At 39.9% G+C, this 258,533-nt stretch overlaps 1 protein-coding gene across 2 annotated transcripts; it reads left to right on the top strand.

The window, feature by feature from the left end:
• The first annotated feature begins 15,181 nt into the window (after window positions 1-15,181).
• CDH11 (cadherin 11) lies at window positions 15,182-192,518 on the top strand. Of its 2 annotated transcripts, XM_023210091.2 has the most exons (13): window positions 15,182-15,365; window positions 82,893-83,017; window positions 130,873-131,272; window positions 136,945-137,239; window positions 142,771-142,890; window positions 143,858-144,025; window positions 147,379-147,566; window positions 153,449-153,702; window positions 162,613-162,749; window positions 163,597-163,730; window positions 163,965-164,082; window positions 185,095-185,346; window positions 188,180-189,502. In XM_023210091.2, the coding sequence occupies exons 3-13, from the start codon at window positions 131,045-131,047 to the stop codon at window positions 188,674-188,676; spliced, it is 2,391 nt and encodes a 796-aa protein (XP_023065859.1). In that variant the 5' UTR covers window positions 15,182-15,365; window positions 82,893-83,017; window positions 130,873-131,044; the 3' UTR covers window positions 188,677-189,502. The 2 variants fall into 2 exon arrangements, with proteins under 2 accessions (XP_023065859.1, XP_023065860.1); XM_023210092.2 differs by lacking the exon at window positions 130,873-131,272 and having other exon boundaries at window positions 188,180-192,518.
• The last annotated feature ends 66,015 nt before the right edge of the window (window positions 192,519-258,533 follow it).

The following is a 258,533-nucleotide window of genomic DNA, read 5'->3' as shown; positions in this document are numbered from 1 at the left end:
TTTTTTTGAGATGGAGTCTCACTCTGTCGCCCAGGCTAGAGGCGGTGGTGCAATCTCTGCAAGCTCCGCCTCCCAGGTTCACGCCATTCTCCTGCCTCAGCCTCCCGAGTAGCCGGGACTACAGGTGCCCGCCGCCACACCCGGCTAATTTTCTGTATTTTTGGTAGAGACAGGGTTTCAACTTGTTAGCCAGGATGGTCTCAATCTTCTGACCTCGTGATCTGCCCGCCTTGGCCTCCCAAAGTGCTGGGATTACAGGTGTGAGCCATCACGCCTGGCCCCAATTTTTCATCTTCTGGCCCAGCAAAGTACTCAGTCAAACAAAACATTCTCCTGGAGCTCTGGTTTCCTTGAAAAAGAAATCTGGAAGCCATCTTTTTCCACTGAAGTTTTTTTCTTGATGGTCACCATCCATTCTGCATAGTATTTATTTCTTCTAAACACTCTCAGGGTTCCTCTTAGGAGGAATTCTGTTCAGTGATTGCCCTCATTGCCTTACAAGTAGGTGGAGCAGAAAGCTTCTGTTTTGTCCAGATTGTCTCCACTTAACTTTGAGACAACTCAAACGTTAGGAAAATATAATCAATGCTTGAATCAATCATCATTTCTAGGACTCAGACAAGAGTGAATTCTTGGTCTTGCAAAGATGATTAGATATTGGAATTCACTATGCTTTTCAAAGTTACATTAGTCTGTAATAGCCCTGGAGAACCTTCAGTTGGCATTTCCCTAGAGACTGCAACCCATGTGCGTTTCTGTCCACCTGCAAAGGAAAGAAAAGCAGGCACAGAAAAACAAAAAATCCAGTAGTACAAGACAGCACATGATTCAGGATCTAACTTTTTAGTGCAGAGGACAGCTTCTATAGGAGTGTGAGAGGAAACCTCAGGAACCAGAGAATTGAGTAAAAGTTTCATAATGGTGGTAGGTCTTGAAGAAAGAAAGATGGAGAACGTATGTTATGTAAAGAAAACATATAAAAAATCTAGGCACATCTTATATAAAAAACTATGCTTTCCATACATTTTTATTTACTACCGAGGTTGGCATGTTTATGTAAATCATCTCATCCAACTTGGATTTTTAAATCCCTTGGGGGAAAGAGGCTATCTATCAAAATTGCTCAGAATCATTTGCTTTCAGGTATGTTTAATTTCATTATACTTGATATCCTGATGATATCCCAAAATCACCTCACCATTTTTGATTTTCCAATTCCTTTTCATGTTCTTCAACTTACCATACCTAAGTCCCTCTTGATTTCTCTTTTTGAGAAGATGTGTGTGAACCATACATATAAATTGATCTGCTCTCATGCAATTGTGAAGTAGTAGCTCTTCCTATGAAGGATGAAACGACCTCAGGAAGAACGGATTCATCAGAGACAGAATTAAACTAGTGAATCTGTCATCAAGAATTGCAACCTGTATAATCAGTAATGTATAGCTTGATATATAAAAAATTGGAGTATTTAAGTAGCCAAGTCTCATATTTTCCCAAAATAAATCTGGCTTAAGCCTAGGGTTATCTATTATATGTTCCCCTCCCCTCCCCTCCCCTCTCCTCTCCTCTCTTCCTACCTTCTCTTCCTATGGCTCTGTAAAACAGAAAGAGAACTGATGTTGTGGTCAGACACACATGGATCTGAGTGTTACTATCTGGCTAACCATGAATAGACGGCTTCACCTCCTAGAGCCTCAGTTCCCACTGCAAAAAGAGATCGATGACATCAACCACTCAAAATTGCTGTGCAGGTTAAATGAGATGGTATATGCAAAATGCAAACTATCTAGCAGAGGGAATATGTACCTCATATACAGTAGCTGCCCTGCAAACATTATCTATCATATGACCATTAATAGTAATTGTAGTAGAATTGGCAGTGATAATCATAGTAGTTTTAACATTAGTAGAAATAAACTTTTTTCCAAGGCATATGTCATTTTAACTAGATTTGTTACAATTTCCACTAAAATGTATACATAAAAGAGATTATGGTGGTCCTGTAATACTCTCTCTTACCCAAAGCAGAAGTATCCTGTGAAATATGACACTACCTGTTAAATGGATATGTAGCCTGAGTTTCCATGCTGGAAGGGAACCAAAGCTCCCTATTCCCAGGAGCACAAGATCTAGCGGCATAGACCTTTCTTGCCAGAAATCCTTCCTTGGACTGAGCAACATTCTCCCTCCCTGAAGCTCCCATCCATTAGTCTCAGTTTTGCACCTCCAGGGTCAAGCAAAATGGATCTAATCACTCTTGTTCATGACAGCTGTTTAGATATTTGAACAAACGGTATTCTCTTCTGTAAACTGTCCATCTTCAAATCATCTCATCGTGTGGCTCACATTCCAGGACCTTCAATGTCTTGAATGTCAGTATGACACCAGGACTAAAAACTCTTGCATAGACCATGATGGCACAGAGAGCATAGAGCCACCTATGATCTGCCTTGTGTTTATCAATGTAGCTAAATAAGTGTCCAATTTATTAGTGTTGAAAGTTATTAAGTATATGAATCAATAAAGTATCTGGATCTATGATGTATATTTGTGTTTATACATATAAGTTGTATATGTATATGTGTTTATGTAGATATTTCTTTATCTCTCTTTCTTCTGCAAGAAAAGATCCTTGTCAATAGTTTCTTTTTTTTTCCACCTCAGCCTCCTGAGTACCTGGAATTACAAGCACACTCTGTTGTGTCCGGCTAATTTTTTAAGTGATGGTCTGGCTAAATTTCTCTATTCTACCAGAATCTTCTGTAAATATACAAACTTTTAGCTTAAAAAATAGTCTCACTTTATTTTATACATCTGCTACATCCAAAACAGTTTTATCTGATGATCGATTATTTTGTAGCACATCTTCCAATGTTTGCTTCTGTGACTCATCTGACTTAAAGAAATTAGACTGTCTGGGTTCATTTTCCCCCTTTCATTGATGTAAGCAAAGCTAGAGGAGCCAAGCCATTCAGACGGTAAATACACATGGTAAATTTTGCTTCTTTTGCTAAACACTTCTTAGTCAATCAAGAATTGCTTGTACTAAAGACTGAATGCTGGCTGTGTATCCCATGGTAGAGAACTAGTAATGCAATTTGGGCCACTTAATGGCTTCTTCTTTTACTCTACTTTTCCTTTATATTCTAAAATAAAATGGCTTTTGAGGAGCTGGCATGACATAAGGGATTTTTTTTTCTTCTGTGCCTCTGTCTTCCTTACCTCTTCCAGCATTCCTCCTTTCAACATGCCCTTTGGCAGTAAAGGTTAGCAGAAATTCATTCAATACTTGCTCTATGCTGTTTGCTTGAGACACATCAACGAAGTGTCTATAATGATTGGCCTCTAGATGTCTCTTGCAGAGATGGGGTGAGACGACAGCATAGGGAAGAATACACTGAGGCAAGATAAAATTACAAACATGATTCTCTGTGGGAAGGGACAAGTGCAGGAGATATTTTTCTGAAATGTATGATCCCTTAGCTCAGCTTTGAGAGATTAAAGATAACAAAGGGTAGCAGGGAGAACACAGGGAGGAGGAGTAAATAATTCACTGAGTATATTTACTATCTTCTGGGCACTGTGAATCATCATCTTCCTAACCCACGGGAATTATCTGAAGCAGGTACTGACACCGTGACCATTCTACAGATGTGGAAACTGGAAGCTTATAGAGGGAAATCAGTTGCTCACAGCAAGTAAAGGATATAAGCAGGACTTAAACTTGTGAAGCTCAATTTCTAAGCCCATGGTCTCTGCCATGGAATTCTGCTCCCTTCTCAGTTAGGACCAGAAAGGAAAAGTTGGAAAAGAGCGATGGTACAGACATTTTAGGTAGAAAAGAGAACGGGTGACAATCCTGTGATGCAAGAACAGCAATCAATCACTGACAAATGGCCCTGAGTGGCAACACGAGAGGACAGAGCTGACCTCTGCACTGAGCTCTGGGTAACCTGAGTGACCCTGTGTGTCTGCTGGTCATTATCACTGCCCTATGTCCTGCTTCACCTGTGTCTCAGGAGGAGACTCTCAACGGATACAGAATCAATATAAATGTAACCTTTGGACATAGTTTTGAAAAACTGTCCCAGCAGTGGTCATAATCAGTAATCACGGGCTTTTGGAGGGAAATTGGCACATAGAAGTGTTTTGGGCCATCTCCTCACTTTGGACAAGAATAAATGGTTCATAGAAAAATAAAGAGAAGCCCAAAGTCCAAGTCCAGAACCCAAGTTTCCTGACTCAAACATGAGTGCTTTCTCCTTCTAAGTCACTAAATATCAGGTGACACTGCCTCTCTGACCCTGGGAAGTATCTGTGAGTGCAAAAACAAAAGTATCTGTGAGTGCAGGATCATTCCTGCTGAAAACAACAACAGTAACAGGACGACAGCGATAACAACAACAAACTCTCATTCAATAACTGCCCATTGCATTTGGGATACAATTTGGGGTTCTTTTTGTGTTCTATGAATTTGGATTGTCTGTGTCTGAATACTTTCCCAAAACTTATTAAACACTAGGTCTACAGATTCCTTTTTAGGTTCTCAAGCTCTCCAAAGCCAATTTTGCCTCAAAGCCCTTACACAGCCCTATTCCTTGTATGTGAAATATTCTATCACTTCACTTATTCTAATGCCTCTGCATACTTCTCTTTACCGTCTCCACTGTATAAATGAGAATCTCAGTTTTTTTCCCTTTTAAACTCTGAGCGGCAAAATGACATGTATTTATTAACAAACTGTTTGACTTTAAATATGATGTTCAATTCTCTGAGCTTTCCCATTTTCACCTATAAAATAGGCATAATAGTGCTCTGTAGAATAGTTGTACGGATATCAGTGAAAGCCCTTAATAGGCATTCAATGAATAACTATTAAAAATATTATTCTTTAACTCTATCCATAACCCAGGACAATATTCTGTACAATGGGGAAGCAATCACGGACTAAGGTCCAGAACAAAAATGACTGTCTGTGAGAACACAATGGCTTTTCTGGAATACCATTTCCAAGAAGAAAGCTCTTGAGCCGCCTGTGTATAAAAATACATTGGGTTTGACTTACCTCGTGTTGTAGAGAAACTGTCACAGTTCTTAGCTATGAAGGAGGTGAGTGAATAAGGAGAGGGAAACATATACAACAACTAGATAAAGCACTGAAATACCAACAGCCTGTGCTGGGCAAATTGACTATCATAAGCTGGGGACATTGAAGAAGGAAAAATTTAAAAATGGCTTCTCCATTGAGTAGGAATGATTTCTGCCTTCCTCTTCCCAGTACTGACAGTTAATGGACATGAAAATTGGAACACAGAGCTAGAGCTTTCTTAAATCCTGTTGTCCAAATTGTGGACGATTTGCAAAGCAAGCCAGTATGAATCTTGAATATATTTCCAGTGGTTCTCCTGGAGGGCCAACACATGAAAATGCACCTATTCACAAGTTTATAAAAGAATGTAAATGTCCACACATGAGAACATTGAAATAGCCTTTCGTGAGGTGTTTTAATAAGCCACTCTATTAGTCCATACAGCAAACAAGCTGGAATCAGAGATCAGAAGCAGAATTGTCATTAGGCAAAGCTGAACACTTCATTTTTAGGAAATTCATGTAGGCTAGAATAGTTGTCCACATACCATCATTTTGTAAATTGGATTGAATTTTTTAAAGCACTAAAGGAACAAGTTATTTTAACTAGCTTCCAAGTGAAATCTTTGGTAAACAGAAGAATTATTTTTGTAATGTGAATAATTGGCATCACTAAGTTCACTTTGTAAACAGGAATACTTGCATCATGTTTAGATTCAAGCAGAGGATCCATCTGCTTTTGGTTTCAGGAGTCATTCATTCACTTAGCATTATTACTGCATTTATTCTTCATGTATTCAATCTATAAATATTTACTGAGTGCCCACCAAATGCCTGGTACTGTGTTAGATGCTTGAGATCTAGGAAGGTATGAGAGAGATCATATGCTTTGCTCTCCTGAGGCTTGTATCCTACTGGGGTGAGGCAACCAAAAAATAAGTAAATAAAAATATACAATAAAATTTCAAATATATGTGTTATGAACAAGAATAACACAGTTTACAGGGATAGCCTGAAGATGATCGGAAGGGGATTGGAGTGTCTAGTGGGTGTTTCTGTTCATGAGACACCCAGGGACATCCTCATCAGACAGACAAAGCAAGAAGCAAGCCACAGGAATGAACAGGGAAAGGGTGTTCCAGACAATAGGAACAGCAAGTGCAAAGGTCTTCAACCTGGTAACTTGTCTGAACAGCAAGAAAGCTTGAGTGATCAAGGGACAAAAGTTACTTAAAGTTTCTGGTTTGTTATAAAGGATATTACTAGGGATGCAGATGAAGAGATGTATAAGGTGAGGTATGGGAAACAGGGCCCAGAGCTTCTATGCCCCTTGCAGGTGCACCACTGTCCAGGAGCCTCCACAAGTTCGGCTATCCAGAAGCTCCCCAAATTCTGTCCTCTTGGACCTTTTATTGAGACTTCATTGGATATGCATGATTGACAACCATATAGAGATGTGATTAGACAGAAAGGATATGATCTAAACCCAGTAAGGCCTGTCCAGATTCTTCTTGGCTTTTCTATGCAGTACTCCTGTCTCCAGGCTATGGGTCAGGACTCCCACTGGTATGAGGGTCTTATGACCCATAGACAGATTAGAGTCCAGCCTTGGGCAGATGAAAGGAGACAGGGGAAGATCAGAGGGAGAGACTGTGTTTTCTGAGGCCTACTTCTTTGACATAAAATGCCTCAATATTATAACAAGGGCTATGGGAGTTACTAGCCAGAAACTATGGCTAAAAACCTATATATACTATATATAGGTCTTATATAGTGTATATATAGGAGTATATTAGTATATATAGAAGTATATAAGTATATATAGCTTTTTAGCTACAGTTCCTGGCATGTGTGTGTGTGTGTGTGTGTATATATATACACACACACATATAGATAGTGACAGTGACTATAGGCTTTAACCTAGGGGACTTGAATATCCAAGATGGCCCAGAATGAAGATATGATGAAAACCTGTTTTTGCCTGTATGAGACTGCATTAGATTGGAAGATCTCATAGATAAGGGGCAGCTCTCATGTTGTACTTTCTAGACTTCGGAAAGGAGGTGTGCATAAGGCAGGTGCTCTCAGCACCATTAGGGGCAGGGAAATCATAGCGCTCAGAATCCAGAGATTTCTGGCTGACACAGAAAAAGGGGGTTTCCAAATTCATCCACGTGCTTATGTCTTGCCTGTACCCTCCTTCTTCCTCTCTTACCTTCTCTGCTTCTATTTCCTTTCCTTCCCTCTCTGCTTTCCTTTCACCCTTTCACCTTCCACTCTTCAATACAATTCTGTGCACTTATCATGTGCCTGGCGCTGTGCCTAGAGATCTGATGAATGTGCTTCTCCTCAGGTATAGAGGAAAACTTCTTTCTTTTTCCTTCATGCAGCTCCAATTATATCCAGACTGGAATCTTTTGCATGAGCTTCTCCACTGTAAGTCAGGCTAGTGGGAATATATGGGAGTCAAACACCCATAGGTTGGAATCCCAGCTCTTCTACTCACCAGTTGTATTAGACTGGACAGTGAATATAATTTTCTCACCCTAATTCCTTCATGTGTAAAATAAGAACAATAATACATACTTTGAAGAAATGTTTTGAGGATTGTTAGTTTTATATATAAATGTTTCTGGAATATAAAACAGACTGAATAAAAGCTAGTGATTATTATATTATTATTTCTGCTTGCTTTCTTCCTTTCCAACTTGAACCTCTATGTAGAGGAAGGGCATAGTTACAATGATTTGGTATAAGACTGAAATCGCCTTTTGATTCTCTGTCTCCTGTAAGGTTCTAAAGTATTGTATTCATGATTATTTAGGAAAAACAAAAACAAAAAGAAACCTCGAACACCTCAAACTACTTGTATTTCTCTGCTCTCACACCACCAGAATAATCATCAACACAGAAAAATGATTTTGTGAGCAAATGGAAGGGGAGATTCTCCCCACTGCCAAGCAAGTGATCACTTTTGCAGTGGACACCAGCTGGGTGGGTGTCCTCCTCCTATCCACATCTGACACTCTCTCTCTCTCTCTTTTTTTTTTTTTGAGACAGAATCTCACTCTGTCACCCAGGCTGAAGTGCAGTGGCATGATTTCGGCTCACTGCAGACTCTGCCTCCTGGGTTCATGTGATTTTCCTGTCTCAGCTTCCTGAGTAACTGGGACTACAGGTGCGCACCACCACTCCTGGCTAATAATTATATTTTTAGTAGAGATGGGGTTTTCACCATACTGGCCAGGCTGGTCTCAAATTCCTTACCTCAGGTGACCCACCTGCCTCAGCCTCCCAAAGTGCTAGAATTACAGGTGTGAGCCACTGCGCCTGGAGATCACATCAGATCCCACAGGTTAGAGCTCACTCAGTGCCCAAGACTGCTCCTGCCCGCCTTCAGACATTAGCTGCAAGTCCTGGCCTCCAGAACTTCTGACCGACTGGCTTTAAGTTGGGATTCCCACAACCCCTTCTGTGGGTTTGATTAATTTGTTGGAGCGACGCACAGAATTCAGTGCAAAACTTACTTAAAGTTTCTGGTTTGTTATAAAGGATATTACTAAGGATACAGATGAAGAGATGTATAAGGTGAGGTATGGGAAACAGGGCCCAGAGCTTCTCTGCCCCTTCCAGGTGCGCCAAGGTCCAGGAGCCTCCACAAGTTCAGCTATCCAGAAGCTCCCCAAATTCTGTCCTCTTGGACCTTTCATTGAGACTTCATTGGATACGCATGATTGACAACCATATAGAGATGTGATTAGACGGAAAAGATATGATCTAAACCCAGTAAGGCCTGTCCAGATTCTTCTTGGCCTTTCTATGCAGTACTCCTGTCTGCAGGCTCTGGGTCAGGACTCCCTCTGGTATGAGGGTCTTATGACCCATAGACAGATAGAGTCCAGCCTTGGGCAGATGAAAGGAGACAGGGGAAGGTCAGAGGGAGAGACTGTGTTTTCTGAGGCCTGATCCTTAGACATAAAATGCCCCCATATTATAAGAAGGGCTGTGCCAGTTATGAGCCAGAAACTGTGGCTAAAATCCTAGGTATGCTATATAGATTTTTATATATTATATAGGTCACCATATACAAAATAACATAAAATTATTTTGTATATTATATAGTATCTCTTCTCTCTCTCTATGTGTGTATGTGTGTGTGTGTGTGTGTGTGTGTGTGTGTATATATATATATATAGTATTCCAGAAAAGCCGTTGTGTTCTGGTTGACAGTCATTTTACTTCTGGGTATTAAACCATGATTGCTTCCACACTGTACAGAATATTGTTTTGTGTTATGGATATATATATGTAGAGAGAGAAAGAGAGAGAGAGAGAATATATAGGTCACTATATATAGAAAGAGTGTGTGTGTGTGTCTGTAGTCACAATGACTATAGAATATAACCTAGGGAACCTGAAGATCCAAATGGTCCAGAGTAAATGATGATGGAAACCTGTTTCTGCCTGTGTGAGACTGCATTAGTGGCCCAGCACTTCACCCTTTCCTGTAACCCCACTCTTTGTCAGGCAACTAAAGTTTCTCCCCCTATAAAAGCAGATCATATTTCTGCACTCCTTAACTTTCCGTCTGACCATGCTGCTTTGGCCGACAGATTAAGGTAGAAAAGATAGCTTCCAGTCCTGAGCCTAGGCCTCAAGGGGTCATGCATATTTCTGCTTCACCTCTTGTGCAGTTTTGATCACCATGAGAATATGTCCAGGAGAGTCCCAGGCGGAGGATGAGAAATGCAGAAAACCAAGCTGACTTGCCCCAGCTCAACCTAGTTTAGACCAGGCAACCTTAGCTTAATCACAGATCTATGATAGTAAATGCATGCTCTTCTAAGTGAGGAGTGCTGGGATCATTCACAACATAGTATTATTCAATATATTGGCTTTAGTTCACCCAAATAAATCATTCAAAAATGCATATTGTATGTCTATGTTTGATGTCATGTTAGGCACCATGCTAGATGTTAGGGATGCATAAATAAATAAACTAGAAAAGTATCACCCCTGCCCTTGGGGAACTTAAACTTTAAGTGAGGGAGGAAGACAAATGTTATTGATAGAGTTGAAAAGGGTATGTTTGAGAGACAGGGGCTGCCTGGAGTCAGGCCTTAGCCTGAGATGATTGGCTGATTGCTCCTAGAGTTGGAAAGGGGAATTGCGTCTCTGAGATGTTACTGAATTTTTCAAATCAATACACAGTAATTGGACATATTTGTAGGGTACAATGTGATGTCTCAATACATGAAATGATAAGTAGGACTTAAAATGTCCAGGATTTAAACTCTGGAAAAACCTTCTTCAGAGCTCATTTCAGGTAAGCTCTTATTTGCAGTTAGGGAAACTGAGGCTCAGAGAAAAGAAATGACTTTCCCAAGGTGAATCAATGAATTTGTGGCAGATCTAGGACATGAACCCAGAGCCTCAGCTTCCAAGGCTGGCACATCTCATTCTACGTGACCTCAAACAAGCCTTATTTAGACAATTTACAGTGTCAGAAATTTTGAACTGCCGTAATATTCTTGGCCAGTTGTATAACGAGTTCCATTTAAGATAAAATTAATCTCTATAATTATTATAATTCACAATTGTAGCATGTTTCTTTTCTTGCTCAGGTCATTTAAAATGTGATAATAATCAGTCCTCATAATTAATAATAGTAATTAATAACTTTCACTTATTGAGCCTATGCTCCAAGCTTAGTGCTTTTTGCTCTAGGTATGTGGGCATGTTGAATCCCCACCACAATCTAGGCACAGATAGTAATGTCCATTGTATAGATTTGGAAAGCACATCTCAAGGAGATAAAGTCCTTAGCCAAAGTTATGGCGCCAATGGGTGGCAGAGCCAGGAATCAGACACAGATCAAAGGCCGGTGGTCCTCCCACCTTGCTCTACAGATCCAACTGTGGGAATATCCTCCTGAAGTGTCTGATTCAGAAATGGCATTCCCAGTCCATCTTTCTCAACTTCCTCCCTCTGCTTGGGGAAGGCGTGGTTGGAGCCCACTGCAATGTGATGAAACTAACGCCCCACTTGGATCTTGCATCACTCTTTACACCATTTACCAAAGGATGCCTCTAGAGCAGGAAGCTTTGAGAAGACCTGGGGAGCCTGGAACTTCTAAGTCTAAACAAGGAACTGACTCAGCAGGGTCTGGCTATCTTCAGAGTCTGAGGAGAGGCGCATCAAAGGAATGACAGCCTGGTACCTTTGATGAGGGAACCCACAGGAAATTAACAGCTTCGTGCAGTCAAGGACAAAGACAAGAAAAGGCCCATTTGGGCCTCATATCTGTCTGGATTGGAACCCACAGGAAGCAAAAGGGGCTGTTTAATCCTGACTCCAGAGCAACCCTTGAAGGCTGGCTTCCTCCCTTGAAGAAGAACAAGGTGAAGGAAAGGTGAGGCAAGTTAAGATAAACACCCAAACTTTTGGCTGGCTGGCTGAACTGAATCTTTCAATTTAAGCTGTCAGTGGGTTCTTTTTTTTTTTTTCCCCCTATTCTTTTCCTTTTTAAAATCTAAACTGTAATCACACAATACTCCACCCAAGTGCTTGATAAGGATTTCTAAGACAGATCCTAACATAGTCATAAAAAAAAAAAATCCCCTCTGAAATGTGCACTTTGTACTGTGTCTATGAGTAGGTGTGTTTAAAATGTCATGAACTGGAATGCCTAACTCTGGCTCCCAGGAATTAATCACTTAGAAGAGTGAAAGGGGGGAATTAACTTTCTTTAAAACTTATAAGGTTCTCCAAAGCAGCAGCTAAAATAGAACTTGCTGAATAGAAATATGGTTATCTTTCCATAAGAACTAGAAATATTTTTTAACATATTTTTCTCTGAAACTGCTTTGCCAAGTTTCCCCTTGCGGATTAGCTGCAGGTCACAGATATTCTGGGAATAAAGATATGAAAGGATTTTTTTTCTTTCTTGGTTACAATTCAGTGATTTTAGTAAATTTATGGATTTGTGCAATCATCACAACTATCTAGTTTTAGAGCATTTTGATTGCCCAACAGAATTCCCTCAAGTCCTATTTGCAGTCAATTCCTGTTCAAATCCTTAGCCCCGGGCAACCACTGCCTTCTGTTTCTATAAATTTGCCTTTTCATTTCATATAAATGGCCGTTTCATATAAATGAAAATCATACAATATGTTGTTTTTCATTTGGCTTTTAGCATATGTTTCTGAAGTTCATTCATGATGTAACAAAATCAGTATTTCTTCTCCTTTTATTGCTGAACAATATTCCATGGTATGGATACACCCTGTTTTGTTTATCTGCTTACCAGTTGATGGGTATTTGTATTGTTTCCAGATTTGGGCTATTATAAATAATGCTGCTGTGAACATTCTGGTGTGTGTTTTTGTGTGGACATGTTTCCTGTTCTCTTGAGTAGAATCCTAGGCATAGACTTGCTGGGTTGTGCAAAGGATTATTGACTGCTCCTATACACCAGGTTCCATCTGATTCAGGTGTGTAGTGTCAGTGGAAACTTATGAAGCAATCTTTAACTTACTTTTAAAAAATCGGCAGGTGCACCCATTACTAAAGGGATGGTCCATAAAAACAACTGCTGTGATTCGATAAATTCTGAACAGAGGGGAGAGGTCCAAGTCCAGCTAATGTCAGCTGACATGTGGCCAGGTTCATCTTTGGACACGCTTCCAAAAGGGAGTTTATGAGACTTGCTTCATGGATCAAAAGATGTCCTAATCATCACAGATCCTGGGCATCTTTGTATAATATATGTATAATCAGATTGACCGTGGCTTCACACTCCCTCTAGGACCACGTGGAAGGGTTGAGAAAATCCAGGCAATAGTTTGTAGGCAAACAAGAGCAAAACTCGAGTATCTCTGAGGGAAAGCCGGACCCCTTTTCCCTCCTCTCCTGTGTAAGTAACTTCATTTATAAGCTGAAATGGCGCCACCAGAGCATCCCATTACCATCATCATGCCTCATTAGAGTGGGGACTTTCGGCGGTGACTTGGGAAGTACCCAAAGTTTTAGGGGTTACAGCAGAGGCCAACAAGGCAGACCGAGGAAGCCGGGTAGAGCTCTGAAAAGGTTCAGGGCCAGGGATCCACAGCGGGAGGATGTAGTGGCGGGCACCAGGATCCGCTCACTGGCGCTCTACAGGAAAGCACTCAGCGTCAATGGCCTCGCGCGTCCCTTGCACGGAGAGTGTGGTGCAAAGTTGGGGAGTTACTGGGGACCCAGGGGGCTATCACCTTGGACACCTATGATAGGGGGAAGGCTGAGGAGTAAGAGAACGGGGCAGCTGGAAACTTACAGCTCTTACCCCGCAGAGGAGGAATGAGCAGTTTAAAGGCCACGTCCACACAGAGGGTGTCAGAGGCATCCTCTCCGCGCAGGACGCGAACTGGGGGCAGGCACGCAGCGCCACCCGGATCCTGGAGTCGCCAAGAAGAACGCGGGCGGGCGGCCCGAGAAGGGTAGGTCCCGGGGCAGCCTCGCCGGCACCAGCCCCCGCGGGCGTCTCCCCAAGCCGCGTGGAAACCCGGGGAGGCTGCGGGCGCTCGGGGACCCACGGGCTGGTGACCAGGAGCTGGAGGGCGGGGTTCGGCCGTCCCCGCCTTCGCCCCACATTGGGGTTCCTTCCCCATGCGCTCAGGATCCCAAGCTTTCTCTTCCGTTTTCGGCCTCTTTTTCCGTTAACTCCTGGGCCGTCTCCTCCCTTCTAGCCCTTTCCAACTGCTTGGCTGTGGCGCCCAGCTTTCCCTCTGCAGCCTCCTTCCCTGTCTTTTTCGCGGGTCCATCTCTTCTTCTTCTCCTTTCCCAACCACATCCCCGTCCCCCCAGGCTGTTCCTTTTTAGCCTTCACCCACTGGCGCCTCCACCTTCCTCCGCCTCCTCTCTCGCCTCCTCCTCCCACCCTGCAAACTTGTTCAGGCCAGGGGTCCCCACACGGACATGGTTGTTCCCTGCTGGGTGTGCGGGTCCCCACGCCTTCCCGGTACCACGAGCGCCCCGCCCAGTCCCTGGCGTGATTCCTAAGCCCTGACCCTGCTAGCCCTTTCTCCCGGCGACTCGGGGAGGGAGGGCAGGAAGCAGGCCCGGGGCTCCCTCCTGGTAGCTACTCCTCAGTGAGGGGAACACGGGAGGAAGGAGCGAGGACTCCGGCGCTGCGCCCCATTAGGCCCTCCCTCCCGCAGAAGCGCTCACTCCATCGGGCCCTGGCGGGTCTGCAGAGAGGGGGTGGCAACAAGTGACACTACCGGCGGGGGCCACTGATACCTGGCTGGGGTAGGGGCCAAGGCATGCTTCCAAAGGGTGGAGCGAGGCCGACCTCCGCGAAGCGCTCCCCGCGCACCCTTCTCTGAGGCGTTGCGTGGGGGGCACTGAAGGAGAGGATAAATGAGAGAGAACGCAGACTGGGCTCTTCCCAAGTCCTAAGTCTCCTTCCCTGCCCGACTTCACCACCAGAGCCACCAGAAGAGTTTGCAAGGGATGGGAGATTGAGGGGCCTGGGGGCTGGGGGCTGGGCTGGAGCCGCCAACGTTGAGGGATTTTTGGAAGGTGGGGTGGTGGAGTGAGAAAGAATAGAACGCGCTCCCGAATTCCCGATTGCTTCCCTCACTTGGACGATACCTTCCCCCAACCACCCCAGCCCGCCAGGCAAGAGCCCAGCCTGGCCAGCTGGAGCGGATTTGGGGGAAGGAGGAAAATGGGGGCTTCCAACCCCTCTCCAGCTTCCCTCCGCCGCCCTCCCTGATTGGCTGTGCGTCCCTGGAGCCCAACTTCAGTCGCTCCAGACTCCATCTGAGCCCTGAGGGAGTCGGAGCTCCGCGCCTCAGGGCGGGAGGGGCGGCCACGAATCCAGGGGTTGGCATCTCTGGGCCCCTGGGGGGAGGGGCGCGGACGGGGTCGGCCCCCGCAGCCTCTGCGAGGCCCATCTCGCTGCGTCTCGCAGCCTCAGCTTCTCTCAGCCCCCGCCCTTTCCTTCCCTCCCAGCGGCAGCCTCCCTCCTCCCGCCCCCCCCCCACCCCCGCCCGCCCGCCACCTCCCCCCGGTTTCTCATTCCTGCCACTAGCGCGCTCGGCGGCTCATTCCGCGGCCGCCGCCAGCCGAGGGGAGCGTCGCGGGCCGAGGAGCAGATGCCGCGGGGGCCGCTCGCAGCCGCCGCTGACTTGTGAATGGGACCGGGACTGGGGCCGGGGCTAACACCGCAGCGCTTGCCCTGCGCCAGGGACGGGCGGCCCGGAGGTTGCGTCCACCCGCTAGGGCCCCAGGTGAGGCGCGCCGCCAGTCCCTTCCTCTCGCCTGGTTGGGGCTTCTTGGAGTGGGGGGCAGGATTTTCTCAGGAAGAGAATGTCTTGGCGGGGCGGGGTGGTGGGGGAGACGGTGGTATCCGAGTCGAGAAGATTTCACTAATGCAAAGCAAAAGGGAGGGAGAGATTTGTTTAAACATCAGAAGGGGAGAAGGGAGCCAGCTGTGGGCGCGGGCTGTGCAGGGGACGGAGGCCCCAGATGTGCGCTCCACGACTCTCCCGGGCTCCGGCCTCCCCTGGGGTCTGCGCCGAGGCCGCGGCAGAGGGGGTTTGTACCTGGCTGGGGCAAGAAGCTGCAGAGCAGAGCTCCGGACACGCCGACTGCCCCGGGTCATGTCTCTGGGGAAAGTCGCCCACGGCGCGGTGCCCGTCAGCCCTGCGCGGCTTCCCCAAAGCGGCGACACGACCCCGCTCTGCAGGGTTCTTACTCCATCCTCCCGGATCCCTGCCTCAAGCTCCCCGGGGCTCAGTCCCTCCAGTCGAGACTGCCGGGGAAGCCCGGGAAAACGGAAGGACCCTAGCTCCGGAAGGCGATTGCCCGCACTTTAATAGCGTGGGTTTGGGGCCGCCGACTGCGGTTCTGGGGTAGCCAGCTGCGGTGCGCTACAGCCCTCCAGCCTGAGTCTCTGCGGGAGCTCCGGAGCCCGTTTGTAAGCTCCCACCAGCTCAGGGGTAGGTCCATGAGCGGCCCAGACTCGGGTTCGCCTCTGGCTTGGGATTGGCGAAAGCTGCCAGGGTCAACGTTAACTTTGAGAACCAAACCTTCCCGAAACCTGCGCCGCCTCTCGGAGCGCGCCAAGCCTCTCCAGCTCCCGGCACGCACGGCCTCCCTCCCTGCGCTCTGCCCCCGGAACGCTAGCCGGGAGGTGGGAAGCAGTGAGAAGCTGGCCGGATGGGGAGGGCGGCAAGGAGAGCTCCCTTCTCCGCACCCGCCACCCCCGCCCCCCACCAACACGGAGGAACTGTAGGAGGGCCCGCCTCACGCTGTGAAGCGGAGTCCCCAGAGAAAGTGGGGTCGGGGGAGGCTTGCGGGTCCGGCTTCCTTGTTCGTTTTTTACCGAGGGCCTACTTTCGCCGGGGGCTCCCTGCGCCTGCCTCTCCCGGGTGAAAGGTTTTCTAGGTGCTAGAAGAAGCCCTGTTGCTTTTGCTGATAATGCAGTAGGAATTTCATGGGCCATCACACTGCTATTAAGAAATTGCATCTTTTAATTATTTAATACCATCCCTGCATGACGACCGGTCATCCCTAAGGGATGGGAGTGGGGGATTGTTCTTGAAACCTTGCTGTATGAGGGTATAGATTTCACTAAGGTCTTCCCTTCGTCTCCCCCGAAAGAAATCTTGCTACGATCGCTCTGAAATCTTTTATTATTTTCTTCTTCTAATCATGGCTTTCGGTTTAATAGGAGGCAGTAAGTTTTCGTTTTAATCACAGGGAAGCTACCATAATTAATCTGGCGAGAGGACGGATCAATTTCCTTATCACTTGGGCTTGCAGCAGACATCGATGGTTTTGCGGGGTGTCTGGATTTCCTGGATATGGGGATGCAGATGTGTTCTTAGGAGCGAGGATCCTTTAGCATCGCATCAGCACATTTGCCAGGCTGGGGTCTGAGCGCTAGAGCCTAATATGTTGGCAGAGGAGAAGAGAAGGGACTGACCTTCTTTTCGTTAATCCTGGAATTGTTTTTCCTACAAATACGTAGGTGCAGACACCAGAACAGAAATATTAACTGCCCAACCCTAGCTGCAGGGAGCCTAGTCTTCTTCCAATAGGACAAAGGAAAAAAAGTTACAAAACAAAGGGACAGAGTTGTGGCCAATACGAGAGGCACTCTGAGGCTCCAGCCACTAAAGTTCCTTAAATGCAATCTCTGATTTCAAGTTTTAGAGTTGGCCAGTGGGCTCTGGAATTCGAACCTCTATGTAACACTGAAATCCAGCCTAGTACAAAAGGAATGTGAGTGCTTTTCAGTAGAGACCAGGGAAAGGCATCTTTGCTTGAGTAAGAATTGTCTTTACATCTTACTTTTGAGACACTGTAAATTAAGACATTAAAATGTCTTGCAGGCATGCACTATTATTAATAAAAATTATTACTATCATTTTAGTTGTTACTTCAGAGTCTGCATAAACTGGGCATTTTATGACATTGTTTGAAAGAGCACACCACCCTCCTCACCCCTGGGCAAGGGGGAGTGAAGGCATGCCTTGGACAGATTGAGACTGGATCATCTGGCAAGGCCCAGACATGTAGATTTATTCAAATGGCTGCTTATTGCTTCCTAGGAAAATAAGCTTTTAAAATAGTTCTCACTGAAGCAGTGGACCATCTTGATAGCACTTCAGAACTTTCATTATGTTCAGCATTCTTATCAGAACACCAGACAGCAAAATTACTAGAAACCTAAATTCTATTTTCAATTAAGATGCAATCTTTTGTTAATTTGAAAATAAAAAAAAATAGTTACGGTGCAATTTTTTTTATATCTTAGAACTCATGTTTCCTCTGTAGAGTGGTGGCTGTGGATGTGCATGTTTGTGTATTTGTGGGAGGAGGGGGCAGGGGACAGACTTGGAGAGCCACGCCGTGATTTGGGGGAATAAGGATCAATTTCATGCTCTTTTAATGCAATTGTCTTCATAATTCATGGTTTTTCTTCCCCTTTGAATAGAATTACATGGCTGCTTTGTAAAGATTCTGGTTTGGGGACCCTCATATGGGAAACGCCATGACATTGACCTCGTGGTCTGATTTACAATGCCAGTACTGCACTCCCAGGAGCATAGTGTGTCCTGGAACCTTGCCTGTGAATTCCGGTGACTTATGAAGTGGTAACTTATGAAGTTGGTAAACGTTGATCTGTTATATTCAGATCTGTTTTTCAGAACCATCTAAACAAGATCTTCGAATCTGATTTTAGTCTTCCTTCGTTCTCAATACATTTATGTAGGTAGATGTTCGAGAAACATAACAATTTCATTGGAATTTACTTTCAATATTGATGTTTTCACTTTGATCACAGGCATACTTAATCATTCAATAATAATAAAACAGTGGAATATAGAAAGTTTGAAAGTAGGTCTCAAACTTTTTTCTTGAATTGTCAAATTTGAAGAATGACTATGAACTTCCAAGTTTTTTTTCCTAGAAAATTTGAGCACTGTGTAAATTCACTAGTCAATGATTTAAGGAACTGAAATGTGTTTGGGATGATTTTCTCCCTTATGGAATTGGCTGCTGTTTCTTAAAACGTTACCTAGTTTGTCAAGAATTCCTATTCTGCACTTACCAAGAATTGTGAGTTTTCAGCCTTTTTAATTTAAAGTTATTAACTCTGAAATATATAAAAATAGTTGGTCTATATGAATTTGTGATTTAATTGATTAGGGGAAAACCATCAACAGGTCTGCTAAAGAAAAAGAAAAATAAAGCTGGAGAAAATTGGACACATCCTGGTGCACCAGGAGGAGTTAAGAATGAGCTGTTCCATCAGGATTCCTGTGATAGCCATCCGCAGCCTCCCCTTTGAGCAGGAAGGACTAAAGAAAACACTCGAGGAGCATAATTAGACATGTTTCTGCTATAATTTTACCCTGACATTGAGAGCCTTGTACATCTCTGGAAATGGACTCTTTCGCGGAAGATTGCACTTCTGGCCACTAGAGGGCAATGGCACCCTTCTCCAACTTTCTGCATGGAGCCCATCTGCTTTTGAGGGCATCATGAAAAGCGGTTTTGTTACTCACCAGTCTTGTCTGGCCCTCTCAGGAGAGACCGAATTCAATCTAGCTGTGGTTCAAGCTACTGCTTGAGCAGTTTGTCAGGATTAGCATCTTTCTAGTGGGTGGATCCTGTTACCTTCAGCCTCTCCTCCCACTTTCGAGTTTACTAGAAAGTTGGGAAATCGTGTAACTTGACATTGAGCAGCAGCCAGGGTGGGGGCTGGGCTGCAGGATAAACAAGGTCAGTTCTCACTGAGACAGTGATCTGGGAGGATTTTCTGGATTTTTTTTCTGGCAAAAAGAGCATCATTTCTGACTCCAAGTGGAAGGGGATGGATAAAGAAGAAAAATATCAGTGAGACTACTGTGATACCATTGCCCATTCTTACATCCGGTTTTGACGATGTCTGCAAGACACTTCTCATTTGCAAAAAGGAATAGCAGTTTGATCTTCGGTAAACACTTAGGGACATGGAGTTTTAATATAGCAGTAACTGTTTTCCTATTTCCTTTAAACCATTCTTGATATTGCTGTGAAAACCTAAATGTAGCAGAGAGTAAAATTTAATTCAAGATTGTTTCTCGTGCACTGGAGTATAATCATTTGATTTTTTTTCTCCTGATATGGAAATTATGACTTATGATTAAATTGTGTATTTCAGGCTACACAAATTTATATTTGCTCCTGTTTGATGTGTCATGAAAGTTCAGGAGGAGAATGCAAAAAGAAACTAATGCTATATTATGATTAAGAGGAAAACTCTATTTTAAAAAAAGTACTGTTTTAAGTGGATACTTATTTGTGTTTTTTGTCTTAAGTGAGTACAGTTGCCTCCCTGGTGATTCAGCAGTGGAGTTCTTTACAGCTCTGAGCTGTGTTGGAATGCATAGATGGTTGATGAAGAAGGAATCAATGCAAATGGATTATGGGAGAGAGTATTAAGTAACTCAGTGGAAAGTAAGACAAAGTGTTTTGTAAACCGATGTTCACTTATCACTGGACAGTTTATTTAACCTAAAAAAGGACAATTTTGAATTCTAAGCTCTTGTGAATAATGCACATTGTTAGAACTGGAGGCAAAATTTCATTGTTATTTGGTTTAATTAGTCATGTGACAGTTGCAGAGTTCAGGGATTCTTATTGAGACAAAGCATTTCTCTCACAGTCTGTGTGGTCGAGGTTTCTGCTCAATCAGAAAATCTGGTACATCAGGAAATTAGGTGAGAGGAATGTGAGAGAGAAGAGAGGGAAAGGAGGAAGAAACTCAAAAGTATGAGAGAGACTAATGATGCTATTTCTCATGGAGGCCAATTTCTCATCTCTCTCTCTCTCTCTCTCTCTCCTCATTTAAGCCACTTGGAGAGCTGAATCTAGGAGACTGATATAAACAGCTTTAAGGACTGCAGTAAACAGTAGCCAAGGTCTTATTCTATGTTTTCTGGCACCAAGTGTCCCTCAAACAATATTTGTGAATGAGCAGGGGTTTATTCTCAAAATTTCCTGGTTACTGCAGGTGAAAAAAAAAGCCTTTGATTCCTAAACTCCACACCGTTTATTTGCCAGAAATCCTCCTGACATGGTCTTCTGCACTGAAATGATTTTCACAAATTAAAGTTAGCTCTTCACATTCAGCTCTCTTGAAGAAAATGGCCTGGAGTCCGGCTTTGTCCTCACTGTGATGACCGCCTCACATGGCAACCAGCATGGTAGGGGAGGCTCCTCTCTGATCTTAGTTTAAGACACGTAGAGATCTCATTTCAGCCTCCATTAGGCTCCATCAGTGAGAGCAAACAGTGAGAATTTAGGGTAGAGTCTCTGCTATCAATGCATCTTTATTATTCTCAAAAAGAGCAAGGGTGGAGGAAGCGAGGATAAGCATAGTAGCTCAAATTGCTGCATACCTACCCTGCCTTGGATCTCTGGAATGTTTTACCCATAAACTCATTCTGGAAAGTTCAGTTTTCATCATGCTAGAGGCTTGGACCAGTTATTCAATCTTGGAAGCAACAGTGCGCAGCAGCAGGGCCAGGATGAGGGTGAAGAGAGCGAGGCCAAGTAAGTGCATGGCTGGATTCTGTCTTGATTGAAAATTTTGACTTTTGCTCATCATAGATTTTTTTCCCACTAATCTTCATTATTTATTTATGTTTTTAGAGACAGAGTCTCACTCTGGAGTGCAGTCTTATGATTGCAGCTCATGGCTGGTCTCAAACTCCTGGCTTCAAGCAATCTTCCTGCCTTGGCCTCCCAAAGTGCTGGGATTACAGGTGTAAGCCACTGTACCTGGCTAACTAATCTTGAATTTTAAAATACTGCATTAAAGTATTACTTATTTTGATTACTGAGGTTTTTTGGTGTAGTCTTATGTTTTGTGAGTGGAGTTTTGCCTCCATTACTTACAAAGTATGTGACCAAGAATAAGCTAGATAAGCTCCCCAAGACTTAGGTGTCTTCATGGTAACGATAGACTTAATAATAATATCTACATCCTAGGATTCTTGTAAAGATAAAATGAGAGTTTAGTACAAGGCCTACCTCACGATAAGCCTTCAGTATGTTCTGGGGTTGCTTGCCCTGTCTGAAATAGACTTGGGATTCAGTTTTACAGACTAATGAGAACAGGTAGCAGTTCTTTCTTATCATTATAAGGCCAGAAATCTTGCATGGAACAGTTGTTTTAGATTGAGGCCTCTCCCAATTAGCAATGAATTGTTTCTTAGTGCCTGCCTTTTTTGAGTGATTTCGTAAATTTAAGTGATCCATCCCTCTTCCACTTAAAAGATTCAAGAGGCAGTTGGGATTTGAGATTTGAGAGCTAATTACTGCTTTTGAACACTGCCTGCCTCCTTCCTACCTTTGCATTTTTTTCCCTCTGTTCATTTTGCATATGGGTTGCTGTGGTAAGTTACCCTGCAGTAATACCTTACTGGGAAAGTTTGCTAAGCCTGCCATATTGAGATATTCATCACAGGTTTGCTTCCCTTTAAAAGGGGCTCATTACTATTCCAGACGAGCTCAAAAGATAATTAGTCTCTTGATAAATCGTCTCCATTTCAAGAGTATTCCTGTTTGTTTTTCAGGTAAATGTATTTTGGGATTGTAAGGGTTTTGAGCAGTGACAGTTTTAACTCATAAATAGACGGTGGCTGAAAAAGTCCTGGTCCTGCCTTGTGGGTTTCTGTCTTTTGCAGGCCCAGGCAAAAGCACAGTGATTTCGCATCACGCTAAAAATAACGGAGTCCTCGCCCTCTCTTAGCCCTGAATGGTTTTCCAACTGTTTCTCACCCAAGATCACAGCCAGGCTGGGCTTTCCAAGGCTCCGGGACCTTCCAGGTTGTCCTGCCGTTTCCCATCTGCGGCTCGCCGGTGTCATCTGTTCTTGCCCCAGGCTGGCATTCCCTCCTGCCTGCACCTTGCAATGAAAGGGAATATCTGTCTGTATTTGCCCGGGAAAAGGAAGGAGAGAGAGACAACGTTTTGAGATCCTACTGTGTGCTGGGCGCTCTACCAGGTACCTCATTTATTCTGTACAACCACCCCGAGAGGAAGGTACTCTCATCTCCATTTACAAATAGGAAAATGACTCTCAGAGGGAATTTAAGACACTTGTCTAAGCTCATGAGTCTGGGGAGAAGGAAAGCTGGCTTCCCAAACCTGCTGTGACTAAATGCTCAGGAGTTTTCCACTATGTCTGGTGCAGGTCTCAAGCCTGGGCCTGCTTCACTCTCTGGAGAAGGACACAGAAGAGCTTATCTGACTGCTCAACCCTCAGCTCCTACAAAATCTCAAATTTTACCCATAATGCGAACTTCTGAGATCCTCTGATCCAACTCCCTTATCAGCAGGTTTTTTGTTTTCCCAATAATCCTACAGCTTCTTAAATGTCCTGATGACTGCCTGCTAACTACCTCTCAGGGAACCCAGGAGTGAACAGGTGATTTCATTAACTCTAGTCGTTAAAAGCACTCCACTTTAATGAAGAAGGAGCTGAAATAACTTTTTTGGTAACTTTCTCCCAATAGTTATATTTTGACCCCCCTTCACTTTTTCCTTTTCCTGAAGGCTCTGCAATTATTTGGTACCTGGTATTGGATAATAGTTAAAACCCTGCATTTGTTGAACACTTTGTTAGTTTCAGGCACTGTACTAAGAACATTCTATATAATATGAGATTTACCCACAATGTCCTCATGAGCTACTTAAGACTGTTGCCAGCATCTTATGGGGGGCAGGCAGAGGGGTGCAGTTAAAATCACGTATTCTAGCGTTCCACAGCTGGTAATCGACAAAGCTGGGATTGCAACCCAAGCGTCAGATGCTGAAGCTTAGCCACCATATAAGGCTGCTCCTACCATTCAGAGTGTCAGCTAATCTGATGAGATACAGTTTCCAGACCTGTCACCATCCTCATCGCTCCCATCTGCTTCCACTCCATGTTGTCATTGCCCGCTTTACCACGTGGCATCTTAAATCAGGTTCCCTATGGCAGACAGTCTAACCACTTTGAACCACTGAATCCACTACTTTCTCTAAGGAGGGCTGAGGACTCCATTTTACCAAGTAGAATTCTCAGGAATCAGATGTATGAAGTCACTAACTGAATCATCAGCTATTCCAGTCAACCTTCATTTAGAGATGAGGGTTCAGGAACCCGGAGAAGAACCAGGACTTGCCCAGGATCCCACAGTAATTTAGAGTCTAATGGAACAGAACTGTGCTCTTGAGGCTCTTAACCCAATCTCTTTTTCTTCTTCTTCTTCTTCTTCTTTTTGTTTTTGAGGCAGAATCTTGCTCTGTTGCTCAGGCTGGAGTGCAATGGCAAGGTTACGGCTCACTGTGACCTCTGCCTCCCAGGTTCAAGCCATTCCTCTGCCTCAGATTCCGGAGTGGCTAACACTAGGCATGTGCCACCACCCCTGGCTGATTTTTGTGTTTTTAGTACAGATGTGGTTTCACTATGTTGGTCAAGCTTGTCTCGAAATACTGACCTTGTGATCCGCCCGCCTCGGCCTCCCAAAGTGCTGGGATCACAGGCATGAGCCAGCCTGCCTGGCCAAAAGTCATTGTTTAATTGATTATTTAAATAGTTGTACCTGTGGTCTGATTTCTTTGTAAACATGTCATTAGTTCATTTGTTTATGTAAAGCTGCACCCTCTGATATCTGTGGGCAGTTAGGTTAAAAGTTTTACATGAATCTCTTATTTGGAAGTTCGTGGTCAGTCCAGTGTCATTTCATATGCTGTTTGATAATCTGTTGCAAAATGCAACACTTGGCCCTGGCCTTAAGCTCTGTCCTACTTTATAGTCACCTCCTATTACTAACTCCATTCCAAGGTTCTGTAAAGAACAGAGTAAGAATGATGTCCTTACCTTGCCACTGCCAAGCCTATAGACGACACTTTGGCAGGGTTTGGTTTGAAATTCATTTCAAACTCATTTCTTTGTCATTAAAGTAACGAAAGGCCCTGGGTTGGGCACACAGAAGTGGTCAAATCACAAGGGCTTCCCTTCAGAGAGCTGATAATATTAACAGCACAGAGAATACTAGGGTTGTTGATTAAAACTCAAAGCTTCATACTGTAAGGACCACAAAGGAAGCATTAAATTGGGCCACAGGAAGGAGAAGTCACATCCAGTTTGGTGATCAAGGGTGGTTTGTGGAAGAAATAACAGAATTCTACTCCTCCATGATAGGGAGAGACTACAGAGGTCACCTAGAGCAACAAACTCTGCCATCAGGTCCTTGAATCATTGCTACCATGTCCCGGTGGTAGTTGTAGCATTGCTAGTGATACGGAGCTCATTACCCACTTACGCAAACCACTGAGACATTGGGAACCTTCACTCTTGGAAATGCTTCCTTCAGTTGAGCCAAACTGTTTTTTGATGTAGCCTATGATGCTATGCAGGATAGATGTAATTCTTGATATAATTCTTCCTCCACATTGCAATTAATCTTTTTTTTTTTGAGATGGAGTCTCCCTGTGTCGCCCAGGCTGGAGTGCAGTGGTACGATCTTGGCTTATTGCAACCTCCACCTCCTGGGTTCAAGCGATTCTCCTGCCTCGGCCTCCTGAGTAGCTGGGATTACAGGAGTGTGCCACCACACCTGGCTAATTTTTGTATTTTTAGTAGAGAGCGTGTTTCACTGTGTTGGTCAGGCTGGTCTCGAACCCCTGACCTCATGATCCACCCGCCTTGGCCTCCCAAAGTGCTGGGATTACAGGCATGAGCCACAGCGCCCTGCTGCAATTATTCATTTTTTAAGTTGTCTACCAGGATGCCCTCTCCCCAGTCTTAAAATCTCCAGATTGAACTCCCCATTTTTTTTGTTGTTGTTGTTGTCTCTAGCTTTCCTCAGAGGAAAGGACTGAAGCCAGAAATCTAGGCAGCTAGACTCTAGATTATCAACTCCCTTCTACACACTTCTTTTATTGCAGCCTGAGGCTACATTACATTAGCTTTTATTGCCAGCCACATCACCCAGAGGACTTATGCTCCACAGTTTATTTGTTTATTTGTTTTTCCTTACGTGCTGCTGTTAAGCTGCATTTCCCCACCTGTCCCTGTGCACATAAGACATGATAAGTCACCTACAGTGGTGTTAGCACAGGCTCTGGAGTCAGGCTTCCCTGCTTCCAGGCGTGACCATGCCAGTAACCAGCTGTACAAGTCTCTATCTGCTTCTCAATTTCCCCATCGCACTGGGGTTAATGTCAGTATCTGCCTTCTAAAGCAGCTCTGTTATTAAATGATATTAATCTATAAAACTGTCTAAAACAGCTCATGGAATGGAGTTGCTGTTATTCTTATTGCTGTTACTTTTCCTATTGCTGAGTTTGGTCCATTGATCAGGTCTACTGAAATATTTTAAAATTTAAATCTTTAGTCTGTTATTCAGCATATCTGTCATCCCTTCTAGTCTCATGCTACGGGTTGGTTTCCTCAGTTCCAACCTTGCCTTGTAAAAACAGAACAAAGCGATGGCAATGAAAATACCCAGATGCAAGCAGGGACAGTGTCTTGTTAAACCATATGAGATATATATATATACATACATACACACACACACACACACACACACACACACCCCTTCCGTTTGAGTGATTCAAAACCATGGAAGACAACATTCCATGCATCACTCATTCTATTTAGCACATGCTTGTCATTTTGTTTGCTTGTTCAATTGTTTGACTGCATGGCCTCAAAACCACCTTCCTATGTTTAGGAAATAACCCCAATAAAAGTCTTTATAGGAGGAAGAGAGTTCCTTCTACTCCCGAGGCCTAAAGCGTCATAGAGTTGATTCCCTAACTTTCCTGGAGGCTAGAATGCCGACTCAGCACCAAATCCCCTGTGTTTTAAATTTGGATTCAGTATCTTACACACACACACACACACACATACACACACACACACACATCATTGGCCATGGAGAACTCATTCTGGTCACTGTAGCAGTGGCTGTACAGTATCTGATTTCCAGGGGCCACAGAGGTGGTAAAATAACCCATATCCACTCATGTCCAGCAGGGACAACCGTGGTGCCTTCACTCTTCTCGTTCTATGGCAGAGTCTGGCCTGTGGTTCTAACTGCCCAGCCTTACTAGGTACCTGGGAGTTTTCTGAGCCTCTTTCTCCAGTTTTCCTGTAGACTATGCTGCCCAAAGTCTATTTTTGTTGCTTTCAACTAAGAAACCCAAAAGTTTTCATTTCCCCACATATCCTTGCGGGACTGTTATGAGGAACAATATCTGTTGCATTATTGAATGAGGTATCTGGCTTTTGAGTTCTTCTCAAAGGCTGAATAGAATGTTGAGAGTCAGATAAGGTGTAAGGTTGGAGCAGAAGGAGCTTTTAGTAAACATTGAATACGCTAGGTGCAATGACTCATGCCTATAATCTCAACATTTTGGGAGGTTGAGACAGGCAGATTGCTTGAGCCCGGGAGTTCGAGACCAGCTTGGGCAATACGATGAAACCTCATCTCTACAAAAAATACCAAAATTAGCTGGTAACGGCGGCACGTGCCTGTTGTCCCCAGCTACTCGGGAGGTATTGCTTGAACCTGAGAGGTTGAGGCTGCAGAGAGCTGGGATTGTGCCACTGCACTCCAGCTTGGGTGTAAGATCTAGACCCTGTCTCAAACAAACAAACAAACAAACAAACATTAAATAGTCCAATTTGCATTGAGCAAATATTGGGTAGGTGTCAGGACCTGAGCAGAAGCCCAGTAATATAGCTCAGTGGATGAGGTGGCATTCCAAGGGCAGCTATGGCAGACAGCATAATAGCTTGGCATGTGGATGGCAAATAGTCTCTTGCAAGGGACACATCCAGTTCTGTGGGAAAGTTTTCCATGGATTCTAGCCAGGGAGCCAATACAAAAATCTCAGAAGCTGGAATACATAGGAATTCTAGGCATTGATGGGTGCATGAAAGGGGATCCCCCCATAAGAATGGACAAGTGGCCTCAAGTCACATCTTAGCTTCTGGAGGGGACAGTCTGCATGCCTTCTTAACTGTATAGCCTCTGTGTTGGCCCAAGCGTTGGGTAAACAGTGGAAGTTGTCCGTGCATACAGTTGGGTGAGTTTGGGCAGCAAGGACACACGGGTAAAAGCTTTCTCTGGAGTTAGTCTCATACCATCCCACAACAACTTCTCTAACACACCTTTGAGAGGAATCTGCTTCACTCTTTCAGGGAGTGAAGTCTGCAGGGGAAGCCCAAGGTCTCAGAGCCTCTGAGACATGGTAGCCTGTCTAATGGGTCAGAGAGTACAACATTTTAAGGGCTTTGATTTTGTAGCTGAGAGAGCTCCTTGCCCAAATTTAACCCAGTTATCACTGAACTGAACAGAACTCTTGGAGCCATTCATTTCAATTTCTTTTTCTTTTCTTTCTTTTTTTTTTTTTTTTTGAAACAGAGTCTCACTCTGTCACCCAGGGTGGAATACAGTGGAGCTATCTCGGCTCACTGCAACATCCGCCACCCGTGTTCAAGCGATTGTCTTGCTCTAGCCTCCCAAGAAGCTGGGTCTACAGGCATGCACCACCACACCCAGTTAACTTTTGTATTTTTATTGCAGACAGGGTTTTACCATGTTGGCCAGGCTGGTCTTGAGCTCTTGACCTCAAGTGTTCCGTCTGCCTCAGCCTCCTGAAGTGCTGGGATTATAGGCGTGAGCCACTGCGCCCAGCTCATTTCAATTTCTATGTGGTAATCCATGCCTGCTCACTATGAACAAAAATCCAGATCACTACCCAAAGATGACTAACCAAACATAGGCGAGGCTACATAGGCGGCTTAGTAAAATATCAGTAGTAGTCAACTTTCCATTGTCTACTTATGAAAGCCACATGTTTAAAGGTCTTTTTTGAAATATATTTAATTGATAGCAGCAGCAAAACCATGTTTAAATCCAAAGCCAAATTGGAAATCAGGGTGAAGTGCTTCATTTATGCAAACAATTCTAAATCTCAATAGTTTGCCAAAATATTTCAGTAGTAAAGGGAGAACTATCTTCAACAACTTCACTCAACTTTCATCTTCATAAATAGACACTGCTATAGTGTAAGATAAATTTTCATGTTTATTATTATTTGGGGGAGCTTAGAAAGCACTTTTTACATGGAGTGTCAATATTATTATCTTAGAGTAAAAATTGCAATGTAGCAGTTAGAGCTGGGGACGCTTGGCTTCCAAGTAATGCATTGGTGATTCTTGTGTTTTTTTCATTGCCATTCCTGCTGCAAGCATTGCAGGGAGTCTTCAACTTCAGCACATCTCAGCAGTGCATTTGGGAGCATTAGTCAAGAGACTAACGCAGCCTGAGAAATCACATCTTTGAAGCGAGGAACAGATCAGATCCTGAGGCGTCATTGTAGCTGCGCCCTCTCTATCACCCCCACTCTTCCTGTGCCCTGTATTGCAAGTCAGAAAAGCAACAGTTTTCACTTACAGGGAGACGTGCCTAGTGTCCTTTTCTTATTGGGTGCATAACTTCTGTCTCATTTCTCGTGATTGGAGAAAGATCACCTGTCAGTAAGTTTGTGGCCAATTGCTGACAAATTTTCCCTAATAGGCTGCCCTATGATTCCTTCCCTCTAGGCAGATCAGCCTTTGCAATGCTGGCATTGCTGATAAATAGTTGTGTGGCCTTGAGAAAGCCAATTAACCTCAGTTTCCTCATCTGTAAAGTGGCCTTTTGGGTCCTTTCCAGCTTGAAAATGGCCTGGCTCTCAAATCTTCCTGCACAAATCACTTGGCATGGCACTTTGTAACCATCGCTTCTCAGCATTCTGGAGAAGGAATCAGAGACAAGCATACCTGGATGTGAATGCACAGGTTTGCTTTGCCTGAGCAGAGTTTATAAGCAGAGGGTGATAGTGAGACATCATTTTGAAACCCTTTATGGGATACTTTCAATACCAAATTTAGAGCTTTGGACTTTATTCCCTAGGTCCCAAGGAAATTTTGCAGGATTTGAAGCATGCTTTATTAAATGATTTCTGGACCACATTGAAAGGAACTGATAGAAAGAGACAGAAGTTTAAACAGGGAAGTTCACAGGGAGAGTAGTCCTGTGAGTACCCTCTGGCACTCACTTCACTGGGAGAGAGGATGAAGCCAGCACGAGGGTGGAAGCATTGTTATAGTAGCTGATGTGGACTGAGCATTTACTCTATGCACACACCGTGTTCAGCACGTCCCATGAATTATCTCAGTCCATCTTCAGGACAATCTCAATGAGGTAGAAGCTATAATTATCCATTTATAAAATATGCAAATCAATACCCAGGATAATTCGGCAACTTTTCCCAGTATTATGCAGCTAATAAGTGGATAAGCAGGGCTTTGAGCCAAGAGATCCCATGTTCTTTGTTTCTCTGTTAGAGGGAGACAGACTTAAGATGCTTTCAAGGGCAGGTCCATGAGACTTACCGCTGATCACTGTGAAGTGTTTACGGACGGCCTGGGACTGGGTCTTTCATAGGTTATCTCATTTCATCTTTCCAATTCCATAAATGGGAGCCTGAGATCACATGGTAGACAGCTGCAAATGATTTAAATTCAGGACCCGAAAGATCCAGAAACCTTTTCCCATGACTTTTCTCAGGCATACAAGATTGATGGATTCTTGGCACTCTCCCCACCCAGAATTATTTAAGGATGACACCAAGTGTTATGTTTTCTGTGATGTGCTCATAAAACTTAAATATTTAAGAAGATGTGTTAGGCAGAAAGAAGTTGTGTTTCCAAGATCCATGTTCTCTCCTGAGAGTTTGGCTCCTGTCCAGCCCTGGCATACATGAAAGGAAGATGCTACCAAGAGTGTCATGTCAGAACATTTATCTTGCACCCAGGATTTACAGTTTGTTGGGAAATGTTGTTGAAAGAAGATGTATACATTCAGTTTTTGTCCATCAATAGGTACCATCCATTCTCTGTTAGGCAGCATTAAGATCTTGTATGTTGCATGTCAAAAACGGAGTTCCATTGCAGCTTCTCTAATGCATATTAATAAGAAACAAGATTTGTAAGAGATAAAGAATAATCTACACTGAATTCTAGGATGACATTAAGAGACATGAAATTTAGCACTCTAAGGCAGGTCTTCAGAATAAATGTGATAGCAAAGCCAACATGGCAAAGTGTGTTCAAAGAGACATAGTCTGCAAAGGTTTCTGTGTTTTGTATTGATCAACTCTTATATTCGCGTAACATTTCATCTGTAGATCCCCGGGTCCAACCCTTAACCCATCCCACTCACTGTTAACAAGAAGGGACTCACTCCCCTTGTGTGGACTCAAGTTTCCTCTTGGGTAGAATAAGAGGATGAGAATGGAAAATTGCCTCCCTATAGGAGGGATTGGGAAAAACAGTTGAGCTCTGTTTTAAAAAGTCCAGGAAGAAGTTTTGGTCACACTGACTTGACCCAGAGAATACATGTATTATTCTCCTAACACAGCTCCTGCGTTCAAAATTTTATTTGGACAATGAAAATCAAGTTGATAGTAGGCTCGTGGAAACTCAGAACGTAGTTCTCAGTTCTGGCAAAGAGGCCCCCAAACCTGTCGTCCAAGGAACAGTTGTGAAAACAAAGCAAATAAGAAAAGCATTGTGGGTAAGAATGTGAATTGATGAAATTCATGGTAATAGCATCACTCTTCGAGAATTGCCCGTCTTTGCTTAATGTTGAAAAATATTGATACTATCTATAATATTGTTTCCCCTGTTTTTACATTTGCATGGGAAACAATTCAATTAACATTTCTTTCTAAAGATGGTCTGCTTCTGAGAGAGTGACGTTGATCGTATCAGCTTGGTCCACTGAGCGTGCTTTCACCTTGCAGGGCTGATTTGGATGCAAAGCAGAGAGATCTTGAAAATATCACCTTCACCTGCATTATTGCACCTCCTTTCAAAGCTCAGTTGGGTTTACTGTAAGGCAACATTGAAAATGCTATTCATGCACATGCTCTCAAATGTGAGAAATTGTGCTAATCCAGCTTTCATTTTCATATCAAATTGAACAAGAAATGAGTTTGTCAGAAGCAATCATGTCTGTTGCAGAGGTGTCAGGTTGGATAGTCAGAGGGATGTGACTGTTGCCCTGGGAGGTGTCTTGTGTTGTGGGAATGTGTTGGAGGTCATCCAGTAGGCTAGATCCAAGTGTGCCCGCTGGGAAACTCACAGGGATGATAGCTAGCAGCTGGCTTGTCCCAGCTGGGAATATTTCCCGGTCTCCCTCTGTATTTGGTTCAGCCTCTTCCTTATTCTCAGTGCTTTCTGGGTCCCTCACAAAAACATGAACACTAAAATCTCTTCAAAAAACAAACAAGCAACAACAACCAAGCGAAAACCCAGCCTTTATATAAATAGTTCAATCTTTGTGAAATGTATGCTTTACGTTAAAAAAAAATATTGTAACTTGATGCTGATGCTGCAAACATGGGTGGTGAGATTCAAAGTCATTTCGGGAAGAACTGGGAGGACCTCAGATATTTATTTTACCAGCCATGTAGGAGCTGATTTTAAAGCTTTTAAGTTGTCTTAAAACTTAAAAGAATTCTTTTGGCTTTGTATTTCATAGATTAACTTTTGAATATATTTCCCCCAAATATTGAATTCTTATGAAATCAAGAGTACTACCAAGACAACAGAATTTGCAAAGTCAGCTTACATACCTCCTTGTCTTTTTGGGTCTTTCTTTGGAATGAACAAATGGGGCACAGAGTGATTTAAATCTTACATCCTCTCAATAATTCCCTATGCCTTCACAACAGCAATATAAATGGGGACCATTCTCTGATGATCTTGGTATATGCTTTGCATTCATTGTCTCCTTCCATTCCCAGGATAGCCATAAAAGACTAATCTGAATACAGAGAAGTGATTAAAAGTGCAGTGCTGCAGGGGTTTATACCAAAACAGATTTCACTGCCCCCAGTCTTTTGTTGTGCCCATGTGTATATTACATGCTTCTGTTTTTTTTTTGTTTGTTTTTTTTTTTTTCCGCTTTAATTTCCTTCTCTCTACCTTGGGATAACAGTGGCACCTACAAAAAGCCAAGTATATAATGGGACTTAATAACTGCTAGTTATCACCTTGTGAGTTAGAAGTATATTAGTATTTCTGCTGTATAGAGAGAAAGAGATTAAATGAGTTTATGCATCTTACTCTGGGTTATATGGCTAGTGAGTGACAATGTGGAATTTGTCTCTAAGTTCAGTGTTTCCAAACCCATTTGTTCCTTTCCATTCCCTTTACTAAAATTGACTAATCTATTGCTGCTCTTTCAAACCTAACTTTCACCTGGGTATAAGGAAGAGAATCTTTCCTCTGCTTATGAAGGTGTCATGCTTCACTTTTAAAGGAAATTGGCATAGATAATACTTTCCTTCCCAGTGGGAATCATATTTGCATACCTCTGAAAGTAATAACTAAATTTTCGCCACCAAATCCTTTGTTTTTGAGCTTTTATATGTTTATAATTGTAATTTCATGATAACTCTTTAACCCAGTGCTGTCCAATAAAAATACAATACAAACCACAAACGTCATTCACATATTTAGTTTAAAATGTTCTAGCAGTCAAATTAAAAAAGTAAAAGGGAAATAGGTAATATTTATTTTAATAATTTATTTTATTTAAGCCAATATATCAAAACTATAACACAATACAACGTAGTGTAACATAATATAAATCATTGATTTGTAATCAATGTAACATTATTAATGTGACGTTTCCTATCTTTTTTTGTACTGTCTTTGAAATGTGGGGTGTGTTTTATACTAATGCATCTCGGTTGAGACTAGGCACATTTTAAGTGCTCAGTAGCTGCATGTAGCTAGCGGATACCTTACAGATAGTGCAGGTCTCAACTTTTGAAGAATACATTTATACAGAATTTTAAAAAACTACTGTTGGTGAGGGAGACACTGTTGGGCATATTTTCATGTTATCTAATTCATCTTCAAAATAATCCTATACTACCATCCCTATTTTTCAGATAAAAACGTTAGAATCAGATTACATAACATTCTTATCATCATATAAGCTAGTAGAATGCAGAGCTTGAATTCAGATTTAACATATTTTATTTCCTCATGTAGGCCTCTTTCCATAATACTGTAATACCTTAATAATGATGGTGATTATTACAATGATGATGAAAAAATAATACCATTAATATAACAATTCTGTTACCACCTGGCATCAGTGAATTTATAATGCTTTCTCTTACATTGTCTCATGCTTATTCTCATTTCATACACAATTGTTTAAAACATGTATTTATATCCTAAATAAGCATCTAGCAGGTTGCAAGATCCAAAGCTAACCGAGAATATGTGATAACTCAACAAACCAAGCTGCTTCCAACACCCAGGTTATCCAGGAAATCAGATTCCTGTGAAGTTTAGAGTTTCAACGGAACGCAAAAAATATGGGCACCCTGGAGGTGTGCCATGGTGCTTGGATCACGTGGTAGGCACCTGCATGAATGTGCATGTGTAGGCACTGGGTGGAGGGTGACAAGAGGAGGGCACAGAGAGATGGGCTGGCTCCAGGTTGCAGTTGTTGCGGGTGAATTGACAGACAGCAGTAGAGAATCAAAATACCTTGACAGATAATGCTCAGTTTCAGTGTTTTTGCTGCATCTCAGCCCCCACACTTTTAAACCACAGTTGCTGGAGCCATCTTCTTGCAGTTTTTGCTCCATTGCTCCTGTCCTGAGTCTCCACCCCAAAGTCGGATTCAACAGAATGGTCCATACTAAGGGGATGGCCAAGAATAGGGTATTTCTTACCTGTAACCAGGGATAATCATGACTTTCAGAGACGTGGGTGAGCTATCATTGACACAAGCATCAGTGTCTCTAACACATGGCCCCTTCATGGGGCGTCTTGACTTATAGCATGGTGGTTGGCTTTGGAAAGGAGAAATCTCAAGAGCATATGTTTTAAAAATACAAAAGTCACAGCGTGCAAGGGTGCCTATGGTTCTGTTTGCATCATGCTTGTCTATATCCCTTTGGCTACAGGCCAGGGTCATATGGGCAAGCCCAGAGTCATTGTGTTACAGTCATGAGTAAAGGAAGGGGTGATTTATTGGGATTCTTCAAAGTAAGAATTTCCTCCACAGGTTTCCCAAGAGGGAGGTAAGTGATTTTTTTAGAAGAGTGGGTATATGGAGATGTTGCGAGAGACATGATCCCATTAGAAATATTTCCTCATACTGTCTTCAACTGTTGACTCACTGAGATAAATTGGGAGTAAGATTTTGAGTCTATAGCTACACAGAAATCTAAACAGTGCAGAAATGGATTTTCAACATGAATTTTTTAAAACTTAGACTTTTAGAGTTGTTTTAATTCAAACAGTAGCTTTGGTTCTTAGAATCAGAAGTTTCCTTAAAGGTCTTATTAGCTGTTGTCTGCAGTCATCTTTTGGAGGTGTGAACTTGCAATCATTGTGCAAAACAAAGAGTCTGGCACTTTTAATTCTATTATGCAACCTGAGAATAATTTTACTTTTAAGAATACATGTCTATATTGTATGAATGCAATATATCATCATAACTGTGAGTAAAGATGTCCCTGAAACAAAAAACAACAACAAAAATCCCATCAGACTAAGGATATATCATCTGTCCATGCACCCATTTATCACAATATCCATCCACTCATTCATTTAGCAAAAGTCATACACACTAAAATCAGCTAGGCTGTGGATATAAGGGTGGACAAGGTAGACACAGTATCTATTCTTATGGATCCTACATTTAGTTTGAGGGAGTGGACCACAGAAAGCAAACAAGTGAAAAAAATAATTTTTAGTAGTGATAAATGTGATCAATAGTACACGGTAATGTGATGTATTGGGAAGTGGCCTTGACACTTGAGGAAGATAGTCATTGTCTCGGCTGAGGAGCACTGCTCATGAGAAAATGGTAGTGATGGTCTTGATATTTACCATAATGGGGGCCTACAAAGTGGTGAGTAGGGAGGGAATAGAAGAAGGGAGGAAGAAGGAAAATAGAAAAAATAAAAATGAGGAAGAAGGAATGAATCAATGAAGGTAGGAAAGGAGGGCAAGACACTAGTATCACAATTCATATTTTCCCAAACTGATGACCTGGAATCCCCACAATTGTCCTGGGAATTGGGTCTCCCAATGTTGAAGGAGAGCTCCAAAAGAGAAAGGGAGTTTGATTAGCATCACAGTTGAGGTCAGGGCTCTGCCCAGAGAAGAACCTGTGCCTTTGACTGTGGTGCCCTGCTTGTGCCTGCCTGTCTTTCCTCATGATTTGTTGGTGTCTTCTTGGCAAGGAAGGTTTGTCTCAGCAGTGATGGATTAAGAGAGTGGTATGCATCTTTTGGGGTTCCGAGAGGCCAAGAAATGTGGAGAACAAGTTTGTGTAAGTGGTTGGAAAGGAAATATTAGAACATAGTTCCTTTGAGTAATGGATAAAAGCTTTGAGGTGCTATGCCTGGAAGAATATAGCCTACACATATTTGAAGAATTACTTTAAGGAAGAAAGTTATCAGATTTTTCACCTTTGACAATATTAGAAAAGCAACTAAATGTGTATCTTAGGATGAAAATGTTAAATTTTAATCAGAACTGCTCCCTTGATAAGAAGTGTTAGCTATAGAGGGCATGGAACTGTTTTTTCAGAGATCATTACACACAGTGGTTATCTACTCATTGTGATTATCACCAATGAATGCCATTCTGCTGGGGGATGCCCCTGGCTGCCCCCTTACTCCAGTTTCCTCAAATTCATTATCTTTTGGGATTTCTTTTTTTCTCTTTAAATTATTTATTTATTAATTTATTATTATTATACTTTAAGTTCTAGGGTACATGTGCACAACGTGCAGATTTGTTACATATGTATACGTGTGCCATGTTGGTGTGCTGCACCCACTAACTCATCATTTACATATCTCCTAATGCTGTCCCTCTCCGCTCCCCCAACCCCATGACAGGCCCCGGTGTGTGATGTTCCCCCTCCTGTGTCCAAGTGATCTCATTGTTCAATTCCCAACTGTGAGTGAGAACATGCGGTGTTTGGTTTTCTGTCCTTGCAGTAGTTTGCTGAGAATGATGGTTTCCAGCTTCATCCATGTCCCTACAAAGGACATGAACTCGTCCTTTTTTGTGGCTGCATAGTATTCCATGGTGTATATGCGCCACATTTTCTTAATCCAGTCTCTCATTGCTGGGCATTTAGGTTGGTTCCAAGTCTTTGCTATTATGAATAGTGCTGTAATAAACATACGTGTGCATGTGTCTTTATAGCAGCATAATTTATAATCCTTTGGGTATATACCCAGTAATGGGATGGCTGGGTCAAATGGTATTTGTAGTTCTAGATTTTTTGCTTTTCTGAAAGAGGAATTTTTTTTTTTTCAATTTTCTTGGTTGGTCACTCATTGCAGCCTTTCCACTCAAATACTCAAAGGTGTTCCTGCTTTCTTCCTTAGTATTTTCTTCCAGTCTTCTTCTCCTATTACATTTGTTGCCTCAGATGATTCATGAATTTCATGGCAGTATCCAACATCCTGTCACTAGCTAATCCTCAAGCTGCATCCCAAACTTCACTTAGCAAACTCTTAAATATGATAATTTCCCTATATTCTATATTTCTGTGATGTCAACAGTATCCACCCACTTTTCCAACCAGCGGTAAATGATCACACATTAACCTTGGAGGACCCATCTTTAAGACCTCACACCCAGTCCATTGCCAGTTACTACTGATTTCATTTTTGATATTTCTCTCATAATGTCTATTTTTCTCATTCTTTTGCCATTGTCAAAGTTTTCTACCCTTATCGTTTCTCTTCTCAGATGTGTCCTTATTCTCCTAACTGCCCTTTTTACCTTCTGTCTTTGTGCAGAGCACTCTGACCTTCAGCTCTCACTTTTACTCTACCTTTTCCACACAACTGTGAGCTCCATGACGAGTTCATTGCCATGAGGGCAATAAACTTGGCAGCTCATATTACCCCTGCATGGGGGCAAGTCATTGCCGTGAGGACAAATTATGACTTGCCCTCATGGAGTAGTCTAGCTTCTGTCAAGACTGGATGAAGAACTTAAACAATCTTGTGAATTTTATATTTCTGCATCTCCATTTACATGGGCACATCTCCACCTACTCTTCTCTGGGTCTAATCAAGTGTTGAACTCATATTTTATTGATGCTGAGATATTTTTCCTAGGTGACAGAAACAAAGACACAATGACCACTGGAAGTCTCAGAACATAACTTTTGTGCCTTAAGATCACTAAAAGCAGGAGAGAATGATCTTTCTGCCACTCTATCAGGAAACTGCAAAGAACTGAGACTACCTTCCCTGAGTTACAGCCCATCTATAAGGCCATTTGCTATGTCCTGTGAATATTCTGAAGGACACAGCTTGGGTCCTGTGTGCATCCTTGTGATTGACAGTACACTTGAGACAGGGAAAAACATTTGCCACATAGGTCCTCAAAATTGTTGGATGACATGAATGGATGAGTAGATGAATGAATTAATATTTGGCTTCCCTAGACCTTCCCTGTTTTTTAAATATTCCATGTTTTCACTTGTGTTGTCTACTCTCCTTGGGAGATCATGGCACCCTGTAATATAAAATTTGTTATGGTACAGCTGTCTATGTGCTGTTCCCAGTAGCAATGGATTTCATAAGACTTAGATTGCATTCCATTTCACAAGTCATCATACCCAGTTTTATTGGATGGGCGAAAGAAAGGGTTAGTAACTGACTGAAATTGTGAATGAATTCATGACTAAGAAAATAAATGGTTATAAAGCACATCTGTGATTTCAGGTTCTCTGCTCAATATGTCAAATATAATAGAGATCTGAAAGTGACCTCAGGGGTCATTTTATTCTTACCTTTTTTAAACAGATTTAGATGGTGATATTTAGAAAAATTTAAAAGATTACAGCCCTCCCCCCTCACGCCCCACACACAACAAATCACATGGCATAGTAGTGGCATAGACAGGAACAGGACTTCAGCACTTTTAATTCCTAGTGAGGTTCACCCTTCATTACCTAAGACAATATCTTATCTTAATTAATAGGCATGTGATAAGCACCTATGATATTCCAGACCCAATAGGAGATGCTACAGGGGATACTAAAAATGAAGACAGAGGCAGGGCATGGTATCTCATGTCTGTAATCCAGCCAACTTGTGAGGCTAAGGTGGGAAGATTGCTTGAGCCCAGGAGTTTGAGATCAGCCTGGGCAACATAGTGAGACACTGTCTCTAAAACACACGCGCGCGCGCGAAGACACAGTTGCATTCTTCAATTCTCCAGCATCTCATAGACAAATGAGGGTAATTTGATAAATTCCCAACAGCACATGTATTACATACCCAGAGAAGGAGGGTCAGTCTGGCCAGCTGCTCCCATGCTTCCTTGCTGCTAGAGCAGTATTTGAATATATCATGTAACTAGACTACTAGGTTTATCTTACAGTAGTATCTGATGCTGTTAACTCTAGCATGTTGTTCTGTCATCCCTTAGTATCCAAGGAACTTAAGGATTAACAGGGAGAGGAATATGGTAGCAATATGAGGTTCAATATTTACTACTGAACCTCTCATTACCCCTGTTCTTTCCCTGAAGATACCCCACTGGTCAGTTGGTTCTTCCAGCTGCTGCCCTACCCAGTTTCATGGCCTTCTCTTCCATAGTTGATCTATTTTGGTAATTCATTTTCTCCATTGTGTTGAGCAAGCTAAGTCTTCTGGTAGGAAGGAAGAATCAATAAGGGTTGCCATCCTTGTGTTACTCCAATAATCCAAGCAATCCTAGACTGGGTTTGAGTGGCTCACCTGCTCTTTTTTGATGGTTTCTGGTTAGACTGTCATTCTAGCAGACCTTAGTTATTGGGCAGAGTCACAGAGAAAACCAATTTACAGAGTCAATTGCTGAATTTCCTCTTATTTTAAAAAATTTTATCTTAATTTTCTAATCAGACGTCCCTAGTAGTGGACTGGAAGTAGAGAATGTGAAAGGATTCTCATGTGTTGTGGGGGAGATGCTACTTTTCTGTTCTTTGTTATGAGACTGATTCCATGGGTGTGTTTCCTAATTCATAGAGCTGTGCTCTTCTTTGTGTATACTATACTTAACATTTTTAGAAAAATAAAAAGTGACTACTACTGAAAATCATAATAATTTCACCCCTAGAACAGTGGTGATTTTGCCCCCAGAGGACATTTGGCAAGATCTAGAGACATTTGTTTTGCCACAGCTTGGGAGGGAATGCTGCTGGCATCAAGTGGATAGGGGCCAGGGATGCCGCTGAACATCCTGCAGTGCACAGGACAGCCCTCTGCAGAAAACAGTCATCTGACCCAAAGTGCCAGCAGTGCTCAGGCTGACAAGCCCTACCCTAGAGAATGAGGGTCAATCTGAAAGATTCGTTATTGAACAGTCATGACAATTACCATTTATAGAGACTTATGAAGTAGATTGGCTATATATTCATTTTACATTTCAGGAAATTAAGGCTAACAGAAGCTAATGTGTCCAGCATGACCCAGTTGGGAATCCAGGCCCCCATGCAATCCAAACCTTGTTCTTTACAACACATATATTATTTTGCCTATTATCACTTATCTAGCAATTTTGAAAAGTTACAAATATGTTTTTCCCAATAGCTGAAATGAGTTTGTGTGTGTGTGTCTGTGTGTGTGTAAAACAACCAGATAAAAGGTAATAACGAGAAGAGGCTTTAAAAGATATTATCCACATAGTCTTCTGCAATGATGCCTTTATCAGAACATAATAATAGACTACTGTGAACTGCTTTTGCCAAGAACTTGTCAAAAAAAATCAAACTGAAAGCATAGTATTCTACTTATTGAACGAATTGAAATTTGACCTTTGGATACAGGTAAGAAGACAACTGTCATTCAAGGGAGTTAAAACATGTTTCTGGCTGTTTTCAGGAGACCAAATATCCTCTTTCAGTTCCTTGAGTCAGAAATTTTCTGAAGTTTCCATTTGTAAATATTAGTATATACATAGGGTGTTAGTCAAAGTTCAACCAGGAGAACAGAACCAACAGGATACACACACACACTCCAAATATATACATATATATTTGTATATACCAAATTATATATATTTGGTATATATACATGTAATACATATACCAAATCTATATATTTGGTGTATATACATGTGTGTGTATATATATGTTATATATATAATAGGTATAACATATATGTGGGTATATATTTGGTGTGTGTTTGTGTATATATGTACATATATGTACAAATATGTATATATATACATACATAAACCTGTATATGTACAAATATGTATACATACACACATATATAAACATATATATACACACTGAAAGATTTATAGTAAGAGATTGACTTAAGCAATTATAGCATGTAGTAGTCTCTTTGGACTGTTATAACAAAGTACCTTAGCCTGGATAGTTTATAAAGAACAGAAATTTATTGCTCACGGTTCTGGAGGCTGGAAAGTCCAAGACCAAGGCACCAGCAGATTCTGTGCCTAATGAGGGAGAGACAAGAATACTTGTAATACCTCACTGGGAGTATTACAAAGAAGTTGCAGCTACATGGACGTATGCTTAAGATAAAATGTTAAGAGGTACAAGGTAGGCCATTGATTTATGTATTCAGCCTGACTTCAACTTACTACACACCTACTTACGCACTTATGCATCTATCAGAGCATGTAGAGAAAGTATGCCAAAATGCCAGCAGCAATTGCATAGGGATGGAATTTAAGTTTAAAATTTAAATTGTATTCATTTTCAATTTGTAATTTCTGTATATTCCTCATCGATGGCACCATCTCAATGCCTTGTCACATAGTGGAAGAGGCAGGGGAGCTCTTTTGGTTCACTTTTATAAGGGCACTGATCCCTTGGCCTAATCACCTTTAAAAAGCCCCACCTTTTAATATCATCACATTACAGATTGTGTTTCAACATATGAACTTGAGGGAGATATTTTAAGACCTTAGCACAGAGGTTGGCTGGGAAAATTCCAAATCCATAGGACAGGTAGGCAGGAAGGGCATGACCTCTCAGATGAGAGCTGACATTGCTGTCCACAGATGGGATTGTAGCTTCATTAGGGAAGTCTCAGTTCTGCTCTTAATGCCTTTCAACTGGTTGAATCAGGCCCATCCAGATAATCTAGGAGGATTTTCCACACTTAAAGTAAACTGACTACAGACTTGAATTACATCCCCTGAATACCTTCACAATAACTCCTAGATTGCTTAGATTATTGTTTAATTGTATAACTGTCGACAATAACCTAGCCAAATTAACACATAAAACTGATCATTACATGTAGTAAACTGTATATTTTTCCTAATCCAGAAGTTACTTTAGATGGTACAGTAGGTTTATCAAAAGCCACAAGTGTTAAATAATGTAAAGCACACTGTTTCTCTCAACAGTGTGAGGATGTGATTGGTTGGCCATACCCACCTATCCAGCAGTTCTCCCAGATTAGAGATATCTTTATATGCAACTAATACTTGTACTTCTGTCTTGAAACTCACTGTGATGTCATACAGGGAAGCAATGTTGCAGACTGGAAATAATGAGGAGGGAGGCAGACCTGGACCCAAACCCTGGGTCTGCTATTTAGGAGCTATGTGAATATGCCTATGACCTACCTGCGTTAAAGGGAGTAACACACAACTTCACAGGTTCTGGTAAGATATACCTGAAACACGCTTGTGCAGTGTATGACAATATAAACACATACCTGTATAGAGATATGTATGTCTTAATTTCTTTGTGCTGCTATAATAAAACACCACATACTGGGTAATTTATAACCAAGAGAATTTTTTTTTCTCACAGTTCTGCAAACTGGGAAGTCTTGGGATCAAGTTGTCACATGTCTGGTGTCTAGCAAGGGCCTGTTCCTCATAGATTATGCCTTTTGAGTGTCCTCAGATGACAGAAAAGATGGAAGGGGTGAAAACAGGTATATTTCCTCCTTTAAGTCCCTTGATAAGGGCATTGATCCTATTCTTTTATAGTCCTCTGTTTGTAGTCAGTATCATCGTGTCTCCTTCTGGGAGGAGATTATGAAACTGTGTTAAAGAAACACAGAGAGGAGTACAAAGGAGAGGCTGAGACTAAGACAGGATTTTATAAATTCCATGGAAGAGTCACTGGCTGAGATTGTGGTTATTGAACTGGACTGCTATGCTTGGGTCTCCATTTGAATTAAGCAACCCTAGAGATGTGTGTATATATACACCACCTCCATATTTATATGTAAATACATATATACTCTCTGTATGTGTGTCTGTGTGTGTGTGTGTGTGTGTGTGTGTGTGTGTGTGTGTGTAGTTTTCTGTTTATTTTTGGGGTATTGTTTAAGGTATTGATTTCTTTATTAGACTCTTTGGGAGAAATTCTACTGACATCAAGTATCAAGAAATGTTTTGTTTCACCTGGACAAGAATGCATTTTTATTTTGTGGTGGTTTTATAACGGTTGGTGTTTCTCCAGTTGCTTTGGCTTGCTAGGAAAGAACACCATGTGTCATAAATTATGGTGTGCTTTAGAGTGAAGTACTTTGCTCCATCTTACAACCTTATTTTTACTTTCCCTTCATCCTATTTTCTTTAAAACTTCCCTTTGTTTTAATCTTAGTGCATTGCTAGTATTTATGAAGGCCATTCAACTTCTCTTAAGAAGAGGAGAGGCCTTAAATAAATGGGTCAGCAAATAGGCCTTAGTATTTGAGCTCTTCACAAGGCCAATCGTTGGGAGTCCAATCACCTTTCTCCTGGAGGCTTGCTCAGAGCTTTAGTTAAATCCTATCAAATAGTAATTTCTTATTAAGGCAGAGTTGGTCCTAATATTCATCCAAGGAACATATATTCAAATGATACACTTCTCGCTAATTAATTTTGCTTACATATTTTGACACTCAGTGAGGCCTTTTTAGTGTTTTTAATATATGCATTATAGTATGTATAAGAACATACTGAAATTACCGATTTAATCATATCCTTCTCCAGATTATTAGCATTTTGAGGGTAGGGACTATAATGATTTTATCTCTGTATACCTAGTATCTACCACTGTGAATATCACATAGTAGATTATTTTGTTGGATGAATGGATGCTTGCTAAAATGACTGCTGTGTACGCGTGTGTATATTTGTACACGTACACACACTGCTATGGTTTGAAGGATCATGCATCCTTCAAAATTCACGTTGAAACATAATCCCTAATTAAATAGTATTAAGAGGTGTGGGTTTTGGGAAGTGTACCGGAGCTGCTGATTGCTCTAGAACCACTCCACTATTCCAAGTTCATTAGGCTCAGAGCCACTGAGAGCCGTGAGTTCTGGGCATTTCTGTCACCCATCTCCTTTTGCAGCCCCAGACAAAGAATTTTCCTTTTCAGCCTCAGTGTTTGCATGCCTAGGAGTGGGTCACTGTGCTCCTCGGAGTTTTTGGGTCTCAGACATAGTGATCAGGTACAGCATCCAGGGTGGAAATTTGGACCTGAACTCTAAAAGAAAAAAAAGGAACCCAACACTGGGAGGCCAAGGCCGGCAGATCACTTGAGGTCAGGAGTTCAAGACCAGCCTGGCCAACATGGTGAAACCCCATCTCGACTAAAAATAGATAAAATTAGCTGAGCACGGTGGCACATGCCTGTAAACCCTGCTACTCAGGAGGCTGAGGCAGGAGAACTGCTTGAACTTGGGAGGCGGAGGTTGCAGTGAGTCAAAATCATGCCACTGCACTCCAGCCTGGACAACAGAGCCAGATTCCATCAAAAAAAAAAAAAAAAAAAGAGAAACTTGTATTTTTGTAAGTACTATAAGCTGAATGAATTTGTTGAAAAGTACATCACATCACTACATAAGTGACTTGACTTCAGGGTTCTTTTTATTTATTATTTATTTTTCCTTTAAGGAAAGGTCAAGACACTATTTTTTTCTGGAAAAAGTCCCTCAAAATGAGGAGGAACCTCAGTGTCCCATGAACAGATCCTTCATCTGTTCATGGGTGAGACAAGGAACCTGTGATTTGAGCTGAGTTGCAGGAGACACAGGAGACATCCGGGGACTAGGGGAATGGACAGCTGACACTTGGTCTGGGCTTGGCCACTTGGCTGTGGCGCCATGTTCCTCAGCTCCTTTGTGTCTCAGGCATCCCCACCAATAAGCAGAAGATAGTAATAGCCATCCCATATTTATTAAGCTTGGTGTGCAAGTGATACTAAGACATGGGTTAGATAGTGCCTCTAACAGCCAAGAATAGAGGTTTCCATCAGTTTGGCCCAAAGTACTTCTGTCTCCCTGGGCTGAATGGGATTGAGGTCGTCTTTCTGTCTTCTGCTCTGTGCTGTGAGGTTGCTGTCACTGGAAAGCTGCAGAAGGAACATTGGCCTGGGAGGCCAGAATTTTAAATTTTCATCTAGATTCTGTCATTTTTAGTTAAAACTTCGGCAACTAATTTTTCCACTTGGGACATCTGTTTACGTATTTTTTAAATAATGGAGCTAAGTTTGGTGACCTCTAAGAGACTTTTCAGCTTTGAGGGGCTGCAGTGTAGCAATCACTGTGCTGTGGGATGGAGATAAGTAAGTGATGGGGACGGACCCTGCCATCTACGACCATGACATTCTATGGGAAGAGGCACAGTATCTATGACAGGACAATCTCAGATTGTGGTATTTGTCCAAAAGGAAATGAACAGAGTCGTGTAATAAAATGAGAGGTGAAATGAGTCCAGGTAGATCCAGAGAGGCTTCTCTGGGGAGGTGACATTATTTATGATCCCTGGGACAAGGAGGGAGCTTGATAAATAATTTTCAAGATACATTAGCCAATTGAGTGAATGTTTATTGAGCACCTACTCTGTCCCTGACTTTATATAGGGAACTGAGGCTAGGGTATTTAAGAAATCTTTCTTAAGAAAGACTTTATCTATAGAAGGAAGAGACATACAGAAATAAATATCTTTCTTCTGTTGTTAACAACGGTAGTCAGAAGAGATATGTGGGATTTGGGGACATTGATGTGCTAAGGTATGATCAAAAGCATTCATAGAAAATGAGTATTCAAATGGAAAAGAAACCACCAACATCATTTTTAAGTAATTATATTACTTCTGCTGAGATTTTACAATAATCATCTCACTTTTCTGGAATTAATACTAAATAAATAGGTGGAAATATTTAAAACTTAGATGCACAAAAATATCATGGCAAAAGTAGAAACTTGAATATCTAACAAGAGGGGATTTCTTAAATAAATTATGGTGTATTTTTATGGTGGACTATAATTGAGTCACTGGAAGTATTACAAAGAAATTGTAGCTACATGGACATATGCTTAGGTAGGCCATCGCATTATGTATTCAGTCTGACTTCAACTTACTACACACATACTTACGCACTTATGCATATATCAGAGCATGTAGAGAAATTATGGCAAAATACCAGCAGCAATTGCATAGGGCCGGAATTTAAGTTTAATTTTTAAATTTTATTCATTTTCAATTTTTAATTACTGTGTATTAGCACTCGAGTAGGAAACACACTTAAAATATCTCCAAACCTGGAGTGTTTGGAAAAGAATGGAATAGTGATTCTGTCTAGTTTCCGTCTCTTTCTGATGAACTAGTCATCACATCTTTGGAACAAAAGCAGAACTTTGGATTTAAAACTAAACTTTACATTTTGTTTTTAATTTGAAGCCTTTAGGATATTGTAATTTATTTCTACTGTCCACATTTTTCACTACAAATTTAAATGAAGTAAGAATAGAAAGCATACTTGAGTTGAGAAAACCTTATCTCATCGCATGTTTCTGTTGGACCCCAGGAATGGCTGGGGGGAGGGAAGAACTGTTGGAAGTAAAAAGGATCGCAGTATAACCATTTCATAACTGAGGGTTCTAAGGCTTAGAGATGGGGAGTTGTTTGCCCATGGTCACATGGCTGCTTTATAGGGACATTAGGCATCATCAAGATGTGGATGGGGAGAATAAGGCTCAAAAAAAGGGTTGGCCCAAGATTTGTTATTTTCTTGCTGTTGGTGGTGGTGACAGTGGTATCTGTGGTAATGGCAATTAGAGGCAGAATGAAGTATCCAGCACATAATCAATTGAGAGATACAATATGTTAGTTGTAAGACGACATTCTTCTGTATACATTCTTTTCAAAGCAGGAACACAATGTTGGAAAGGAAATTATAAACCCAATACTAGATCAGGTGACATTTTCCATTTTTCTCATTTTATTGCAAATTGCAATCACACCATGTCATCAAAAAGTTATTTAGTGACAACTTATGGGGAGCCAAAAAGTTTCCTGTAATTTGCATATATTTTCCACATTCGGAATGTTAGTGATTAAATTTTTTGTATGTTCACTTAAATAATATATTATTATTGAAAATAAATATAATAATAAATGCAAAATGTTGGCTCTAATGGCATATGCTAAACATTTTCACAGTGCAACACAGCATATGCTTAGTTCTTCATTAAGAGATTTTAAAATAACTCGTATTTAGCAAGAATACATTATCTTTTATTCAGAATTAATTATATGCTGTTTTGTGTATGGTAATTTAAAGTGCTACCCACTTCTAATATGTAACACGCAAAAGAAACTATGGTTACAATTCATTAGAATTGGCTTCTTTCCTTTGCAATTTAGGAGCATAATGAATACATAGAACTGGAATGCTATTTGTTATTTGAATCAGAAGTTACATAAAGTGCTGATAACTAACAGTTACACATCCCTTTTTTTTTAAGCACAGCAAGACTTAGGAGAATGGGATAAGTCATGAGAGTAAGTCACACATAATTAGTTATTTTACCATTCTTTGATAGTTTTAAGAGCAAGTTTTCACAAGGGCGATTTGAATTAGAGGGTAGAAAAATATTTTAAAAATCATTTTCTGTTATTGAAATATAGAATGTTATTGACTTTTTTGGTATGGCTGGTTAAGTGCCTAGAACTTGATCATCTTCTGTTTCTTTTTCCTTTTTGCTATGAGAAAAATAATACTCAGAGAAGTTTAAAACCTTGCCTAGGGTAATCCAGTTCGTGACTAGGAACCCAGAGTTGGAGATTTCTTGGTTTAGGTGAGGCTGCTGTTTGAGTTGCATGAAAGTTACTCATATTGTCACTTTCTACCTTAGTTAGTATAACAGGTTCAATAAGGGCAATATATTTGAACAGCATATTACCCCACATAAACAAGAAGATGACAAGAAGATGACCTCAACTAAACAAGAAGGAAGAAAATGACAAAAACACTCAAAGTGCATCAAAAGTGAAAAGCAAAATTCTCAAATGCAGTTTCCATTTCTTTGAACACATATGTTGATGTCTTGACTTTTTCCCTAAAAGTGAAGGCATCTTGAATAATAATACTATTCATTCTGACCTGGATGGAATGAGATGAGTGCTGTAATACTCTGCTGACGAAAGTATAAATCAATAGTAGAGGGCATTTGGCAAAGTTTGTCTTGAACCTAAACATGTATCAGGCCCTTTGCCTTACTTGGTTAATTTCTGATACCTAGCCTTAGGAAACACTGAAACACACAAGATAGAAGCTCATAAAAATATATTCATCCAGGTGATTTCTACAGTACAAAAATTTTACCTTAATACAGCTATTAAAAATTGCTCATCACATTTTTATTTATAGGAGGCAAAAGTGAAAACATGCTAAATGATTACCCTTTAGAGGAACTCTTTGAATACTAACAGTTCATTCATACAACTTAAAAGTTTAAGATATTTTTAATAATGAATATATTTTTAATAATGTAGAGAATTGCTTGTGGTATAGTATTTATCACAGATGCATGATGAAAATTGTATGTAAATCGCAATCTATATTTTAAAAACAATAAGCATGGTTAAAATTATTACAAGGTAGTGAACATTTTAGCATGACAACTAAAATGAGTTATCATTGGGTGACAGGATTATCCACTCATTATTCAGTTGTCTTATTTCCTTTGGACTGCTATTAAAAAAATACCTTAGAGTAGGTAATTTATAAACAACAGAAAATGTATTACTCACAGTTCTGGAGGCTAGGAACTTCACGATCAAGGCACCAGCTGATTCGGTGTCTGGTGAGGGCCCGTTCCTAATAGATGGCACCTTCTGTGTCGTGACTGAAGGGGCAAGGGAGCTCCCTCAAGCCTCGTTTGTAAGGACACTGATGCCATTCACGAGCTTGGAGCCCTCATGACTCAACCACTTCCCTAAGACTCCATCTCTTAATACCATCATATTGGGTACTAGGTTTCAACATAATAAATTGTGAGGAGATATCAGCATTCAGATCATATCACCAGTCATTTGTATATTTATTTCACCACTTTATTTAATTTATTTTGCACCTCTACATTTCCATGATATTCTTCCATGATGATTAATTACTGTTAAAAACAAGGAAAAAGACATCCATAAAGGTCAAAGTGAGGAGTCCTGCTATCCAGGCATGTTGTATTACATGTGCCTGTGTCACAGGATGACCACATGTGGCCCACTTTTTTAAAGATTCAGCTACAGTTTGATGATAGCCCTTACCTGGTCAGGAGGACCCAAGTTAATAGCATTGATAAAATTCATTAACATTTCATTTTCTCAATCATAGCAATTGTCGATCAGCCCCGAGAATATCATCCTGAGCAGCTTGTGTTGCAAACAATTCACCTAATACAATTGATTTACATAAATCTCCTTCTCCACATTTATCCAATGGTAGGGTTTTTAATTTCCATTATTTTTCTCAGCTCTGATAAAAACATTAAGAGCAAGGAATTTGCTCCCTGCAGCAGCATGTGATGTATGATTTGCGTTAGAGTCCACCTAGTACTTACTGCTTGATACCTTCTCATGGTCAGACTCTCAGTTCCAGTCCAGGAAGTAAACATGTTTCCTACAAATTAACTCAATTACATAGTCCCCTGAATTGCAGCAAACATTTCTTATACAGAACCACTTGCATATTCTCTGTGGTAGCTGACACTTCATAATTCCTAAGGGAAGGCATGAAGAATTAGACTAAATTCCCTGGATTCAGAAAGAAAGGGAAAAGGATTAAGATGTTGAAATTGCTCAGGCTCTGCTGCTGTCATTGTTGGAGGAAGCAATACCTGTGTCAGGTGCAAAATGTAATAGTTCTGATTACCTACTACCTGTCATCTGGGACATTTCCAATTCACACCTAACTCCGAAGTCGGCTGCATATTGAAAGATTCCAGGGCGTGCTGGCTTAGGGCTTTCTTTCATCTCAAATGATATCATGTTTTTCTTCTCATTTAATATTCACTCTGAAGGTCCTAAAGTCGAATATTTGACTTAGATGTTTCTATGAAAGCAATTTTAAAATACACTTTCTTTTACTGTCTGTTCTGGAATATCTAAGAGTCTATAATTTTGTATAATGTCCAATCTCTATACCATACCCTGATCTTCAGAGTGAGGGTTGTGGGACCTATTGCCTTTCTTGCTGTGGGACTTGTGTTTGTTTTATGAGGGTTTTATGAAAGGTAGTCTGTAGACCATCTGCTTCAATGTTACCTGGGAAACTCATTTCAAAGGAAGCTTCTAGGGCTGTAACCCTGGCCTTCTGTAACTGTGGGTGAACTCTGAGACGCTGCATTTGTAACCAGCTTCCAGGTGACTGTGAAGCTTCCTAAAGCTTGAGAAGTGCCAGATTAACTATTTTCTGTTTTCAGAGAGCTTTCAGCCATGCTATCTCATTCTGTACATCATAACAGCTTTCTTTACAGGAAGGTGCCTTCATGCTCACAAAGGGTGAATAAACATTCTAACATCACAGAGACAACAGAGGCGGATCTAAATGTAACTTTCACAGTGTGCTTCCTGGGCCAGCAGTTTCAATATCATCTGAGGATATGTTAAGAATCCTTTTTCTTGAACTCACCATCATACTTTCTGAATCAGGAACACTTGAGGTAACTTTAAAGAGCCATGCAAGTGATGATGATCTATAAAGTTTGAGAGCCATTGGTATACCTAGTGTATGGTTTTACAGCATCCTGGTACTAGCTGCATACCACTATATATTTAAATTATCTACGTTACCAATTTCTGTAAAGGGTTAGACAGTTGTTAGCTTCAGATCCCAATTTCTTTTAGAGAATATCAAGGACTGAAAGCTCCAGAAGATATTTTAGAATCAATGCCATTGACAAATGATGCCTTTGAAACAGGGAATGGTTCTTCCAGGAAGGTAATGGTCTGGACTCTTTAAAGCAACATCAAAATTGCACCACAAGACCCATTGGGTTTTAAATTAGATAACAGACTTCTAAGTTAAAGCTAGTTGAGTTGAATCTTGGTTTTGACATTTACTAGCTGTGAAGCTTTTCAAAAAGCTAAAGAATATCTGGGAGAATTACTTTTCATACCTGAAAAAGAGTATAATGATAGTACCTTCCTTTCACATGGCGATTTTGAACATTACATGAGGCAGTGAATGAAAGTGCTTTGCTGAGGATCTGGTAATAAGAAAATGCCCAAAGAACATTATAAGGCATGTAACCACACATATGCATTGCGGTTTCCTCACTCTTGGTTCCCTCATTTTAAATTTTGAGTAACTATAGTATCTAAAAGTAGTGAATTTCAGTAAAAAGCAGAACCGAGTGGATATCTGTAGCAATAGAATCTACGATCTATCCTATGAAAGATGAAAGAATTCAGACTAATCAATCTACCTGTATCTCCAGCCTCTAGGACTAATTTTGGCACATGTTAAGTACTTGAATAAATGTGTGAGTAATTAATCAATAGCTGTGTTTTACAAAAGGGGTGCTTTTCAGAGTTCAGTTATATAAGTTATTTGGCTAATACTCCCAACGATTCCACGAGGTGGGTATAATTACTGATTTCATTTTACAGAGGAGGAACCCCAAGCTTGTGGAGATGGAATGAGTTGACTAAGGTGGAATGGGGCAGCAACACAGGGTATCTGACACAGGGATCCTTTACTTAATTACTCTTCTATCATCCTTTAACTACTATGCAGCTTTGGCTGGTAATCTCTAGCAATAAGCAGCAGGGGCAAGAAAGGTTAGAAATAATTTTTTAAGGCCGGGGTGGTGGCTCATGCCTGTAATGCCAGCATTTTGGGGGGCCGAGGTGGACAGATAACCTGAGGTCAGGAGTTTGAGACCAGCCTGCCCAACGTGGCGAAATCCTGTCTTTACTGAAAATACAAAAAATTAGCCAGGCATGGTGGTGGGTGCCTGTAATCCCAGCTACTCAGGAGGCTGAGGCAGGAGAAATGCTTGAACCTGGGAGGTGGAGGTTGCGCTGCACTCCAAACTGGACAAGAGCAAAGCTCTGTCTCAAAGTAATAATAATAATAATAATAATAATAATAATTTTTAAGCACCTGTGTATAGGACAGAAAAAGAAATTATGCATTAGGTTGAATCTGCAATATATTTTTGTGAATTTAGTACCTAGAGGCTAATTAACCAAAGTGGGAAGAGAAGGCTTTATATTTTATGGTTAATATTTTGAACTATTTTCTTCTAAGATATTATACAAAAACACATGTAAAGCACTTGTGTAGCTGAATGCATTGTTGCAAGGTAAATACTCTTAAACCACCTCTGTGAGGATCTAAAATCTTGTCAGATACTCAAGATGCCTCCCCAAGGGCATCACTCTGCACAAAGATGACCACTATTGTCACTTATATGATTCCCTCCTTGTTGTTAATGTGTGTGTGCATTCCCAAACACTACAGCTTAATTTTGCCATTTTAAATTTTTTTAATCTTTAGATAGGCGGCGGCGGCAGCTGCTTCCTCCTCCTCCTCCTCCTCCTCCTCCTCCTCCTCCTCTTCTTCTTCTTCTTCTTCTTCTTCTTCTTCTTCTTCCTCTTCCTCTTCCTCTTCCTCTTCCTCTTCCTCTTCCTCTTCTTCTTCTTCTTCTTTTCTTTTTGACAGAATCTTGCTCTGTCACCCAGGCTGAAGTGGAATGGTTTAATTTTGGCTGACTGCAACCTCCACCTCCTGGGCTCAAGCAGTCCTCCCATATCAGCCTCCCAAGTAGCTAGGACTACAGGCATGTACCCCCATGTGCAACTGATATTTGCCTGGGCAGGTCTCCAACTCCTGGGCTCAAGCGATCCTCCCACCTCGGCCTCCCAAAGTGCTGGGATTAGAGACGTGAGCCATCACACTTGGCCTTAGATAGACCGTTAAAGTTCATTTTCATCTGTAAATTATCCTATCATCCTATGTCATTGAAGAAATGAAATAATTTATTTCATAATACAAGGTTTCTCAACTTCAGCACTTATTGGCACTTTGAGCAGGACAATTCTTGACTGTGGGAGACTGTCGTGTACATTGTGGGATGTTTAGGAGCATCCCTGGTATCTACTCATCAGATGCCAGCAGCACCTCCTCTTCAATCGTGACAAGGGAAATCCTCTCCAGAACTTACCAAATGTCTCCTGGAAAATAAAATTGCTCTGATTGAAAAGCTCTGCTGTGTTTTCCCTCTGTCCTGTTAATTTTCTGAAAATTGGATCTTGGATGAGTCTTAGTCTGATTCAGATTCAATTTTTAAGTTTATTTTATTTTTTGCTAAGACTACTCCCTAGGTGGTATGGGGACTTCCCTCTGGAGGCACATAATGTTGGTCATTTCTCTTGTGATGTCAGCCACCCCGATGTCTCACGCTTAGATCCTTTATGAGGGAGTTGCAGAATGCTGACATTCCAATTCTGTCATCCCTTGGTCATTGACTTGTCAGAATATTTGTGTCAAGATGTGTCTTGCCTCAGCAACGATTTGTTTGCCAGGATGGCTTGAATGGGAAAGGTCCGATGCAAGTTGGCCCATTTTTTTTTTCCAGGCTATCTTTTACCTAGTAGCCAGTCTTCCCCATATTTGCTATTTGGACGCACTCTTCTTGGCTTTGAAGAAGCAACTTATGAAAAGAGACAGGACCAGTGTTGCCCTCCTGGCCCATCTCTGCCTGGAGTCAATCACTCCTGTGCTGTCCTGGCTCAATGCCACTTACCATGTCAGGCATAATCATGTGCTCTCATGTCCTTCTTTCCCACTAGTCAGCAGGTAAAGCAAGGCTGCCTCACTCTTCTTTGTATCCCCACTGCATAGATTGGAACCAGGCAGCCTGACACCTGGGGAGGAGTGCAGGCTTTGCAGGGAGACAAACCTGGATCCAAATTCCAAATCTGAAAAGGAGCTGGTGGCTAATTCAAGTGAGGCACTCAAACTTTCTGCATTTCAGTGTCTTCGTTGTGAAAATGGAAAAAAAAAGTCATTTCTCTCACAGTTACTTTTAAGGGTCAAGTCATTTGGAAACAGTGTTCATGGGATTCCTACTCAATATACACTTAAGGTATTCTTTCCTATTTTAAGAGTAGCTTCTATTTACCCATGTGCTAAGCCCTACTATGTAAAACCCTTGCGTGGCTTCTCGTGTGATCCCCCTGCTGCGCCCACAGCCTATTACAGGTAAAGCATCAATGTCATAGGTAAATGATGCCTTTGAAACAGGTAATGGTCCTACCGGGAAGGTAATGGTTTGGGCTGTTAAAAGCAACATCAAAATAGGTAAAGAAAATGAGGCTTACTGAAGTTAAATATCTTTTCCTAAATTTCCAAGCTGATGTTGGTTGACTCCGCACTTGAACTCAGACCTTCCTGATGGCAAAATTCACTGTATATCGTGCCTTTAATTGGGTGTTACACCTTGAATAAATGAATGAATGACTAAACTAATAGATATAAGAAGACGATACTAGGAGTTTATTAGCAAGTAATTCTTTCCTCCCAGACAGTCCTTTTTTACTGGGAAGTCAGTTGAATCTGGAGCTTACGTTTTATACATGGGTTGAGGCTACAGTGACCAGTCAGAGAAAGCCCTGACTTCAGTGTGGACTTCTGAGGGAAGAGGAATACCAGGTTTCCAGTCTGACTTCCGCTACTGGTTGGCGGTGTGGTTCGTATAAGCCTCATGTATGCTCAGACACTGCTTCACACTTGTTTCTAACCAGCTGTTCACCCTCCTATAATGAGTGGCTCACAGGGCCACCCAGTCCTATGGTCAGCACAGTGCCCTGGCAAGGGCTGGATCCCAGCCTTTTCCTCTGTCCTCTAGTATTACCTGTTAAAGTGTGAGCTTTCTATTTGACACCTGGGCAGACCGAGCTCAGCCGAGCCCTGACCTGACTAGGTGTCAGGGCACTACTGGCAGGAATTTAAACTCCCTCAACCCAGGGAGCCAGACTTTCCTGGAAAAGAATGTAGGTGGGCAAGCAGCTTTGTGGTTTACTCCAGGGGTTAGGAATCTCCTGTCCATGGCCTCTGGGAAGGAATTCATTCAGGTGGGAAGATGAGAGCCTGTTAGGCAGCCGCTGGAAAGGGAAGCCGCAGCACTGGGGTAGCAGTGGCCCTGTGCAGGGTCTGGAGGACTCAGTCCTCAGCACCTTCTTTCCCCTCTGCTTCCCCTCCCCCAAGGACATGTAATGTGACTTCGCATAACATTTCCTTGAATTCATTCTGTGTTCACACTACAAATCATGTCTATGTTTGCAACAAAAATTAATTTCAGGACACCTTAAGATACAATATAGCTGATTGATACGTTTTATTTTAGAATGTATTCAGAATGAAAGTTTCTGAGTGATGTGATCCCTTTATGGTTTGGAAGATAAAATGAAAACAAAGCTCAGGTTCTCTTGGGGGGTGTTCAAGCCTTTGATCCTGACAGATAACATTATACTTTGGTAGACAACCAAAGTAGACCCCCGTTTTGATAGGGCTGTATTGCATGGTAGATGCTCTTTACCTTCACTGTGCAGGCCATTGTTTGATTGCCATTGCACTGAACGGCTCATCTGTGGAATATGTTTATCTATCAGTATTTCATACCAATATTCAGAACATGTAATTTGATGAATCAATTTAGGTATTTAAGAGATATATTGAGGTACAGAATTTAGACAGACATATGCATGTAGTATTATCCATTATTAAATGTATTTAACATATATAAATTATTAAAATGTGAATTTTGATATATGAAAGCAAATGATTTGAGAGGTAGCTTTTACTAGTATGATACAGTAAAATACAATACAATTTGGCAAGGATTTATTGAATGATGATTATATTCCAGGCACGACTGTTGCATAAATATGCCAGAGATACAGGGATGAATAAAGAAAGAAACCTTTCTTACTGAAGATCATGATGCATCAAGAATCTAAGCATGTGAAGAAACAACCACAAAGGGAAATAATAGTAGCAGGGAAAAGAATGGACAAATTAAACTACCAGCTCAAAAATATCATGAGCAAAATGATGACTAAGAACAAATCTGCAAAAACTCAAACCAAATGAAGAGGTATTTTAATATTTGAATACAGAGCTCTTGCAAATGAATTAGAAATACCATTGCTCCCATGGAAAGTAGGGGAAGCAGCTAACAATACATTTAACCAAAATGATATGCGTGACTATACCCACATACACATACATGTATACGTGTTCACATAAAAAATTCAACTGTGTTACTAATCAAAGAAAGATATTCAAGCAATGCATTTATCCCTTTAAAAATTTTGTTATTGTTATTGTGATAGGATGGGGGATTATAATGAGCATTTTAAAAATAATACTGGTGTGTTTGTTAATTAAAACATCTCTTCCGGAAGATAATCTGAAATATGTACATAGAGGTTTAAAAGTTTTACCTCTTTTGACCCAGTGATTTCACTTCTAAGCACCCATTCTAAAGGAATAAGCAAGAATGAAGACAGAGATTAATGCACAATTAGTGTTTTTGCATTTGTACTTATAATAGGAAAATGTGACAACTACTGAGTACCCTAGTAGTAGGGGTTGAATGGTTACATAGTTTACTGTACATCGGACAAGCAATTATGCAGGTATTAGCGGCAGAGCTCCCAGAGACTTCTTAGTAGAAATTCATGAAAATGCTCAGGGTTTATATTAAGTTAGGTACAACAGAAGAAGAAAAATCTCAATTGCATTTAAAAATAGAAAAAAAAATAGTGTAAGGAAATGTTTATTTTCTCATGTATGCATTTTATTTTCTAAAATTTTGACACTAAGTCTGTATTATCTGATAATTAGAAAAAATATCAAGAGGTAAAACTTAAAAATTATATGGATACTCATAATGCAATTTGAGCTGAGACGTGTGCAAAGAAAAGAGATGTTTCCAGGAGATTGATCAGTTAATTTCACTTGATGAAACAGGCAGAGAAAGCTAGAGAAAAGAGATGAATTTGTAAAGACCAAGGCATAATTTGCCCAGTTAGACAAGAAAGCGAGGGGGTTTCAAGAGCATAGGTTATGCAAATGACAGAAGCATAAACATACCTGGCATGTTCAAGGAGTGAAATTGATCTGGTGTGACTGGGGCACATGCTCTGCAGGCAGACCAGAGGGGTCAGCTGAATCAAGAAAGGTGAAGAGGAAGAAGGCTGTGAGAAGCTTTTCATTCTCAGGCCATACTAAAGAGTTTAAGCATTAAAACCTAATCCTAGAGAATTGGAGACACAGCAGAATGCTGATTGGAACACACACACACACACACACACAAACATGCATATACACATGCACATGCATGCACAATAGTGTAAGGTAAATTTTATTATAAGAATCAAAGTGAAAGCATACATTTGAATGTGTGTACAAATACTTTTTAGAAAACATTTTGAGAAAAAACATTTTTTTCATAATAAAATACAAAGCAAACCATGATAGAAAAAAAATCCTTTTAAAAATAATATTTCCCCTCAACTCCTTTTTGTCCTTCAATGCTTTCTGCCCTGAAATAGATCTGTCATAGAGGTTTTCTTGGTCAGCCACCCTGTAGCAAGTGTTCCATCCCATCTGTCTAGTAGTAGTCACTACTTAGATTGCAAACTTTGTGCAGAGAGGAGCTCCATTGTATATGCCATTGCGTCCCTCACACCTGGTTCATAGGACATGCTCATTAATAGTTCCTTCTGAATGGGTTTTCCAGTGCCTTGCATATGAAAGGCTTTGTCAAAATTCATGAGGTGGACCTTGCTAATGACTCAGGCCACTTTTAGCTTAGGAATCAACACCGCATATTAGGCTGGGGTAATTTCACTTTTCACATCCAAGTTGGTGTTTATTTTTAAATTATTGTTAAGCTTGGAGACAAAAACAGCTGGACTATACATTGCTTACAGCCAGACAGTCAGCATCCCCAGGTTCTGCCAAATTCCCCAAATGGCGTTAGTTGCACATGGTTCCCTCAGTTTTCTCCCCTGTGAAATGAAGCATCTGGAGTCCGCCTGGGTTCCTGATTCCAGGAGCCTCCCACAGGAATCTCTGTTGCTTACCTGCCTTGTGATTTCTAGTGCCTCATTCAGCAGAAAACAGCACCTGATAAATGCGTGATGATTTATTGATCAAAAAAATGTCTATTAGACTAGAACTTTTTATATTTTGAGATGGGTTACACTGTCCTATGAAGTTTCTGGAAAGTCCTGGAAAAAAAAAATCAGCTTCTTGCAGTGTGATGGAGATTGTATTCAACGATATTTTTAATTTGGGAGACCATGGTTTTCTTTGGGGGCTCTCTATACTGCTATTGGGTGAATGATATAATATTAAGTAATGTCTTCGCTGATGCTAATTCTAAAGCTTTCCTGTCACTACGGGGATATCACATATGTCTGATGTCACCAGAAGCACGAACGTATCACATGTCTCAAGCAAAAAGCAGAACGTTTGAGCTCGGTAAACACAGGCACACTCATTCACTAGCAGGGATTTGTAAACTGTTTTTCTACACATGGAAATAGCAGCATGAGGGCAAAAAACTGTAAAGTCTTATAGCCAGACACCATCACAGATTGAGCTCTTGAAATTCCACTATCAGTGTCAGGGAGGTTTCTCTGACTTTTCCATGTTGTCAAAATATATGAAAGAAATATCCTGCAGAATTAACAGAGGATGCGATTATTTGCTTTCAGTGGTAATGCACCTTGGCATAGTGGGGGGGAGGTAAGGATTGCTAGAGCAAGTGAGTATAGCTCACAAATCAGAGGATCAGCCTAATTGCCACCCTCTACTTCAGAAACGCTTAACCGTCTCATATTTCCACATCTGTGAATGAAGTCAATGCCGGTGTTAAGACACAGAGAGCCTACAAATGCGTTTCTGGCTACCATTAATTGAAGGGAAAATATTTGAAAAGAGTCTTCTTTATCTTTGATATGAAAAAGTAAGAGGCAGCAAAGTCTTAGAGATGAACAGAATAGCAAAATATAGGACGTTAAATCTGTTTTATATGTTCCACCAAATATCTGCAAAATTTGATAGTTCTGAGTCCTATAGCGGCGTAATGATGTAATATTTAATTTAACAGGATTTCCCTTGTGAAGCATATTGTGCTGATTGTAAAACCTGCATGGTTCCTTATAAGGTACCTATAGTTCACCTTTCCACTGTCTTGACTACAGGGAACATGGTAAGACACTGTGTAGGTGAGATATGATACAGCATTTGTTAACTTCTCTTTTCTCTTTTCTCAGTTGCCATTGCATTTTTGCATTTGAGTACACATTTATAGTCAGACTAGGCAATACACTCAGTTCCATGGTTATTAGTTATTCTCTTTACATCACAATTTCACTCTTCTGCACATGTGTCTCACAATAAGATATTTTTTTTCCCGCAGCTGTGAAAGGAAGCTACACACCATTGAGGAACTTCTACATCATGCCAGGCTATGCACACTAGTATCTCATTTTATCCACATGTAATCATCAGTAAAGGTGCTTATGCTTATTTTTTTTTTCTCCAATAAGAAAACTGACATCTAGAGAGATCAAGTGAGTTTCAGGTGTTCATATGTTAGCATGGCAGAGCCAGAAGTTAGACATGCAGGTATCTTTACTATTTTGTGACCTTTGCAAAAGCACTGAAAGCCAATAGGATTTTTCTTTTTCTCTCTTGGAAATAATAAGATGCAGTGGAAAGTGTATGGGACGCCCAGTCAGGCCAGTCTGGGTATCCTTTCTACTCCTGTTATGCCCTCAGTGGCTTTTAGGAAGTTACCAAACTCTCGTGAGCCTCAGTTGCCCCTGAGAAAAATGGGGTTGACCAAAGCTCCCTGCTTCAGTGTCTCAGATTAGAAAAACCATGTGCTAAGAATATGTGGCACATATACACGGTGGAATACTAGGCAGCCATTAAAAAGGATGAGTTGATATCCTTTGCAGGGACATGGATGAAGCTGGAAACCATCATTCTCAGCAAATTAACACCAGAGCAGAAAACCAAGCACTACATGTTCTCACTCATAAGTGGGAGCTGAACGATAAGGACACATGGACACAGGGAGGGGAACATCGCACACTGGGGCTTGTGGGGGGCTGGGGGGCTAGGGGAGGGATAGGATTAGGAGAAATACCTGGCGTAGATGACAGGTTTGTGAGTGCAGCAAACCACTGTGGCATGTGTATACCTATGTAAGAAACCTGCACGTTCTGCACGTGTATCCCAGAACTTAAAGTATTAAAAAAAAAAAATACCATGTGCTTCTAGGATGGGCTGGATCAAAGGGAGCCCACACTTATTTCTACCTTTGTCTCCACCCAGTCTCCTTTTCTTCAGGCCATGAGACATCTATGAGGTTATTGATGGATGCTGCTGGTGGGGGAGCAGCTCAGTGAGCCTGAGGGAGGGAGGATTTTTTTTTTTTTTCTTATTTGGTTTGTCGGCATCACCCTGTAAAAGAAAAGAACAACCAAAGAAGCAAAGGCAGTTATGCCTTTCAAGCTTAGATGCAGGAATTGGAGGAGGAGTTTGTGGGAGATAAATCAAAGAAAATTGACTAGAATAGATACAAATGAAATTTAAGTTTAACAAGTGCCAGAGTGGTGAGGCAGGATGTGAGCTCCTCTTGCTGAGGTGCACAATTACTGCACCTCAAGGGTGCTGGCTTGTTGGCAAACTCTCAAGGCACAGGTGCACTCATTTCATTCTACTGGGACTGCAGCTCACAGCCCCTCCCAGAGGCAGAGCTCTAGGTAGTCAGTGAATGCTGCCTCCTTCTTACTACACATGCTCACATCCTTTATCAAAAAGAATAGGTACTGTGTATCAGGCATTTGATTCCATTCAACATCGTAATCTTGACGGTAGCCCTAAGAAGGAAACATAATCATTTGTATGTTATAGATGAGAAAACTTGGTCAGAGAGGTTCAACAACTTCCCTGGGGTCACATGGCTATTTGGGAGAGAGTTGGTGTATCCAATACCATGTTGTCTACGCTCGCCGTGCGAGAGCACCTTGTCTAGCGGTGGCATCCTGGGAGCATTAGGATTTGCCTGCTTCATCAGAGGAGATAAATCTTCAGGGCTGTTTCATTTGTTAGTGATAGAGTCTCCTGAAATACGCTCTGGCTGTCCTGTGAATGCCAGTGATTCAAAGATCCTTGCCAAAGGATCATCATAAATCCTGCTTAGACAGAGAAATCCCTAATGGAAGAAGGGTTCTTTGCAGTGTCCCACAGCCTTGAGCATTAGTGTGGAGAAGATGACAATTTGCAACAATGCTTGAGTGAGTGTCAAGAGGCCTATTTACATGGTCAGGGACACAGATGGTCCCGTAAGTAGGATTTGATGAAGAGAGCCCCCTCATCACACATGGAGACAGGGAAACGGGCTTTAGGACAGTGTTGTCTGAAAGGCCACTGCCACATGCAGAGTCCTCTAATCCTCTGCCTGAGTGGCTCTGTTTCTTTCAGAGACAAGAAAGCTTGTCGGACATTCTGTCCCCCAACATGGTGACAATTAAAGGCACGACTGAGAACCATTCCTTTCAGGCCTACTTTCCCCCCATTTTTCCCTATCCCAGTCTGGCTGGCAGACCAGGATGGGGCTGCACACCCCCAAATGGTGGAATGATGAGCAGACTACCAGCCATGCAAGCCTTTCCTTCCATGAATTCAGCCTGCTTATGTTTGCCAGGGTGTACTCTGTGCAGGACACAGTGCCATGTTCTAGAGAGTGTAAGATTTGAGAGAGGAGGAGGAACTTGTGTGTGTGTGTGCACGTGTGTGTGTGCATGTGTGTGCCTGTGTGTTTGGTAATTTCCAAGTATATACACTTTAATAGAGAATATTAACCATTTCTTCCACCTAAGGATGTAAGATGATTTAATATTTCTTTTACAATGTTTTCATTGTTTTGCATAATAATTAGGAAGAAGTTAAAGAGGACAGTACTATTTTGAATATGGGTCTTTATCACTACTCAAACTCGAAATTTCTTTTTCAGTTGTTCTTATTTATTATTTTTCCCTCTCATCTCCTCTTCTCTCTCTCTGTCTGTCTGTCTCTGTGCACACATGCATATTCTTGGGGGAAGATATGGGCTTGGAAATAGGGAAAATTACACACAAGAGTACATCCATAGGAACTTGTCATAAATGTTCCAGTTCTTGGGTGCTTTCCTTGGGACTTTGGAAAAAGTCATGCCATTGTTCACATATTGTGTGTGTGTGTGTGTATATGTGAATTATCTTACAGCAACAATCCTATAAGGCAGGCACTACTAGGATCCCATTCTATGTAGAGAAACTAAGGTTCAGGGAAGTTAAGCCACTTGCCAGCGGCGTTGCACAGCTACCAAATGTTGGAGCCTGGGTGTGAACCCTGAGTTTTTAAATCCAAAACTCTGAACTCTTGCTCTTCCCTGCAGTTTTACTGAAGGGCGGTGACAGACAGTTAATTCAGGTATATCGAGCTGGCACTGTTTTATTACTCTTAGCAGCAATGTGTCCCCTTTGGAGCCTGGGTGCTTTGCACAGCTCTGTCCTCTGTGGCATTCCTAGCCCTGCTTCCGTCGCCATTCAAAAGAATAAGGGAATGAAAGTTAAATGAACTCCCCAAAGGGCAGTCACCAGGAGTCAATAGGTATTTGCTTTATTCTCTTTGTTTGATTTACAACAAAACAAAACAACAAATGTTCCCCGCCTCTGGGTCCAAGGACTTATCCACAGCTTTAACAACAGCCATGAATAATGAAAGAGTTTCCAAGTTGTCTGAAAACAACCATGACATCAAAAAGACAACCAAATGAAACTACAGTGTTTACTTCCCCTCCGCATTCTCCAAGCATCTCCTTTCTCCAAGGCTTTGCTTCTCCTAGTGCTGTCTGTGGACCTGTAGTGACCTCGCCATCACCTGGGCACTTGTTAGGCAGGACCTGGACCTCATCCCGTTTCCCAGACCTGCTGGAGTAGAGTCTGCATTTTAATAAGGTCCCCAAGTGACTTGTACATTACAGTGACAGAAGCATACTCTGAAGAAAGAGGAGGACTTACCTCCCACCCAGGGCCAGGTCTAGTTTGGGATGAGTGAGCCCAGGGTCCAAAATTTAAGAGGGTGCCAAAAAAAGGAGTAATCATCAAAAGCAGTATATTAAGAATGAAGGCCAAGTGTGGTGGCTCACGCCTGTAACATCCCAGCACTTTGAGAGGCCAAGGCAGGTGGATCACTTGAGGCCAGGAGTTTGAAACCAGCCTGGCCAACATAGCGAAATCCCATCTCTACTAAAGTTATAAAAAGTTAGCTGCATGTGTTGGCTCATACCTGTAATCCCAGCTACTCAGGAGGCTGAGGCATGAAAATCACATGAAGAGGCAGAGGTTGTAGTGAACCGAGATCATGCCATTTTACTCCAGCTTGGGTGGAAGAGGGGGACTCTGTCTCAGATTAATTAATTAATTAGTTGATTAAATAAAAATGGAACTAGATAATTGCAGTCTTCTCCCTTCTGGATTTTTAGGGGAGAGGGCAGGGAAAGCTGATGGGGTCTAGGTTTCTTGTTTTCTCTAAATATTCTGAATTTTCAGCAAGTGAAATTACATTGAGTTGTTTCCATTTTGGTCCACATACTTAGATATTATTGGATTTTCAATAACTGTGGTTAGACACAAAAAAATGTAGCATTGTAACCTAAGCATTTATTCTGCAAGGTCAGTTCAAATGGCCAACATAGATCACACTAATGATGATGATAATGATCAAGGTACGTAGCCCTTATAAAGAGCTTGCTATGTGCTAAGTGCATTGTGTGAATTAACTTAATTTTTATAGGAAACCCCACATGGGAGGCATGCTCTAATCTCCATTTTAGCAGTGAGGTGATGGATGTTTGCAGAGGTTGGGTAGCTGATTTAAAGTTATCCAGCTAGAGACTAGAACAGGTAGGATCAGGCAACTTGCCCAGAGCCCACTCTCGTTACTGCTTTACAATATACAATAGCGTAAAATAAATGTAAATTGTATTTAAAGTTCTAAAGCAATTTTATGCATCCTTTTCTTCAATATACAAGTATTTCACTGCCAAGTGTGTTTCTGAAAAGTCTACCCCTTTAGGTTTTTAAGTTAAAAATGCTCCCTAAAACAATAAGAGTAATAGATAGATGCTGGCACTTACTTTTAAAAAATGTCCATAAAATTAAAAAGAAATTGGACAAGAAGATGCTGTTAGTTCAAGGGAAGACAAATAGTTGGAAGTCCTCCCTTTTGGATTGGGACCCTCCCGTGGGCTGGGGGTACCATGAGGCTGGTGGGCACAATGTGATCCTGCCTCTGCCTGACTTGGCTTCTTCTCTGCCTGTTTTGTAGCAACCACTGCACTTGCCTTTCTTGCCTGTGTCTGTGTGGGTCTCATTAGCAGTGGGTGTGTGTCTCACCACAGTGGCTCATTCACGGGGCTGCTGGCAGTGCCAGGGATCAGGAGCCGCCTCTCCGTCTGTCCAGAACAAAGCTGGGCTGAGCCCTCTCACGGTCCTGTGGCCCTTGGTCTCCCCACATGAAGTGTCCCGAGATTGAAGAGAGAAGGTGCCTCCTGGCGATGTCATTGCCAAGGCTGGAATCTGCCTCTCAAGGAAGTCCCTCGGCGGCCAGCTGCTGCACCGTGACCTTCGTGATGGTGGAGTGAGTAGGCACTGGAATCAATACGCCTGGCCGCTCCATCTGCCAGCCTGAATGCAGGTGCCAGTTACTACTGCCCAGCACGGACGAGGGACGGGAACGGTGGCGCATAGATCCCGGCAAAGGGGATTGGCTTTTGTGGACACAAGCTTGAGGTTGGCAGTGCCGTTTTATTTATGTCCTGTCCCTGCTGTAACAGGGGCCGCCTCTGTACGCCTTCGCTCTTTCTGTACTTTCGGCTCGGGTCGCGATCTTCCTTTGATTCGGGGTTTGTTTTTATTCCAGCCTGTTTGCTGCTGCCAGAGCCATGGCTCAATGGCTTGTCCTGGCCTGGTGATCCGCATGTCAGGAGTTTCCAAAAGTTTGTTCCGGTCTATCTTTGAGAGAAATAGCATGGACTGGATCCCATCGCCAGATTGTGGTGTCTGGGGACACGTGCTTGGGGCACTATTTCCATCTTCTGTCTTTGTCTGGTCTCCTCCTCATTAAATCTTCCTGGGTCTGTGGAGCTGACTACCAATTGGTGCCTGACCTAGTTACAGAGAGCTAGTACGTAGCCCCTTACTCATCATCATAAATGGATCATAACGGTTTGTTCATTGTGATGCAAAGTGGGCTCTGCTATTTTAGAGTCATTTCTCCCTTTTTGGAGTTTGTGCATGGGGGTGTATGTGCATGTATTTATGCATGCATGTGTGTATGCACACGTTTGTGTGTGTGTGTGTGTGTGTGTGTGTTGGGCAGCCGCCTAAATGAAGCTGGCATTTTCCGTTGCTATGTGGGGGCTCTGCTTTTGGAAAACACTTCTGTGGCGTTGTATGGAATCCTTAACAGGCTTGCTTGTTTCCCTGCCTTGACCTCCTTTCATTTTCCACTGGGAGCACTTTCTCTTGAGCACAGGTTCTCACATTTTCTGCTCATGGTGTCAGCTCTGTGGCCACTCTTCTGCCAAAGGGCACCAGGGAGTTCCTCAAAGGACCTTTTGAACTGTTTGTTCAATGAATGAAGAGTTCAGTCGGACAGTGAGGAGGAGAGCACACACCTCTGATTGGTCCCTGCCTCAGATTTGCTGGGCATGACTCATGCATTTGGCTTTTGCCTCTGCTGATCTCACAAGCCGTGTGGGAGGCTGGGTTTTTTTTCAGCATCTCCCAGAGTCTGTGACCTTTTCATCACCATTTTGCCTTGCATTTTGAAAAATACTCTCCCTGAACAAACTGTGTTTATAAAGTAACAACCAACTCCTTTTCCTATTTTTAATTATTCATTTATACGTATTTTCCAATCAGAGTTTCTAATCAGTATGCGTTAATCAGAGTTAACATTTATTTGTTTACTGAGCATCTTCTGTGTGTCTGGCTAACACCAGGTGCTGGCACTAGGAAAGTGAACAAGATTCAGTCTTAGCAGGGGTTTCCAATGCATAATAATATTTCTGTTAATTCACATTAATTTGGGTAAAATTTATTGCTCACCCATGGCATGTCTGGGGTGGTGCCAAGTGCCTTATGGCCTTATGTATACCCCTCTTTTAATCTTCAAGGCCATGCTGTGAGTTTGCCATTAGAGATACCACTTTACAGATGTGGAGACTTGTACAGTCAAGTTGAGTCACTCACTCAAAGTCATACATTCATTACAGGGTAGAGGCAGGATTTGAACCCTGGATTGTCAGACTCCAAAACTCCCTCCATGGAGATTATAGTCACCAGCTCCTTGCATTCCTTCCTTCACTCTCCTACTGGACAGGTGTTTGCTTTTGTGGGCATGAGGAGTGTCCTATGTTATCTCCGTGTTCCGTGGCTTTTGGTTTAGTGTGAGGTGTCTGAATATCCTGGATGCAAATGAATTTGTTGCCCCACAAAATAATGGAGCTTCTAGGTTGCTAAAATATGAGACTTACTTACCTCTTGATTGTTTAGATGGGGAAAGTGAGGCTCTGAGTGCAAAGGGATTTGTCACAATCGTACAGTGGCAGGGTCTGGCCTTAAACTGAGCAACTCTATTCTACAGGCTGGTGGGGTTATTGGCTAATTTATTCTGAGTGAGATGGCAAATCTCAAGAGTTCTCCTGGGAAATTCTATCCAGGTTTGAGGTCAGAGCAGCCAAAACTAGATACAATGCAAGCTCATGAGGGGCAAGGTTCTAATCTTGTTCATCACTGTGTCCATCCATCCCTGGTCCCCAGCACAGTCCTGTGGTGCAGTTGGTGGTCAACTGATGTGTGTTGGAGGAATAAACTGGATGAAATGAAAGGGGCTTCCAGGGAGAACTTTCCAAGGTTCATGCTATGGGATTGGTAGTTGCTTACCTTTCTTCCTGGGGTCTCTTAACCCAAGAGAGTATTTTAGACTCAAATTGATGGTATCAATAGTAATTAGACACTTCGATGATTCAGTCATTTGGTATTGTAAAACTATTTTTCTGTTTCTATTTTGGAATAAATTGGCTTGTTGTTTGGGCATCTCTGGGCAGAGCAGTTTTTCCTGGCTGTACAAAAAAATGGGTGCTCAGGTATCGGTATTGGTACCCAAGCTCACTTTAGATGTGGCCAGCTCAGGTATCTATGCTGCAAAAGAGGTACTCCATGTGGCATGAAGTGACTACAAGATTTAAAAGTGTTTCCAGAACAGATAATGCTTTAACCATTATATTAGAAATAAAGAAGAAGAGAGGAAAGAATTCACCCGGAATTCATTCACTCTGACTCATGAATTGTCCTCATTTTCTTCTTCCTCCTACTATTCAAATTAGTTAGAAATATTTTACATTATTGTAATTGGAGTCCAGATTTGACGTCATAATGAACCATGTGGAAATAGTGCCAAGTATTTTCCCATGTTTCTTTATAAGTCACAGCATTGTGACTTTGGGGAAAGTCTGCTATTCCATGCGCAGCATGTATTTTGTTTTACTTATTCTCCTGTTACAACAAGGCAATTGTAACTTTATGGGAATGTAAAAAAGTGTTTCTTGTTGGCATCTGGGTGAAGCTTAATGAGATTATTTAAAGAATTGCAATACCGACAAGGTCCTTTACTTCAAGTGAGTTATTCTGTTTAGAGTCAGCCTAATGCTCTATTTTCCTAATAAAATAAGAATACATAAAACATGCATAGGGAAACATCAAATTAGTCAAGATTAGAATTCTTTTTGCTCTTTTTCTATTTTTTATTATTTTAATAATTAAGATGACATCGAAAGCAAGCATCTTTCTTAATGGCTTGGAGCATTTTTCTTATCTCTGAAAATGAGTGGCATTTAACTGAAAGACGAAACACGAACATCAATAAGAAATTAAAGCGAATGGCTTAGAAATGCTAACCTGGTCTTTAATGTTTCTTCAGGTAAAACCACTAGAAAAGCAGAAACCTGTTCAAGTAAATCCATCCGCTCACTTTTAGGTCAAACCTGTTAGGATTAGTTCTTTAATGAGGTTACAGGGTTTTGGGCGATGAGTCTGCAGAAATGATCTGGTAATGAGCTGACTTCGAAGAGAAGGTTGAGAGAGCTTTCATTAACTCTGTTTGCATCATAATTTGGCGAGGTCACTGGAGAGAGTCTTCTTTAGGCCACTAAAAATAGACAGTCTCATAGATCCAATCATGTCGTCATCTCTCTCTCTCTCTCTTTTTTTTTTCCTGTAGTCATGTCTTATTTTGGGAGCTCCCTTCATTCTTCTCACCCACCTGCCTCCTCTGGAACCCTGCGATTGCTTTGTATGAGACACTGCCTCCTTGTGTGCTGAGGAAGAGAGGAAAGACAGGGCATTTCAGGCCCCTCATTCACCTGATTACTTTATCTTGCAGTTTCCCTTCCTCCCTCCTTCCCTCTTTCCCTTCCTCTTTCCCTTCTTCTCTCATTTCCTTCCTTTCTTCCTTTCCTTTTTTCTCCCTTCCTTTGTCCCTCCCTCTCTCCCTGCTCCTTCCCTCCCTTCCTCCCTCCCTCCCTTTCTTTCTTCTCGCTCTCCTTCTCTCCCTGCCCCCACTTCCTCCCTCCATCACTCCTTTCCCTCTTCTCTCCCTCCCTCCCTCCCTTCCTTGCTTCCTCCCTCCCTCCCTTCCTCCCTCCCTCCTTTCATTTCTCCATCCCTCCTTCCCTCCCTTCCTCCCTTCCTCCCTCCCTTCCTTGCTTCCTTCCTCTCTCCCTCCCTTCCTCCCTCCCTTCCTCCCTCCTTCTGTCCAGTACTTTGTCCTTCTGTTCCTTAGTATCTCCCTTCATCCCTCCCTCCTCCCTTCCTTCTCTCCTTCCTTCCTCTCTGCTTCCCTCCCTTCCCTCCCTTCCTTTTTTCCTCCCTACCTTCTTCCCTTCTTCTCTTCTTTTCCCTTCTTCCCTCCCTCCTTCTCTGTCTCTGTCTCACCTTTACATAGGTCCCAATTCTGTGCATCACTGTACATAGAAATACTTGATGTACAATTATTTAAAAAGTAAAAACCATGAATGAATGAATGAGTTCCATTTCAAAGTAAAAAAAATGAATGAATGAATGAGCAACGAAGAAGACAAAAACGATGAATGAATGAGCGCCATTTCAAAGTAAAAACAACGAATGAATGAATGAGCAACAAAGAAGAAAAAATTCTTGAGAGAATGGCAGGGCTAGAAAGACTTCTGCTTCCCTTGAAAGCATACTTCACTACTATTTTAATAGCTCCTTCTTTCACACTTTTGTACCCCCATTGCCAAATATGTGCTCTACTTACATCGTGTATGTGTTGTATCTATGCCTTGTCATCTGTCTGTGGTTGTATGCATCTGCCCGTGTCTAAACATATACATCTGCTCAGAATGAGGTTCTGTAAAAATTCAAAGGATTCATTTAACTCCTGGATTCTTCGTTTCTCTTTTTTCTCCTGTTCATTCCTTGAAGTTCATGCAGGTTTTTGGTAAAGAAAATCTTACCCTAACCTCTAAAACATATAGCATGGATAAAGTAGAGCTTCTGTGGATTAAATAGAAGAAAGGAGAAAGTTGTAGGAGTCGCCAGAAACCTCCCTCCAAGTCCCCTCACCACACCACAGCCCCTGCAACAGCCTTTGGGATACCCCAGGAATACCACTCTTTGCCAAGAACAGTTAGTAGAATCACTAGATTAGATCACTGCTGAGTTTTCATTTGGCTCTTACATCCTGTGATTTGTGATGTCTCTCAGACTTTAAGTCCGGCTCTCTGTGTTTATGGTTTGCAAAAAATGCAGATGATTCCCCAGTAGGTACCATAGGAACTATAAACACAATGCAGATGACAGAGTTTCTGCTTTTCATAACCTCATAGGGACTGGAGGAGCAGGCAAACAGTTGGGAAAATGATTTCTTAAAACAGCAAAATGTCCAGACACATAAGAACGGAATGACTGATAAAGGTTGTTATGGGTCATAGTTGTTGCCTCTCATTTCATCAGTTACTGAGCATCAGCTATGTGCTGGCCGTATGTGTACTGGTGTAGAGAGATCCTAAGAGGATATGATCCTCCCTCTGTTTTATTAACGTTTTAAAAATTTCTTTGTGTAAGTTATCACTATCTAATTATTTGCTGCTTATTTTTCTGTTTACTTTTTAACTCTACCAGAGGTTTGACACTCTGTAAAAAGAGCAATCTTAGCTGTTTGGTATCCAGGGATTTGACTCATGCCTGACACATAATAGATGTTCAAGAAACATCTGCTCACAGAAATACACTGTGTCGTCATCTCCACCAATCACAGTGGTTGGTGGAGATGATGCCACAGTGTAAGCTCTGTGTGTGTGTGTGTGTAGTTGGGAAGGTGGACTGTCAGGAGGTGATATTTGGCCAAGACCTTAAAAGACATTGATAAGTTTGTGAAAAGGGAAGAGGAAGAGATATTCGGTCCAGAGGCAAAAGTAGGAATGAAGGAGGTAGAGTGAAACAATATGGTAAGTTGAGGCAAAGCAATGGGTTCCTAGAAGGAGTTTCCCCAGGTGAAGCTGAAGACCAGTGGGGCTCACTAATGAAGGGCTTTCCCTGAGGGCAGAGTAGAGGTGCTTAAGAGAGGACGCTCTGGAGTCAGGCTGCATGGATGTGAATCCCTACAAGCAAGGCAGGTGGCATCAATAATTCACCCTCTCCATCTTAGATTTCTCCACTTTCAAGTAGGGGTTATCTATGTGACACTCCACTTTAGCACAGTATCTGGAACATAGCAGGCTTGGCTGTTGTTAAAGGAGAGGAGACCAATCCAAGGAGACCTTGAGGGCTTTGCAACCGGGAGTGGCATGAGCAGGCCCCTGGTTTAGGGTGTGCTTGTAGCAGCCATGTGAAAGATGGACTGGCTCTCAGGTCCTCCTGGCAGAGAGATGCTGTTGAATGTCTTCCTCTGTCTCCTTCCTTCACCTGTGTGGGCCAGTGATGCTGTTCTAAGTGGCCCAATAATTATCTTTCCACTATGTTTAAGAATGCTGCTTTGTGTCTTGCACGGGATTGTCTCTGTGAGAACCAATGGGATAAATAATATTCTGGCATCAGTACCCAGAATGGCTGCAATCCAGCTGAGCACCAGTTTTTCTTCATGGGTGCTGTGGTCCTGTGCCAGGTCGTGTGTCCCCGTCCCTTTTGTGAGGCAGCCCTTGCAACTAATATGACTTCGTAGCCCAAGCTTTGCATATGACCTTCATTCAAATTATTTCATGCTGTTCTTTCTCCTTTTCACATTTTTAGTGTTCAAAATAGTCTCCTATGTGTTTGTACTGTATGCACCTTTGTAGGCGGCCTGAAATTCCTTTTGGAATCAAACAGGGTATTGGTAAAATGCATAGCATGAGTCACAGGGCATGAGGTGGAGAGTGGGCCGGCTGAGTCTTCAACCTCGTTTTTTCATGAAGACCTACTTTCCTGTAGGGCTTTAGACGCTGCTCCCTCCTCCACCACCATGTCAGAACTGGCGTTTGTCTCTCCCTGTAATTCCTTCTCTGACCTTGGAAGAGAACTGTGATCGTTTTTTGCAGTCCGCTCATGTAGCTGACCTGACGTGTGATATTAATGAACATGTGGTGCAGAGACCCTGGGATGCCGGAGGCAGGGTCTGGAGCGGATTAGATGCTGTAGGCGCCGCTCTTCACCCACGTCCCCCTTGGGCCTCCGTCTCCCTGTCCATAAAATAGTTGTGGTGCCATGGATCCGTGTTCCCCACCTCTCCATCATTCAGGTTTTGTCTTCCCTAATATCTGGATACGATTCACGTTGCTATTTACTTAATATTTTCTTTTGACTCCTTCTACTTTCTGCTATTTAAAAAAATAATTTTGAAGAAAATTAAATTGCTCTAATTTCTGGCAAGTCAATATCTCTTGTCATAAATATGAGGCAGCCAAAAAACATATAATTAAAAGGAAACAACATAATTGAATCGTCTCTGAGCCTGAGACTGCCTTGTCTTTGTTAAAAAAAGGTTTGTTTAGGAATCACTGCAAACAGAGACTTTCTCTTTGCTGACATCAGGACTGAAAAGAATTGAAAAGGTATGTCTCTATTTCCCCCATTTGTTGTCAGTGAAGGCCAGTAATCTGGCAATTGGTGGGGTCTCTGTTGTGTCAGGTATTGCATTCATTTTTTTACATTGAGTCTTTGTAACAGAACCCTGATGGTATTGACTTATATTTAGTGAACAGTAAATTTATGTCAGAAACAATAGCGTGATTTGCACACATTATCACCTCTGTGCTTGCCACAGGAATGTGAGGTGTTATGATGCTCATTTTACAGGTAAGGAAACAGAGTCCTAAGTCACAGAACTGATGAGTCATAGAGGCCCAAACAGGAAGCAGCTTGCAGCTGCATCTTATGCCAAAGTCTTTCTAATTCCACAACTTGGCCCCTTGGCTTGCTGGGGGACATGTCCCCTTGGTTTGGCTCCTAGATAAGGTCCTCTGGGCCTTCTCTGGGGAACATCTTGGCTCTGAAAACTGGCTGTACATACACATCACTCTGAGAGCCAAAGGTGAGGCCTCCCTGGCCCCCAAGGTCTTCTGCACATGCAGTGTCCTCTTGAAGATGGCTACATCATGGTATTGGATTTGGCCCATGAAATCCCCAACTCGTGTTGAACACTAGAGAAGTATCAGCTCTTAGCTCTGTGTTTCCCAAAGCGTGGTTGGAACACCGATGGAGGGAGGTGGGATGCTTTTAGCCAGGGGAACTGATTATTCCAATTACAAAGTTCTGTCATTTCAAAGTAGGAAACAATCTTACTGCTCATCAAATCTACCCTGATATCCGATGCCAAAATTCATTTACTTACTGGATAAGGAAAGTGACTGAAATGTTTACAAATATGATGATCAAGTTGTGAATAATATGTACACATGTACGTGTGTGTGTGTGTGTACTAACACACATATAGATACTATTATATATCTTTATATCTCTATATATAGAACATTTGCAGATATCAAAGCCCAGGAGGCATTTTAAAAACCTGTTAAGAAAGACAGCCTCCTCACTTCTTGGCCTTTTGGCTAAGATGAAGTGTAGGTATCCAGCCTCATTTTCTTGATGGAAGCCATAAGATTAATAAATGAATATTGTAGAAGAAGACCTCCCCAAACTTCTGATCCACTGATGTGCAGACAAACAGGATCATTTTTCTGTCATTTCCACACTCATGATCCAAGCACAGTCTGGTAAGATGACCCAGCTCCACATAGCTGTTGACAGTGTTTTATTTATTTATTTTTCTCTTTATTTTCAGTTCTTAACAATGGAGTTAGTAAAAGTAACCATCCAAAGAGTATTAAAACATGAAAAGATAAAAACAGCAAATGCATCCTTGAGGATGTGTGTTTTTGTGTGTGTGTGCAGTCACATTTACATCTAAAGCACACACATATATGACTTACAAATAAATCGAGGTAGAGCAGCCTATATAAAGCTTCCTACAAAAATATTAGATTCTCGATATTGACAAATGATTTCTCCCGTTCTTCAAGAATGTCAAAATTTGTGCATAGCAGTGAAGAATGTTCTTCCACCAATAAAGTGCAGCAAACGCAAAACTGAAACATTTTAACGACCTGATTCCCCTGCCGACCCGGAGTGAATCCAGTGTATTTAATGAGGTGTGATGAGGATGTAGAGCACCCGCTAGACTCTCTCCCTGGCTCACGTCAGCCCCTCTGTGGCCAAATTCAAATTTCTGCCTGAAGAAAATCAGTCTCCACTCACTGCAGCCCTTCAGAAGCACTTGCAAATAGGTGAGACCACTATGTCCAGGGCTCAGATTTTTATTTACTAAGTCATTGGTTTGAAAGCCCTTTTGAAGCATTTAGTTTGTGCCTTTGTCCGATTACAAAGTGGACAAGGAAACATATATGTTTCTTATCCCTGTGGAGTTTATAGACAAGCAGAGTTTGCACAGCTTGTATCTTCAGAATAAGTGCCTTGGAAGAAGCAAATAACTAAATGGCATTTTTTTCTTAACCTAATTTTATATTGCAAAAGGATAGTCCCACTTAATTTTGAGAAACCTTATTTTGTTTCTTTCTGAGTATAATGGCCCCAGAGGGAGCTCTCTCCTATTATATCATAAATCAGTTGTATTGCTATGGACTATGCAGTTTACTTTTCTTACTATGAAAAGATAGCGGGACGCTGTGACTATTTCTGGCACACAACAAACACTGCAGTGTGTGTGTGTGTGTGTTTGCAGCACTTCTCTGACTTTATGAATACGTAGATTTGTGTACTTGCAAATAAGCGGATTTCTTGGTTGTCTGGAAGTTGCCTAGATTTGATAAAATACAAGAGACTGTCTCAGGCCTTGGGTCTGGTTAAAGGTCTTTGTTGTTCTTCATTACACGCATGGGTTCTCCTTCGTAGTTGGTTTCTGCTTTTTCTGGATAGTTAGGTAGCCTGGTAAAGTGATGCAGTCCTTAGTCATGTTTCTTTTAAATCACTGGACTACTTTCCTAATTTAGTGCCCTATTTTATAGCCAAAGAATGGAGTAGAATACAGCTGTTCGGTGAATTGCTATAGATTCAAACTGCCTGTGCCCAAGTCTTGGCTTCACTGGTGAATGGCTTTGTGATTGAGGGCAACTTTACTCAGTCTTTTTGTGCTCCAGTTTCCTAGTTGTGAAATGAAGAAAAACCACAGTACCTGATTGTCATAAGATGAAATTGTATATTGCAGGAAGGTAGTTAGCCCAGGACCTGGTCCATTGGAAATTCTCAATAAATTTTAGTCATCGTCATTGCCTGTTTGGATTAAGTTGTGTCTGGAGAAGATTCAGCTCCTGGGGGATAGAGAAATGCTGAGAATTAGCATCATTCATACATGATGGCATTAATGCCTTACATCCCCAAAGATGATTAAATGCTTCATTTGGCATGTGAAGTGTTTAGAAAATATTGACCACACTTTTTCAAACTTAATACTTGCACAAACACAGGCGTTTAATGCCAGTCAGAAAATACCTGTTGGTTTCCCAGTCTTTTATTGTTAATAGTCAGTTATTTGCAAAATGATAATCTACTCTACTGATTAGAAATATTAAAATATTATAGAAAACAAACCAAACAGTGCCACGTTACATTTATCAAAGCTGAATAATTTGTGCCAAGTGAGTACATTATTATGGTCCTTGTTAAAAAATTACAAATTATACCTGTCATTTGACATCAAGTAGATTAAAGGCAATAGGTATTTTTAACCTTCTAAATTAAAAAAATATATAATTTTGTGGTCATTCTTTGTCTAACTACTACCATTCATTTATTTCTCCAATAGTCTAGCCTTGTGCAGGGTTAGCAGTGTACTGACCCGGGCCAAACAAAAATGAGCATAATATGTGATTTCTGTCCTCAAATACCTCACAGCTTCCTTGATGCAAAGTTGGGAGGACCAAATAGCCATAAATATCAAAGATCTCTAATTGTGGAAGAAATAAAAAAGCATTATGTTACACTAAGGGAATCCTGAAGCCCTCTGAGTTTATACTAGGTACTGAGGAGAATTTCCACCAAAGTCACACTAACCGTAAATGAAAGAAGGGGTCAGATGCAGGGAAGCACAGAGGTGCAAAGCCTGCCAGGCTCAGGAACAGCAATACTTACTGAAGCAGGAGGTAAGGTGGGCAGGTGAGGCTGGGGACAGATAGGAGACAGATGCATAAGCTGTGTTAATAAATCTGGAGTGTGGGCATCTCCTGACCTGATAGGGAGCCATTCAGAATTTTAATATTGTCAGGTTTTTTTTTTTTTTTTTTTTTTTTAATGTAAAAATCGCTATTCTTCTAGTTGGTGGCTTCTATCGAGAAGGGGATTTCTGTTTGATTGTGTGCATTACATTCAAATGTTTAGATATTTATCCATACATGACAAGGAGACAAACAACTAAAATAAAATCAGCTGCAGAAGAAGAGGTTAAAGTTATTCTGGAGCATATGTGATTGGGTGCACGATGGTTGCTTTGTTCACCCTAGTAGTTCTTCAGAAAACTTTACATACTGACCGTACAGACATCCTTAAAACTTTCCTGCAGCGTGCTTATACCTATTTTTGTCTGCTTCTCACCTCCACCCTAAAAAAAAAAGTTTAAAAAGTAAAACTGCTAGCATTTTAGGCAAAAATAAAATATACTCTCCTGGAGAAAGATTTTTCATTTTCTTTCTAGTCTAGCTGTTCTCAAGTTGTTAATAATATAGTCTCTCTCTCTCTCTCTCTATATATATATATATGCAAATTTTATAGTGGTTGTGCTTAGATATTTCCCCGTATTCTAACTTTTATTCCTCTTTATTCAGTAGCAAAATCACCATTGCTGAGTGGTAAGGGAAGAGTCTTTGGAGCAAGGGAAATCTAGATTGGAATTCCCACTCTGCTACTAATTAGCTTGGTTATCTTCGGCAAGTTGTTCAACTTCTCTGGGTTCTAATTTCCTCCTCTTTCAGGAGGCAGAAATAAAAATCTAGCGGTGTGAGGAAGAGTAATTTGTACAAAACACATGTAGAAGCACCAACGCAATAATACCGATGATGTGTAGTAGACAGCACAGAAAACCGGAGCTTCTAGTACCGCAGTTGTCAATTATGTTAAAGGGAAAAAGTGAAGCTACATAATTTGGGCAAGAAATATGGATAAAATGTAGTGAGTAGTAGGAGGTTTGCTCATATGCTAGATGACTGTTTGTTTATTCATTTCCCAAAGATATGACAAAAGCTGTGAATATTTATTTAGTTCTGCTCCCAATAGCCCTTCTAATAGGGAATTATTTGGGTACAACGAAAGACATTTGTAAATGCGGCTGATAAGACCGGCATTGGACAAGGAGTGTTTTGTTGGACACAAGAATTCTATTGTTCCTGGCTTCAGTTGTCAAGTGCCCGGGGAACCCAGAATTTATGGTGGCAGCACAATGGCCCTTTCAGGGCTCAGGGAAAGAGCTGTGAGATCCTGCTCCCCGGCTTTTCAAGGCCTCTAGTCTTTTTATCAGGCCTGGACAATGCCGGATTCAGCGGCTGCCTGAGCCTCCTGACCGTCCATTGGCCGTCAGGTATTGTGCAGTAATTACCATGGTGACAATGGACTCTCTCTACGCCCGTCCATCGGCGCTTTGGAAAATGGTGAAGGTTGTCACTTTGCATTAGGTGCCTCTAAAAGCATGGCTTACTTAGAAAAACTACTAAATAGGAATGAAGATAATCGTAGTAAGAGTTTGATTTAAAAGGCCACTGTGTCAAATCCATTTGGAGCTCAGAAACTCTTTATGGATATTTTCTTCTAATTACAGATAGACGCTGGGCATCATCCTCTGTGCAGGCAGTAAGGAGCCAGCCTTGAAGATTTTGCAGGAAGGGATGAGCAGAGGGCAGCTGGTATCCCTTAACCACACAGTGCGAGCAGAGGTCTAAGCTGAGTCCAGGAACTTTGAGGGGTCTCTAAATTTCTTTGAGACTCAGATTCCTCATCTGAAAAAAAATATGCAAAATGCTTATAGATAAATATTAATTACATGTGATAAGATTGCATGTTAATATGTTAATATTTATGCACATGTCAATATTAGTTCTGTACAAATGCTTACGCATCTATTATAGGGGTTTTTTAATAGCAAATATACAATAAAAGGTAAACTGTTTAATCATAGAAGCACAATATATCTTTTCATAATCACAACTATTGATTTTTGAGTGTATAAGTGAAGTGTTGCATGTATTATGATTATTCTCCACAGTCATTCTCCAAAATAATTGTTATTATCCCCATTTTATAGTGAGGAAACTGAGGCTCAGAAAGTTCTTGCTTGCCCAAACTCAAACTAGCTTGGAGGAGGAAAAACTTGATTTTAAGTCTTGTTCTCTCACATGCAATAGCTTCCTGCTTCTCTCATTATTTTTACAAAAAAAATTATGATCTACAATCCTATCTTATGAAATATGATTTACCATATGGTTTTGGAACTTTGCAATAACAGGAAAGGAAAACACCCAATGGAGATTATTAATTGAGTTTAATCATCCCTTCAACAATGTCAGAAACATATGATGCCCAAAAAAGGAAGAAGCCCCCATCTGCAGACTCACAGGGATGGCTGCGTGTGTGTGGCCCCTTCTCCTGCCTGCACAGAGCAACATCAACAAAGCAAACTGGTATTTCTAGACCACCAGAAAAGTGGATGGCCGTTGTTCAACTTCTTCGCCAAAGAAAAGTTTTAAAAACCTGATATTTCACTTGTTTATACAAAAGTAATATATAAACATTTAATTATAGTTTGCTTTAATCAGCTATTTCCAAAATATCTGAAATTTCCCATTGTGGTGTTTTTTTGTTTGTTTGTTTTGTGTTGTTTTGTTTTTGAGACAGGGTCTCACTTTGTCACCCAGGCTGGAGTACAGTGGCATGATCTTGGTTCACTGCAGCCTCGACCCCCCCAGGCTCAAACGATATATATATGTGTGTGTGTGTGTGTGTGTGTGTGTGTGTGTGTGTATGTATGTATGTGTGTATATATGTGTATATATATGTATATGTGTGTATATATGTGTATATATGTGTATATATATGTATATGTATGTATATATATGTATATATATGTTTCGCCATATTGCCCAGGCTAGTCTTGAACTCCTGAGCTCGTGTGATCCTCCTGCCTCAGCCTCCCAAACTGCTGGGATTACAGGCATGAGCCACTGCAGCTGGCCTTTCCACTGTGTTTTTACCAAAAAGTAGAAATTATCAGTAGTCACACACCACGGGAATAGGCATGCTTTGCCCTGGGGAGTGGGCCTCCTGGTGGGTTCTTAAACCTGGGGAAAAAGGAGTGGATTTATTGATCTAGCCCAGTTATGCTACTTCCTTGCTCTATGCACTTGGGCATATGCCATTCAGCCTCAGTTTCTCCATCTGTAAAATGGAGAAACTCTATCTCCTTGGGCTGTGCTGCTCCCTTCATTGGCAACTCTTTCCATTTTAATGGAGATCCTAAGAGAGGGAAAGTGGCAAAAGGAAGGATATGGCTCTGCATGTACTGAGCCTTCCACACAATCAGAGCTCAGCAAAAGGGAGCGGCCACAGTCACAGCTATATCCGCCCCGACTTGATTTTGGTATGCTTACCGAGTATGTCCTTCATTCCGCTTTATGCACTCGGGCTTCACGGTGTTCTTTTTCCTGATTTCTAGTCTCTCTGCAGTAGTATATGGCAGGTACTGTCGGAACCCCTAAGAGGCTTAGTGCTGTGGGCAGCCAAGCACAGTGATGGACGGGCTGATAGATGACAATGGCGCTGTATTCGAAGACAGCCCATGATGGTGTGCAGAGCTGGGAAGATGGCAGAGAGAAGTCCTGAGAGTAGGTAGGAAGTGGGTGCAGCAAGGCTGGAGTGTAGTTTCCTGGCTCAGAGGGGAACACATGATCCCATGTCTGGGGGAATCATGAGCTGTGGGGAAGATGAAGGAAAATGAACATTCCAGCCATGAAGGCCAGTGCAGAGAATGCAGAAACAGACAACCCGCTATAGCCCGCAAAGCCATCTTAGCTCCATCAACTACGCTAAAAGCATAAAGAACAACTTGGATTTTGTATGTTCATTTTTTTTCTAAGAAGCATGATATAATTGTATACCAAAATTTTTCACAGAATCCACAGTCCCTCTTTCTCTAATGTTTGCAGTAATTAGAATTCATAGACAATTCACCATCTATTTTTGCTTTTCTTCCAAAGCTTTTTTGATTGACTGCACAGGCTTTTAGAGAAAGGATTTCTATAGGAAACATTTTGCAGGGAGGTAAAGAATGCAAGACAAAGTGGGGAGTTCAATACGTGTTTTACAGATTTGAGAAGTCAACCTTTCTAAACATGCTGGCCACAGTAATAGCTGCATTATTAACAGAAGACTAGAGAAGAAAAACAGAAGGTACATGGGCTGTGAAGTCAGCACTGCTGGATTCCATCCATACCCGGGGTATTATTGGCTGTACACTTTCAGCAAGAGTCTTACCTTTTTCTGTTATAGGGTGAGATGGCGTTCATAATACCCAGGATGGTTATATGTGGTTAAGGGTAATTCACTGGTGAGATACATGGCAAATATCTTTTCCACCCCTGTTTATAACATTCCAGTTATCTATTGCTGAGTAACATGACATCCTAATATTTAGTGGCATATAGCAACAACTTACTACTATCTCTTACAGTTCTGTGGGTTGATTGAATTCATTTAGGTATTCTTACTTGTTATTTCCTGCCATGTAGTCAGATGGCTGGAGTTATATGAAGATTTGAATGGATTAGGTGTCCAAGATGACATCTTTAGCCCCCTGTCTGGCACCTCACTTGGAAGGCTGAAAGAGCTGGAAATGGATTGACACCTCTCTCTCCATCCACACAACTTCTCCACCTGGTTGTCTGGAGCTTTCTCCCAGCACAATAATATCAAGCATTTGAACTTTTGACATGGCAGTCAACTGCTCCTAGAGCAAGCATTCAAAAAGCACAAGATAAGCTGCAGGGTTTCTGTATTAGTACACTTATGCTGCTATAACAAAATATCACAGATGGGGTGAGTTAAACCATAGATCTTAATTTCTCTAAGTCCTGGAAACCAGTAGGTTCGGTTCCTGGTGAGGATCTTCTTCATGGCTTGCAGACAACAGTCCTCTCACCGTGTCTTCACATGGGAGAAACAAAGAGAGAGCTCTGCTTTCTTTTCCTTTTCTTAGAAGAACAATCCCTCATGATGTCATCTAAACCTAATTACCTCCCATAGGCCCCACCTCTGAATACTATCACATTGTGGGTTAGTGCTTTAATATGTGAATTTTGGCGAACAAAAACATTGAGCCCATAACATTCTACTGCTGATCCTGCAAAATTCATGTCCTTCTTGCATGCAAAATACATTCATTCTATACCAGCAACCTCCAACATCTTAACTTGATTCAGCATAAATTCTGAGGTCTAAAGTCCAAATTCTCATCTAAATAAGTATGAATGAGACTCAGGATACTATTCATCCTGAGACACAATCAGTATGGATGAGATTCAAAGTGCTATTCATCCTGGGGCAACATTTGTCTGCAGCTGTGAACCTATGAAATAAGATAAATTACGTGCTTCCAAAATACAGCGGTGGGACAGGTGTAGGATAGGCATTCCCTTTCTAAAAGGGAGAAATTGGAAAAAAGAAAGTAGTGATGGGTTCCAAGCAAGTTTACATAAAAAGGCAAATACCAGTGAATCTTAAGGCTCAATAGTAATTTTCTTTGGTTCAGTGCTTTGCCTTTTGGACCGACCAGGGTGGAAGTCCCTCTCTCATGGTTCACATAGTGTCAGTTCTGCTGTTTCATTGTTATGCAGAGCCAGCTCATAGTCCCATAGAAGGAGACTGCACAAGGGCGTGCCTATCAGAGGGTCTGGGTTATTGTGGGGCAATTTTGGAGACTGGCTGCAGCATGTAACATGGTTGACAAGAAGGGTCCTTCCTCATTTGTTATGCATTGTGTGAACTGCTGCATGTAGCATTTCTTCCATGACCCCCTGTGCCTCCGGGAATAACTCCAGTGTTACTCTGTCCTGACATTTGGATAAATAGCACACAAGAGGACAGCTTTATTGTTCATCTTGCTACAGTCACCAAAACCAGGCTCTGTGAAAAATTTTTAGTAGATCTAAGATCCATTCACAACCCTTCACTGAAAATGGCTTTTGTTTGCTTGTCTGTTGTTTTGGAGAAGGCTTTGTGTAGGATTATTAGATGGAAGCGGTATCAGACAAGGAAAGAAATTTGGAAAGAAATGAAGTCAAGTCAAAGAAATAAGCTGTTTAAGCCCCTAATTCAGGCTGAGTTGATCCTAGAAGGTAGAAGCCTAGAGATGAAGGACATTCAAGAACTCCTTTATGCTGTTGTGTTAGGGAAGCTATGCCAGCTGGCACCTTTCTTGGTTCAGTGCCTCAGTTTTTAAAGATGACAGCTGTTTAGACACTCCATATTCTTTTCTTTATTCACTCAACAAATATGCATTGAACAGATGCTCTGGGCTAGGAAATGTGTTAGACATTTTGGGAGATATGAAGATGAATCAGACCAGAATCCAAGCAGAACACAGCCCCCACACAGAAAGTCTAAAATGTGGTGTTGTGGGTGGGGGAAATGCAATCTTGAAAAGAGTTGCAACCCTGTCAGCCCAATGCTCTGGTCTGCTGGAGTGGGGATAGCATCTTCTATTACCACCACCGCTATTGCTACTCTTTGTCTTTGAGCCTGTTGTTCACGAGGATCTGTCAACACCAGAACAGTGCTTCTCACTTTAGGAAGGAAGACACTGCTTTGGCTTTGGAACATAGGTTCTATCAGAAATGGGCTCCAAGTCTTCATACCTTCCCCCACCAGCTTGTTCTTCGTGCAAGAGCAAATGTATATGAATTACATGGCATGTTATAAAAAGTTGTGTGTAGAATTGCTTTATCATTGTCATCATAGTACCAAATGCATGTATGGTTAATCACACTATCCAATGGTATTTATAAATCCATGATAAGTTTTTCCCACTTTTCACATAATTTTAGTAATTGGTTTATCTCTCTCTTTGCACACCTGGATTGTCATCTTCTAAGAGAAAAGTCTGTCATATGCAACTGTGTATAATATTGTATCACTTTGCCAGTTCATGCCACCACTAGGTTACTAATGATCCTTTCACTTTTTGCAGAAATCACTGTGTTTTCGGTTCAGCGGCCCTGTGACATTCCTTCCTGTTGTCCTTTGTTGAGTGACCAATCAGATGGGTGGAGTGTGTTACAGAAATTGGCAGCAAGTATCCAATGGGTGAAGAAGGTAAGCTGAACTAACACTACTGAACAATTCATATGTTACTATGTATGTCAAGATGGAAATTATGTCTGTCTCTCAAATGTGGCTTGATTTGGAACTTCACTAAAGCCGAAAGTAGAATCTGAGAGGGAGAGAAAGGCCTACTTTTTTCAGTTGTGAGGAATGTGATTATTCAGTGTTGATGTTATTGGATTCTCTTTATTGAACACCTATTATGTGCTAGTAGTAGTAAGATCTGGAGGAGAAAGAAGGAACTAAAGGGATTATAATTATTTAGCAAAGACTCGGCTAAACAGGCCAACTGAGATGATTGCCATGTTGCTTTTTTCTCCTTTTCTTTTGAAAATAAGTCTTAAAATGGGAACAAAGTAGCTTATATCCCACAAGGAAATGAGATTGCTAGGAGGCTGAACCTTTTAGACTTCAAATGACAGGGCCCTCGATCATGAGCCAGGAGGCCTGGTTTCTACTCCCAGATCCAGCTCTGTCATTCACTGTCTGGGCTATGAGATAAATGAGCCATTTACTGGGCTGCCAGGGTGGCTGGACCTAGGATTTCTAACAGTTCTTACATTTTAGGATTCTGTGAATCCATTTACCTTCTCCATCTGCTCAGTGATAACTGGAGCAATATTCATAGGAGACATCTAAATATCCAGATAGAAATTTAAGAATTAATCCTACCAGCGTGACTTTCCACTCTTGGGGAATCTAGACCTCCTTATCCAAGTGCCTGTGACTCATCTCCATGTGGATGTCCAGTGGTTCCTTAAACACGTATGTTAAATCCAGGTTTTTCCTGGGCCCCACATTCCTGTAATAGTATCAAAATTCGCCCAGAATAGAAACACGGGCAGAATACTTTAAGCCTCTCAACCCCTCACCCCCAATAGCAGTTAATTCCTCTTGATTCCTATTCATTCTATTCTTTGTCTATCTCTGAAGTAGTTTTGTTTCTCTCTATCCCTATTGCCACTGTTCAAATGCAAGTCAAACTCTTTTTCTCCAATGTTATTGAAATTGTCACCTAATAAGTCTTTTTGCCTCCAGGGTTATTTCTCCCTCATCAGCTACAGTGTGATCCATGATCTATATATATCCTGAACAATGTTCTTAAATCCACACATTATGTTACTTTCCCACTTATTCCCTTTCGATGATAGAAATAAGCTTTTCTTAACAAGTTTCTAGGATCCTTTAATGAGAAGGGCCACTGTTTTGCTGTCCAGATTCATCTCTCAGCTGCTATTCCCTCTGCACCTTGCTTGTATTATATACATCCACTCTGGGACCTCCTCACGGGGCACAGCCATTATTTCCCCAAAACCTCATAATCTCTCTCACCTCATAAGCACTCTTAACACATTTTATATCTTAGCTTGGACTTCACTATCACTAAGGAGCTATTTCTAATAGGCTAAGATTACCTAGACGATACTTTAGCAGCCAGGGATTACGCCATTTACAGTGATTTCTACATTGGACTGTAATTGTCTATTTAGTTGTCTGTCTTACCAGCTAGACCTGGAGATTTTTGAGGACAGGACTTATTTGGGACCACTGTGCTCCCAGTTGCAAGTACTGTATCTGGGGCAAAGTATGCACTTAGTAAGTATTTATTAAGCAAATGAATAGGGGCCCTCGGTATATTTTTAATTAAATGTGAGGAAGGTGGACTACGGTGACTACTCAGAGAAAAGTCATAATAACACATAATAACAGCAGCTAACAGGTTTTGCATTCTTACTATATGTCAGGTTCCTAAGGATGTTGAAGGTATGACTCTGCTTAATCCTTCCAAAAGCCTTATGTGGTAGGTATTATTAATGTCAAACGTTTTATAAATGAGAAAACTCAATCCTGAAGAATGTATTAGTCTGTTTTCACACTGCCATAAAGAACTTCCCTGAGACGGGTGATTTATAAATGAAAGTGGTTTAATTGACTCACAGTTCTGCATGGCTGGGGAGGCCTTAGGAAACTTAGAATCATGGCGGAAGGAGAGGTAAGCATCTTCTTCACAAGGTGGCAGAAGAGAGAAGAGAAGCACGTGTGAAGGGAGGAGAGCTCCTTATAAAACTGTCAGATCTTGTGAGAACTCACTCAGTATCACAAGAACAGCACGGGGGAAACTGCCTCATGATCCAATCACCTCCTTCCCTCCACACTTGGGAATTACAGGTTCCTCCTGTGACACATGGAAATTACAAACTGAGATGAGATTTGGGTGGGGGCACAGAGCCAAAGCATATCAGGGAAGATAAATAACTTGCCTATGACCATAATGCTGTAACTTTTATCCTTGGAATTTGTATTTATGGGAAGTCTAACTTTAGCTAGAGTTTGTGTCTTTTACCACTCTCCTTGTCTGCCTTTCTCCTGAATGAATCTCCCATATTATGGGCCAAAACCATTATCTCCACATAAGGCCAGGGGCTTTTCTTGCAGCCCACACAAGCTGTTGTTAAATAGATGGTAGTCCTCTGTGACAGGGAACTATACATTTCTGATAATTTCTCAGGTATTTTATACTCTTGTGTTAATGTGGGCCTGTTTTGGGAAAAAATTTCAATGTGAGGAGTCCCCACCTCTTTCTCTCATGGTCTGGTCAATATCTGTTAAGGGAATAAACCAATGAATGAGAACGCTTATCCTAGAGGCAAAATGGCACTCCCCTGCAAACGCACCAGAATGATTTGGAAATTGTATAACTGACTCCTCTGGCATTTGCTTATTTTGCACTCATTTGCTCCAAAGCCTGGCTCAGCAGAGGACGTGCCTCCCTCCTGTGGGTATGTCTGTGAATGACGATCATCTCATTTCTGCTGAGACAAATGGGCCTCATTTCATCGGCTCTTTGAATTCCTCAAGAAGATGTGCAAGTGACATTTTCTATTTTTCTAGATAATAGGGGCAATTAGAATGAGGTATCCATGAATCAGAGTCAGAAGGTAAATAGAAAGTACTTGAATTTAATTTCATGTCTAGGAAATCTGTTAGTTTTTTTTTTTTAACCTGGAAATTAAGAATGATCTATTTTGAAGAGTTCTGCAAAGCTTTTATTCCAAAGAGAGGAAGGCGAATTACTCCAATGCTGGTGGCATGAAACCTTTATAAAACAAAACAAAACATAAAACAGCAGGAATGCAACTGGAACAATCCTTTGATTTTTCAGGATAAGCTTCTTCTTGATGGAAAAGAATTCTGTGCCTGGTGGAGGAAAGGACTTGTTCTTGATCGCACTGTAAGGATTTTGAAGAACAAAACTAACCAATGACTTTAGCTGAGACTCAGATTCTTGATTCCCAATCAGGTCAAGATGCCAGGTTTTCTTAAACAGGCACCTATGACATGCCACAAACGCAGGCAGAGATGAAAGGGCACTTCCTCTTTCCTCAAGGAGTTTACAGTCGGGTAACTGCATATGGCAGTCAAAATCCAAGTGGGAAGGAAAGACGGAGAGAGACTTCAAACAAATGTGGCATGGGTTCACAGGATCGACACTCTAGTTAACTTACAGTGAAATCCACTGGAGCTTGAGCTTCCATTTCTAGCACACGTGTCTTAAGAACCTTCTCGGAGCAGAGGAGGAATTATCCGGGCAGCTACAGGATAAGGCTTCTAAGCCCTGTGACCTTGCTGGGTTTTCAGTAGAGCACAGGGGCCTAGAAATTAACATCTTGGAGAAGTGGAAGAGATTTGCCCTTTGCTCAAGAGAAGTGTACACACATTGGCATCCTGCTGAGTAATAACCAGCAGGAATTGCTGGTCTCAGGTCACCCAATTATCTTTCATTTGCATAAGAATGAATCCCAGAAAGCTGCTTGGGGCAACTCACCTGTGCTGCAGAACGCACAGGGCTCTGCTTTGTCCCTGACAGCTTGAAGTGTTAGCAATCTGCTTCCTAACCCCCTGTGCTGCTGGTTCTGTCTGTGAATGCATATTTCCTATTTTGGGATGTAGGCCACTGTGGAGAAGGAGGCCAAGTATCTGTCTCTATCTGGTGTCATCAGAATCATAAACAGACACTTAGTTTACTTGTTGCCTACACATTGCAGCTCTTCAATGTGTACAGTGTGGCTGTCATCACCACAATCAACTAATGATTACATGAAGCCCTTTTATGGTAGGCCACCTGAACATCCAGTCCCTGCACAAAATCATTACTAAAGGAAAAACCTCAACCAAAGTTGTGGTTCTTTGATCTTGCTTTATTTAGCTAGTGATGGGCAAAGGGGTCAATGACTTTGAATTTTCTGAGCATGCCCTTGTACCAGACACTGTGCTATGTGCTTTACATTTATTATCTTGTTTGACGTCACCAAGACTTTGGCTGCTATGTGCAGGGGTCATTGTTCTTTCATAGATGAGGATACTGAGGTTTAGAGAGGTTAAAGAATTTGTTGAGGACCCCTGATGAGCAAGGGGTAGAGACAGGGTCTCCACTCTAAGCACAGCAGTGTAGTGCCTCCTATTGATCAATGTCTCTTCCAATTCTTTTGTACCTTGACTTACAGTCTTAACCAAGCTGGGATGGGAGGGAGTTAGAGGGCAATTACTATTACAGTTATTTGGGTATGGCAATGTCCTAAATCTCTACTTGAGTTTTTTTTTTTTCAGTGATAGATTCGGGGATACATGTACATGTTTGTTGTATGGGTATTTTGCATAATGGTGAGGTTTGGGCTTCTAGTACACCCATCACCAAATTAATGAACATTATATCCAATAAGTAATTTTTGAACCCTCCTCCTCTCTTTTTGGAGTCCCCAGTGTCTATTATTGCCATCTTTATATCTGTTTAGTTCCCACTCATAACTAAGGATATGTAGTATTTGATTTTGTGTTTATGAGTTTTTTCACTTAGGATAATAGCCTCCAGCTTCATCTGTGTTGCTGCAAAAGATATGGTTTCATTCTTTTTTTATGACTGTGTAGTATTCTTTGTGGCTGTGTAGTATTTCATAATATACTATACAGCCATAAAAAAGAACATAGTGTATGTGTATATATGTGTGTGTATGTATATTCTACATATATGTGTGTGTATACAGAGAATGTATGTGTGCATAGATATACATATATACACACATAATACATACATATGTCTATATATACAGATATACACATATATACACACACATATATGTGTATATATACACATGCATAGGTACTCTCTATACATACATATATATGTGGAATATAGATACACACACATGTATACACACATGCATTCTTTATGTGTATATATGTATATATACACACATATGTGCGTATATGTATATATTATACACACATATGTGCGTATATGTATATATGTATATATACACGCATATATGTATATATACACATACACATATGTATATACACACAGACTTAAACACACATATATACCACATTTTATGCACACGTATATGTATATATACACACACACATACATATCACATTTTACACACACATATATGTATATATACACACACACATATATACATATATATATACACACATACATACACCACATTTTCTTCATCCTGTCATTTTCTGATGGGCACTGAGGTTGATTCCATGACTTTGCTATTGTGAATATGTTGTAATAGATGCATGAGTGCAGGTCCTTTTTTGATATAATGATTTCTTTTCCCTTAAGTAGATACCCAGTAGTGGGATTGCTGGGCTGAAAGGTAGCTCTATTTTCAATTCTTTGCGAAATCTCCACACTGTTTTCATGGAGGTTGTATTAATCTGCATTCATACTAACAGTGTATACGCATTTCCCCTTTCTTCACATTCTAGTCTCCGCTTGAGTTTTAAAGGAGACTTAGCTGGTTCTAGCTAATGCAGCAGGATGCGACTGAATATATCCAGTGAGTGAGGGGCAAAATGGCAAGAGGAGAAAAGACTCTGGATGTGTTCACTCATCAGTCATCTTGAGAACCATCCCTATGTTAGGCCTTGGACTAGGTGCTGGTGATACAATAATAAATCATGTGTAGCAATACAACAATGAAACTGTACTGTTGCTTCCAAAGAACCCCTCTTCTTGTGATGGAGCCAGGCTGGCAAACAAATAATCATGGTACAGAGTTCCTTTTAGACAGCTCCCTGGATCTGTGAGAACACAGAGGGGCTGACTTCACTGGACGAAATCAGGCGGAGCTTCAGTGATGAGGTGACCTCTGGGTTTAGACTTGATCATGAGTAGGAATTTATCTGGAGAAGACCAGGAAGGATTTTCCAGGCAAAGGGAACAGTACAGCAGTTGTTATGTCAGTATTTGCCATTACTAGGTAGGATGTCTCATGACATATTTGTTTTTATTTTTATGTATCCTTAGATGGATACATTTAAACAGTTAAGATGGTTAAAATAGATAAAGATGGTCAAAATTTATAAGATAAGGCCGGGCCTGGTGGCTCATGCCTGTAATCCCATCACTTAGGGAGGCCAAGACAGGCGGATCACAAGGTCAAGAGATCAAGACAATCCTGGCCAACATGGTGAAATCCCATCTCTACTAAAAATATAAAAATTGCTGAGCATGGTGGTGCACACCTGTAGTCCCAGCTACTTGGGAGGCTGGGGCAGAAGAATCTCTTGAACCCAGGAGGCGAAAGTTCCAGTGAACTGAGATATAGCACCACTGCACTCCAGCCTCGTGACAGAGCAAGACTCCATCTCTAAATAAATAAATAAATAAACAAATAAATAAAAGGTGAAAAAGAGTCTACAGAGAATTAAGTCTTCTTCAATTCCTATACTCTAGGCCTTCAATTTCATTCCCTGGAAGCCACTATTGTCAGTTTTCTGTGTGACTTCCAGACAGTTTCTGGGCAGTTACAAACACACACATCCATATAGCTACTTCCTCCCACATTTGTATACATAGATCACACCCAGCTGTAAACACTGTTTAATACCTTGATTTATTTATTTTATTTTATTTATTTTTTTGAGACAGAGTCTCACTTTGTCACCCAGGTTGGAGTGCAGTGGTGTAATCTTGGCTCACTGTAACTTCTATCTCTGAGGTTCAAGTGATTTTCATGCCTCAGCCTCCAGAGTAACTGGGACTATAGGCTTGTGCCACCACAGCTGGTTAATTTTCTGTATTGTTAGTAGAGATGGGGTTTTGCTACATCGACCAGGCTGGTCTTGAGCTGCTGGCCTCAAGTGATCTGCCAGCCTCGCCTCCCAAAGTGCTGGAATTACAAGCCTGAGTCATTGTGCCCAGCCACCTTGATTTTAAAAGGAAAAATTTATTAAGTTTTTCCCTTTGTTTTGCTTGCACTCATTTGATATAAAACCTTTTTAATTTTAAGTTTTAAAACTATCCAAACCTACAGAAAAGTTGCCCAAATAACACAGTAAATTCGTATGAACACTTCATCTGGAGACACTGAATTTTAAAAAATCATTTTGCCATGTTCTATGCAATGATTTTATGGATTTAATCCCTAATCAAGGTATAGCTTGGATGTCAGTTACCTGGAGACCGGAATGCAGTTCCTCTCCCCAGCACTGATTTAGTGAGATAACGTAAGATGTTCTCGAAATCGATATTATGTTCCTCTCATTGTCAGTTTCGCTGAGATGCCCACAAGCAGCAAATCCACCCCCAGGATGGGGATCCATCCCTAGAATGGAGATGCCCCTCTTTGGGCCACTTGATCTTTGGGAAATGATTTTCTCTGCCTCCTCAAGTGCTCAGCAAGTGCTTCTTGGGTAGGCGAGCGTGCTCTCTGCACTTGCTTTCCGGGCCCTGTGGTCCAGGATGGTAACAGGCAATCCAGTTGAAATCTAATCACTTCCCTTCCGACAACCAGCCATATAGACAGCATTATCTCTTCTGTTCAGCTTGTCAGAGTCAACACGGCATCTCAAAGGCTGGTGTAGGATTCTCTCCTTTGAAAGATGAAAGCGCCTGAGCATTGCTCAGGTTACCTGTGCATTTCCTCCCTGCTTTACATGGCAAGGGATAGTCTGTACTCAAAGTGAGAGGGACTTTGAACAGCATGACAAGCAGGAAGTAACTTAATAAGGCAGTGTCTTATGATTTTGTAGTCATGTGCCCTAGGCTTAAGAGGATTGTTTTCTGGTATTCATTCATTCATTCATTCACTAACTCATCAAATAATTCCTGAAAGCCTCCTTGGTACTCTTTTATGCTCTAGGCCAAGATATGTGCATGTTCCTTGTAGACTGGGTCCCTAGGATCTACTGGGTGACAGACAAATAGACAGTCTCAGTCAAAGAAAGCAATTGAACGTGAGGGTGGTGGTGTGGAATCTCCAAGGAATTACTTCTTGGCCATTTGTTAATTAATTCATACATTAAACACACATTTACTGAGCCTGCCTATACTCTCTGGCCCTACGTGATTCTTGAGCCACAGAATTACCATTTCCTTTCCTGGCTACTAACCCAAATTATCCTGTGTGCAGTGGGGGACTCAGAGCTCAAGGCAATTAAAGAAATCAGGGAAGTAAAGGGAACGAGCCATACTAAAATCTGCCACCAATTACATGTGTCTGCTGAGGATCTAGAAGACTGTAGCCAGACACCTGGCAGATGCTACCATTTGGAAGCTTTAGAAAATTTGTGGCGAGGCTAGTGAGTTTATCTTTTCTAGGGGTTCTTTTACAATTTAAGCACCATTCCAAAAGCTGTTAGGCTGCCATAGCAACAGTTCATATATATATACATACACACACACACACACACACATACACACACTTTTGAAGGAAACACATTTTTAAAAACTTGGTCACATTCTTGCAAGGGTTCGTGAGAAGATACCTCTGTAAATGAATGTCTAGCAAGTTTCCTGAAGTATCACATTTCTGTCTATAACATACTATTTTGGACCTCTTAACACTCCCAACCACTTTTCAGAATTTCCACTTGAAAGATGGACCTAGGAGGATGGTGATTCATTGCCCTGAACCATTTACATCATTCTTTGGGCAAGGAAAGGAGAAGCCTCTGTGTAGTTTCATCTAGCCACTGGTTTCTGCCGGAGCACACGTCCCTGCCATGCCAGCCCCGACACAGTGTGGAATGGAACCGGTGCCCACACAAGGCCCCACTAGGGTGGCTGGAGCTCAGACTCATGGGAGCATGTCCGGCTCTATTCTCTCTTCCGCAGTCCTTCTCCACTGAGCCGCAGCATTATTTCTCTAAATCCAAATTGTATCAAGTTGCTTCAGTATAAAACCCAAGCTTCAGAAGCTTGCAGTCCCTCTCAGAATAAATTGCTAAGTCCTTTGCCTGGATTTGAAGACTCACTTGATCCAGGCCCCACTCCCAGAAGCCTCCCTTCCCCTCCCTCCCATTTAACTCTGTCCATATTGTGCTGCTGGTAGCCCTGAACGCCTTGAACGCATTGTGATGTTTGACACCTTGACTCCCTTGCACACGTTTTTCTTGTCTGCCCCCATTTGCCCGAGTGTGCAGAGAAGCATCTTCTCCTCCAGCAGGGGCTCCTAGCCCCTGTGATATAGTTTGTCACTTTTTACTTCTGTGTAGAGCATGCCTTGATTCCTCAGTGTCTGTCACTTCCATGGGTCCTGGGTACATGTATCTTCATGAGCTCCCTTTTCCATTAAAAAAATTAAAAATTACAGTTTATGACCATTTTGGTTTAAAGAGGAATATAGCGTTCTACCCTAAAAGGTCATTGTTTTCTTCTGATTTTAAAAGAAATTAAAACATTGCTGTGCATCCTCTCAAAGTGTTGTGGGCACTGTGCCTACTGTTCTTAATGGAGCAGCCACACTGATGTTCCTGGGTTACCACATTGCCAATTAGTTGTCTTCAAGTTTGTTAAATCCTTGAGAATAGAGTTTGACTGTGTAATACCATGCCATCTATTGCAGTGTGTGGAGTGCATACTCATGCGTGGTGAACGGGCTTTCACAGGAATGAGAGCATGGTCTCCATTCACCTGCCTTCCACTGCTGAGAGCTTTGGCAGACACTCCCTCTTAGGCTAATGCTCCTCATCCATTTTCAAAAGGGACAAGCTCTTCCCCTCCCTTTTTCTGCACAGCCCTTTAAACTGCACAGAGGTTCCTTGTGCATTATCCACTTTGATTTCTTGAGATGGACATTAGCTACCCCATTCCACAGAAGAATAAAATGAGGCCCAAAGAGGTCAAGCAGAGCCTAGAAAACAGAGTTGTCCCCTGCCCAGAGTCACACGTAATATGTGGCAGAGCCAGGATCCTACTCCTCCCCTCCCTCCAAGACCAATGCCAATGTTCTATCAAACCACAGGACAAGAAACCTAAATTAAGGCAGAGATCACTTCATTCCCTTTACTATTTTGGAAGCATCAAGAACTGTAAGAAACAGGAAATCCCAACATGGGTAGAATTGCTTCTGCACTGAACACTGCAATGCACCACCCAGTTCCCCAGTTCACTGAAGGTTTGGTGGTCTCAGCTACTGGGAATGCTCTTGGCAGATGACCTCACTTGCAGCTTTCAACTCAGCCAAAGTCATGCTCTTTCCCAGGGCAACTCACATTGGAGGGCTGATCAGTAAAAGGCTGGCCATCTCAGCTTTCTTGGGGTTATTTTGAAGGACGATCCTTAGCCCAGATGACCTTAGCCCACCCAGATGCAGGGTGGTCTGAGGCTGTTGCTGGGCTGCAGCACACATCCTCTCTTTATGTCTGCTTCTGCTTCCCCTCCCTTTTCTTCTCTAAGTGTTATTCCAAAGGGTACCCTCTAGTAAACATCCCCACGCTAAACTCCATCTCAGAGTCAGTATCCCAGATGATCCAACCTATGACAAACTTTATTTTGCAACAAGCCTTCCTGTGTCTGTGCATGAATACACAAGATTCAGTTGTTCCTCCATTGTTTTCACTGAATGCTTATTCATGGGATGCTAAATACTGTGCTAGGTACCAAGATACTGTGGTGAACAAGACAGAAAAGGACCTGTGGTTACAGGGAACTTATATTACTTCTATCTGATGGCAGATATTAATCCTATTTCTGAACTAAAATTATGCATCTTTCAGAGCATTCTGGTCACCTCAGCATTTACATGGAGTAGCAAGAGAAGCCTCCCATCACCTGAGCCCTGCTGATTGCTTTGCAGAGTAAACATTGCTTCCAGGAAATCAGTAGCAGTGTCTGAAAGGCTTTCCCACCCTATTAGAGGAGGACCCAGAGTGAAGTTGAGGCTACAAGGAACTTGGGATAGACAGGAGAACAGGGGCTGGAATGTCTGTCCACAATAGATTTGGAGAGAGAGGATTCAGGTACAGATGAGAAAGCCAGTGGGAATCATTGTCAGGATCAGAAGTTGAATGAAAAATATCAGACAGAGGGGAGACAGGTCAAGATTTGATTTGTAGCAGGTTGGAAAAAGGTCCAAGGGAGGAGTGAAGTGGGAGTTTTCTTGCAATTCTCTACAGTTCTTATTTTAAACTATTTCTTGACATCCTGTTTTAACTGGAATAAAATCCAGACCCAAATTTTGCTACCAGTGCTTTCCTTGAGACAGTCGCTCCCTACCTCTCTCTTTGCCCATCCGCTCAGCTGCATTGGACAATTGCTGCCCCTTGAGCAGACCCAGCCCTTTCTAACCCCAGGTCTTGGAAGTCTCCTCACACCCCTGGCACTTTCTCATCTTTTAGGATTCAGCTTAAATGCCCCCTTTTGAGAGGCCTTTCCTGACTTCACAACCTCTGAAGCTATATCCTCCACCCACCCTGCAGTCATTGGACACTTCCTCATTCAGTCTAATTCTTCACAGCAGCAATCACAATTAGCAAATATCATGTCGATTTCATTTCATGGCTGATTTTTATATTTTCTGTTTTCCCCATGAGATTCTAAGCCCCGTGAAGTTTAGAGAGTTGCTTAGCCATATCCACCCCTATGTCCTGGATGCCAAGGGCAGTGCCATGCATACTAGTAGCACTCTGTAAACATTTCTTGAATTAATGACCAAACCAATATGACTACGCCAATAACCAATTATTAAGCATTTCCCTAATGAGTTGACAGGAATACAATGGTTGGTATGTTTGGGACAGAAGCCTGGAGCCTGGGCTCCTCCACACTGCTGGGATGAGCAGAATCTTCAGATATCTCTCTCTCTGAGTTCCTCCTGGACCATCACTCAGATTCGAGGGGCGTCATTGCCTGGAGCACTCCACTCTGGGGAAGCCAACAGCTGCATAATGGTTTCCCTGTCCATGCCTTAACATGGGCCTTTTGGGACTGCGCCGGCTTGCCTGACTCATCTCCCAGCAGGAAAGGCCGTGCATCTGTAATACTCTGGAAAATTGCAGCTGACATGTAGCTCGGTACCCAAAGTGGTTTCACTCAAACAAACGCAGAGAATAAAAGCCATGTGCTTAAAATGCTTGAGTAGATATCAATCAGAAGAACGTTCCAATAATCCATGTTTATGAAACCTGTTAGTATGAATTTTTGAAATAGCACTTACTCCACTTTATTCTTGACAAATGGTGTTTGTAGCCATTGAGATATTTTATTTCAATTATGTGTGGATGTTGTAGGGAAAAGGTTTCTGACAGTATCAAGGCATAAGACATTTTTTATTGTGCTTTTATCACCATTCCCGTTGCTAAACTCGACTGGACAGTTCATTAAGATGAAAAATTAACAGCACATACTATGGAGAGAATGATCATGTTCCATGATTATTCTTCACAGCTTGTGGAGGCATCAGAATTCAGAGTAGCAGACAGATGACAAACATGCTGGTCTTTGGAAGAGGTGGTGATTGGCCAATCAGTTGGTACCCATGTGTATTCCTACTTGTATGTTCAGCCGTGAGCTGAGATACTGGAGGAGAAAGAAAATGTGGAAAACATGGTTGTTGCTTTCCAAGAACATACCATCTATTTGGGAAGGCCAGGAAGAAGTCAGGTGTCAATCCAGGAACTGCAACAGGTTAGACAATTGCCCAGCACTTTGGTTCTGACTGTAAGTTAGAGAGAAAACTCACTGTGGACTTTAGAGAAGAGTTCTTAGACCTTGAAGAATAGCAGGATATTGATTAATAAAATATGTTCTAAAAATAGTAGCTGCTGATGGCTATGAGGTTGCTTTTTGGGAGTGATTAAAATGTTCTGAAATTAGATGTTGGTGATACATGCACAACTTTACAACATACCAACAAACACTGTGCACTTTAAAAGGCTTATTACACTTTCTACGCATGCAACAAAACATCATATGTGGCCAATAAATATGTAACATATTATACGTCAATAAAAAGCATGGTCTTTATGATACATGAATTATATATTAGTAAGTCATTATTTTCAAGTACTCTACAAACTCAACACTGCTAAATTACAGTGAATTTTATTACAGGTGAGAAAATTATAATTCATTAGAATAGACACATCGATGAGGCCGAGTGACATTAATTGAGGACTTGCTTTGTATGGCAAGGAAGAAGGTGCTTGCCGATTCTATGGATGAAAAAACCAAGAGTCAAATCAGTTCATGCTTTGCCTAAGAAGCCACAGAGGTGGGAAATAATCGGGCTGGACTTCATCTCTTTCACATCCAGATGCTTCCCACCCCATTCTTCTGGTGCCCAAAAAAGACAGATCCTAAGATGTTGTAAGAACCTGAGTGGCAACATGATAAAGTGATGTGTCTCTGCGAGTATTTTAAAGTTTGTGGAATGTCCTCACTTCTTTTCTCTCACCTGTTCTTAGACCATCCCTGTGAGATAGGATCAGAGGCAGGTGTGCGGTGGGAAACAAGGGAATGGAGTGAAAGGAGACCAAGTCTGTTTTTGCAGGCTGCATAAAGAATGCTGTATTTGTTTCCCAAGTGTCCAAGGTGTTTTCTCTGTGCCTTCATCTCTATTTTGGGCTCTTTCTCTACCTAGACTTTGATATGCATCCTATTTCCCCAAGGCAAGAGGAATTTCCGAGTGAAACGATAGAGATATGGGATCCACGGATATTTAGAAGCAAGGCTTAGAATTAGATGTCCTGTATATTACATATAGAAGTAAGTGCTGTTTCTTTTCTCCTTTGTGGAAGGAGTAGATACACATTTCTATTGTAAGTCACATGTTTAGATTAAAGGCACTTAACGCATTATCTCCCCTGCAGAGATAATGAGAGAGCTTTTGATGTCATTCTCAGCTTACTGGTGTAAATAATGGGTCAAATTCTCGTCCTGTTGGACAGGATGGAAATCCGACTCAGGATTTGTAAATACTGCTGCATGTGATTTATTTTCACAAGACATTTTCTTCCCTAGCAGACAGTGGGATAGCAGCGTCCCGGGAAACAGCCCGTGGAGGAGTCACGATGCATTAACCTAAGCAGTGAGATCAAAACAAAAGCTCTGTTTGTGATCCCCCTGCCAGAGCCCCAATCTCCGCAGTCCCCACTGTGTGACTGCATTCGAGAAGCCTAGATAAAATTAGATCCTCCCAGAGTAAAAAGGAACTGGGGGACTTAGGAAATGGAAGTCTTTCTCAAGCAGCGGATGTCTTCTTTCCCCATTTCTTTGGAGTTTTGTTAGCGTTAAAGAAATTAAAAGAACAATTCTTTTTTTATTAAAAAAAAAAAAAAGAATGAACACTTCTTGAAATACGTCCCTGCCAGTTTTGGAGTGCGTTTGCTTTCTCCCCTCATCAGAGGGCTTGGATTCAGCCTGACACAGGGGTGGGGGGTCTGGCTTCTCATCTTTTATCTACCTCCTGCTGGACAAGTGATTGTTCTGTGTTTCTATTTGCTTGTTTGTCACAAGTGGTTGGTGACTTCCAGATCCCTCCCCAGCCCCAGGCTCCTCTTGGGTTTCTTCTCTCAGGTCTTGGCACTCTTGTCTCCTCAGGGAAGTGGAACAGCCTGAGTCCCTGTTGCTGGGATGTGGATGATCCCAAGGGCTGAGTAAACAGTTCAGAAGCAGGTGTCTCTGATGGAGGCTACTCTAGCAGGGTTGTTAGGGGAGAGAGGAGGGTGGTTATTACAATCATCCAATAAGCAATGCCTACACCAGAAGGATTTTGTGTTAATGGAGGAATGTTTTACTTCTAATGCACTGAAACCAATGACTGTCACATAGGAAGGCTCCCTAAACAGGAGTCAGGGTGATGGGGATGGCAAGGTGCAAATCTACACAGTTCCAAATATCCAGGTGTTTCTGCACTTAGGACTGTGTAGACAGAGGTTCACAGTGACTGATGGAGTCCAGGTCACAAGGTCACAGCTAGAATTGTACAGCATGTGCTGGAGGGCCATCTGCCTAACGCTCTGCCTCTGCAATGAGAGAGAAGGGGTGGTGGGAATTTTGTCTCCATTTTTCAGTGCAAAAACAAAGGCTGAAAGATCGAATTATTTTCTTGCTGCCACACAGCTGGTAAGTGGTATCAGAAGATGGAAGTTGAACTAAAACTTCAAATCCAAAGTGAGCTTCTTAGATCTCTCAGGGGGCTCTTCCTCTGCCTGAGCTATCGGGTTTCCTCTCTCATGTGATGTTGCCCAGAGCAGGCTGCAGTGATGTGGTGTGGTCTGCCCCCTTGAATGTCTCCACTCTGTCTTACTCAATGACAGAAACCTTAGGCTAGAGTATATATTTACTTTCAGTGCTTCCTTTTTCATCCAAAGTTTTTGCACAAAACATCTCCATCTGCCCTGCCATCTTCTTTCTGCCTTTTGTCTTCTCATCTCAAAACTTCTTCTTTTCTGAGTTATTTCAGGCAGAGAGTCAAGTGGTGGATGTTTGCAAACAGACTGGGACCTAAGTATCCGAATGATTTCTTGCCTTCAAAGTGTATCTCCCACTGGGAGCTGGACTCTAATTACCTATGATACCACCTTGGCTAATAATATCTCTAGAACTCTTTTGTTGGGGCGGGGGGCAGTCTGCATTTTGAATCATTTTAGAAATGGCAATAGGTCTGTCTTAGGAGAACATATGAAGCTTCCAAAATGACATCCTGCAGGCAGGATGGCTGCAGAATGGGAGAAGAACATGGCCCTTTACATGGGTTGTGGTGAGCAGTGACTTATGATCCTAATAGGGTAGTGGGGTCTGCATTTCTTTTGTGACTTCAAAGCTGTCTCCATCAGGACATTTCAATGCCTGGGTTCTGGCGTTTGCACAAAGTCAACCTCTTTAATTGCAACCATGGTCTCTATGGAAGAGAAACACGGCAGGCACCTTCCTATTAATATAAGCAGGTACAGTACCAGATCCATTACCTCTAGAGTCTTGAGCAGAATAAAGCCAAGCCTTTGAATCAAGCCATAGGGAGAATCAAGAGGCTCTGGGGTAAAGCAGGAAATAAAAATGAAGATAGTTAAAGAGGCTACACTAATCATGCCGTCCACCTTAAAGTCAAATTGTTAAAATGAAACCTCTAAGATCATCACAGTAGTCATATGACCTTGAGTGAGCTATTTAGCCTCTTAGAGCTTCAATTTCTTCACCTATAAGATGGGAATAATATAAGTGAAAACCCACAGGGCTGTGTGCAAATTAATAAAAGAAAGCATGTAGAGTGCTTAGCATAGGGTTCAGCATGAAATAAGCCTCTGCTAATTATAAGCCACTATCCTCATCGGCTGCTATTAGTGAGCTGGGACTACCTGGACAAGAAGCCCTGAGCAGACAGAAAGCCAAATTGGGGCTGACTTTGGACCTGTTCACTCTCACGTGGAAACTGTATTTTTCCTGAGGGAACAGATTTTCTTTCTTGAGGCAGCCTCAGTCCAACTCTCAGATAGCAGCCTTCATCTTCACTCGGATCTCTGAAAACTAAAGACTAGGTATGACTTATGCTTTCATTCTTCGTCAATAAAATGAGGATAATAATAACCCTTACTTTTGTTGGCTGATGTGTAAAATGAGCTAATGTTCATGAAAGCCCTTTGTAAATTATAAAGTGCTATAAAGTATGAATTATTATTGTGATTGCTCTACTCCAGGTATTCCATAAACAATGTGGGAAATTGAGAACACACACTCCTGGCATTCAAAAAGCATTTATGCCTTTTTAAGTATATAGCTATAAACTGTCAGCAGATGGGTTTGATAACGCAGTCTTCAATCAGATTCAAATGTTAGCAAGCGCCCATTAAGAGTGACTTTCTAGCAGGGGCACTGCTGTGGGTGCCAGCAGGCAGCCGGGCACAATGGTTGGCTGTGACAGGCTGTACTTCCGCTGGGCTTGAATACCAGCTGCTCATGTGCTTTGCAACTTACTTTGAGCTGAATTACCAAAGGTCTCCTGAACCTCACTTCCCTCATCTGTAAGATAAAGGTAATAATACCTACCCGACTGAGTTGCTGTGAAGAGTAGATAAGATAATTATCACCAAGCCCTGGGCCCACTCCCTAATGCAAGGGATTAGGAAGCCATCATTGTAGCACCCTGGATGCTCTGATTGACAGTGGTTCCTTCTTTTGCCTTGAGCCTCTCACTGAAACAAGTCGGGGTTCCTTCTCTCGCTGGGTTCCCAGCAGCCTTGCAAGGTCACTGCCAGTGCAGCTCCCCAGCCCTGCCTCCCAGCACCTCATGAGCCCTGCTGATCTTCAGCCCTCTCGGTCAGTTCCAACATAACTAGGTCTTTGCAGATTTCAAAGCCTCCTCCTGATAAAACTCGAGGATCGAGGAGGACGTGAGGAAATGAGGAGATGGGATGGAGCAGAAGGCCATTTGTGAAAGCCAGTGTGAACAGCCTGAATTCCTGGCCATGTCCCTCAGATGCTGAGGGGCCTATCTGGACCCCAAGGACCCTGTATTACCAGCCAATCTCATGTGGGCAGTCCAGATACAGCCACATGTACCCTGTTATAGTGACTAACCAGAGGAATGTAAAAGTGACTCCAATGCCATTAAGCTTTAGGGTGTGGGGCTCTCTAATGCTGATAGTATTTTTTGAGCATTTACTACCTGCTGTACATAGTGTTCGGCACTTCAACAAGAAATATCTGATTTAACCCTTCCAACAGCCTAAGGAGAAATGTACTCTACTATTACCCACAGTTCTGAAATGAGACCACATGATTAGGAAGTACAGAGGTCGACTGTGAACCTAGTGCTCATGACTGCAGCATTACTTACCTGGGTACAAATGGCCTGTGGCCAGGATAACAGAGGTCGCTGGCATCCTGGCCATGGGTTGTTCTTCCATCTAGCTTAGTCCACTGTATCCGTGTTAGTTTTCAGGTGTTTCCATTGAAACAAAGTTCCACAAATTGATGGCTTAAGCAGCAGGCATTTATGGTCTCACAGTTCTGGAGGCTACAAGTTCAAAATCAAAGTGCTGGCAGAGTTAGTTCTTTCTGAGTGCTCTGAGGGACAATCTGTTGCACGCCTTCCTCCTCACTTCCGGTAACTCAGGCTTCCTTGGCCTCCTCCTTGTGTCTACATTTCCTGTTTTTGTAAAGATATCAGCCACATAGACTTAGGACCCATCCTAATGACTGCATCTTAACTTGGTCATCTGCACAGACCCTGATTCCAAATAATGTCAGATTTGCTGAAACTAGGGGTTAGGGCTTCAACATCTTTTTAGGAGACACAATTCAACCCATAATACTGTTCCATAATACCACCCATAAACACATTTCTAGGATTTACCCATTTCCTGGAATGTATCCAAGTGTAAGTGTCTTTCTCACGTAAGTATTCATTGAATACTGCTTAAGTGCTTCATACCATGGCACCACCTGGAGATAAGAAAATGAACAAAGCACCTATGATCCCCATCTTCATGGATTAATGACATACTCTTGGAAGATTTCAAGTCCATAGACCCTCGCAGTGCTGGCGCTAAGCTTTTTTATTTATTTTGTTTTATTTTAGAGATGGAGTCTTACTCTGTTGCCCAGGCTGGAGTGCTGTGGCACGATCTGGGCTCACTGCAACCTCCACCTCCTGGTTTCAAGCGGTTCTCCTGCCTCAGCCTCCCAAGTCGCTGGGACTACAGGCGCACACCACCAGGCCCAGCTAATTTTTGTATTTTTAGTAGAGATGGGGTTTTACCATATTGGCCAGGATGGTCTCTATCTCCTGACCTCGTATCCACTCATCTCGGCCTCCGAAAGTGCTGGGATTACAGGCATGAGCCACCGCACCCGACCACTGGTGCTAAACTTTTATCATTAATTTTAAATGGCTCATCTAAGGGGGAAAATGAATGTAGCTTCATCGTTCTGAATAAATCTAAAGAGAGGATAACCAGGAGATGAGTATTAATATTTGATTAACTTTATTTGCATGTGCACAGCTCCATTTGCAAACTGGTTTGTGATTTCTCAAAATCTGTGTGTGTGTGTGTGTGTGTGTGTGTGTGTGTTTTCCTAGTTTACTGGTGGGGTGTCATCGCAGGCCTTCTAGACCAAGCCCTGCAAGCAGGATGATGTTAACCAGGGTGTATCACTTATTAGATGGAAGAACGATTAGCCTGTGCTCTGTTTAATTAAGCTTCACTTAATGGGCAAACGTTTCCTTTAACAGGCTTGCTGTCACCTCGTCAGTTATTTAAGGCAGTTCATTTCACAGCAGGGGCCAAAAAGAGAGAAAGGAAAAATTTATCATTTGCTCAAACTTGATTGATCTGAGGAAAAGTGTGGCTGTCTAGAAGGTGCCTAATTGCTGCTGTGATCCTGTGCTTATTCTCTATTTTGTCCCAGGCTTCTTATTGAAATGCTAATCAGGATTAGGTCTCACCTCTTGATGAATGATTTTGTAAAATCTTGATATTTCTCATCTCAGCTAGGAATGTCTGTATGCAAGTATAATGCCACTGCAACTGAATGGGAAGATAACTAATGCCCTTAATTTCTCAAAGAGGGCTGTGATTTGGTACATACAGTACAAATCAGGGGAAATCAGAATGAAATTAGTTTCCTTTTTTTGCAAAGGCACTACCTCTGTTATATCATGAGTCGTTTTTCTTTGGCTGTTTTTGCTGCAGATTTAGGGAACGCTTGGCACGTGTATTTGGGTTTCTTTCTTATGGCTGAGGTCAAATTTAGGTTATATCATTTTGTTTGATGCTAGAACTTGGGCTTAAGTTCTCTGATTCTCTCTCTCTCTCCTCTTTTTTTTCGCTCTCATTCTGTCACCTAGGCTGGAGTATAGTGGCGCAATGTCGGCTCACTGCAACCTTTGCTTCCTGGGCTCAAGTGATCCTCTCACTTCAGTCTCCTGAGTAGCTGAACTACAGGCATGCACCTGCATGCCTAGATTTCTTTTCTTTCTTTCTTTCTTTCTTTCTTTTTTTTTTTTTTTTTTTTTTTGTAGACATAGAGTTTCTCCATGTTGCCTAGGCTGGTCTCAAACTCCTGGGTTCAAGCAATCTAACTGTCTTGGCCTCCCAGAGTGCTGGGATTACAGGCATGAACCACTGTGCCACTCCGATTCTTTTGTTTGCCAGTTTAGGAATTATCCCTGCCTCACAAGACTTTAAAGATTCAGTATCATTCATGCTTCTAACTCAAGGTCTAACGTTGCAGGTTTGCAATATAATATTTTCCTTTGCCTTTATTCCATCGCCTCCCCCATCGATTCACTCTCGGTGATGGTACAGAGTTATTTTTCCTTCTCCCACAGCAATCACACATCCTTGTCAATCTGAGTCTTAGACTCTCTGCTTCTTCCATGTCCTAAGGGTTTGACACATCCAGATGGAAACTGAATAAGTAAAGCAGACATTCATTTATTTTGACCAAGGGACAGACACCAAAATTATGGACATTTGGCTATTTTTTCATGGTTAATTGACTCGCAACTGACTTTCCATCTTTGCATGCTTCAGCACAGGCATGAATCTCAGCATTTTCTTCATTTGCAGTGGCCAAATAATGAAACATATTATAATTATGGTTATCATTTCTTTGTTATTCATGTGTGTATGTGATCCACCACCTGCTTATATTTTCCGCATCACCCCTTTTCTCTTTCCTGAGTAAGCTGTGTGTTTTCACAGTTCCAAAATCCTGTGGTTACCTGAACATAGGATCTTATTTCGTGTCTTAAATATTTGGTGCTGCTGTTCCCTATGCCTGGATTGCTGTTCCTCACCTTGAATATTTGACTTATGTGTATACTACAAGACTAAATTCCTACCTACTGGCTTATCCACTAAGTCTTCCCCAACCAACTGCCTCATACCCTGGTTTATGTGACTCTGCTGAATTAGCCCCTTAAGTCCCCCATCAAAAAACTTTTCACATTTTACTTATGTTCATCTGTTTTCTGGGCTACTTCCCACCAAGCCAACAACACCATTAGGCTATCAGTGACCTGAGGACCATAACAACATTTGTTTGCTATTGCCTCTGCTTGATACACCACCGAACTCCTGCCCGTGTTCTAGGTATGTTTGGTGAATGCATTTCTATTATTTTTTGGTACATGAGAACAATTATCTATGAGTGCTGCATTCTGAAAAGACCTTGAAAGTTACCCACTAATCCAGTGTGGTACATGCTCCTAATATAAATTATCCTGACTCCAGGACGTGGGTATTAGTTGTTTTCTGAGAACTGTATCAACTCAGAGGATGAAAGAGAACATTATTCCTAATTCCTCAATCAATTAGCACCATAGTTAATCCTTTCATCCTTAGGCCTTTTACATTGTAGGTCACCTGTCAATATTGAAGGGCCTGTTCTACCTTCTCCTGGGGAAACGAAAGATCCCTCCTTGGGTTTTACTGATCTCAGTTACATTGATGTTAAAACTTCTCAAACTAGCCAGGTATAGTGGCTCATGCCTCTAATTCCAGCACTTTGGGAGGCTGAAGAGGGCAGATTATCTGAGCTCAGGAGTTTGAGAACAGCCTGTGCAACATGGAGAAACTACTAAAAATACAAAAATTAGTCAGGCTCAGTGGCACCCTCCTGTAGTCCCAGATACTCAGGAGGCTGAGGCAGGAGAATCACTTGAGCCTTTGGGTGCAGAGGTTGCAGTGAGCTAAGATGGCCCCACTCCACTCCAGCCTTGAAGACAGAGGGAGATCCTGTCTGAAATAAATAAATAAATTAATTAATTAATTAATTCTCAAACTGCCCACAGTTTCCCAAGTGTGATCTCTTCTGCCCAACAATGTTGCTTTTGTGAGGACTATGCATGGGCACTCTGAGTTCACAGGAAGATAGTTAAAAAGAAAATGATTATAGAATTGGAACTAAAAATAACATGGTACTTGAAGATTGACTTGCAAAGTCCAGTTCATTGTTTTGACAGATACATTTCAAGTAGAGTTGCCAGACAAAATATAGGAATTTGAGTTAAATTAGAATTTTAGATGAGCAGCAAATAATTGTTTTAATATAAGTATGTCTCCCAAACGGTATGGGATATACTTATACTCAAAGCTATTGCTGTTTGTTTGAATCTAAATTTAATTGGGGGGTCCTGTAATTCCATTTTCTAAATCTAGCTCCCCTAGTTCCCACACAAGTTAATTTCTTGCACATTATGATATAAGATGCTTGATACCATAGATATGGTAGAGTTTGTAACATTATCGAAGCTGCCTGAGTCCTAAACTTGTATCCATTCCTAAGGTCTTATGATCAGGATAAAAGATTTTCTACTTCAACACAAAGTGCCTTTTGAAAATTTGTAGTGATTATTTCCAGAAATCTGTCCCATCCTAGCATTGCCAGAGTTGGTTTATCATGAGACATAACTCAAGAGAAATAAGCCATATTGAGATCATTTTTATCAAGGGTACTCGTGACATAGGCAATTTGACATGTCACGAGCCTGACTCCAGTGTCAGGTGAGTTCCCAGTGAGGCCAGGTTCTCTCTGAAAAATGCTGTAAGTTTGTGTTGTGTAGGACATTGGAAAGGTAATAAAAGAAACTCTACTTCAAATAACCAAAGCTGCACAATAGAATAAGGACAAGCACTTTACTCTAATGCTATTCATTCAGGCAGTATAAACAACGTCCAGTGTTCTCCCATAAAAACTTCCGTTTTCTGTGCTCATTAAGGAACTGATTCAACATTCTTTAGCAAGTTATAAATGAAAGAACTGCCACTATTCTTCTGTAAACTGAATTTCTCCTCCTCATCCTGCTTTTCTTGTTCCAGAGTTGCTTCACTGGGGGGAAAACATCATATCTTTGTATCAAGATCTTTATTATTCTTGGCAGAAAAAAAAATTTCATTTTATCTCTCTCATCTGTCTGCTCAAAGTTCTGTCTCAGAGCCAAGGTTTTAATTTGTAATTATTTGAAAGAGACTTTTCTTCTTTAAATACGTTCAACAAGACGTCTACGTAGTAGTTTCTTTTTTTTAGTGGCCCTGCGAACATTTCTTCTGGCTTTTGGTTTGGATACTGCTGGTGTTTCAGTTTGAGTTTTCTCTAAGTGACATCTCCATCCTCTCCTCATGTCAAAAAGCCAATATTCTGCTTACTTTATGGTAATAGTACTTTTTAATTAGGATCCTGTGTAATGCTTAAATCTTTTCTTCTCAGAAGGAAGATTTTTTTAAAAAGCGTTTTTCTTCTTTAAAAACGTTTATTTTATTGTGATTAGAATATGTAACATGAGATCTACCTTCTTGGTATAGTTTAAGTGTACAGTGCAGCATTGTTTACTATAGGTGCAATGTTGTACAGCAGATCTCTAGAACATATCCATCTTGTTTAACTGAAAGTATGCCTGCTGGTTCATAAATAATGAACTCCCTATTTCCCCCTGCCCCTAGGCCTTGGCAACCACCCTTCCACCCTTTTGCTTTTATGAATTTGAGTACTTTAAATACCTCATGTAAATGGAATCATGCAGTACTCGTCTGTCTGTGACTGGTTCATTTCACTCGGCATAATGCCCTCCAGGTTCATCCATGTAGTGGGATATTCTGCAGGAAGATGTTAATGGTCACCCAAGCATGGAGGGTTGGGCATCTGTGGAAGGGGGTTGCGCAAGCTCATGAAATATTGAAAAGAAAGGTATTATGTATCAGTAGCAGGTTCAGTTTATTCCGTGTAGTGTAAAGTAGGATTTAGCAGCATCTTATAAGCACTCAACCATAGGACAGGCTGGGATATCTCAGCTGCGGAGTAAGGGAAGAGAGGGAAGATGAGGCATAGGTGTGTGTGCATGTATCTCTTGTGTGTGTGTGTTGGAGGGGAGCGGGCATGTATAGCTAGAACAACTCTAAGCTAGATCTGTTAATGTCCCAGGGTCCTTGATCTGTGTCAGTCCAAAGAATATCCATCTGGGGATGATACATAAGTGCCACCAGGGATACATAGAAACAGGCGGTAGGCAGCAACATTTACTCTCTCTTCTGCCCAGACAGGACCCAAGCAGGAGGTTAAAATGCCAAAGGCAGGGGCAGACACCAGGAAGAAAAACCTGCTGTGCCTTAGGTGGAACTTCAAAGCCCCAAGCAATCAAACTGGGCATTTCAGCAGAGCAGCGGTCGGTCATGGTGCGGCCCAGACAGTGGGTTTCCCAAGAAACAAGGCATAAATGTGTGATATGGAAAGCATTGCCACAGAGGAGGGATGAGGCTGTTCTTTCCATTTCTTCCCTTTAAAAATCTACACATATTCTTCATGATGTAGGTGTTTTCTTCCTTCTTTGTGAAGTGCCCTTGCAATCCTGAATATATCCTGACCTATTTTAATTTACGATTGTACTATTCATTTTAGTGAGCTGACTTGCTGTGGAGCTGTTATTTTCTCTATGTGTATATTTGTTAAAACAGGTGTCCTTCAAATGCAAGTCCCTTCCCCGTGGGTGCTGTGTGAGCTAGATTAGATTGCTAAGGTTTAAAACCTAAAGGCATACAAAAATCTCTAGGCATGGAAAAGATGGAGAATGAAAATTTAGACCTTGGGGTTGCTGAGAGTCCAAGCCAAAGTCATGGTTGTATTGAGAAGCAAGAACAGCCTCTGAACCAGAAGATTAAGCTATGTTTCTGTGGTTTCATGGGCAGCCACCCTGGAGATACAAGGGTAAGCCTTTCCGTCATGGACATCTTACCAGAAAGGCACTAAGTCCTTGTTGCCCAAGTTTATGGTTTACAGTAACTCTGCTATATTGTTACCTCTTCATCTGCTCGTTAGTTGATCAGGGCAGCTGTGGTTCAAAGGGACTTTCCTTTACAAAGTAATGCTGGAGAGCACTTACTTTCTGCCCAACCAATGGTGCATGAGTTGCACATTTAACCTGCTAGTAAATCTCCTTGGAGAAGATGCAATTGGTCAATGATATATAAGATCCCTGAGAGCAAAGGCCAACCCCATCTCCAGCTGCATATGCTTCTCTTAGGGAGATGTTATTTGGGCCTGTGGAGACATCCAGCTGGGCTTTGTCACAATGGTGCTCTAAAAATGGAGCCAAGTTTTGCATTATTTGGTTTGTTTATGTATGTGCTTTCATAAAAAACAAGGTTAGTGTCACTTCTTTAACATTTGCTGTCCAGAACAGAATTGTCCCTCCTTTACGGTGTGAGTGCTGAAGTGGCCAGTGGTGTGAGCAGTAGCCAAGTAATGACTGCTCTTTCTATCAGGGAATGACTCTGGGCCTGGACTTAATGCTCTTGGGTGAAATACTGATAGAAACATGGCACTTGCCTCTACAACCACACAACTCCTCTTTCCATGGGCACCATAGCAATCCCTTTGACAATGATTAGCTTATGAGATCTTACAGAGCTATCTCCTGTTGAGCTGGCTTCATTTGTTAGAAGATATTTATCATCTGGCTGCCTTCCTACAGTCCCCTGCAGGGCTTGCATTTTATTACTCATTAGCACCTTCTTTGGAGACTTAGGTAGGGAAGGATGTAGAACAGAATTTTGTTCTAATGTGGAAAATGTTATGGGAGAGAGGTTTGAAAATCATGATTCATTCATTCAGAGACTACTTGGCAGAGCTGGGCAGGTTGGAGAACATCTGGGGAAAGATGGGAGATGTTCCTCTAAAGAGGTATGAAAGGAAACCTTGGTGTCTGAGGTGGAAATTGGAAGACCCTTAGGGAGATGCCTACTCTCTAAAAATTCCAGGAAACTTGGAGTTCCTTGAGGGCAAAAAAACATGTTTTACTAAATTCTTATCACTTAACTATTGAAGAAATCCTTGTCTCCAAAAACATTTCTTGAGTGATGACTATGTGGAAAAAGAGCTAGCTGAATTCTGAGCATCTCCAGAAAGCAAAATTTGAAAGAATTATAGAAAAGTCGATCTTGGTTCAATGTCAAATGTAGAAGGGCAGTAGCTTCCAAATGGGCCATATATAGCTTCAAATTCCATTTTGGGCGTTAGCTAGGCATGTGAACTGAATACAAACTGAAGTGCTCCAAACCCTTATTTTTGTATCTGGGCAGTGGAGCAATACCCACCTCATCAAGATGCTGCAGAAAAATTGTTTCTGAAAGTGTATGCAAAGCATGTAGCACAGTGTCTGTCACATAGTAGACACTCAATTAAAAAAGCTAATTAGTAGACGATAACTCAGTAAAAGGCATGCCCACCCATGTGCTGGTTTGTGACAAGCAGAGGTTTAATGGAAAGAATGATTTGACATGTTGAACTCCTGGAACTTATCTGACCAGAAGAACCCATGCCATCCACCCTGGAGCTTTGTTCACCCCATGACTGCTCCATTTTCACCCCATATCATGGATAATTGAGAGGCCCAGGAGTTTCTGCAGATGGACTTCTGGCCTGTATCCCCATTCATTTCCTTGCAGGGATCAGCTATCCCTCCTCTCCCTGCTACCTGCACCATCCCCTAGCCAAGGAGCTACAGCTGAGGTCAGTATACTCACGAATCAACACTGCAGAATCCCATTTGGGTTCTGGGATAAACAAGGATGCCTATGTACCTGAAATGAACCTGCTGCAGGATCTGGCAGATTTTATATCCATATTAGAGAAAAAGAGTGAAATCACATCTCCTTTCTGTAATAATAACGTAATTTAAATGTATCTGCAACCCACACTTCTAAAGGTTAAAAGCCAAAACTTTAAAAATCACACAGCCAGGTGCGGTGGCTCATGCCTGTAATCCCAGCACTTTGGGAGGCTAAGGTGGGCGGATCACAAGGTCAGGAGTTCAAGACCAGTCTGGCAAATATGGTGAAACCCTGACTCTATTAAAAATACAAAAATTACCTGGGCGTGGTGATGGGCACCTTTAGTTCCAGCTACTCAGGAGGCTGTGGCAGGAGAATTGCTTGAACCCAGGAGGTGGAGCAGAGGTTGCAGTGAAGCCAAGATCGCGCCACTGCACTCCAGCCTGGGCAACAGAGCAAGACTCGGTCTCATTTGAAAACAAAAAACAAAAAAAACCCTACCCAAATACACGTAAGTTGTCACTGCTGTCAGCATTTCATCGTTCTTCTCCCCACCTGTGTAACCCAAATTATGCTTTTACAAAGGGCTTCCTGATTTATTATATCATTCGACCTTCAAATTAACTTAGGAACAAGGGAGGTCAGGCATCATTTGTTGCTTTTTTCATAAAAGAAAACAGAGACTCAGAAAGGGGAAGTAAGTGAGTTGTTAGTTGTCAGCGGCCTCACAGCCTCCCGAGCAGGGCCCTCCTCCCTGTACCACCAGATTATGAGCACTGAAGCAAGAATTCACTAACCTGCTGCTGGACTGAGACAGGGAGTCTGTTGGTTATCAAGATATCAGACATGGTTTCCTTTTTTCTTTTTTTATAATGCAGCAGAGCTGCTTTGCAAAGAAAAATTCTGTGGAATTCAACTACCTTCCGTTTGCTATGGAGTGTGGGGCCAGTTGGTTCAGCTCTTCCCGGCATTGTGCTCCCTGATCCCCTGGTTTTCTAGCGTATTCCAAAGATCATGTCTGGAGAGCCACTCATGTTACCCAGCCTTTCATTTCACAGACAGGAAAACTAGATTACTGGACATTACACAGTGAGTTCGTGGCAGGTCTTTGAATGCCCAGCGCTAGATTCTTTGCACACCTGCATTCATTGAACAGATGTTTTATGCTTCAGATGAGGGTTTTTAGTACCTGAGACCAACAATGACTAATAGAACTTTTTGCAATGATTGAAATGGCCCTTGAGAATTTGAAACGAGATTAGTAGTTGGAAGAACTGCCTTTTAAATTTAATTTAAATTTTAAAAGCCACATGTGCCTAGTTGCTACCCTACTGGATAGTGTAGCTCTAAACCAGTGGTTATTTACTTTGGAGGTACAGTGGAATCACACAGATAACTTCAAAAATACTAATTCCTGGGTTTAAATTGTTTTAGAGTAAGGCCTGGGCAATGGAATTTTTAAGGTTTCCTGGTTAATTCTAATGTGCAGCTGAGTATGAGAGACAATTAGTCTAACTTTTGAAACTCCCTGAGGGCAGAAACCATGTCAGCTTTATATTCTGTTGACTCTTGTGACAAGGAATTCAGTGGGGAGTTAGCTGTTGTCCAGAATCTCAGGGAACTTAATATATCCTGAGGACGTGGAAGATATAACCAGGGGTAAAGAACTGAGAAAGTGCCCTTATCAAATTTCATGAAAGGACAGTGTCATCCAAAGGAAAAGCAATGTTCACTTCTACCTGAGAGAGGAAAGAGCAGGGTGGTCTTCTTGCTGTAATGATTCTGTCAGAGGCATTCCAACCAGGGTGACTCTGCCTTGAGTGGGACTGGGTAACCTGAGTCTGAAACCTGCTAGACTGCATCCCCAGGAGTTTAGGCATCATTAGTCCCAGGATGAGACAGGAGGTCAGGTAGGACTCGTTTCACAAGATATACTTCACAAAGACCCTGCTGATGAAGAAAGATGGAATAAAGAAGCTGGCCAAAACCCACCAAAACCAAGATGGCAATGAAAGCGAACTCTGGTCGTCTTCACTGTTCTTTATTTGCTAATGGTAATGCATTCCAATGCTAAAAGACATTCCCACCAGTGCCATGACTGTTTACAAATGGCATAGCAATGTCCCATAGTTACCATATATGCTCTAAAAATGGGTGGAACCCTCAGTTTTAGGAACTCCCCACCCCTTTAGTAGAAAACCTTTGTCTAGCATAAAATGAAGAAATAATATACGCATACTCAGTCAAGTAGCGCATGCCACTGTTCTGCCTATAGAGTAGCCACTCTTTTATCCGTTTACTTTCTTAATAAACTTGCTTTCACTTCACTCTGTGGACTTGCTCTTAAACTTCTTCCTACAAGAAGGCAAGAACCCATGTGGCTTCCTAGGCTGAACATCAATTTTGGGATTCATCCTGTGACATCTTTCCTGGCCACCAATGAAGGGGCAATGTAGACCTCCCATCTGGACACCAAATTGAGACTCATGGGCACCATTTAGACCTGAAGGTTGGGTGGATGAGTCTCCCTTTGTCCAGATTCAACTCGCTACTTTTATTTCCCTTTGATTTGGGCCCATCTGTCCTTTCCTGTGTTCTTTATTTTGGACAGATGAGTAAGTGGCTTCAATGCCTTTGACTTGGTAGCCTGATGCAGTTTCCCGTTTTCTGGGTATCCTGGACAGGCAGAAGCACACCTGGCTGGCCACGTCCTTTATAACCCACGTTGTTGCCCCTTCTCTCAGGCTGTTTTTACTTTAGTTTCCAATGACTGACCATTTTCCTTTTTTCTCTCAATGCCCAAATGCATGCTTATCCTTATTTCTTTGTCACATTTGTAATCTTTGCTTTGGCTCTTTGGGTGATTGTTTAAGGAAGGACATTTGGCTGTATGAGGTCCTCTGTTGCATTGACCCTGGGACACCAGAATCACATTATTCTGTGGCTCCAATTGCGTTAGGTCTTATGCCTTTGGGGTTCACTGTTGGCTGCCCTCTGATGCTCTGGTATTTTCAGCATTTGTTGTGGGGACCCTCATTGGCCAATACTTGGGTACTCTGTTTTTTCCAGCATTCGGTATTATTGGCTGATTCCTAGCACCATCCGGGATGCTCAGAGGAGTTTGGAATTGGCATTCCCTCTAGGATTATGGGTTAGAGGCCCACCCAAGGTGAAACTTGGCCTTACCTTTTCTTGTTATGTCCTAAAGCTATCATTTTCTGCAACACCATTTTCTTTACTTATTGTCACTTTAACACTTCGCTACAGAAGGTGGGAATTTGCAGGGGAAGATAACTGGGGTTTTGCTAGACTTAGAAAAACTTCTGTTTAGTGGAGATCCTTGTTAGACATGAGTACAATGGTGAGTACTGAAGGACTCACTGCTATGGTATCTTTAAGCAATTGGGGCAAATTCAAATTAGCAGAGTTTAGCCAAATGGACAAGTCCCAGTTTTGTCAGAGAGATAATTTGGATCCACTTATCTTTTATAAAAAAGTGAATTGTGTTACTATTTCATGGCTAGAGTTCCAAGTAAAAGCTATTGGACTAAGTTTTGGTTCCCTATCTTAAAACAAGTTTTTTTTTTTTTTTTTTTTTAATTGGTTTTATTTCAGTAAGATTGCAAGAAATATTGGCTATCAATTCTAAAATATGTTTCCTTTTAAGGCTTCTCAGATTTATATCTACCCCTTTTCCTGGGAAAAGGTATATCCTTTGCAAGCTCAAAAATGTCTGCTCTAAACTCCTTCCAGGAAAAGCAATATGGTGCTTGCCAAATACTGTAGCTTAGTGAGTAAAAGTTTTCTCTTTCCTGGTGGAGGCCTGCATTCAATTTCTGGCTTAGAGAATGAGTTTTTTCCAGTTGTGGGACTTTTGCCATTTATTTAAACTTTTCACCTCCATGGACATCTTCTGATTTCCTGACTTGAATTTTTTTTCTTTTTTTTTTTTTTTCTGAGCTACTTAAGGGGTGATTCTAGATCTTGTAAAAACCACTTGCCGTCTATTTGGAGACATCTCATGGGTCCATCATGGTTAAGCCATAACCTTAGTTAAGGCTTATTGGTTTTACTTGGGAAAATACCTTTGCAGAAAAAAAAAAAAAAAAAAGTAGCTTAAAAGCCAGAGGTGTTGGCTGTTTGTTCCGCCTAGAGTCTGGTATTAAGAGATCTAAAAGGATTTTTTCTTTTAAGAGCTCTATTGTTGAGAGTTAGCTTCATTAAACATGGATAACTAAGATATATAGATATAGATATAGATATGGATATGGCTTTTATGTTTGTTTTTCTCTTTTTGAATCTTGTTTCTCTGAAATAAGAAAAACTTTTTTCTTCTCAGATGACTGAGTTGTTTTTTTCCCTTTTGTCTTCTTAACACTCTTGAGACCCATATGAGAGGATGTAAGGTAATTTCTAACACTCTGGAAGTCCTTGGAAAAAACAGAGGAGGTGCCACAGACCCCATTTTGGGAAAAACCTCTGTTTTCCTTATGGAACTCCAAGAATTGAAAACGGATAGATCCTCCCAAAATCTAAGCCTCTGTTCTGTTTTCCATTCAGTTACCTGGTGTTTTTTACTTTTGCAGGTATCAGAAATTACTTTGGATTATGAAAGAGCTTTGGTGTGTAATCACTATGTAGGGAATACACTTTTAGTGATGGCTAATGGCAGTTATGGGGGAAGCACTCTGCTCTTTGCACTTTTGGATCAGAGAAGCATGCTCTTGGTCATCTAGAAGGTATAAAAATGTCCCCACCTCCCAGTGAGGGGTAAGACTCCTATGGGGGATGGACTGATTCCATTTTTGGGGATCCAGGATTTGGTTAAAAAAAAAAAAAATGGAATTATTGATTTTTGGTGTTTTGCCTTCCCACTGTGCCTGCTTATTAGGCCCTAGAAATTGCATGCTTTCCTGTCCATGTTCCTGAAAGGGCTCCACCTTGAAGCCAGTAATCCAATTAAGAAAAACCTAAAACCTGGCAAATGAAAAATTTTACAGCTACTAGATCTTCTTCTGTCTATTTATATTTGTTGTGTGTGTTATTTATAGAAAATAGGGCTAATTGACTTAAAGAAAAATAAGCAGTTAAATCAAATACTTTATTGGAAAAAATGGAAATTTTAATACCTTTCAGTTCACTTGACTTTAGTAATTTCAAGGAAATAAAGACAATTTTAAAGATTATTGGGGCTGGGCATGGTGACTTACACCTGTAATCCCAGCAGTTTAGGATGCCAAGGTAAGCAGATCACTTGAGGTTGGGAGTTCAAGACCAGCCTGGCCAACATGGTGAAACCCCATATGTATTAAAAATACAAAAAATTAGCTGGGTGTGGTTGTGTGCTCTTGTAATCCCAGCTATTTGGGAGGCTGAGGCAGGAGAATTGCTTGAACCCAGGAGGCAGAGGTTGCAGTGAGCTGAGATCACGCCACTGCACTTCAGCCTGGGCAACAAAGTGAGACTCCGTCTTAAAAAAAAAGTTTCTGGTAAAATAAAAATGTCTTCAAAATTTATACATTTATACATTTGGTCTAAATTAGGCAAGTCAGATACTATGCTTACTAAACTACATAAACTGCTTTGTTGTCTTTTGATAATTGCTCAACTTACCTGCTTTGGAGCAATTAGATTCTATGTGAGGCCTACTGATGGACATAATGTTGTTAGCCATGTCCCCGGCTTTGCTGGAGTCATACTTATTTGCACTTCTATCTGGTGTTCTAGGCTCTTCACCTGGTACATAATGAACATAACATACTGGGTTTTTCACCAAAATAAAAGTTGCTAATAGTTTACGTTGTAACATATATAATTGAAACTACTGAAGGAATAGTTTTACATGCAAGGTGTATAAAGAAAGTATAATGTGTTTTTGATAAAAGATTATAATAAGGCATGGAAAACTTTTTTTTTTGTCTAGTTTAGAAAGTTAAAGAATTGTTTTAAGTGAGATAGGCTAAAGCTGAAGGCTTGAGCAAGTTGTGGAAGGTTCATGAAAAATAAACCTTATGAAGGTTAAAAACCAACCTAGTAAATAATTCTGTGTGTGAGCATTTTGAATACAATTAAAAGGGTATTATTCAGTATTTCAGTAAATTAAATATTGAAATAAAAGCACACTGATGCAAAATCTTGGTCCATGTGTCAGAATAATGGGGCTTTTTAGAACACTAATATGCTCCTTAATAGAAAATAATAAAGCATTGTAAAAGGTCTGTGGAAATCGTACCTAGGGTCAAACAAATTAAACACGAATAAATGCGTTTATAATATTATATTTAAAATTAGCTTTAGTGTTAATGATTCACTAATGCAAAAGTGAAATTTGGCTTTCTCCCTTGAACAAGATTTTCATGTAATATTAAAAGATAATGAAAGACTTACGTTTGTCTTTTGAATAAACAATGGGAAAAGAAAGGAGAGAAAGACAAATTGTTTGGAAACTTAAGTCTCCACTTTATCAATGAGTAAGTTATTGCATTTTTGAAATTTTGAGTTACTGTTTTAGATAAATAAATGACTTATGGAGACCTGGAATTCTGTCTTAAATTATTACATGTTTCACACCTTTGATATTTGACAAACTTTCCAAAATCAAATTGTAAATTGTTTTCTTATCCTATTAATCTTTTTAAGTCTCCTAAAGTCCAAAATGATGTATTTTCATTACTTGGTATATCAAAATCATACAGGAAACATTGTCAAATATAAAAAATGGTGTTTGGCTTTCTTTGGGTTTTATTTGTATAAACGTGTTATCGGTATGTGTTTCCAAATTACGTGAAACTCCCATAATTTTGACATGAATTAGTGTACATGAACAGTAATACCCATAACTGTTATGTTAAATTGTTGTGTACCTCAGAGGTAACTGGATTTCCTTGTCCATTGCAGCTTGGACTGCTCCTGCTGTAAGACTTTTTGTCCTCCACAGACAATAGTGTATTGCTTTCATCCTCTTCAAAAGATAGTTTATATTCCGATATAGGATTTTGATGAGTACTTTTAAATGCAGGTCTCTGATAAGTTGGGAAAGTGTACCATTAAAATAGAGAGGAAACATACTTCCAAGGCACTCTTGGAAAACTGTGTTCATAAATATTGAGCAAAACAGGAATTAACTGCATAGACTGAACTAATAAAAGACTGAAGTAATCGTTTTATGACTTTTTGCTGAAAACATTGCTGATCTTTTCTATTTTTTATTTCAGAGTCAATAAAATGTTTTTCTTTTGAGTTATTTATAGCTTCTAGTAATTGAGAAAAGTATACTACTATGAGCAAAATTTGGAGTGCATATCTTTTTCTCTCCCCTATTTCTCCAGAATTTGGAAACTATGTGAGTATTCTTACCTTATGGCAATATAGTTATTTCCATAAGTGCAGTGAGAGTCTGTTTTTTTTTTTTTTTTTTTTGTAACTAGACAAAATTGAAGAAACTCTTTATTTTTCCAAGGCTTTTACTTGAATGATGTGGTTTCATATTCAAACAGACTGCTTTAAGGAATCAAAGTTGACTTATAGAACTGATTAAAGCCACTTGGGAAACTTGGTCTCATACCTTGTCTATGGAGTCCCTGCACAGGGTTCCTAACCTGTGGAAAGTAAAGATTGTCACTTTCTGACAGGCCCAGAATCCCCAAGTTATCTTGGGTTCTTGAGTGGAGAGGGATTCACCAAACTCATTCAAGCACTTGCAGGCACAGATAAATTCATGACTGAGCTTAAGACTTTAAAAAGTCTAATCTAAGATTCCTTACTGAACAAAGTTCCATCAAAGCCAATTTAAAAAATGGACCTATATGGCAAATAATTATTCTTGCTGCACTTTATAGAGAAAATCAGGCCGAGTATAGTAAGGCTAACCAATCAGTTCTACCATGATTTGTTTTTAATAAAAATGGGGACCAGAGAGAAAAATTATTTCAAAAACTATAGTACATCTGTAATTAGGTTCTGGTCTGGCCTATTGTTCTGGAGTTTTTTCTGCAATTTAGACTGAGTCTACTTATTTCTGTGAACCAACTAGTGATCTCTGGCTGCTGATCAGAAGAAACAAGAGGAATGGGTAACGCACAGATCTAGTTCTGGGCACATACTGAAATCAACTGACTACTCCGTATTAACTTAGTTCTAACAACTGTCCAGTTCATGGAAAGCCTCCTTATTTAGTTTACTTGGGATAATTTTATTTTGCTTTACTGTTGTGGAAAATATTTCTGTCGTCCTCTTTGTGTAGGAATACAGGATACGCTTATTCAACATTTTCTTATATTGAACACTTATTAATCTTTCAGATTTCCATTTTCTCACAAGATTCAGTTATGAGTGGCCTTCACCATACTGACACTGACTGAGCTACTCTCTACCTTGAATAAAAGAGACACTAATGGTTAGGCAGGAATATCATTGGTTCTATTCAGCCTGAAGAAGTTAAGAAAGATGGATCTTCATCACTCTACAACCCCTAGGATGAAGCATTCCCTTGCAAAAAGGAGGGAGGAAATATGTCAGAGGCATTCAAACCAGAGTGACTCCATCTTGAATAGGGGCTAGGTAAAATGAGAATAAGATATGGTAGACTGCATTGCCAGGAGGTTAGGCATTCTTCACTGCAGGATGAGATAGGAGGTCAGCAGGACTGATTTCACAAGATACAGATCACAAAACCCTCCTGATAAAGGGAGATGCAGTAAAGAAGCTGGCCAAAGTCCACCAAAACCAAGATGGCAGTGAACGAGACCTCTGATCATCCTCATCGCTCATTATTTGCTAATTATAATGCATTCCTCTGCTTAAAGACACTCCCAGCAGTGCCATGACATTTTACAAATGCCATGAGAACATCTGGAGGCTACCCTATATGGTCTATAAAGGGGAATGGCCCTCAGTTCTGGGAACTCCTTAGCCCTTTCCTGGAAAACTCATGAATAATACCCCCTTTGTTTAGCATATAATCAAGAAATAACCATTTCTATACTTAGTCAAGCAGCCCATGCTGCTACTCTGTCTATGGAGTAGCCACTATTTGATTCATTTACTTCTTAATAAGCTTACTTCCACTTTACTCTCTGATATTGCTCTTGAATTCCTTCCTGTGTGAAGCCAAGAACCCCTGCGGCCTCCCAGGTTGAACCCCATTTTTGGGTTTTGCCCTGTGAAAATTCTGGTAATGATTTATAAATAAAACATTCGTTTTCCAGAAATGCATTGGGAGCACTAGCTGTTTCTGTCAGGCAAGTCAAAATTCACGTCTGTAATTCACAATAGGATTACCCTAGAATTATGGAAAATCTAATTAAGTGAACCATATTATCTGAGACCCACAAAAGACACTTAATGTTGCCTTTGAAAGTCCTGCCTAAGAGGTGTTCCGCATGTGCTTCAGAAAATACTCTGCGTTTGTACTAAGCACTTGACTAGTTTGCTGTATCCCATTACTTTTCTTTTATCCTTAACTTAAAAAAAAAAAATCCCATTGCTTTTGATAAATGACACTAATACACCTGAAAAGAAAGAAATAGGCTTCAAAGATTGGATTATTTGAAGCAACAATGAGATCATTATGAGGCTACTGTTGATGTCTGCTTTCTTAAAATGAAGGGGGTTGGGAACACTCTGTGGTATATATAGAGATACAAAAAAGCCATTTAAAAATGTGGCAGAGTTTAGTCTAATCTCAGTGTGATGGAGCAGTTTGGTGAGGTACATTAGAAAGAAGTCCTTCAGAACAGCCCACCCACATGCTGGTGAAAGTCAAGTTTCTGATCAGCGGAAGCAGCTTGACTTTCTGCATTCCTCCTTCCTGTTCAGTGGCATCCATCCAGATACTCTGATTGAGCTGGATGGATACCTGGGGACCCTGGTGGATTATGGGCACAGGATGGGTTTCTCAGAATTCTAAAGGCTCTTGGCAGTGGTGATTTAAGGCACTCTCTTCCCTGGCTTTAGCAACTATTTCGAAAGACCACATCAAGCCCTTTTCTGTTATTAAGGCCACCTTGGGACAATTCCTCCTCTCACTGTTTATACCTTGCAAAACAGACTATGGAGAGTGGTTCTCTGCAGGACATTAGATTCCAGGGAGAATATGCAGATTGTTATTCTTAGTTCAGTTCTCCACTGCAAATCTTTAAAGAGCTCTCTCAGGTCATTACTTATGAATGCTTTATTTTTCCCCTTTCTAGAATCTGGCTGGTTGTTTCCATAGAAATAGTTTAAAAGGAGGGGACTGTTGTTAAATCAGGTTTTGGGAAGAGAGGACAAGGTAGATGCTATAAAAATTATCTTTTTCCTCTTGATGCTTCCACTGCCCTCTCTGCTTTTTCTCTATAAAGTGAAGAGTTGAGATTCTGGGTTTTTTTTTTTTTTTCACTCTTTATTTTATTTTGAATAAGTTCGTTATCATGATTGTATCTCAGTTTTCCCATTGGTCTATTGAAATAAAGGACTAATAGCTCAAAGTCTCTAGAGTGTCATTCAACTCTGAGATTCTAGAATTTAATAATGCAGTAAAATCTCCACACTTGAAAAGAAATGGTAGAATTGATAATACCTACTCTTGCAAGAACATTAGTACCTAATTCTACTCTGAACTTTTCCCCTGCACATTTTTCCGCTGGTTTCTGAAAGCTTTAAATGTTTTAGGCCAGGCGTGGTTGCTCACTGTTGTAATCCCAGCACTGTGGGAGGCTGAGGCAGGTGGATCACCTGAGGTTGAGAGTTCGAGACCAGCCTGCCCAACATGGAGAAACCCTCCCCCCCTACTTAAAAAAAAAAAAAAAAAATGAGCCAGGCGTGGTGGCGCATGCCTGTAATCCCAGCTACCCACGGGTGGAGGTTGTGGTGAGCTGAAATTTGCCGTTGCACTCCAGCCTGGCCAAAAAGAGCAAAACTCCATCAAAAAAGAAAGAAGGAAAGAGAGAGAGAGAGAGACAGAGAGAAGGAAGGAAGGAAGGAAGGAAGGAAGGAAGGAAGGAAGGAAGGAAGGAAGGAGGGAGGGAGGGAGGAAGGAAGGAGGAAAGAAGGAAAGAAAGGAGAGAGGTCGGGTGTGGTGGCTCACGACTGTAATCCCAGCACTTCGGGAGGCCGAGGCAGGTGGATCACGAGATCAAGAGATCGAGACCATCCTGGCTAACACGGTGAAACCCCGTCTCTACTAAAAATACAAAAAATTAGCTGGGCGTGGTGGCGGGCGCCTGTAGTCCCAGCTACTGTGGAGGCTGAGGCAGGGGAATACCGTGAACCCGGGAGGCGGAGCTTGCAGTGAACCGAGATGGCGCCGCTGCACTCCAGCCTGGGCGACAGAGCGAGACCCCGCCTCACAAAAGAAGGAAGGAAGGAAGGGAGGGAGGAAGGGAAGGAAAGAAGGAAGGAAGGAAAGAAAAGAAAGAAAGAAAGGAAAGGTTTTAAACTAAATGTTGTTTATTCCTCAAACAGCCCTTCTCCTGTTGAGGCCAGGAACAGCACCACTGTCTTCTCACTCTCCTCTCACTTCTGCCTCATTCTCTAACCTCAATCTTTTCGGTTCCTAAAACCATCTACATCTGCACGGTTTCAAGAGTAGCCCCTTTTTCTCAACCCAAGCCTTATTTTTTCTGGTTCAGAACCATATTACCTCTCACCTGAACTATTGCAATGCCTCCAGAAAGTCTTCCTTGACTACATGCCCTCCTCTCTCAAGAAACTTGAAGAATCCCCTGTGCCTGTGCTGTCTAGATGGTAGCCAGTAGCCCCATGTGGCCAGTAAGCTCTTGCAATGTGGCTAGTCCCAACAGAGAGTTCCTTTAAATATAAAATGTACATTAGGTTTTGAAGGCTTAAGACAAAAAAATATAAAACATCTTGAGAATGTGTATATTGATTCCATGTTAAAATGATACAATTTGGGGCATACTGGGTTAAATAAAATACATTGTAAAAATTAAGTTCACTGATTTTTTGAACTTTTTAAAAATATGGCTTCTAGAAAATTTAAAATTACACATGTGACTGACATTATGTTTCCATTAAACAACACTGGTCTACTTTTTCTCATCTCGTCACATATACCTATTATTGCATTTAGCAATCTCTATTGTAATATTGGTTTCTTTTTTCTCCTTAATAGACGGTGGACTCCTAGAGCCCCTTCATGAGGCTTATTCTTTACTGGATTAGTGCATGGTATCCAGGGGTTACAATATGTATTTATGCATTCTGGTTGAATAAACAAAACTCTTAACTCATCTTCTTAATCACCTGCTGTGGACCAGGCCATGTTCTGTGTTACAGCAGTAAGCAGCAAAGAAAAGGTCCCCGCCTTCATAGACTTTACATTTTGTGAATGATTACCATATGACAGGTACTGTACAAAGTACACGCAGTGTCTCTTTTTCTCTTGGCTGTCCCCCTGTGAGACTGGTCCTAGAGTTCCCCCCCTCCTCTTTTTTTTTTGAGATGGAGTCTTGCTCTGTCACCCAGGCTGAAGTGCAGGAGTGCCATCTTGACCAACCGCAACCTCTGCCTCCCAGGTTCAAGCAATTCTTCTGCCTCAGCCTCCCAAGTAGCTGGGATTACAGGTGCACACCACCATGCCAGACTAATTTTTGTATTTTTTTCAGTAGAGATTGGGTTTCGCCATGTTGGCCAGTCTGGTCTCAAACTCCTGACCTTGTGATCTGCCTTCAAAGTGCTGGGATTATAGGCATGAGCCACTGCGCCCTGCCGGGCTTTTCCCATTTTTAACAGGGCACTGTGGGGACTTGTAGAGGCTGATTTCCACCTCTAGTGTAGTTAGTTTAAGTCTTGAGCTCTAACCTTCCAACTCCTTCTGACTCCTGAGCCCATCCTCTTAACTGTTTAGTAAGAGCTGCCACTCCTCACCTCCATTTCTCCTGCACACCGGTGACAGCTTGGCTCCCCTCACCCCATTACTAGAAATTCTGAATGGATTCCCATTGTTCATCCAGTAAAGTCTTGATTCCTAATACTGGAATTTAAGGACCTGTCACAATAGCAGGGGTTCTGCATTGTCTAGCCCCAGAAGGCATGATTGCTGTGATGCTCTAGGTCACTGGGGCCTCAAGTTGTATACAAAGCAGCCCTGCCAGCTGGGACCTAGACCTTCAAAATGAGATGAAAACTTCCATCTAGGCAAAGTCTCTTACTCTCAGCCCAGACTCACAAGCCCCTGCAGATATGCATGGGAGACCTTTTACAGGCTATTTCCAACCTCCTGTTTTGTAGAAGGAGATAGTTAACCCACAGGGAAAAGTATTTTTTCTAAGTTTGCACTGTGGTTCAATGGCAGAACCTAGGCTAGATCACTAGCATCTTGGCTTTGGTCTAGAGTTATTTTTCTTGTCTCAGTCTTAGAAATTCAGAGAAGGCATTGTCTATATCTGAACAAGTGATTCATGCAGCTACATTATTTTAGTCTTGACTAGCAGAATCACCAAACTTTTTTCCTTCTGATTATGGTAGTTTACTATGTTTGCTGTTTTGATGACAAAAGAAATCACTCAAGTGAGTTTACATACAGGAAGCTTGTTGTCATTCAAGGGCATTACAAGTGATCTCACAGAAATTCAGGAACAGATCAGTAGCGTGGGCTCCATGAAGACAGCTGCTGAGGGAGTCTTTAAATTGCCAAGATCTTCAGATGCCGTGTGTTCTGCTATTTACATGACTCAGAGACACAGGTCATGTTTGTTTCTCTTTAATTTGTAACTGGTTTGCTGTAAGCCTTGATTTCATTGAAACATTGGTCATGAGATGTCATTTGGTAGTTACTTCATTTCTCAAGTTCCTTGTAACCTTCCTATTTTAGTTCCCTTACTAACTGCAGAAAGTTCTGTTTTCTTTCAGTGAAGTTCCCAAAGAAATCTGATTCACCCATCTTATCGTTTTGAACTAGGCTGAAACAATCAATGGTTGGTTTAAGATTTACTTGTCATTGAACTGGGTGTGGTTTAATGAGCCATGGCCCAAAGTGGGAATGGAAGCTCCAGGCATTGGAAGTTGTGGATATGGGAGTTTACTTGCAAGAGGTTTGAGTAGGCAAGTATTGAAATACAGGACCGATACTTCACAAATTTGTCTGCAGAAGTGTAGTCATGGATTCCTTTGTGCTTTTGTACATAGTCCTATCTGTACTGAACACATCATATCATCATTCATCTGCTTAGACAATAGTCTCAGCATTGTTTGAGAACAGTCTACATACTGGAGGTACATTGATGCCTGTGTACCCTCAGAGTTCAACCTAGGCCTAGAACCATTGAAAAGTTATTGCCAAGTGAAGGAACAGACAAATAAAAAAAGCTTGATGCATATTTACTGCTTGAAGACAAAGGGAGGTTTACATATAGGCCTTTGATACCACAAATGACATTATACCGCTTTGCTCTAATCTTCCCTCAGGTATCTTAGCTCATACAAAAGAACAAATGAAAATAAAATCTATTTCTCTTTCCACACATTCATATAGAGTATTTATTCATAGTTAGAGATGACACTGCAGACAGAGTTATTTCCTGTATGTGTTGATATATGTTATTCATCTTAATGATCAACATTTGAAAATATTACACCAAGAAAAAGATTGTCTTAAGGACAGAGTAGAGTACAAATAATAAGTTCTTCATTGCACATATTACACTTAATCATGTTATCATTTGAAGATGATTTAGTTACTTAAATAGATAAATTATCACTGAATGACTATACAAGTTTTAGGTCTGGGGTGTTACATTGGATTCCTACAATATTTTGTGGCCATGAGACCCTAAGAATATAAAATCTGATTGTATTTACTTAAAAAATTAGTGGAAGTCACATCTAGCAAACATTGTGTTATATAGCAAATAAAATTTTTGGAGCTGAGATGACCCTTGGAGTTGGTCATGCAATCTTCTTGTATTGAAGACTGGAAACCTGGATTTTCAGACATTGATAGCCAGGTAAAATAGTCCAAAGTCAAGCTTGGCTTCTGCAGTCCTGTAAACTTGCATTTGAATTACAACATTGTCAGTGATTCAGGGTGTACTTGGGTGGGTTACATAAGGACACTGAGCCTGACTTTCCTCCTAAAGTCTGAGTGATATATATATATCAAATATATATATCACACACACACAGATATATATATATCACATATTATATATATGCAGTTGTGGTGAAAATGAAATAAAATAATGTATACCAAGCCCTGAGCATACTGTCCAGCACTAGAAAAATCAAGCGTCTGACAAAGGATAGTATCTACTTTTATGACAATATAATGTAAATCATGAGTGCTGGAACCAGGATTTGAACCCAGCTTTGCCTGCCACAAGTAGTGAATGATCTTTCCACTTTCAAAGCAGAACTTCTGTCATTCTCTATCTCTCCAGAAGCAGAGACTCAGATCTCCACTGAAGCAGTTTTAAAATTTCCACTCACCTTTGCAGAGCGCTGGGGTCTTTGATAAGGGGCCTTATTTGCTGCCTACTTTAACATTTGAATTTGGTATTAGAAATTGGAGCAGCATATGCCATAACCTTTTTGCAGTCTCTGCTGTGTATTTTGCACCTGAGAAGAAGTGATTACCCCAAGCTTATGCCTTGCTCCAAGTCTAGAAATCAGGGGAGAAGAATTACTGGGAAGTGTGACTCAATAATTCTTGTAATACTTCTTCTCCCTTATTCTCTGTGATTTCCACAGACGTGGCATAATTCCTGTGATTTGATTTGAAATGAGAGACCAGCTCAGTGCTGAGTGATGAGATCTGAACGGGTAATAAAATATGCTTGAATTAATTTGCATAATAGAATTGGATTGGTTACAAAGCTGTGTTTGTTGAAAGGGATACCAGAGCCCCTGAGCTCACCAACAAGGGGACTTTGCAGATACAGAATGGGGTTTTGAGCTCTGGTGTGGGCCTTGGTAATATTCTTAATGTAATAATAACCTGTCTCTAACTGTAAATTAGCTACCTGGAAATGAAAAAACAGGTCAGCCCAGCTGATCCTTCCAGCTCTGTGGGGAGGGCACAGCTGAAAAACCAAATCTGCTTGCTTTCTGCTAAGCGCTTTTGTCTTGCATTCTCCACCCAATAACAATTTCCAGCAGGAGTCCAAATATACTTAAACACCCGTTTATGTCATTTTCTTTTACGGAGACAAAAGCAGGCACAGCAAGAGAGTTTTATGCTCAAGGCGCGGTAGCTTGTGATGGGCTATCTGCTCTCAAGATAGAGGGGTGAGCCTTCCCTTTCGAGCTGGTGGCTTTGCACATCTATTTTCCTGTCATGTTATTACTGCTGTGACTTTCAACAACATTTATTTTTCCCTCCAAGAAATATGCTCCCATCATAAAATAAAGTCCTCCTATATGTTTTAGTAGAATCCCAATGCTTAGGCATACTGGCATACTGCTAAAAAGTGTTTTAATGGATTGTTTAAGAACTACCTTGGGGGTCTTCATTAAAACCAATTAGAACATTGATATATTTCCCTAATTATTACCAACATCAAGGTCTCCTTAGGAGGGCAGCCTCCTATTAATTTTCATGGGAGATTCCTACTAAGTCCCTGCTACTGAATACATCAATCAGTTCTCTCAATTCTAGAAACATTTCATAAACCGGAACAAAACAAAAAACAAAAACCACTCTGAATACACCTTTTCTAACGTACACATTTAGAAATTCTGAAATTCTGAAACAGGTATTTAAAATAAAAACCAAAGATCAAATTTTGTATCATATGTTGTTTAAGGACCTGGTTATACTACGTTATTGATGGTTATTGATGGACTGATGTAATTACCTCTTGTTCATCTTCACTTTGGTTATTGATATAAAATAATTTTTCCTTCTTTTTGGTTTGGATAATTTTTTTTAATTATAGCCTACTTATCCATGCTACCAAAATTTAAATTATCATCATTTTAAGGCTATTGTGTCTATTTGTATTAGTGTGCCTAAATTCGAACTGCAGCGTTCTCTTAGGTAAAATTGTAGAGGGTAGGAATACAAGTCCTTGAACCAAACATTCAGAGTTCAATCCCAGCTCCTTCACTTGCTGGCTCTGTAACCTTGAACAAATTACGTAATTTTGATGTGCCTCAGACTGCTTGCCTGTAAAATGGGAATAGCAATAATGCTACTTTTTAGGGTTTTTATGATTTGATGACTCAACTCATGGAAAACATGTCCAAGAATGTTAGGCGGATAACACCTGGCAAATTTTAACTATTATTAGTATTTTCATTCTAGTCCTGTTGTTAGTATACACTGAGCTCCAATGGTAATTTACTTCCCACATTTAGCTGGCTTCTAGGTTACTGCTTTTTATCACAACATCCATATAATTTCCTTATGAACTTCAAACTCAAACAAATGACAAGAGTTGTGGTTGTTCACTGGTTAAGAACATGGATTCTAGGGCCTGACGCCATGGGTTCAAATCTCAGGTCTGCTATTTACTACAAGTGTAAGTGTGTATAAGTTGTTTAATGTGTCTGGGACTCAGTTTCCTCATCCTTTAAAAGAAGAATATTCATGGCTCCTATTCATAAGGTTGTTATAGAAATTAATAGATGAGTTACTATTTGTAAAGCCTTTAGAACAGTAGCTAAGGAAAAGAACTTGCTACATAAATTTTCATTCTGAAAGTGAATATTTTTTAAAAAATTATGTCTTAAAATCAATCTTATATGTACCTAAAATTAACCATAAAAATAACTTTTTGTATTACATATAGTCATATAAGCATTTAAAATGACGGGCCATTGCTCATAAAAGCAAGTTGATTCAGTATTCTTTCCAAAAAAAAGAAAAGAGATAATTTAATCTTTTTAACAGATTGAATGTTATTGTTTATTAATCATGTGGAAACTCTTAAATTCATTAGTATTAAGCTAGACATTTTTTTATACAAGAAAAAAAGTTGTCATCTTGTTTCAACACTTCTAGTGTTAGAAATAATTGTGCTTTACAGCAAAATGGCAGCCAGAAGAAAGAGGTGAAGAAATATCAACTTTAATTAAACCCTTTCTTTCTAATACATTTCACAGCTTATATGCAAGAATAATTTATCACTATGTGAATGAGCATTTAATACTTGGCATGGTGCAAGATGGGCAGGGATCTTGCCTCACCATATGCTGTTTCCTTTTTCTTTCTTCTTCTTGAGTTTTCACAGAGTCGATGTCAAGTTTGGAGTTGAAATTTGAGATTCAAATCATATATTAAAATTTTATTGATGGCCTGCTTTGTGCTCAGGTGCCAGACATATAAATGTGAATAAGATATAATCCCATCCATTCAGAAGTTTACAGTCTAGTAAGAAGACACTGTATGAATCAGAAGAAATGCCCCTCACTAGTTCACTGAAACTCTTAATTGTGAATATGAAGCCATTTGAAGAAAATTTTACACAGGCTTCATTTTACAGAGTGAGACAGAGCCTCTGAGAGTAGAATCAATGATGTTCCATGGCAAATTAGTGCCAGATTCTCCACCAAATCTTGAGTTTCATGACTTCTGCCCAGAAATCTTTCTGTTGTTTCATGTTGCCTCATTTTAGCATCTAACCCCTCCTGGGGCCTTCTTTGTGCTCTTTCCAAACAGTCAGTTTGGCTTTCTAGAAACAGCATCTGATGTATTATTAAAGTTCCTGAATGTAAGGAAGAAGTTGCTAAATGATGACACTGCCTTTTCCATCTTTCTCTCTCTCCCACGTAGACTTTTACATATCCCAAAGTGTCTGTTTACAACAAATATTAAAGATTTCAACTCCCCTATTCCTTGAATAAAGACTAACATAATACCATCCCAGAATGTTATTGAGAAAAGTGACAGTCACCAGGCATTAACTGCACATCTGTGGCCTCCCAGATACCACTTTGCCATATTACAAAGGAAACAGAAAGGCTTGAGCTGGTATAGTCAAAGGTCATCAAAATGGAATGGATCTGTATCTACAAATTATAATTTCACCAGTTCTTTTATTTTCTAGGTTGCTGAGGTCAGATGGCTATGGTATCCCAACTAACTCATTTGTTCTCAATTCCCATCTTGGAGAAAGCACCTCATCACCCTCTTTGGGGCATCTCCATGTTCAAGTCATGGGTACCCTTACAGTTCCATGTGGCTGAGGAAGCCTCACAATTATGGTGGAAGGCAAGGAGGAGCAAGTCACATCTTACACGGATGGCAGCAGGCAAAGAGAGAGCTTGTGCAGGGAAACTTCCCTTTATAAACCTGTCAGATCTCCTGAGACTTATTCAATATCATCAGAACAGCATGGCAAAGACCTGCAATCATGATTCAGTTGCCTCCCACTGGGTCTCTCCCACAACACATGTTAAATTCAAGATGAGATTTGGGTGGGGACACAGCCAAACCATATCAGACCTTGACCCATTATTTCTCCTGTAAATATTTCTGTAACCATCAGTGGTTTCTTGAGATCTTCCCCTGTATTGTGACACTCTGGGAAAAGAAGAAGGAGCCTAGTACATGCCCAGTTCCCAACTCTGTGTTCAGGCCTGTATGGGTGCAACAATTCTTGTCATCCTCATTGTTCACATGAAAACATTGAGGTTCAGAGTGATTGATTGGCATGCCCAAAGTAACCCAGATTGTAAAATATGGAAGTGGTATTCTGATCGATCTGCAGCTGACCTCTAAGTCTATGTACCTTCCACTATGCCAAGATCCATGCTCTTTCCTTCTTGCTCCCTTTTTTCCCTGAACCATTTCACCCAAAGAAGATAGCAAAAAAATTAGGTGATGACAGTGATTCCTACAATGCCCAATAAGTTTTTCAGTTTCATTTAGACCCAGATGCTGAAACAGAATGTTATCTTCAATATCAATGTGTCATCCTCCTGAAAAAGAACTATCTCAGGTTCCCTCACATTGGTGGTGAACTCATCTGATTCTCTTTCTGGAGTCTGAGTGGCACTCCAGAGAGAGAAGGTGATTCTCCAGAAAATAAATGTATGGTTCTAAGAGAGGAGAACAAGCAAGGAGAATTCCTTAGAGAAGAATTAAGTTTTCAGCATGAGAAAGTCCGATGAAGAAGTCCAGAACCCAAGACAGAAGTTAAGGACTGCCAATGAGAACCAGAGTGCTGGAGAGGGGACAGGAGTGACTGTGGGTCAGAAACCTGTGAGGAGTGTAGAAAGGTGAAAGGCATTACTGGCTTATCCTCACTGGTGTTGAGTAGGTCAGTCATGGCTGGGCTGGGAACATGACCTTGGACTGGTTAGTAGGACATACTGTTTTGTTTTATTTTCCTTCTCCTAGTTAGTGAAAGCTTGTAAAATATCCTTTCTGAGACTTCCAGGCTAAGCAAGGTAGGATCTTTGGCTTCGTGGATGGATCTTTGCCAGACAAAAGCAAATCTTCCTCCTTGAATTGACACTATACCCTTAACTGATTTACCAAAGAGACCGTGACCCATTATTTCTCCTATAAATATTTCAGTAGCCATCAATGGTTTCTTGGGATCTTCCCCTACATCCCTTCTCTAACAGGATCCATTGCCTGCCCGCCTTCTTCATTACTACCTCCAGGCATGCTGAACGTCTTGGAACACACTGTGCTTTTGGATGTGACGTTCCTTCTGCACAGAATCCCACACTTTCCTTTCTTATTACAGCAATTCTCACTAAAGGATTGAGTCCAGCCATCCATCCTCTCCCTGAACTGAACCCCAGTGTGGATTATATGTTCCTCATCTGGACTCCTTTAATTCCCTGTTTTCTTATTAAAAAACCATATATAAGCACAGTTTTGATCAATTATAATAACAGATAAATATGGAGTGCTTACTAGTACCAGGCATTGTGCTAAGAGACTTATATGCATTACTCATTGAATCCCAGTGGCAGCTTTGTAGTGGGTACACTCTTATCCTCACTTCATAAATGAGCAAGCTGAGCTCAAAGCAGTCGGTGAGCTTCCCCAAAGCCTGTAGTTCCCACGTGATAAAACTGATGCCCAGTCCTGAAGGCTTACTGAATGGAATGGAAACGAAATGGGGATTCGGCCTGCAGCTAATCCAACCTCTCTCTGCTTGCAGAAGCTGACTGGGGACGTGGGCAGCCCTGACGTGATGAGCTCAGCCAGCAGAGACGTTCCATCCCAAGAGAGGTCTGCGTGACACGTCTGGGAGGCCACCCTTGGCAAGACCACCGCACGGTTGGTGGAAGGGGTGACAGCTGCATTCTCCTGTGCCTACCACTTAACCAAAAATGAAGGAGAACTACTGTTTACAAGCCGCCCTGGTGTGCCTGGGCATGCTGTGCCACAGTCAGGCCTTTGCCCCAGAGCGGCGGGGCCACCTGCGGCCCTCCTTCCATGGGCACCACGAGAAGGGCAAGGAGGGGCAGGTGCTACAGCGCTCCAAGCGTGGCTGGGTCTGGAACCAGTTCTTCGTGATAGAGGAGTACACCGGGCCTGACCCCGTGCTTGTGGGCAGGGTAAGGCTGCCTTCCCTTAATCCTGAGCTCTCCATCCCACCATTGGAATAATCGTCTGTGGCCAGAAAGAAACAAAAGACCCACAGGCATCTAAAAGAGAAAACACCAATGGCCTGAACAGCCAGTAAAACCACCCAAATATTGGAATAACATAATATGTTATTCCAGACTTTTAAAAAAATCAATAGACTTATCCATGTTGAGAATACTTCTTAGGTTTTTCCATTTAGTTTTATGGAGTTATATCATAAAACTCATTTATCATATTATTTAAATATGGGGTCTCTCTCTGTTGCCCAGACTGGCATGCAGTAGTGTGATCATAGCTCACTGTAATCTCAAACTCCTGGGCTCAAAGGATCCTCCTGCTTTAGCTTCCTGAGTAGCTGGGACTACAGGCTCATGCCACCATGCTTGGCTAATTTGTATTTTATTTTATTTTTTGTAGAGAAAGGGTCTTGCTATGTTGTCCAGGTTGACTTCAAACCCCTGACCTAAATGATCCTCCCTCATCAGCCTCCCAAAGTGTTGGGATTGCAGGCCTGAGTCACTATGCTAGGCTCAAACTCCATTTTGAATGACTGCTTAATAGCCCATTAAACAGACATAGCCATAATTGGTTTAACCATTTTCCAGCTGAAGGCATTTCCCTGACCACACCCTAATCCCAACCTGAATGCTCCTCCTTTGGACCCTTTATCATAGCTTTCCTTTGTGTATTTGATGTGTCTGCTTATTAATCTGTTTACTTGACTAGACCTCAAGCTACTTTGTGTCAGGGGCAGTGTCATCCTTGTGTATTTATGTCCTGGTGCTAGATCCAGCTTTGAAGAGATGAATGAATATGTATCAGAAGGATGGATGTGGTTTTATCCCTGTTTCTACAGGCATGGTAAAACCCAGTGAGATGACTTCCCATTCTAGGCTCTGTGGTCTCTGTGTGTCCCTTAACAGAAAAGTGCAAGTATAGAAAGAGAGTCCAAAATACAAATTCAAGAGAGTTTGGAAAATTACCTACCCACTAGCATTTGTGGTAAAATATACAGTTATCTTTCAGATGATAGTGACATTAAAACTACAAAAAGATATGTGTGGCCAGCGCAGTGGCTCACACCTGTAATCCCAGCACTCCGGGAGGCTGAGGCAGGTGAATCATTGGATGTCAGGAGTTCTAGATCAGCCTGCCCAGTATGGTGAAACCCCGTCTCTGCTAACAATACAAATATTAGCCAGGCATGGTGGCAAGTGCCTGTAATCCCAACTACTCCAGAGGCTGAGGCAGGGGAATCGCTTGAACCTGGGAGGGAGTGGTTGCAGTAAGCCGAGATGTGCCACTGCACTCCAGCCTGGGAGACAGAGTAAGACTCTGTCTCAAAAAATAAATAAAAAATAAATACATAAATGAGATAATTATTAACAGTGCCAGTTAATATGAACAATATTAATAGTATTATTCATTACTAATGCAATTTTCATATTTTTTGTTAAAGTATTTTTATTATTTAAATTTAAATTATTATTGTGAGACAAAGGCCTCCATCTCAAAAAAAAAAGAAGAAACAGAAAACAAAACGATCTTTAGATACATAAGAACTGAAATTCTATGATGTGGAGCTGCTGTGCTAGGCAAAATGTAAACTAGATTAAGATAGCTCCTGACCTCAAAGAGGTCTAGTGGAAAAGAGACAGTTACCTAAGCAATTAAAAAAATAAAAATAAAAAAAGGAAAATGAAGAATGATGAGGAAATTCTATGTAAATGATTATGAATTTACATAGTAATATTTGGGAGAGATGTCAAAGGAAGGTTTCAAGAAGAACATGGGAATAACCTGTAACCTAAAAGATGAGCAGGAATTATCCAGTGGAAGGTAAAAGGGAAAGACAGTAGGTTTGTGGGGTTTCTGAACCCTACTGATTTCTACAAAGTTATCTTAATTGTTCTTTTACATGAGAACAGCACTTCATATTCACATAATTGACATACTTGAAGGAGATTCGTGTTAGAATCTCAATGACATTGTGTAAGTTTGGAAAAATTTCTTCTTGAAGATGTACCAAAGGAATTTCACTCATTTATATCCCAAATGGAAATATGTGGAAGTCGACGTGAGAAATGGAAATGGAAATAATTGGCATATGGAATTCCCCAAGTAGAGGAGATGGGCTGTGTGCCCAGAGAGGAAAAATAGATTTCAGCCATGGCAAGGGATGTGGAGCTTGAATGATGTGAAGGGCTGTGCATGAATCATTCTGAGATATGAATAGAACCTTCTGCTTTGGGGACTTTCTCAATGGGAAGCAGTGTGTGTGTGTTCAGGTTGGGGGTTGCAGAAGAAACAGGATCTGGAGAGTCATTTTAGCATCTCTGTGGAATAAGCAATTGTCGTGCCTACTAGAAGAAAATATAGAAAAAAAGAGGGAAAAGGAAAACTCTAGTATTATTCATGCTGTGTGACCTTCAAAACCTAGGCGCATGAGAATGAATCTGATGTCGGGTTGGATAGGGGAAAAATAAATAAAGTGGTTGGTCCTGTGGTCCTTTCTTTTGAAATGTGCTGAGACAGTTCCCTAGAAATAGGAGGGATGGAGTAGATGGTTTATTTCCTAACAACCTTTGATTAGGACATTCAAGGTTGAATACTTAAGATGCCCTGAAAAAGTGAAATTTGGTAAACCATGGACTTTCAGATTTCTTGTGGAAATACAGCCTGTGTCATGTTGTGCTATGCAGAGAGGGAAGCCATTCGTCTTTGGAGTTAGGAATTGGCTGTGTATGCCTCAGCAACTGGATCCCTTGATAGCACTGAATGGTTTCTGAAACTGTGTTGTTTTGTTTTGTGTGTGTGTGTGTATGTGGAGCCTAGTATGTATCCGTGTCAATTGTATAAATCATCTTTGTTAGATACAAAAAAGGGAAGTTATATCCAACTTTCCGACCTGAAAACAAAGTAGAAAAATAATAGGAAATGTTTTGTTAAATTTTTAGTTATTTGGCTGATCATGAAATAGATCTGGTTAATTTTCAAGAAACTTGCCAAATATATACGTAATATATGAAGGCCTCTAGAAAGATTCAATGTCTGAGCATTCCCATTAAAGTCAGCATTGTATTTATACTTTCTTGTTCCTCATTCGTACGTCTTTGCCCTTAACTTCTGCCAGGTCTGCAGCAGGGTAAGCAGAAGAACAAAGGTAAGCCTCCCCTGAGATGGGAGTGGGGGCAGAAACTTTGCCTTCATTAAGGAAACTTGACTGAATGAAGATTGGGGCAATTCTGTTCATCCGTCCTAGGCCATCAAACAGCTTTGTGTTTTACTGTCAAATGGACTTATTCATCAGAAATGTGTTAGCCATAATTTCATGACAACACATTGTTATGAATAATACATTCTGAAGAAAAGTCTGTTTATTTTTTCCTCTGAGAAACAAAGAGTACTAAAAACAAAATGGTCTTTGTAATTTGTACCTACAGGTAACTCCCTGAGCTGAAATAATGGGGTTTCACTGAAGCACTGCAAATCAGTTAGATATCTTTGGGGAAATTGAAAGAAAATGAAATATTTAAAAATCAATGTATTCAACCTTGCTTTATGAGCAAGGTCTCTAGGCCTTAGTCTCATAATAATAATCATGAGGTAAGGTCTCTAGGCCTTAGTCTTATAACAACAATTTAAATTGAAATAATAAAATACCAATTTTAACAAAAATATGAAAATGGCATTAATAATAAATAATACTATTAATATTGTTACTATTAAATGGCATTGATAATAATCATAGTTTTTATTTTAATTAATTAATTAACTAAAATTAATTAAATTAATCGTGCCTGGTTAATTTGTGTGTTTTTTCTAGAGATGGGGTTTCAGCATGTTGGCCAGGCTGTTCTCGAACCCCTAACCTCAAGTGATCCACTTGCCTCAGCATCCCAAAATGCTGAGATTACAGGCATGAGCCAATGTGCCTGACCTCTTTTTTATTATTTTAAATACCATTTGAATAAAGCTCTCTAGTTTGCAATGGGTTTTCTTACTTAGTAGGTAGAACCAAGGTCTTTTTCTCTACTTGACTGCTCTTGAAACCCACTAGAACAGTAAAAATAATGCTTGCTTTTTCCCACAAAGGGCAGCATGAGGACCAAGGAACTCCGATTAAAATGACAGCTGCAGAAATTGAGGTTGAACAACAAGGCGGGGTGAGGAGTATTTTTGCTACAGGAAAACCAGATGTGATTTTTGGGAGACTTTCATGTTTGAAAACACAGAGCACAGTGAGGTGGAACAGAAGATGGTTGGAAGTTAAGAGACCTAGTTGATTTCTTGGACCTTACAAGTGTGAATTTAGGCAAATATCATCTTATCTCTAAGCTCTGTCAAAGAAGACAAACTTGGGGATGTTTAAGATTCTTTCTGACACCTAAGAAATTGTATACATACCAACTGATACCACTAGTCCTACCTGCCTTTAGAGTTAGGATGGACACTTCTTCCAGGCAGGCCACATCCCTAAATCCTCATACCCTGTGTACCGCAAAGCAGGCCTTCTGGAAAGATCTGATCAGTTCAATTGTTTGTAGTAACAAAAGCCTGAAAACAAGCTAAGTGTTCTTTAGAAGGGGACTGCTAAAAAAAAAAAAAAAAAAAATACAAAAAAACCATTGGCCGAGCCTGGTGGCTCATGTCTGTATTCCCAGCACTTTGGGAGGCTGAGGCAGGCAGATCACTTGAGGTCAGGGGTTCGAGACCAGCCTGGGAAACATGGTGAAACCCTGTCTCTACTAAAAATACAAAAATGAGCTGGGTGTGGTAGCATGTGCTTGTAATCCCAGCTACTTGGGAGGCTGATTTAGGAGAAATTGCTTGAACATGGGAGGCGGTGGCTGCAGTGAACCGAGATCACGCCATTGCACTCCAGCCTGGGTGACAGGGTGAGACTCCACCTCAAAAACAAACCCCCAAAACAAAAAGTTTTTAAAAAAGATAATAATCTCCATACAGTGGATGAGGAAGATCTATAGTTATAAACGTGGAATGGTCACCTGAATTTATTGTTAGAGGAAAAGGATGAGGTGAAGAATGATGTGTGCACTCTGGAACTTTTCTGTATAGCAATAAACTAGGGCACATATGTATTTGTGTAGATTTCCTTGCTGCATATACATAGAATAGAATATCTCTTATAGGATTCACAAGAAACTGGTTACAGTGATAATCTCTGAGCAGAGGAGAAAATGAAGGAATGGGAGTCAGAGTTGAGAGGAAGACTTACTTATTGCATGAATGTTTGCTTATATGTTTTTAAAAATAAACACACATTTATTTCAAACTATTGAGACATGTTTAGGTTTTTGTATTTTGTATATGTGCATATATATGGAAAGAGGTGAAGGGAGAGCATGAATCTTAGAATTAAATATACATATAGATGTGTGTGTGTATGTATGTGTGTGTATATATATATATTTGAACTCTGGCTTCACTGTTCTGTAGTGTGACCTTGGCCAAGGCTATGATATTCTCTGAGGTTGCCTTTCTCCTGTTGTAAAATAGGATGAGAACATCTCCCTTTCCTGGCATGTGTGTGTGCAGCAGATTGTTGCAATCACTTGTAAGTGAGTTTCCCCACTGAATTCCTCATGAAATTAAAAATCTCAATTTCTCTTTTTTCCAGCTTCATTCGGATATTGACTCTGGTGATGGGAACATCAAATACATTCTCTCAGGTGAAGGAGCTGGAACCATTTTCGTGATTGATGACAAATCAGGGAACATCCATGCCACCAAGACGTTGGATCGAGAAGAGAGAGCCCAGTACACGCTGATGGCTCAGGCGGTGGACAGGGACACCAACCGGCCACTGGAGCCACCGTCGGAATTCATTGTCAAGGTCCAGGACATTAATGACAACCCTCCGGAGTTCCTGCATGAGACCTATCATGCCAACGTGCCCGAGAGGTCCAATGTGGGTGCGTACCATGGGAGAGGCCTGCTCTGCTTCCAGGCCTGGTGTCTCTGTGGTGGGTGGGCTGAAGCCCGTTCTTCCAAATCAGGAGGTAGAGCTTCTTCTGTATCTTTTATGGCAAAATTCTTTTGTTCCTCTGTAAAATGGGAATAACCATTTCTAGTCTTGTAGGAATAGAGCGAATACACATCCAGTCACTAGGTCATATTGATGTCTAATAGGTAATGACAATGGTAATATTTGTTACATGTAGACACTGTGCTAATTAATGACTTACATGCACTATTTTATTTAGTTTTTGCAATGATTAATCTTTACAGTAGGGTAATTCCAACTCACCATATTTCACAGATAGGAAACCCACACCAGAAACAAGTTAACTAATTTCTTTAGGGACATTTATGCAATTAAATTGATCTAAAATGCACATTTAACCACAGCACTATGTCACCATGTATTAATTCAGAAGTAGGTATATCTTTTCAACATGCTTGAAGACATATTAAGTTGCTAAAGGATAATTTTTTGAAAGATTTCTTCAAAGAATTAGCCACCTTCTGGCAATAGCTTTCTTTATAACATGCACATAATGAAACGTTTATATAATGTTTCTTTTGAGAAACATTCCTCATATTAAGAAAGGTTGGTCTTTCAAACAGTGAGTAGAACTGTTCTAATCAGGGAGTGAGTCTGCTTAAAAGAGTCTTAGAGCTCAAATGAATTCAGGATCATTTTACAGACGAGAAAACCCAGCACCAAGTATAGGAAATCAACCTACTTAAGAAAGGTAAGTTTGACTCTAGAACGCTAAGATCCTTCCACTGTGCATACAGAGCTTTTTATGCCAGAAACTGGTGTATTCCTTTTCCACAAGGAAAAGTCAGGTACTCATCAAAAGCCAGTCTGAGCCATTTCCCACCTTCGTCTCTTCCATTTTCCCTGCCCAGTCCTTCAGCCTCTTGGTGTTTAGCATGTGTATTATAATGAGAAACAACAAATATCAAATAAATCCATATAGAGGGAACAGCAGTGTCAGCAACTGAGTGTCAGGGGTCGGGATGGGGTGGAAAGTCAAGTCATCAAAATATATCATCCGGGGAAATTTTCGTTATTCTCACCTTTGCAGACGCATTGATGTTTAGGTATAACATTCAGGCTTTCTTTTTTTTTTTTTTTAGTTTCAATTTTTATTTTAGATTCTGGGGGTACATGTGCAGGTTTATTTTATTTTATTTTATTTTATTTTATTTTATTTTATTTTGAGACAGAGTCTGCATCTGTTACCCAGGCTGGAGTTCAGTGATGCTATCTCGGCTCACTACAACCTCTGTCTCCCGGGTTCAAGCAAATCTCCTGCCTCAGCCTTCCGAGTAGCTGGGATTACAGGTGCGCACCACCATGCCCGGCTAATTTTTGTGTGTGTGTGTGTTTTTAGTCCAGACGGGGGTTTCACCATGTTGTTCAGGCTGGTCTTGAACTCCTGACCTCAAGTGATCTGCCTGCCTCAGCCTCCCAAAGTGCTGGGATTACAGATGTGAGTCACCGTGCCCGGCCCATGTGCAGGTTTATTGAGTGAATATACACGAATATACTGTGTGACACTGAGGTTTGTGGTATGAATGACCCCATCACTCAGGTAGTGAACAGAGTACCCAATAGATTTCAGCAGTTGCCCTCTCGCCCCACTCTAGTAATCCCATGTATATTATGCCCACTGAGTAAATATTGGGTCCGTTTATACCCAATGCTTAGCCTCCAGTTATAAATGAAAGCATGTGGTATTTGGTTTTCTGTTCCTGTGTTAATTTGCTTAGGATAATGGTCTCCAGCTGCATCCGTGTTGCTGCAAAGGCATGATATTATTCATGCCACCATGCATAGTATTCCAGGGTATATATATATACACCACATATTTTTTATCCAGTCCACTGTTGATGGATACCTTGGTTGACTCCATGTCTTCGCTATTGTGAATAGTGCTGCAATAAATATACAAGGTCAGGCGTTTTTCTTGTAGAACAATTTATTTTCCTTTGGGTCTAAAGAGTAGTGGGATTGCTGGATTGAATTGTAACTTTTTTTTTTTTTTTTCTGAGACAGAATCTCACTCTGTTGCCCAGGCTACAGTGCAGTGGCACGATCTTGGCTCACTGCAATCTCTGCCTCCTGGGTTCAAGCGATTCTCCTGCCTCAGTCTCCTGAGTAGCTGGGATTACAGGTGCCCACCACCACACTGGCTAGTTTTTTTTGTATTTTTAGTACACAAGGGGTTTTGCCATGTTGGCCAGGCTGATCTGAACTCCTGACCTCAGGTGATCTGCTCACCTTGTCCTCCCAAAGTGCTAGGATTACAGGCATGAGCCACCGCGCCCAGCCTTTAATTGTAATTCTGTTTTATTTGAGACTTTTCCAAATTGCTTTTCAGAGTGAACTAATGTACATTCCAACCAACAATGTATATGTGTTCCCTTTTCTCCACATCCTCACAGGCATGTTATTTTTTGACTTTTTAATCACAGCTATTCTAACTAGTGTGAGATGGTATCTCATTATTGGTTCGATTTACATTTCTCTGATGTTTAGTGACAACCAATTTTTTTTATGTTTGTTAGCCATTTGCATATCTTCTTTTGATAAGTGTCCATCCGTATCTTTTGCCCACTTTTTAATGACATTTTTTTTTACTTGTTGAATGGTTTAAATTTCTTATAGATTCTGGATACTAGACCTTTGTTGGGTGTGTAATTTGTGAATATTTTCTCCCATTCTGTAGGTTGTCTCTTTACTCTGTTGATAGTTTCCTTTGTTGTGCAGAAGCTCTTTAGTGTAATTAGGTCCTGCTTGTCAATTTTTATTTTTGTTGCAATTGCTTTTGAGGACCTAGTCATAAATTATCTCTCAAGGCCAATGTCCAGAATGGTGTTTCCTGGGGTTTTTTCCTAGGGCTTTTATAGTTTGAGGTCTTCCATTTAAATCTTTAATTCACCTTAAGTTAATTTTTGTATATGGGGACAGGTAGGGGTCCAGTTTCATTCTTCTGCATCAGGCTAGCCAGCTACCCCAGCATTATTTATTGATTAGGGAGTACTTTGCTCATTGCTTAATTTTGTCAACTTTGTTGATAATCAGGTGGCTGCAGGTGTGTGGCTTTATTTCTGGGATCTCTATTCTGTTCCATTGGTCTGTGTGTCTGTTTTTGCACCAGCAACATGCTATTTTGGTTACTGTAGCCTTGTAGTATAGTTTGAAGTTGGGTAAGGTGATTCCTCTAACTTTGTTCTTTTTGCTTAGGATTGCTTTGACTATTAGGGCTCTTTTTTGGTTCCATATGAGTTTTAGAACAGTTTTTTTTTGTTTTTGTTTTTTCTAATTCTGTGAAAAACGATGTTGGTAGTTTGATAGAAATCACATTGAATTTGTAGATTGCTTTGGGCAGTGTAGCCATTTTAATGATATCAAGTGGGAAAACATTCTATTCTCATGGGTTGAAAGAATCAATACCATTGAAGGATCAATATTCCATTTGTTTGTGTCATCTATGATTTCTTTCAGCAGTGTTTCGAAATTCTCCTTGTAGAGATAGTTCACCTCCTTGGTTAGATGTATTCCTAGGTATTTTATTGTTTTGTGGCTATTGAGAATTGCACTGTATTCTTGATTTGGCCCTCGGCTTGAGTGTTATTGATGTATAGAAATGCCGTTGGTTTTTGTACCTTGATTTTGTATTCTGAAGCTTTACTGAAGTTGTTGATCAGTTCTAGGAACCTTTTGGCAGAGTCTTTAGAGTTTTCTAGGTGTAGAATCGTATCACTAGTGAAGAGAAATAATTTGACTTCTTCTTTTCCTATTTGGATGTCTTTTATTTCTTTCTCTTGCCTCATTGCTCTGATTAGGACTTCCAGTACTATGTTGACTAGGACTGGTGAGAGTGGGCATCCTTGTCTTATTCCTGCTCTGAAGGAGAATGCTTCCAGCTTTTGCTCAGTCAGTGTGATGCTGGATGTGGCTTTGTCATGGATGGCTCTTATTATTTTGAGGACTCAAACATTGTATTACCGCATATGACAGTATAGTCTTTGTTGTCAGACAGTGCTATGAATCATGGCTGCACTCCTAATCAGCCACGCGAACCCAGGCAACCTGTTATACCTTTCTAGGTTTTCATTTTGCCATCTATAAAATGAGGATAATATAAACTATGTTGAAGGTTAAGTGAAATAGATGTGAAATGCAAAACCATTGTAAAGGATGTAGCAGAGTTCTAGAAGGAAATTAAGCATTAAAAATTAATAATTTCCCTAGCCACACGATGATGGTATTTTCCTTTATAAATCTATCCTGCCTAGAATAGTGACTGACAAATGGGAAGAGCTCCAAAGAGGTTGTTTCTATGAAATAATGAATTATAGAACAGTAACTAGAAAAAAGTGAGATGTACAGCACACAAAAATCACTGACAACCCTATAAATTAAAGGTAGTGAGAGGCTGTGGAAACTGGCTCCCTTGCCTCCCACGTAGAACCTTGCCCCTCTGCTGAAAATGTTACAGAATGAACTTGAGTTTTGTTGCGTGCTGGATTGGGGTTAGAATTTGGCAATTACTAACTTTGTGAAATAGATTACAAAGCTTCATATATCTCATATTCAATTTCTCAATAATACAGTGGATGTAAAAAAATGCCCAGCAGAGGAATGCTGGCAAAATACATGGAATGTGCCCCCAGATCATGCTGGCACAGAGAAATTCGATAATTGCTGGTTTTCTTCTTCCAGCTCCTCTCTCCCTGCTCTGAAGCCCAGCACGCCATGCCCCAGATACTTGCTATTTGTGACCAGCCAGGAACAAAAGTTGTTTTTAGGAAAAACAGAGCCCCATCTTTCTTCAGTTTTCTGGTTTCCCTTCATTCTGACCCATGAATGCTCCCCTTACCTCTCACCAGATGTCTACTGGTGATTTCTGTTACATGGTTACCAGACCAGCTACAGGTGGGAAGATGCAATTTTCATGCCAGTAGGGAACAACATTCTGCTCAATATTTATGGCCATAAATTAATTAAATTGTAGTATTAGCAGCAATTTTATTACATGCAAAGCAACAATAAAGTGATGTATTTATTGTTCTGCTACAGATGGAAGATTGCACTCTGTCCTTTCATGAAAGCAATTTATCGTTAATTATCATTTATTATACACTTTGGGAAGATTTTAATGTAATTATTTGATATACTGAACATTTCAAGTGCATGAGTTGTAAGATATGTTTGCAATAATGTTTGCAATATTATTTTAATCACCAACCGATGCAGGATGTACTATAAATACAGAAAGTTCATTTTTAGACTGTGGGCATTTTTATAGAGAAGGAAGGAAGGTTGGTTGACTGGTTGCTTTGCATCTCAACTCCAGGAAAATGAGAGAATGTTGAATAATTGTGGTGCCTTCTTCAGGGTTAATTTTAAAATAAAACTTTGTAAGCAAGAACATACTTTGAAAAGCTGAGGGGATGTTGCTAATTAATTTATTTCACTCTTAAGGAACGTCAGTAATCCAGGTGACAGCTTCAGATGCAGATGACCCCACTTACGGAAATAGCGCCAAGTTAGTGTACAGTATCCTCGAAGGACAACCCTATTTTTCGGTGGAAGCACAGACAGGTACTGTGGAATGTCACTGTGACTTGTGACACATGGTGAATAAGAAGTCCCAGGCCTGATCAGAACTTATTTAATTATCTGTTTGATCAAATATGAAAAAGGAATAAAGAGGGCTACCCTACAGGGTTAGTGTGAGGATTAGATACTTGGCCTGTGCCTGGCACACAGCACACCGTGAAACATTTATTATTGTTTTTTTCATATTTCACGATGACCTAATAACAAATATAACCTAAAAACTCAACTTTAATGCCACAAGTAAGACAGCAATAAGGACTAAGGCTTCCACAGTGCTCTCCATATTTCTCAGGTAACTGTTGTCATATCTACAGAGAGAAAAAGCTCCCAAATGTCTCCTAAAGATTTAAGTGAGAATGGCACACATGTGCCAATATCCAGCAATCATGTAGAATTCAGTTATTAATTTATCATTGTTTTCAGTGACAGGTGGTAATAGTACATGCTTGTATGAGCATTGTATATATTTAACCCATTTGGTTCAGTCTTTTAAAAATTAGTATTTACATTTTAATGTATTGCATGAAATATGCACCTCCTACTTTAAACGTAATATGTGCCATCAAAACATTTCTGTGAATTGTATGCAGCAATAGACTTAGAGAAGATTGTGCTGGAAGTCAAAAAGTATGAGTTTAGTCATGGATATCCATGCAATGGCCACTCAAATATTTCAGTCTTTAGGGTGTTTATATCTGAGAAGAATAAGGTTATTACTTGCATGTACAGGAAAACATAAATACAAATGTTGTATAGTAAGTTTTATGATTTGCTTGAAAAGACATAATGATACTTCAGTATGGCTGCCTTTGGTTGTAATTATCATGTTGAAATGATTCTTGCCCAGGGCATGAGCTATTTTATTCAGCATTGCTTCCTCAGTGCTCAGAACTTTCTTGTCATAATGTTATAAACGAATATCTGTGATGTTGCCTGCTCACCTGTCCAGGTATCATCAGAACAGCCCTACCCAACATGGACAGGGAGGCCAAGGAGGAGTACCACGTGGTGATCCAGGCCAAGGACATGGGTGGACATATGGGCGGACTCTCAGGGACAACCAAAGTGACGATCACACTGACCGATGTCAATGACAACCCACCAAAGTTTCCGCAGAGTAAGTAGGTGGGCTTGGTTTTCCCTTTTCCATGGTGCCACAGCCAGCCCTCTGCCTCCTCTAACCTATTCCTGCTTTACTCAGGTATCAAAAAGAAAATCTAGAAAATGAAGGGCAGTTCATATCATTCTTACAGAAACAAAACACAAAAACAAGACAACAGCAGCAATAACAATGTCGGGGAGTAGAGGTAGTAGGAGAATGAAAAGATGTAAAAAGTTCTACAACCCTGGAAACAAAATATTGTTTTTGCTAAGTATTTTGCTTGGTAGTCGTGATGCAATCTAGTAATTAATGAACCCTTTTCTGCCTCAGTGTCCCCATTTCTAACGTGGATATAACGGTACCTGAATCTGTTATCAATTACTGTGTAAAAATTGCTGGAAAACAGTGGTTTAAAATAATAATAATAATAATTTGTTTTTATCATGTGTCTGGAATTTGGGCAAGGCTTGGAGGAGACAGCATGCCTCTGTTTCCCACAGCAACAGCTGGGGACAGCTCCACTGGGGTTGGAGGATTCACTTACAAACCAGCTTACTTGCATGGCTGGCAAGTTTGTGTTGATTGCTGCTTCCTTTCTGTGTGGGCTGGTTTTGGAACGTGTGATTCCCAAGGGCACCAGGAAGAAACTGTGTTGCCTTTTGCTAACTAGCTTCAGAAGTCACATTGCATCGTTTCCACTGGAGTCATCAGGCTGCACAAATCTAAGTGGAGTTTATGTAGACTCCGCCTTTCAATGGAAGACCTGTCAAAGTCATGTTGAAGGAAAAGCACGTGGGATGGGAGATACTGTTTGGGCCATGTTTTGGAAAATGCAGTCTTCCACAGTACCTAATTAATAGGATTACTGTTTGGACTTAAAGGAGTTAGTGTAAAATCTTATAATGACAACTGTCTATAAGTTGTCAACAAATTCTAGCCATTGTTATCTGGGGGATTATGGCTGTTCCACAACGTTCATAAAATTGTGAAGGGAATTAAATGAAAAAAATGATTTTGAAAGATTATTATTAATAATTGTAATTATAGCAACTACCATCATTTAATGAATAGTCACTGCTATTGTAAATCTCTGCAAGAGCCTACATTATACAGATAAGACTGGCTTCCATAAAAACTGCATAAGATGCCCTAGAAATATGACAGTCAGAGTTTGAACACAAGTTTGTCTCTGTATGTATAGATGTATATGGATGGACAGTATGACTGTGGTGCTGCTGGTGCCGCTAATGCATGGGGGGTTCATCGTGAAAGTGTCTCGTTAGAGCCTGTGAGCTTACTATCAGAGAAATGGAACATTTTGCAAATGAGATAACAAGGAAGGCAACTAAATGTGGCCCCAGGAAGGCACTGTGGTGACTCAAAGGAATTCAAAAACAAGAATCTAGACAAGAATCTTTTGCCTGGCTGGGCACAAGTTCAGCATCCTCAATAAGCCTGAGGCTCATATAACATTCTAAGAGCTGCATGCTCCATTATCCACACTGTACGATTGTCTAGTGTGCTGGAAAAGAAAGGTGAAGCAGAATTATTAGCAGGCGGCCCTTACTGCCCTTGGTCATAGATAATCATGTAGTAAAGTTACATTGCTACTGTACTGGTTGTACTGGTTTCGCTGCCATGAACTTGAATGAGATTTGGAGAAAATCCGCATAGGACAATTCTTTTTAAACCTTCATATTAATTGCTAATTATCTACAAGGGACTCCCACTTCCCACTCGTCCTTTAATGTGGAGGGCATGGTGAGATTAAATAGATTATGAATCCAAAAGAAAGTTGCAAAGCAAAATACTATTGATAAATATAGACAAAGTCTTGGAACTGATGACATCTCTGTAAGAGGAAATTAAAACATAATGAGCATAAGTAACTTGCCCAAGACCACTTTGCTTGGAAATGATAGAGGCAAGATTTTCAACCCTGGCTTCTCAATATTGTGTCGCGCACAGAGTATTAAATGTGAAAAGCAAATAAGATAATGTTGAATCTCAGCTACTTACTGAAAACCTTCCAGTGATTTCCCCAAGTTTAAACAAAACCTGAAACCCGCAATGGTCTGTTTTATGCAATTTGGCCTCCACTTCCCTACATGCCCTTCTCTCTCACCAGAAGGCTGGAGTCACTCTCCTCCTCTTGTTCCTCTGAGGGTTTTAAGATCTTCTCACCTTAGGGTATTTGACACTTGCTAATCACCTGGCCTGTAGCTTTTATCCTGCAGATATTCACATCATTGTCTTCCTCAGTCTTTTTAGATTCCTTTTTCTAAAGAATGTCTTCTTCTACCACACTACTCAAAAATCAATCTCTCCCTCTTTCTGCTTCTCACCTACACATTATTAACACAAGCACTCATACACATACACAGACTCACTCACAAATAGCTCACATTCATACACACACTCACACTCTTACACAACAGATTCATGCCCACACAATCACTCAACAGCCACTCACACATTTACCCCCTCACACACAATCATGCACTTACACACACACAACCACACATCCACTCTCAGAACCCTCACCCTTTTACCCTACTTTCTTTTCCTTTTTCAGTGCAGTGACATCAGAGTGTGTTTACATTTGTTTTTATTTTTTCTCTTCAGTCTGCCTCATTAGGAGAGGAATCTTGACTGTTTTGTTTAGTAGTAAACGGAACAACCAAATAAAACAGTGTCCTGGCACTAGGACGGTACCTCCATGTACAGTATTAGGCTCCCAATAAACATTAAATAAATATATAGGAAGGTCACACTGCAGGAAAGCTTTCTGGAGAAGGTAACGAATGACCAACTTGTGAAGGAGGCAAGTTGTGAAGGAGGTGAAATAAGGGGAGTGTCAAATATAGAGTTAGACAGGGAGTGATGTTAAAGATAAAGTTTGCATTTTTAAAGTAAATATGGAGCTGTTGAAGGAAGGCTTTTAAACAGAATTTTTTTTCCTGGGCTGTTGGCAATACCATAAGTGAGTCTTAGAGTTAACTCATGGACCATCCTGAAGACATGAAAAGAATCTTCACTTATTTCGATAAATGAAGACATGCATGGTTCTCCCTCATTACCTGAGGGGAAATGTAACACAGCATTGTTTTCCTCCCTTACATGTGGCAGGTGACCCCAGCATTTCACCTGGACCCAGATATTGCTTTATTACCCTTCATAGAACACATTCTTTTGACAAGCAGGCCATGTGGGATCTTCCTCCCCACATCCATTCACTTCTTTCATGTTTTCAGTCAATAGAAAGTTCAATTTCAAATCCTTTGAGAAATTTATTGGGATTCAATGAAATCTAGTCTTGCAGCTGCCAAATAAAAGGGAAAATAAAAGTAGATGTCTTCTTCTTCTAGGCGTATACCAGATGTCTGTGTCAGAAGCAGCCGTCCCTGGGGAGGAAGTAGGAAGAGTGAAAGCTAAAGACCCAGACATTGGAGAAAATGGCTTAGTCACATACAGTATTGTTGATGGAGATGGTATGGAATTGTTTGAAATCACAACGGACTATGAAACCCAGGAGGGGGTGATAAAGCTGAAAAAGGTGAGTTAGGGTAAGGAATCAGACATGTCAGTGGTGTGACCTGCTCTGCCAAGGCAACACTGCAAGAAATAGGGAGGTGATGGTTAAGAAATGAGAATTTGCGAAACCGGGGGCCGACCTGGCTTTGTAGTTGAGCTCTGAGCCCTGGAAGATCACAGAATTATATTCCTTTCTGTTACTGCGGAGAAGCTGACAAAAGGGGCTGGTGATACCTGCCTGAGATTGCTAGTCAGTTCTTAAATGTTTTCCAATGGAGGGAAGCACAGTTCTCTCATGGCAGGAAGGACAATGAAATAAATCTAGATTTTGAAGAAGCAGCCCTGAGCATGCATGAAATTGCCCCCTTAGCTCTGCCACACTGAATCTGTTAGATAGGCTGTTCAAAACTCTTCTTGTTTGAACATTCAAGGTTCACTGCATTGCTAGACCCTCTGTGAAACTTAAGTCAATTCTCTGCTTGTTTTTATCTCAAGTGAACCTGGAGAAGCAACAATAATGGACCTTCTCCCATAGTCAAATAGCCTGTGGACGTCCCCTCGTAGTCAGGTAGTCTATGGACCTTCCCCCAGAGTCAGTCATCAAAAACATGTCTCTGGGATGAATTTATTACAAGGAGAAGTTTAGTGTTTCTTCTTTTTTACATTCACTCAACACTAACTACTGGCCAGACAGAGCACCAGCCTCTTACAAACATCATTTCATTCACTTTTCACAAAAACAAAAACAAACAAACAAAAAGTATAAAGTAGGTAGTATTATCCCAATTGGCAAAGAGACCTCCACTTGATTTTGAGGAGATTGGGTCTCAGACAAATGAAATCGTTTGACCCAGTCACTGTCACACAGCTCAGGCATGCAGACCTGGAATTCACACCGTGGTTATTCTAGAACAACTTCCTTCTCAAAACATTTCGAAAACAGCTGGCCCAGAAAGCGTTTGTAAAGGAGAGCCAGATAAGATTCACTTCCAAGTGGAGAAATTGTTCCCATACATTCTAAAATGATTTCCCCCCGTGATTTACCATTTGAGAAATCAATACCTCTCCATCATGAAAGTGTATGGAGCATTAAATCAGAATTGGAGGATGGGATTACCTTGATTTTAATCAGGCATTCATTCTCAACTTGGTTTTGCAGCATGCATATTAAACTCCTTGGTGCGGTAGAAAAGATTGGACTGTAACACTGATAGAAAGTTAATTTGAAGAATCAATAAAGAGGCCAGTAGCTAAAGAGGAGGCAAGGACGGACCAGTGGGGGAAGACTGGTCCTGAAAGGAATCTTTCAGGTGGGGGAGCAAGGAGTGACCTGTGCTAAGCTGGCCTTTTACAACATTTTAAAGTGTGTTGGGGTTGGGGAAAATATTACGGGGCACAAAACAATGAGAAGGTAGGGAGTGACTGTTAAAAAATAATAAAGAAAATGAAGGATATGGAAATTGGGGTGAAATTTGGATACTTGGAAAAGTCTACGTTAACGGATGAATGGTAGGACCGAGGAATCCTAATTATCAACCACAGGGAGCTAGGGTAGTCATCACTAATTCTGGTTTCTCCTCTGGAAAAGTAGCTGTGCGAATTGTGTGTTGCCTAGAGCTGTCAACTTACTTTGTTAATTAATATTACTATCTCTTCTGCTTGGCACTGACATGTGAACATTGGCATCAGAGATTCCTGCCTCCCATCCTTTGCTGTTCATGTAATTGGGTAGTTGGTGATGCTAAGGTTGTCACCTGTTTTCAGTGTATTCAGGGCACAAACACACACTGTATCTCTGAAATCCTGAAACATTTAAATCACCCCCATGGAACTCACACATCGCAAATGAGCTCTCTGCATATGATTAATTTGCACTTTTGCCTCCAATTCAGTGTGTTTATTCTAGGCAAAGGAATAATCTTCTATAAAACACTGACGTTTAGGTTTTAAACAGTGTAAGATGTTATTTCATTTGTAAAAGAACATTTGCTCAAACTTGTAGCACAAAGTTCCAAATGTCCACCAGGGGAAAAAAAAGAAAAATTATAGATGAATTTAACAGAGTAAAAATATGACTCCTTGTGAAAGTCGTTACATGCAATTTAATACCATAAAAGTCTATAGAGACATTCTGGCACTATTTCTGCATTTTAAAGTATTTTTTAACTTAGTATTTTTATTTATTTCCTAATTTATTCACCCACTTTTCCACCAAGAGTTATTGAGTTCTTATTATTTGTCAGGCAGGCCCTTTGCCAGAGGCTGGAAATCTAAAGTTGAAGACACAGAGTCCTGACCACAGGGAGTTCACAATTTAACAGGACAGTGAAGTGAAACAATAATTAAAACTGAGAGAGTTTTCTCAGCCTTGGAGGTGTTGATGTCTTGGGCTGGATAATTCTTTGTTGTAGGAGGCTGTTCTGTGCCTTGTAGGATATTTGGTAGTGTCTAGTATCCCAGGCTTCCCCTCAATAAAGGTCATTAAGCACATGCTCTACTCCACCCCAATGTCCTGATAATAATAATAAAAATAATTACTCTAGACATTGTCTAATATCCCTGGAGTAACTGGGAGCAAAATCACTCCCCAGTTGAAAATCGCCTGCAATAGTGTGATAAGACCTATGAACGTGGGTCATGAATGACTTCTTGAGGGGGGCAGTTCTCAAGCTGAGTCTTGATAGATGAGGAGGAATTTGCTGGATAGTTAAGGACAGAAAAGGCAGAGAAAAATAACTCATGAAAGGCTACTATCAATGGAAACAGGACACATTTAAGAAGCTGCAATACCTTCAATCTTGAGAGTCTTAAGATAGATACAGTAAAACAAATGAACAAACTTGTTAAAATTCAAGGGAGACATTACAAAGAATTGAAGAAGGTAGAAGAGGTAGTGAGATGGTAGTGAAGGAGAAGAATTCAAGAAATAATTACTAGATAGAATCATTCATTTATTGAATATTTTAGAAAGCAATAAATCCCTCTTGCGTTCTGATTCTCTTAGTTTAATGGTGAACAGGGGAGAGAGAAACTACCCTTGGGGTATTTAGACAGTCTCTGTGTGGTTAGCGGAGGAAGAACCAGGGTCAAATAAAGGTGAGATTTTAGGTGGCTTCGTGGACTTAGAGGGGAAAATCCGATCTGTTCACACAGCACCTTTGGCTGAATGGGAATCCCAACTGTCTCAGAGAAATCACCGCACAGTGTCTGAGCTATTTATTTTCAACCAAATAAACTCCTTGTAAAGCAGTGTCAGAGCAGAATTATAAGGCATTTTTAATATTCCCTGTTTTAATAAAACTTTTTATGTTTGATTTTTCTTTATATTCTTTGTCCGCACATATATAGATGTGGATACATAACATTTAACACAGTTGCAATCAGAGGGTGATCTGATTTGTTCACTTAACGTCACATCATAAACATTTTACATGCTGTTGTATAATGTACATAATCATTTTTAATGACTACATAACTTCCCATCCTATTGACGAATCATTATTTCCTTAATAAAACCTCACAGTTGGATTTCGTGTTTTGTGTGTATATTTCCACAGATTAGATATAACCTTCTATTATATCTAACAAATATCATGCATTTTTGAATATTGTTTGTTTTGGTTTTCTGTTGAATTAATCCCTCAGGGAAGATTTTCAGAGGTGGGATTAGTAAACTAGGGGGTATTAAGATTTTTATGGCTTATGCAATGTGTTGCTTCATTTAGCTTTATTTCAACTACTCATAACATGGATATAAATGTTCACCTGGGAAACTACCTCACATCTTTTTTGGAGGGAGGAAGGGAATAAATTGTAGGCAAATGTCTAAATGTTAAGCATCTATCAACCCCACTCCTCATTCAGTCAAAATAATGGATGCGTATGACCACTTGGTACAGTCATTCTTGCGTCCCGTGGGACAAAGATCAGCAAAGAGCAGTAAGACTCAGTAGACTTCTTAGGGATGCTCTCCTCCATTCCACTCCCACCCCCCACCTCGCTGGGGAGGGAAATGAAGGGCTGCCAAAGGGCCACTAGGGGGCCACACAAATCTATCTGGAGCTGTTGAGGAGGACTTCACAAGGCAATGAGGCTTGAACTGACTACCAGACTTGGAATCTCGCCAAACTGGGAAAGGACATCCCACATAAACCTCTGCAAAGGGCTGGAGAGCTTAGCTTGGGATGTGAAACTGCAGCATGAGGATATTGTCCTTAACACCAACAAGGCTTCCCAGTGGGAAAATGGCTCCAGGTCCTTAGGCACATGCCTAAACCAAGTACAAAAGATTCTGCTGTAGTAAGATCAACAGACTATCTGATATTAGAAAAATTCCTCTTTTCTGATTATAAATTACCCAGACTCAGAACTATCATATTCCAGTGTTTAATGCTATCTAATGATTGAAGGGATTTTTTAGAAGTTGCAGCAATCTCGTATGTTCAGTCTATAAATATCTTTCCTTTCTGCTGCTCAGTAACCTAGCCAAGGAGAAAGGAACTGCTGAGTCCCAGGATGATGGAAAGGCTGGTTTAGATTTGGAAAAAGGTAGTGTTTCCTGACTCTGGGAAGAGGGAGGTAGGAAGATGGTAGAAAAAGTATCAAGAATATTGAACATGTTTAACCCTGTTGCAACTGGGATCATCAGGCTCAGTGTGGAGTACTGCAAAATTAGATCAGGAATAAGCCCCGTGACCGTATGCCCATTCAGAATAAGCGTTTGCCAGGCAAATGACAACAGCATGGCAGGCAGATGCTCGCCTTAGAAGATGAAACTCTTTCCAAACATTTGGTAGTTCAGCAACATCCAGAGCACTAATTAGAAAGTTGTTTCCTAGGCAGCAGGGCTTGTTTCTCTGCTACAATGTTACTTTCCATCCTTTGCTGACTGATTCACTGTAACTCCTCTCATTCAAAATTAGGCAGTGTTTACCATCAATTTCCCTATAACTACAGCCATTCAAATGCTACTACTCATTTTTTCTTTCATATCGTGTAAAATTTTACTGCTTACATTTGTTTTTCTTTAAATAGACCATCTTTAATATATATGCATTCTTTTTTTAAAAAAAGGAAGCATTTTAAAAAAGGAAACATTTCCCTCATTATCTTGTCACTTGCCAAAAATAGAAGGTAACTTAAAAATAAATCCAATCAAACCAAAATGATGCAGTTACATTCTAGCTAGAGTTGTATCATACTAACTCACAAAAGAGATTGCGAAACAGAGCAGATATGTTAAAACGGTGTTCTACTTGGTGTGTCAAGGATTTAAAGACTTGGAAAATAAATAATTATCTCAGTATGTAAGTTAATATCATTTGACAACCTCATCTATCAAATTACCTATAAACCACCCTATGTCATCTTATGGGCCACTGCTGGTAAGAGTCCCAGACATTGGGAAACAGAACGTGGTCAGAAACTTTCAACATGAAGCTTTCAATATGATCAAGCTGGATGGTTGCGGGTGGGAGAGGTATGAACCAGTCATCAAAAAGGACATGGTTTTTGGCTGAAATTCAGTGGGTATTTTTGTTACCAAGATTCTTACTTTTCAGAATGAGGTACCAAATGTATTTTTGTAGTGTTTTAATTCCCTTCCTTAGGTAATTTTTAGTGACTTATTTGGGCAACACTAGTGTTGCTATATAGAATAAGGTTCATTTTAGATGACATGGTCTTTCTGTGTCTGTTGTGCTCTTAGAATGACCCATTAGGCACATTCTAAGTTTCAGCAATTGATTTGTGTGATTTTCTGACCAAATGGCTTAGGAAATTTGATATTGAGTAGACTCTGATTTTTCTCCCTTTGAGGAACTATTCACTCTTCCCTATAAAACAATCAGTTCTTTCTCTTCCATTCGAGGAATTTGTTGTCAATCTTCTCTTCATTCTTGCCAGCCTGTAGATTTTGAAACCAAAAGAGCCTATAGCTTGAAGGTAGAGGCAGCCAACGTGCACATCGACCCGAAGTTTATCAGCAATGGCCCCTTCAAGGACACTGTGACCGTCAAGATCGCAGTAGAAGATGCTGACGAGCCCCCTATGTTCTTGGCCCCAAGTTACATCCATGAAGTCCAAGAAAATGCAGCTGCTGGCACCGTGGTTGGGAGAGTGCATGCCAAAGACCCTGATGCTGCCAACAGCCCAGTAAGGTACAGACGGATTTACTTTAAGAGCTTGGATGGGGAATTTTAAAGTCAAGAGGTTCTGGAAAAGCCCTGTAGGAACCACGTTCTTCAATTTCAAAAAGGGGCCAAGTTTATCAGGTTCAGTAGAATGTAAACAAGATTACAATTGAGAAGACATGAGCTCTCCTTCACCTCTGTTCCTGACTTTTTGGATAAGATTGTTCAAGCTACATGACTTTGCTCTGGAGCAGATTCCCCCAGACATGCTAAGTGACGGAGCCCTGAGCTGGGCCTGTCTGCCTCAGGGGACTGTGGGGAAGTATAAATAATTATTGTGAAATAATTATAGTAATTGCAATTTATTAAATACCTTCCCATTCTCCGGTTACTCTATGAGGAGGTTAGCTATGTGATCTAATTAATCCCCTCAACTTAATTGATACATAAATTGTTATCCCTTCAAATGAGAGGAAACTGGAGGCACTGCAAGACAAAGTGACTTTCCTGGAATGATGCAGCCACTGAGCAGGAGGCAAGGAAAGTCAGCTCTGTCTAACTGCTGCTGAATACTTTGTAAGAGTAGTAAAGTGTCCTAATAAATTTCGGGTGCTTTTATTATTATGAATACTTTTTTGTGACAAAAAATGTGATCCAGAACTGTGGCTTGGCACCGTGGCTCACATCTGTAATCCCATCACTTTGGGAAGGCTAAGGCAGGTGGGTCAGCTCAGGTCAGGAGTTCAAGTCCAGCCTTGATAATGTGGTGAAACCCTGCCTCTACTGAAAATACAAAATTTAGCTGCTCATGGTGGCGTGCACCTGTAATTCCAGCTCCTTTAGAGGCTGAGATAGGACAGTCGCTTGAATCTGGGAGGCAGAGGTTGCAGTAAGCCGAGATCAAGCCACTGCATTCTAGCCCGGGTGACACAGTGAGTGAGACCCTGTCTCAAAAAAAAAAAAAAGGAAAAGCGATCCAGAGTTCTGCATCTCCACTCTCCTCTTCATCCTGAGGTAATGACTGATGAAGCTAATGGTGAAGATGAGAGGGTGATGAGAAGGAGGTGGAGAAGGGGCTTGAGTCACACATTTATAGAGTGGAAGTTGATAGTGCCCTGGAACTTCCCCTAGACCGGATTCTAGCAAGGGTTTCTTTTTTTTCCCCACAGCCACTCCCCTCATTTCCTTCTTGCTTGGATTTCTTTATGTACCTCCACAGGGTCTCCCAGCCCTCAGTCTTTCATTTACTTCTCCGCATGAATCCTGACTCTGCAGCCAGAGTGACCCTCATACAATGCACATCCAAACATTACATCTTACCTTAGTTAAAACGCAAGAAAAAAGTTAATGATCAAATGGTTCCCTCTTGTCTCCCTTTTCAAAATAATCTAACCTCATTCACTTAGTTTAAAAAGTTTCTTTGCACCCCTCTACCTCCATCCATTCTTTGAAGCTCTCCCGTTCTCCCCTAATCCCTGGACTTGACATGTTCCTCCTTCTAGCTGGTAGCACTTGCCTTTCCAAGTTGCCACATTGGACTCATTTTCTCCATCTCCACTTAGGTGTTATCTCCTGCAGGAATTCTTCCAGGGCTCCCTAGAGATGTATCGGATGTCCTTCCACTAGCTCCTCTCTACCTCACCCACCAGGCTACATCACAGGGACACTTAGGTTATGCAATGTCCTCACTAGAGGAGAGTCTCAAAGAGCTAGATGTCTGTGTAGTTTAGGCCTTGACAAACTATAGCCCATAGGCCAAACCTGGCTGCCATTTGCTTTTCTCTCTCTCTCTCTTTTTTTTTTTCTGTTGTGAAAAAATTTACATATCATGAAGCATGAACTTTACCTGTTCAACTTGTACAATTTGTTGGTGTTTAGTATATTTCATGAAGGTGTTCCACCATTACCACTGTCTAATTCCAGAATATTTATATTGTTCTCCCCACCAAAGAAATCCCATGTCCATTAGCAGTCACTCCCTGTTTCTCTTTCTTCCCAGTCTCCTGTAACAACTAACTTATTCTGTGTCTGTATGTTTGCCCATTCTGGACCTTTCATATATATGGAATAATACAACATGTGGTTTTATGTAACTGGATTTTTGCATGTAGCATAATGATTTTGAGGTTCATTCATGTTGCAGAGTGCATCACTAATTCATTTCCTTTTATTGCTGAGTAATTTTTCATTGTATGGGTGCACCATATTTTATTTGCTCATTTATCATTTGGATGCGTGTTTGAATTGTTTCCAATCTTGGCTGTGACAGATAATGCTGAATATTCCTGGACATGTCTTAGCCTAAACATGTTTTCGTCTTTCCTGGGCATATACCTAGGAGTGGAATTACTGGATTATATGGTAACTCTATGTTTAACTTTCTGAGGAGCTGCCAAAGTGTTTTCCACAGTAGCTGTACCATTTTACTTTGTTATCAATAATATATGAGAGTTCTAATTTCTCCACATTCTCACCAACACTTTTTTGCCTTTTTTGATTATAGCTATCATAATGGGTGTGAAATGATATGTCATTATAGTTTTGATTTGTATTTCCGGAGTGACTAGTGACATCAAGCATCTTTTATTTATTTATTTATTTACTCATTTATTTACTTATTTACTATTGACTTTATTTACTATTTATTTATTTACTATTACATAGTCTCTCTCTGTTGCCCAGGCTGGAGTGCAGTGGCACGATCTCAGTTCAGTCCCATCTATGCTTCCCAGGCTCAAGTGAGTCTTGTACTTCAACCTCCCGAGTAGCTGGGACTACAGGTGTGCACCACCAGGCCCAGCTATTTTTTTTACTTTTTAATAGAGACGGGATTTTGCCATGTTGGTCACGCTGATCTCAAATTCCTGGCCTCAAGTGATCCACCCACTTCTGCCTTCCAAAGTGCTGGGATTACCCACATGAGCCACTGCACCTGGCCTGAGCGTCTTTTTATGTGCTTATTAGCCATTTGTATATCTTCTTAGGATAAATATCTATTCAAGTATTTTGCCCATTTCATAATTGGATTCTTTGTTTTTTTATTGTTGAGTTGTAAGAGCTGTTTACATATTCTGAATGGTAGGGCCTTATTAGATATATGATTTGCAATTTTTTTTCTCATTTCATGGGATATCTTTTCCATTTCTTAATAGTGTCATTTGAGGCACAAAAGATTTTAATTTTTATGAATTCCAGTGGGTCTATTCTTTTTCTTTTAAATGTCTATAATGAAATAATTGTCTAATCTAAAGTCATGAATAATTTACACATTTTTTAAAAAATTAACTTTATGGTTTTAGCTTTCACATTTAGATTTTTATCAATTTTGAGCATACTTTTATATATGTTGTCAGGAAGGGGTCCAACTTTATTATTTTGCATGTGTGTATCCAATTATTCCAGCACTATTTGTTGAAAAGACTATTTTTTCTTAATTGAATGGTCTTGGCATTCATGTTGAAAATTGACCATTCATAGTCATAGAAACCAGGTTTGTTTCTGTACTCTGGATTACATTCCATTAATTATATGTCTGTCCATATGGCAGTACCACGTAGTCTTCATCACCATAACTTTGTACTATGTTTTGAAATCAGAAACTGTGAATTCTTCATCTTTTTTCTCACCACCTATTTTTGTAGGTAATGTTACATGGGAGGACAGTCACATCATTTGTTTTCATATTACCTACGTCTTCTTTCCTGCTGCAAGGGCAGAGTTGAGTAGTTGAGACAGGGATTCTAATTTCTGCACAAGCTAAGCATTTGCTGGCTGGCCCTTTGCAGAGCATGTTTGCTGACCCCTGTTCTAGATCATCACTGCACCTTCCACCAAACAGAGCACATGGCCCAAAGTCGATGTCTAGAAAATATTTATTGAGTAAATAAATAAAATAACTCCTGATTTGGCTTAGAAGGTCAAGCTCACAGTTTTTGAGTGTAAAACAGGAAGCGTGAGAGAAGTGATGACATCTTATTCACACATTTATTTGACAAATCTTCATTGAGCACACACTGGGGGTTCCCAGTATACTTAAGGAGGCAGACACTTAAGAAAAAGTAAATGGATCTAAATATGAAAACAAATTACATAGACAATGGAGTTTGTCCATTTATATCAAAGAAAATAGTGGCAGGGAAGAAGGAATTCCCAACTCTAAGTGATGTTGGGTTGCTTTTGGATCTTTGAACATTGATTCTTCTGAGGAAAAGAGAGATAATTAACATTTACTGAGCATCTTTTCAGCCTCGTACAACAGGTTTTACAAAAAAATGTCAGTTCTCACTGACATCCTTTGCGGCTGTGGCTTCTCTAGAATTGAATAGGTGGGAAGACTGAGGCTCGGAGCAATAATGGGACTTCTTTAAAATCACATGGACAGTCAGTGTCGAACACTGGATTTTAACCCAGCTCTGTCTTGAGTTCATTTTGAGCTTTTTACTTTAACCCAGCAGCCACTAATGGAAAGATTTCCCAAGAAGGTTTGATTACTATATTCTCTCTGTGCAGAAAGATACATTAAATAATGACTATGGACCCTTCTAACACCTTTAAACTACTTAAAAATCTTCACAGTGTGAATTTTAAATGAGTTATCTTTGGCCTAGAATATCGAGGTGCATTATAAACTTTTTAGAAGAGCGGTGACTGTGACGTCAAAACACTCACTCATTTCCTCTGCACCTCATTGTCTCCAAGGATTCACATCTACAATTGATTATTTGGGTCATGTTTTCAAATGGTAGCTGTTCTGTGCATGTAGGCAATTTCCATGTCTATAATTGTCCAAGGATACTCAATACCACACTCGAACCAACCCCCCACTTCTACCTACTTGGGTCTTTGTTCTTTAGAAATGTCAGACAAATTATAGGAGAATATTCAAAGCTTTTTTATTTGTTTTTGAGACAGGGTCTCAGTCTTTCACCCAGCCTGGAGTGCAGTGGCGTCATCATGGCTCACTACAGACTTGAGCTCCCCAGGCTCAGGTGATCCTCCCACATTAGCCTCCCAAGTAACTGGGACAGCAGGTGCATGCTTAATTTTTTTTTGTTTTGTTTTTGTAGAGAGGGGGTTCTCACTATGTTGCTCTTGCTGGTCTCAAACTCCTGGGCTTAAGTGATCCTCCTGGCTCAGCCTCCCAAAATGCTGGGATTTCAGGCATGAACCATTGTACCTAGTCTGTTCAAAACTTTTTTGTTTGCTTGTTTGTTGGTTGGTTGGTTGGTTGGTTTTTGGAGACCGAGTCGCACTCTGTTGCCCAGGCTGGAGTACAGTGGTGCGATCCCAGCTCACTGCAGCCTCTGCCTCCCGGGTTCAAGCAAGTAGCTGGGATTACAGGCATGTGCCACCATGGCCAGCTAATTTTGTATATTTAGTAGAGACAGGTTTCACCATGTTAGCCAGGCTGATCTCAAACTCCCGACCTCTGGTGATCTGCCCTCCTTGGCCTCCCAAAGTGCTGGGATTACAGGCATGAGCCATTGCACCAGGCCTCCAGACTTTTTATCTAATGGGTCTTTTATCCTCCCTACCTAATTTCCTGGTTGTTTGTCTTCACCTTTGTGGAAATTTGTGTCCTTGGACATATAATGGAGGTGTTGCAATATCACCCTAACCCTTAGCTTCTTGGACATTCTGCAGATCTCTTTTTCTCAGAGTGTAGCATTAGACACATTTTTGTTTACAATTTCCTTTCTAAAATATTCTCTCCCTTTAGTTTTCTTGGCACTAACCTCTTATGCCTCAGATAACACTGTACCTGATGTCTTCACTAGTCTTTGATCCCTGTCCAGGCATTGACTTGGTCCTTTCTCTCTCTGTGTCCACTCACCTATAGGGTTTTACCCAAGCGGTAATTGACCTAAGTTGATGCTTCAGATTTCCTGCGCCTAGGCTGATCTTTCTCCCCGACTCTAATTCTGCATTTATGATACTGTCTGTTGTGTATTTTCACCCATTTGCCTTTTCTTTCACTGGTTCACTCATTTATCCAACACATATTTTTGATCTTATAATTATTGTGACATACTTTCAAACAAAAACAGGTGTTTCCACCCCTGACTTCCTGAAGCCTACAATAGAGTTGAGTCTTTGCTCTCTGAGCATTTTGACATATCCTTAATGAAATGTCAACCTTTCCTTCCTGATAATTGACTTTTTTTCTTTTTAATTTTTTAAATAATTTCATTATTTATTTTTGATTCGGGGGTATATGTGTAGGTTTGTTAATGGTTATATTGTGTAGTGCTGAGGTTGGGGATATGATTGATCCTGTCTCATTACAGGACATATATCCAAAGGAAAATCAATTTTATAAATATTTATTTAAAAATATATATCCAGAGGAAAATAAAAAGACACAAGCACTCAACTGTTCATCACAGCACTATTCACAATAGCAAATATTTTCTTTTTCGATGTCCTTTAATCTCCCTCTCTCAGACATTCAGGTGAGAAGCTACCTTGGACTCTCTCAGCCTCCCCTAGATGCCCAAATATCCACTAAATCCTACTGGGGCTTTCATCATCATCTAGGATTCCATTTCCTCTGTCACCCCTGTACTTCACTCTCATCACCTCATGTATTTAAAAACAGCATCAAATCCTTAAGTTTCCTCTGCTCCTTCTTCTACTCTCTCTTCCTCAGACCATGTTGCCCATCATATGTTTTTGATCTCCTTGAGAGCTTGTGTCCATTTATTTGCTCCTCTGCTCAAAGCCTTCTATGATTTCTCACTGGCTATAGGATGAAGGTCACGCTCTTACATATGAGAGCTTCCACAGTCTGTTCTCAGTGTGTAACAGCAGCATCAACAACAAAGACAATAGCAGTTATTGTTGGTTGCACTGCTTATATGTGTGAGTCACTACATTATGTATCTTAAACATTTATTATTTTATTGAATTCTCACAGATAACAAAAGAGTTAGATACTATTAATATTCCAGTTCAGCCAGGTTCCTGCAATCCCAGCTACCCAGGAGGCTGAGGCAGGAGGATGACTTGAGCCCAGCAGTTCAAGACAAGCTGGGGCAACATAGTGAGGTTCTGTTTGGAAAAAATATATATATTAATTCCATTTTAGAAGATAAACATGCTAAGGCTCAAAGAACTTAAGTGGCTTTTCCATTATCATCTAGCTTATGTGTAGCCAATTATGAAGTTGTACTTAGGACTTCCAAAACCCAAAACTCATGCCCTTCATTTCTGTGGAATAATGCCTTGAATTATTAATGATCTTTTTCCCCACATGTGTGTTGTCATGCCAACTAAATAGGGAGCTCCCTCATGGAAGGAAAAAAAGTCTTTGATTATTTTTTTGACTCCTTTCCGCGCAGTGTTATCTGCTGAGGGCTCAGTTACTGAGCATCTCCTGACATTGAGGAGGTGTGTGAATATCTTTGGTTTTGTCACTGTGCAAGGGACTCATCATTCCATTTTTATGGGGAGCTGTGAAGTTAAGTGACACTGTGAATGAGCTCATGTTTATATACTGTAAAGTGCTGCTCAGTGGGGGTCCCTCTTTCCTGAAAAGAACATGATCTGGGATTAGAAGATCTGGCTTCCAATATTGTCTCTTCCAGAAACTAGTCATAGGCCATTTGTAAATTTCATCATTTGTAAATCTAGGCGATTAAACCTTCTGATATTCATGGTCTCTGCTATCTCTAATTATTCTTTGATTTTTGAGCACCACTGAATGCCTTCTGACATACTCATTTTGTAAATTTTTGGATATCATAGCTTAGACCTCTAAGAGCAGAAAATCACCCATTTATGAAGCTCAGCGTACTACGTGAATTAACATAGCCCATTATTGTTCTTTTCCGTTTGGGAGTTAGTCTAAGGGAGTGGTAAGGGAAGAGGCTTTGGAGTTCAACAGACCCATTACAACAAGACTGTATCCTGGGCATGTTATTTTACCTTACTACAACCCAGCAAAAGCCATTCTTCCCCCGTCTGCCACCTCACTTTGCCATAAATACAGCCCAATAATATTATGTGACTTTTTTTGTCCTTTATCAGTAAAAAGTTAACTTAGTGGATGGGAGTAACTAAAATTTTATACACAGCCTGGAGTCATTAAAATATGGGAAAATGCCCTACGAGTAAATGGCCAAGCTTACTTTGTACATTGCATACTGGAATTCAAAGCCAAGCTAACTGAGAACCCCTGAAACTGAATAAACTAAACAGATTTACTAAAATATAGTTAACATTTTCTTTTTTCTTTTCTTTTCTTTTCTTTTTTTTTTTTTTTTTTGAGACAGAGTCTTACTCTGTCACCCAGGCTGGAGTGCAGTGGCGTGATCTCAGCTAACTGCAGCCTCCACTTCCCGGGTTCAAGAGATTCTCATGCTTCAGCCTCCAAAGTAACTGGGATTATAGGTGTGTGCCACCTTGGCCTCCCAAAGTGCTGGGATTACAGGAGTGAGCCACTGCACCAGGCTGCATTTTTCTTTAAATAAAGACAAACTGATTTTTAGGTCTGTACATGATCTTGATCAATTTAAATACACTCAAACATATTTAATATTTCATATGCAAAAATCTGGCAAAGTTTTGATACATTTGTGACTTTCTGAGTAGTTTGGGAGCAAGGCAAACTCACTTTCCAAATGCAGTCCCATAAATATTCAGAAGATGGGTGATTGTAGTAAATGTGGAGAAATATGCTTCACGTTATTATACTTCTCAATCAAATATGCTAAACAACCCTTTCATTCATTGTACTGAATAAGGAATTCCAACGTGGCAAAGTTATTTCTATAAAAGATTCATGTACAAAGTTTCAAAAGTAAATTTGATTAGAAAGAAAATGTAGCTTAAGCAACTCATTGAGAAGCTTGCTTTAAATATAGTATGGAGAAAATATTCAAATATTAAGCTGCTCCAAATGTCTTAGTCTAATTGCCTCATTTGCATTCTGCTTAGGTATTCCATCGATCGTCACACTGACCTCGACAGATTTTTCACTATTAATCCAGAGGACGGTTTTATTAAAACTACAAAACCTCTGGATAGAGAGGAAACAGCCTGGCTCAACATCACTGTCTTTGCAGCAGAAATCCGTAAGCATTCTTCTCAGGGTTTTGATTCTGCTTTACCAAGTATTATTGCTTCAGACTCTATATTCTGGGAAATAAAATAGCTGAGATAGACTAACTTTTTTGGTTTTAAACAGATTTTTCAGTCTTTAAAATGTGTTTTTGGTTATCTCTCTAGGAAGACACATAGGCAAAGGGAAATGTTTTTGCTTTTTCTGACAGAACTGGGTATAGACTTGGCGAGAGAGCCGGCAGCCTTCAGGAGTTTGAAACTCATAACAATCACTTAAAGATTTCTGACTCCATCTAGTCACTAGTCTTTGCTGAACCCAGAAAAGCAAAGTCCTTAGGTCCAAGGTTTGTGGGTTCTTGTTTATCTATAGACAACACCTCAAACTTGATCATGCATCGAGCTGATCACTCATTAAGCCTGATTTCTGGAGCCTGCCCCAGAGCCTCTGATTCAGTAGGTCTGGGATAGGGCCTGAGAATTTTTGTTTCCAACAAAATTCCAACCCAGATGGTTTTAATGCTTTTCTGTAGACTCCCACATTTAAGAACCACTTTGATAGATGACTGTCTGGGGATCAGACTCCATGATAAGCCTTTAGAACTAAAGCTCAGCATCATAGTCAGCAAACGTGGAAAAGTGTTTTAGTTCTTACTGGTCTTAACATCGTTATTTATTCCAAGACATGCCTCTCCCACTGTACTTAGCACCCTTCTGCTGTTACATAGATTCTGTGACAAGAACATCTTTCCCTGCATGGTCCAAATGGGTCGCTGGAGCTTACTCTTTCCCAAGAATATGCTTGGACCAATGTGTATTTCTCCTTGACCTTTCCTGACTGTCTGCATTCTCTCTTCCCAGACAATCGGCATCAGGAAGCCAAAGTCCCAGTGGCCATTAGGATCCTTGATGTCAACGATAATGCTCCCAAGTTTGCTGCTCCTTATGAAGGTTTCATCTGTGAGAGTGATCAGACCAAGCCACTTTCCAACCAGGTAATCCTGCTTTCCCTGTTTCTGGCTAGGAGCAATGCACTTAGAAATAGAGTGTGTTTTTTAAAGCGTCACCTGGAGATACCAACCATTGCCCAAAAAGGTTTCAGAGCCATGGTTTTGCTCTGAAGCTATGTTCTCTAATTAAAATCAGGCTTTCTAGCCAGCCAGGAATTTTTGAATAAATGATGTGCCAATGTCAGCATGATTTATTTATGGGCCACCTTTCTCTTTCAGCCAATTGTTACAATTAGTGCAGATGACAAGGATGACACAGCCAACGGACCAAGATTTATCTTCAGCCTACCCCCTGAAATCATTCACAATCCAAATTTCACAGTCAGAGACAACCGAGGTTCGTACTAAGGTTCCTATGCATTCAGAGAAGTAGAACTGGAAAACAAATGGCGTTTATGTTGCATAGCACAAGTATTTTCACTAATCATTATAATGTCTTCCTGTTGAAGAACAAACCGGAAATAATAATGCCACCTCTGTTCGGAAACATGGGCTCATTTGATGCATGTGAATAAGTGAGTCTAATTTTATTTTACTTTTTTTGGCTTTGATATTCATGAAGCAGTGGGAAAACTAAGAGCAGAAGCTTACAGGGTCAATATGCAAACAACTCCATTTATCTTTTTTTTCAAGAGGTTGATAAACCCTTGGGGGAAGGATGGCTTTATGAATATTGATATCAAGTAAAGCATTAAAAGAGATTAGTTCAACTTTGTAAGGCAATTTAATCTTTCAGCTGGCCTTCCCTTCCAAGCACAGTTTTAATGCAGTGTGGCTGGGTACAGAGCTTGATATCTAAAAGTAGTTGCAGAATTGTTGCCTGAAGGGCATGAAACAAAGCATTGTTTGACCGTTATAAAAATGGCAAAATTGAATACGATTTCTGCTTCCCCTTTCATTAGTTAAGGAGGTTCTAGACTTGCAGATTATTAGAAATTGCTGTTTTTGATTATGTAGTCCCAGACCTGATGCAGTCCCTGGAGTTGGTGGAAGAGCCAGGAATGATGAATATATGTATATATTTTTTATGCTCATCCACACTGTTTTTCTCTGTGCATTACTTAGTAGGGAAATTGCCCATTTAAGTTTGTGACGGTGCAGGCCTGTGGAAACAGAGAGACAGATGCCACCATTTAACACGGGAGCGAAAGGAGGAATACCGATTGCTGTATTCATGCAATCTGTGCTAGCCATGTACTAGGCCATAGGTTGATTGCTTTCCCAGTGACTAAGAACAGGCTTAAAGAATCTTAAACTTTCTAGTAAGTATTATTACTTTCCCCATTACTGTTATCACTATCATCAGTACCATAAATACCAGTTGCTGTGCTCCATGACCCACGCCAAGATCCTTTCCATACTCTGTCTACTTAATTTTCTTAACACCACCATAAGTAGGCATTATTGTTACCCTTATTCCATAGATGAGAAAAATGAGGCACAGAATCATTAAATAATTTGTCTCAAATCAATCAACCAAATAGAAGTTACAGCTGGGTTTAAACCCAGGCTTTCAGAGGCCGGATGCTATAGCCTTAACCACTGAATCCTTCCGTGTTGATGATTAAAGCAGACAGGCGCTGTCAGGCCTGAGCCCAAGCCAAGCCATCGCATCCCCTGTAACTTGCACGTATATGCCCAGATGGCCTGAAGTAACTGAAGAATCACAAAAGAAGTGCAAATACCCTGCCCCGCCTTAACTGATGACATTCCACCACAAAAGAAGTGAAAATGGCCGGTCCTTGCCTTAAGCGATGACATTATCTTGTGAAATTCCTTTTCCTGGCTCATCCTGGCTCAAAAATCTCCCCCACTGAGCACCTTGTGATTCCCCCACTCCTGCCCACCAGAGAACAACCCCCCTTTGACTGTAATTTTCCTTTACCTACCCAAATCCTATAAAACAGCCCCACCCTTATCTCCCTTCTCTGACTCTCTTTTCGGACTCAGCCCGCCTGCACCCACGATGGCTTGGCTTGGGCTCAGAGGCCTGACAGGCGTGCCCCATGCTACTTGGATTTTGAGAGTCTGTGATTTGATTTACTTTATTATTTCTTGAACTTACATGAGTATTTAATTATGGGGCCTTATAAATCAAGCACTCACCAAATGAGATGATGAGGCAAAATGTCCTAGGTGTTATGATAGCCTTTTCTCTCCCAATGCCTGGCTTTCTACAGTGAACTCGCTCTTAAGAACTGAAGTGTGAAGGAAGTTATATGTAGAAAAACGTGTTTTAAAAGAAGCCTACGAAACAACCCCTGATTCAGTTTGTAAATGATTCCCATCATTTTAAAACAGAAATGTTACTTAGCAAGCATTAAGTTAGTATTTACACTAGGATTTTTCTGTTACCTTTTGGCTTTCGTGAATGTGCACTTATAAGTCTCCGAAGGAGATAATTCTGCAAAGCACTAACATAAATGGATAGCTCTCAACCAGAAACACACACACCTCATGGGACACACATATGTAATATAGGAATTCATTTTGTAATGATAGTTTTCTCCAAAACAGGGAAACTCGGGCACACAGTGAACATCGAAAAATGTGTACTGAGCTGAATTGAACAGAGTGGCACTAATCGTGTTTGTATAATGCTTTCTAAGATATGTATACTTCTGTGTTTGAATTTATGAAAAGCCCTGTGTTCACTCTTAGAATTTTCTGCATTCTCAAATTTGTTTCCAGTTTCACCTTGAATTGACAGACTGCTGTATTTTTTCAGCTTAGGCTTATATCAGTTTTCTGACAAAGAAATGCTTGTAACAATATATTGCATAATGGATTTAGTTTTAACAATAGTGAAGAGATTGATTCAGTTGTCCAGAAAACTCAGATGTTCTCATATGACTCTTAGCTGCCATCTTTTGTCTAGCTTCTCAAATATTTGTGGTCAATCTTTTATCTGTGTTGATGCAATTCTCAACTTACATTGGAGGTCTAACTCCTGGGGCTGTATTCCTAGCAATATTACTGTTTGTCATGGGACATCTATAAACAGAACCTTCACTAAGCTTTCCCTGCTGTGATAACTTTGTCTCCATCACCTGCCCTGTACGTTTTCTTTTTATATGTGCAATCATATTTAGTTGTTGTTAACCTCTGAAAACATTATACTAAGACATATTGTTCTCTAGGAAGTTATAAGTATTTTAGTTTGTCACAATACTTTGCGGATACCATCTATATTTTTCAAGGGGATTATATAACCCTAGATGAGCCAATCTACTGAACAATTCGTCTCCCCTGCCCTCTCCTATAAGAGACTAATACCACTGTTGAGCTACCATTTTTGTAGGAAATTGCTACTTTTTGAGAAAAATTACTTTATTAACTATGGCAAACAGTTAATGAAAACTCCCATGTTTAAAGCTATTACAGAACCTTAAAGCAAATACAGTCCTATAATTATCATTTAATAGAGTTTCTTTCTACTAGCTCCTAAAAGTAATTACATATTGAAGTAATCCAAAAGGAGTAATCACATTCCACATCCTATTAATAGCCTACTGAGTTACCAAATTTCTCGGCGGAGACTGCTTTCCATAGAAAACATGAGATAATGGTTCATGTCACGCTGAGTAAAAGCATCAAGTCTCTTTCTCCTTGAGTGTTTACTTTCATTATGCCATGTAAATAATCAGTATTGTGTTTGCCTAAACTCCAGCATAAGCGTTCGGCGTTTTTAGAAATATAAGAGGAAAAGCCATCTTAATGCACACAAGCTTTTTATTTCATTTTATCTTATTCCATTCTGCAGCCTGAGCTTCAAAGCCGACTCAGCAGGCAGCAGGAAAGTAGAATACTGGATGATTCTTCAACATTTAAGTCCATCTTGGGCTATTAATATCAGGAATGGTGCTGTTCGGGCAGAGGAAGAGCTGGTTCGCCCAGGTTTTGAGATGCATTTACTTTGAAAATATCAGGCATGTGGCATCTCTTAAATCACAAGAAACATGTAATGGATGAGAAAAGTGCAAAGAAAAAACAAGAGTGAGATAATATCTCTCCTCTATGTAGCTCTTAACTGGTTTATAAAACCTTCTCATGTCATTGTTTCAGCTAATTCTTCAAACAGCCGCACAGGGCAGGCAGGTGGTGTGTTTTTATCCAATTTTAAGATAAAGAAAGAATATGAGACATCAGGAGGGTCAGTGATTTGCCCAAGGTCACACAGCAGTAAGTGCAAAAACTAAATCTAAGTATTTGGAGGGCCCTGTTGGTTGTACATGGCACACGGTAAAACGAATATAAAGCTCGTGTCTCTTCTAGTAAATTCATTTCAAAAAGTCTTTGTTTATCTTATTGTCAATAATAACAATCCTCAGAAGAGGCAAATTCTGAAATTTAATTTGTGGATTAATCTAGGATTCCAGGGAATGTGTGAACAGAGGAGGACAAGGTTCTTCAATTTTCACTTTAATCACAGCCATAATAATTGTCGTAAAATATATTGGCAAAGAAGTTTATAATTTGCTTCTATTACATAATTAATAACTATTTCTTGCAGGGAAATTGAAAAATACAAACCAGCAAAAATGATATTAAAACAATAAAATAACTTGATAATAGACTACCCAGAAATAGTCACTGCTATTTATATATCCTTTTTTTGCATACATTTCTTTTCTTAAGAAAAAAAGAAATAGAAAAGCAACTGTTAAATACATGTCCACTTGTTTTCCCACTTAATAGTATGTGATACAAGTCAGTATATTTATGTCAATATTTTCAAGTTGTCTAACTTCAACTATGAGGATACATATCAGTTGACTGTAAGCACGTACATTGTTTTCCACACTTTCATCAAATATCTAATTATTCTTTCAGGATAAATTCCTAGAGTGCTTTGGGAGGCCGAGGCGGGTGGATTGCCTGAGCTCAGGAGTTCAAGACCAGTCTGGGCAATACGGTGAAACCCCGTCTCTACGAAAATACCAAAAATTAGCGGGTCATGGCGGCATGAGCCTGTAGTCGCAGCTACTCGGGAGGCTTGAGGCAAGAGAATTGCTTGAACCCGGGAGGTGGAGGTTACAGTGAGCTGAGATCGCACCACTGCACTCCAGACTGGGTGACTGCTTTCCATAGAAAACTTGAGATAATGGTTTATATCATGCTGAGTAAAAGCATCAAATCTAGACTGGGTGACAGTCTGGAGTGCAACAAACAACAAACAAACTGAATTCCTAGAGTGGAATTACTGGATCAAAAGCTATTGCTACTTAATTAATAAACTGTTCATCAAAAATGTTATACCATTTTTAATACCATTAGTAAAACAGGTGAGGTTTTATTTTCTCACATGCAAGTCAATTCTAGTTAGTATTACTCTTTTTAATCATTGACAGTTTGGTAAGTTAGATGTAACATTTTAAGTTCCAGTTACTTTCATCACTTAAAGCCAGATGTTTTTAATAATTGTTAATCAGTTATTCTTTCATTCTTATACATTAGCTGTTTATGTCCTTTGCCCACCTCTTAAATTATATATTTGTCTGTTTGCAATTGATTTGTGAAGGCTGTTCATCTATTAATGCTATTCACCTTTGACCTACCATCCATTCTGCATACACTTTCCTAATGTTTTAATGTTCTTTTAATTCTGATTCTGCTGTGTTCTTAAGTATAGATGTTATACTTTTTGTATCAGTTTTTCTCTATTTACTATTATCCTTAGCAAGGTGTTCTTCACTCAAAATTGATATCAACATTGACCTATCTTTTCTTCTTCTCTTATATATCTTTTCCCCCCACTAGTTGGCCATTTTTAAAATATTATTTATGAAATATTTAGTCATGTCCAACTGCTTTGTAACACTATCTTTATTGTCTTCTACATTTTTTGTGATTAGATTTTTTTAAACTTTCTATTCTTCCCATTCTGTCTATTTACTCTGGTATCATTTTTCTTTAATAATTTTATACATACATATGTTGAAACCTGACAGATGCTGTCTGTACATTATTTTTATTTTATTACTATTTTATAAATCTTGCTTTTTTTATTCTTTCTGATATAACTTAGAATTATTTTTCAGGTGCCAGACAGGTACTTTTGTGAATCTTATTGAGTTTATCTTAAATTTATGGATCGATTTAAGAAGAACTAAAATTTTAAAAATATTTTTCCCATCTCCTTTTATTACAATCACGAAGTCTTTGTAGTTTTCTTCATTTTTGTACCATGCATTTCTTATTAAGTTTATGGTTAGCTACTTTACATTTTGGAAGATATTATAAAGTAATTTTTAAATATTTTCTATTATTTTTCTGACTTGAGATTTCAACTCAGTATTTTATGTGATTCTATTTGCTGTCCTTTTAAACCGTACCACTGCCACTGTAGTTCTTTTTTTTTTTTTCTTTTTACTTTTTAATGGATTGCCCTAGAGTTTGAGCTATACATTTACAATTAATCCAAGTCTGCTGTCAAATAACACTATACCACTTCACAGGTAGTAGAAGTACCTTATAGTAAGAAATTAATCGCAATTTCTCCCTCTGGTTCCTTATATCATTGCTATCACTTATTTCACTCATAAGTAAGCGTGTGTGTGTGTGTGTGTGTGTGTGTGTGTGTGTGTGTGTGTTTCAGCACCACATAACAATGTCTCGGACAGCAGCAGACCACATATACAAAAATGTTCCAATAAGATTATAATTGAGCTGAAAAATGCCTATCATCTAGTATTTACTATAACTACACTTTTAAACACTATTTCAGAGTATACTCATTCTATTTATCAAAATTAAGTTCACTTTAAAGCAGCTTCAGGCAGATCCTTCAGGAGGTATTCCAGAAGAAGGCCTTCTTGTCATGGAAGACAACAGCTCCATGTGTGTTACTACCCCTGAAAAACCCTACAGTGAGACAAGATGTGGAGGTGGAAGACCGTGATGCTGATACCTGATCCTGTGTAGGCATAAGCTAATATGTGGGTTCATGTCTTAGTTTTTAGCAAAAAGTTTTTTTTTGAGATGGAGTCTCACTCTGTCGCCCAGGCTGGAGTGCAGTGGTGCGATCTCGGCTCACTGCAGCCTCTGCCTCCTGAGTTCTAGTGATTCTCCTGCCTCAGCCTCCCAGGTAGCTGGGATTACAGCACCACACCCAGCTAATTTTTTTTTTTTTTTTTTTTGGTATTTTTAGTAGAGACAGGGTTTCACCATGTTGATCAGGCTGGTCTCGAACTCCTGACTTCAGGTAATCCATCCGCCTTAGCCTCCCAAAGTGCTAGGATTTCAGGTGTGAGCCACCGTGCTCAGCCAACAAAAATGTTTAAAAGGTAAAATAATAATAATAATAAAACTTAAGGTTGATTTATGCCTAATGTAAATGACGAGTTAATGAGTGCAGCACACCAACATGGCACATGTATACATAGGTAACAAACCTGCACATTGTGCACATGCACTGCAGGACTTAAAGTATAATAAAAAATAAATAAATTTGTATAAGTTTAGTGTAGCCTAAGTGTACAGTGTTTATAAAGTCTACAGTAGTGTAAAGTAACGTCCTAGGCCTTCACATTCACTCACTCAGTGACTCACCCACTTCCTGTCCCAAACATTCTATTCATATTAAGTGCCCTATACAGGCATAACATTTTTTATCTTTTATGCTGTATTTTTACTGTATCTTTTCTATGTTTCAACACACAAATATTTACTCTTGTATTATAATTGCCTACAGTATTCAATAGAGTAACATACTGTATAGGATTGCAGCCTAGGAGCATTAGGCTATGCCATACAGGGTATATGTGTAGTAAGCTAAACCATCTATGTTTGTCTAAGTACACTATGTTTAAAGGAGGAAATTTCCTAACATTGCATTTCTCAGGATGCTTCCCTGTCACTAAGGGACTCATCACTGTATATACGAATAAGCATACCTAATCAAATACATTGTTGCAGTTATTACTGTGAACAAATTATTATCTGTTAGGTTAATTAAAATATAAGAAAAATAGGCCGGGCGCGGTGGCTCAAGCCTGTAATCCCAGCACTTTGGGAGGCCGAGACGGGCGGATCACGAGGTCAGGAGATCGAGACCATCCTGGCTAACATGGTGAAACCCCGTCTCTACTAAAAGATACAAAAAACTAGCCAGGCGACGTAGCGGGTGCCTGTAGTCCCAGCTGCTTGGGAGGCTGAGGCAGGAGAATGGCGTAAACCCAGGAAGCAGAGCTTGCAGTGAGCTGAGACCCAGCCACTGCACTCCAGCCTGAGCGGCAGAGCGAGACTCCGTCTCAAAAAAAAAAAAAAAAAAGAAATTATATATATATAAGAAAAATAATCTTCATCACTTATTCCTTCTTCCACGTCTTCCTTTCTCTCTATATATCCAGATTTCTGACCCATGTTCTCTAAAGAACTTATTTTAACATTTCTTACAAGGCAGGCCTACTGGCAACAATTTTTTTTTTTTCCATCTTTGCTAGTCTGAAAAAGTATTTCTCCTTCACTTTTAAAGGATAATTCTGGTAGTTAGAGAATTCTAGGTTGGTGAGTTTTTTCTCTCAATACTTTAATTATTTCACTTTATTCTCTTTTTCCTGGCATGATTTCTGAGAAGTTGGATGTAATTCTTAAGTTGGATGTAATTCTTGTCTTTGTTCCTCTATGGGTAAGGTGGGTTTTTTTCTCCCGACCTCTTTCAGCATGTTTTTAAATCTTTGATTTTTCTGTAGTTTGAATATGATATGACTAGGTGTAGGGACTTTCTTTTTGGCATTGATTCAACTTGATGTTCTCTGAGCTTTCTGCACCTGTAGTTTGGTATCTGACATTAATTTGGAGAAATTCTGTCATAAATGTTTCAAATAGTTCTTCTGTTTAGTTCTCTCTTTTCTTACTGGTATTATCATCACATATATATTACACCTTTTATAGTTCCATAGTTCTTGGATATTCTGGGGTATTATTTTTTCAGTCTTTTGTCTCTGCTTTACAGTTTTAGAGATTTTTATTGATCTGTCCTCAAGCTCAGAGATTCTTTCCTCAGTTGTGTCCAGTCTACTAACAAGCCCATTGAAGGCATTCTCTATTTCTGTTGGTGTTTTAACTTCCAGCATTTCTTTTGGTTCTTTCTTAGAATTTCCATCTCTCTGCTACATCGCCCATCTATTCTTGAATGTTGTCCACTTTATCCATTAAAGACCTTAGCATATTAATCGCAGTTGTTTTGAATTTCCAGCCAGATAATTCCAACATCTCTGACATGTGTGCCTGGTTTTGATATTTTCTCTGTCTCTTCAAATTGTAGGATTTTTTTGTTTTGCCTTTTAGTATGCCTTGTAATTTTTTTCTTCATAGTGGAAATGGTATTCTGGGTAACAGGAACTGCTATAAATAAGCATTTAACAATGTGACAGTAAGTTAAAGAAGGGCTAGCATTCCATAGTCCTATGACTGGGTCTCAGTTTTTAGTAAGCTTGTGCCTCTGAACTGTAAACTTCACAAGTGCTCCTTAGTTGTTTTTTTCTTGCTCCTTTGCTGGGACAGGATACCTAGGGTGGCCTAGAGTTGGAAGTTTCTTTTCCCCAGGTCAGTTAGTCTCTGATAAAATCCCGGAAGATTGGGCTTCCTTTAAAAGTTTTTTCTAAGATCAGACCTTGTTAAGAACAGAATGTTCTGGCGTATTTCAAAATGATTCCTTTTTTCCTCCCCCTACTGATAGCATTAGGGAATTTTTCTCTGATATTCACCGTGAGAACCAGGTAGAGTTCCTAGAGGTAAAAATTACAAAAGTGTGCATGTGCATGTGTGTGCCGGGGGTCGGTGGGGAGTTCCTGTGACTGGGTTCCCCTAGAGTTTTTAATTTCTCCATGCTGGGCCTCCATCAATTTGTCAATTACAGTTCAGGTTTTTCTACCCCAGCACTGGTTCCTGAGGAAGTTTTTGCTTGTTGGTTCCTAACCTCGTAAGTTCGATTCTCTGTATCTACTTGTCTGTCTCCAATTTGGGGACAGCTCTTTGCCCTGTAAACTCAATTCTCTTATGAATCTAGGAAAAGTTGTTAATATTCTAGTTTGTCTGGTTTTTTATTTGGATGGAGAGGTGACTTCCAAGCTTCTTAGGTATCAGACTGGACTGAATCTCGTCTAATTTTATTTTCTTAGTCACTATTTTTAGTATAAGTTAAACTCTTTTATTTATTTATTATTGGGCATTATTACAAAGTGATAAAACTTAGCTGATTTTCCTGGGTTTTCTAGAGCAATAACTACATAAAAATTAATGGCAATTTGTTTCATCTTTTAAAATACTTGTTTTTCATCTAATTGCATGGATTTACACTTTTCAAGTATGTGCTATATCATAACAATAGTAATGGCCATTCTTGGTTTACTTGTTACTTTAATAGGGAAATTAGTTCTTGAGTTTCATCATTAAACATCATACTGAGTGTTAGATTAAAATTAAGATTTGTGTTTTGGGGTGTGTGTGTGTGAGAGACAGAGAAAGAGAGAGAGAGAAAACTTTACATTGTTGTGTTACTAAAAAATAAATGTTTAATGTTTATCACAATTTTTTGAATCTAACAAGAAGACAGTATAGTTTTATCTGCAGACCTAATGACCTGGTAATTATAAATGTAATATTCTAATATTAACTTCATAATTTTAATTTTCAAACCTCTTATTCCAAACAACAATTATTTGATACGGTACAGAGGAAAAAGCAAGGCCTAGAGATTAAAGGCTTGGCTTTGCTCTTCATCTCTAAAGGGGGAACAATTTTAATATTAATATCTGAATATTTGATATATAATTAATCCTAATAATAATTTATAAAACAGTTGTAAATTATTACACCATATTAATCAAGCTGCCAATTTGAGAGATAAAGGCACTGACATACTAAAAACTGGTACCAAAATTGTAATACCTCTCAGGATCTCAGAACCCCAGGGCTACATGATTTACAATGGGCCATCTCAATTAGAATTGAGGGTTTATCAGATCATGGGGTTACATGGCTATCAGAACGTTCTTCTGCAGCAAAGGAAAATTTTAGGAGTTTCCAATGAGTTTCTATTATAACAATAACAAAAATACTCAGGATTTTCAAGTAAATCAATTTTAAGAGTAGCCTTTTGTATACCATGAAGCCCCTTCCCTATTTGATTTGGCCTTCTCTGTCCTTGATGCTTCTTCTCTAGTTAGTGTCAGTGTGGCTTTCATCAGATTCTAGATATTTCTTAAGCTCCCTATGACAGCCTCTTCTTTCCATCCTTCTATAATCATAAAGAGATGAGTGCCAGGAAGCATCCTAAAAGAAGGCTTTCACAGTGAATATGAATCTGATATCAGGGAATCCCAAAAAGCCCATCCAGCAAAGTTAGTTATATTGTGAAAGCACAACTAATTTTGATAGTGACCATGAATGGAGTTACCCACAGAGAAGCTGTAACTACGTGGTGACCTCCAAACAGGTCTGTCTGACTCCAGCCTGACCCTCACTTCACTCAATCCTCAATAAAAAAACCCTACAATGCCTCTCACTCTCTCTCTCTCTCTTTTAAAATTCTTTCCTGCCTCTCCATTTCCTATGTATTTAACTGAAACTCCATGGCTTAGTGAGCAAGACATTCCATGCTTTACTCCTTGCACACTTTACCTCTACCATCTCGTTTTTCTTGCTACCTTAAATCTTAAGATTCAGAAACTTGAAACCATGTCAAGTTTCTGAAATATGCCATGCTCTCACATGTCCATGTGCAGGGAATTTACTCCCCCTGTCTATCCCTCCTCCTTTAAGTTTCACTGTGCATAAAGTCATCTCTTAGGTGAAGTCTGGCCTAACATCTCAGATCATTTGGGCTGCTTCTTCCTAGTGCTCCAGGAATACTGCTCTAACGTCAGTTTTTCTTATGACTCTGATTTCTAATCATATAATACATTTCCCTGTCTCCCACTAGAATCTGAGCTCTGTGAGGGCAGTATCCCAACATTTAAGAAAAATGGGTTGACTAAATGCATAAATTAAAAGTAAAGGAGTGGATGAGAAAACACTTCGTAACATATAATCTTCTTCAAAACTTTCAGGAATTAGTTACTATTATGGAAAGAATGAATCTGTCATGAAACAAGCTTCAGGATGAAAAAAAGAACAAATTTGATGCCAGAATATTCTGAAGAACTCAGTACTCCATCACCCAGCCCTTCCATTGTTTCATCCATTCATTCATTTACTTTTCCACAACATTGTATTGGAGACCTAGGGTTAGGGGCCAGAATGAGATGACCTTCTGATGTATTAGTTTTCCAAGTGTAACATCCAAGATGGGCCGTGTGGCAGATCAATGAGCACTGAAACATTTAGAATTGAGTTTGCACTGCTTAAAAAAAATAAAAATAAGAAAGCAGGCAAGCAAAGACATAAATAGACAACAAAATGTTTGCATGGAAAGCAGTGTTGGTTTAGTAAGGATAGCCAAGACAGATTCACTCAGATTAAACCAATTGGCAAATAAAGGCCTTTCTTTCTTTTTTTTACCCCCTAAACTAAGGACATTTCTTATGAGCAACACAAACTAGCATGCAAATATGCTTCTGATTTTTCACTTTCATAATTTAAAGATAGCCAAACAGATTTTTGTAGGATTTATTTTTCGTCCTTAATTGCTCCAATATGGAAGATGCTCTGTTGGGAGATCAAAATGGCAGATGTCTTTTAATGCCCTGACATTTTCACTTGTGTAAATAATCATGTTTCTTTTCTTCCTAAAATTCATTGCTGCAGTTTGTCTCACACAGAACAAAGTTTGTCTGGGAACCCGCTCTCTCCCCAACCCAACAACAACAACAAAATAAATAGATCTTCTTGGTAGATCAGACATCATTCTTTCAAGGTTGCGTGTGGTCACTGACTTAACTAGTTAGCTTAAAGACCCTAAATGTCAATATCCACTTGAATATCTTGGTAGTTTTCTTTGTCTTAAACTAAGAAATATGTGGGCAGTATGTTCTTTTCTCTCTATTTACCCTACCAACAAGGAGAAAATTATTATCAAACATAAATGAAAGCAGAGTTGATTCTAAGAAATGTGATTAAATGTGACAATGAAAAGTCTCTTAATGCTAACAAACTGCGTACTTGGATATCTCATACACACATGCTTGAATTTCACACGCACACAGGCAAGTATTTCTATCATGTTACTCTTTATTGTACTTCTCGTTTTGCAGATTTCTCAGTACAAAAGGCAATAATTGGAAGAACAGTGGTGTGTAGCTCCCTAATTCAGTTAGGAGACATTATAGACATCAGAGTCTTGGTCAATTATTTTCATTAGTGTGTTAAGGCTCATCGTTCATAGAATTTGCCTCATTGTAGTATATCCTTTCTTCCAAAATATTGGGAAAGTAATAGGTTTCTTCTTGCCTTCTTCACATTGATTTGTTTGTGAAGGGTGTGTGTTTGTGTGTATATATGTGTGTCTGGAAACGCTATGGGAACAGCTTTTGAATGAGCACCCCTGATTTTTTGTGAGTCCCTTTGCCACAAAATTCTTAGATTTCTAAGAACTGTTCTTTTATCTAGAAACTGAGGTTTTTTTTTTTTTTTTTTTTTTTTCTAACTGTAAGCTATGATGGAATTCAACTAATTAACCAACCTATTGTGGATATTAGAAAAAAGAAACTTGTTTAATTGGAATGCAATAATGTCAATGTTCCAGCATCAGTTATGTGCTTATAAAATTCAGTGAAACCTAGGGGACTTCAAATTCTAGTTCTGTTATTTTCCATGTCCTTATGAGAAACTGCTTCCCTCTTAGTTTCTCAGTTTTGTTTCCTATAAGATATGGGTCATTATACTCTTCACAGAGCTTGAAAAATTATTTGGGATAAGGTATGTAAAAGTAACAAACAACAGTGTTTGCCCATATTAGCAGTTCAATCAATGTTGCTTAGTTAAATTTGCTTCAATTTAAATAATAGTAATAACAGAATAATAAGATGGCAAGATGAAGATATTTAGAAAAGCAAAATCCACAATATAAATATAAGCAACAGTAGAAGGAGTTGGAGAAGATGGAAACTAGAAATGGACCGTGAGATAATGAATCAGTAAAATCTGACTGTGTGGAAAAGTCAGACTGTTATGAGATGCATTGGAAAGAATAGCATTCAGCCATTTATTCTGTCAATACACACAACAGTACTAAATGCCTAAATGCTCAAAGATGAGTGAAAAGCTATATAAGACAAAGCCTCTTCCCTCAAGGAGGTTACTGTCTGGTGAAGAGGTCAGACATTCAATCATGATGGACTGTGAAATGTGCAAACTATGCAGTGATGACAGGTAGGTAGAGAGCTCACAGGGTATTCGGAAAGGCAAGAAAATAGAGGTGTACACACAGACTAGTAAGTTCATCATTGATCAGTAATAACATCAGGAGTATATTGTCACAAACTTTTACAACATTCTGTGAAATTTCCATTATTTTAGTCCCTTGGATTGAAGATGGTAAACACTGATTCACATCAAAACTTAAAATTAATTTTTCAAAATTCACAAATATAAATGAGTGTAAAGAAATTGAAATAACTAAATGCTCAAATGGTGCCTTTGTAATTGTGTGTCATCTATACTTCTGAAATTATTGAAGCTTATAACTCTACTAATACTTTTTAGTCACACATTATATATAAATTTTATGTATGTGCTTATATATGTATATATATAGATGTGTGTGTGTGTGTGTGTATGTGTATGGGCATGTGTGGGCACAGGAATATTTTTTCCATTATCTTGACAGAGCTGTTGCCACATGTCTAAGGAAAGTGGTGTAGGCCGGAGCAAAGTAGTCAAATAATGATTATTCTGCTAGTGACTGAATACCTGTCTTCAAGTGTGAGGTAGCTTTTCATGTGGTAGATAGATCTACTTCCTCTCTGAGGTTTGGGCAGAAATGTAGAGTAGGCAGATTTAGGTCAGCAGTGAACAAAATACCTCCCTGGGAGCAAGTCTTGGCCTACATTCTCAGTTTTCCAACAGTCTGCAGAGAGGATCCCCAGATTGAAGTGCCCTGTGGCCTTTTTTAATAGGATAGAATGTCTCTGATCAGGTCAAGCTGTAGGATTGTTTAGCTTCAGAGAAGAGATGGACAGAGGAAAAGGATTGGTAAGGAAGAACATCTGCAGAGCCTTCGGGAAGCTGCTGTATGACTGATGCCGTCTCCCTGGGATAAGCCTCTCTCGTGACACCATGGTGAGGGCAGTGGGTCCTGGTCCTTTGCTCTGGTGCTTCCTGTTTTCAAGTTTTCAGTATGCAAGAGCTGGTCCATATATTGCCCACTTTGATCTGCTTTTAATTTTTTCCTTTTTTTTGCTAATGTAGGGTTGTCACCCAGTGCAGTCTATCTATCAAGGGCTTCTTTCTCTCTCCATCTTAATGTTCCCCTTGCTTGCCAGTCTTATTTATTTCTCCATTGGGCTACATCATCATCATAACCCCTATACTGGTATTCCCCCAACTGGTACTGTGGAGATCATCATTATCAGGAACTTTTATATTGTATTAGTGGAACGAAAAAGTGTACAAGTAAAAGCAGCATACAATTAGGAGTTTAGGTTGGACTAAAACTTAGAAGCCTGAATTTGCTTTTACATTAATAGAAACACTACACTTTGTGCATGACATATTCTGATAATTAATGGCCCTATTTGCAAGTTTTGGCCTAAGTGGGGGAAAACATGCAACTGGTTACATATCTGTGGCCAGGGATGAAAACACCGGTGTCAAGATCAAAAACCAAGATGCTTGAAAAACATTTTCTTGTCATGGGAAATATATTGCCCAGGACTGAAGAATATGAAATATTTTCTTACCTTGAATGACGAGTCCTTCTGCACAGGCAATTACATTCAGAGCTACAATGACATTTCCAAGAATTCACTTTCCTCTCTTTGCCAATAAGTTTCCCTTCCTCATTAGTCTACTGCTCAAAGAGAAGAACTTCCAGAAAAGAATTAATATTTACTGAGCATCGCCAACAGGCTGGCAGCTGTACTAAGTAACTTTGTGAATGGAATCAAATTTAACCTAAAATTATTAGCTTCATAGATGAGAATATGGAAAATCAAGACAACTAGAAAATATGTTTAAAGTCAGGCAATTAATATGTACAAGATTCAAGATTTAAACCCAGGTCTGTTTGACCCCAAAGTTTTTTGCTTTTTAGAGTCTTCATATAAGGAAAAGATCTAAGAAATCTCTATAGAAATTTTAAAATTGATGGAATATTTGTCTTCTTCTGTTTCATCTTATTAACCTGGAGCCAATCTGACACTTTCCTGGAAATATGTCCTCACTGAATCTCTTTTTCCCTTGTATTATCCATAAACCTCAGCAACGCGTGTGTCCAATGCAAGAGGACCCACTCAGAGATGGACAGGGAGTTGAAAGCTAATATGTAGTCAAATATAGGGTGAAAACCCGGTTTCTAGCAAAGGGTTTTCTTTTTTTATTGTTGTTTGTTTATATTTCTATTTGTGTGTCCAGATTTGTTTTTCATGAAGTTCTTGACCATAGTGGCTATTTTTTTTTTTTTCCTTCTTTTTAGAGACAGGGTCTCATTCTGTCAGCCATGGTGTAGTGCAGTGGTGCAATTACAGCTCACTGTAACCTTGAACTCCTGGGCTCAAACAATCCTCTGGCATCAGTCTCCTAAGTAGATGGGACTATAGACGCTGGTCACCCCACCTGGATAATTGTTTAACTTTTTATTTTTTAGAGACAAGGTCTCGCTATGTTGCCCAGGCTGGCCTAGAACTCCTGGCTTCAAAAGATTCTCCCACCTCAGCCTCCCAAAGTGCCGAGATTACAGGTGTGAACCACCATACCAAGCCATAGTGGATTTTTGTTTGTTTGTTTTTGATTCAGAGTCTCATTCTGTCTCCCAGGTTGGAGTGCAGTGGCACAATCTCGGCTCACTGCAACCTCCACCTCCCAGGTTCAAGCAATTCTTTTGCATCAGCCTCCTAAATAACTGGAATTACAGGCATGCGCCACCACACCAGCTAATTTTTTTTGTATTTTTTAGTAGAGAGAGGGTTTTGCTATTTTGGCCAGGCTGGTCTTGAACTCCTGGCCTCAAGTCATCTGCCCGCCTGATTCTCCCAAGTGCTGGGATTACAGGCATGAGCCACCACGCCAGGCCATAGTGACTATTTTTGATCAGTGATCAAAGTGGATCACAAGAAGGACAGGCCATGATACCGAAATGCCACTCAGAAATGTCACTTCTGAGAGAAGGCTCACACTCCCATTGGTCCTGCAACAACCTGGATCTAAAGGGGGAATATTTTATAGACTCAAGCAACACAGACAGCCTAAATGCCAAACCGGGCTGCTAGACACGTCTCCTACCAACCATGTTCACCTTTACCAACTCACCAGCCCTGGAGGATCTCAGTAATGTGTGTTCAGTTTTCTGTTAGAAGAATTCCCCGAGCCTTCTGGAAGCACAGCACAGAGGATAAACACTGATTTCTACCATGTGATTTAGTTGCATAACAACCCCATGAAGCATGCTTGCTATCATCCGTCTCCTAATTTTAAAGAGGAACAAAAGGGGCTCTAGATGGGAAAAATTACCCAATTGAAAGCAGGTAATTAGTATTTTCCCACAAAGAAAGCCTTAGTCCATTTCTTTCCCACTTCTTGAACTCATCTTAAAATCCATATGTAAAGCATGTTTTCATAGAAGAGATTTGAAAAGTTCTCGTGATTCTATTGATCTATCACCAAGAGATTGTAAATGGTTTGGTCAGCTGGGTACTTTGATGAGCTTTTATGTAGTGGTTTCTGTGTGTTGGAGAGGACTTAGTTGTTCACAATATGAAACATCTTGAATTCACGTGCCGATGTCATGCCCAGATCCGTGTTTTCCATTGGTGTTTGAGTTTCAATTACCTTCCTCAGTAACCTAACCTGCTGTGATCTGGAAATGCAGGTCTGCATGGATGGCACGTTGAAGAATAGATTTTAAATTATGACTTCCACAAGTTTATAAAAACAAAAATATTCTGTTCACATACTTTCTAGCCATGACACTATGGGTAAAAGAGTAGGACCAAATATGTAAACCAAGCAAGTCATCTGCTGGGCATGTCACCCATATCAAAGAGTTATCTTTGACCTAGAAATTCAGTTAAATTTTTAACATTTGCCGGGCGCGGTGGCTCAAGCCTGTAATCCCAGCACTTTGGGAGGCCGAGACGGGCGGATCACGAGGTCAGGAGATCGAGACCATCCTGGCTAACACGGTGAAACCCCGTCTCTACTAAAAATACAAAAACTAGCCGGGCGAGGTGGCGGGCGCCTGTAGTCCCAGCTACTCCGGAGGCTGAGGCAGGAGAATGGCGTAAACCCGGGAGGCGGAGCTTGCAGTGAGCTGAGATCCGGCCACTGCACTCCAGTCTGGGCGACAGAGCGAGACTCCGCCTCAAAAACAAAACAAACAAACAAAAAAATTTTTTTAACATTCATTTTTATTCATGATGGCATGGACATTTCAGATCATTAAAATGGAGTAGATATTGTAACTTTCAATTTGTGAGAGTCTAATTTAACTACGAAAACATATACAAGAAGAGAAAATATATTTTGTATTAATTTATTATAGATATGTAATTTTTATTGTAATTGCTAAATGTGGAACAATGGTATGTGCAGCCTAGAGGAGGAAAGAACAGTCAGGTAACTGCATTTTCACTTATTATTTTATTTGAATAGCTTACTTTTATTTTTTTCATCCTACTTCATAGTATATACAATTTTTGTATAATTTTCACCAGTGATAAGAGAAGTGTATGCCAGTCATACGAAATTCAGAAAATACAGAATTGAGGGCTGGCTGTTCTGCATTGTTTTGGACAAAATGTTGGCAGTGAAGGACAGAGAATTGGTCATATAAGGTCTACTAGAGCCAGAGAGTACAAAACCTCACCATCTGCAATACTCAAAATTTCTGCTCATCCATAAATAAGAATGAATCTGACATATATATATATACACACACACACACACACATATATATATTCTAACAGAAATAATCTAACAGAAAATAAATTGTAGTAGGCCTTCCATATTCATGGGTTGCACATTTGTGAATTCAGTCAACCATACATCAATATATCAACCAATATATCAACCAAACATCAAATATGTTTGGGGAGAAAAACAGAAAACAACAAAAAATTGTAATACAGCAATGAAAAGTAATACAAAATTTGAAACTACTGTATCATAACTATTTACATGGCTTTTACATGATATTAGGTATTATAAGTAATCTAGAGATCATTAACACATATAGGAGAATCTCTGTAGGTTATATGCAAATACTATGCCATTGTATATAAGGGATTTGAGCACCCCTGGATTTTGGTATTCAGGGGAGGGTCCTAGAACCAATCCCCTGCAAATACCAAGGGAAGATTATACATTTTCTTTAACCTAAAATGTATTAAATGATTTTGAAAGTCTGAGATTTTTTTTCCCTACTACAGGAGCTAATTCAAAATCCTGTCAACTTATTTAAAGCCCATCAGCTATTGGGCCGTGATGCTAGTCGTAACATTCATGTTGCTATAAACTCTGATTCTTAACCCACAAACAGAGGCAGACCATACCAGAAGTTCATTGTATGTGTGTGTATGTATGCATGTATGTGTAATTTGATGGAACATATTAAAATTTTCTACTGTTTTATAATACCAGTGCTTTCCCACTAGAAAATCCATCTTAGAAAAATAGTTGCAACTGGTAGAGAAAACATGATGGGGAAATATTTTAGGGGCAAAGGCTATGAAAGATTGCGAAATACAGAAAAGCCAACATCTGGAATTTTGGTTAAATCCTTCCCAGAACGCAGTTATGCCATTTGTTCAACAAATATTTATTGAATGTCTGCTGTGTTTCTGGCCCTGCAGAGACTGAGATGAATCAGATAAAAATCCCCTATTCTCAAGAAGTTCGCAGTCTCACAGAGGTCAAAGTAGTTATGTCAACAAATCATGACAGAAGAGTAGGTTATGTATTTCTGTAAGAATATACAGTGTGGTGGGTCACACAAGAGATGATGGGAGAGGTCTTGGATGCCCTCCCTGAAGAGATGACTTTTGAATTCTATTTTGAGGCCTGAGAAATACAACTGTTATGATAAAAGGAACAGTTATTTTGGGCAAGAGAGCGGTGGATAAAAAGACCAGGCGCACAGAAGAGTGTGGCATTCTTGGGGGACAGAATTGAATTCTTGATGCCAGGCTCAGCTGGTCCATGTGGAAAAACACAGGAGGTGAGCCTGGGAAGCAAGGTAAAGTCTAGATTAGGGAAATAACATTTGATAGTCCATCATGCAGGCAGAGGTGTGCTGTGTTATGTGAGCAACAAACTTCATATCACTCTAAGCAGGAGGAGTCACGTGTTTAATTGGGTGGTTGATGGTATTGGGGTTTTAAAGAAACCATCAATCTCCTGCAAGGGTTATAAAGTAGTTCCTCTCTTTAAAGCACGTATATTTTCATGACGAATGAGTGGATTCCTAGTTTGCATAAGGTTGAAGGTGGACTTGGAATTTCTTTTTAAAAAATATATGCAAACAAAAATTGGTTAAACGCTTGTCATAAAGTAGGAAGTTTGCACATGAGAAAGAAACATTTGTTTCCTCACACACACTTGAATAATTAATTATTAATATTTCCTGTGCTAACATAGAATAGATTGCTGAAGCTCATGCTTTCTTGTGGCATTTCAAGAAGGAACAATAACCCAGCAGAAAATGGTGCGGCAGGCTTGCCACTGAAGGAAGTACCCTTCAAAGGCAAGCTTGCCACACCATTTTCTGTGGGAAAACGGAGGGTGTGAGCCTGGAAGGCAAAGTGAAGTCTAGGTTAGGGGAATAATATCTGATTACCCACCATGCAGGCAGAAGTGCGCTGAGTCATGTGAGCAACAAACTTCAAATGATTCTAAGCAGGAGGAATGACGTATTTAACCGGGTGGCTGAAGGTGTTGGGGGAAATCCCTTCACTGGCAAGTCTGCCACACCATTTTCTGCTTGGCTCTGGCCCGTTCTTCAGTGGAAGTTCCCCACCAAATCCAAAAGAGCCTGTTTCTGAAATTTATTCCAAAATGCAGATAGCTTGTTTCGTGATCGTATCATGCCAAATGGCGGTGGCTTCTGCAGATACTAAGATGAAAGAACAAGTAAGAACAATTCTGGTGGTTAACCTTTATGATAAGAGAGTGCCCTCACATCTGCCGAACAGAGAGCCACTGTGATTCCAATGGTCTTTACCGGGCGCACGGCCTGTCTCCCCTCTTTCTGCAGATAACACAGCAGGCGTGTACGCCCGGCGTGGAGGGTTCAGTCGGCAGAAGCAGGACTTGTACCTCCTGCCCATAGTGATCAGCGATGGCGGCATCCCGCCCATGAGTAGCACCAACACCCTCACCATCAAAGTCTGCGGGTGCGACGTGAATGGGGCACTGCTCTCCTGCAACGCGGAGGCCTACATTCTGAACGCGGGTCTGAGCACAGGCGCGCTGATCGCTATCCTCGCCTGCATCGTCATTCTCCTGGGTAAGGGCGCTTCCTGGTCCCCTGCAGGAAGGGCCTGGCAACCGGATGCCCCTCCTTGAAACACACACTTCTCAAATACAGGCTGGTAACGAGGACCCTGTTAGGACTGTCGACGTGGTTTAAGACAAGAAGTGGAGTAGTGGGGCGGAGTGGTGGTTGCGAGGACGAGATGGGGGTTGTCTGCCTCGTGCATTTGACAGAATATTGGGGGGAGCAGACAATGGAGTTCCTGCGGAGAACAGGGAAGGTCATGAGCATTTTGCCGGGCCATCACAGGGCTGTATAGCAGGAGCCACTAGGGGGCTTCAGGGACATCAGAGAAGGTTTGGCATAAGAGGAATTTGGGCAGAAACCTGGTGTATTAGCAATGGTTTTGTCTCACAAGATAAAGGAGAAGGCTTAGGGACATTAGGTGCATAAGGAGGAGCAAGACAGCAATAGGAAGGACTCGGGAACTGGAAGAAGGAAGAAGCAGGACTCTAACCCCTCCACTAATTACATTTACAACATCTATTCTGACACCTCAGCTCATGGATACCCCTGGAAGCTTTTCCTGCACCTGCCCCTGCTTAGGTGCCCCTCTTCTGCACCGCTGTCTCATCTGTGGCTTATTCTGTAGAAAAGCCATGTGCTGGTCCTCATAACATTTACCATTTCTGGGCCTCAGGAAGATCATTTTGTCCCAAAGTCTCAGAACTAGTGACTGACCAAATCAGGATTCAAACCTATGCATATCTGACACCAAACCTACACTTTTCCCATGGTGCTTGGTCCTAGCTCGAATGAATTCATGGAACTTTACTCCATAGGGAAGAGCCAGTACATTCAGTTCAGCAAATAGTTACTGGGTATTATCTGGGCAACAGGCCCTATGTTAGGTCCTGAGAGATAAAAAGAAGAAGCCTGTGTGATCTCTGTCCTCAAAAGGTTCACAGTATGTCAAGGAAAGTATGCATGAAGAGATCAACTCTTCACTCCATAGGAAAGAGCCAGTGAGTTCAGTTCAGCAAATAGTTATTGGGTATTCTCTGGGCAACAGGCCCTATGCTAGGTCCTGAGGGATAAAGAGAAGAAGTCTGTGAGATCTGTGTGCTCGACAGGTTCACAGAATATCAAGGAAAGTATGCATGAAGAGATAAACTGAGGGACATGGTGGGTGCTATAATGGGGACATGAACACAAGATGGTTGGGGCACAGAGTAGAAAGCACCTGACATGGGCCGGGCTCGGTAGCTCATGCCTGTAATCCCAGCACTTTGGGAGGTGGAGGCGGGCCGATCACCTGAGGTCAGGAGTTCAAGACCAGCCTGACCAACAGGGAGAAACCCCGTCTCTACTAAAAATACAAAATTATCTGGGTGTGTTGGTGCATGCCTGTAATCCCAGCTACTTGGGAGGCTGAGGCAGGAGAATCACTTGAACTCGGGAGGCGGAGGTTGCGGTGAGCCAAGATAGCACCATTGCACTGCAGCCTGGGCAACAAGAGCAAAACTCCGTCTCAAAAAAAAAAAGAAAAGAAAAGGTCACCTAATATTGCCTGGGAAGGTCAAAGAAATCCTCCTGGAGGATGTGACATACAGGTTGGCTGCTGAGAGTTGTCCAGCTGGAGACAGAGGCTTGGATAGAGGAATATTTCAGACAGAGGAAGTAAAATACAAAAGCCCTAAAATGTTAATAGAAGTGGAGACAGTTGTTTAAACCATGTGATAAATATTATAATGAGGGTAAGAACAGGGCCAGGCTGGTGCATGATAAAGGTGCCACTAGTCCTATCTGGTGTCAGGATGGGAGCCCAGGAAATGTATCCATGATGAAAGAAAAAAAGAGTCCGCCAAACAGAGAAAGTGAAAAGGAGTGGTCTGTGCTCGTGAAAGTGCCCACAAGAACAAGGCACAGAGCTTTGGGAACCACATGAAGGCCAGGGCAAATACAATCTCCCATCCCTGCCTCTCAGAGCAATGGTGGAGCCAGAGGGGTGCTCAGTTGGAGTGCCAAATTCAGCCACAAATATTTTCTTCAGCCTTGCTGAGTGTGTGGGAGAGCCCTCTAATGGAACACTGTAGAAGTCTCTTGGGGAACAGAGGGAATCAATGAAGAATTAAACTGTGCCTGAACTTTCCTTATAAATGACTCTGATCACCCTTCCTAGGTTGCCCAAGCTTAAAGGAACCTCCTCTCCCAGGGAAGACAAGAGATTGCTTTATCTGGGTTCCAGCGATGCTATTTTCCTATGTTAAAATAAACAGAAGATTTTGTCTTCTGGGGGTCTTTATAAACTTCCTTTCCTCTATGTGGTGGCTATAGAGAGTCCAGCCAGACTTATGATAAGATTTCCCATTAAGTTAGTATAGGACCAATGCTCTTTCTCAGACATTGGCAGGAGCTAGCCATCACCCCCTACAAGATGGTAGGCCCTGAGGGCTCTGCATGTCCTCATTTGTAAACCTTGGAAAAACAGCTACCTTCCTTTGCAAAGAGAAATTGGCATTAGCCACTTCTGAGAGACTACAGACCAACATGTTTAGAATCGGCCGAGTTCTTAGGAAGATGACTTCTAAATGGTATCTGGATTCATTTATTAAAAGTTCAAAATTGTCCCAACCTTCCAAGTTGTTGGACGTAATGTTTTCACGACAGCATCTGTAGAGGAAGAGCCAGGCAGGGGTCAATTTTACACATCCCTGGGAATTCCAGGCAAAGCTCTCATTTCCTATACCATTTCCAGTTGTGAGCATTTGTACCTCATGGTTTATGGTAATCAGAGTTCCTCTGGTAGAAGAACCCAGGAATACTGAACTTAAGGAATGCTTACTTTCTTTTTCTTTCCCTCCAGTCATTGTAGTATTGTTTGTGACCCTGAGAAGGCAAAAGAAAGAACCACTCATTGTCTTTGAGGAAGAAGATGTCCGTGAGAACATCATTACTTATGATGATGAAGGGGGTGGGGAAGAAGACACAGAAGCCTTTGATATTGCCACCCTCCAGAATCCTGATGGTATCAATGGATTTATCCCCCGCAAAGACATCAAACCTGAGTATCAGTACATGCCTAGACCTGGGCTCCGGCCAGCGCCCAACAGCGTGGATGTCGATGACTTCATCAACACGAGAATACAGGAGGCAGACAATGACCCCACAGCTCCTCCTTATGACTCCATTCAAATCTACGGTTATGAAGGCAGGGGCTCAGTGGCCGGGTCCCTGAGCTCCCTAGAGTCGGCCACCACAGATTCAGACTTGGACTATGATTATCTACAGAACTGGGGACCTCGTTTTAAGAAACTAGCAGACTTGTATGGTTCCAAAGACACTTTTGATGACGATTCTTAACAATAACGATACAAATTTGGCCTTAAGAACTGTGTCTGGCGTTCTCAAGAATCTAGAAGATGTGTAAACAGGTATTTTTTTAAATCAAGGAAAGGCTCATTTAAAACAGGCAAAGTTTTACAGAGAAGATACATTTAATAAAACTGCGAGGACATCAAAGTGGTAAATACTGTGAAATACCTTTTCTCACAAAAAGGCAAATATTGAAGTTGTTTATCAACTTCGCTAGAAAAAAAAAAACACTTGGCATACAAAATATTTAAGTGAAGGAGAAGTCTAACGCTGAACTGACAATGAAGGGAAATTGTTTATGTGTTATGAACATCCAAGTCTTTCTTCTTTTTTAAGTTGTCAAAGAAGCTTCCACAAAATTAGAAAGGACAACAGTTCTGAGCTGTAATTTCGCCTTAAACTCTGGACACTCTATATGTAGTGCATTTTTAAACTTGAAATATATAATATTCAGCCAGCTTAAACCCATACAATGTATGTACAATACAATGTACAATTATGTCTCTTGAGCATCAATCTTGTTACTGCTGATTCTTGTAAATCTTTTTGCTTCTACTTTCATCTTAAACTAATACGTGCCAGATATAACTGTCTTGTTTCAGTGAGAGACGCCCTATTTCTATGTCATTTTTAATGTATCTATTTGTACAATTTTAAAGTTCTTATTTTAGTATACATACAAATATCAGTATTCTGACATGTAAGAAAATGTTACGGCATCACACTTATATTTTATGAACATTGTACTGTTGCTTTAATATGAGCTTCAATATAAGAAGCAACCTTTGAAATAAAAAAAAAGATTCTTTTTTAATTCTGGGTTTGATTCTTAACATTGAAAAAACGTTAAGTATTTCTAATGATCCATTTATATTTCTAATTTAATTGTGATCTTTTAATAACCCTATTTATGATCTGTTGTAGTCTGTCTGATGCTTTTATTGTTTATTTAAAATCAAATATGTTTTACAAATGTTTTTTCAGACAAGATTCTGTAACATCATGTAAAGCTTTTTTGTACATTCTTGGTGTTAACCTCCCGGCTTCTCTTCACACACATCTTCTAAAAAAGAAGGATGTGAAAGAACTAGGTCAGTCTATGACTTTGCAATATGTGTTATATAATATGCATTTATCTTGTATTATCAGTAACTTGATGGTTATGAGAGATGAATCCATGAGGGAATGGAGCTATCAGAACTCTAATGTTCCAGGTATATATTCTGTGCCCCACACTGAGCACTGGGGGACTGGGAGACTAGAGTCAAAAATACAAATTTGCCCCAGACTCTAATGTTATTCTATTTTTTCTTATGTTGAACTTGCCAGGCTATTGTAAGACTCCGACAGTTGAAACTGCTTATTTTTCCTCCTATAATTTTAACTAACTGTAAAATGATGTGGCATTTTACATTTTAATGAGAAAGGGCGATTCATTTCAAAAACCTTTGTTTAGAATATGCTTGGGGCCGTAAGCTCAGAATGAGGGCAGGGGCCATTTTGGATTCTGAGGGTCAATGCCATTTGGTCCGGGAGTGTGTCAACAGTCCCCTGCATCCCAGCTAGTTTACTGGGGATTGAAACTTATGTGAAGGGCATTTCACCTGTTCAGTTGGGCCAAAGGTCGAAACGTAGCAATACTTGGGGAAAGACCATACAAAGTCACACTGCAAGTGCTTTCCCTCTTTCCCCTACACACAGGGCACGTGCTTTTTCTTGGATTGCAGACAATTTTTACAGTTTTTTTCTGACTTTATTGTGAAAGTTTGTTTCAAGCATTTCTTGATATCATGTTACATACTATTTTTTATGATTTAGTCAACATGCATACAAAGAAATGTTTTTTATGAAGTGCTCACTTCCATTTTACTTTGCATTGAAATCAAATTGGGCTGAACACTTCAGTGGAATACATTCTGTGGACAATGTCACTTTAGCATCTTTCATCTCAGTGAAGAATTACGCATTCTCAATACTTCCATAATTGCAGGTTGTGTTCATTTTTTATATAGTTTTTGTAATCCAAAGAATATTTTGCTAGATTTGCACAGATCTCCAATTGAATTTGCAATGAAGAAATAACTCAAAAGGAATATGAATAGCATTTAAATAAGTATACAGCTGTAAGTAACCCTGTCACCATGGATGATCCTTTTCTCTAGGAATGTATTTGGATTAGAGATGACAACTACATTTTCGCATTTTTATGTTGAAGTCTTTTTTAAAAAGGCTGTTTACTTTTCAGTAGTTGAGAATACTTGTTTTTCTTTTTTTTTTTCTTTTTATCTTTTATTTTTTCTTTAAGCCTCTATTGTTTGTAGAACACTCTTAGAAACTTGGAAATAAAATGTCTTTCCCAACTAGTGGAGTCCTTTTTCATTTAGAGCACATTGCCTTAAAAGAAGTCTTAATTTAAATGGTCTTTCCTTATTTCTAAAGTAATCACTGTTTTATACCATCTATGCAGCTAAAAGAAGGAACATGATTCTGTTCTTTTCCTCATGTAATGGGTATTGTTTCTATTCATCATTCATTCATTGATTCATTCACTAATTCATCAAAATCTTATTTTATAAACCTTGCTCCAGTTACTTGAGGATTCAGAATGAATCTTACTACCTTTCCTGACATCTTTTGATAATTCAACCCTATACCAAAGTATCCACCTTGTTGTCTTATAGTCACCTATTTACCTATTTGCCCTCCTAGACAATGCAAGAAGATATTTTATCTCCTTCCAAGTTGAAGGAAGAACATAAAAGGTGTAACAGGAAGGAGAAGGTGAGATGTAGAGTGTGAATGGAGATTAGGCCAGCTGTGGAAATTCTGGACAGATCTTGGGTTTAGCTAAGTTATCTTTTTTAGGCCTGGGTTTCTGGGGGTGACAGGGAAGATACGCGAGTAGTTTCTTTACACCTCTTGGAGAATTGGTTAAAAGTATAGCGATCATGGCTCTGTATGTCAGGCGGAACCAGGTCAGGAGTACTTGAAACTACTCCTGGGTCATTGTGACATATCCTTCACCTCTTTTTGAGAAGCTTTATAAGACAACAGAGGTGAATGCAGGTTGGGCAGTTGGAATCTGAGCAGAAGAGGGGCAAAATTTATTTGGCAGGCAGTGTGGAGAACAGATTAGGAGCATGTAAACCCAGAGGTGTGCCCCAGGAGGGCTTTTGCAAAGGTCAAAATGAGGTAGAATAAGGGCCTGAAATAATCCAGTAATTTGGAGATGGAGAAGAGGAAAGACTTCTCTGCTCCTGTACTGCCGTCAGCCTGGTCTGGGCTACAGTCATCTCTGACCCGGAAGACTGACACCACCTCTTGGCTGATCCTCTGCTTCCTAACCTCTTCTCCACAAAAAAGCCAGAGGGATACTTTTAACACACAACCAAGATCACGTGACTTCATAACTTAAACCTCTTCACTGGCTTCCCAAAGACTTAAAATGAATTCTGATGCTTTTACTTTGTTGCTTTACATGAACAGGGCCTTGTGAACCTCTCCAGTGTCATTCAGCTCCATCCTCCTTTCAGTGCACGATGCTCCAGCCAGACTGGCCATCTTTCAGTTCCTCATACAAATGAAACACGTGTCCTTTTCCATGGAAAGCAGGTCACCATTTTTTTTTTTGTACCAATGACAACTCTTTAAACTTATTTTGCTTTTTTGGCTTTATGTATGTGTGTGGGTGGGTCTGACTGCCCTACCAGAATGTAAGCTCCATGAGGGCAGGGAATCTTGCTTTCTTGTTTACCATTGTATATCCAGTTCTTTACACTGTGCCTGAAACATAACAGTTACACAATAAATATCTGTTGAATGAAAGCAAACACACTGATGAGGCAGATTTATCAGGATTTGATGACTAATTCGAGGTTGCCAGTGTGATTTTAAGCATCCTTATCTGAAAAATTATGTCAACTGTGATCTTAGTACCTAGGATTGGTAAATTGAAAAGAAATGGGTTTGGGGAAAATGAATTGAGCTTGGGTTGGGATTGTAAATGGGAGGTGTTTGTGTGACAACTGGATGGACTTTTAAGTAAGTCACCAGAAGTACGGACTTTCAGTTCATTCACTGCAGAAGTAGGGCCTGGGCATGGAGTGTAAGAGTCATCAAATGGGAGCTGAAACCTCAGGAGTGACAGCATTTTTCTAATTGGGTTTTCACTGTTCTCTCTCACATTTAAAAGGATATTTTCATAGTAAAATCCCTCTGGTGTGAAGAGTAAGGCTGAGTTTAATTTTATTAATAAGGATAATTAGTAAGCATAAACCTTATCCTTGTATGTCAAATGCTTTGAAAAATAGGAAGGGAATATTAACTAGTTCAATCATTCTTCTCTTTAATTAGTGAGGCTTTCTTGAGCTCATACTGTATGGAAGTCATGTACTAAACATGTGTAACACATCCTGCTTCTATGAGAAGACAAAGTATATGCTACAATCCCTTCATTACACTGAAGAAAATTGTGGACCAGAGAGGTGAAGCATCTTTCCCAAGCTACACAGGAAATGATGTCAAAGCTGGATGGGAGAAAATCTCATTTCTCCCACTTTGGGTCAGGAGATGTACCCTTTAAACTTAGGATAAAGACGCCAACAGCAAGGACTTATCCCTCACAATCAATAACTTAGCTAAGCCATTGACAGTGAGAACTTGGAAAGGGATGGTAGCTCCCCAGCCTCCATGTGTTCAGGTTATTACTTTGAGCAACCATTCACCACATAGTTTGACAAGAGGATTTAATCATATCTCTGAACGCTTAGACCGTTCCAAGTCCAAAATGGCACAAGGATCAAAATTGTGAATTTTTCTGCTGGGATTTACATCCTTCTACACTATGAATTTTGGAAATCAAATATAAAAGAAACCAATTACGCATCTTGCAGCTATTTTTGTTATGTTTCACAGAGAAGTTTGATATTTCACCCTCTTCATGGGATTAAAAAGATGGGGCAGCAACGAGGAGTCAACGTCTGGATCTGCAGCTTGGGTGTAAGAACTGAATTTTTATCTTGGAAATTCACTTATCTAATCATTCTCCATGATGAGAGGCTACTATCCTCAAAGTACTTTCTTCATTCCTGATGACTTAAGTATGACTTTCTTGTTCTTTGCCACTTTAAGAAACTAATAGTGAGCACCTGGTCATCTTTCCCAGGTTCATAGAGACAATGCTGGCTTAACGTTCAGCTTGCAGAGCGCTCAAATCTTCAGTTCCAAAGTAAAAACAACATACCTCCTATTGGGCATGACATTTAATATGCTGCTGTGTATAAAGGCTAGCTCTGAATCATATTAGCTGTGTGACTTCAGATAGGTATCTTGACCTCACCGTACTTCATTTTCCACAAATGTACAATGGAAGCAATAATTCCTATGTTGCCAGCAGTGGTGAAGAATAGATGGGTGAATTCACATTTCTACAGCCACTAACCATTCCTAGAACAGGAAAAACATTAGAAGGTAGCAATTACGTTGTTACTGTCTGTATTATTTTCCCCAGGCTTCAGAATAATGGAAGGGAAGAATTCACCAGTGCATGCTTTCTGTTTGATTTGATTTGTTTCTTCAGAAATCAATCCACTCTTTGATTTTCCTCTCACCTGAGCCAACAGTAGAACATAGATGTCTCCACACACTATAGTTTAGGCAGAGAACTGATTGACAATTTACCTACTCCAAATATTAAAAATAAAGACTAATTACCTGTCTAGTGAATTTACTTATATTTGACTAAAATGTGCAGCATAATATTGGCAAAGCAACAGTTAAAATACTTTTCAATGTTTCTTTTTCAGAAGACAAGTTTGCATAATTATGAGTTATATATAATTGGATAGAAGATATTATAGAATAATATTTGAAATTGGGACGAGCGTGGCAAGACCTGCATAAACTTGCACTCTTCCAAGATAAGGAATTTCACATTTGATATGTTTTTGCTCATTTGTTCAAGTGATGGTGCTTCTTTTTTTTTCAGAGACATCTCTTCTCTGAAAATATTGACATTTGAAGACATATAATTTTATTAGACTATTCCTTTTTATATAACAATTAGAATGAGCTTACTTGAATCACTATTTTTAAATCAGTAAGAACTCAGGAACTTGGAAATTATTTTATGCTATGGTAATTTTCTCCCTCCTTCCTCCTTTCTGCCAATATTAAGTGAGATGTTAAAGAAATAGTAGTGTTTAGAAATATAATTTTCAAATGACTTACTCTTATGAATTAGTGAAGACGTTGTCCATTTGATATCGCCTACCTAAAAACTAGTCCAGGGCCTCTAGAATTACAAATGGGCTTTTCCCAAAGACACCGATCTCTTCCCTTTTTTAACTTCAGTTTCCCAGCCAAAAATAGGTGCCGAGTAAATGTTAGGGGCAAGACAACGGGGTTGGATGAGTAAAGGGAAATTCATGTCCTAGGCATTATTGCATTCTAAACTACTAGAAATGTATAAGTGAGGATTCACCTGGGCACCTTCCCTCCCTCCACCTCCCAATGTTTTGATAAGACCATGATAATGCATCAGATTTAGATTTCACATGACTAGATATCCTACCTTGGTAGTCACCCAGCACACCCTCCGATCAAATTGGGGCCCAGTGCACTAAGCAAATCATAAAAGTGGCATCAGATAATTGGTACGACTTGCTAGCATTGGAAAGGTCATCTTTTTTTGTGTGTTTCATTTTCTTTATCCACATGGTGGACATATGTAATCTCTGATTGGAATGCTAGAAATTACTGATCTAGAATAGGAAAATAAAAGTAAATATATAACTAGCTGCACAAATGAATGAGTTTATTGTTGCTGTTTTTGCTGTTACTTATACTTTTCCTACTGTAAACCGGATCTGCAAATGACTCAGAAGACAGCCTCAGATCCAAAAGTGAAATTAAGGTACCTTTTGGCTTCTCCTCTGAAGACTTTTATCTAGTAGCCCCAGGGTAAGGTTAAACTACTTCTAAAGATAGATATTACATCGTTGTTGTGTAAGGACTGTGATCCCAGGGGTTCTCCCAGCCCAGCCTGGGGAATTTCACTGCATTGTCATCAGGAGCTTGGAAACAGTCATTCCTCAAAGTTCTAGCCTATGAGGAACCCTGATCCCCATAGTCTAGTGTTTTCCAAGTTTGAAATACAAATTTCTGCATCTCTGGTGGTTAGAAGACACAGTTTAACTGACGTTAAATAAGAATATATTTTAAAGGGAGAAAGGTATTCTCTTTGAAATTACTAAGAGTGTGATGTGCGCAGTTTCCCTCTGTTTGAAATTCCTTCCCTCTTAGCTGGCTGTTTCTCTGACCATCCAATTTGAAGCAGCTCCCTAATCCCTGTCTGCCATATTGCTCTTCTACTATTATTTGCCAAGTACGTATCTTTTTGTGTGTGTGTGATTTCTTCTCTTTTCCATGTTTTGTTTATTTTCAATCTATTTTTCTCTTTAGAATGTAGGCCATTAGGAGCAAAGATTTATTTCCTTTTACAAGGTACCCCAGAGCCTAGTACAGAGCCTGTTATGTTGCAGATGCTCAGTAAATAATTGTGGATCCCAAGAGGTAGTGGCACAATTTTTATTATTCGTGCTAATGAGATAAGACCCAGTTTGGAATTAAATGTCTAACCACTGTAAAATCTCCTTTTTTGAAACAAATAAGATCTGAAGCTTAAAGTCTTCAGCAGCAAATGTGTCTAGTAAGAATTTAATAAAGTTGTTTTCTTTCCATGTACTTATTTGTACAGTTATCTTCCATGCCATGAGAAAGTTTGCATAACAATGATACAGTGTTTCCTCTTAAATACATTTGTTTAGATAAAAATGAGTTATTTGCAGATACACACATAAGAAATAAAAGTATATCTGTTACTTGAATATATTGGTGTGGGAAAAAAGGGTGATGTTGAATTCAGAAGTGCCCTGAGAACTCAGCCAAAACTGATATTGTCTACCCAGCCAATTTGTGAATGAGAGTACTGAAGTTCTAGAAGGTAAACTAACCTGCTTCCAGGGGCAGAGGACCAAGAAAAGAATCTGGAAAGAAAAGATGGATCTCCTGCTGGTGACCTGTCAGTTTCAAAGCCTGAACTGTAAAGAGAGTTACCAGCAATTGAGTCAGCTCGTCATTTTATTATATTTTTTTGAATTGAGAAATCATAATTGTACATGTTAGTGGGTTGTACATAGTGATATTTACATATATGTAATACATAGTGATCAGATCAGGGTAATTAACGTATTCATCATGTGAAACATTTTGCAATTCTTTGTGTTCGGAGTGTTCAATATTCTCTCTCTAGCCACTGGAAACGATATAAAATATTATTAACTATGGTCTCTGTACAGTGGTATAGAACATTAGAATTTAAAAAAAATTTAAAATTTTTGTTATTTTCTTATTTTTTAACTTTTATTTTTTAAGTTCCGGGTCACATGTGCAGGTTTGTTATATAGGTAAACTTGTATCACAGGGATTTGTTGTACGGATTATTTTGTCACCCAGGTATTCAGCCTAGTCTCTACTAGTTATTTTTCCTGATCCTCTCCCTCCTCCCACCCGCCATGCTCTGATGCTCGGACAGGTTCCAGTGCCTGTTGTTCCTCTGTGGGTCCATGGAACGCTAGAACTATTTAACAGGTGCTTTATTCTGCCCAGATACAGGCATACCTTTTCCCTCATATGTACCATTGCTCTAGTTAAATGTCACCTCCCCAGAAAGGCCTGTGTTGACCACCTTCAATAACACCCTTTCTTCCTGAGTTCCTTTCTAACCCCTTGTCTCCTTTATTTTATTTCAATACACTTGCCTCCACCTGATATTATTATTATTGAGATCTGCATATTTGTTTATTGTATGCATGCCCTCATGCATATTATAAAAAAAACATTCTTGAGGACAGTGAGGCTTTCTGTTGCTGACTTCTATACACCCAGAAACTAGAACAGTACCTGCAGGATATTAGGGTCCACTAAAAAATTTTTGATCGAATGAGTGAATAGCAATGCATGTTATCAACATCAGACTTTTAATTTATGGATTTAATTGAGTGAGAATTTTCATCTAGTTTTTTCTTTCAGTCCTATTCGTTAATAGGAATGATACTGTGAACCAAATGAAGATCACAGAGGCTATAGTATTATTACATTCTCTCCCAGAACACAAACATTTCAGATTCAAATGTGTGGTTGATCAGCAGCTGCTAACCATGTAATAGTTTTCCCTCTTGCTTTTCCAGCCTGCAAACAGCTAGAGGACTGTAAAATACAAGGTATCCTCTGTGCTCAAGGAGAGGCTATAGATTAATGGAATACAGACCTTAGGTGAGTTGCATGAAGAACTGTTCCAGACGTTATTTTTAGGGCTCGGATGTTTAGATGAAAGAAAGCTCAAACTCCCACTCTAATAATCCACAAGGATGTGGAGAGCTTTGCCATGAGGTGAAGTTTTAGTTAATATATTTTTGTTTTAACTATAATGGAGTATTCAACCCAGATTGGTTGGTAGAAAGGGAACTGAAATAGTCCTAGTCATTCTGCTGCTCTTAAACATTTAGTCTTTTCTGTAATCCTTGTAACAGTCACATGATTCTCACCTGAAAAGATGAAGTGGACAATTTATTAATTTTCTACTCCATTCAAAAATTGGCTCCATTTATTATTAATTGTGATTTCCCTTTTAATAGTTTGCTATTATGGATAAACTTAAAGAATATATTCAACATGCAACTGACTATGGGGAAATTATTTCTTTTTTTTTTCTGGCAAGATGATTGAAGTCCTGAGGAGCCAAATATCCCATAACCATGCCATATTTTTTTGTTTATTTATTTTTTAGAAATAAGTAGGTGCAGGGCACTTTTCATGGGTATGGTCAATAACCTTGGTGACTGCATGTCGTAGCTTTCCCCAAAGCAGCCCCAGTTTTTGTTTGTAGTTCTAGAGTAAATTTTAATAGTGCCCACTTTTTTATCCTCTAATTTGACTCATATGGATAAAAATGTATATGGTCATCCTACAAATGATTTTATCCCACAGTGTATTAACAGTGTTAACAGTGTAATAGGTTTTCAATGGCCCATAGAGACTTTCCCCACAAGTGCAGAAAGGTGATTAACCTCCTCTAGGAAGGAAGGAAAAGGGAAAGAAAAAGAAAATCTTAATTCTCATTATCCATCTCAATAATCTGAGATAAATATTCCACATATCAAACCTCTACCCTTTTTGAAGGTTTAAATTTTAAGATCAATTTTTAAAAATAACCTTAACCCTTTCCCCAAGATATATCAGTGTCGACAATTAAAAAATGCACACTAGATTCATATTGTTTGTACAATTTAATGTTCTATATGTTTCACTTAACACAGCAGCATGTTCAATACGAAAACAGATTTTTTAACCCTTACTTGAATTGCGATTCCATATGGTATATGGATGAATCACTACTTATTTGATCGCTAAATTACCAAATATTAAAGAAATATCTTATTATAAGCTAGACACTCATCAGGGACCAAGGAAAATACCAGTAGCAAAATGGACTAAGTCCCTGTCTTCATATGAATTAAGTTCTAGTGTGGATGTTCAGGTGATAATTAAGTACTGACACAGGTATATAACTCAAACCTGTAATTACAAAGGACATAGAAGCAAGCAGTTATAATTATAATGGCAAATAGATTATTTCCTCATAAGGTTATAAATAATTTTAAAATTAACATACATACCTGTGCACAAAGCAATGTGTATAGCTCTGATTATTTCCTTTGGCTAGACTCCAAAAAGTGAGATTCTGAAAAGCAAAACTGAGAATCAAAGCATATAAAAGCTAAATTTTGGATTTTGAATACGTACTTTCAATTTTTTCTAGAACAATTGTTCCCATTTTTACTTTCACCAGCAATACACAAGACTACATATGTCAAGGCACTATCATAGTTTTGGCACTCCAAATTTTTAAAGTCATATTTCTTTCATTGATTAGATTTCTACCTTGTAATGTTCTTTATCCTTTTTTGAGGCATGTCAGTTTTTTTTTTTTTTTTTTTTTTTTGCATTTACAAGAGTTCTTTTTTTGTTAAGATTCTGAACCATGATGTTTATTTGCTGAAATTTTTTTCCTGTTTGATATTTAATATTAAATTTATATGAGTTTAATAATACACACCAAAAATTTATGCCATTGAATCCTGTGTGATAGTTTTCTTTTTTGATTTTTTCCACTGGTTTTATGTAAAAAATTTCAAATTATTTCTGTAGGTAGTGTGAGATAAGGGTCAGAATATGTTCATACAGATGTTCAACTGTTACAGCTCTTTATTGAAAACACTATTCTTCGTATGTATCCTCATAAAAGTCATCCTTAATAAGGATTGCATTAAAAACAACATCCTTTTCTTAGTAAATTACCATGGTATCTTTGCTAAAACAACAACAACAACAACAATCAACCATGTAAGCATGAGTTTATTTGTTGATTTGCTTTTCTGTCTCCTTGATTTATATGCCTATCCTGACACCAATACAATGTTTCCTTAATTACTATAGCTTTATATAAAATTTTGAAGTGTACATATAAAAATTTTGAATATACATATAAAATATATATGTGTGTATATATATATATTTAGTCTTTTTAACAATGTGTTTCTGTACGTGATTAGCTAAAATTGCATTGAAGATATTTACATTTATATTAATGAAATATATTGGACTGTCCTTTTCGTTTATTGTAAGGTCTTGTGTGATTCAGGGTGATTCTGTTTTCTTAAGATTACTTGACAAGTGGCCCCTCCTGTTCTATTTTCTGATAGAGCTCATGTAGAATTTGTATTCTTTCCACTTAAATTGTCTGTGAGTATTCACCAAGGAAGCCATCTGGTTCTGGAGTTTGCTTTGTGGGAAGGCTTTTTACTACAGATTCAATTTATTTACTAGATATGAAGCTATTCAGGTTACCTGTTTCTTCTTGAGTAAGTTTTGATACTGTGTGTCTTTCAAGGAATTTGTCTGTGTTATCCACGTTATTGAATTAAAGGCATGAAGCTGTTCACAATATCCCCTTATTTTCCATTTAGTGTTTAGAGGACATCCAAAGGACTTGTGTCTTGTATTTTGCTAGTATTTTGAGTTTTTATTTGTTTTTCTTTGTCCATTTGCCTAGAAATGTATCTTGTTTTATTGTATTTTTCAAAGAGCAGCCCTTGATTTCATTGACTTTATTGCTTGTCCATTTCTTATCTTCTTGATTTCTCTCTTTATCTTTACGATTTCTTCCTTCCCACTTTGTCCTTAATTTGGTGTTTGTTGTCTAGTTTCTTAAAGCAGTAGCTTAGACTATTAATTTTAAACCTGTTTGTCTTACTAGTACAAACATTTAATGTTAAAAATTTCCTTCCAAAGTCTGTTTTACCTGCATCTACAACTTTGATATGCTGCTTTGTCATTTTCATTTAGTTTAAAATATTTTATAATTTCCCTTGGGATTTCTTCATTGACTCACGTCAAATATTTGAAAGTTTTCTATAAGCCTTTGTGTTTTTTATTTTTAGTTTAATTCTATTATGATCAGAGAAAATACTGTGTGTGATTTTGATGTTTGTGATTTTTTTGTGACTTGTATTACGGGACCGAAGTTTGGGCTATCTTGGTAAGTATTCCATGAGTGCTTGAAAGTATGTTTATTGGATGGACTTTCTACAAATGTTAATTGGTTAAAATTGGTAGATAATGTTCAAGTCTGCTATATTCTTTTTAATTTTCTCTTTAATGATTTATGAATGACTGAGAGAGAACTGTTGAAATTTTTAACTATAATCACGGATTCCTCCATTTCTTCTTCCAGTCCTATTTATCACTCTTTTACAAGCTGAATATACTTAGGGCATTCATAATATCTTATCTCTGGTAATATTCTTTGATCTGAAGTGTAATTTTTCTAGTATTCATTTAGCCAATTTTTGCTTAGTATTTACATGAGATGCTATTTTGCATGATGTCCCATTCTTTAACTTTTAAATTATGTATATCTTTTTCTTGAAAACCGGTTATTTGTAGATAGCATAATTGCTGTGTTTTTAAAAAAAATTTTTTGTTTGTTTTCTTTTCTTTCTTTTTTCTTTTTTTTTTTTTTTTAAGACAGGGTCTCACTTCATTGCCCAGGCTGGAGTGCAGTGGTGCAACTGCGGTTCACTGTAACCTTCACCTCCCAGGCCCAGGCCACCTCAGTCTCCTAAGTAGCTAGGACTATAGGCATGCACCACCACACCAGCTAATTTTTGTATATTTTGTAGAGCTGAGGTCTCATTATTTTGCCTAGGCTAGTCTAGTGCTCCTAGGCTAAAGTGATCTGCCCACCTTAGCCTCCCAAAGTGCTGGGATTACAGGCATGAGCCACCATGCCTGGCCAATTACTGTGTTTCTTACCAACCTAAACATTTCAAGCTTTTAATCAGAGCATGAAAAACAATGATTCTCATTTTTTTGGTCTTAGAATCCCTTTACATACTCTTAAAAATAATGAGAACCCCAATGAGATCTTGTATCTGTTTGTTATATCTATTTATTGGTATTTGCCTTTATCGTTTACCGTTGAAAAAATTAAATATGTATTTATTAATTCAGTTTAAAATAACAATAATAAGCCTATTACAGTTAACTGGTAAAATTTTTTTTTATTTGGAGATGATCAACAAGAGCCTTAGTTTATTATCCATTCAAATATTTCCTTCATGTCCCCAGTCAAGCCTGACACACTTAGATGAAGTAGTCCCTCTCAGGGGTTGGCTGTCAGTGGTCAGAGTCCTGCCTTGGCTACACAGCACCTCATTCCATCTCCTCTGACAGATGCCTGATTCCTTGGGGTTCTGCCAATGAGCCGACAATGGACAACGGGTCGGCTCAGTCAGATGGACTTCCCATCTCTTTGTCTCAGTTGAGAGAGGAGGTCGAGCATTAAACGTTTCCCCCTCTCTGCTATTATCTTCTCATTGGGTTTAATCTTTTATAAAAGGCGTTGAAAAGCTATTTGACTTCAGGCTATGTCTGCTTTCTGCAGGGCAGATATCCTTGAGGCAAGAAATACAAAACACTCTGGCATCCATTTTAAAACGGAAGAGAGTGGAACTGAAAATATAAAGAGAATCAGCTCCAATTAGTATTGAATGATAATATTCTGCTACTTCACTCTGGTGGGGGTGTCACAAAAAGGGGCAGAAAATTGGCCCCCTTTTACAACAAATCGGCTAAAAACGTCTATGTACATACAAACACACACATATATAGCTACAGTTATAATTAAAGGTATATGTAGTTACATAGTGATGAATATTAAGGAGAGAAAAAGAGTTGAAAGAGATCGTTGGTTTGGGGAGAAGTTGCTTGTGTTTTGTACAGTCTGGCCAAGGGGGACCTCCATGAGGAGGTGATATTTGAATAAGGTCCCGAAGAGGTTAAGCAGCTAATCACACAGACATCTGGTACAAGAACATTTCAAGCAATGGGAATACCAAGAGCAAAGGAAACTGAACTGGAAAGGCAAAATAAAGAGAAGGGAAAATATTTGAGTGAAATATAGTGAGAAAGGGGATGATATCTTTAACGTCCAGATGGCTCATATAAATCAATAAGGCACTAACAGACAAATGAGTAAATATTATGAACAAACTACAAAAGAGTAAGTGCAACAGACTAGCAACAACTCAGAAAAATTATATCTCTACCAACCATGAGTAATGAAATAAATGTATACTAGACGAAGGTAGTGTTTCAACTGCTACATTTCAAAGAAACCAAGATAAAAACAAACAAAACAGTTAAAATTATGATACTAGTACTGGTAAGAACTCAGAGAAACAAACGTTAATGTTTTGATGGCCGAAGTGTAAATTGGTATTCTTCTTTGGAAAATCAATTTGGCAATGTGAATCCTAAGCCCAGTGGCCTCAAGAGCAGTCATTCTACCTCTGAGAATTTATCTACCTATATTTGGACATCATTCAAACGTGGAAAATATCCAAATATTTGGATATAATCCTAATGTGGAAAAAGTACTTGCATATGTGTATTCACAAGAATGGTCAGTGGTATCAGAAGCAAATTAAGTGTCCGGTAACATGATATGAGTTAAGTAAATGTGGCAAATTTTACTCATAAATTCTCATAAATTAATATATAGCTATTAAAAGTGATGATTCATTGGCAACAGCATAGATGGAACTGGAGGACATTATGTTAACTGAAACAAACCAGGCACAGAAAAACAAATATCGGCCAGGCACGGTGGCTCATGCCTGGAATCCAAGCACTTTGGGAGGCCGAGGTGTGCAGATGACTTGAGGTCAGGAGTTTGAGACCAGCCTGGCCAACATGTTGAAACCCCCATCTCTACTAAAAATACAAAAAATTAGCTGGGCGTGATGGTGGGTGTTTGTAATTCCAACTACTGAGGAGGCTGAGGCAGGAGAATCACTTGGACCTGGGAGGTGGAAGTTGCAGTGAGCCAAGATCATGCCATTGCACTCCAGCCTGGGTGACAAAAGCGAAACTCCATCTCAAAGAAAAAACAAAAAACCAAAACAAATATCACATGCTTTCACTTAAATGTGGGCGGTGAAAATTTTAAAAATTGATCACATGGAAATAGAGTAGGATAGTTACTAGAGTTTGGGAAAGAATAAAGTCAGGAGGGTCAATAGGTGCAGAAACAAAGTTAGGGTGAATAAGAACTAGAATTTGGTAGCACAGAAGGGTGACTATAGTTAACAATAATCTACGGCATATTTTATAATTACCTAGTAGAGTGAAATTGGAATGTTCCTAAAACAAATAAATGATAAATGAAGTGATCAATACTCCATTTACCCTGATTTGATCATTACCCATTGTTTGCCTACATCAAAACGTCCCATGTACCCTATAAATATATACTGGTCTTAGGTACCCATCATAATTAAAAATAAAGCAATGATTTCTAAAAATTAAAAAAATGGAAGACAAAATGATGATTCCAAAATGATTTACTAACATGACATAGAAAATGTTTGTGACTTGTTTAAATGGAAGTGGGTGAAATTCTAGAGCATTATGTATGTATCTTGATTACAGTTTAAGTTTATAAACTGCTTTCACATGTATACATGTGCACATTCCCGTGTCTGTATGTGTGTTTATTCTTCCTCCCCGTGGAGGAAAATTGGCCTCCATTAGTCAGAACTCACCAGATTGTGGCAGCTGGAAGGGAAAAATGGCAGGGCCAGTCCAAAGGCAGTCTGCGGTAGGAATTCTTACTTCTACCAGCAAGCTTAGACTTTTTCTATTAAAGACTTAGACTGATTGGACGAAGCCTACCTACGACATGGAGTAATCTGTTTTGCTCAAAGCCTACTAATTTAGATGCTTTTACTTGTTTTAAAATTTATGTTTATTGAACATATTTGCGGTTTACAGTATGAGATTTTGATATATACATATACACAGTGAAACGATTACTATAAATTCATCATCTTCCATAGTTACCGTGTGTGTGTGTGTGTGTGTATGTGCTAAGAGACCTCAAAGATATTCTTTCAGCAAAATTTCACTGTACAATATAATATTATGAACTATAGTTCTCAGGCTCTACATTATATTGCTAAACTTACTCATCCTACCTTACTGCAAATGTGTATCGTTCGACCTACTTCTCCCTATTTCTTCCCATTTCCACGCATGATGATACGGTTTGGCTCTGTGTTCCCATCCAAAATCCCATCTTGAATTGTACTCCCATAATTCCCACGTGTTGTGGGAGGGACCCAGTGGCAGATAACTGAATCATGGGGGCAGTTTCCTTCATACTGTTCTCATGGTAGTGAATAAGCCTCACAAGATCTGATGGTTTTATCAGGGGTTTCTGCTTTTGTGTCTTCCCCATTCTCTCTTTGCCTGCTGCCATCCACATAAGACAGGACTTGCTCCTTATTGCCTTCCACCATAATTGTGAGGCTTCCCCAGCCTCACAGGGGAACTGTAAGTCCAATTAAACCTCTTTGTTTTGTAAATTGCTCAGTCTGGGGTACCTCTTTATCAGCAGCATGAAAACAGACTAATATACCTGGTAACCATCATTCTGCTCTCTGTTTTCATTTATTCTCCCTATTTTTTTTAATTCCACATATAAGTAAGATCTTGCAGTATTTTTCTTTGTGTTTGGCTTACTTTGCTTAGTATAATATCCTCCCATTTCATTCATTTTTCCACAAATGGCAATATCCCCTTTAAGGCTGAATAAAATTTCTTTGTGTGTGTCTGTGTGTACACCACAATGTCTTTATAATTTCTTTATCCATTTTTCTGTGGACACTTCAGTTGTTTCCGTACTTTGGCTATAGCAAATAACTGCAATGAAGATGGGGGTATGGCCACCTCTATGAGGTGCTGGTTTTAATTCCTTTAGGTATATGCCTAACAGAGGGACCAATGGGTCATATGGTAGTTCTATCTTTAATTATTTGAAGGTCCTCCATAATGTTTTTCATAATGGCTGTATCAATTTACATTCCCACCAACAGTGTATAAGAGCTTCCTTTTCTCCACACCCTTTCCTTTTATCTTTTTTATAATAACCAATCTAAAAGGTATGTGATTTGTTTATCTAAGACCACCAGAGCGGGCGCAAAAGAACCAGCGGGTAGGCAAGTGTAGGAGCAAAACTGCAAGTTTATTTTGGTAACCTAAGGTGTGGGGGAGAAGTCTGTCAGCCTCCGGCGAAGGAGGCCAGCAGAGTCCCCTGTGGGGCTCTCAGACATAGTTCCCACAGTCCAGACATCCCGACAGGGGTGGGGCTATGAGAAGGCCGCCTGGCTCACTGGCTGCGAGCGACTTTTCTAGGGGTGGGAGGGCAATAGGCGGGGCACGGGCGTGTCCGGGGCGTTCCGCAGGTGCGACCAGGTAAATCTAGGTCTCTTCGGATTGACGTCACCTGGCGCATGCCCAGTTGGTCTGCACCTTCCCGGGTCGCGGGCTGCATTTTCGTGCGCCGGGGAAGAGTTGGTGAAGAAGAACCCGGAAGTGCGCCATCCTGCCTCGGTTCGTCCAAACGGTATGATGTGATTTCTCATTGTGGTTTTAATTTGTATTTCCCTAATGATTTGTGATGCTTAAATTTTAAAAATATACTGTTTGCCCAAGGCCTTGGGAACCCACCCCTTTCCTCTGTGTGGCCTGGATGTGAGACATGGAGTCAAATGAAATTATCTTAAGCTCAAGATTTAATGACTCCTCTGCCAGGCTTCAGACTTGTATGGGGCCTGCAGCCCTTTGTTTTGACCAATTTCTCCCTTTCAGAATGGGGGCATTTACCCAATGCCTGTATCCCCATTTGTATCTTGGCAGTAACTAACTTATTTTTTATTTTACATGTGCATAGGTGAAAGAGACTTGCCTTTTCTCATATCAGACTTTGGGTTGGACTTTTGAGGTTTTTTTTTTTTTTTTTTTTGAGACGAAGTCTCGCTCTGTCACCCAGGCTGGAGTGCAGTGGCGCGATCTCGGCTCACTGCAAGCTCCGCCTCCCAGGTTTACGCCATTCTCCTGCCTCAGCCTCCTGAGTAGCTGGGACTGCAGGCGCCCGCCACCACGCCTGGCTAATTTTTTGTATTTTTTTTAGTAGAGAAGGGGTTTCACTGTGTTAGCCAGGATGGTCTCGATCTCCTGACCTCGTGATCCGCCCTTCTCGGCCTCCCAAAGTGCTGGGATTACAGGCTTGAGCTACCGCGCCTGGCCTGACTTTTGGGTTAATTCTGGAATGAGTAAATTCTTTGAGGGACTGTTGTGAAGGTATCATTGTGTTTTGAAATGTGAGAAGGACATGAGATTTGGGAGCCGCCAGGGGTGGAATAATCTAGTTTGGCTCTGTGTCCCCGCTCAAAGCTCATGTCAAATTCGAATCCTCAGTGTCAGAGGAGGGGCCTGACTATAGGTGACTGGATCATGGTGTGGACTTCCCCTTTGCTGTTCTTATGATAGTGAGTGAGTTTGAATGAGATCTGGTTGTTTAAAACTGTGTAGCACTTCTCCCTTTGCTCTGTGTCTCCTGCTCCATCATGGAAAGATGTCTTCCACTATGTCTTCCCCTTTGTCTTCCACTTTGATTGTAAGTTTCCAGAGGCCTCACCAGGGGCAGAAGCTTGTGCATCCCACAGAATTGTGAACTGATTAAACCTCTTTTCTTTATAAATTACCCAGAATCAAATATTTCTTTATAGCAGTGTAACAATAAATTAACATACTATTCGTATTTCTCTGATGGTTAGTGATACTAAGCAGATAATTTTTTTAAATGTACCTGTTGGCCTTTCGTATGTCTTCTTTTGAGAAAATTCTGTTCGGGTCATTTGTTCATGTTTTAATTGGGTTATTTGTTTTCTTGCTATGGAGTTGTCTGAGTTCTTTATGTATTTTGCATATTAACCTCCTAACAGATATAAGGTTTGCAAATATTTTCTCCCAATTCATAGGCTCCCTTTACATTTTGTTGATTGTTTCCTTTGTTGTGCAAAAGCTTTTAGGTTGATGTAGTCTCACTAGTTTATTTTTGCTTTTGTTGCCTGAACTGTTGATGGAATATTTTAAAAAATTATTGCCAAAGTCAATATCAAGGAGGTTTTCTCATGTGTTTTCTTCTAAGAGTTTTGCATTCTCAGGTCATATATTTAGATCTTTTAGCCATTTCGTGTTGACTTTTATGTGTGGTGTAAGGTAAGAGTTCCATTTCATTTTTTGAGTGTAGATATTTCGTATGCTCCACATTATTTTATTTATTTCAAATTTTATTTTAGATACAGGGGTACATGTGCAGGTTTATTAAATGGGAATATTTTGTGATGCTGAGGTTTGGAGTACAGATCTTGTCACCTAGGTAGTGAGCATAGTACCTAATAAATAGTTTTTGAACCTACACCCCCATCCACTCTGTAGTAGTCCACATTGTCTACTGTTCCTATATTTACGTCCATCTGTGCTCAATGTTTAGCTCCCACTCACAGTGAGAACATGTGATATTTGGTTTTCTGTGTCTGCATTCATTCACTTAGAATTATGGGTCCATCCATGTTATTACAAAGGACATGATTTCATTCTCTTTTATGACTCCATACTATTCCATGGGATATATGTACTATATTTTCTCTATTTACTCCACCATTGATGGGCATCTAGGCTGATTCCATGTCTTTGCTATTGTGAATAGTAATGTGATGAACATATGTGTGCATGTGTCTTCATGGTAGAATAACTTGTATTTTTTTTTGGATATATACCCATTAATGGAATTGCTAGGTCTAATGGTAGTTCTAAGTTTTTTGAGAAATCTCCAGACTGCCTTCCACAGTGGCTAAACTAACTTATATTCCCACCAGCAGTGTATCAGCAATTCCCTTTCCTCCACATTCTCACCAGCCTTTGTTATTTTTTTTTTTACATTTTTTTTTTACTTTTCAACAATAGCCATTCTGATTGGTGTGAGATGGTATCTTGTTGTGGTTTTAATTAACATTTCTCTGAAGATTAGTTGATGTGCAGCATTTTAAAATATTTGTTGGCCACTTGTGCATCTTTTCTTCAGAAGTATCTGTTCATGTCTTTTGCTCATTTTTAATAGAGTTATTTTTTTCTGTTGATTTAAGTTTCCTATAGTTTCTGAATATTAGAACTTTGTCAGATGCATAGTTTACAGATATCTTCTTGTATTATGTAAGTTGTGTGTTTACTCTATTGATAGTTTCTTTTATTGTGCAGAACTTCTTTAGTTTAATTAGGTGCTACTTGTCTATTTTTGGTTTTCTTGCAGTTGTTGTGGGAAACTCAGCTGAAATTTCTTTGCCTAGGCCAATGTCCAGAATGGTGTTTCACAGTTTGTCTTTCAGGATTTTTATAGTTTGAGGTATTACATTTAAAGCTTAAATTCATTTTGAGTTAACTTTTGTATATGGTGAAAAGTAGGAGTCCAAATTCAATCTTCTTCAGATGGCCAGTCACTTATCTCAGCACCATTTATTGAATAGAGTCTTTCCCCATTGCTTGTTTTTATAGGCCTTATCAAAAATCAGATGACTATAGGTATGCAATTTTCTGAGTTTTCTATTCTGTTCCATTGTGTCTGTTTTTTGTGCCTGTACCATACTCTTTGGGTTACTGTGGCTTTATAGTGTAGTTTGTAGTTGGGTAATATGATGCTTCTGGCTTTGTTCTTTTTGCTCAGGATTGACTATTCACACAGTTTTTTGGTTCCATGTGAATTCCAAAACAGTTTGTATCTATTCTAAAATGACATTGGTAGTTTGGTAAAAATAGCATTGAATCTATAAGTTGCTTTGGGCAGTATGACCATTTTAGCAATATTGATTTTTCCAATTGATGAGCATGGAATGTTTTTCCATTTATTTGTGTCATCTCATTTCTTTCAGCATTGTTTCATAGTTTGTTTTGCAGAGATCTTTTACCTCCTTGGTTAGCTGTGTTTCTACGTATTTCATTTCTTGTGACTATTGAAGTAGGATTGTATTACTGATTTTACTCTCACCCTGGACATTATTGGTGTATAAAAATGCTACTGATTTTGTACACTGATTTTGTATCCTGAAACTCTACCAGGTCTAGGAGACTTTTGACAGAATCTTTAGGATTTTCTAGGTCTAGAATCATATCATCAGTGAAGAGAAAGTATGACTTCTCATTCTCTTATTTGGATGCCTTTTATTTCTTTTTCTTGTCTGATTGCTCTGGCTAGGATTTTCAGTACTATGTTGAATAGGAGTGGTGAAAATGGGCATCCTTGTCTTGCTCCAGTTCTCAAGGCAAATGATTTGAGCTTTTGCCCATTCAGTGTGATGTTGGCTATGAGTTTGTCTCAGATGGCTCTTATTATTTTGACATATGTCCCTTCAAGGCCTAGCCTGTGGAGGGTTTTTGTTATGAAGAGATGTTGGAATTTATTGAAAGCATTTTCCACATCTATTGAGATGATCATGTGGTTTCTGTTTTTGATTCCATGTAATGAGATGAATCACATTCATTGTTTTGCCCATGCTGAAACCACCTTGCATTCCAGGAATAATGCCTAGTGGATTAGGAGTTGCTATTGTTACATCAGATAAAACAGACTTTATTCATTTATTTAATTTTTTTAGATAGGATCTTACTCTGCCACCCAGACTTGAGTGCAGTGTCATGTGGCACACACATGACTCATTGCAGCTGGAACCTCCTGGGCTTAAGTGATTCTCCTGCTTCAGCCTCCTATGTACTTGAGCACACAAGCACGTGCTACCATGCCTGGGTAATTCTTTCTTTGTTTTTGTTGTTGTTTGGTTTTTGGTAGAGACAGGGTCTCACTTTGTTGCGCAACCTGGTTTCAAGCTCCTGGCCTCAAGCAATACTCCTATCTTGGCCTCCCAATGTACTTGGATTATAGGCACCACACCTGGCCAAAACAGATTTTAAACCAATAAAAATTAAGTAGAACAATGAAAGGCACTATATAATGACAAGGGGTACAATCCAACAAGCAGCCTTAACTATCCTAAGTATATACACACCCCACATTCAAGTACCCAGATTCATAAAATAGCTCCTTCTTGGCCTACAGAAAGACTTAGACAAGCACACAATAATAGGGGAGGACAAACACTCCACTGACAGTTTTAGAAAAATTATACAGGCAAAAATCTAACAAAGAAACTCTGGACTTAAACTCAACACTTGAGTTTAAGTGGACCTAATAGACATCTACAGAACACTCCACCCAACAACCACAAAATGTACATTATTCTCATCTGTGCATAGAATATATTCTAAGATCAACCATATGCTCAATCATAAAGCAAGACTCAAAAAATTTTAAAAATAAGAAATTGCACCAAGTACACTCTCATACCACAGAACAATAAAAATAGAAATTGATCCCAAGAAAGCTCTCAAAACTACACAAATACAAGGAAATTAAACAACTTACTCCTGAATAACTCCTGGGTGTACAATGAAGTTAAAGCAGATATAAAGAGTTCTGTGAAATTAACGAAAATAGGGACACAACTTCCTAAAATCTGAGATTCAGCCAAAACAGTATTAAGAGCCAAGTTTCTAGCCCTAAACATTTTCATCGGGAAGTTAGAAGATCTCAAATTCACAATCTAACTCTGTACCTAAAGGAAATTGAAAAAAAGAACAGACTAACCCTAAAGTTAGCAGAAGGAAAGAAACAACTAAAATTAGAGAATAACATAATGAAATTGAGATGAAAAAATCCATACAAAAGGTAGATGAAACAAAAAGTTGTATTTTTGAAAAAATAAATTTGACTGATACACTCCTAGTTAAATTAATAAAGAAAAATAAAGAGAAGATCTAAATAAGCACACTCAGAAAAGACCAAGATAATATTATAACTGATTGCACAGAAATGCAAAAGATCCTTACAGGCTACTATGAACGACTTTATGCACACAAATTAGAAAATCTAGAGGAAATGGGTAAATTCCTGGAAGCTCACAATCTCCTGAGATTAAATCAGGAAGAGATTGAAACCCAGAATAGATGAATATCAACTTCTAAAATTGAATTAGCAATAAATAACCTAGCAACCATTGTGGAAGACAGTATGGTGATTCCTCAAGGATCTAGAATCAGAAATACCATCTGACCCAGCAATTCCATTACTGGGTATATACTCAAAGGAATATAAATTATTCCATTATAAAGATACATGAATATATCTTTATTGCAGCACTATTCACAATAGCAAAGATATGTAACCAACCCAAATGCTCACCAATGATAGATTGGATAAAGAAAATGTGGTACATTTATACCATGGAATACTATGCAGTCACAAAAAGGAATGAGATTAGGTCTGTTGCAGGGACATGTATGAAACTGGCAGCCATCATCAACCATCATCAACCATTTCTCAGCAAAGTAACACAGGAACAGAAAACCAAACACCGCATGTTTTCACTCGTAAGTGGGAGTTGAACATTGAGAACACATGGACACAGGGAGGGGAACAACACATACCAGTGCCTGTTGGGGCAGGGAGCAACGGAATAGAGAGCATCAGGACAAAGAGCTAATGGATGTGGGACTTAAAACCTAGGTGACTGTGCTGTAAACCACCATAGCACATGTATACCTATGTAACAAAGCTGCACGTTCTGCACATGTATCTCAGAACATAAAGTTAAAATAAATAAATAAATAAATAAATAGAATTTAGAAAAGAACCTTCCAACCAAAACAAGGCCCTGGACGAGAGGGATTCATAGCTGAATTCTACCTGACATACAAAGAAAAACTGATACCAATCCTACTGAAAGTATTCCAGAAAATCAAGGAAGGGTTCCTCCCTCACTCATTCTATGAAGCCTACATTGCCTTGTTGCCAAAATCTGGTAGAGAGTCAACCAGAAAAGAAAACTTCAAACCAATACCCCCCTTGAACATAGAAGCAAAAACCCTCAACAAAATAACTAGCAAATCAAATCTAGCAGCACTTCACTACTTATTGAAGAGACTGTCTTTTCCTCATTGTGTCTTTTTAGTGCAGTTCTTGAAAATTAGTTCACCATATATGCATGAGTTTATTTCGGGTCTTTCTATTTTGTTCCATTGGTCTATATGTCTATTTTTATGTCAGTACCATACTGGGTTTTTTAAAAGTTAATTCATGTCATTTTGACTTTTATCATTAAGATTTAATTTTGTCTATATTAGGTAAATACTGTACATGATTCCAAAGTCAAATCTACCGAATAAGATTTTTGCTAAGGAGTCTAGCTTCCATCTTTTCTTTCACTCCATTTTCTCTTTCTCCCTGGAGATAACCATTCTTATTAGCAGTACTGTACTGTTTTGATTCCTACTATACTGTAGATGTATGATATCTTTGTAATATAATTTGAAATCGGGAAGTGTGATGCCTCCAACTTTTCTTTTTCTCAAATTCTATGACTTTCAGGGTCTTTTATGGTTCTATACAATCTTAGAATTTTTTATGTTTTTTGAACAGTGCCATTTGAGTTTCGATAGGGATTGCATTAAGTTTGCATATCACTTTGGATAGTATGGACATAATTCTTCCAATCCATGAAAATTGACTATTTTTCTATGTATTTGTGTCATCTTCAATTCCTTTGATTGATGTTTTATAGTTTTCAATGTATACACGTTTCACCTCCTTAAATTTATTCCTAAGTATTTGATTCTTTTTGATGCTATTATAAATAGGATTGTCTATTGATTTATTTGTCAGAAAGATTGTTTCGTGTGAAAAAATTAAATATTAGCCTCATCTAAAAAATACCTTCCCAGAAATATTTAGAATCATCTTGATCAAATATCTGGATTTCATGGTTTAGCCCAGTTGACACATAAAAACAACTATCACAGCCTCCAACAGCTTCAGGTTTCCATTATGCTTCAAGCTCATAATGCTATGAGACAAAAAGAGCACCCTTCCTTGATGGCTCTAGCAAAGTCCAGGAGAAGGTTGGGTTGCCTTGATGTACACAGCAATCTCTAATCCCAGTGAGCAGGGATTGGCATACTAGTGTTTGACATGCCTAAGTCACACAGAGTGAAGTAGAAGGGGCAGCCCCAATTCTACCAATAGAATGGGTTTCTTAAAGAAAAAGCATAGAGAAAAAGGAGGATAAAACAGGAATGTTGAGTAGATAGAAGTTCTGACTATATGTTCCTGCAGACATTATCATAGCCAACCTGCATAGCACTTTCCATATTGCACTAATATACTCTAATATCTTTTTTATTTTCCAAGTACAGTTCTTTATTTGTTCAAAAGGATAAAAGAGGAGATAATTTCTGTCTTTCCTGGTTGCACCATAAACTTTAGAATTGTTTATATATATGAATACATCTGTTTTCCAACAGCACTGACAAATTCACATCTATCTTAGTCGTAAAGGGTTTTGAAACCATTTCTCAAGATTAAGAGTCAAACATCAGGGTCTTGTTAGACCAGAAAATAGACCTATGTGGATATATGTACTACTAACAACAATCCCAAAGACTTTCCTGTGGGATGGAGTTGGACTGTATCCAAGGGGTCCCAGATGGCTAGCAGGTAGGAGTAATAATAAGAAAAAAAAAAAAATCAGTATAAAGAAAAATTATGGAATTTATGCCCATGGAAGATAATAAGCTCCCTATAAATGGTGACATTTAGGGAGATGCCATAGCATTACTGATTAGGGAAATTGCTTATACATAACACAGGGAGTTAGACTAGAATCTAAGGATTCATCACTTTTTTTCTTTCAAGTCCTAAATACGCATAGCAAACCCAGGAGTGTTAGGGTTGAGTGGAATAGTGAAGGCTTACCTACTTATATTTCTTAATGTAACAGTAAATATGTCAATGAGGACCCATTTTAGGAAAATCCAGCTTATTCTCTCTGCTGAAATAAATGTTGGATTTTAATATCAAAATACTTAATACTTTGACTTCTTTGCTTCTCTTGCAGAACATGTTTGATTATTCAACCTTGCATTTTCAAGAGGTAGTGCTCATTTTTACAAATTGATAAAAAAGGAGGAAATTTGAAAGCTAATTTTAAATTGTTTTGCCATAGGCCTTGAACTATGCTCAATGTCTTAATCTTCTAACAATTTTTGGGCAGAAGAGACATAGTAATTTTATTGACCTAGATGATAGTTTCTCATGAATGTAATTCTCATATATTCATTCAAAAAGTATGCCTTCAAGTCTTCACATTTAAATGCTGAAATCCTATTTATGTTTCAGAATGACAACTCAGAGGAAACAAGTAATTGAAGGAAAAATGAAACAAAAATTCAATTTACAGCATACATGAAGAATGTTAAAAATCAATTTAACAGAAAGGGACCATCCAGCTTAAAAATTTCTCATTGTATAGGTCAAAATAACCAAGAATTAGAAATTTCAACATAATAATGATAATAATCATAGTAAACAAAAGAGAAAAATGAAGAAAATATTAGAAGAAAAACTACAACAAAATCAAATGTTAAATATTAAAGTAATAATAAATATTTTTAAATAAGTAAAGCTGTGAACAAATTGAATCAAAACTAGATCAAAATAGCTATATGCAAAAACCACAATCTACACATCATACCTTTTAAAAAATTTAACTCAAAAGGTGTAATAAACATAAAGGTAAAACCTGAAACTACAAAATATGACAAAGAAACTATAGGAATTAATATTTGTCACCTTGGATTAAGTAGAGATTTTTTTAGCCAGATTTATAAAGGGAAAAACTTGATCAATTGTACTTCATCAAAATGAAGAACTTCTTCTAAAAAGAAATTGTTAAGAAAATACTGCACCCGTCAAACCCAGAATACACATTATTCTCATCTGTATACAGAACTTACTCCAAGATTGTCCACATGCTCAGCCATAGAGCAAGTTTCAATAAATTCAAAAAACTCAAAATCATACCAACCGTATCTCAGACCACAATGGAATAAAAATGGAAATCAATACCGAAAAGATCTCTCAAAACTACACAATTACATGGAAATTAAACAACTTGCTCCTGAATGACTTTTGGTTAACAGTGAAATAAAGCCAGAAATAAACATTTCTTCTAAATAAATAGAAACAGATTCACAAAATATCCAAATCTCTAGAAAAGCAAAAACAGTGCTAAAAGTTTATAGCACTAAATGCCTACCTCAAAATGTTAGAAAGAACTCTAATTATGTAATATCACAAATATATGAAATAGAGAAACAAGAACAAACTAACACCAAAGCGATCAGAAAAAAATAAATAACTAAAATCACCATAGAAGTAAGTGAAATTAAGACCCAAAAATCCATACAAAGAATGTTTATTATTTGAAAGAATAAACAACATTGATAAACTCCTAGAGGCTGGGTGCAGTTTCTTCATGCCTGTAATTCTAGCACTTGAAAAGGCTGTGGTGGGAGGATGACTTGACCCCAGAAGTTTGCGATCAGCTTGGGCAACATAGTGAGATCCCATTTCTATAAAAAACATAAAAATTAGCCAGGCATGGTGGCACACAGCTATCATCCCAGCTACTGTGCATGCTGAGATGAGAGTATTTTGTATGCCCAGGAATTTGAGGCTGCAGTAAACTGTGATCACACTACTGCACTCAGTTTGGGCAACAGAGTGGGACCCTGTCTCTAAGAAAAAAAAAGAAGAAGAGGAAGAAGAAGAAGAGGAGGAGGAGGAAAAAGAGGAAGAAGAAGGAGGAGGAGGAGGAGGAGGAGGAGAAGAAGAAGAAGAAAGTAAGAAAGAAAGAAGGAACCAGGAAGGAGGAGGAGGTGGAGGAGGAGAAGGAGAGGAGGAGGAGGAGGAGGAAGAAGAAGAAGAATAAGAAGGAGGAGGAGGAGGAGAAGAAGAAGAAACCACTAGCTAGATTAACAAAGAAAAAATTGAAAGAAGATTCAAATAAGCACAATTAGAAACAATAAACGTACCAACATCACAACTGATCCCACAAAACACGTGAAAGAGATTTTATGAAGTCTTCTATGCACACAACTAGAAAGTATAAAAGAAATGGATAAATTTCTGGAAACATACAATCTCCCAAGATTGAATCAGGAAGAAATTCAAGCACCAAATAGACCAATATCTGGCTCTGAAATTGAATCAGTAATAAGAAACCTACCAACCAAAAAGAGCCCTTGATCAGATGGATTTACAACCAAATTCCCAGAGATACAAAGAAGAGCTCGTACCAATTCTACTGAAAGTATTCAAAAAATTGAGGAGTAAGAACTCCTCCCTAACTCATTCTACAAAGCCAGCATCACCCTGATACTACAACTTGGCAAAGACACTCTGAAAAAAGAAAACTACAGGTCAATATCTCTGAAGAAGATAGTTGCAAAAATCATCAACAAAATTCTAGCAAACTGGATTCAACAGCACATGAAGGAGTTAATTCATCATGACCAAGTAGGCTTCATTCCTGAGATGCAAGTTTGTTTCAACATAAGCAAGGCAAAAAGTGTGATTTACTACACAAACAAAATTAAAAACAAAGACCATATGATCATCTCACTAAATGCAGAAAAAGCTTTCAATACACTCCAACATTCCTTTATGATAAAATCCCCCAAGAAACTAGGCAATGAAGAAACATACCTACAATAATAAGGGCCATCTATGACAAACCCATAGTCGATCTCATTTACTTTCATCGTTCCTATTCAACATAATACTGGAAGTGCTAGTCAGATCAATCAGGCAAGAGAAATAAACGAAAGGCATCCAAATAGGAAAATAAGAAGTAAAGCTGTATGTTTTTGCAAGTGATACAGTTTTATACCTAGAAAACACTAACAACTCCACCAAAACACTGCTGGAACTAAGAAACTTCAGTAAAGTTTCAGGATAGAAAAACAATGTATGAAGGTAAATAAGATTTCTATACACCAATCACATTCCAGCTGAGGGCCAAATAGAGAATGCAATCCCATTTTATAATAGCCACATGAAAAAAAAACTTAGGAATATATCTAACTAATGAGGAGAGACATCTCTGTGGGAAGAACCTACAAAATACTACTAAAAGAAATCAGAGATAACAAACATAAATGGGAAAAAATTTATGCTCATGGATTAAAAGAATCAATATCACTAAAATGACCATACTATCTAAAGCAATTTACAGATTCAATGTTATTTCCATCAAACTATCAATGTCATTTTTCACAGAATTGGAAAAAATTATTCTGAAATTCATAGGAAATGTAAAAGGAGCCTGAATAGCCAAAGTAATCCTAAGGAAAAGGGACAAAGTTGGAGGCATCACATTACTCAACTTCAAACTATACTACAGGGCTACAGTAAACAAAACAGCATGGTTCTGGTACAAAAAGAGACATATGGACCAATGGAACAAAATAGAGAACCTAGAAATAAACCTGCACACCTAACAGACATCTGATGTTTGGTAAAGTCAACAAACATAAATAATGGGGAAAGGAATACCTATTCAATAAATGATGCTGCGATAGCTGGCTAGCCATTTGCAGAAGAATGAAACTGCACCCTTACCTTCCACCATACAAAAATTAACTCAAGAAGAATCAAAGATAAGACCTCAAACTGTAAGAATCATAGAAGAAAACCTAGGAAATACCATTCTGGACATCAGCCTTGAAAAATAATGTATGATTAAGTTCTCAAAAGCAATTGCAACACAAACAAAAATAGACAAGTGGGACCTAAATTAACTAAAGAGCTTCTGCACAACAAAATAAACTATCAACAGAATAAACAGGCAGCCTACCGAATGGGAGTGAATGTGTGCCAACTATGCATCCAACAAAGATCTAATTTCCAGAATCAATAAGGAATTAAACAACTGAATAAGCAAAAAACAACCCCATTAGAAATGAGCAAACACATGAACAGATACTTCTAAAAAGAAGACAAGTGCCAAAAAGACATATGAAAAAATGCTCATTATCTCCAATCATCAGAGAAATGCAAATCAAAACCACAATGACACCATCTCACACCAGTCAGAATAGCTAGTATCAGAAGACAAAAAACAACAGATGTTGGCAAGGTTGCAGAGAAAAGAGAATGCTTGTGTACTGTTCATGGGAATGTAAATTAGTTCAGCCACTGTTGAAAGCAATGTGGAGATTTCTCAAAGAACTTAAAACAGAACCATCATTTTAGTCAGCAATCCCATTCCTGAGTAAATATTCAAAAGAAAAGAGACGATTCTACCAAAAAGACACGTGCACTTGCATGTCCATTGCAACACTATTCACAATAGCAAAGACACAGAATCAACCTAGATGCCCATCAGTGTTGGAGTGAATATAAAATATTTAGTATATATACACCATGGATTACTACACAACCATAAAAAAGAAATCATACCCTTTGCAGCAACATGGATGCAGCTGGAAGCCATTATCCTAACTGAATTAACACAGGAACAACAACAACAAAGGCAAATACCACATGTTCTCACTTGTAAGTGATAATTAAACACTGACTAATCATGGACATAAAGATGGCAACAATAGACACTTGGGAATACTAGAGTTGGGAATAAGGGGATCAAGAGTTGAAAAATTAACTGCTGGGTACTGTGCTCAGTACCTGGGTGACAGCATCACTCATACCACAAACTTCAGCATCACACCATATACCCAGGTAACAAACCTGCACACATAACCCCTGAATTTAAAATAAAAGTTGGAAAAAAGATAAAATAAAGGCTTGTAATGGGGCCCAGGGGAAAGAAAGAACAAGCCATGCACTGAAATAAAATATCCTCAGTCACCTATTTGAGAAAGGACTTGTGGTCAGAAGACCTAGAGAACTCTTAAAATTTAGTAATTTAAAGAAACAAACTATTAAAAATGAAGAAAATATATGAACAGATATAGCACTAAAGAAAATATGTGGATGTCAAATAAACACATGAAGAGATACTTAACACTATTAGTTGTTGGGAAAATGGAAATTACAGCCACGTTGGAAATCACTACACACTTTTAGAATAGGTAACAAAATAAAGACAATGACAAAAATATGAAGTGTTGATAAGAACATAGAACAACTGGAATTCTCATACGTTCCTGATTGTGTGCAAAGCATTACAACTGATTTGTGAAAATTTTGGCAGTGTCTCATACAGTTTGACAAACTCACTCTAAGCTGTTTAACCAAGTGAAATGAAATTTTACGTTCACACAAACCTCTGTATGTATATCGTTATGGTGGCTTTATTCATAATCACCGAAAACTAGAAACAACCTAAAATGTTCATCAACTAGGGAATGGGTAAGCAAACCGGTTCATCCAATCAAAGAGAGCCAAGTCTTGAAACACTAAACAACATGGATGAGTTTCAAATGCATTTGAAACTCAATGAAAAAGTCGAGTTTAAAAGACTGCATACTTGTGCTTCCATCTATATGACCTTCTTGCAAAGACAAAACTATTAATATAAGGACAGTAAACAGACCAGTGTTTGCCATGGGTTGATGGTGGGATGAAAAAGGATGTGAGGGAATTTTCTTCTATATCTTGACTATGGTAGTAGTCCTTTGACTATATTTGTCAAGACTAGTGGAACTGTGCACTAAAAAAATGTGAACTTTACTGTGTATAATTTACACTTCAATAGAATAAATGGAAAAATAGTACTAAGTCACACAAGTTTTGGCTTTAGTAAACAAGCACATTGCTGTCCTGCGGTATCCTCTCAATAGCCTTCTTGGTCTAGATCCGAAATCCCAGAAGGTGGGACTTAGTAACTTGGCATACCTATGTGTACTTAACATAGGATGGGCCTCCTGCCAAAGACAGGCAGCTTCTCAAGCTGCCAGGATGTATTCCTCAACTCCCATTAATCCCATTAAGAACAAGCCAATGACTTTAATTTGGATTCCTGATTGAACTATAAATTGCATTCCATCTGCTTTGTAGTCTAAGCAACAGATAGGTCAACACTTCCTGGAGAGGAATTTGCTTAAATGCTCAAATTGGGGAAATGGGCAACTGAAGATATAGGTGCCAAAGCTCTGGTCATTAGAGAAATCTCCTTCAGCCTGAGTGTGAGAGGAAACATTTTCTTGATGTCTCCGTTTGTCACTCGTAGGCCCATCTGGCATTTGTGATGATACAGAAAAGTGTGCTAATATGACTGATAAAAGTATAAAATACTCCCACTTTTTCCCTGGGGAAAATGTTCCAAGACCCCCAGTATATACCTGAAACTGCAGATAGTACCAAATCCTACAGATACTGTGTTTTTCTCTACGCAGACATACCAATGATAAAGTTTATTTTCTAAATTAGGCATAGTAAGAGATTAACAATAATAACAAACAATAAAGTAGAGCAATCAGAGATAACAAAAATAAATGGGAAAAATAATAAATAATAATAAGTTATAATAAAAAGTAATAAAAAGTTATGTGAATGTGGTCTTTCTCTCAAAATATCTTATTGTACTTTCCTCACCGATTTTTAAATCTCAATTGACTTTGTATAACTGAAACCATGGAAAGCCAAACCTCAGGTAGGGGGAGACTGCTGTATTTTCTACTCCAAGCTAGCTGACTTGCCCTAAGCTGTCCTTGCTCAAGGAGAGTTTCTGATATGGGTTTCTAAGGTGTTTTCAAATTGTTGCCCTACTCTCACATCGTAGTTGGTACTTTTCTTTAAGAAAACGCATTATTCCAGTAGGACTGGAGGTGTTGTTTTGCCATCAGAGTAGGGGGAATTTTAGAGCTTTAATAGTGCTGAATATTTCCAAGTCAGAGGAGATAGCTGAAGTCTAAAGTCTAGAATCCTGTGTGGTGAAACAAGTTATTGAAGTGACTGTTCCTAACTAAATAGGCTCTGTGTTTGCCTACTCAGTTTCTTCACCTCTTCTATCCTTCAAAGAAGAGCCTGCCTAGTCAACCTGGTTCTTTGGAATTCCTGGGGTGCAAAATAGAAGAGTTGAAGGCTGGAAAGAAATGAGCCTCTTGGGATGAGACAAGAGAAAATTTTCAAAGAGTTTTGAGGGAGGTGATGGAGTAGTTACACTGTGCAAAGAAAATGAATGGAAGAGAACATAATATTTTAGGTTGAATTGCTATCATCTACATTCAAGATATGCCCCCAAACCTATGGAAATAAAAAATTTAAAAAATAAAAATCATAATAGAAAGATAAAAGATAAGAAAAGACTTGCCAAAAAGAACCTGACTTAGTTTATATTTAATTCGGATTACTCACCTTTTGTGATTTTTAGTTATTTTTCTTGTTCTGCTCTGGATTTGATCAGATGGCTGAGCCTGGACCATGACTATGGTAAATTTTTGCTTTAGACCTGGGTGTTACCTTGTCTTTCCCCTATTACTCACTCCTGTATATGATTCCTCATCAAAATATTGGTTTTATCTTAGAATTCTGCCTTGATTCCTCTTCATGACAACCACAAATCATTTTCTTATGTGAAGAAACTTTTAAGACACCCTCTTCAACTCTCTATCTACATCTAGTCTCTCCTCATTAATTATTTTTCTATAATACCACAAGAAAAATCTTTCCTAAAGGGAAATGTGATTCTGGTTGCCTCTTGCTTAATACTCTCAATAATTTTCAACTGCTCATGAGATAATTTCCAACCAGATTCCAAGAAACACATATCTACTAGAAGTACTCAGACCAGGCTTGACTCCATTTACTGCATTTCATGCCTTCGTTTGGAATGTTCTTCCTAAGTGTCCACCTTCTTCTCAAATTTCTGTTCCTCCTTAAGTGCTCACCTTGAGGAATATTCTCTTTTCTAGAATCTTCTCCTCTGTACTTTTTCAGCATCCTGTATTTCTGACCATTTTGTCTCCCACCACATATATATGGGAGAACCATGAGATAAATAAATATTAGAAAAAGGCCAGGTGCAGTGACTCACACCTATAATCCCAGCACTTTGAGAGGCCAAGGTGGGCTGACTGCTTAAGCGCAGCCTGTGTAACATGGCAAAACCCTGTCTCTAGTCTCTACCAAAAAAAAAAAAAAAGTAGCTGGACATGACACATGCCTGTGTTTCAGCTACTTGGGAGTTCGGAAGATCACCTGAGTCCCACAGGTTGAGGCTACAGTGAGAAAAAAAAAAAAAAAAGAAAAAGAAAAAAATTACCCTAAGATGAATGTATTTATTATGTAGAGTACATTAGCTTTTCTTTGCTTCAACTCCCTGATTCCAGAATAAGATCTTAGCCCTAGTGAAAGGTCATCAATTGATTGTACTTGATTTTATTTTTACTTATTTCTGTATAAAAACAATATCTTCCTTCCTACCCCAGTGAATTATGTGGCAACCTTATAATGTGGCCAACACAAGCTGTAGACAGCTTTTTGAAAAAAAAAACTTTATAAATACAAAATTCACATATCATGTAATGTATCCGCCTAAAGTGTATAATTCAATATTTTAAAAATATATTAACAGGGTTGTGTGAGCATCAGAACCATCTAATTCTAGAATATTTTTGTCTCTCTTAAGAAGTACTATACTGCCAGCAGTCATGGCCCATTGTCCCCGACCCTACCCCTGCTCCGGGCAGCCAATAATCTACTTTCTGTCTCTATAAATTTTGCCAGTCTGAACATTTCATATAAACAGATACATACAAGATGTGGTTTTCCATCACTATTTCTTACTGTTTTTTGTTAAAGACAATACATTTTAGATAACTTATTCTAATATATTGTTACTTGCATGCCTTTTAATTTTTTGTTAAAAACTGGACATTTTAGTTTATATAGTGGAGCAACTTTGGATATTGACCTCCCCAGAGGGTTGTTACTGGTTATTTGCTTGGTCATTCATTTGTTTCATGTCTTGGCTGAATTAGTTCTAGGAAATCTATTTACCTGGTAATTTGTGGCCTCTGGTATCCTTAGGTTGTTTTTTACCCAGGTGTTTACCTTTAGACTGGCTGCTGGGGCTCACCCCTGGGTCATCAGAAGCCACTTACTTGTCAAAAGTTGTGCTTAACACCCCTGGGACAGTTTTATTTTAACCCGTTGCCATTGGGTATGCATATGGCTCGGAGGCAGCTATCACAGGTTAAAGGGTTTACAGTATTTTGCGCATATTCAGTCAGGACCCAGCAGATGGGAGATTTCCTTTCTGGTTTCTCCTGGAAGGGTGCAGCCTTGGGCACACACAGTCTTCCAGACTGACAGGGGCTAGTATGACTTTATGTGCAAGCCTGGCTTCCTAGGAGTTGCCTCTGCATCCGAATAGTCAGTGTGAGGTCAGTGGTTGCATTTAAGCCTCCTGGCAGTGAGGCTTCTGCCGTGTGTTGTGACTTGGAGAATGCCTGGCACCCCATTGTCTCTGCTGCTCCTGAGTGGATTTAGCCTAGCACATGAGCACAGCCTTCTTGACCTCTAGAACCAACAACCATGGTCCCAGGAGAGCTCTTTCAAGTTGCCTGCTTCCTTGGTTCTCTCTATTGAACTATTGTAGGCTCTGTTATTTTGCTTGTGTCAGGGAGCTATAGCTTCCTCTCCAGATCTTTCTTGTCTCCCATGATACTCACAGACATGGAGTTCTCCATGCTTTTTGCAAATAAAATCAGTTTATTGAGGGAGTGGTGTATGTGCTCTTGTCCAAAAGCCCTGCCTTGCCCAGTGGAGAGCAGCCCTTCATCACTGAGATGGAACTGGGCATGGAACTCACTTTTTTGGAGTAAGACATGGTGGTGGATCCTTCATAAATGGCTTGGTGCCCTCCCATCGTAATGAATGAGTTCTTGCTCTATTGATTCACAAGAGAACCGGTTGTTTAAAGGGCTGGCACTCTTCCCCTCTTACTTCTTCCCTTGCCACATGACATGCTGGCTCCCCTTCTTCCCCTTCCTCCCCTTCCACCTTGATTTAAGGCTTCTTGAAGTTCTCACAAGAAGCAGAGGATGGAGCCATGCTTCTTGTACAGCCTACAGATCCCTGTGCCAAATAAACCTCTTTTCTTTCTTTATAAAGTACCCAGTCTCAGGTATTCCTTGACAGCAATGCAAAACAGACTAATACAGGTCCAGAACTCCTGGCCTGTCCTACCTGAAATAAAGCTTCCCCTCTAGGAGTGAGGGCTGGGTGGGTAGAGAGAACTACACACACTTCTTAGCTGTTGACTGGAATAAAGCCTTCGTGGCACAGGCCTTGGGGAGGCAGGGTATGAAAAAGGCAGGCAGCCTGCTCCTCCAAGTAAAGCCAAAACCCCAGACTGTGACCTGGGGAATTTGAATCCTCAATTTTCTTGGTTTCCTCTGCCTGGAGCTGGTAGTGGTTTATATGCCATGAACTCTCATTTTTCTTACTAAAATTTTGTAAATTTTCTTGAATAATATTTTATTTTAATATGTCCTTGGGCTACTTTCCAGACACTTTAAATAATTGGTTTGTTTTGTTGTGCTTTATTATTTTCACCAGTTAAATTGTTATTTTGCTGGGAAAAGGATCCACTGAGCTTCTTACTCTGTCATTTCTGAAGTCCTGGAATTATTTTCTTCCCACAACAAGTACATAGTATTCTGAATCAAAGACTAAATGAACTTTTTTTTTCCATCTGTGACCCCTGTTTGCTTACATTGTCACTTTTATTACATCCGTATAAGCTTCTATCTCTTAAGCTTAGAGTTTTGAAACTCTGCTCCAAATTCACCTCTTCTCACACACAGTTTCCATTTATCTTTCTGAACTTTCTATGAAAATAAATATGGTTGAGAGCATTTATTCAGTTCTTTGAAATTTTCAGTTTTATTTCTTTGTAGCAGACTTTTATGTGCTCACCATAAGGTAGTGCCTTAATAAATGTTGGTTCCTTTCCTCCCTTTTTTCCTTTGCATCACATAACATCCTATGCCTTTCGTTTAGGTGCTAACCCAAACCGTCTTTTCTCTCTCCTTAGATTGTTCAAACTCTGAGAACAAGGATGTCCATTTTTCTTCCTCTGAATTTTCCTGGTGCTGGCACTATACTTTTCATGTGGTAGGCACTCAATACATGTTTGTTAATTGCTTATGTGTGTAAAGTAAAATTGCCCATCCTGAAGTTCTTTCAGAGGGAGGGCAAGTGGAGAGAATGAGACAAGAAAGAGCCCAGCATCAGATTATGTGTGTGTGAGCAGCATCCTGAATTGTGCAAGATACTTTGGGGCAATGTCACTTAATAAGGGACTAAATCTTATGCTGGTTGGTCAGGAGTAAATGAGAGGTATTGGCAAATGAGAGGTGTTGGCAGTGGAAGACCTAGAGAAGCAATCATTGTAAAAGGTGACAAAGAGAGGCCATCTGATATGGTTGGGCTGTGTCCCCACCCAAATCTCATCTTGAATTACAGTTCCCATAATCCCCATGTGTCATGGGAGGGACCCAGTGGGAGGTAATTGAATCATGGGGACAGTTGCCCCCATGTTGCTGTTCTCATGATAGTGAATGAGTTCTCAGAAGATCTGATTCTGATGATTTTATAAGGGGTTTTTACTCTTTTGCACTGTACTTCTTGCAACGATGATGTGAAGGTGGACATGCTTGCTTCCCCTTCTGCCATGATTTTAAGTTTTCTGAGGCTTCAGCCCTGTCAAACTGTGAGTCAATTAAACCTTTCCTTTATAAATTACCTAGTCTCTGGTATGTCTTTATTAGCCACATGGGAATGGACTAATACACCATCTGCAGTGGAAAGAATGCACTGGCATTGCTACATAAGGATTGTAGGAGTTTATGGAAATCTTGCAGCAAAACTTTGCGGGGATAACAGGGGCATGCAGTGTATGCAGTGCATACAGAGACCTTTCAAAAAGACCTGATATTGCTGCTTCTGCAACACTAAACCATAGGGTATACCAGAAGAGAGGCAGATAGAAGTGATAGCTGGAGTAAACAAAATTTTTATTGAGCAAACTGGAATTTTCTTTTTAGTCCAATGCAGATCAAGAACACCAGACAAGTGACAGAAATATGTATGTTTATTGTATATTAAAATAGCCAGACTCTCCATGCTCTGTGGGTGGGCTGGGTGGAAATGACCCTGAAAAGGGTGGGAGGAAGTGAGTCGATCTCTGTGACCGATGCTGTATGTGTGGGCTGAAAAGCCTTAAACGTGAAATTTATTAGGATACAAGTCCACTAATGAAGGGAAGCAAATGGAGACATCTGAGTTGGGTTCCTTTGCACAATACATCACCCTGGTGAGGAACAAGATGCACTTTTGGATGACAAGGTACTTTCAAAAATTACTGCAAATATTATACTTTAAAAAGGAACCTGTCTGTTCAAGAGTATCTAGATTATTTAGTAAAGTGGAAACAAAGGATGAAAACAACCCACACAGAAGCCTGCTGTGACACTTTCTCCTCTTCCCCCCCGTTCTACTTTTTTTGCTCGTAATCCATTTGATATGCAAGTTCCACATGGCCATGATCATATTCTATGCATAATTCCACACCTTGAATTTTTCTCCTAACAGTGTATATTGTATGTATTTTTATGTTACCAGTTTTCCATAAGCACCATTTTAATGGGTGCCTCACAGTCCATCATATGGATGTGTTATCATTTAATCATTTCTTTTATTATCAGTTTAGTTTTTTTATCATATCAACGAAGTGAGAAGCTATGGCGTGATAAGCATATTCTTGCAAATATATTTATACATATTTATTTTCCCCTATGTCTTCAGTTATTTCATTTGGATAGATTTCCGGGAGTGGAATTGCTGGCTCATAATAACCTTGTATGAACATTTTTAAGACTCTGGATCCATTAATGCCAAATTGCTTTGTAAGACGTTCACATCAATTTACATTCCCATGTGGTATATGGGAGTTCTTAGAAAGATAAATACTAAGACACAGAGAAAGAAAGTATGCCAGAGTCTCTAGGTAAGAATTAATGGAATGAGCTACAGGAATCACCGAAGAGATGAAAGGAAATAAAATTACATTAGTGTTGCACAAACTGAGACTATTCTTTTCATATACCTGAATAATAAATATTTGTTTATTCTCAGGTTATCACCATTGTTTGAGATCTGACTTCCGTGATACCATCTTAATGATGTCTTCTCACATCTCTCCTGTCAAAATTGCCATTCTTTTTCTCTTGCATCTCCCTTCAGAACCCTTCCTCTCACCCCTCTTTTTAAAGTTGGTTCTGTTCATAGTGGCTTCTCTGGCTCACGTTCAGCACAGGTGCCCAGACAATGATGGCTGGATGATACTTGCATGTCCCAAGGCTACGAGGTCATGGAAAGAAAGTAATCAAGAAGAAAGATGAGCTGGGAGGGTCATGGAAGGAGAGGGTAAAGTTAGTAGATTAGTTTACAGTGCAAGCTTTGCTTTCTCTTTGGTCATGATAAATACATAATTGACATTGAGATTTTCTGAAGCCAAGTAAAATATAAATTGTGTAAAATGAATTAAGATGCTAAGGATGTAGAAATGCTAGAGACCTGAACACATTTACAAAGTAAGGGGAAAACATTTTATTAAAAGGTTTATACATAGCCTTTGGATGTGGTTGATATGATTATAGTTCCTGGCTAACACGGTGAAACCCTGTCTCTACCAAAAATACAAAAAATTAGCCAGATGTGGTGGTGAGCGCCTGTAGTCCCAGCTACTCAGGAGGCTGAGGCAGGAGACAGTAAAGAGAACTGTTGTAGCCAAATGTGGATGAGGCTGAAGTCATCCCACATGTGGGGAGATGAGATTGAACAACTCATTTTTGAGAAGTGAGCTGGTGTCTGTGTATATGATAGCATCTACTGGGGGTCCTAGCCAGACCACTGTCCTGAAGGTAGTGCTGGGGATGGGGGAGAGCGTTTCTGAAGGAGAATGAGCACTCCAGCTGTCAGTCATCCTGGGAAGACGTCATCTTGGGCAGGAAATAATTAGAGTGAGGAGAGTGAGGAACCTGGCTTGTTTCTGTAGAGGCAAGTTAATGTGACCTGTGTCTCCAGGAGGAGAAACGTAGGTAGTATTCTCTTCTACACTAATTAGATTTTTAACGCAATCATCATGAACATGGAGAGGCATATCTCAGTGAGCCTTTGTAGATTTCACAAAAGGGCACATTCCGGCACATTCCAGGAAAGGAAGAAAAGAAGGCAGAGGAGAGCAGAGGACTGGCATGCACGGAGTCATCATCTTGACACTGCTGACTCCTTAAGAATCGCTGTTGGAGAGTGAGCAGAGGTCTTCAAAACAAGGAAGCATGGGAAAGGGCGTGGGCTCTGCTCCTGCGCATACCTGTCACATCACCTTGGGGACCGTTCAGGAAGAGCTGGTGATTTCATTAGACATGGTCGGTTTCCAAACAGAAAGGATGGAAGGAACTGTTGCCACTGTAACTCGTGTTCCATAGCAATGCCATAGGGACAAAATGAATTGCTTTATTCAGGTTTTTCTCCTCCTGCTGCTACAGGACTTTTACGTATGTAGATTTAGTACTTGGTCACATTTGCCTTATAGCTTCTTTCTATATTCATGTATACTATCATGTGAAGAGATTATTTATATATAATTTATATAAACATAAGTATTAAATCCTAGGTCAGGAAAGCCAGAATTGGCTGATATTGTTTGGCTGCATCCCCACCCAAATCTCTTCTTGAATTATAGCTCCCATAATTCCCATGTGTTGCAGGAGGGACCTGGTGGGAGATAATTGAATCATGGGGGTGGTTTTTCCCTGTACTGTTCTCATGGTAGTGAGAAGTCTCATGCGATCTGATGGTTTTATAAGGGAAAACCACTTTCACTTGGCTCTCATTCTCTCCTTGCCTCCCACCATGTGAGTCATGGCTTTGCTCCTCCTCGCCTTCCACTTTGATTGTGAGGTCTCCCAGCTACATGGAACTGTGGGTTCATAAAGCCTCTTTTTCTCTTTAAATTACCCAGTCTCGGGTATGTCTTTATTAGCAGCGTGACAACAGACTAATAAACTGGCCATCTATAAAGAAAAGTTTAAAGAAAATAAAAAAACTTAAAGAGAGAGAAATTCACCCCTCATAGGCCAGGTGCAGTGGCTCACACCTGTAATCCCAGCACTTTGGGAGGCTGAGGTGGGTGGATCACGAGGTCAGGAGATCGAGACCATCCTGGCTAACACGGTGAAACCCTGTCTCTACCAAAAATACAAAAAATTAGCCAGATGTGGTGGTGAGCGCCTGTAGTCCCAGCTACTCAGGAGGCTGAGGCAGGAGAAGGCTGTGAAACCCAGAGGTGGAGGTTGCAGTGAGCCAAAATTGCACCACTGCACTCCAGTCTGGGCGACAGAGCAAGACTCCATCTCAAAAACAAACAAACAAACAAACAAAAAAAGAAGAAAAGAAAGAAAGAAAGAAAGGAATGAAGGAAGGAAGGAAGGAAGGAAGGAAGGAAGGAAAGAAACCCCTTGTCTCTTGCAAAAAAATTTTAAAAAGTAAAATATAAATTGTGTAAAATGAATTAAGATGCTAAGGATGTAGAAATGCTAGAGACCTGAACACATTTACAAAGTAAGGGGAAAACATTTTATTAAAAGGTTTATACATAGCCTTTGGATGTGGTTGATATGATTATAGGTGATTGAATCATGTTATTTAATGTTGACCTGATACATTCACTGCTAATTAAATATATCTAAAATTAAAGCAAATTATATCAAAGTGAAGGGACAAAGGCAGACTTGAAGAACAAAGACTTTTCAAAACATTAGAAAGACTAACATGATTTAAGTGTGTGTTGGAGAGAGAGTGCAATCCATTTAGGGGGCAAAATGCACCTTGTGGAGATGAGAAGGAGAACACTTGAAGGAAAAACATAACTCCAATAATACAAGGTTTATAAAAATTAATAACACCTTTGTTATAGTTCATGTTGTTACGATAATAAATATAAACATGTAATATAAAAATAAGCTTTTTAAATAAAAACATTTTCAGAATGCAATTAAATGCCATAAAAGTTCAAAAAATGTATGACATTCATTTGAGAAGTTGCTATCGTTAATTATTTACATAATTTAGGTAAACTTAGTACCAGATGTACTGTTCCCTCTATCAGGAGAGTATTTTCTATCTCTGCTTGAGCAAATGCCACCAATTTCAGTTATGTTCCAAATCATAGACTCCCTCCTTGATCAGCAGTACTTTATATTTCTATGTCACTTGGCACATAATTACAATTTTTTTTTTTTTTTAATTTAGAGTCAGCTTCTCTTCTGGAGACCCTACTTTAGTGTTTTTGTATTTAGTGAGTGTTTGTTAAACACGGGCCAAATGAAAGCAGGAGAAAACCTTGTCATTTCAAAGAGTTCCTCATGAATTTCAGCTTCAGTAATGTATCAGTTGTGAAAGTTCCATTTGCAAATTTAAACTGAAGTAGAATTACCTTGATCCCCTTCACTTTCAATATTTGATAACCCTGTGAATCAAACTGAAAATAAATAGCCCCACTGGTGAGCTTTGATTGACACAGCCCATCTATCCTGGGCAAAGTTCTGTGCTCAGCATAAAGATGGCTGAATCAATAGAACACTAAAGCCTCAAGCCCGTCTTGGAGATGTCTGAATGCCCAAATGGAAATGTTGACCTTTTCTTGTTGGAAACTCAGTCCTCCATTTAATGAAGTTGCAGCTGCAAAGAAAAGTGCATGGTCAGCTGGACTCAGAAAATAATTTTGTACTGATTGGATGTTGATAGTTCCTGATATCAAATCCCTTACCCTGATGCTGTTATTCCAGGCCATCATTAGAGGGCATGACCTCGAACGGCCTAGTCTGTAACTCCTATTTCAAGCAGAGGCAAGAGAAATACGATTTGAGGAAGACCAGCTAAGAGACACATCATCCTTTCATTCTCCAAGGGACTCAAAGGTATATCAAACAAGACATAGAAAAACTCCAATCTGAGAGGTAGCAAAGGAGATTAAAAAACAACAACAACTTTCTGGCTTCCCTCCACTCTCCAGGAAATTAAAAGGAAACTTGTTCCTGGAACACACTGATGCGAGAAATGGATGTGGAGGCATCACTTTCCTTGGGATAAACGTGAGGTCCAGGGATTGTTTTTGTGAAGGCTTTGACATTTAGAGGAAAACCAGATTTCCTTGATATTTCCAGTCATGAAGAACATGGTACCTTGAAAACCAGACACTTCACTTTGGGATCCTAACTGTTGAAATACCAGGGCTGGTGGCAGTTTCTCCATCTCATGAAATGAAGAGTTTGCCACTCAGTGGGAATAAGCCCCTCTAATTCTTTTGGGTTATTTTTGGGCAGGAAGATAGGCCTTTTTCCCTATCTTCAGATGACTGAAGTAGTGTTTAAGGTCAGAAATGTAAGGAAACGGGATCTAGTTTGATATAAAGACTGTGGTTTTGTTTGTTTGTTTTTAAATGGTTAGATCAGAGGCATCCAATAATGAACTGAACCATCTTTGGAGGGAAAGGCATGAGTCGCTCACCCTCAGAGGCATTCAGACTAAGTGTTCAGAAAGACTTTGCTAGAACTTTATCAAGATACTAAAGATGCTGGTGAACAGCGAATGGTGAAGGCAGTGGTCTGAGTGCCCCTCAAGGCCCATTTCAACCCTAGAGGCTAAAACTTAATTTCATCACCTATAAAATGAGGCTTTAGAAACGTCCCTCCATCACAGAGTGTCTATGAGGATCACATGAGGCTGGATAAGTGCAGTGCCCAGGACAGTTCCACACCTACTGTAGGATCTCAAGTAAAGGTAGGTTCCTCCTCTAAACAGTTTAGCTCTAACAGAAGTGTTGCTGTGCCTGCAGTTCTGATTAAAATTTAAATATATACCATGCTCCAAGATGTCTACCTGAAATGTCTTAGGAAAGAGGAGTTTTAATAAATATACATGCTTACAATGGTTATATGCTGACATTTAAAAGCAATAATATTTGAACTGAGCAAGGAAAAAGGCTGGCACCCCGATGTGACTGCCTTGCATAATCACCTCGGCCCTTTTCTTGTTCACAAGACAAGATTATGCACCCGAGCTCAGCATGGCACTGCTTGCTTTGTTTGCAGGTGAAATCAAAATCCAATGCAAGCCATTGATTTCTTATTGCTCTGTTTGTTTAATGTCACTGTCAGAAACTAGAAATAAAAATCTCAATATTTTCTCTATAGCTCTCAAACCTAGACCTCTGGTAGGCACGAAATTCAGTCCTAAGGGGACAGTATCAAAATTAAGTCCTGAGCAGAGACCCTTTGCTTTGATCCCTAAGGGATGGCTGTATTATTAAATTTCAATGTGTCCAAAAAAGCCATATGCTTAACATATCTTTCGTCCACAAATTAATGCATATATTTTATCTAATCCTAAATAAATCGTCAAAAGGAAATACCCTGCAACAAATTAAAATTTTTCTAAAACATGTTTGAATATTACAAGTCAAGTAATATTTTAAAGAATTAGAGGATGCTAGCTCTTTTAGATACAAAAAGACATTATACAGTAGCCAAAATTAACACAGTGTGGTACTTATATGAAATTAGACGGCTGGGTCGATGAGAGAGGGAAAACCCGTATGTGCACTTACCCATATGGCTTCAAACTATCATTGTGTAATTGAATGGAAGGGGCTATTTTATAAATGGCATTTGTAAAATCAGCTAATCTTTGAGGGAATGAAAATTACAATAAATCCTTTGCATTTATCTACCAATATAAACCCCTGATGGATAAAGGGCTTATAATAAAATAATCTAAGCATAAAGAGTTAGAATAGAATTAACACTTTATGAGATCTTCAGGAGAGAAAGTGCTTGTAAGTTTCAAAGTGATAAAAAACCTTAAAGGAAAAATCTAAGAGTTTTTCTCTCATAAAATGAAAATTTTCTCTACAGTAAAATAAAACAAAACAAAATTTAAAAGTTAAATTCAGAATAAAATGCTGAAAAATCATCAGTGCAGGTGAAGATATTTGATACCAGTAGAATTTGTACATATTTATAGTAAAAATTATCTCAGATTTTAATAGATACAGTAGTAAAAAAAAAAAAAAATCCTGAATAACGAGTAATAAGAAATGAGGAAGGAAATGGAATGTTTTCATTTGCTGTAATAACCAAAACCAGAGAGATGGAGTAATTGGATGTATTAAATTTGCGGTGAATTGATAAATTGTTATGTATTGGGGATGATGGAAATCAGTAGAAATACTTCAGAAAGTAATATATAAAGCATCAAGAGCCATACAAATTTCCAAGTCCAAATAATTTAATATTTAAGCAGTAACCAAATAATTAATATTTGGTTTAAGCAGTAACCAAATAATTAATATTAAGGGAGTTATTTAACATATTAAAACTGTAACATCTCCAGCTGTCCTTCAGAGCATTGTCAGAAACTTAAAAAGCGGAATAAGCAGGGTAATGCAAGCACATTTACAATACCGTCCAGTTTAGAAGAAGGCTCAGCTCAAGCCATTGAATGTATACGTATGTGGCACGTTTCAAAAGGAAGCCTTTCTAACACTCGGAGATATTTGACACAGTTTTTGGAGGTAGCCCTGGGAATTTAAATGATACAACCTAATTATTTTCAGCCCTGGCTACACATCAGTAGCAACAAGGAAGTCTTTTTTTTTTTTTTTTTAAATACGGATGCCTGGGTTCCACTTTTAATGAATTAAATCAGAATTTCTTGGGAATGTAAACCAGGATTCTGTAACTCTTAAAAGTTCCCCAAGTGATTTTAAAGTCAAGCCAAGAGTAAGATCCTATGTCAAGTAAGCATGCAAGTATCATCAGATCTCTTCCTACAAAATCCCAGGAATATCGGGCTTCACCACCCCCATCCCTCTTTCTCTTCTAAACTAAAGACAAAACTAGACTACCTTGGGCCTCAGTAAAATTGAATAAGAGAAAATATTTATTTTGTATTTATTTATTTACACATTTTTGTGTCTATACTCTGAAAATTAATGCTGTATGGATTATCACATTTTCTCATTATAAATTTTTCTGAATATAAAATGAACTTATGCTCATATTGAAGTTTAAAAGAACATGAATGTAAAACTCAAAATCACCTGAAATTTCTATAAATCTTTTGGTAGATTGTTTTTTCCCTCTCTCTCTTTTTGTGTGTGAGTTTGTATGCATTTTTTTCACGATTAATATTATGCTGTGTATAAAGTTTTCACAGTATGTTTTCTTCATCATATCTTTTATTTTGTCTTTCCCCATATTAATAAGAAATTCTAATAAATAATGTGAATTGCTTTTCATTGGTTGCTAGTTTTTTTATTTTAAATTTTTTAATTGTGTGAAGTGAAATAATGAAATTGCCTGCCTTGTATATGGTTACATATAAATAAGAATAATAGTATTTAATCACACTTACCCTCAGGGAGACTGTGAGGTTCAGGTATGATTAAACATTATTATCCATCTATATTTATTAATATATAGAGATATTAGTAATATATTAATCATCAGAAAGGTAGAGCACAAAGCATGTATATAATCTATTCCAATCACAGAAAATATGCCTAGTATATTATTGTAACTGCATAGGAAAATTCTGAAAAGATAGACAACAGAAATATACAGCACACTTTATTCTGAATGATGTTGAATCATGAATGATTTTTTTTTAGATGCTTTTCAGTATGTTTTAGAATTTGAAATCAATATGTCTTATTTATATAACATTAATAAAAACATGACTAACAAAATAAAAAGAACATTTTATTGAGAAAAGGAGGTGAATGGAAAACAACCATTTATTTACCTGCCACTAAATTCCAAAGATCTATTAATAAATACAGATGGAACATCATTGTCATTGTAAAGTCTGAATAATATTACATTATAGGAATGTACCGTTATTAACCTAAAGTTTATTTTTCAACATTTTCAGAATTTGAAAAGATTATGAGATAATAAAAAACTGCATATCTCTATGTATTTTTCCAAGGATTGATGGATGAATGGGTAGATGGATGGATGAATTGATAGATTTTTTTGAGATAGTGTCTCACTCTGTCACCCAGGCTGGAATGCAGTGGTGTGATCTCAGCTCACTGCAGCCTCCACTCCCCGGGCTCAAGTGATCCTCCCATCTCAGCCTCCCTAGTAGCTGGGACCACAGGGACATATCACCATGCCTAGCTAAAAAAATTTTTTTTTTTTGGTAGAGATGGAGTTTTGCCATGTTGCCCAGGCTGTTCTTGAACTCCTGAGCTCAAGTGATCTGCCTATCTTGGCTTCCCCAGGTGCTGGGATTACAGGTGTCTGCCACAACACAGGGCCTTATGTATTTAATATAAATCCTTAGGGGTTCTATAGGCACTCTGTGCGTTTTTAAATTTTTCAACCATGTTATTAACATACTTGGGTAGAATAGTTTTTGCTTCTATATGGTACATGAGAGTGCCTGTTTCCCCACACCCTTACCAGCACTAGGTATTATGTTTTTCCTGCATGCATGCATGCTTTCATTAGTTCATTTATTCATTCATTCATTCATATTAGCCAACTGAGAATCAGATCATGTCTTATTTTGATTTTCATGCATTTGATTACTAGGACAGCTGAGAATAATCTCATAGACTTGGTAGCCATAGACTTGGTAGCCAATGTATTTTTTATTTTGTGCTGAGTGTCTGTGCATCTCCCAACCATACTATATTGCTCCTCAAAAGCTTAATTTCGCATTTCTATCTCTGTGTTGCTACTAGAATCTCAGACGTTCTGTTTATAACAATAAGAACCAAAGGCTCTCAGTAGTACTTTTAGAAAGAATCAGAAATCGTCTAAATATATGTAAGGCAGTAAGGGAACCTGAGGCAGCCAAATGTCTGATCCTCGTCCCCGCAGTTTTTTGCCTGAGAATCCTGCCACTGGTGAACCAAATTCCCTTGGGAAGAGAGAGCTTGTCTAATGTGTTTCCCGTCTAGCAGCTGTGTGGATGTTGGCTCAGCTACACCAGAGCCCTCCTGGGATCAGGATTTCTCCTTTCTTAGCTGGTTCCTACTTCTGGGGGATGAGAGGTGGGAAGGGAGGACTGGACTGTCTCCTGCTTCAGCCAACAAGGTGAATCAGACAAGGAATGAGGCTGGAGTTTCATGACTCATCAAGGGTGAGTGGGAGAGAGCATCATCAAGGTCTTTTAAATCAGACAGAGTAAGGCTCCATCCTTATGGAGAGAAAACTGGGCTACTGGTTACGAAACTTGTATGCATTGCAGTATGTGATGGTGGGCTTTCCATCTGCCATTCCACCTTTGCAACTGACTGGCAAGAGGGGTGTATTACAGCTGCCACTCACAGATCATGAAACAGCCTGGAGCTTAGCTATTTCTTCTTCCCATGATTCTGATTCTTTCTGGCTTCTAACTGCCCTGTTTCCCGAACTCTTGCAGGTTAGGGACCCCATGAGGAATTCACTGGTGTCTCCCGCTTATATGTGAGATAGCACCTGTCTCCTCATGCTTTCAGCCCCTGTGGTAGGGAGCCAGGGGTTCTTCCCAAGCCAGAAGCAGCAGGTTAAGAGAAAGGCTTGGGGGCTGTGTCCTGCATAGCTTTCCTAACTAAGCCACCTTCACAAGCTAGTCTAGAACTAATTTCCCTTCTCCCCTTCCCAAACCCTATAGACCCATGGAAGGTTCAGTTGAGATTTAAAACCAAACAGCCGAAATTAAAAAAAAAAAAAAAAAAACAAAAGCAAAATAAAAACACACTCAGTTCTGTTTCAACTTTCTGCTGCTGTGAATTTTTTTTTTGTGGAGGTCCTGTTTTCTTTGAGCAAAACTACTCCCTAAAATCAGTCTTTGCTTTTCTGTATCTCATGTGGCACATATGAAAGAGTATATTTTGCTTTTTTGTGGGGGGTCATAGTAAGTATCTTAAGCTCTCCTCTGCTATAAAAAGTATCCCCTTGTATTGAAATTTGCCTATCTCATTGCCTATATCTTCCAATAAACTAGGAACTCATCAGAGAACATACTACCTTGTTTTGATCATTGTAACTCCAACACCTTGTACAGTACCTAACCTATAAATAAATAATGTAAATTTAATGGTGAATGAATAAATGAATGGTGAATGAATAAATGAAGATATATTGCTTATAGTTCCAGTCCTCTGACAATAACATCAAGGGTCAACATCTTCTCTCTCTCTGACAAATCAGTAATCTCAAACAGACAAGTTCTAGAAACTACATGTGAGATCTAGAAGCTCATATGTAGCAGTGATCTTTAAGATATCCCATGACCAGAACCTTTCTTTTCATAGATGCCTGAGAATAATGGGGAGAAGCAGCTCAAGTCACACAATGCAATAGAGCAATAGGATAGATAGATAGATAGATACTATATTTATATATCTATATCAACACACACATATACCTATTAATATAAAAATATGTACTTTCATTCTTCTGTATGTAAGTGTGTATATGCAATTAAATAAAACTGGTTCACATGAATTTTTAAAAATGTTCATTGAGTGCTAACCTTCCTCCACTTCTGACTGTCACCCTCCACACTTTGCTAACCTTTGAGGATCACTGATTTTAGAGAGTAGCTATGAGGAGACTAGAATAGATGTCAGGGAGGCCAACCAGAGGCCCTTTTTGGTCATCCAAGATGAAAGTGCCAAAGCCTAGGCCAAGGAAGTGTGGAGAGACATTCTAGGAGGTAAAAATGAGGAGACATTCTTGTTCCTCCTCTTGGAGATGATCATCAGTTACAGCATTGTACCTGGATTGAGGTATACTCTTTATGAAAGAGCCCAGAGAGACCTTCCTTGGTGAGGATACACATATCATAGAGAATACTGTTTCCAGCTATTGAAAACATAGGACTGCAATTTATCAAAAAGCTCTGTAATTTGAGGTGCTCCTGCATTGAGTAGGTGACTCTCCCCACACACACACAAATAAGCAGAACCGAAGGCTGGTGACACAAAACAGTCCTTCTTCTGATAAACGAAATCATGCGTTTCAGAATAAATCCCCAAGTACCTTCTGCCCTAGCTATCTGTGGTTCTTTCTCTTACTCCAGTGTCCCCTTTAACATAATCTGTCTTGTCTCTTGTTTGCCTTATAGTACTACAAAATGATCCTTCACTCTCTTCCTGGCCTTAGCGGGCCAGCTCACTGCCCCCAGGGGAGACTCCGTGCCTTGTGTTTTTTCAGTGGATTTCCCCCATGTTTCTGACCTTGACCGCATTCTTCTAAAGCAAGGCTTTCTGTCAGCCTTGGCCAGGCTCTTATCTCTCCCATCCATGCAAGGGTGTCAGAATGTCCTAGGGAATCATAAATCAATGGCCCTGCCCTGACATCAGCTCTTTAGAAGCTCTTTGGGTGCCTTGAGTGCATCTGGAGGTCTGGGCAGACCACACTGGGCGGCTTTTATGCACAGACCCTTCCCAGAGCAGTGAGCTGATTGATGGCAAAATGGAGAATTAAACATTTATGCATGGAAGACCAGAAAGATGCAGGAAGAAAAGGGTTTAAGTGCATGTGCTTGCAGGACAAACATTATCCTTATTAGTGCTGTGGTTATTCTGAACACCCATTAGTCTCCTCACTATAGACCTGTGAGGAAAATCACCTCCAAGTGACATCTATCTCAGGGTCCAGGAATCTTTTTAGGTATTTGAGCTGCCTCTCCATCCAAACAATTACAAAGGACCTGTGCTCACTTTCTCTTCCTTTAAGATTTGTTGAGTAGGTGGGGCGTGGTGGCTCACGCTGGTAATCCCAGTACTTTGGGAGGTGATGTCAGGCAGATCACCAGGTCAGGAGTTTGGGACCTGCCTGGCCAACATAGTGAAACCCCATCTCTACAAAAAATACAAAAAATTTGCTGGGCATGGTGACAGGAGCCTGTCATCGCAGCTACTTGGGAGGCTGAGGCGGGAGAATTGCTTGAACCCAGGAGGCGGAGGTTGCAGTGAGCTGAGATTGTACCACTGCACTCCAGCCTGGGCAAAAGTGCGAGACTCCATCTCAAAAAAAAAATCATTTAGTAATATCTTGCCATGTTTATTTACTGATCCCTTCTCCCCTACTTTGATTCTCTAATGAATTGTTTCTATCTGAAAAAGTAGAGAACTTACCACCTCACTTCAGAGAAGACTCTGAGAGTCAGGGGAGGGAGGAGGATGCCCACCTTGTCTTATGGGATGTGTCATGAACAAGATAGGTCACACTCATTCTAGACAAGGTTGGAACTGGGAAAGGCAAAATTAATCTCAATAGAAGCAATACGTTTTTAACAATATTACTGCTGCCAAGCAAGTAAAATGCACAGTCTTGGGAGACAGTAGGTCCCCCTATACCTGGATGTTTCATAGAAAATTCTTAGTAACAATAGAGTGGAAGAGTTCCTGTTTTTAATAATGTGCCAGGTGATGTTTAAGGGCCCTCCAAAATCTAACATTCTAGGAATTTCTTCTGCCTCCATGACACTCTCCAGCTTTCCCTTCATAACATTTCAGGATCAATACTCAAAGGATTTGTTAGCTTTCCATATCTTACAAAAACTGCAGGTGATGGCTGGGTGAAGTGACTGACATCTGTAATTCCAGTGTTGGGAAGACAGGTGTGAGAGGATTGCTTGAGCCCAGGAGTTCAATACCGTCCTGGGCAACACAGAAAGATCCCATCTTTACCAAAAATAAAAATAAAAATAAAAATTAGCCAGGCCTGGTGGCACATGTCTTAGTCTGAGCTACTTGGGAGGCTGAGGCAGCAGTATTGTTTGAGCCCAGGAATTGGAGGTTACAGGAAGTTACGATTGTTCCACTGTGTGCCGTCCTAGGTGACAGAGTGAAAACCTTACTCTAAAACAAAACGAAACAAAATGCAGATGATTCCTTCACGGAATTGCATTAGGGAATAGCATTCTCCTGTAAAACAGTGTACTTTTTGGCTTCCATTTCTCAAATGAAGTCCAAAGTAGAACCTGTGGCCTTGGATGTCTAATTCCTCAGATTTCTAAATTGATTTAGAAAGATTGCCTGCAAAGTTAAGTAGCTGAATTATACTAAGTGGGGAGGTACATTGCATACTTTTTAATAATGTCTAAGTGTGACAAGACCTTTTCTGATGATATGGCAGCATTCTCAGTCATGGTAAAGAGTGAGGGCATCTTTGAATCTTTCCTTGCCTCCACTCCTGCCTCTGTTTCTCTTTGTCTCTCTGTCTCTTTTTCTATTTCTCTTGCTTTCTCTCTTTCTGTTAAACTGGGTCATCCTCCTAAATATGTTACACAAGTGCAGATGCCTGGGTACCTTATGTAGCCAGGACGGTATGAGAAGAACCAACCAGAGAACAGGTAAGTGATTGAAAAAGCATTTGGGACTTAGAGCACGAGTGTCAGCACAAGGTGTGAGCACAGGCTTTGAGGTCTATTGAAAATAAATTTTAACTCTGGCTTGACCTCTCTATCTCTGAATCTGTTACCTCATTAATAAAATAGAGGTAATTATAAGATTTTTAAAATAGATTAATACCAATAGATACTAGTAGGTCCTACAACAATACCTATGGATAATTGAGACAGTCTAGTTAAGTACTAATACATTCTATTACTGAGATAATAACCACCTGCCTTGGTCCATTTTGACTGCCACAGCAAAATGCCACAGAGTGGGTACCTTATAAACAAAAACTTATTTCTCACAGTTCTCTCTTTTTTTTTTTTTTTTTTTTTTTTCAGGCAGAGCCTTGCTCTGTCACCCAGGCTGGAGTGCAGTGGCACGATCTCTGCTCACTACAACCTCCACCTTCCAGGTTCAAGTGATTCTCCTGCCTCAGCCTCCAGAGTAGCTGGGATGACAGGCATGCACCACTATGTCTGGCTAATTTTTGTATTTTTAGTAGAGACAGGGTTTCACCATGTTGGTCAGGCTGGTCTCGAACTCCTGACCTCAGGTGATCACCCACCTAGGCCTCCCAAAGTGCTAAGATTATAGGCGTGATCCACCATGCCTGACCTATTTCTCACAGTTTTAAAGGCTGAGAAACCAATTAAGGTGCTGACACATTTGGTACGTTGCAGGCCATCTTGTGATTCATAGAAGGCATCTTTCTGCTGCTTTCTCACACTGAGGAAGGAGAAAACAAGCTCCTACAGGCCTCCCTTATGGCACTAATCCTATTCACGAAGTCTCCACCCTGGGTGTGTTTCTCTTGTGGCTCTAAATTCCAAATACTTTTCCATTAATGACCTCCACGGGCCTCGCCTCTTAATACTGTCACATTGGGGATTAGTTTTCAAAATATGAATTTTGAGGACAGCACAAATATTCAGTCTACAGCACTCTCTTAAAAAGAAAAACTGCAGATGATATTTCTTTAGCTAAAGGGCCCATTAGTATCACACATTTTATAGAATGGTGAGCTACCACAAAAGAAGTGAGCTTATAGAACCAACATATAGGATTTTGAAAGGGGCTTACATTTTCGGGAAGAGTGGTTTTCTGGAGCTCAGCAATTCTCTGGGTGGGCATGGTGAATTGGTGACATAGGCAGACCTAGAATACAAGATTGGGAAGGATTTCTTGTTGATAGAATTTGACTTTTACATAAAAGAAGAGCTTAGCTGTCTTTGGAGGATGATGCATCTTTACAAGTCTGAAGTCAAGTGCCCAGTAGGTTAAGGATCCTGGGTAGGCAGGAGAAGTAAACGGTCTTGGTTCTGGATACACATCAGGTCCTCTCCTGGGGTCTTAGACGTATCTTCTTGTGTCTTCACAATTCTGAGAAGTAGGTGTTATTTTTAATGAAGATTTTTCTGTTTCCAGGAAGCATCTCAGTCAATTTTATTTTAGTTTTTAAAATTATTATTATTTTTTGAGAATGGGTCTTGCTCTGTCATCCAGGCTGGAGTGCAGTGGTGCAGTCATAGCTCACTGCAGCCTTGAGCGCCTGGGCTCAAACCATCCTCCCATCTCGGCCTCCCAACATGCTGGGATTACAGACATGAGCTGCGGCACCTGGGTCACATCGCATTTTAGAGCAAATGATTTTCTCAAAATGACTAGCTGTTTTGTGACATATGACTTCCTCTTATCCGCCCTAAAAGACTTCCATTGAATTCCCTTGTCTTGATGTACTGAGGGTTGGTTCATTCTAACCCAAACTTTGTAGTGTGTGACCTTACCTCCTTTTATCCTTTGCTTTTTAAGATAGATTTTATCATTCTTATCAGGTATGTGCACACATCCATGCATACACAGTCCTTATAGAACTAATCACATTGCATCATAACTGTCAGTTTGTCTTTCTACTCTTTGAGAGCATAAACAAGGTCTAATCATCTCTGTATAGTCATATCTTAGCATAGTTGTTACATAGAGGACATATTCAAATTGCTGAATCAATGAATAAATAACTGAATTTATAAATACATTCTATAATAACTTCTCTTTCTGGGTCTTCTTGGCAATCATGATCATCTTTGGTGTCAGGCACAGACAATACTGGGTGCAGAATAGCAGGATTACGAAGTCCACCGTTCTATACCAGAGAAAGATGATCTTTTTGATCTTTTTAAGAATATTTTTACAAGGAAGCAATTTCAGATTAATGGGATGCTTTCCTGCCAGCTATGTACATCCTTTAAAAAATAATAGTTTATAAAATTTTCATCCCAGTGCTAGCCAAGCATCTTAAGACACACTCAAGTATGAAGGCATCTCTTGATGATAATGAGGGTGGGTGAAGTGGGAAAACAGTGTTTCTGTAACTCAGGCTGTCTCCAGGATAAAGTATTATCACCCTTCTCGGAAACTACATCAACAGCATTACCATGGGGTCCCCGTGAGACATCTACCCCTACTCACGCACATGCATTATGAAGGGTCTACGCCATTCTGCTGTCAGATGGGCTGGTGGTTAGCCAGTTCGGTCTTAGTGAAAATAACTCTTTGGTGTGTGATCTCATATACAAATAGCTATTTATGTCGGGCTTTCCTCTACCTCAACCCATCAAACCACACTCCTTAGAGATTTCTCATTGGGTTTTAATGTATTAGCAAAGCAGAAGATATCACGTGGCAAAGGAATTTTCCACCTTATCCTGCCATCTGTCATACTATATGTCTTTCCCTTATTATATGTATCAAGCTACTCAGATACACATGATTGCATTATATTGGCATTTGTCTTTCTTGAAGAGTTTGGAGACAAATGATACATTTGGAAGATACTTTAAAAAAAAAACTGTATGAATTCAAAGACAGGGATGGGTATAGCAGTTTGGTTTCTTCTCTTCTCTTGCTGGAATTTCCAATGGAAAAGACCGCAATTGATGTTTCTGTTTCAGAATTACACATGTAGTTCATATATTCAGAGGGCTAATTCAGAGGGGTGATGAGCTTTGCAATCCTGATCAGTCCTGGTATTCAATCTTACCTTTCCCTCCAACTCTAACAGTGCCTAGTGTATATATTCAATAAATAATAAGTGGTATTATCACTATTGCCAGGTCACTTCAAAGCTTGGTGACACAGCCATGTGTCTCAGCCATTTCACACTCCACCTGACTTATATATTCACCCCACTTGGGATGATTATTTGCACTTGGGTCCAATTGTCTGCTGTTGTACTGGAGCTGAGCTCTTTGAGCTCATGTTTCATATTGCAATGCTAAATGTGCTTTACGTGCTTCCACTCTTGCTTGCCTCTCTAGTCTCAACTATTCTTTCCCTTCTCCTAGTGTCTTCACCATCATAGAGAACCATCTATAGGCAGGATGATCTTAGGGAATTTATGTAGTATCTCTGAGTTTCCTTACCTGTATGATGATAATGATCATGGTACCTACCCGAAGGCTGTTGGAAGACTAGTTGAGTACGTTCATACAAAGTTCTTATTAGCATTTTATTAATAAGCTGTTCTTTAGTGAAGATAAACTGATTGGGCAAAGAGGAAAGACCAAGTAGGAGGGAGGGAATTACAATAGAGATGTTGCGAGTGTAGATGGAGCAGTGGCAGAAGTGAACACATCTAATGTGTAGTGGCAGCATACTATAAGGTACATGAGTAAACATTTTACCGAATTGATGTCCTAATATATGAGAGAACCATGAAATGTAGGCAGCCCCATTTTGAAAATGAGGAGACTATATTTCAGAGAGATAAAAACAAAACAAAAAGTTTTTTTGATTGGTAGAGCCAGAATTTGTTCAAGATTTGTGTGAGGCAGAAATATTGGTCTATATTTGAAACAGAAAAGAAACAGAAAAAATGTCAGCTTGCACCGTGTTTGTAGGTTACCAAATGCTCTCAAACATATTGTGTAATTTGCTTTCAAATCATACAGTAAAATCAAAAAGAACCATCTTTAGTTTGAAATATTATTGTTTAAGGAGACAATGAACTTAAAACCAGGTAAAATGGTTCATTCATATAATGGAGTACCATGCAGCCATTTTTTTTTAAAGATGACATAAAGTCTATTTTGACATTGAAAAATGTGCTCTGCATCTTGTTGATTGACATAAGCAGGTTAGAAAGTCATATATGTGGTATGATCAAATATTTATGAATGAGCATGCATTGCTTCCATAATCAGAAAAAATAATTGTGCTATTTGAATTTTGAAAATAAAAATAAACACATTCCACTTTTTAGACAAAACAAAAACAGAATTTCCGATTCGATTAGCACCTATCTTTTTGTAAAATTTGAATTTAAGCCCGTAATGTCTTTTCCTGGGGGGTGGAGGGGGATTAGCAGCTCTGTAATGACTGCCTCTCCTACTAGCCTGTAGTAAGCTCCATGAAGTCAGTGGTCATGTCTTTCTCTTTATCCCCAGCACCTAGAACAGAAGCTAGCACAGAGGACATTCTCAAGAGAAAAGGTTTCCTTTATGTGCTTGTGTTAACACTGGATGTGTGTGTGTGTGTGTGTGTGTGTGTGTGTGTGTGTGTGTGTATAGTGTATTGGAAGCCTCATCATTCAGACTCATCTGTCCTCAGTTTTCTCAGCTTTGTAAAGCACCAGATAAGTGCTTTTTATTCTTTCATCTGCAGTCCATGGGAAACTTTAGCTCATCTCATAATGTGTTACTTTTGAAGGTTCTACCTAAAATGAATAGATAATAGAAATTAACCACAGTCCTTAGTTCCCTTCTCCCTCACTGCAGAGAAGAAGCCTTGCTGCTACTGTGCCAATGCAGATGACAGAGCTGAATATCCCATCACTCTGGGAGTAACGGGGCCACATTCTCTCTATGCTTCCAACTTGTGATGAGAGGGTTCCTGGAGCCCCCAACATCAGATTTCAGAGCCAATATCTGTCTTGCTCAACTGGACCACACCTTTGCTGTTTGCTAAGCCTGTTCTCCTTACTCATCAATTTGATACATCTTCCCTGTGCTTCCAAAGTGAGTGCAAATGACCTTTGTTTTCACTATTCTTGTGTGACTTCATTTTCTTATTTACAAACTGGAAAAGTCCTTTCAAGGAGATGCAAAGTCCTTTCAAGGAGATCAAAGATAGAAGCAAAACATAGGTAGGGCTTTTTACTCAGTGCAGCTAAAGTCAGTAGAACTGAGGGGAGAATATCAATCTTAGTCTAGAATAAAGCAAGAGATTGTATCTTACTAACAAATTGTAAGGAAGACCACACAGACACACACACACAACACACACACACACACACGCCATCAAATGAAAGGAAGAATGAGACACGCTTGTAAATACAGTGTGGATTATGTCAAGAGAAATAATTTAATAGAAAGACTAGGCAAAATGCAGAGCAAGAGTCAGAGGAGGTCTTTCATTTGATGCTATCAGGAACGGGCCTGATAATTCAAAGGATTCAGAATAAACAAGAAAAGTTAAGGGCAGGCCAAGCTGTTTCTAGCAATGTATTGAAGACACATCCTTCCCCCCACATCTGTTTTAGATATATGAATCTTCCTAATTCAGAGACTTAAATATTGGTGTTCAGCACTCATATCTTATTTCATTCCTCACCAGATTGTGGGGGAAAAAACAATAAGTAGTCTAGAGGGAGGTATAGAAAAATTCTGCATTAGCATGCTTCTAAGATACTTTTAAATCTCTTTTATCTTTGCAATTCACTCTAACAGCCATATCGTTTTTGCTCTTGAGGTCCAAGTTTTATAGGGATGGTAAATACACTAGTATTCTGTGTTTTCCTTAACTTACTTGGTGTTCAACTTTGCTAAACTTGCAGAAGCCAGTTTGGGGACATTCAGTGGGAATACAAACAGCCACTAGGATTTTTTATTGATCAAAAGAAATGTGTTTGAACAATCCTCAATAGATTTAAAAATGAGAGAACCCCAATGTTAGAATTTTACTCCAGTAGCGTTTCCTTCTCTTTAATTGCCCGCTTGCTCCTTCATTACGCTGACGCTCTCCTTCAGTGTTTAAATACTGCAGCTGTTTTTCCTCTGTGTTTGTCTCTTTTAGAGTAAACTATTAACTTGCCATTTCAATCTTCTAAAAAAATGCTTATGATTGACAAAACTTTATGAAATAGTGACAAATGAGAAGAAAATTAGTGCCACGAACAAAGAACAGCTAAGCGACATTTGGAGAGAAATTTGTCATTGTGGGCTAACAATGTAATTGGCTAGTTAAATATATTATAAACAGGCTGGGTTCTCCAACCCGACCCTTCTCTTTTCTTTGAATTCCTGCAAGACTAAAGTTGTACACTTTCAGGATGCTTGGCTTTGGAAGGATTTTCATTTGATACGTTTTTGTTTGGTTCCTTTTAAAGTGAATACTATGAATACAGAAAGTACTATATGATAATAATCTTTTTGAAAATGAAGTAGCAGAAAACCCTTAATTTTCTGTTTTTTTTTTTTTTTTTTTTCACTAGCAATCAGTGGATCTCTTAATCACCATTCCTTTCACTTTGGGTAATAAGACATTAAAATAGCCAAGGAAGACAGAGATCTAAGTAAACTGGACTTTTTTGCTCTCCTTAATACTTACTTCTTTTTAATGAAGGCATAACTTACATATAATAAATACACATATTTTAACACTTTAATGTGGAGTTGAGTGGCTTCTGACAAGTCTATACTCCTGTAATTGTCATCCAAGTTGAGAGAAATCAGATTTTTTAAAAGTAGACTTTGAAGCATATTTTTACAGGTTTTCAGATCCTGTTCCCCCAAAAATGATAGAGAAAAACTTCCTCATGAAGCATGCTCCTTTAATTTTTTGTAAAGAACTCATGATTCTAACTCCAAAATAAACTTTGTCCGAAGACCTTATTTTTGAAACAGCAGCTGGGTAAATGAATGAAGGAAATTCAATGGAGTATAATAAGTAGGGTAAAAAATCAGCCACTTTTTCCTGAACTGAAATTTGTCATATGAGAGGTGCTGTTTTTAGTCTTTCTCTAACTACCCCTTGAGCCCCAGATCACAACTCTGTGTTCAGAAATAGAACACTGACATCAGATAGAGCTGGCAAATCATCTATATACTTATTTATTCGTTTATTTATTTATTTTCACTGTGTCTACAGCAGCTCAGCTGCTAAATGCCTGCATAATGGCCAATTAAAATAGCTTTTAGACATTATATTTTTTCAATTAAGATGTGATTCACTAAACCAATCAATTATAGGTTATGATAAAATTTCAAAGGTGACTTAAAATGCAATAGCATGGAATTAAGAAATCATAATTGGCTCAAAAGGGCCACCTTCATTTTGAAGTCAACCAATACGCTGTGTATGAGCTCCTAAAAGCGTGGCAATCTTGCCTACTCCCTCCCCATGTCTAACTGATGCATTAAAATAAATTAAGAGGCCAATTTGAAAACATGCCTCTGAAGTTGTCCCCACACAATTACATCAGGGACAAATAGAATCATATTTTTCATAACAAGTAGCCAGTGATTTATTCTACCCTTGAGATAAATGCAAAAATGGGAACAGCTAACATGCCTTTGTGGAAAGGAAGCACTTGTCTTTATGAAAGTTTGCTCTTCTTTCAGCTTTGCTGATACACCCCAGTATGTGCCCAGATGTGGTGCACTCTTCTCCTGACGGAAGCTCATGGTGAGAATACTTTCTCTCTTTCTTTTTCTTTACTTTTCTTTTCTTTTCTTTTTTTTTTCAGACGGAGCCTTGCCAGGCTGGAGTGCAGTGCCATGATCTTGGCTCGCTGCAACCTCCGCCTCCGGGTTCAAGCGATTCTTCTGCCTCAGCCTCCTGAGTAGCTGGGACTGCAGGCACATGCCACCATGCCCAGCTAATGATGAGAACATTTTCATTAGGCAGGAGCTGTAGTTGTCACTGAAAATGAACAAGATTAGTATTGACTGTGGGAAGCAAAGGTCAGAGAGGGTCCTGCCTTTCCTATTAGTGTTCCTTTCCCTGTGTATCTATTCATTTTAGGTCCCAACGAGCTCTTTGTGTGCAGGATTCCTGCTTTAAATGTTATAATACGTCAACCCAATGTTCATCTCAAGAAATGTGCTTCAAAGGCTATTCCAATTTTGCTGCTGTAAATTTATTACTTAAGGAAAATGATGTGACATATAATATTTTAGTAAAAATGCAGGAGGGGTGACAGAGAGCAAAGATGGGAAGAGGGGATGGACAATAACCTTCATCACTCGTTACTGCAGTGGGACTTCCCAGTGGGCCAGAGAGGTCAAAAGTGGTGGAGGATCCAGAGATAACAGAGTAGAATAGAGGAGAAGGCCTTTTTTGTTGTTTGCTGTGCTCCCAGGTTGACTCTTCAGCAGAAGCCCTGGGAGGCACTAGTGGCTTTACAAGCTTGATAAAGACACCTGATCACCCATTCCTCCTTAAAGTGCCAGCACTGACAGCATTAGCCTCTAACTACACCACCTCTTTCCCAGTTCTCTGACTAGAAATGCACACCCTAGGGCCTCAAGCTATGTCCCACACCCAGGTCCATTTTGTCAACAAAATAGAATGTGTCTGGTTATTGCTTCCAGACTCTTCCCAGATCCTAAAGAAACTAAAAATAAATGCAGCCTGCTGGGGCCAAGGCATGGAGTGCTATGGCATCCCAGCCCTGAGCAGAAATCTACAGCCCCAAGGAGCATATTCTTGCTGTCAGAGAGCCTGGGCTTCCATATTCCCAGTCCTGGGCTCTGGGAAAATCTTACCCTTTCTGTGCTATGGTGACCTCATTTGTAAAAACACAGTCTCTGCCTCATGATGTTTGGACAAATTTACCCCATAATGATGCAATATGCTTGGTATAGGGTTGGCGCAAAGTGAGGACTCAGTATGTGTTAATTCCTTCTTCACCTCTTCCTCTAATGCCTCTTCCAGCTACTTTCTTCTTGTCTATATTTCTATTGTTTTGCAGCCCCAGACAATTTTTTGTGCCATCAAAACAACATTGGAGAGGGAGATTGGATTCCTTTGCCTAAATCTTTAGGGCCCTGGTGTAAGAGGCATGTATTTCTGCACCTCTGTTTAGGATCCAGTATCCGATGCTGCTGGCTTCCTGTTGGCCTCCCCTTGCAAGGGGGGAAGCCACCTCTTGTGCTCTGAACCCACCTATAATGGAACACCTGCCATGACACTGTGACATCCTGAAACTGTTTCTTAAATGCAGTCATTTGTTTGCCCATTTATTAATTTAAGTTTCATATATTTACTAGGTACTCACTGAAGTCTTCCTCTGTATCCTCATCAGGGTGCAGGTACAGTCTTCTGTTCTCCAAGTTAACATGGCCTTAGTTAGCTTAGACAGGAACAGATGTTTTTTCTCATTTCTCATATTCCTTTTAACACTTGAAAATTTCCTTCTCTACCAGACTTAGTTTCTTTTTTAGGTATGACACTCTTTATGGTGCTGCTGACCTTGATATAGACTAATTATAGCAAGACAGATGTTTCTCCTGAGGATATAAGAATTAAGCATAGAATGTCTTTCTGCAAACATGAATGTAGCATCTTATGAAATCCTCCAGCTCTGCCTATGAAAGGCTGTGTGACCTTGGCAAGTGGCTTGGCTTCTCTGAGCAGCATGTCCTTCCTCTCCCACCCCAAACTTAAATCAGACCTGATATTATTCCCCTTCTTCAGGATTCTGTGAAATAATCTCAAAGAAAGCTTTTGGCCATGGAAGCTCAAACTGAGGATATCATCAATGGTATCATTCTCCCTTCATTCATTTTTAAAGTTGATTGTTCTCAATTCACTTTGTCAGAGTGTCCAGTGTCACAGGTATAAGATAAAGTTGAGTTTGTTCCTAGCTTTGCTGCTAACCAGCTATGTGACAATGAGCAATTTGAGGAAGCTGAGACTCAATTTTCTTTTCTACAAAATAGGTATATAAACAGTACGTTCCATTGAGGAAGTGTGAGCTAATGGCTCTAAAACACTCATCTGTATCTCCTGACAATAAAAACAACAAATGAAAAGATTTTTATCATCATCAATTGCATCTTCAAAATTATTATGAAAAAGGCAAGTCCTTCAATAACCTTGGTTAGTGACAGCTAAATGGAACGAAGAAGTCCCCTTTTCACCAAAGGAAAGAGTACTGGAGAACCGTCAAGTAAAGAATAGTTTTCATGGCCAGGCGTGGTGGCTCACGACTGTAATCCCAACACACTGGGAGGCTGAGGCACCCGGATCATGAAGTTGGGAGTTCAAGGCCAGCCTGGCCAACGTGGTGAAACCCTGTCTCTACTAAAAATACAAAATCTTAGCCAGGGGTGGTGGCATGCACCTGTAATCCCAGCTACTTGGAAGGCTGAGGCAAGAGAATTGCTTGAGTCCTGGAGATGGAGGCTGCAGTGAGCCAAAATTGTGCCACTGCACTCCAGCTGCCTGGGTGACAGAGTGAGACTCTGTCTTGGGGCGGGGAATAGTTTTCACAAGAAGACTGGAATGATTTGCAATTCAGTTTTTTAATGTGACTTCTCACCTCTCATCCTCTGTTCTTTACTTAAATTTCCCAATACCCAGTGATATGGTTTGGCTCTGTGTACCCACCTAAATCTCATCTGAAGTTGTAATCCCCACGTCAGGGGAGGGGCCTGGAGGGAGGTCGTTGAACCGTGGGGGCAGACTCCCCCTTGCTGTTCTTTTGATAGTAAGTGAGTTCTTAGGAGATTTGATAGTTTAAAAGTGTGCAGCAGTCCCCCTCACCATCCACCGCCCTCCAGCCATCATGGTAAGACATGCTTGCTTCCCCTTCACCTTCCACCATGATTGTAAGTTTCCTGAGGCTTTCTAGTTGTGTTTCCCATTAAGCCTGCAAAACTGTGAGTTAGTTAAATCTCTTTTCTTCATAAATTACCCAGTCTCAGGTAGTTCTCTATAGCAGTGTGAAAGCGGATTAATACACCCATAAAAGCACCCATAGAAAACCTCCCTGCTACACAAATGGTGTGTGTCAGCTGCATAAATTATTCTCCTGATCTGCTGTTTGGGTAGTAGTCAATTTAGACAGTCAGTGTCTGTAAGGAACACAAACTTGTGGATGTCTACCAAAGATGCATTGGACAGATATTTTTCTCATGTGCACTCAGACGTACTGACACTGAGAGCCAGTGCAAATTATCCAAGAACCACTTTTTGTGTGATTACTGTGTGCTTCAGAGCAGGAATTCTACATACATCGTGCCTTTGAATACTTAGAATGGAACTGTAAACTAGATAATATTCCCATTTTACATATGAATAGACTGAACCTTACAAAGGTAAATTAACTTGGTAATTTCAGTTTACATCACTTTTATAGGAGGATGTGGAATTTGGTTGTAGTTCTGTTTGAGGCTAATCCTTTCTCTATTCTGCTCTTCTTCCTCTAGGACAAGTCAGAAAATGTTGGGGAGAGATTTTCTGTTGAATGTCTGTATATTTCATAGTGAGTAGATGAACAGGAGGCTTTAAGTATGGCTTTTTGGGGGAACTGAGAATTTAAAGTGAATTCTGCTCTTTCCATGTGATAGACAAAGGATTATATTCCCAGTGCTAGTGTTAAAGTTAATGGACGGGACCATAAATGAATTAGACAGTGAATAACAAAATAAAAAATAAAAGAGCCTACACTCTAATATGTGGTATTCTCCTAATCTTCACAGTAAAAATATACCCGTCTCTGAAGTTGTAAGTAAAACGCTCTGACATTTGAAAGAGTGATGTGCAGAAGCTTCAAGAATCTTGCACTGTTTAAACACCTCTCGAATACATCTTATTATTCCCACGTTATAGATGAGGGAACCGAGGCTGAGAAATGAGTTGCCTGAATGTCAGCCAGAAGGAAAGTGGGAGACCCATTTGGGGATCAGGGTGACCTTTCTGGAGCTCAGTGCATGTGACATTTCCTTTTCTAAGCTGTCTTCACTCCATAGGACTTAGTGAGCGGCAAGACTATGAGCTTTCTTCTTACATGGATAGGACCTTGCTAAGCCCTGTACCTGCACCCACCCTTCGGACTTCCGGTTTCCCGTCTGGAAGGCAGAAATCACATTGTTTGTCCCATGAGGCTATTGTGACTATTAGATTTAGTAATAGCTGTAAAGTGTGTTTTGTCAGGTTTAGCACACTCTTTATGCTTTTAACAAATGCTACTTCCACTTCTTTCCCTTTGAGTAGTCCTTTGGATAAATAAAATAAACCTTACTCCATTTCTCAGATTAGGAAGCCCAGATCACAGCTGCTGACAGCTTGCATGGCTTTATGTTCAATAAAGAGGCACACAGAAGATTTATCACCCAGATGTGACAAGTGGGCCCTTTCCCTTTTCATTAACTTGTGTCAGGCCATATATTGACATTACAGTGTGTCATCATTCTTGATGACCTTTGAGCTATCGATTCTTCCAATTTTCATAAATGAATATTCCCTCCATAGGACATGTATCTGCCAATTTCGGAGATCAATACCATCTTTTGCGGTGATCATTACAGGAACTTGTAATGTAACCTCTCAAATAGATGCTTGAGTCAGAAGGAAGCAATTCATTCTATCCAGTGTAAACAGACCTCAGCATTTTTGTGGGGAAATGCAACAATCTCAGACAATCACTGTCTCTAATGCACAATTCTTATTGGAAAGGATCCCACGCTCCAGGGGAATTTGAGTCAGTTATTTACACGGTCATTAAATACCTTTTTAATTTTTTTAAACGTCAACAATGTGTCATACTCAGTACTAAGCACAGTGTCTATAATCGGTACTACAGGATGTACATACACAAACATACACATTATGTACATTATGAACATATGTATGTATGTATATGGTAGAACCTCTGATTTGCAGAGATGACATGAAGATAAATAACTACCAAATGACCAAATGTATTATATTTGGAAAGAGAGACATAGCTAATAGGCTATAAGAGTTTAGAAGAAAAAAGAAAACACCAGTTCCACAGTAGATATATCGGAGATGATGTCATAGATAGTGAAGTTTAGATAGGATTGGACAAATGTACACCAGGAAACAGGGTTTTGAGGACAGAAAAACAATATAAACTGAAAGAGTGACTATGAAGTAGTGAACATATTGTGCTCACTATAAATTAAGTGTAGTCACTGTTTCTCACGGATCCTTGTTTTCGTGGCACCTGTGTCAACACATAGTTGGTGAACATTAACAGTGTGTTGAATGAGAGTAGCTGTGGACAAATTAAACAAGGCTTGTGAATGATTAATTTTCTGCAATAATGTAAGTATTACGGAGATGATCCCCAAGGTTTAGAACAAAAAGGGGAGATGATATAAATATGAATATGGATATAGAAATTAATCACATACATATTTCTCCCCCCAGTGCTAAAATACATTCTTGTCATTTCACACTATGATAATGATTGACCTTAGAAATATGTGGTATTTGAATAACAAATATTACTTCATTCCATTTAAAATATCGCTCAAAACTCATTCTTAGATTGTGGAGGGGAAATTGCCAAGAAGGTCTACCTACCTCTGGAGAAAGAAGCCCATTTCTGATCTGTGAATCTGACTTGTGGGGTCCATTGGCTTGGAAAAGCTTCAATTGTTTCTGGCTGTCCTTTGAATTAGTAAAGATCTCAGAGCTAAAAGGTGCTGAGATCCTCTGTGGCTGACCTCATCAGAATTCATCAATGAGTACGCACTGGACTCCTGAAACAATGTCCTTCCTGGTGTGCTAAGGATGTATGTGGACTGGAGGCAGGGGTGAGGGCAAACACCATTCATGGACCCTCACCTTTCACCTATAGTCTCACAAAACTGCACACTGATAGTAGCCCTGATCCTTGGAGCTGGGCATGTTATTACTGAAGAGATGTCAAGAATTTGAAAGAAGGCAAGAAGAAAGCTGTCTTTAAATAATCCAAGGGGGAAACAGGTATTTACTTTTTCACATAATTAGAAAGTCTGAGCTTGGAATCAAATATCTCCATTGACTTCAAGAATATCATGTCCCTCTCTTTCCATCTACTTCCCTCTACCTTCTCCTTTCTTTCCCTTTCCCCTGTCTTAGTTCTGCTTCTCTCAATAGGTTGTCCGTGGCCTGTCCTCCTATAGTAAGGCACCTTCCATGCAGATAGCAGAAAGAGGCACAGGCATATCCAGCTCTAGGCTTCCATTAGCTTAACTTTCTCAGCATGAAATAAATAGAAACTTACTTAGCCTACACACAATCCAGAGAAGGTTATCTAGTCTAGGTTGGTGACAGACTCATCATTGTGCAGTCACTGTGGCCAGAGGGATGGGGTACCCTGAGTGACCTGAGCTGGATCACATACCACATTTAGTGGGACAGAACACTGTGATTTGCAGCCTGTGTAGAACCACGTTATGTGGAGTAGGGGTAGTTTCCTATTGAAATGTCTGGGGTGGGGAACCAGGACGAAGTAGGAGATGAGAAGGAGACTACTGGACCATTTTAGAAATGGGGGAAAGACTCTTCTCTGCAGTTCACCACCGTGAGCAGTGGAGTGACAAACAACTTTTGCAGAGTCTTCCTTAATTAACGGGGGTAAAAGAATAGACACAGAGAAAATACAGTAAAGCTCGGGGCATATCTACAATATTCCACCATGAAGTAGAGTAGCCCATTCTATAATTAAGGGGAAGTGGGACCTTTTGAAATGTTGCAGGCTATCCTCATTATCAGCCTTAAAAAAATCCAAATAATAGAAACCGCTTCCGCTGGATGCCTAGTCTTATGTTCATCACACAAGGAATAATAATGATGGCAATGATATCCTCAGGTCAAAAATATGCCGTAAGTCAGCTGGGTTTAGTGACTGATAGACACGTGCATTTTCAAATTATGTGGTGGCTCAGGGAAGGAGGTAACGGAATTAGGCTTGATAGGCTCAGGGTGGAGGGAAGTGATGTGACTCTTGGAAGCGATGCACATAATAGAGTTCCGAGTATCAACTCCACGTCAAACTTCCTCCTTTGCTTTATTTTACCGTCTCATTCAATCCTTCAGCAACTTCCGCTAGAGAGAGGCAATTATTTACTTTTTTCGTTTAAAGAAGAGATTGAAACACAAAGCAGATTTCCTTGTACAAGGTCAGTGTCAAGGTGAAAACCTGTTTTTGCTACAGCATCACAAACAAACCAAGGAAAGCCAGCAGCAGCCGCAACACACTATGTCACGATACTTTCTTCCAATGCAGTTAGAATTATTGGAATAGGAAGACAAAGGAGTTTAGAATCACAAAAGAATGAATAAGAAATGTGCTGGTCTTGAAGGCTGTATAATGTCAGCCAGAATGAGCAGGGGAAAGGAAGGCTACACATTGGGATTGACACTGCAAAGGACTGAAGCTTTTAAAGATTGAGTATTTCCATTGTGAGCCCTTGACACAATAAAACAGTCTTCCAGAAATGCACATTAAAAGAGTAAATAGATAATACGTGAATGAATGAATGGATGGGTGTTCATTCATTCAGCATTTTTCACTTATAAAGTTTCATTATTAATTCACATGATATATTATGTCTGCTTGAGTCTTTGCGGAATTGAACAAATCAATATGTTCCTCCTCTCATTTCCACAAAGCTTTCCACAAGAATGAAGGTTAGAGGAGGTGTCCATTCCCTGCTCCCTTCCCACTTATTCCCACCCCCAGATATCCTTTCTTAAAGCGTTTGTAAATCTCTGCCTTAGCAACAGACTGCACTGATGGCTGACAAATAAAAATTTCATGTGAATTACAATTAAAAAAATATATATAGGACAGTGAAAATGAAGCTTTGTGGTGGCCGCTTAATTTGGAGGGCATTATTTTTAGCCTTGCAAAGGACCAGTGGCACGAAAACAATTAGGATCTTTTGTCAAGTTAATTAAATTTTACTAAGTGTAGTAATCTCAGTGGGCTTCATACACCAGAGGTAAAACTAATTAAAACGCAAATTCTTTCTAGCCTAATAAGGAGTTCTAAGTTGGATAGCTGAGGAATGTTGTGCATACTGAGAGATATTCAAAACTAATTTATAATGAGATGAGGGCAAACCCTTAAATGGCTCAGTTCTGTTGAAGGCTCACTTGAGAACACCAGTAAGTTAAACTGGAGGCTGCCACTTAAGGTAAAAAAAAAAAAAAAAAAAAAAAAAAAAAAAAAAAAAACAGACTGACAAGCTTTGCTGGGTACAGGAGAAAAATGGATCCAGCTTAGACAAGTAAGGATGGGGAGGCCAGTAGAAATGAGATATCCAAGTTTTCTCTAAAGAGTGCTATTTTCTCCCCAGGTTTCTTCTCTTCATTAAATTCTCCAAGGGCAGGCTGAGCTAATGGCAATTGCTTTTCTTGTAGTAGCCTTTTGTTAGAAAGCTACCTGGAGCTAGATTATTTAGTTCACAAGGAATAAGATCAGTAGTTAATCCACACCACATCTCCTGTGTGGCACTGACAGCCCCATTTTTAAGATAAAGCCATTGAACAACTAAAAAATAAAATAAAATAAAAAACTCACTCTAGCTAGACATTAGCAGGGTATTAAGATGACAATCCAAAACGGTTCTGTCTTAGCCCTTTCCTAAGAACCCACTGACACCAATTTCTACCACCAGTCAAATGTGTATGAATATCTGCAGTTGAGAAACTTGAAATGATTGTTTAATTGCAATGGACAACCTTCATATAAACTTGGGCACACTTCAGTTGACATGCTATTACTCTACCATTTATTGAAAGTGGCATGTGCCTGCTGACATTTTCACCGTTTCTCTGTCTCATTTCACACCCTGTGGTCTGGCTCTGGCCCCTGATAGCCCACTGACTTTGGCAGGTGCTGCCAATACCTTTCTAATCACCATACCAAATATGTTTTCTTTGTTGCAACTCCCTTCAACCAGATTGGAT

This window comes from Piliocolobus tephrosceles, chromosome 17 (assembly GCF_002776525.5).
Source record: "Piliocolobus tephrosceles isolate RC106 chromosome 17, ASM277652v3, whole genome shotgun sequence".
In the NCBI taxonomy this organism is placed as follows: Eukaryota; Metazoa; Chordata; class Mammalia; order Primates; family Cercopithecidae; genus Piliocolobus; species Piliocolobus tephrosceles.
Note: the sequence above shows the minus strand (reverse complement) of the source record. Positions and strands in the feature narration are given on the sequence as shown.

What these genes read in the sequence shown, in the direction of transcription:
- CDH11 (XM_023210091.2), top strand. Translation starts at nt 131,045, where the DNA reads ATGAAGGAGAACTACTGTTTACAAGCCGCCCTGGTGTGCCTGGGCATG. An exon ending in GGGTGATAAAGCTGAAAAAG is followed by an intron (nt 147,567 to 153,448) that starts GTGAGTTAGGGT and finishes CATTCTTGCCAG; the next exon opens with CCTGTAGATTTTGAAACCAA. An exon ending in CTGCATCGTCATTCTCCTGG is followed by an intron (nt 185,347 to 188,179) that starts GTAAGGGCGCTT and finishes CTTTCCCTCCAG; the next exon opens with TCATTGTAGTATTGTTTGTG.